We start from the raw sequence: 288,358 nt of genomic DNA on the forward strand, positions 1-288,358 counted from the left end.
GCTTTGTTTGCAATGCTGAGTAACATTCCAGTATAAGAACACACCACTTTAAAAAAATTATCCTTTTGACAATTATCATTCTGTGAGATTTTACGAGTTTTTCTGCCTTTAGAAATCAGCTACTTTTTATTACCTTACACAAATTTTAAAAGATGACAGACAATATTGAGTCTCTCACTAAAAAGCTCACTGAAGATGTTGTTAGACCTGATGCTTTGCAGAGGAATTTTTGAAGCAGCAAAGCATTTACACCTCATGTACAGCAAGTAATTGCTGAGCACAGTTCCTGCATGCATTGTTAAACTGTCACTATAGCTGTGTGACAGGTGCACAAATGTATTTTTCTTTTTTAAACAGTTGAAAGGAATATTCCTGCCTTCACCCACTTCTCAGGAGGTGGTCCTGAGACTTAAAACACTGCCACAAATAAATTATCTCCTTCTCACTGAATTCTACTCATTAAAAATGGCTCCTTTCCAGAATTAATGCACAAAACAATTGCCGTTTTCTAACATTGTGGAGTTGAATGATCTACTGCTTGGTACTTGGGCAAAAGTGAGTGAATAAAACTGTGAGAGAATATTTGTGACATACTGAGAACACTAATCAAACTCTCGAACAAAGAAATTTTACAAACTTAGCGGCAAAAGCATAAATCATGTTTGATTACCTAGAAATGTTAAATTCCATATTATATATAAGATGCATATGTAACAATGGGTTCCATTGTATATTACGCAAGGAGAAATTTTTAAATCAATTCATAAAAACACTAAATAGGCCAGGCATGGTGGCTCACGCCTGTAATCCCAGTGCTTTAAGAGGCCAACACAGAAGTATCACTTGAGGCCAGAAATTCAAGAGCAGCCTGGGCAGCATAGCGAGACCACATTTCTACAAAAGAAAAATTTAAAAATTAGCCAGGCATGGTGGCACTGACCTGGTAGTCCTAGCTACTTGGGAAGCTGAGGCAGGAGGATCACTTGAGCCCAGGAGTTCAAGGTTGCAGTGAACTATGATCGCGCCACTGCGCTTCAGTCTAAGTGATAGAGCAAGACTCTATCTCCTAAAAACAAAACAAAACAAAGAAAAGCAAAACAAAACAAAAGCTACTAATAGTCCACATACAATTTCCAAATTAGTATATACCACTAGTAAACAAATACCTCCTCTTATGTGGTTCCTTCCTGTCTTAAATTACAAAATCTTGGGAAATGACTGTTTTAGCTTCTTTTGGTCCAATCACTGAGACTGGAGGTGGTTGGGCAGTAAATTAGCAGCTTCTGCTAGAAACAGGTGGTCAGAAGAAGAGGTCTACAAAATTACAAAAAAAAAAAAAAAAAGAAAAAAAAGGCACAGTGCATTTACCAGAGGAAGGGAGGTTAGAGTGTTAATTAATTGCTATACAAAGCAATTAATGTAATAAATATTGGAGCAATAGATAAAATTTAGATTGATTAGTTTATTAATAGCAGGTTATATAGGAAATGTGATTGGGGAAAATTAAGTTACTGGATAAAATGTGATTTCCAAAACCTTGGGCTTCTACTAATGGAAGTAACTAGGAATATCCTGTAACTATAAAATAACATCTCACCTTATTAGAAATGAGTTGATATGATTGATAGGGTAAATGGAAATTTAAATTCAAAGTACTATTGCTGTGAAAAGTATGAAAAAATTAAAAATTATAACATATACAAATAAACATCTTTATATGAAGGAAAAGAGCAAAAATGTTTTCTATTTAGGTAACTAGAATGTCTTACAAACTGAGCTTTAATCCCACCTAAATATTTGGAAAGTATTTTCACTCTGAGCTGGCCAATTCCCCTGCAAAGGCTGAACAGACCCATCTCAGGCCTGATTGACTGGGCACAGTGATTTCCAAAGCAGGAAACAATCTGACTGGGAAATATAAACATCTGACACAGCAATTTCCTTTTCTGAATCATGTATTTGTATTAAACTGGGGAACATTTCTGTGTCTGGTTTGCGAGCTAGAAAACCATGCTCTTTGGTGCTGTTTTCACAGTTGGATAGCATTAAACGAGAGCGAGTATGAGCTGTACAGAGCACTATTTCAACTTGTTCTTTTTTCTATCTCAATATTTTTGAATAATCAAAAAATGTTTATGGTGTAATCAAAATAGACTTTCATCCCAAGGAACAAATAATCATAGAAATTCTACAGGTTTGTCATTAAACATACACCTATACAGTGAAATAAAATTGATTATATATTAGAATGGGCAATTCAGAACCTCCAAACCACTAAGCATGAATTATGTTATTTTTAGATTAAATTCTTTTTATTCCAAGACTGAAGAGAAACATAGTATAGTGTTTGATTTTGTAAGACAAGCAAGCTGAAGATTGAGATAAATAATAATAGCAGAACAGCACCATCTCTTTCCTTTTAAAAATACATATTCAACAACTGAGCTTACACCAGGAGCAAAAATATTTTTAATTATTGAAGAGCTCAAATTCAAACTGCCAAGATAATGGTATGTAAACTCTCATAGGTATGATTTCTTTATAAGTAATCTGTATCATAGGATTAAATTTTGCCTTAATCCAAAATTTACCTCAACAGTATATTTTACACACACGCACACACTCATATAGCAGTATAGAATAATGTATATGATGTATATGTTAAACTTGGTAGATGAGAATTTTCCTTATTTCAATATTTCTATCACTCTGATTAATAACTTTCAAATATTAAAACATTACATTCACTGTGTACTGAAGAATATGGAGACATTTTTATTCTTATGACAAGAAGCAATATATTGAACCTTGAGCCAGATAACTTATGCTAATGATGTGGGAAAATAGGCAAAATCAGGTTATCTAATAAAGCTAAATTAAGTTGGATAATTATTACCTACTTTATTTCTGAGCAGGCAGCCAACGCCGTAAATATGAAATGGTTAAGCAGCGTGGGCACAGTGCTGCTTCTGTAGGAAAGCTAGGAGTTAGTGCAGTTGTTGATTAGGTTGGCTTGCCCTTCTGAAGAGGCATGCCAGGCTTCCCTTTCCTACAGTAAAGTCAATAGAGAACTGTCTGTGAGTGTGCGGATGCATCATATCTCAGTACAGGAAGGTGCTCTCATCTCTGGTCAAATTCTCACTAAGGTATTGTTGAAACCTCAAAGAAGAGGAACTCAATCAATGGAAGTGTTCTTTCAGTGTCACAAAGAGCTGGTATTCTAGCTTGTTGGCTTCCACATCCAGATTTGCCAGTTATTTGCTCTGTGATAAAATGCTTAGCCCTCATTTCAGCAGTCTAAAATAAGGAAGCTCTGCTGCAAGGATGGTAGTAGGTTTAATTCACCTTAAGGAGCTCTGAAATCTCTGTCTACATGGTTAAAGAAATAATACATAATTAAGAATTCTGGTCTTCTGGAATGGGAAAAATAGGCTGAAAAAGTCTTACCATAGTGAACACATGCCACAAATGTGATTAACTAAGGGTTATTTGCAAAAATTAAAAAAGAAGGTAAATTAGCTTAGAAAGTAACCTGAGAAAATATAACCACCTAATTGTCAGCATTGTTTTGGTCATTAGAAATGTGAGAATCTGCCAGTACCTGAAAAATTGGAAGGCAGGAGTAACATGTTGTTTGAAGGGAAATAATATAAGTAATGCCATTTATTCAGAACTTACTCTATTTTAGGCATTTTCTGGGATCAGTGTACACATATTATTTTATGTAATCATTACAACACCCTTGAAAAGTGGGCGTTATTTTCCGAACCAATGAGCTACTATGAGTTTCCCTCACTTGCCCAAGTTGATGAGCCATTAAGCAGCAGAGTCAGCATTTAAACCCAGGTGTACTGTGACTCCAAACCTATAGTTGTCATTCTAGGTTACAGGGGGATGAGCTAGACTGAGATTCAATACTATTCCAAGAGGAGGACTTGCCTGATAGTGGCTATGCACAAAGAAGATAATTAATTCCCTGGAAACTATCCAGAGAGATTTTGCTTGTCTCTTGGGATAAACGAATAAGATGCTGTTCATAAGTGGAGAGCCCTAGAAAATTCTAAAAGAGTCATTTTGGGGAAAATACTGGACTTTATATGAACAATCCAAAGAAATAAGATGGAACTCATTTGATGGCTAACATTGCACAAATTGCTTATGAGAAACAAAATTATATATACCACACTTACTGGAAGAAGATGATTGTTAGTTTACTCTATAATAAAAAAGTTACCTGTGACAATTTAAAAACATGTAGGCATTTCTTAGTGTCCATACATTTTATGCTATGTCTTTATAATAGGGGTCTTAAGCTATATTCCCAAAATGAGTAACTGACATTTCATTGAGTGAAATTAATTTCACTTTGTTGTATTTTTAAAAACTTAAGTACAATAAATTTTTGCCAAATGACAATTTTCCTAGAAGAAATTCTGAAAACCTTTTTTTTTTACATATTTAAAAAAATGGATACATACTATAATATCAAAAAAGAAATATAAACTGAAGGACTTTCTGGCATGAGAGCAATTGTTTGGAAAGCACATCCTTTGTTATATTACAGATGGAGGAGGAAAGAGTGTTCTTAAATAAAAGTCATTTTTTAATGTTAAATAATTAACAATCAGTGTCAGGTAGTAGAAAGAGCAGGAGACCTGCGTTTTAGTTCCAGTTCTTCCACCAATTACATCCTGGATTAGCTGCAAAAACAAAGGTGTTGAATTTGATGATCTCAAGTGTCTCGTGCAGCTCAAAATTCAGTATGTCTGTATTTCCTAAGAGCAAGATGAATAGTTCACAAAATACTTTCTCAAGTAAGGGTAGAATCATTATGGCTTTGAGTCATTGAAATGTTCCCTGGACAACCTACTCTGGAGGTACCATGTGAGAAGATCTTTCCCTGGCTCAGTGTGTACAGATGATGTAATGTTTTATAAGGCCCCACCTTGTTTGATGAAATCACTCTATCAGTGGAGTACTGGCCTGACAGCTCCTAGAAGGGTTGCCAAAGTAGGCTGCAATATGAGATTTTAAAGTCCTATTATCATGCTGCATGAGGAATTTGGAAAAGTCAACATTCCAATATGTTGAGAATGAAAAATATTACTATCTACCCCCATTTATGGCACTTACTATGGCAGGGTCTGTTCTGTGTAAAACATGCAATCGAGCAGATACAGTTTTATAAGCTTATAAAGGAACTTCATTGATGAAAGAGAAGTCCCAACAATCTCACTACTCTTATCATCTGGATTTACACAATGAGTTTCTTTAGGGAAACCATCTGGAAGCTTCTTCCAACTAATATGGAAAGGTTGGCATTTAGCCATGATTGAAGAATCACCAAGGTTTTCTATGTGGGTGGGGGAAATTGCTTTGGTACACAGACAACAGGAGTATTCTCTCAACGTAATGATAGAATAAACAGAAGTAAATACGCTTCTCACTTCTCTGGCACTCCCTCCCTCTCTTCCCGATCATCTCTTTTTCTTTCCTGTATTGTTTTTTAAACCAAGAGGTATATGCAAAGGACAACAGATCTAAGAGACATGTAGGTGTCCTTGCTTAGCTTTTGCTCAAACTTTGACTTTTTTCACTTTGAAGTCAAAAGCAAGTTTTTTCCCTTTTAAAGATTTTAAAGATTTGGGCAGCTAATTTTTAGTTTAGAAATTTATACCAGGTAATTGTCATAGGCCAAATGTTGTATATTACCTAAGTTTACCACCCCTAATAAATCAGAAAATAATGAGACACATTTATCCTTGCAATATCTATCTGTAGATCATAAACACAGTTCATATACCAAGCACTGTGCTAGGTACTGATGGTACAAAGCCTAAAAAAAGATTATGGATTTTATAGTTAAATCAAAATCAGTGAATAATGGATGTGGATTTAAGGCTGATTTTTCTTCAACAACCCAATCAAAACATAAACATTCAAATATACATTTTTCTCTTTCACATCATCACTGTATATCATCAGCCTCAATTACTTGATCTGTTGAGGTCACTGCTACAAATAATTTTCAAAAAGCTGTTGGAATAATAGTCTTCAAAATTGGCATTACATTTTAAAATGTTTACTACTGGTCAGAACTTTACCCTTTGAAGGTAAGTTTAATTTTGGGGGTAAAGCTGAAGCCATTGAGCCAAGTTTTATAAATAAGGATTGCAGTAAAGCAAACTGAGCTACGTCTCTAAAGTAGTAAGACTAATTCTGATCCGAGGCTTGTGGAAAGTAGAGGAGTGATGATGGGGAGGCATGTTGCAACAATAATTTGCTTGGTTAACAATCCTCAAAGGCTGATCAACTAGATTGCTAACTGAGGGTACAGGAGATTTCAGTAATTTGCTCATTGTGAACTCAGTAGAACAAATAGTGGAATCCATAGCTGAGCTTTTATGTGAGGATGTGCTCACTGAGACAGAACAATCACTGCTTGTCTGGGCTAGACTAACCAAAATGGCAGATTTTATAGTGAAACACCAATGAAAGACTAAAATGATGGATTCTGGTAATGAAGGGCAAGGTTCTGTGTATCTTTAGAATAAATGAATTTTGTAAAATTTCACCTTTACTGAAAGGGTTGATGAAAGAGGCATTTTTCTAAAATCAAAATCAACAATGTATTCTAATTATATTGAATGAGAATGAGAAAAAAGGTTGGCATTGTTCTCTTTCAACTTTGTTGTAAAATTAGGATTCATAAAGTACTTAAAAGCGACTGTTTATAAACACCATTCAACTTTTCCTCAGTATCGTCCCTTTCGAAAACTGGCATTTCTATGCACTGTATTGTTTACAGAGTGCTTTTATAAGAAGAATTTTGTAAAATTATAAAATACATATATTTACATTCATCAATTCAAATTAAATACTTGAGATACCTTTGGGAAGATATAGCTTACTTTGGCATAGCATTTTTCAGTTTTTGAATAACTTTCATAGTAATTTGAAATAGAGACAGGAAAGTATATCAGTCAGGGTTCTCCAGGGAGATAGAAACAATAATGCATATATATATATGTATATATATATAAAATATGGAATATATATATATATATATATATATATATACACACACACACTTATAAAATTGGCTCATGCAATTGTTGGGGCTGGCCAGTCTGAAGTTTGCAGGGCAAGCCTACAGGCTGGAAACTCAGGCCAAATTACTTCTTCTCAGGGAAATCTTGGTTTTTGCTCTTAAGGCCTTCAATGGATTGGATGAAGACAACACACATTATCAAGGGCAATCCTTTTTACTTAAAGCCAACTGATTAAAAATCTTAATTATATCTGTAAAATATCCTGACAGGTTTTTTGCCCCCATTTGTCAAATGAGAAACAGAGGCTCAGTAAAGTTAAGCAATCTGATTAAGTTACCCGTCTAGGAATCTACAGAAGCCAGATTGGAGCTCATATTCAGCCTCCCAGGTTAGGAGTTCACCAACTCCATTCTATCACCTTTCTTGAATGTTTGCAGCAGGGCCGATAGCTCTTAGTTTTAAACTGATTAATTATTTCCTTAATGAGAGTGAATTTTGAAAAATGTTTTACAATTATTTAGCTAGCATATATTTTTGTTCTTGATTGAAAAGGTTATCTTTTTGGTTTGTGTCATTTATTCTTTCATTTAGTCGTTTCATCTGAGCTATATGAATCCAAATGGTTCAATAGAAACTATTGTTCTACTTGTCACATAGAGAATTACTTTGATGCAGTGATAGCCTCCAAAGTATACTACCAGGCAAGATAACCCAGAGGTCATGGAACGGAAAGGTTCACAGACACAATTAAGATGCTCACATTACAGTTTATTAAATCATACAGTGTGAAGAAACCAGGGAAAAGAGATGCGGTGGGTCCACACACTTAGAACAGGTTATAAGCGGGGGTACCACACTACCTGAATCCCTTATGCAGCCTTCGTATGTCCTTTCCCAGCTTTTGACGTGATTATGAGAATCATAGTTCAGACTTGAGTAAGTGGCCCACCAGTGGAAGATGTCCAGGGCCAATACACACTTGCTCTATTAGAAAATGCAGAGGCAAGTACACCAGGCCTATTAGCCTGCTGAGCCACTCCGGGGTTCATTTGTGTTTCTTGGGTTAAGAGCATGTGGGGCCAGAACAGGATCATATGTTCTCATGACCCAGCTATATCATGATCATGACTTGGTCTTTACATGTCTTTCTATCTTTAAGTAACATTTTCCCACCATATTTTTATTAACTGTCTTTGGCATGTCTTAGAGATTACTAATTTACTCGATATTTTTACGTTGTAATTTTTCCTGTCTTTACATGCCACTTGTCTACTCATCTATACTTAACACATTCTGTGAGCTTCACCTATAAATCGTAAGCTCATAGTTTAATTACTGTATACACTTTATGCTTTTTATGAGTTTCACCCATACCACTTGTTCTCTTATCTTTTATAGCATAATTAAATATCCTCAAATAATTTACACTTTACAATATTGGAAGAGATAATAACTTTTATAAAGCTGAAGATCAACAGTCTTAAGAATAAATCATAAGTTACAATGTCGCTATCAAATTTCACTGACAGCATCACGTCAAATTAGATTTTTATAATGAGGAGACATGTACCACTAGACTAGCAGAAGACATGAAGGCCTGCCTTTGAGACTTCCTTCTGGAGAATCCAAATGATAAATATAGCTCCTCAAGGATTAATCCAATTTCTCAGATACTTAGTTTTTAAAGTGAAGTATTATGACTGTAAATACAGAGATCTTTCTATCATATGACTTGAAACCAAACACAAATATAAATGTGAATGGGATATCATCTTTGAACTTGAGTAGCTCCAAGTAGAGCGAGAAGGGGATCCATAAGTAAATAATTACTATCAGAATGAACAATGTCACAGAATCATGGAAGAGGAAATGCCACACCTAGCAGAATAGCAAAAACCTCCTAAGTGGAGTCATTGAAGTTGGATTTAATAAATAGAAGTCTGTAAGATGGTTAGCTGAGTAGGAGCAAACAGGCAGTACAAACTATACAAGACAGAAATGAAGGAATCAAAGAACATAGCATAGACAAGGCGTGGGGCAAGTTTGGAGTGGCTGGAGTTCAGGTTTCCTTAGAGTTAGAAGATGAATATATATGGTAAGAAAACTTGTGTCTGTAACATAGAGGGCCAGATAGAACTTTAAGGGGTTTGGACTTTATCTTAAGATACTGATGAATTATAAAAGAAGTTTAGGCTTGGGTATGACATAATCAGATTTTCTCCCTGGATATTATCCAATTTGGATCAGACAGTCCAGATACTAATCTTGGTTTTGACCTCAAGCCTTTGGGTAATTATTGTTTCCTGTCATCTCTCCAGTTCTGTCTACCAAGCACCCATGATTCATCCTTAACATCTTTTTGTAGTCCCTAGCCAGTATTCCTCTTCCTCCTTCAATCACGCATAAAGCAGCACACTTTGGACTTTATGGTTATACTGCAGGTTGAAGTTTTCCCTTGTATCTATGTGTGCAACTCTTAACTATCCCTTTACATAGACCGTTCGATTCTTCCTATGACGTCCTCTTGAATTGAAAAACATTTTGTAGAGCATCAGCTTAGGAATCATAATTCCACTTCCTCATTCCATTCTATACTGATTTCCTACAACAATTTGGAAAATGTCTTTCATGATTTAGTTCTCAGTTACATGCTCTTTTGCACGGATCCCTTATAGTTTTACTTCTAAGTCTTATTGCCAGGAAGATGTTTTTTAGAACTACATGCATTTAGCATATTCATTAATTTTAACAGCAAAACTCTAAGAAATAATATCATTAACTTCTTACGCAAGTGAAAATATCAAACTATGGATTTTTATAAGAGTAATTATAGGAATTAAAACATATAGTCAAGGCTACAGAAAAAATGGCTGACTTTATTCTTGTCAAAACTGTTGCAGAATATGGCTTAAATAGAAAACAAGAAAGAAAGCAGACTTCTGGTAACAGATTAAATTAACTGAGCTCGAAATTATAGGCACTTCTGTTCATTTCTGAAAAGTCTGTTTAATCTCCTGCCTGAACACATTGAAACTCTCCTTTTGTTATGAATGACATGTATTCAGGTGTCACTCAGGGATGGAAAATATCCCTTTTGATTGGTGCCTGGAAATTTTAGAGCTTCTAGACTGAACAAAAGAGTCCTTTTTTTTTTTTCAAATACAGAGGTTCAAATGTCTGTTGTTATCTCTCAGATCTTCAGGAAGCAACTACTACTCTACCAGTGACTTGTTTTTAATGCTTGAAACCTGTTAATGATATAGTAAAAATTATATAGAATATTTTATGATTAAAACTTAATTCTGCATTAGCTTTATTCACTAGTGAGAGGTGCCAAAGCAAATATAATTTTAAGTTTTGAGTTAAAAAAATATTTAGACAACCTCAGATGGAAAGGAGTAAAACTGGAATAAGAATTTGAGAGTGTTTTTCAGTAATACTTATGTACATGACATTATCCTAGGCAATATACACAATTACATTTCCAAAGAATTGTGTGCAGTGGTTTTATAATTAAATCAAGAAAAGGGACAGCCAATTATTTCAGACTCAACAATTTGAAGTATGGGGGGAATGCTTAGAGAAAATAAAGAAAAAAGAGTGGTAAATTCAAGTGCATAAACATCTTAACTTCTGTACAACATAAAGTCCATGAGGAAATTAAAAAACAACAAAATAAGAAGATTTACTGACAAGCACTCTGAGTGTATTTTACCATAGCATTCTATTTTTTTAAATTAACATCATTTTTTGAAACTTTGACTCATACCCAAGGCTGTAGTTCACTTTTAAAAATTTCTCTCCAACAGCCTAGTGTGACATACTTTATTTATTTGACTCTCAATTAATATTTAAGATGTTTCCAGATTGAGGTTAAGACTTATTCATATCTTTTAATCATTTTTCTATGTATAATTTTCTGACTTTTTCTACGTAATTTGTAAGAATATGTTTTCTGCCTTCTAATCCATTGTCAGTTTTATGTAAACACATTTCTCCAGGGTTTTTTTTTTTTTTTTTTTTTGAGACAGAGTCTCTCGGGTTTTGCTTATCTTCACACTTAATATTGTAGGTTTTTTTTTTTAACTCAGCAAAACTTTAAACACTTTGAGATAAAGGAAGATTAATTGGTGGTGTGTTTTGATGAACAGAAGTTCATAATTGCAATGTCGCTTAATTTATTAACCTTTTTCTTTATGATTACTACTATTTAGAGTCTTATTTTTAAAATCTTCCCTATTTGATATCATGAATACTATCTCTTATCGCCTAAAATGTTCATAATTTTGTCTTTTATAGTATGATGTGAAATAGGGGTCCAATTTCATCGGTTTTTTTTTTTTTTTTTTAATGTTTTCTTCTTATTCACAGCTTTTCTAAAGCCATTTATGGGAAAGTTTCTCCATTCTTCACTTAGCTCCTGGACCATCTCTGTCACAGATAAATGTCTATAAAATGTGAGTATTTCTTTGAGGTCACATATTTCTTTCTTTTTAATAAAAATTTTTATCGGTTTTATCATACATGTTGCCAGCATGTAGAAAGGCAATTGACTAACAATTATTTCTAGCTGACAATGTCTAAAGATTACCTTAAGTTTTCAATATCAACAATCAGCTCCAAGTAATGACAATTTTATTTCTTTCTTTACAATCTTGGTACATTTTCTTTCTTTCTTTTTTTTTTTTTTTTTTTTTGTTGAGAGAGAGTCTTGCCCTGTTGCCAAGCTGGAGTATAGTGGCATGATCTTGGTTCACTGCAACCTCTGCCTCCTGGGTTCTAGTGATTCTCTTGTCTCAGCCTCCCAAGTAGCTGGGACTACAGGCATGTGCCACCACACCCGGCTAATTTTTGTATTTTTTAGTAGAGACAAGGTTTCACCATGTTGACCAGGATGGTCTCGATCTCTTGACCTTGTGATCCACCTGCCTCAGCCTCCCAAAGTGCTGGGATTACAGGTGTGAGCCTCCACACCTGGCCCATTTTCTTTCTTTTTTTATGTCCTGATTACAGTGGCTGGGACCTCCAGAACAATGTTGAAAAGAAATGTCATTCATGGGTATCCGTTCTTATTTCTCACGTTAAAGGAAATACTTCCAGTGTATCACTATTGAGTATGACACTTGCTGTATTTTATGTTTGTGTGTGTGAAAATATCTTTTACAAAATTAAGGGAAGTTTCTTCATATTTCATGGAATGCTTTTCTCAAGAATGGTTGCTAAATGTAATAAAATGCTTTCTCTGCATCTGTCATGATAATAGTGACTTTTCCTATAGATATTCTAAACAAGCAAAACTATTCTTGTAATAAAACCGACTTTAACTTGATATATCAGCCTTAATTATACATCATACGGCTTAGTTTGCTATCTCATTTAGGAGTTATTCTTTAGTCAGAAGGACGATTCAGCCTATAAATTCTCTCTCTCTCTTTTTTTTTTTGGGTATTCTTATCTGAATTTGCTATCAAGCTCATACCAATTTTATTAAAAAGTTGGGGAGTGTTCCTCCTTTTTATACTGTCTGAAAATATGTATTTATAAATCAAAATTATATGTTCATTAAATGATTGGTAGAACTCATAAAACTGTTTCAGCCTAAAGTTTTCTTTATGGGACTATTTCAATCTAGTGATTTGATTTTTTTTTTACTGCTACATTGCCATATAGCTGTTCTATTTCTTGTCATAATTTTATAGAGTTCTATTTTAGATTGGTAACTTATATTTTTCTTGAGATTAATCTGTCTTAACCTGTATTTCAGTATTTCAAATTTTACACCATAAAGTTGTTCACAATATTTTTAAAATATCTGCTTGGCCGGGCGCGGTGGCTCAAGCCTGTAATCCCAGCACTTTGGGAGGCCGAGGCGGGTGGATCACGAGGTCAAGAGATCGAGACCATCCTGGTCGACATGGTGAAACCCCGTCTCTACTAATACAAAAAATTAGCTGGGCATGGTGGCGCGTGTCTGTAATCCCAGCTACTCAGGAGGCTGAGGCAGGAGAATTGCCTGGACCCAGGAGGCGGAGGTTGCGGTGAGCCGAGATCGCGCCATTGCACTCCAGCCTGGGTATCAAGAGCGAAACTCCGTCTCAAAAAAAAAAAAAAAAAAAATCTGCTATATGTTTTTTGTTAATTTATTAATTCCTAATTTTTTAAGTTGTGCTCTTTATCTTCTCTATTAGAAGTTATCAATTATATTAGTCAGTCCAGGTGTGGTGGCTCACGCCTGTAATCCTGCTTTGGGAGGCTGAGGTGAGTGAATCACCTGAGGTCAGGAGTTTAAGACCAGCTTGGCCAACATGGTGAAACCCTATCTCTACTAAAAATACAAAAAATTAGCTGGGCATGGTGTCATGTGCTGGTAGTCCCAGCTACTCAGGAGGCTGAGGCACAAGAATTGCTTGAACCCAGGAGTCAGAGGTTTCAGTGAGCCGAGATCATGCTACTGCACTCCAGCCTGGGCAAGAGACTGAGACTTAGTCTCAAAAAAAAAAAAAAAAAAAAGATATTAATCATCCCAATTTTGTCTTTGTTAAAACTCTCCATTTTCTTTTCTATTTTCATTTATGTCTTGTCTTACATTTATCATCTTTTCTGTTAGAATTTATTGTGTTGGGTTTTATTTCTAATTTGTTAAATTAGATGCTTATGTCCTTAATTTTCAGCTTTCCTTCATTATAATAAACATTTAAATTTAAAATAAATTTACCTCTATAAATTCTGATAAGTAGTTTTTATAATACTTATATTATGCTTCTAGGTATGTTATCAAATTTCTATTAGAAGTGTTTTTAAATATCTAAATATTTGAAATTATTTTATTTTTATTATTTTCTACTTAATTGCATTATAATTAGAGAATGTGGTGTAAGAATTTAATTCTATCCTGGTTTTTGAAATTCCAACAATTAGACATTTGATTTTTTTCTTTAATTATGTTTACTTTTTTCTTTGCTCATCATTCTGCTCACATCACAGAAATTTCTGAGATTGCTTCCTACCCCTAAGTTTCTTTAGTGAGTTTCTTTTTGTAATATCATCACAAAAATATGCTATTAAAAGTAGAGGAAAGAAAGCCCAGCTCATCTACAAATGAGTGACACTTAGATTGGCAGCTGTTCCAAAGAGCAATAATGGAAAACAAGATATTGGAATGACATCTACAAAATGCTGAGAAGAAATAGCTGTTGTATTAATCCATTTTTTTTTTTTTTGAGACAGAGTCTCACTCTGTCACCAGTCTGGAGTGCAGTGGCACAATCTCGGCTCATTGTAACCTCTGCCTCCAGGGTTCAAGCGATTCTCCTGCCTCAGCCTCCTGAGTAGCTGGGATTACAGGTATGTGCCACCACGCCCGGCTATTTTTTGTATTTTTAGTAGAGACGGGGTTTCACCATTTTGGTCAGGCTGGTCTCGAACTCCTGACCTCAGGTGATCCACCCACCTTGGCCTCCCAAAGTGCGGGGATTACAGGTGTGAGCCACCGTACCCAGCTGTATTAATCCAGTTTCATACTGCAAGAAAAAATACCTGAGACTGGATAATTTACAAAACAACAACAACAACAACAGAGCTTTAATGGACTCAGAGTTCCACCTGGCTGGGGAGGCCTCACAATCATGGTGAAAGATGGAGGAGGAGCAAAGGTGTGTCTTACATGGTGGGGCAAGACAGTGTGTGCAGGGAACTGCCCTTTATAAAACCATCAGATCTCGTGAAATTTATTCACTATCACAAGAACAGCATGGAAAAAAACCTGCCCCCATAATTCAATTACCTCCCACTGGGTCCCTCCCATGACATGTGGGGACTCTGGGAGCTATCAAGATGAGATTTGAGTGCGGAAACAGTCAAACCATATCAACTGTCAAATGTTGAATTCTATATTTCAGTGAAACTGTCTTTCAAGGGAAAGGGAACAGAAAAAAGAAACATTCCCAACAAATAAATGCTGGAAAGCATTACTACCAACAGAGGCAATATTTGAAAAGATAATAGATTACAATTTTCATGAATTATTGCAAGACATACAATGTTTATATTTAGAAAGCCAAAAGATCATAAGATAAATAAAAATCAATCCACAACTTTCTCATTCTCTGTAATCATTCTGTCCCCTTGAATAAAACATACACAAGGTCTTCTCACTCTATTCTTCACATCTCTTAAGATCTCTTTAACTATATTTCATCTCTTTGTCTTTTTGTGCTATATTCTGTTATTCTTCTAGATCTGTTTTCTAGGTTCATCCTTATTTCTTCAGCTATGTATAATTTATTATTTAATCCATACACTGGTTTTTTAATATTAATTATTATATCTACATTTCTAAACCTCTATTTGGTTCCTTTTGAAATCTGATTGGCAGTTTCAATTGTCTTTTTTTCTGTCCTCCTATTTTCATTTCCATTTCCATGCCTCCAAGGTATTGAAAATGGGAAAAATTGTGAGTGTGGCTGTGATTTCAAATGAGAAACGATGTCTGTTCTGCACAGGTAAACCTGTTCTATTCCACTGGTAAACCTCTTGCATCACAAAGGTATTGAAAGGCACTTTTCATTACAAAATGAAAATCTCTCCACTAATGGCAAAGATTTGTGTGATAGCAAAATAAAACTGTCAAGTCTTTCTCTATCGTATATGTGCCACACATATGTTAACATTTGCTTTGTTTTCTGCACAGGAGTAATTTTATTCAATACTCTACATTAGTAGTTTCATTTATTGCTCTTTGTGATGATGTTGACATTAAATGACATCTACCTTTCACTATTTATAAAATGATTTTCCTGTATTTCAGCATTGTTTATTTGTGGTAGCTGGCTACATAGGTTTCTCAGCAAAGATGTGATTCACAAATATTTTGCTTTTAAAAATGTAACTTTCTGGAAAAGGTGAAACTATAGACAATTTAAAAAGATGAGTGGTTGACAGGGGTTCATGGAAAAGACGGGAGGGATAAAAAGATGGAGTATAGAGGATTTTTAGGGCAGTAGAACTGTACTGTATAACACTGTGAATCCTGAATATCTGAGACAAGTCTCAGTTAATTTAGAAAGTTTATTTTGCCAAGGTTGAGGATGTGCACCTTTGACACAGTCTCAGGAGTTCCTGAGAACATACATGTACCCAAGGTGGTCAGAACACAGTCTGGTTTTATATATTTTAGGAGTCATAAGACATCAATCAACATATGTAAGGTGAACTTGTCTGGGAAAGGTGGGACAACTTGAAGCAAAGGCAGGACAACTCAAAGGCAGGAGGAGACTTTCAGGTCATAGGTAGGTAAGAGACAACTGGTTACATTCTTCTGAGTTTCTGATTAGCCTCTCCAAAGGAGATCAGATATGCATTTATCTCAGTAAGCAGAGGGGTGACATTGAATAGAATGAGAGGCAGGTTTGCCCTAAGCAGTTCCCAGCTTGCCTTTTCCCTCTAGCTTATTAATTTTCAGCCTCCAAGATTTATTTTCCTTTCACACACTATAATGTGGATATATGTAATTGGACATTTGTCAAAATCCATACAAGGTACAGGCTTACCTCAGAGATATTGTCGGTTTAGTTCCAGAACACTACAATAAGGTAAATATCGTAATAAAGTGAATCACACAAATATTTTGGTTTTCTAATGCATATAAAAGTTATGTTTGGGCCTGGCATGGTGGCTCACACTTATAATCCCAGAACTTTGGGAGGCAGAGGCAGGTGGATCACTTGAGTCCAGGAGTTCAAGACCAGCCTGGTCAATATGGTAAAACCCTGTCTCTACTAAAATATACAAAAAATTAGCTGGGAGTGGTGGTGGGTGCCTGTAATCTCAGCTACTTGGGAGACTGAGGCAGGAGAATCTCTTGAACCAGGGAGGTGGAGGTTGCAGTGAGACGAGATCATGCCATTGCACTCCAGCCTAGGCAACAAGAGCAAGACTTGGTCACAAAAACAAAAACAAAAAGAAAACCTGTTTGGCAGGGTGCAGTGGCTCACACCTGTAATCTCAGCACCCGGGGAGGCCAAGGCGGGTGGATTACTTGAGCCTAGGAGTTTGAGACCAACCTGCTGGGCAACATGGCAAAAACCCATCTCTACAAACAAAAACAAAACCACAACAAAAAATTAGCAGGGCGTGGTGACACACACCTGCAGTCCCACCTACAGAAGAATGGCCAAAGGGGGCACTGAAGAGGGAGAACCACTTGAGCCCGGGACTTTGAGGCTGCGGTGAGCCCTGATCACACCACTCCAGCCTGGGTGACAGTAAATCAATGAATGAATGAGTAAGTATTATGTTTATCTGGGTACAGTGGCATGTGTGTGTACTCCCACTCCTACTCGGGAGGCTGAGGCAGGAGGATCACTTGAACCTATGAGTTCAAAGTTAACAAAGTGAGTTGGTCTCTTAAAAAAAGGTTATGTTTACACTATACTATTGTCTACTAAGTGTGTAATAGCATCATGTGTAAAAAAAGTACATACATTAATTTAAAAATATTTTATTGCTGGGCACAGTGGTACATACCTGTAATCCCAGCTTCTCCAGAAAATTGCTTGAAGTGAAGGAGTTCAAGGATGCAGTATGCCAGGATTGCACCTGTGAATAACCACTGCACCAGCCTGGGCGACATGGCAAGACTTCATCTGTAAAATAAAAACAATAAAATAAATAAATAAAATTCTATTGCTAAAAAATGCCAACAATCCTCTGACCCTTCAGTATGTTATAATACTTTTGCTGGTGGATGGTCTTGCCTTGGTGTTGAGGGCTGCCAACTGATCACACTGGTGGCTATGGCAATTTCTTAAAATAAGACAACAATGAAGTTTGCCACAATGACTTCCTTTCAAGAAAGATTTCTCCATACCATGTAATGCTTTTCAATAGTATGTTACCCACAGTAGAACTTAAATAATAAGACTTAGAAGTCAAAAGTATTCCTTGATCTAGGGCTTCAGAATGAATCTTGTGTTAACAGGCATAAAAATATTAATCTCCTTGTGTATCTTCACCAGTGCTTTTGGGTGATGAGATGCATTATCAATGAGCAGTGATATTTTGTAAAGAACCTTTTTTCTGAGTAGTGGGGCTCAACAGTGGGCTGAAATATTAAGTGAACCATGCTTAAACCAAGGTGCTGTCATCCAGACTTTCTTGTCCCATTTATAGAACACAGGCAGAGTCAATTTCGTATAATTCTTAAGGGCTCTAGGATTTTTGAAATGGTAGATGAATGTTGACTCCAACTTAAAGCCACCAGCTGCATTAGCCCCTAACAAGAGAATCAGCCTGTCCTTTGAAGTTTTGAAGCTAGGGATTGACTTCTCTTCTCTGGCTATGAAAGTCCTAGATGGCATCTTCACCTACATTGAAAATCTATTGTTGAATGTAGCCACCTTCATCAATTATCTTAACTAAATCTGGATCACTTGCTGCAGCTTCTGTATCAACACTTGCTGCTTCACCTTGCATTTTTATGTTACAGAGATGGGTTCTTTCCTTAAACCTCATGGACTAACCTCTGCCAGCCTCTCACTTTACCTCTGCAGCTTCCTCACCTCGCTCAGCCTTCATAGAATCAAAGGGAATTTGGGTCTTGCTCTGGATTACGCTTAAGATAGTGTTGCGGCTGGACTGATCTTTTAGCCAGACCATTAAAACTTTCTCTGTATAAGCAGTAAGTCTTACATGAAGCAATAAGGCTGTTTCACTTTCTATTCATGTGTTCACTGGAAAAGCACTTTTAATTTCCTTCAAGAAGTTTTTCTTTGCATTTATAACTTGGCTAGCCATTTGGTGCAGGAGGCTTAGTGTTTGACCTATCTTGGCTTCCAACATGCTTCCTCGCTAAGCTTAAACATTTTTAGCTCCTGATTTAAAATAAGAGATATGTGACTCATTCTTTCACTTGAATGCTTAGGAGCCATTTTAGGGTTATCACTTGGCTTAATTTCAATAGTGTTGTATCTCAGGGAACCGGGAGGTTTGAGGAGAGGGACAGATGTTGGGGAACGAACAGTCAGGGGAACTGTCAGAACACACAACATTTACCGATTGAATCTGCAATCTTATGGGGATGTGGTTTGTGGCAACCCCCAAACAATTACAATAACAACAGCAGAGATCACTGATTACTATAATACATATAATAATAATGACTCCTTCCACTGCTCAAAATGCCAAAATGAAAGAAAGGCCAAAGTGAAGAAGGTTGGACCAGAACCTGCCATTGGGAAGGAGTATGAGGCCGAGAAAGTGGTAAATCCCGTTTGAGAAAAAGTCTAAGAATTTTGGCATTGGATGGGACATCCAGCCTAAAAGGGATCTCACCCTCTTTGTCAAATGATCCCGCTGTATCAGTTTGCAGTGGCAAAGAGTTATCCTCTATAACTTCCTGTAATTAACCAGTTCACCCAGGCCTTTGACCGCCAAACAGCTATCCAACTGCTTAAGCTGGCCCGTGAGTACCGACCAGAGATAAAGCAAGAGAAGAAGCAGAGGCTGTTGGCCCAGGCTAAGAAGAAAGCTGCTAGCAAAGGGGATGTCCCCACTACCTGTCCTTTGAGTAGGAGTTAACACCATCACCACCTTGGTGGAGAACAAGAAGGCTCAGCTGGTGGTGACTGCACATGATGTGGATCCCATCGAGCTGGCTGTCTTCTTGCCTGCTCTGTGTCATAAAATGGGGGTCTGCATTATGAAGGGGAAGGCAAGACTGGGACATTGAGTCCACAGGAAGACCTGAACCACTGTCGCCTTCACACGTATTAACTTGGAAGACAAAGGAGCTTTGGCTCAGCTGGCAGAAGCTATCAGTACCAATTACAATAGCAAATATGATGAGTGTCACTGTCATGGGGAAGGCAATGTCCTGGGTCCCAAATCTGTGGCTCACATCGCCAAGTTGGAAAAGGCAAAGGCTAAAGAACTTGCCACCAAACTGGGTTAAATGTATGCTGTTCAGTTTTCTGTATGTGAAAATAATTAAAATAATAAAAACTCTCAAAAAAAAAGTTTTGAAATATTGGAAAAATTACCAAAACCTGACACAGAGACACGGAGTGAGCACATGGTATTGGAAAAACGGTGCCAACAGACCTGCTTGACACAGGGTGGCCGGAAACCTTCAACTTGTAAAACATGCAATATCTGTGAGCACAATAAAGTGAAGTAGAATAAAATACCACATGCCTGTACATTACAAAGGATCAACGCTAAAGTAAACTACAGACTTCAGTTAAAAATAATGTATTAATATTAGTTTATCAGTTGTAACAAATGTTCCACTAATGAAAGAAATAATAATAGGGAAACTAGAACGTTGAGGGGGTATACGGCAATTTAGTCCTTTCCAGTCAGTTTTTCTGTAAACCTAAAACTGCTCCAAAAAATAAAGTCAATTAACTTTTTTAAAATGCAACTTTGAATTTAAGTTGCTTTGAGGCTATGCTTGCTGCTTTACCTCTAGATAGAAAATACTTCAATTTAATTGTATAAAGCATCAATATCGCCTTTTTCTGTAAAAATCTGATTTTTTTTTTTAATCAGAGAGGTTATCGTTCCTTTTTTGAAAGTGTGGTGAATTTTATAACAGATTATGCACTGGTATACGGATGTAAATTGATAGCTGAAACAGTGCAACTTACTTTTCCTATATTCATCATCAAAATTCCTATTCTCATTTTTAAACTTTGGCTGCTAGTATGGTTACCACACTCTCAGATTAATTTGTCTCAGCATGTAAAGACTCCCATGCTAAAAGCAAATATTTTGGAAAATGTCATTTCTACTTTTCCTCTTTTAAAAAGGCCTGTGTGAAAGATATTTCTTCTAGAAAATGTTTTCTGACACTGCGCTTCACTAAATTACTGTCTGATTTTCTGAACTGTGCTCACTCTTCTTTTATTTCTGACTTCTCTTTGCAGCCAATAGCAGAAGCTCTTAACTTTATGCCAGACACTGTGTGTGCTAAGCATTTTATTTACACTAATTTGATTTTGAGAATAATCCTTCCTGGTAGGTAGTGTGATTTCTAGTTTATGGAACTGAAGAAGCCAGAACTATAAATTAGGTCTTATTGAGCACCAGAAACTTTCTGCTTTCAAGGACTTGGCTGTATGTATTTAGTTTGCACTGAAAGCCCCCATCATCTCTACTATTTTGTTAATATTAAGCTCTTGCCTGTCTGTATGTTGTGTAATCACAAGGAAATGGTAAACTCGGAAGGGAAAGCACTATGAGTCCTATTTCTTTGTCATCTGCCACTCCCAGTGCCTACTGAATCCTTAGTCTAGTAGTTGGTCCTGAGAATGCTAATGACCAACTCCAAAACTGATTTTTTTTTCAATTATAGGCTCATCAAATTCAGAAAGACTGGCCAGGCACAGTGGCTTATACCTGTAACCCCAGCACTTTGGGAGGCCAAGGCAGGCAGATCGCTTGAGGTCAGGAGTTCACGATCAGCCTGGCCAACATGGTGAAAGCCTGTTTCTACTAAAAAAGTAAAAAAAAAAAAAAAGAAAGAAAGAAAGAAAAGAAAAATATTTAGCCAGGCATAACAGCACACACCTGTCATCCTAGCTACTCTGGAGGCTGAGTCAGGAGAATGGCTTGAACCATGAAGGTGGAGGTTGCAGTGAGCCAAGATCACACCACTGTACTCCAGTCTGGGCAACACAGGAAGACTTTGTCTCAAAAAAAAAAAAAAAAAAAAAAAAAAAGAAGAAAGACTACTAGCTTTCCACTGAAATATCTGTATTCAGTAAATTCAAAAACTCAAACACCACTGCTTTCTTAAAGTACAAAAACTCAGTAAGATGAGAATGTCTTAAACTGTTTTTGATTGGCAAACTGTTTATAATATATATAATCTCTTCATTTTCACAATACAACTATATAGAATTTTCATTTTAAAATGAAAATTATGCAAATATCTACATAACAAACCTGTACTTACACTCCCTAAACCTCTAAAAATAAAAATAAAAATAAATAAATACAATAAAAATTCTGAAACTCAGAGAAGTGAAGTGACTTGTTTGAATTTGATAGAAATTAGGTGGATTCGTACTCCAACCTAAGTCCTCTGATTCCAGAGAGCAGATTACTCAAGAATTGACAGTTCGTGTGTCTGCATGTGTATTTACCTAAAAGTTTTCATTAGAGCCAAATTATCATCCAGAAAGGTTGCTACCAGTTGGTAGACAATGTAAAGAAATGGTTAGAGCATTGACTCTGGAGCCACTTACTAACTGTGAGACATCAGTATAAGTCACTAAACAATATTGTGCCTCAGTTCAACTGTAAAATGTGGATGACAATATAGCACCTAATCATAGAGTTACTGTGAGGATTAAATGAGTTAATGTATGTAAAACACTGAGAAGAGTGTTTGGCACAAGAGCACCAAACATTGCCAACATTTGTGATTCTATGAGAAAGCCATTATTAGTAACAATCTAAAGGGTCAAAATTGCCATTGACTTTTTGCTTTATTTTGCATTTTCCTAATTACTACTAAGGGTAAGCACCATTTTGTGTTGTTGTTGTTTGGTATGATCTCTTGTGAATGGTCAGCCCATATCTTTTGCTCATTTTTTAAACTTTTTTTGGTCTCTTCATTTTGATTTACAGGAGCTTTACAACATATTTTGGGGCTGGGGGCAGTAGTTCATACCTGTAATCCCAGTACTCTGGGAGGCCAAGGGTGAGAGGATCACTTGAGCCTAGGAATTCAAGACCAGCCTGAGCAATATAGGGAGACCCCTTCTCTACAGAAAATTTAAATCTTGGCTGGATGTGGTGGTGCACACCTGTGGTCCTCGCTACTCAGGAGGCTGACATTGGATCCCTTGAGCCACTGAGGTGGAGACTGCAGTGAGCCATGATTGCGCCACTGCACTCCAGACTGGACTACAGAGTGAAAGCCTGTCTCAAAAACAAAACAAAACATATTCTGGATATGAATCCTTTGTAACACATATATAGCAATCTTTTGCTTTGTCACTTATTTTTAATGTTTGTCTTTTTTATAGCAGTTCAAAATTTTTATGTACTCAACTTGTCAAGCTTTTCTTTTATAGAACTTTTGATTTGTATCATATATTTTGTATTTATTTCTAATACTTACATAGTTTGGATTTTTATATGTGGGTATTTTATACCCTAGAAATTAATTTTTGTGTATGGAGGGAGGGATCTCCCTCTTTTCCTCACAAATGAGTAGGAGAGAAAGAGAGAGAGTGAGAAGAGCTGGTCTTCCTTCCTTTTTTAATAAGGGCACTAATCACATCATGAGGGCCACATCCTCATGACCTCATCTAATGCTAATTATCTCCCAAGGGCCCCATCTTGAAATACTATCACATTGGGGGTTAGGACATTAACATATGAATTTGGGAGTAGGGGATACAACTATTCAGTCCCTAAATTCCATTCTTGGTCCCCCAAAATACATGTCTTTCTTTCATGAAAAATACATTAATTCTATCCCAATAGCCCCAAAAGATTTAACTCATTCCAGCATCAACTCTAAAGTCTAAAAGTTCAGTCTCATCTAAATAAAATGTGGGTGAAACTGGAGGTATGATTCATGCTGAGGCAAATTTCATCTACAGCTGTGAATCTATAAAATCAGAAAAGTTATATGCTTTCAAAATACTGTGGTAGAACAGCCATAAGATAAACATTTCTATTCAAAAAGGGCCATTTCATAAGAAAGAAAGGAGTGACAGGCCCAAGACCTGGTAAGGCAAATTTCATTAGCTCCTAAGGCTTGAGGATAATCCTCTTTTGCTCGATGCTCTGTTCTCCGGATGCACTATGGTGGCAGTATTGCTCTTTGGTTCCAGGTCTGGGTTTTACCCCAACAGCTCAGGCAGAGATCTTTTGGCTTGTGGAAACTAAGACACTGGCCTTGATCACGTTCTTAATCACCTTTGGGGTCATTGTTGCCTCTTCTTGATGAACAGTGCATGTTTGCTGCCAAATGGCACTATCATCCCATGCTATCAAATCCAAGAGGTCTAAAAGCCTCCATTTATTTCATCCCATCTCTATGCCCTTCAGCTCAAACTTGCAGTGTTTCGCTTTGTATAATTCCATAAACTCTTTAACAAGTGATAGTCTGGCAACATGTCTGGTGTGCTTTTCAGAACATGCTTTCTTATTTTTTGCAATATGGTCAGATGAGAACTTCCTAAAGCTTCAAGTTTTGGTTTTGTGTGCGTGTAACAATTCCTTCTTTACTTCCTCTCTCTCCATTCACGTTTTACTATAAGCAATCAGGAAGAACCAAGCCACTCATTCAACACTTTACTTATACATCTCCTTAGCTAAATATCTAGTTTCATTGCAAGCAAGTTCTGCCTTCCACAAACCACTAGTACACAATTAGTCAAGTTTTTGTTACTTTATAACAAGGATTGCCTTTCCTCTAGTTCTGATAACAGGTTATTCACTTCAATGAGACCTCACAAGAATCACTAATGCCTGTATTTCTAACATTTGCCTCAAAACTCTTCCAGCTTTTACCCAGTACCCAGTTCCAAAGCCACTTGCACGAATAAGTTTAGATATTTGTCACAGTGGTGCCCTACTTTTTGGTACCTAAATCTGTTTTAGTCTGCTTGGGCTGCCATAGCAAATACCTTAGATTGGGTGGTTTAAACAGTATAAACTTGTTTCTCATTATTCTGGAGGCTGGAAAATGCAAGATCAAAGTGCTGGCCTATTCATTCTGCCTTGCAAATGGCCTCCTTCTCGCTATGTCCTTACATACCTTTTTGTGCATGTGTAGGGAGACAGAGACAGAGAGAGGGAGAGCAAGGTCTCTAGTGACCCTTTTTACAAAGGCACTAATCCTATCATGAGGACCCTACCCTCATGACCTCATCTAACCCTAATTATCTCCCAAGGACCCTGTATCTTCGTACTATCACATTGGGTGTTAGGACTTCAACTTATTAATTGGGGAGGTGAAGGAGATACATATATTTAGTCCATAACAGGTACTATTACAGGGCATCAGGTCACATGTTGCTCATGCCTTTCCAACCCAGACAGCCTTAGGGTTGATCTGAGTTTCAGGGAAGAACAAAGGTCTTTTTGACCCTTCAAAGCAACATTGTGCAGTCTGGAGCTGTCCTCATCCGCCACCTTGAAGTTAAGCTTGTGAGAAAGCAAAAGCTGTGCTACTACAGTGTGCCTGGTGCAGGCAGTAGCACTTTGTGGATTTGGGGATACCAGTAACTTGACTCTACTTCCTAGCAAGAATGGCACATTGCATAGCACCCATTGTGGCTTGGAGAGTAAGGAGCATTGCAGCCATTCTTCTTCATGGTTACCAAGTGAATTTCCCTCTCAAAGTTCATCTCCTTCAGCATCTGATTTGTGCCATATTCTGGAGATAGTACCAGAGACCTCACATACGTGGCCTGGGCACTGTCATCTGGGCTTTGGCCTCTATCTCAGGCTTATAGTCCCAGGTGGGAAGTAGGAGGTAGGAGGCCCCAGCCTGTCAAGACATGACATTTTTAAAGGACTCCACCCACCCGCCAGTAAAAACAAAACAAAATAATTTGGTGTTTAGATTAATTAGGAAATTAAAATAATCAGAGAATATAATTATTGATGCATGATGTTGCCAAATAAAAACATTAAGTATGCATTAATGAGGAGTATAAGAAGCGGTGACAAGCAATAAAAATAATGCATTGTTTCACGTTTGCACACTCTTGTATGTAAACCCATAGAATTTTACTTGTATTTGAATTTAGAATGTTGTTTATATTATATTCATTTATATTTAGACTTTTTCTGAGTCTTAACATCTCAGTCCAGAATATAATAGATATTTGGTGTGGTAAAACTTTCCCTTTTTTTTTTTTTTTTTTTGTATGTTACCTTGAACTGCTTCACAGATTTAAAATAAGTAGAATCAAAATAAAACCTATGGGCATATCTAACCCTGGATGTGAAGTAAAATGTGCTGCCACTTAATTGATAAAACTATGTTCCAAGAGCAGCTAGTGTTTCCATAGCTAATGTTCATGTTAGTTAATGTTTGGGCTTGAAGAAGTTGCCATTTATTCATCCTTTTGTTCAGTAAATAGTTATCAAGCATCCTCTTTATGCCATTGTTTTATGGAAAGCACTGGACACCAAGTAGGGAACAGCATGCGGGGTCCATACTCCGCTAGAGGTTATAGTCAAGTGAGTGGAGTTTAGTGCCAAGTAGGACAGACAAAATAATACACTGAGAAGACATGAACTTAATAAAGAACAGGAATTACGAAAGTGATCTGAGTGGAAGTAAGTTTAAACAGGAGGCTCAAACTGTTACCAGGATAGGGAAATTGTGAAAATAGCACGGACATTTCAGGTATGAAGATGGCAAATAGAGTGTCTTAGAAACATAAGTACCAAACTATACTTTCATTTCAATTTTGAAACTATGTTATCCTGTGGATTCCTTATCAAGTTAGTAGGAGTAGTAAGAAATCGCTATTTGTGGAAGTGTTTTAGAGAAATGCATGTGTATATAGTACATGAAACTGTTACAGTAGGTAGTCAAGGAAACATGAGCAGGGCAGGAGAGGGCACCCGACCCACCACCAGGAATGTTAGGCCACCATCAGGTGATGGTCAGGTGGTGGTTAAACTGCCTCTGAAATAATAATTGTTTGCAGCCAGCACCAGGGAAATGCAGTCTCTCAACAAATAGAAACAACTGAAACTGGTGATCCACAGCCTTTGATAAGATCTCAGGAGCTGGGTGAGTGAGCTCACGTAGGTGCACTAAGAGGCAAAATGGCAGAGTTTAACTGGTATATGACATTATAGGAACACTCAACTGGTAAGAGAAAAACGCCTCAATAAGCATGTGCACAACATCAGGAGCACACTGTGCTGCAGCCCCTCCCGAGTGTTGGCAGCTCACTGCACATGTGGACAAAGAAGAATCCAAAGGAAGAATCAGGGGAGAAGAGATGAGGGAAGATCCCAAAGGATACCCATGTGTAAAACCCCAAGTAGCATTTTGAGGAAGACCCGGTTGTAGTTGTTATGGATCTTGGTCTGCACACTTCTGCTCCTAACTCACCGCTGTTTGCTGTCCCCGAGGAACAAGTCGGTCAGGAAGCCGCCTCAGCCATGGCTTTTAAGGATACTGGAAAAACACCCGTGGAGCCAAAGGTGGCAATTCACTGAATTTGAATCACTCTAAGGAGCCACAACGTAAAATTCCTGGAGAAGGTGTATGCTGACTTGATCAGAGGAGCAAAGGAAAAGAATCTCAAAGTGAAAGGACCAGTTGGAATGCGTACCAAAGCGTTGAGAATCACTACAAGAAAAGCTCCTTGTGGTGAAGGTTCTAAGATATGGAATCATTTCCAAATGAGTATCCACAAGGGACTCATTGATTTGCACAGTCCTTCTGAGATTGTTAAGCAGATTACTTCCATCAGGGTTGAGCCAGGAGTTGAAGTGGAAGTCAGCATCACAGATACTGAAGTCAACTATATTAATAAATTGATTACCAGTTTTTTTAAAAAAAGTCAATGGTCAAACTATGCACATGAATCTCTCAAGTCACTGACTCAGCCCTCTTCCAATTGTACTTTACTTTTGTTCCTGCTCTGAAACTTTTTTTTTTTTTTTTTTTGTATTTTAGTAGAGACAGGGTTTCACCATGTTGCCCATGCTGGTCTTCAACTCCTGAGCTCAGGCAATCTGCCCGCCTCAGCCTCCCAAAGTGCAAGGATTACAGGCATGAGCCACCACTCCCAGCCCTGTTCTGAAACTTCAATAAATTTTTACTCCTGCTGTAAAACTTGTCTTGGTTTCTCACTCTGCCTTATGCCCCTCGGTTGAATTCTTTCTTCTGAGGAGGCAAGAGTTGAGGTTGCTGCAGACCCATGTGGATTTTTCACCACTATCAACACTACTAGTATTTTGATTTTATACAGTTACCAAATAGTTTTTTTTTAAAATACTCAGATAAATATTTCCAAAATCTTAATGATAGGAAAAGAATTCACAGATAACTTGACAGTTGTTCTGGTATATAGATGCTAATGTGTGGGATGAATTAAGGAGAGGATAGGCTGGAGTCAGGCACTTCCTAGGAACATAATGCGTTCGTTTTGGCAATGGCTTGAAGTTTGAGTTAATAGTTCTTTTTATGCCTTACAAAAATAAAATTTCTATCTTTATATTTTAATATTGGATAACCAAAATATGTAAGTACTCTTTTAAAAACTTACCACAGTTTTATGTTCTTTCTAAAATTCTAACATATTTTATCATAGAATACTTTTCATACATAATTTTCTAAGTTTGCAGTATTACTAAAGTGATCTTTGAACCTTGTCAGGAATATTCTGAAGACTAGCATTGCCTTTCTTCATTTTCCCTTTCCCTCCTTATCTGCTTTCTTATTCTAATACATTATAACCAATAAAACAAATTTATATCCATGAGCCCATACTGACATAAATAAAGCATGGAATAAATAAATAAGTAAATGAGGGAGAAAGAGTAGCTATTTCTTTGAATAAGAGTATGCCAATTAATAAATATAGAAGGAATGATGCAAATAGAAAATCACTATTAGGTGAACACTCCAGTAATAATTGTTACAGACAAGAAATAATTGACAAATATTAAAATTAATGGATGAAAGTATGACAAAAGGCTGGGTGTGGTGGCTCACACCTGTAATCCCAGTAATTTGGGAGGCCAAGGTGGGTGCATCACCTGAAGTCAGGAGTTCAAGACCAGCTTGGCCAACATGGCAAAACCTCATCTCTACTAAAAGGACAAAAATTAGCTGGGCGTGGTGGCATGCGCCTGTAGTCCAAGCTACTCGGGAGGCTGAGGCAGGAGAATCACGTGAATCTGGGGGGCAGAGGTTGCCATAAGCCGAGATAGCGCCACTGCAATCCAGCCTGCATGACAGAGCAAGACTCTGTTTCAAAAAAAAAAAAGGAAATGAAGAAAGAAAAAAGGAAAAAAGATGATCATACTCTCAACACATCTTCCCATAAGATGTGTATCAATGAACCTAGACCAAAAAAATTATTTTCCAGTGGAGAAACCTGGCAGACAACATCTCAGCTATGGGAACAAAATTAACCATTGGTGATAAGACATATGAGTGTTATGTACCTCTCCATAGGATGCACTTTGAAGGGTACAACATCACTTCTCTGATATTCTTGCAAAAACTGCATAACCTCAAACAAATCTTCAGAAAACACCAGAAAAATTCAAACTAACAGGCATTCCACAAAATAAATGGTCAGTACTCTTCCAAGTGCCATGGTCTTGAAAGACAAAGAAACAGTCACAGATAGAAAACTAAGAGGACGTGACAGCTAAATATAAAGGAGGATAGATTCGGTCCCTTGGAACAGAACAAGGACATTTTGCAAACAAATGCTAATATTCTGGTTTGATAATTAAGGTAAACTTATATAAGTTGTTATATTAGGGAACCTGGGTGTATGGGAATTCTGTGTTCTATTTTGCAACTTTTTTGTAAGTCAATATTTTTTTTAAATAAGTTAAGCCTGGGTGTAGTCACTCATGCCTGTAATCTCAGCACTTAGGGTGGATGAGGTGAGAGGACCGTTTGAGGCCAGGAGTTTGAGACCAGTCTGGGCATCATAGGGAAACCCCATCTCTACAAAAAATAATTCCTTCCTCCATTCATTCCTTCCTTTGCTCCTTCCTTCCTTCCAGACAGGGTCTTGCTCTGTCACCCAAGCTGGAGTGCAGTGGCCCATTCTCTGTTCATTGCAGCCTTTATCTCCCAGGATCAAGCCATTGTTCTCTTCCCACTTCAGCCTCCAGAGTAGCTGGGACTACAGGCATGTACCACCACATGCAGCCTTTCCTTTGAAGAGACAGGGTTTTGCTGTGTTTCCCAGGCTGGTCCTGAACTCCTGAGCTTAAGCAATCCACCTGCCTTAACCTCCCAAAGTATTGGGATTACAGGCATGAGTCACTGTACCTAGCCACTACAAAAAATTTATAAAAAATTAACTGGGCATGGTGGAGTACACATGCAGTCCCAGCTACATAGGAGGCTGAGGAGGGAAGATTGCTTGAGCCCAAGTATTCAAGGCTGCCGTGAGCTGTAACTGCCACTGCATTCCACCCTGAGTGACAGAGTGAGATCCTGTCTTTAAAATGAAGAAAATAAATACATTTATGTACACAGCTACGCTTGTGTGTGTGTGTGTGTGTATACACAGTCATGTGTCACTTAATGATGGGGATACATTCTAAAAAATGAATCTTCAGGCCAGGTACAGTGGCTCACGCCTGAAATCCTGGCACATTGGGAGGCTGAGGTGGGCGGATTGCCTGAGCTCAAGAGTTTGAGACCAGCCTGCACAACATGGTGAAACCGCATTTCTACTAAAATACAAAAACATTAGCTAGGTGTAACGACAGGTGCCTGTAGTCCCAGTTACTCGGGAGGCTGAGGCAGGAGAATCGCTTGAACCCAGGAAGCAAAGTTGCAGTGAGCTGAGATTGTGCCATTGCACTCCAGCCTGGGCAACAGAGTGAGACTCTGTCTCAAAAAAAAAAAAAATCTTCAGGTGATTTGCCATTGTACAAACATCATAGAGTGTACTTACACAAACCTAGACCGTACAGCCTACTACATATCTAGGTTGTATAGCACAACCTATTGCTCCTAGGTTACACACCTGTATAGCATGTTACTATACTGAAGGCAGTAGGCATAAGCATTTGTATATCTACGCATATCTATACATAGAAAATATGCAGTAAAAATATGGTATAAAAGATAAAAACTGGTACACATATATAGGGCACTTATCATAAATGGAGCTCGCAAGACTACAAGTTAGTGGCTCTGGGTGAGTCAGTGGGTGGCGATTGAATGTGAAGGCCTAGGACATTACGGCACAATACTGTAGACTTCATAAACATTGCATTCTCAGGCTACAGTAACTTTATAAATGTTTTAATTTTTTAAAACTTTTTGACTTTTTTATAACAGCATTTAGCTTAAACCACAAACACATTGTACAGCCATACAAAAATAGTTTTCTTTCTTTACATTATTTGAGAAGCTTTCTATTCTTAAACACGTATTTATTTTTTACTTTTAAACTTTTTGTTTAAAATGAAATACGAATGGCTAGTAACCCCCATATAGATTGAATCTGAGCTACGGGAGAAAGTGTAAAAAGAAAAAAAAGGACTTTGGACAAGACCTGGGAACTTCAAAATTTAGAAACTGGAAAGGGAGGACCTACAAAGAAGTCCAAGATACATTTATCTAAATTGGTGCCCTAAAAGTAGACAGTATCTTGGGAAAATCAAGCACAGTCAACTGTTTTTGTTTCGTTTTTGCTTTTTTGAGACAGTGTCTTGCTCTGTCGCACAGACTGGAGTACAATGGCGCAATCTTGGCTTACTGCAACCTTCACCTCCCGGGTTTAAGCAATTCTGTCTCAGCCTCTGGTGTACCTGGGATTAGAGGCACATGCCACCACATCTGGCTAATTTTGTGTGGCTGTGTTTTGTTTTGTTTTCGAGACGGAATTTCACTCTTGTTGCCCAGGCTGGAGTACAATGGTGCGATCCCGGCTCACTGCAACCTCTGCCTCCCAGGTTCAAGCGACTCTCCTGCCTCAGGGATTACAGGCGTGCGCCACCACGCCTGGCTAATTTTGTATTTTTAGTAGAAATGGGGTTTCACCATGTCAATCAAGCTGGTCTTGAACCCCTCCTAAACTCAAGTGATCCATCCAATCCATCCACCTCGGCTTCCCAAAGTGCTGGGATTACAGGAGTGAGCCACTGCGCCTGGCAATTTTTGTGTTTTTAGTAGAGATGGGGTTTCACCATGTTGGCCAGGCTGGTCTCGAACTCTTGGCCTCAAATGATCCACCTGCCTCGGCCTCCCAAAGTGCTGGGATTACAGTATGAACCAATGCACCAGACCAGTCAACTCTTAATAGCTATTATAATTCAAAGACAAGGTTGCCAGAAGAGACATTTTTAGGTCATCCATAAAGATTTGATACCCAGTATCAAGTGATACGCATTGTATTTGAAGTTATAAGTACAATGTATCAGCCATGGTATCTACTTTAAAAGATTACAATCTAGTGGAGAAGCCATGTTTAAACAAATAAGTTTAAAATAAATTAATACTTTAATTATACCAATATACATTTTGAGTATCCAAAAGGTGTTTTGGTCTAGAGTAAGTGCAAGGGAGGAGTCTAAGAATATCTTCAAGACCGTGTAGAATTTGCCCAAAGACACAAGGGGTAGAAAGGAGACAAGCCAATGAAAGTAGTTTTAAATATGGGATCCTTTATGTGCTATAACACTTAAATTGATTCAGTAATTTACAAATGGAAATGGAATTTAGACTGATTACTTTAATACATTCATTAGTGAGCTTTTCGTAGTTGTGAACTGCCCCCTTGCTTTCCTACTACCAATTCTTAGTTCTTTGGACACCTGGGCTTTTCTTTCCCCTGTCCTATTCAAACTACTATTTCATGGTTATAATTAGCTATGTTGATCTGATAGATCCATTGATTCCTTCTCTGTTTTTATTCTTTTTGGTTGGTCTAGTGCCTTGATGCTCTTGTTCTGCGTTTATTTTTGTCATGTTACTTCCAACCCAAGTGTTGTTTCTACTGTATACTTTCTCTTTTCTACCAGATGAGCTTTCCTTTCTTCCCACTGGACTTGCCTGTTTCTGCTAATAATATCATTATTCTCTCAATTGCCTAGATTTAGGAATATTATTTAAAACCACCTAAAAGTTTGTAATCACTCCAGCCTGGGTAACAAGAGCAAAACTCCGTCTCAAAAAAAAAGAAAAAGAAAAAGTTTGTAATCTCCGATTGGAAGCACTTTAAGACGCCTTTTAGTTCACATGTCCCCCTCATCCTCCTTAGTTGATGCTTTCATTTTTTTGATAGTGTCTTCATGGAGTGTTTTTCTAGCCTATGACGGAGGATTTTCAATGGCAGGAAGTTTAATAGCTTAATCTCCTATCATTCTTCTCCTGTGTTGCTAATTCCTGTTAATTTTTCCTTTTAGAATGTCTTTCATTTATAAGGCCTACTTCTCCATTTTTATTGTATTCACTATTAGGATCCCTAGTTCAGAATGAGCGTGGTGGCTCATTCCTGTAATCCCAGCACTTTGGGAGACCTAGGAGGGCTGATCACTTGAGGTCAGGAGTTTGAGACCAGTCTGGCTGACATGGCGAAACCCTGTCTCTACTAAAAATACAAAAATTAGCTGGTCATGGAAGCGCACCTTTAATCCCAGCTACTTGAGAGGCTGAGGGAGGAGAATCACTTGAACCTGGGAGGCAGAGGTTGCAGTGAGCCAAGATTGTGCTGCTGCACTTCAGCCTGAGAGACAGAGCGAGACTCCATCTCAAAAAAAAAAAAAAAAAAAAAAAAAAGAGAACTTCGTATTTTTAATTGATAGAAGTTTTTGAAAATAGAATATGGATGAAAAATTCAGGGGTTTATTAATCTTTTGGCTTAGGGTATCCAGAACCATGAAAATAAGTATCCATGTGGAGGTAACAAGAAAAGAAAATGGTTAGGAAAAAAAAAAGGCAGGAACTCCAACAGATAGGAGAAAAGAACAGCAGTATTGATGAATAAATAAAAGATAAAAGATGAGGGGGTGGTAAATGGTGAAATGATCTCTCTTTAAAATGGCTAATAAAGTTATCTTTCAGTGATTCAGTTCTATATACTCAAAAATAAAATTAAAAAAAAAAACACACACACACAAAGAATGAAGTTCTAATGAATGACTATCCCAAACTGCCTATCAAGTTTGGTCTTGCACAGCTAGGAAAAAACATACTCCTTTTACAAATTTGGCTTGAGATTTTGGCTCAGAACCAGCATGACTGAATAGCTTTAATTTGCATTTGAATGCAATTAACTGGGCCAGTACTTTGAGGGTAATCAAGCTGTCTGCAATACACATATGCTGCAAACTCAATAAATGTCCAAAGCACTGGAGGGGAGGCTTTATTCTTTGAATTCCCCGTACATAGGGAACTCAGGTCCAGGTCCCTAAATTCAGTTAGATTTCAAACTCTGATCTTAAATGTGAATGATGAAATCTAAATTTTATCTAATTGTTTATTCTTAATAAGTAAAAGTTGAGCTGCTTCTCTTCTTAGAATTTCACAGCTTTTTAGAAGTGATTTAATTATTTAAAAAATTTCAAGTAGTATAAAAAGATGCAAAGAAGGAAAATAAATTTCCTTTAACCCTTACTTCCATCCAGAAATAACTCCCATCCTATTCAAAATAAACAAAAATTAAAAAGAAGAAAATACACATATAGTTAAAAGTTTGATTTTTTAATGTTATGAGTCATTAAAAATGAGTTCATAAAATGTTAACAAACTGCTTTTATTATGAGATAAATTACTACTGTTAGAATTTAAGATCATCTCATTGTTATTTCAGCACATATTCTTCATATATAAACACTTGTAGTACAGGCTGAGATTTTCTAAGTCCCCAAAATAAAACGATAATGAAACTAACAGTGAAGGACAAAGAGCTCAGAAAAGGGTGTGAATACCTGAATTTTAATTTATCTCCACCATTAATTTACTGTGGTGTGTGTGTGCGTGTCCATGTGTTGGGAAGTAGATGGAACTGGTGTGGTGGTCAATTTTCCTCTCCACAAAATTAATATAACTTCCTAATTTGCAAAATTAATAGGATAGAGAATTGTAAAATGTCTTTTATCTCCAAAATTATAGGAGCTTTGCTTACATTTGCTGGTTACCAGAAACTGCTCTACTTTTCTTTCTGAGTATTTGAAAGCTACTTTAAATAGACATTATGGTTTGGAAATAGTCTCTCTGATAACTACAACCAGTAGGCAGCAGATTATCTACACTGAAAACTTGCTTTGTGTGGAAACCAAAGCATAGCATGGCCTTCTGCTGGTAACCACCAATTTATTTATTTAACAAGTAAGTATTGGCTGCCCTTCTGGGTTTTCCACAAATACTGCCTTTTAGGAATTTGCAGTCTAATTGAGGAGTCAGAAAGTGATTGTCACCACAATAACAAAAAGATAAGCAAGATGCAGTGGAAATTTGGCAGAAGGAAAGGATACATTTGGTTCAGGAGAGGAGTAAACTCAGGAAAAGGCTGAAGAAAGAAGTGGTTTTGAATTGGACCTGAAATATAGATAACATTTTAACAGATTACTGGGAAGCCTTCTAGTTCCTCTTATGTAAAATGGGAATAAAAATCCTACCAATGCTGGGTGCGGTAGCTCACATCTGTAATCCTAGCAATTTGGGAGGTGAAGGCAGGTGGATTGTTTGAGCCCAGGAGTTTGAGACTAGCCTGGGCAACATGGCAAGGCCCGACTCTACAAAAATTTTAAAAATTAGCCAGGCATGGTGGTATGCACCTGTGATCCCAGCTGCTAGAAGGCTGAGGTGGTAGGATCACCGAACCTGGGATGTTGAGGCTGCAGTGAGCCATGATCATGCCACTGGACTCTAGCCTGGGCAGTAAAGCCAGAACCTGTCTCAATCAATCAATAGTACCCACCTTCTAGGCTGTTGAGAGAATTAAGTGAAGTAACACTTTTTGGGCACTTAGCTCTGTGCAGTAGCAGGATCAAAGAGCCCTACGCATGTCAATGCTTTTCATTGTTGTTAGTGGGGAAAATGCGTATGCACACACACACACACACACACACACAATCACTGAAGGAAAATTGATATTTCTGATTGTGGCATTAAAGGTTAGCTTGCTAAAGATTTTTCCAAAAATATTTCTGAAGGGATGGTTGTCTAGGCATGCTTTTCCAAAGCCAGCTGTTTGCATGCAAAATGGTAATCAGATCTTTTTCTTTTAATCTTTCTGCTAGCAGCCAAAAGGAAGAGTCAAATAACTTTAAATGACTGATTAGAATGTGGAAACTAGAAAACACAGGGTAGATGGCCTAGAGGGAGAAAACCGGTGAGATAGTTACCCTAATGCCTGTTGTAGCTTCTTTTCAGCTGCCTGTTTCTTTTTGGCTGCCTTACAGTAGATGTTGCAATGAATCTTTCTTTCAAATGTACCTTAGACAGGTGCAGCTGCAGCATCAGTGCCTGCTTTAAAAAACACTGTATTTATAAAAGTATTTATTATAAAATTGATTTGGATGTGCACTTACTGGGAGCCGGTGCTGTGATTTACATGATAACCAAAGCTCTTTAAACCCCCAAACAACTGCATAAGCTTGGAAGTACATTACTTACTTATAAAAAACTGAGACTAGAAAGGGCTCATGTTTGCCCAAAGACATATAGTCCTCCAGCTAATATTTAATGACTCCTAATATGTGTCAGACATTAAATTACATGTTAAACTATTGAAGTAACTACAGAAATATCTGTGAATAAAGCAGAAATTATCCCTGCTATCTTGGATTTCTATTCAAATGCAGCAAAGCAGACAATAAACAAAAAACAAGAAAAGATCAGCTAGTGATAAGGGCTATGAAGAAATAAAATACTGATATGATAGCATGTAATTGGGCATACAGGGTCAGTTTCATGGGCAAGAGATCAGTGCAGTTACACAGAGGCTTCTGTTTAGAAGGGCCACACTCTGAATAATTCGGCTGTCATTGTCTTGAAATTCTTAATTTTATCTTTGGACTTGTGTTTTTTAAGTGTGGTTTCACAAGACACTGTGACATATGAATAAGCAGAAGACATATGTGTAACCTGCATGTCCTCTTCCTTGCCATGCCATTCTATGTAGCATTTGTGATCCCTCTTGAGCATAGAATTCTGGTTGAACCACCATCATGGGGAGTTCAGTGAGATTCAAAGCCATATGAGATACATGTTCTACGTCTTCCATCGAGGAAGCAGAGATGCTGATGTATTTAGAAACCATGCTTCTCTCAAACCAGAACTTGCTTCTGACAAAAGAAAAACTTCAGCCAAATTACATTTATTTATTTATTTTTTGAGATGGAGTCTTGCTCTGTCGCCCAGGCTGGAGTGCAGTGACATGATCAATCTTGGCTCATTGCAACCTCCGCCTCCCAGGTTCAAGCAATTCTTCTGCCTCAGCCTCCCGAGTAGCTGGGACTACAGGCAAGCACCACCACGCCCAGCTAATTTTTGTATTTTTAGTTGACATGGGGTTTCACCATATTGGCCAGGCTGGTCTTCAACTCCTGATCTTGTAATCCACCTGCCTCGGCCTCCCAAAGTGCTGGGATTACAGGTGTGCTTCACCACGCCCAGCTGAATTAAATTTAAAGGAGTTTAATTGAGCAATGAAAAATTTTCTAATTGGGCAGCCCCCAGGATCACAGCAGATTAGCGGAGACTCCAGGAGTGCCTCGTATTCAGAACACATTTATAGACAAAAAAGTTAAAGTGATGTACAAGAATTGGAAGTGAGATACAGAAACAGTGAGATTGGTTACAACTTGGCATTTGCCTTATTTGAATACAGTTTGAACATTCTGCAGTCTATGAGTAGTTGAAGTATGCCCACTGGGATTGGCCAACACTTAGCTATTGTTACAGGTACATACTACCAAGTTAGGTTTTCAATTTTGTCTATTAAGCTAGGTTACAGTTCATCCACAAGGACTCAAATATAGAAGTATGGAATCCTTCTCAGTCCATATTTAGTTTGCTTTAACACTTTTGCAAAAAGAAGGTAATGGCATGAATGAAAGATGACCAAAGAATTCAGTCTTATTCTTTTCTTCTTGCATTACTTCCTGTAGTAATGCAGGAAGCCATTAACTCCCAAAGTGATAACGTAAATGTATTAGTCTATTCTCATGCTGCTATGAAAAAATACCCACGACTGGGTAATTTACAAAGGAAAGAGGTTTACTTTACTCACAGGTCCGCATGGTTGGGAAGGCCTCAGGAAACTTGGCAGAAGACACTTCACCACAGCGCAGCAGGAGACAGAATGAGTGCCAAACCAAGAGAGAAATCCGTCATAAAACCATCAGATCTCGTGAGAACTCATTCACTATCACAAGAACAGCATGGCGGAAACTGCCTCAATGATTCAATTATCTCCACCTGGTCCTGTCCTTGATACATGGGGATTTTTACAATTCAAGGCGAGAATTGGGTGGGCACACAGAGCCGAAAGATGTGTGTCAGTAAAAGGAAAGGGAAAGACAGGACAGAATAGCTTCCTTTCTTTTCAGTTCTTCCTTACTGATCTGTAAGCCAAAGGTAGGAAATGTTAGTAGAATATGTGTGTATGAAAAACTGTTGAGTTAGTTTTGTGCCACATTTCTACTGTTAAGAATAAAATACATGTGCACGTATGAACTATGAAATACGTTGTATGATTTCTATAATCCCATGCATGAGTTAGAATGCACTTCTATTGATACTTAAAACCAGCATTGGACGATGTAAAGATGAATGGTAAAAGTCATGGAAATCTAAAACTTTAACTTTTCATTATGGAGAATGACATTAAATAGCAAATTAAAAACACCATACATGAGAGAGCTTAAAGGAAGGGGACAGCTTTCTATTTTCATACCTTTCATACCATTTTTATCCTCCTTTTCTCACAAGATCCCGCACATTTTCATTTTGCACCAGGTGTTGCAAATCTTGTAGCTGGTCTCTGTGGGGGTGCTATTTTAGATTCGATGATCAGGAGAGGCCTCTTTGAGAAAACAGCATTTAAGCTGATAACCTAGAAATTAAAACAAAACAAAACATAGGAAGGTCTGGAGAAAGAACATTCCTGGGAGAGGGTATAGCTAATGCAAAGACCAGAAGGCAGGAAAGAACTTTATGAGTTCAAAAAGTAGGAAGAAGACCAGTCTCACCAAAAAGCAGTTGTTAAGGCACAGAGTGGCACGAGGTGAGGTCAGAGTTGGGGGTGGGGGCAGAGTATGAGGGTCTTAAAGTCTAGAACAATTTATTCCATTTGTGTTAGTAGCCATTGGAAGGTTTCAGGTAGGGAAATGACATATATGACTTATGTTTAAAAGGATATTATTCTGGCCAGGCATGGTGGCTCACACCTGTAATCACACACTTTGAGAGGCCAAGGCAGGTGGATCATCTGAGGTCGGGAATTCAAGATCAGCCTGGCCAACATGGTGAAACCCTGTATCTACTAAAAATACAAAAATTACCCAGGCATGGTGGTGTGTGCCTGTAATCCCAGCTACTCGGCAGGCTGAAGCAGGAGAATCGTTTGAACCCAGGAGGAGGAGGTTGCATTGAGCCGAGATCACGCCACTGTACTTCAGCCTGGTCAACAGCCTGGTCAAAAAAAAAAAAAAAAAAAAAGACAGTATTTCTGCAATGAAGGCAAGAGTGGACTCAGGGAGACCATCCCTAGCAGTTTATATCTGTAGAATTCATTACCCTTCCAGGTCAAATTCATCATATTTCTCTCCTAAATTCTGTTATTCCACTTATGCATTTTAAAATATATCTTCCTGTGCTAGACAGTAAACTCTTTGTAAGAACTGACATTGTCTTATTCTTCTCTAAATCACTGGTGTCCCTCACTTTGTTTTCATATAATCAGTTAGTAAATATTTATTGAGTCAATGATTGGAATAGGACTTAAACCACTCTTGCAGTAAAAGCTCTGCCCTTGGAACTTTCTTGAAATTAAGATTATTTAGAGGAGTTATAAGGAAAGGTGCTATAGCAGCTATAAATGAATTTGAACTAAATATAAAATAGTATGTTAATTTTACAACTTTAGAAATTTGGGGAAAAGTTACTGAGTAGGTCATTAATGAGAATTTGAATTTTTACACTGCCTCTTCCTGAAACCATGTGCAATATGAACTCAAAGCCACAGCTATTATTGGTGCTAATGTTTTGTCCAGAAATTCCAGCCTGGTGGCTTGGGACTAAAGTTGGCCCAAGACATATTTTGACAGGTTTGCAGCAAATGTAAATATTGTGCTGAATTAGTTGTTGGTATTTAAAACTAAGGAGTTTTTGCATAAATATCTGTGTTTCTCTCTTTCTCGAGAACAACATGCATACAAGAAACAAAAATCTTGGCATCATTGGATTTGCATTTCATCAAGGCAATATTCAGCCAGATTTGAGGATGGCCACCACCTTTGGAGGGGGCCCATGTCTCTATTTTATCATAGTCCTCATGTTTGTCATAGTATTCACCTTGCTCCACTCTCTGCTCTACCTGCCTGGTTCCTGTAGGCATTTGTGTTTGTGAACCCCCTTATCGAGACATATATGAATACTATAGTTATTTAAAATGAGAACTCTTTTGGGCCAGGTGAGGTAGCACTTTGGGAGGCTGAGGCGGGTGAATCACTTGAGGTCAGGAGTGAGACCAGCCTGGGAAACATGGTAAAAATCTTGTCTTTACTAAAAATACAAAAATTAGCTGGATGTGGTGGCTCACACCTGAAATCCTAGCTACTTGGGAGGCTGAGGCATGAGAATCACTTGAACCCTGAAGGAGGATGTTGCAGTGAGCTGAGATTGCACCTTTGCATTCCAGCCTAGGCAACAGAGCAGGACTCTGTGTCAAAGAATAAAATAAAATAAGAAGGTTTTTTTTTTTTTTTTTTTTAAAGAGGATCTTGAATTATAGAAATTTCTGTTTAGTTTTCTTGCTAAATGTGCTGGGCCATTCTTGCTTTCGTTGAAGCTTTCATCAACACAAGAAGCAAGGAGGCCAGTCCAGATCCACCCAGATATGGGCTTGCCAGGGCAGGGTGAAATGCAGCTCTCATTTGTCAACGGATAAATTTTGAGGCTAGGGAAGGTCTCCCAAAAAAGAGTAATCAGAGAAGAGCGTTGCCACCAATTTGATCTATAGAAGGATACTCAGCATCTCTGCCCTCTTTACCTCCCAGTTACATGTCTGATAAGATTTAGGGGTAGTAAAATTACAGGACAGAATAAGTTTAAAACTATCTATTCTTATATGCCCCATTGGCCTTCCCCTGGGTTTAAATCATCAAACACTTAGTGTTTTCCCCAAAGTGTCGCTGCCTTCTCTGAGCCACGCTGCTATATCACTGCTGAACAAGATGATTAGGTGTGTGATTGTAGATTGTAGGCACTTGAGGTAGTGCCTTTATTTGGATAGTGCCATTTAATCTATGATGCCATTTTTGTATGAAACCACATGTTTGTTTATAGAGATGTATGGAGCAGTCCACAAAAGATACTCTGTGGCAAAGCTAATAAAGGCTGTTTCCACAGAGCTATCTGAAGGCATGTGGAAGCACAATAGTGACAAACAGAAACCACAATGGGTCAATGTTGAGAGAATCCCGGGATTGGGAGGTGCTTTTCAAAGGCCAGAAGGGAAAGAAAATCAGTTTGGAAGCATTGACTACACAGCAGATCTTGGTGGATATTCGGTTCTGGGAACACTTGGCAGTACCAGGGTGCAGTTCATTTACCAGGGTACAAATGGTTGAACAGAAACGCATTCAGGAGTCTCGAGAAGATCATTTCCATATCCCGCCCGAGCTGGTAAACGGGCAATGGTCTGTGGAACAGCCCAGCTGCCCAGAGACAGTGGACAAACCGGGGAGTCCGTTTAGCATGGATGACCGACTCCGGGGAGGGAGGAGGGGGCGTTCAGCTGGGGGCTAGGGAAGGGGGTCAAAGTCCAAGCTGCAGACGGGACAATAAGGGTATGCGAGGGACACAAAGCCGAACCGGAGCAGCAGCTGGCTGGCTCCCGGCGCGCCGCTGAATCAAGCTTGGATTGGAGAAGGGACCTGGCAGCAGCGCGTGCACCGGCTGCTTCCTTCTCGCAGAAGAGCCTGGAAGGGCGCACAGGCTGGTCGCCCTCGGGCGAGGACAGCCGGCGGCGGGCATCCCTCCCCCTCGCCTCCCTGCCCAGCAGCGCCAGGCAGTGTCCCGCCGAGGGCAGGGCGGGGCGCTGGCTGGGGGAGGGCGAGGTGGGGCCGAGCTGCGCGGCCGCGGCTGACGCAGTGCGGGGCGAGGAGCCCGGAGCGCCCGGGCGGGCGTGGAGTGCCCAGCCCCGCCGCTGAGAGGCCGCGTCCCCACCGGAGGGGGCAGGGCGCGCTCACCCGGCCGCCCCGAGGCCGCCGGCGGCCTGCTGACTTCTCCCCCGGCGCGCTCGCAGTTCAGGCTCGCTCCGTCCCCGCCCCAGATCCTGGGGGGTGAGCGGGGGGAAGGGGCGGGCGCCCGCGAGCCGTGAATCACCTCCTCCTCCTGCTGCCTCAGCGCCGCCTCCACCTTTCCATTCAGTCGCCCAACATGGCTGGAGCGCGGCGGAGGTGAGCCGGCCGCCAGCAGACGCCCCAGCCTACTGCGCCCGAGCCCCGCGGCCCCGGCGGCGCCTCAGCTCCACGGTGAGGAGGCCCAGAGGCCCGGTCGCCGCCCACCGCCAACATGTTGGGCGCCCCGGACGAGAGCTCCGTGCGGGTGGCTGTCAGGTGAGGACGGGCGGCGGGCGGCGGGTTGAGGGCGAGGCAAGGACCTGGCTGTGGCCCTGGGCACCGGCTGCCGGGTGGAGCGACCTGGGGGGCGTTCCCTGCCGGGGTCTGCGGCTGAGGAAACCGAGGCAGTGGGTCCCCGCCGGCCTGGCACGCGCGGCCGGGTGCTGGCGGGGAGACCGCGCCACCCTCACGCCGTCTGCTTTTGCAGGTGGCTGGCGGCCGCGCGGCGCCGGGTCCCTGGGGGGCGTCTTGATTCCTCCGGAGGGAAAAGCCATCATCACTCCCCTCCGTCCCCTCGCCGGTTCAGTCGCCTCAGGTCTGGCCGCTTTAAGCGATCGCCTGTCCGGGTGGAGCTGCCTCTGCGCGGGGCCGAGGTGTTCTTTTTTTATTAGTTCTAGAGTGTCTGTCATACGTGTCCATGCAGCTCCGGCCTTCCCAGGCAGGAGACAAAGCATCTGACAGCCCCGGCGACCGCAGGGCCCGCCGCGCGCCCACTCGGGCTCTGATGTCTGTGCAAATGGGACGTCTTTTTCAGCATCACGGGGATTAGATATGCCCCCGCGTGTGGGTAGAGGAGACAGATCTGGCCTCTTGGGTGTTGGAATGGGAGTAGTATTTAAGGTAAAATCCACCGGAGAGAGGTCTACAGAAGGAAGAAAACTCTTTAGCCAGAGGAAGGGTGAAATGGGTGACTGGGTGAAACATACTGACGTTAGGCAGGGTGGATACAATGTCATCGTAACGTTACACAGGCCAGGGTGTGAGTTTGGAAATGCTAAGTACATCAAAATTATATTTCAGTCAATGACAGGCACGAGTATTCAATGTAAGTTAGGCTGTTTTGATACATATCAAGAAGGAAAGCTCTGATAGTTGCTCATGGAAAATTGCAACATCATCATACTGTGTGAAAAATTAATGAAGCATTCATCCTAGTGTAAGTGCGTGGCTTTCACAGCTCTGAGCGTCTACTGTTAATTCACATCTCTTTATGCTTTAAGGATTACAAAAATAATCTGCACTCCAAGAAATTAGAAATTATTAACAATCTCCTAGTCTATTCTTTCCAGAAAATTATTTTTAAAATTCTCTCCTCGAGGCATTTCTATAGTTACTATTTTTGTGACACATCTTGGGTTAGACATAGTAATGGCTGCTTTGTATATGCTGTATCTTTAATTAACTTAAAGAAAAAAGTGAGTTTTAAAGTTGTTTTTTTTTTTTTTTTAATTGTACCTTCATTTTACAGATGAGGAAATTACCACCCAGGGAGGTGACTGTTTTACAACTGGTCAGAATCACCTGTTAGAAAGTTTGTGAAGTTTTAATTAGTCCTTCCTGGTTATTCTAAGGCTACTTATCCATTTGTTAGGTTAGTCTGTTTCTCTCATTCACGGCCACTACCTCTCTTTTGGCCCTTTAATACCAGTTAATGACTGCACTAGGGCAAAGAAAGGGCAAGGGAAAAGATAGAAAACCCAGTAAGAGCCGGACGCGGTGGCTCACGAATATAATTCCAGCACTTTGAGAGGCTGAGGAGGGCGGATCACCTGAGGTCGGGAGTCTGAGACCAGCCTGACCAATGCGGAGAAACCTGGTCTTTACTAAAAATCAAAAATAGCTGGGCGTGGTGGCGCAGGCCTGTAATCCCAGCCACTCGGGAGGCTGAGGCAGGAGAATCGCTTGAACTCGGGAGGCGGAGGTTGCGGTGAGCCGAGATCCTGCCATCACACTGCAGCCTGGGCAACAAGAGCCAAACTCTGTCTCAAAAAAAAAAAAACACCCCAGTAAGAGGCAATTTTATTAGGAGATCTGATCAGGGAAGGAAGGTGAAGAAGTTGCATAAAATATTAGTGAAAATAGATAATTTGTTTTTAGAGATTTGAGGTTTTTATATGTGAATTCTTTAGCGTATCACAAAGTAGTTTACTGACCATTCTGTTAAATCCAGTGCTGCTTTCAAGGGAGGCAAGCAGAGCCATGTTGACTGATAAACGACTTGTATTTTGTTTCGGTGTGTATGTTAGGACTTTTTAGGTGAATGAATGTGGGTTTGATTTTGGGGGAAGGGCTTTATAAAAACGTTAATATAACTTAGTAAGCCACATTGCTAAGATTCAATTTGTTGAAATCAGGATTTCTTTTTTCTTTTCTTTTCTCTTTCTTTCTCTCTCTTTTCTTTCTTTCTTCCTTTCTTTTTCTTTCTTTCCCTCCCTCCCTCCCTTTCTTTCTTTCTCTTCCCTTCCCTCCCTCCCTTCCTTTCCTTCCTTCCTCCCTCCCTCCCTTCCTTCCTCTTTCTTTTCTTTCTTTACCTCCCTCTCTCCCTCCCTCCCTCCTTCCTTCCTTCCTTCTTTTTTGAGACAAGGTTTTGCTCTGTCACCCAGGCTAGAGTGTCATTGTACCATCATAGCTCCCTGCAGCCTCAATCTCTTGGGCTCAAGCAATCCTTTTGCCATAGCCTACTGAGTAGCTGGGACCACAGGCATGTGCTACCTTGCTTGGCTAATTTTTAGAAATTTTTGTAGCTATGGAACCAGAGTGTTCTTGAACTCCTGGGCTCAAACCATCTCTCCCAAATTGCTGGGATTACAGGCATTAGCCACTGCGCCTGGCTAAATCCAGGATTTCTTTCATTAAATACATTGTTCTCTGAACAGAGCTACCCTGTAAACTTATTTTATATAGGATAAAATTAGCTTCTATCATATAGCACTTTAGTGTTTATAAAGTGTTTGGACTTATATTGTTAATTTATAACCAATATTTATTGAAGACATATCCTCATCTCTGTTATCCCGATTTCTGTGCTAAAAGTAGTGATAATTGTTTGACCTATACTGTGTGCCAGGGTTAGTGCTGCACGTTAAGATGTTTTATCTCATGTAAAGTCTTACTTATTCCTCATCATAACAATCTGTCACTTAGGTCCTGTTTTTACGGTCATTTAGATGAGGCACAGAAAGATTAAGTAAACCACCCAAAGTTAAATTGGTAACAAATGAAAGAACCAGAGTTTCAACCCAGAGAGCTTGACTCTATAGCCCGAGTTCTTAACCATTAACTCTGCAGAGGTGAGAGGCAAGAACATGGCTTTGCAAAGTTTCACTTAGCTTTGGGTCAATTGCATCTTCTTGATTTTGTGTAAGTTCAGTTACAAAAGAATGGCTTTCAGAGGTTATTCATATTCTGATACTGCTAGAACAGATAGAGCTAAGAAAGGACCTGAATGTAACTAAAATGTTTCCTCTTCAACATGAGATTTGGTGGGAAAAAAGGAAAAAAAAAATTCCTCAAATTATTTAATCTTTCCAGCATCCTGTTATCCTACCCTTCAGTTTGTGACAGCCTTCCTCAGCAGAATAAATAAATCAGTACAAAATTGTATGTCTATATGCTAAATCAACAGAAGCATTTGACCTGCTATTTTCCTTTAATCAATAATATAATTGTGGAAATGCATCCTAGAGGTGCTTATGTTTTATTAAAGGCTGATCAGCATGTTAAAGCTGTTGATGCTATTGTATGTTTCTCAAAGTAAGTGAATGGATTGTATAAGGCTTTGGGAAAAAGACATTAAACAGAAAGTTTCTCATTTAGGGAGAAAAATTTTTATTCAATTTCAAAATACCCTTTGGCAGTATATTTGAGATGCTCTGTGGGGTTTCTTTCTTCGAGATAGATATGGATTCAGATGACAACACTTGCTATCCAACCCCATGTGACTGTTAAGCACTTGAATTACAATTAATGCTACTAAGAAACAAAAATTTTAATTTATTTCGTTTCAGTGAGTTAAAATGTAAATGTAAAAACTCGTCCTTCATCTAGTTATTAGAAACTTTTAAGTATGCTTCAACCAACTTGGATTTACTTTTTCAACTGTAAAGTTTTTGAAATCACAATAGTGATACAAGTATTTCTGATGAAATACTTGGACTGTAAGTGTAATAGATACACACTGGCTTTCAAAGACTTACTCTGAATAAATGAATGTAAATATCTCAATTTTTATATTGACTATATGTTGAAATGATAATACTTTATTTACATTGAGTTAAATAAATTATAATTAAAATTAATTTTATCTATTCCTTTTTCCTTTTTAAAAATATGGTTACTAGAAATTTTAAAACTATATATGGTTCACAGTATATGTGTCTATTGGATACCGCTGCACTATAACTTAAAAATGTGAGGAATACATTTCGAATAAAACTTCACAGACACCCCATCATGGGCTAATCATATCCTTAGATTAAGAAAATACCAACATATTGGTGTCTGGTTTTAGAGTCGATATGCATATGCACACACAAGTATATATACATGTAAGATGTGATTCAACAGCAACACTTTTTTTTCCTCGGAGTGCCTGGGTATAGGAAGGTATGGATTTTAGACTCAATAATAAGGTAGCTGATTTCCTAGAAAATGTGGTAAGTTGAATGGATTGCTTAGATAAATGTTGCCAACAAAAATGAACAATAAATTACAATATAGAATCTATTCTTATTATCTAAGTATACTGAATTGATCTGAATAGTTAACTAAAAATGATAAAGTCAAACATTTCATATTCTGAATCTAATACGTGATGAGATGATGTGTCCCTTTCTCTTCTCTACCTCTGCTGACACAACAACTTTGAAATGTTTTTCCTTTTCAAGAACTTTAGCTTGAAAAATATGTCAAGAGCTTGGTGAAAATGGAGATACAGAAAGGACCTTTGTGTTTTTATGTTATTCTCTGTATGTAGAAACCGAAATTTCCTTGCCTGGTTTTATCAGAGAACTGTGCCTATCCTTGACACTGAGTTTGGATTAGCGTGTAATGTGGTCTAATTTGTGTTTCTGTTTGCTGGGTTTTCACCTTACCAAAGCACTTTAAGGAATAGCATTGCTCAGCAGGCTTAGAGGCTATTTGGACAGTCAGAAGTTCAGTTTTAGGTATGTCACTAGCACTTATTTGCAATGTGACCTCACTATAGTTTTCTTTTTCCCACTGCTGACATGGCAACCTAAAGATATGAAGAGTTGTAAGAACTTTTCATGTGCAGTCTGTTAAATGTGATTTTAGTTGTTGTTAGTCAAACTGCAGGCACTAGTGATGCCTCTATATTCACAGGAAAGAACTATTTTAGTATTTCTAACTTGACTTTCCTAATTATATAATTTCTTTAGGTATCCTTGTAACTGAGGAAGAAACATGTAGGCTGTAATTGTCTCTTTGTCCCATTCTGGTTATAACACAAATGAACAATATTTTATTTACTCTATGTTAAAATTCTGTGAGATAGCCTGGGCAGCTATTATCATCTCTATTTTACGGAGAAGAAAATGAGTCTCAAGGTTTATTCGCCACCAAGTAACGGAATTGGAACTCAAGTTCAGGTTTCTGCTATCTATTGCTGTGCTCTGAAACATATTTCCAAATGTTTTAAAAACATTTTACTTAATAAGGATCTTTTAAGTTCAAACTCTAAATATACATGTGACGTAAATTGTTAGAAATAATTTAATGTTCAAAAAATACGGGGGCAAATAAGCAAGACCTCTGAAAAACATTTATTCATTTATTTTATGGAAATAGATGGTTATTTGGTGTTTGGTTATTTGTTTGTTTCATCCTTAATGCAACAAATCTCTAAGTGCCTATTATGTTCCAGATGCTTTCCTACCACAACACACATGACACATGTTGTCCTTGTTTTCATGGAGCTTAGATCTAGCAATACAATGCTTTTTAAACACATGAAATATGTTGGAATGAACACAAAACAGAATCAATGGCACACACCAGAAATGAAAGTTAGATTTGAGTTTTTATTTCTCTCTTATTTTCCTCAATGACTTTTTAGTTCATACATTTCTCACAATGAGTTTTTTTTTTTTAAACTGTGCCCTGCTTCCAAACATTTCATACAAAATGCCATGCATTGGAGGATATTACTTATATCATGCCCTACTTATATGTCTTTGTATTTGGAGGAGGAAATAATGGAAATGAAAGCGAGTAGACTGAAAAACCAGCAGATAATGCAAGTAGAAAGTCAATGAAATAATTTCATTTACAGAATATGAGTCGGTACTTGTTCTTCAGATATGGTTTATTAAGTAGTGGACCTGTTATTTGGGACTTGATGGAAGTTCAGGTTTCATGTCTAATTATTACTACCCCTTGAGCTCTTGCCATCTTACCTGCTAATTGGTTAATATTTTGATGCATAATTATGGGGTAGTGAATGATGCACTAGAAATTCCAGTTTAGTGAAACCATGAAAGCAGAAATTATCTTAGCAGTTAATATTATAATATGCCGTATCTTCCAATTCTCATCAATTCCTACTCAAATAAATTGACGTGGAATATTCATTATTATAAATATTTTTCCCCAAGACATGTTACAGCTCAAAGATGAGTCTTGGACTTATAAATGGTTGCTTTCTGTCAAAATCACATGTGGCCTGACATAATCTGAGTTTCAGATTAGGAAGGAAAGCATATCAATGAAAATGCATGGCAGATAGTAGTATTTGTTTACTGCATATCGTTAGATCAGTTTTATTCAAAATGAAACAAAGTTGTTTGTTGTTATTTTCAGTGCTTCTCTTTAGAAAGGGGATTTGTGGATTCAACTTGGTTTCCCAATGGATTAACTATTTAATCTTCTCAGAGTGTTAAAATAGTTTTCCTGTGGCTCAGGCATTATTCGAAGCAAATGACAGCCAAGCCAAAGGGACAGTTTTCATGATACTATACAACTATTATGAGATCTTTCTGAAGGTTTCAGAATCATATTTGAGGTTACCTTGTCCTTTGTTTTTTTTGCAATTATTAAAAATTTTTAAAGCTGGCACTGTGGTGTGTGCCTGTAGTCTCTGCCCCTTGAGAGGCTGAGGTGGGTAGATTTCTTGGGGCTAGAAATTCAAGGCTGCAATGTGCTGTGATCACTCCTGTGAATAGCTAGGGCACTCCAGCCTGGGTAACATAGTGAAACCCTGTCAAAAAAAAAAAAGATTATGAAGTAAACCCTTATAATTATTGACAAAATCGGTTTTAAAGTTGAAAGCGATCTTGAAAGGACTAATTGATTGAGACCCCTTCTTCGAGATAGTTGAGACGTTAGAGGCCCAGAGAAGTTATAAAGGAATTGGTAGAGGTCACATGACTAGCAGCGCAAGTCTTCTTGATTAGTGCCGTGGATTTTTTAGGACTTCGTGTATTGCTAACATACATCTAAGAAATAATCTTTATATTAAAATAACTTACAATTTTAATCCCTTGAGCATTCCTTAGATAATTTTAGTTTGGCATTTAGATAAGGCCGTCCACTGTCAGCCCATTATTTTGGCTTTAGGAGCACCTCAGTAGTAGGAACTTCATCAGTGATTCTAACAGAGATCTCGCAGAGGTAAAGGGAGAAGAACCCCAGGGGTAGAAGCTCAGGTCTAATTTTGAGGTTTCTGGTATATTAAAATATGAAGAAATGCCAGAACTGAATTATAAAAAAATGTAGACTGTTTTTAACATTTGCTTGTAGCACATTAATGCTTTCATAACAACCAGAGAAATATAGTTTGTTTATAGTCTAATTTGAAAATACTTTTAAACATGTAAATAGAAGCTCTTTTGTGAATTCTAGGCCTGGGACATGTGGCTGCCCTGCTTCCTCCCACTTTGGTTCTTAATACTTTACTTGAACAGACTGAAGGATTATGGCACATTGCAGTAATAACAACCTCACTACAGGGAAGGTGGCTGGAGTGTGGGGTGCAGGTGGGGTGGAGTGAGGCATATTTTTGGGGATCTGGAATGGACGATGGAGGCAGAAATCTGAGTGATTTAAAAAGACCTCCTTTTGAGTGTTACTTCACTAAATTGGTGGTTCTTAACCAGACTTTATTTCAGAAGGAAATTTAGAATACAATATATTTTGATTGTAATGGAGTCCTGTCACCCAGAAAGCATTCTAAATCCCACATCTACACAAAGCTTTTCTAGACTGCTGTCATGCAGAAAAATTTCTGCCATTTGGGGTCTTAGACCTGCCATATATGATTCTTCTCTCTCTCCCTCTGAAATTCCAATAGGAAATGGCTTAAAAGGTTCAAAAACGCAAATAATATTTAAGCACTATTACCATAGAACATGTGAAGGACATTGCGCTATTGACTTGAGACAAGTAGATATCTAAGTGCCAAGACTGTAATAAAGTTCATTCAGGATTTAACCCCAGGGTCAGTCTACTTGGGCACCTCCATCTGCTTCTTCAGTAGGAGGAAAGAACCAAGGAAAATGTTCAAACTTAGTTGTGGAGTGGTGGGGATCACGGACCCACCCAGAGGCTAAAAAAAAATTCAAGGACAGCTCAAGGTTTATTCCCCATTTTGGGGTCTCTTAGTGTGTAGTAAGATGTTAGCTTTTGAGACTGGATTTGACTTATTCTTAACTTTGGAGAGATGTGCCTGTCACTCAGGCCTGATATCATCATAGACTTCTCAATATGATGAAGGAATTATATTTTTTCAGAGTAGATACTCACATTATTTGATACAGCTACTAAGTCAGCTAGGACTTGTTCTAAATAAGTTTTTATCTTTCAGTAAGTGGGAACAAGAGACCTTGGAGAGTCAAGCTGTAGTTTATTATGATGTGACATATTGATCACACGGTACTAATGAGGCACAGAGCATCTCTAGCTCCAATTGTATTGCTTCTTACTTACTTTCTTGGATCAAAATTCATTCATTTAATACATAATTATTGAGTGTCCATTGTGTACTGGAATCACATGAGCTGGAGGCATTAAAGTAATTGAAGGCAATGTGCCATAATAGAATGAGCATTGCATGGTTAGAAAACTGTTTTGGTTTAGACTCTTACTATAAAGTTAAGTTTTCCCTCGGTAATTCTCTCCTACCTCAGTGGATTTGGGAAAGGATCAAGAGACAACCACGTGAAAGAGGTAGTAATATTATTAGATGAATTTGGTATAACCAACTGTTATGGTTTGAATGTGTCCCTTCAAAAGTTCATGTGTTAGAAACTTAATTCCCAATGTAACAATGCTGGGAAGTGGGGCCTAAGAAAAAGTGATTAGTTCACAAGGGCAGAATGGATTAATGTCATTATTGCGGGAGTAGTTTCGTTATCTTAAGATTTGTTATGAAACAGTTTAGCCCCCTCTTGCTCTCTTGTGCATGCTGTCTTGCATTTCTTAGGATGATGCAGCAAGAAAGACCTTGCCACATGCAGGCCTCTTGACCTTGCAGTTCCCAGACTCCAGAACTGTAAGAAATATATCTCTGTGCATTATAAATTACTCAGTCTGTGGTATTTTGTTATAGCACCATGAAATGGACTAGGATACCAACCATGGGTATTTTGGTTATATTCCAGACTCTAGCAACTGGATTAGTTATTCTCTGAGGTGTAACCCATAACTTAAATTTGCAAGGCGCTTTAAAGGTGTTTGTATTTGGTGTCTGTTCTTTTGCTTTTTAAGCATCTCTTACACCACTATAAGTGATGTAACAGCATATTTAAATACTTCCAAAAACCGCATTCTATCCAGTCTCCCAGTTTTCTTTTTGCTTTCAATATGTAAATCACATACCATACTGATCTACTCTATCAAATTCCTCCTTTTATACTTTATTAGAATTCACGATTTTTATTCTTTCTTTTCCCACAAAGGCTTTTAATTAGCATAGTTCTTAGTGTTTGTAAAGTTACTACCATATACTTTTTGAGATTAATAATAGTTTTGAGTTATACTTTTTACTAGTTGCTTAACCTAATGTAAGAGAATGGTAACTCAAGTGGATAGTAAAAATATGAATTTTCCTTCTGAATTAGGTTGCACCAGATTTCTGGAACTATTGCTAATGCTTTCCTTTTACTTCCTTTCATCAACCTTGGCAAGAAATTATTAAACTAGGCTGTGGATTAAAGAGCACTATAAGAGATAAACTGAGTAAAAGGAGCAGAAGTAATAATATAAAAATTTTAATTGTATATTAACTTTTTTGATAAATTTTTTTCCTGTTACCTAGAGCTAATAGGGCAGTGTGCCTGCAATACTTATTATTAAAGCTTATATAAAAACTTGCCTGAAGGCATTTTAGAAAAAGACTGATATTTAGAATCAGAAAGTATATCTTGTAAGCCTCTCTGAAAATATATATTGTAAGCCTGTCTAATAATCTCAAAATCAGTATGTAATTCCATAAGAAAGTTATTTTTATTCAGTTTTTTTTCTATTATTAAAATAGGTTAATCACTTTAGAAAAATTATCAGGAAAAGATGAGAAAAACAATCAGTCATAGTTCCCTAATATAATTACTACTAGCATTTTGCTATATTTCTTTTTAGTCTGTTTTTATATGTATACTGACAGTTTTTTGAAATTGTTGTAATTGGTATGTTGATACCCTTTAGTAGCTTGACATTTACCCCTCTAGCATATAGCATAAGAATTTCTCCATCTTGGTCTGAGCGTGGTGGCTCACGCCTGTAATCCCAGCACTTTGGGAGGCTGAGGCAGGTGGATCAACTGAGGTCAGGAGTTCGAGACCAGCCTGGCCAACATGGTGAAACCCCATCTCTGCTGAAAATACAAAAATTAGCTGGTATGGTGGGCGGCACCTGTAATCCTGGCTACTTGGGAGGCTGGGGGAGGAGAATCACTTGAACTCTGGAAGCGGAGGTTGCAGTGAGCGGAGATCATGCCACTGCACTCCAGCCTGGACAATAGAATGAGAATCATCTCAAAAAAAAAAAATTGTTCATCTTTATATTAAGGAAGGACATTTTGAGTAACATGCTAAATATTATACACCATCTGCTTTATTTCAGCAACTCAGTACAATATGTATTAAATTTAGTATGTCAACCATTGATTTAATTGAATGACTTCATTGTTTAATAAGGGCATTAGCTTTGTTTTTCTAAGAATTATGCTGTCTCCTTTGATGATTTATATTGTTTTCATTTCTACTGATGAACACTGACTTTATCAAAGACTATTTCCTGGAATTGATGAGGGCAAATAGTGCTGCTCACCCAGAATATAGGGTTAAGCATTACGGTACTGAGGATGCTTTCCAGAAGAAGATATATTGATATTTAATTTTAACTTTTTACCTATAGCTATGTAAAGACATAATGTATTAGGATGAAGTAGATATTTTCCCAGCACATTATTCCAAGTCACTGATGGTAAATCAAACACAAGTCCATAACTATTTCATGTTTCTTGAAAATCATTGAGTTTCTAAGGTATTTATTTTGCTTGCTTTCACCTGAGTTCAACACAAAACACTTCTCTCTGAGTAGCCTGTTGGTCTGTTAGTCTTCATCTGTCCTGTTCTGAAGTGGAGGTTGTCAACTGCTAATTAAACATGAGATTGCAGATTTCATTCCTGGTTGTTTGACATGCCATTTAAAGTTCCTTAATCCAACTGTGGCATCTGTGACATTTTCAAGTGTCAATTTAGGCAATACAATATGAGGCTTTTGAATTTTAGTTTGCTAACTTGCCCTTAGATTGGCAACAGATTCCATCTGTCCTTGATCATATTCTTATCTATTTTGTTACATGAGAGGAATTGGATCTTCTTTTGCCTCTGTAGCAGACTTGGTTTTTGTTTTTGAGTGTACGGTTTCTTTAGTTAGCTTTGGCTCTAAATTTTTTATTAACTTAATATAACCTAATCATAATTTTTCACAAGTGTGTGTTCTATGACATCAGGTTTTCTTTGAATTCCCGTCTTGCTTAACTTTTTTCAGGTGAAGTTCTTCGTGCCACAAGTGGACAAACTCAGACCCTCTTGAGTTTCTGGGTCAGTCCTAAATAAAGCCACAAGTAAATCACAGCAATAGTTTTTGTTCCACCAACTCGTTAGTGTGAATTTTTTTGGCTGCTCCAGACTTACTTTCAATTATTCCTGTGCTTTTAGGATCATAGCTTTCCCTTTAACCTCCTATTTTACTTGTCAGACTTGGCTTCTGTCTTGGTTTCCTGATTTAGATCTCTTTCTTGGTATCTTGAATCCAAACCCACTTGACTAAGTGAAATTATTGAAAGCCCCGTCCCTGTGGAGAGGGAAACTTGTCTCCTTTTGTCCCAACTGGGGTCGACTTCAACTCACGTGGGCTGTGCAGAACTCGGAACTGCCACCAGAGTTATTCCACCTGTCTACGTGGACTGGCACTGATCTGTTCTGGGTCATCTCTGGACCTTACTTCACTCCCATGCCATCCGGTCTAGTTGTCCAGCTTTCTACTTTACCCCATTCAACCTGGAGGCCCTAGAATGTTTTGAGACTAAAATCACACGGACTCTAGAAGCTGTGATTTCAGTGTGTGTCTTAGTCCATTTTCTGTTGCTATAACGGAATACCAACAGGGATGACTTACACAGAAAATAAATTTATTTAGCTCCTTGTTCTGGGTGCTGACATCTGATGCATCTTTTGAGGTCTTTCTTGCAGCATGTTACTGTGTTGAAGGACACCATATGGTGAGAGGGAGGGTGTGTGTCTGCTCAAGTCTTCTTATGAAGCCACGAGTTTCATCATGGGGGCCCTCCTCTGTGACCTTATCTAATCCTAATTACCTCCCAAAGGCCCTAACCCCAATCGACATGTGAATTTGGGTATTAAGTTTCTAACACATGAAATTTGGGGATACATTCAAATCATAGTAGTATGGGATTGAAACACACCCACCAAAACATAAAATCTACTAAGGTGTTGAATGAATCTTCTCAATATGGTATAAAATATATTAATGTTCATAATAAAAAAAATTGATCTGTTTCTTAATATTGGTTGTTGACAACGATTTTCCTTTTCCTAATTTTTAATTTTTATGGGTACATAGTAGGTGTATATTTATGGGGTACCAGAAATGTTTTGATACAGACATGCAGTGCATAGAAATATGAACACTTTATGAATTTGCATGTCATCATTGAACAGTGGCCATGTTACTCTTCTCTGTATTGTTCCAATTTTAGTAAATGTGCTGCCAAAGCGAGCACAATGACAAAGATTTTTAAGCTGCTCCTATGACATTTTGGTCAAAAAGAATGTATAGGTTTGTGAAGAAACCTTGAAGTTTAAAATCCTCCTCTGTGGTTCTCTTGATTGCCATTTGGAGTGGAAAATGCTGAACTATCTGTACCTTTGCCTTAATAAAATGATTTTGTTGGCTTCTGCTCTGGCCATACGTATATGCACAGTGATAGCTTGATATTTTACTTTAGGTAAAAACAACCCCAGCACTTTGGGAGGCCGAGGCAGGTGGATCACGAGATCAAGAGATCGAGACCATCCTGGTCAACATGGTGAAACTCCATCTCTACTAAAAATAAAAAAAAATTAGCTGGGCATGGTGGCGTGTGCCTGTAATCTCAGCTACTCAGGAGGCTGAGGCAGGAGAATTGCCTGAACCCACGAGGCGGAGGTTGTGGTGAACCGAGATCGCGCCGTTGCACTCCAGCCTGGGTAACAAGAGCGAAACTCCGTCTCAAAAAAAAAAAAAAAAAAAAAAACAGCCCATGGACTGTGTGCTGGGTTAGGCTAGGCCTCTGCAATTGCTCAGTATAGGACTGGCACATCTAGGTGAGTTGGTGGTTGTATTTCTCACAGCAGCGTCACTGGCATGGGATGGGAACCAAGGAAAAAAGAAGAATGTATGAAGGCATGAAGGGAATTGATTCTTGATTCTTGAAATAAAGTTGCCATTGTGGCTGCTTAGTTCAATCATTGTGGCAACCCTGCATTCTAGAGTAAAAGCATCAAGGCTTTGTGGCAACAATGCTGTCTCATCCCAATAGCTATTAAGGAGCTGCTAAGAGTTGATTGATCTCCACTCTCCTTTTAACTTGACATTCCTATTAATTTTGTTTCTCCCCCTCATCCTCACCCCTTCCTTAATTTTATTTTCTTTTGTAGCATGACTTATGGAAAAAACCATGGACTGTATTTATTTACTTTTTTAGAGTTTTTTTTTTCTTTCTTTCTTTTTTTTTTTTTTTGAGAGGGTCTTTGTGTTTTGCTGTGTTGCCCAGGCTGGTCCGAAACTCCTGAGCTCAAGAGATCCTCCTGCCTCAGCTTCCCAAAGTGCTAGGATTATAAGCATGAGCCACTGTGCCCAGCCAACCATGGACATTAGAGTCCCAAATATTAGAGTTCAGAATTTTGGATAGCCACTTAACTTTTATGAGCCTTAGTTTTCTCATGTATAAAATAGGGTGAATCCTGATCTCACAGGGTTAAGATTGCTAGACTGTTCTTTAGAAATGTTTGTAAGACCTTAGATTCCTTTTTCTCTTTTAGTTTGATCTCTCCTCTTCTTTTTTCTCCTCCTTCTATCTCCTGTTTTCCTCTTTCTCCATCTACCTGAAACTCTTATTTTTTCTCTTCTAGGTAATATCTAATAACTAACCATAATTTGTTTTAAAATCACTTTAAGGTAGGGTTTTCTTTGGTGAGCTCTTGTTTGTAAAACCCTACCTTCATCTTGGTTGGTTTCTTTATCCGTGAAGTGGAGGTAATAAGAGTACTAACATCATAGGATCGTTATGAGAATTAATTGGCATAAAGCACTCAGAATAATGCCTGGCACATAGTAATCCTGAAATGTTAGTTGGGATTAACTTGCAAAAATCTATTTATTTAACAGAGATTCTTTCTAGTCTTTACTCGGGCCCCCTTTTTATAATTTATTATGTCTGTCTTTAATTATGAAGAAAAGGGATGATAATAGTACGTTTATATTTGATAATATGTGACTTTGATATTACCAGTCAAAGCTGTCAGCATTGTATTTATATGATAGAATAAAAATCTTGATTTATCTTTAATAACTATGTTGAGTTGTGAAAGTCAAGACTGACATGATCATACTTTCTAGAGCAGTTTGAATAAAATATTTTCTAAATCTTTGTTCTCTGTTGGTATGTATACTAATGGAAATTCATTCCTTTTCTGCTTATCTTTGACATGGGGGATACTTATTTATTTCTAGTTGGTTAGCGGACAAGGTGAGCTCACTGGTATGTTAATCCTTAAACCTCTTAAATATATTGCTTAGTATATCATTAATCTGAGCACACCCCTACTTTTACCAACAAAATTTTTATTAAGACCCCATAAGTGATCACACACACACACACACACTTTATATATAAAGTATAAGTGAACATCTCATTATTTCCATGTGTCATGTCCAATTTGAAGTCATTTTTAAAGATTGAAGTGACAGTTCCTTTGCTAATTTAGCAGAAGTTACTAATTTGATTAATTTTACTTTTCCTCTTTGTAGTTATAAGTCATATTGTATATTACAAAAATTTTAATTACCAGGGTTAAATAAGAAAAAAAATTAACAATTATTTGTGACTTTTTTTTTAAGGACCTTACTCAATAATTGGGTCTTGATTGTTGACACAATAATAGCTGCTGAAACCTTTGACTAGATGACTGTTCTGTTTGTGTTAAAAAACAAGTTTCTGAGAGATAAGGTATCAACAAATGAGGTCTGAAACGTAAATGATCCTGAAAACAAACTTCACTTTTTAAGATAAACCTGTTTAGAAAACAAACTTGATTGAATTGTTAAAATACATACCTTTTGAGTCCTTCACAAAAGTTGATGTACTGTGAAGTGAAATACTGTGATGACAGATGGACCTAGAATATTTGTGGTAGACAGTTAACTGGACTATTGAGGATGACTAAGAAAGCCCTATTTGCTGTCTTTGTCAAGGAAGAATCATCCACATATAAGCTATTAAGATAATGAACACAATAGTAGAAATAGATGAAGAATGAGTATTCTTTAAAATCATCCCTACCAATACTGCACAACAGATGCTTATATATTTGAATTGTTTTCTGTACCTTGTGAAGAGAACCATGTTTTCTGTTTGCCTTTAAAAAGAAAAAGATGTGGCTGTAATCCTAGACTTTGGGAGGCGAAGGTGGGTGCATTATCTGAGGTCAGGAGCTTGAGACCAGCCTGGCCAACATAGTGAAACCTCATCTCTATTAACAATACAAAACTTAGCTGGGTATGGTGGGGAGTGCCTGTAATCTCAGCTACTTGGGAGGCTGAGACAGGAGAATTGCTTGAACCCAGGAAGTGGAGGTTGTAGTAAGCCCAGATGATTGTACCACTGCACTCCAGCCTGGGCGACAGGCTCTGTCTCAAACAAACAAACAGAAAAGATGCAATAGCAGTCATCTTTGTGGTTTGTGGTTTTCTTTTCTTTTGGACTATCAAATATGTTTATTTGTACATTATATAATTTTCTTTTTACTATTGAATATTTTAAAATGAACTTTGGTGATGAAAGTAATGCTGTTGGACTTTGAGTTCAAATCCCTTCTGTTTCACTGACTCCCTTTGAGGTGGTAGTGGTGTAAAAGTAACCCTGTGAAAAATAATGTCACACCTCTTTATGACTCAGATCCTTTTGTGTGGAAAGTGGATAATACTTTTGCTGAGTATCTTACAGGCTTTTTGGAAAGTGTAGTTAGTAAAAATGTAAAAAGAAAGCTATTGCTCCAAGTTCATTGTAGGCACAGCAGAAGTTACTGAAGTATTCTGATATCTAAAGAAACAAAATTTTAAGGATAATAAGTAACCTCCATCTCTGACCATTCTAATTCATTTTAGCTTGGATCCATTCACTGTGTTTTAATTTGGTTCAGTTCAATTTATTAGTCACTGAGCCCCACTAGACCAAGTGCACTCAACACGGTTTGTTGGGGAAATGAAAGATGATTCAGATTTGGGTTTTGCCCTTGAAGAACTCAGTCCAGTTGGGAGAGCCTTGCATGTCTACACAAGACCTGATGGCTCTCCCATGAAACATGCCAAAAATGAGGTATGAACACATTATGTGCAAGCTACCAGTTTGCTCCTTCAGCCACTGTAATCACATTAGCTACTTTCTCAGACAGTAAAATGATGTCTTAATTTCCTGTTTTTTTTTTTTTTTTTTTTTTAACAATCTCATTCTGTTGCCCAGGTTGGAGTGCAGTGGTGCAATCTTGGCTCACTCCTCTGCTTCCCGGGTTCAGGCAAGGGAGTCTCCTGCCTCAGCCTCCCAAGTAGCTGGGATTACCAGCATGCACCACCACACCCAGCTAATTATTTTTATTTTTTTAAAATTTTTAGTAGAGGTAGGGTTTCACCATGTTGGCCAGGCTGGTCTCAAACTCCTGGCTTCAAGTGATCTGCCCACCTCAGCCTCCCAAAGTGCTGGGATTACAGATGTGAGGCCTTAATTTCAGACGCCTTAATTATAGACTCCATGCCTGGCCTTAATTTCCAAAATAATAATGTAAATGCTTCTTAATAATATAAGTCCCATGACATCTTATCTTTGCGATCTCCTAATTTTTGACATAGCCCCCTTGGTTTATTTATTTACTTTCTCTTCCCTAATGCTTTTCTAATTTCCATGCTCATTCTATTTTTATAAATCCCTCTCCATTAATTTATTCCTATTTTCATCACGTATATTAAATGCAAAGATTTATTGACAACTGTTCATCCACACAAGCAAGGACATGAGTACACATATACAAGTGTGTACATGTGTGTATACTCACACATATCCGCAACATCCTTTTCTCACACAGTTAGTTAATAACATCCATTTAGGGTAGATATCTTGGATTTTAGAGAGGTAGAAAGCTTCTACAGAAGTTTCCTAAGATATTCCAATTCTAAAAATATTTTGATTACAATTTATAACTCCTTTGTTAACTGACTATTTTTTTTCGTGTGCTTTCATTTCATCAGTCTCAGTGTCTTGTGGGTACCAGCCTGTTGTGTCCAGTAGACTGATTATCCGTTTTATCATTCAAAGACCCAAAGACCCAAGGCATGTTAAACATTTATTATTGGTGGAGTTTTGCTGTTGAATCTTGCATAGACTTCTAGCTGTCCTTGACAGCTCCATTTTTTTTTTTGTTTCCAATTTTAACTTCTGTTAAATGTACCTTTCAGAGTAGCCAGCTCTTGTTATAAGGAAGTGGCATAAACATGATTTCCTGAGGAAAATGGGCTCTGACATTAGGAGACTTGCTTGAACCTGACTCCTTTCCTAGTTTTTAACCTTGGGTAAATTATTTAATCTGCCTAAACCTCTGTCTCCTCATCTGTAAAAGGATATTGATAATATATGCCTCACAGAATTATTCTCTTTAAGGACGTCTTTCCTAATTCTACCATATTCTCAACACTATAGCACCTCAGTATTTGTAAGTATAATTTATATTATATGAGAGTAAGTTGACTTATAGATTGCTTTGTTATCTTTAGTATCTAGGGCTTATGTTGTTTTTTCCTTCCTCCTCCAATTCATTGTGAATTATTCAAAAACAAGGATAAGCTCTTTTACTTCTTTGTCCTCTGTCAGGATGCTTAATACACTAGCAGGCATATCAGCTCTGGTCTTCAACACCAGAGGTGAAAAATATAATTTACTTCTGATTATTCTTACAGAGACTTTATTCAGTCTGTCAAAAACCATTTGACTGCCATTGGTGTGCCTTGAAGGGAGTTCTGGGTATTGAGGGTACAGATGAGAGCAAGACAAGAGCTTTCATTCCCGAGGAGCTAACCATTGGTGAGGATAGAGACAATAAATATATATTTTTTAAATCCAGGTATTGATATATACTGTAGAGAGGAAAAAAAATATGCTTGATAGAAGTTGTCCTTGGTTGGGAGGAGTCATTTGAGTTGAGACCTGAATATTGGAAAGTGAGCCATGAGAGGATGTGAGAGAACAGCATTCTTAGCAAAAGCAAGCAAAAACGGGCTGAGAAATATACTGGCATGTAGTGGAATGGTGAGAAGGACAGTATAGCTAGATATAGAAAATAGAACAGAGGGCAAAGATAGGTGAGATTAGAGAGGTAGGCAGGAGGCAGATCATTAAGGGCCTTGTAGTTCAGGGTGGAAATTTTACACTTCAGTTTTAGTGAGAAATCTTCAGAGAGCTTCAAGGAGAGATGTGACATGATTTATTGTGCATTTCTGGAAGATAACTCATATTGCTAGGTACAAGGTAGGTTGTATAATAAGAGTTGAAAAGGTAGGAGATGAGTGAGAAAGCAGTTATTCTAATCCACGAGTGACATCAAGGTGGCTTGGGCTAAAAAATCGCTGTATAAATCGTGAAAAGTATATTTGGGGACATAGAACTGTTAGGACTTGCTGGCAAAGGGTGTGATGAAAAGAGAAGGATCAAGTAGATTCTTAGGCTTGGGGCTTTCAAGTGAAATTGATTTTTTGGGAGGTGGGATTAATAGTTCTATATTGTCTGGGTTGAAATTGTTATACATATTGGACCTCTTAGTAAAGATGTCAAGTCAGTTATTTTACATATGAGTTTAGATCACAGGGAAGATGTCTGGTCTGAAGATAAACTTTTGAGAGTCCACAGCATTTAGATGGTTGAAGCCATGACACTGAATGCATTCATCTATGAAGAGGAGAAATTTAGAGAAGTTTTATGGGGAAAGAGTTCTGGAACACTCTAACATTTAGAGGCCAAGAAGAGAAGATCTAGTTAAGGATACTGGAGAAGAGCAGTTAGTAGTAGTGAGGTAGGAAAAAGCAGTGAGTATGTAGTTCTAAAAGTTGCTTTTAAACATTGCTCAGAAGTCAAGTAAGATGTGAGCAAAAATTGACCATTGGCTTTGGTAGGAGTTAAGTTATTGATGACTCAGATATGAGCTATTTTAGTGGAGTGCTTGATTACAGTAGGTTAATGGCAGAATGCTAGGCAAGGATGCAGAAACTGGAATCAAACAATGCATGTAATTTGTTGGATGTGTGAGTAGGAAGATGAAATAGTTCTCTTCTGACTGCATTTTTTTTTTTTTTAACAAAAACGAGAATGGTTTTAAGGAGGGTAAGAAACTGTGGAATTATAGTGTTGAATGTAACACCTATGGGGATTTGAAGTTGCCAAGAATGCTAATAGGACTACTAGTGGTGAGGAGAAGACTGTGGATCTTGAGATCAGTGGATGAGGCAGTGTGTCCAGATACGGCAATAAAGGGTTTTGAAGGGTCGTAAGGTCTGATGACATGTGCTTCAAAGAATATGGGATCTTTGGAGGAAAATATAGAAGAGAGATGTTGGAAACTACATTAGGGAGCAAGAAAAAAAACTCATCTCCGGGCACCGACTTATATGTGGTGTAGACGAAAATATAGCCTTACTTGAGAGCACTTCAGTAGAAGCCATGTCCTCAGGGCATGGGCAGGTGAAGCTTTAGGTTGAGGGTATAGATGAGTTTTCTTATAAAAATAGTTCATTTTCATACATTTATCAAGTACTTACTATGTGCCAGAAGCAAAACTGTTTCCAACTCTAAATGCATGTTACTTCATGTGATCCTCACAATAATCCTATAATATTGGTACTATTATTAGTCTCACTTTATGAATGAGGAAATTGAGAAGTTAAGCAACTTGGCCTTGGTCACAGAGTTGGAAGCGGCAGTGTTAGGTATCATTCCCTTCCATGTTCCAGGCAATAACTACCCTATCCTGCTGATGGCAGATGATGATTTTCAACACACAGTAGAAGTGTTTAGGAAGGAAATGAAAGCTAGACAATGAGCCAAGTTAGAGGATATTTATAGCAGTGTTGAATGAACATTTTTATATTGAAGCTTTCACTTGTGGTGAAGACTTTGGTGAACAGCAGTTTGATGAACTTTTGGCGTATTTCAGTCTAAAGAACAACTTGAAGGTTCTAGATGGCTGGTTTTGCTAGGGGCTGGAAAAATTTTGGTAACTGGGAAAAAAGTGGCTGAAGCTTTGAGGTACCCCATGACACCACTGAGAGGAGGCAGAAAGGTAGTTGATAATTTATATTTTTGTAGCAGTAGCCTACTGTTTTATTGTCTTGTCTTATTGACAGTCTTGGGCAAATATTATATTGACTAGTTATCTTTCTGGCCCTGAAATTCAAGAACTGTAGTTCTTATCATCTGATATTATTAATACAGCTGCTTTTGGCAGCAAAATTTAGAACAATAGTCACACTGAAAGGAAGATGAAAAGACTGTAGGAAAATTTTTATATTTTTTTCACAAGGCTACTTGCAAAAGTAAACAATTTTTCTCTGATTGTAGAAGTACTATTTGCAGCTGGGCATGGTGGCTCATGCCTGTAATCCTAGCACTTTGAGAGGCCAAGGCAGGTGGATCGCTTGAGCTCAGGTGTTTGAGACCAGCCTGGGCAACATAGTGAAACCATCTTTCTGTTAAAAAAATACAAAAATTAGCCGGACATGGTGGTGCGTACCTGTAATCCCAGCTACTTGGGAGGCTGAGGCAGGAGAATCGGTTGAGCTAGGGGAGGCTGAGGCTGCAGTGAGCTGTGATGGAGCCATTGAACTTAAGTCTGGGTGATAAAGTGAGAGTTTGCCTTTCACCGCCCCCCCAACAAAAAAAAGTACTATTTGTTCATTTTGGAAAATTTATAACAATTTCACCACTCATACACATATAAAAAATGTTATTTTATTTCTGCCTATTATATATATATGTATGTATATATTTATTTGCCTGATGTTTTATCTTTTCAGCCTCATGGATATGGAGATATATACACACACGCACACACACACACATATATATGTACAAAGATATATATATGTGTGTGTGTGTGTATATATATATATATGTCTTTGCACCACTGCACTCCAGCCTGGGTGACAGGGCAAGACTCCAACTTAAAATATACGGTGCAATCTTGGCTGACTGCAACTTCCACCTCCTGGGTTCAAGCAATTCTCTTGCCTCAGCCTCCTGAGTAGCTGGGCACCACCACACCTGCCTAACTTCTGTATTTTTAGTAGAGACAGGGTTTTACCATGTTGGCCAGGGCTGGTCTTGAACTCCTGATCTCAGGCTATCCGCCTGTCTTGGCCAACCGAAGTACTGAGATTACAGGCTTCAGCCACTGTGCCTGGCCATCTGCCTATCACATTTTTAATATAATCTTATAGTCATGTTTTGCTTAACCAGGATATGTTCTTAATGACACAGAAAAATGTGTCATTAGCAATTTTGTGGTTGTGTGAACATAGTAGAGTATGCTTACACAAACCTAGATGGTATAGCCTACTATACACCTAGGCTATATGATGGAGCATATTTGCTCCTAGGCTACAAACCTGTGTAGCATGTTACTGAACTGAACATTGTACAATAGGCAGTTGTAACACAATGGTAAGCATTTGCGTACCTAAACAGATCTGAACATAGAAAATATATGGTAGAAACACGGCATTATAATCTTAAGAAACCACTGTTGTATATGCGGTCAGTCATTGACTGAAATGTCACTAAGTGACACATGTCTATACCCAAAATTGAATCCCATTGTATATCCAGTTTTCCTTCAATTTTCAGTTTACTTTTTATTTTTGTAAGCAAGAGCATTTCCGTAGATCATTAAGTTGCTCTTTCAAACCTGATTCCTGAAGACTGTATAACTGGTTTGTTGAGTGGGTTGAATTTGGTAGGTTACAGCTGGGAAATTTGGGTTTATGCTTCAACCGAGATTTGTCTAATTTTTTTTTTCTTTTCAGCCTCATGGGTAGATGTCATTACTTTCAGCTCATTTCAGAATGGTCTCATTTCCAGGAGTTAGAGTATTGCCTAATCTAAACCAAAAACATTCAATTTGCTGTTCTTTTCTTTCCATCTAGCTCTATCCTGACTGAAGACTTAATGACCTACAGCCGGGAAGGGGGACCCCCCTTGCTCACTGACTCTGCTTCAATTTGCTCTTTCATTCCTCCTTCCATAGTCACTTTGCTTTTTTTGGGTCTTCAAAATGGACTGGGGACACATTTGAGGAAGAGGAGCAGATTTTTTTTTTTGACTTAGTGTTCTTTGTAGTTCTCTGCTTGAAGTTCTTTGTAGTTCTCTCTTGCTTTCATTAGCTGGCCTTTACATCCTTGGGTTCTTTGTAAAGCCTCCGGAGGGCAGCTTCCTTGCTGCATCTGTGATGAGAGCTCTACTCTGCCTCCTGGGAATCCCCTGGCTCCTGTTCTCTATTTACTCTCTTCATATATCCATAGCCTCTTTCAGCAAATGTACCTTTGCCCCTGTAGTCAACTTTCCTTAGCTAAGTTCCAGTGAAATTGCATATTCTCAGGCTACTCTCATTTTGTCCACTGGGGCAATGAGAGAATAACATGTGTGACTTGTCAAACAGCAAAAGTGCAGCTCGCTTGCTGAATTACTGCCCTCTCATATATATATTTTTAATTTTCTATCTTCAGACTTTTCCAGGTGAGAGGCAGATACCATTTTTCTGTGTTTATATATACATCTGTACTCCAGAGGTATTTTCCAGAACTCTCTCACTTGTCCTCTACAGGTGGACACTCTGAGATGGGCCTGTCTTCCATAAGATGGACATACTGAGATGGGATGTGCTTGAGTTCTGCAGAATGGAGATGCCAGAATTCTCTTCTTTTAGGTCTTCAATTTCTGAAAGTAAAACCTTGAGCCCTCATTAGTTTGGACACAGGAGAGATATTCTACTTCCTTATACTTTGGTGAGGAAGAGAAAAAACAATGTTCTCTGTAATTTGGAATTTCTTCAACATATCCCTGACATGAATCTTTAGCCTTATCTTGTGTAGCCTAAAGATGAATGATAAAGGGCTTATGTTTGAAGGGCCAGTTTGGCTACCTTTTGGCAAATCATGTGAGACTCTGTCTAGCAACTTTTCTTGAGAATTTTATTGCAATTATGAGGCAATAAAAAAAATCCTTTCCCTATCTTGATGTAAACGCGAGTATTTTGTGTAGACTCGTAGTGATTCCATAGTAAACATTATTGGTCAATATGGTTTCTTCACATAGGAGCTTCAGTGAACCCTCAAGGGAGTAGCAAAAAGGAACTGTTTACACTACAGGAATGGAAATTACAGGACCCAGGGTTGAGCCTTGCATCTTACAGTAACTAGATAAGTTAACTTTAGGCAGATAACATGGTTTCTCTAGGCATCATCTTTAGAATGAGAGAGTTAGACTAAAGGATCTCCACCAAGATTCCTTCTGGTGCTAAAGTTTATGAATCTGTTTCCAAGGCATTTCTACTGTTAGAACTACACCCTCTAGGAACTTGTCAGCAGAGTACTTCTGTAAGTGGAGCTTTCAGAATAGAACCAGTACCATACTATACCCTTCCATGTCCTACCATTTAATGCCATTTATTCATTTCTTCAAGTTTTATTAATTCATTTAACAAATACTATATTTACTTGTATGAGTCCAGCCATTGAACCAAATTTACATGCAAGTTTGATACTGTGCCTTTTGGGCTTAAGAGAAAACCAAACCAAACCAAACAAAACCACTATTTGAGAAACTGTAACTGAACAAACAGCAAACATTAATAAAATACAAATGTAGATTCTAAGTATAGTTCCTGGCACATAGTAATTGCCTAACAAATGTTAATTCCTCACTGAAACAAAGGGCAGTTAGGCCAGTGTAACATGTTTGTGGGGCTGTAGTAATTGTATCACATAAATGCTACATTTTTGGTGATTTGTGGGTATTCTTATAACACAATCATGCAACATCATCATTTGTCTTAGTCATTTAGCAACTTCCTCTTATTGCAAAACTAGACCTTCCTTTAACTTATTAATGGTAAATTCTCTCTGATGCTACTATAGAAGCTTGAGTGGTCACCACTCGTAGAGAAACATTCTGAATTAAATGGCTTCAGCTCTTGCTTTCTGTTGCATCTATAGTTTTCTGGTATTTTCCAAACACTGATGTTTATGTGCCCAGGTAAAGTATCATAATCAGATATTAGGAACAACAGATAATGAGTTCATAGAAAATTCTAAGAACCATTATATTGTTTTTATTTATCAGTTACCCAAGTAACAGGAAAGGCATTTGCATTTTTGGAGGGTATTGAACAATATTTGCAATGTTTTCATCACGTAACATAATACTTGCTGTGTATGGGTCATTCCTACTGAATTACTAACTGGGCAGGTCTCAAAACTGTTACTAATTATCTCTGTCCAGATATAGATTAGACCTTACAAAATCAATGTTTTCTGAATGTTTTTCTGTCCATAGCTACTCTTCGCTCTTTTTTTTTGAGTCAGGGTCTTGTTTTGTCGCCCAGGCTGGAGTGCAGTGGTGTAATCTCAGCTCACTGCAATGGTGCAATATCAGCTCACTGCAACTTCCACCTCTTAGGTTCTAGGGATCTTCCTGCCTTAGGGCCACGAGTAGCTGAGACTAGAGGCACACACCACCATGCCTGGCTAATTTTTGCATTTTTTTTGTAGAGATGGGTTTTGCCATGTTGCCTGGGCTGGTCTCCAACTCCTGAGCTCAAGTGATCCACCTGCCTCCCAAAGTGCCGGGATTTCAGGTGTGAGCCACTGTACCCAGCCAATTCTTTGCTTGTTTAAATGACAGAATTAGACATTGCCTAGAAGTTGGACCAAATTGGATTCCCACTAGTAAAATGTAAGTGGTAGAGCTTCTTGTCATTTCATATTCACAATCTAGATGTATTTGTTGCTGTCTTTTATATCAACAATATATATATTTTCCATTTCCTTTGCCACTGCCCTAGTTCAGATTTTAAATTATTGACTGCCTGACCAAGTATAATAGTGTCATAATGATGTAGACCAGTAAGGTATGACCATTTTATGGAGCAAATCTTTCCAGGGTGATCTGACCACAAATCAGGTGTTACTGGTATTGCTCTGTTGGCTGTATCCTTTCTAGAACTCAATAGGCAATAAGATGAAGGAAGCCATATCTTTTTCCTTGTACGCTACAGCCTCACATATCTGTTCCCTTACTAGTAAAAAAGTAGTCAGCTAATATGTTTTCATTCCTTGCCTGTTTTATAATATAATATAAATAGAGACAAATTTGGTAAAATCTGAAAGCTACAATTGTCATTATCATTAGTATTGGAAAATATAATCATGACTGAACGAAATCGTATCCACTTAAGAATTTTTTTATCCTCTTCACGTGATTCTGGCATTATTAGATGTTGTATTCATACTTAATATTTTTCAAGATTCTTTATTACCTCCCAATTTAGTACCGCCATATTTTTCTATCATTCTCTCCCTTAACACTTTATCTTCTGATGCAGTGTACTTACATTTTAAACTGTAAGTTTGAAACTTACAGCTTAAACTGTACTTACAGTACAGTTTAAAATTTTTTTAAAAAAATTATACCCCTTGTTGTAGCCAAATCCTGTTGCTTCTTTCTTGCTAATGTCTTAAATATTGCACTTTTCTTCTGGCCCCACTCCTAGCCCTTCACATGGCCTTCATGCTATTTCTAGTGTTTACTATTTTATGACTGAGTTAGTGCTGTAGTCTGTTAATAAATGATAGTAATAGCTAACATTTGTATGGCTCCTTGCAGATTAGAGAGTGAATCCTCAAGTTTTTATTTTATTTTATTTTAATTTTAGATCGATCTCACTCTGTCACCCAGGCTGGAGTGCAGAGGCCCCTTCTTGGCTCACTGTAACCTCCGCCTCCCCTGTTCAAGTAATTCTTCTGCCTCAGCCTCCCAAATAGCTGGGATTGCAGGCAAGTGCCACACACCTGGCTAAGTTTTGAATTTTTAGTAGAGATGGGGTTTCACCATGTTGGCCAGGCTGGTCTTGAACTCCTGGCCTCAGATGATCTGCCCTCCTCGACCTCCCAAAGTGTTGGGATTATAGGGATGAGCTAACACGCCTGGCCCTCAAGTTTTTTTATTTGAGCATTTTAGTCAGCTTATTTTTATTTCTATTTTAAAGATGACAAACCAGAGACTTTGAGAGTATCAAAGAATATTAATTAAAAGAGCAGTGACTAGAACCAGGTCTTCTGACTTCCCATCACATATTCCTACTATTATGCCCTTCTGCCATTTCATACAGCTATTCGAATTCTCTATTTCATTGCTATCATATTATTCTTTCCTAAAGTATTGCTTTGAACACATCTCTACTGATCTTTTTGTCTTCTTGCCCCTGCATATTACTTTTTGGAGTTAGATTTATCATTGCCCTAGAACTTTAGGACAGAGCCTGTTCTTAAACGCTGGGCTACCCTGAGCTCCATTAGCTTAGAAGGTCAACATTGTCTTGCCTTTATTGTTTCATCTCTAGTACTTGGTATAGGTATAAACTTATTTTTTTCTTTATGAATAAATTAGAACTTTATTATTGGATCTTCAGTAGCTTGATTCCAGGAACTGAACTTTTTGGCCATGCGTGGTATCACTGTTCCAATAATTTGTACTCTGGCTTGTTGCTCCCTGCACCTTAGTTACTAGCTTTGTTTACTGCATAGTTCATCATTAAGCTTTCCTTTGAACTAATATCAACAACAAAATAACATTTGTACCTGAAAGAGTGGCCCAAGGATGTGATGCCTATATTTAGGGAAAGAGCTGTCTAAGCGGAGAGAATCCAAATACAATAGCCCTGGAGTGGAAAGTTCCTTGCGTGTTTCAGAAATAGAAAGCAGACCAACACAGTTGGAATAGAAAGAAGGTGGGGAAAGGGGAAGGTGGGAGGAGTTAAAGTCAAGTCAAAGAGGTAACGAAATGTGAAGCTGAGTTATGAAGCTTGAAGTATCTCCTGCAGATTGGGAGGGATACTACTAAAGTGTCTTTTCTAATGATTTGCCAGGTTATGGAAGTGGAAGATGAGGTCACAGAAATCTTCTCAGATATAAGGGAGCTAAAATCTTTTATGTTTTAAAGAAACATTCTCCACCAGACTTCTAAAAATTTCCATCCTGATTTTGAATTTAAATATAAGAACAGAACAAAACAAAAAAATTGACTTAAGGAAAGGCCAGGAACTCAGTTCTGTTGAAAAGACTTCCTAAAAAATATTTGCAATGTTTCTCAGGTACGTTTAGACTAACTTCATTAAGCTTGTCCACAGTGACCTCGAACAGTTACTTGCAGTGTTTTGATGGTATTTTTCTCAGTCCTAGTCTGATTCTGATTTTGCTTTGCCCTTTTTTTTTTTATCTAATAGCTCATTCCATATAAAGAACCCAAAAAACAAAACACTTCTCAAACTCCAGACCTTAGGTGATCTGCCCACCTTGGCCTCCCAAAGTGCTGGGATTACAGGTGTGAGCCACCGCGCCCGGCCAAAACATAACACTTCTAATCACATAATGTTTGTTTAGCACAGACCCTTGTGTATAGTAAGTAGGTCTTCATCATTTTATTGAAAACTAGATCCCCAGTATTCAAAACAGTAATTAATTCATAAGTCCTTCAATAAACATTTGTTGAGTGACTCTCTAAATTTTTGTTATAAATAAAAAGCTTTCTGATTGGGTCTCTGCTACCCGCTGACATTATTTTCCTGAGGCCGACTGTATATCTGCTTAGACTTCACTGCCTGCCGCTTAACCTCGTTTTACTAATGTTATCTGCCTACTGCTAGACCTGCCTGTTTTTACCAGCCTCCATGCATGGCTTTCTTCCCATAGTATGGTGCTTCTGGAACTCTCTAATTGTCAACAACTAGTGTATCTATTTGATCTTTAGGTCTTATGTTTAACTGGATGAGATGTTTCCCAAGACCGTGTAGGATTCTTTAAGAGCCATTTAAAGCTTTTAAACTTTTTCTTAAAGATGGTTTTCAGATTATGTTTGTAGTACATGGTTGTCAGCCAAATGTCAGCTAGATCTTTTGATAATAAAGTATTAGAGACAGTATTGTAATAGCCATTAATGGTTTCATAGTGAGTATTTTTGGTCTGCTTTCTGCACAGCTGCCCTTTTGTCATTGAATAAATTCTTCGGGAGGAGAAAGTAAAAAGGACAGTTGGGTAAAACATAATCTTTATATGACCATCCCTAGTAACAGCAAGAATAATTATGCCTAATTCATTGAGTGAAACATCTTAAGTATATAAAATGATTTTAAATAATTCTGTTAATATATAAAGGAAAAGAAAAAATCAAGTCAGATTTCCAGACTTTTAAACTAGAATACGTCTGAACCCTTTGTGAAACCGAAACATATGTTTATGCCCATTTTGTGGGTGTTGGTGCAAAACTTTCATTAGCTTCAACAAGTAAATTTTTTAAAATGGCATTTTGTTCATCTTATCTGTCAGGACTGTAGGCCTCAAATACTACATTATTTTTATTAGAAAACAATTTTATGAGATAAATACTTAGAATTTAATAGAGCTTTAATTCCATATGTCACATTTGACCGTCTTATTATTATGGCAAAAAAAGAGGAGGTGACCTGAATACATTTTTATTTTATATTTATTTTTAGAGACAAGTTCTTGCTCTGTCACCCTGGATGGAGTACAGTGGCACAATCATAGTGAATTGCAGCCTCCAACTGCGGGGTTCAAGTGATCTTCCTCAGCTGGGTTACAGGCGTGAGTCACCGTGCCTGGCCCTGAGTACATTTTTGTATTCTATGATATGTATATCATTTTTTAGTTACTATTTCACAGTTTTGAAAGTAATATGAATTAATGATTCCTTGTAGAACTTCGAAATTGCTCTCTGTCAGAATTGATTTTGTTCTTTTAGAACAAAAAAGTTAGGTATGACAGTAGGCATCTGTCTGACACACTTTCTTGTTGTCCCCAAGAAACCTCTTTTAAGTATTTCACCTGGTCAAAGGAACTCAAAGGATTAGGTGTTGATGTTTTGTTTAAGTGGAATAGCATTCAATAGGTAGGGGCAGGAGGGAAGAATTGACCAGTTGTTTCCAAAATGAGTGTGAGAACCTAGGCATGCAATATAAGCTACTAATTTATCTGCTTAAACTAGAAACAAAGATTTTTAGATACTACAGGGTCAAGATAACAACATTTTAGTTTTTCTTTATGTGACTAAAGTTATTCAGGTGCTGTATTCTTTTATTTTTAAAGAAGTTAAGTTAGGTAATTAAATGATGTTTGACCTAAAAAACAGAGGAGGCATTCCTAAAAGATTTACTATATTAATGGTCTCAAAACAAAAAAGAAATACACTAAAACAGGAGCTTTCAAGTTCAAATTTCAAAATTATTAGGATAGGTCCTCCAGAATGATTGAAGAGTAAATTCATATTTGTTTTTTTTAAATGAGATTTTTTTTTTTAAATTTCATAAATGCATGGGAGTTTTTTGGTACTCTGGTAAACTGTATAACATTTGTTAAAATCTAGAAGTAGTTTTAGTGTAGCATTTTAAAGCAAAATTAAGTATCATATCTTTGAGGGCTTGACGTGGGACTTAGGTAGTTCAAAAGTAGGTATTTGTAAAGAGTTACCACTCTAATTATGGAGATGCATTAGTTCTAATAGATATATTGCTAATTAATTTTTTTTCTATTTTTTTGAGACAGGGTCTGGCTCTGTCACCCACGCTGGAGTGCACTGGCACAATCTCAGCTCACTGCAACCTCTATTTTCTAGGTTCAAACAATCCTCCCACCTCAGCTTTCTGAGTAGCTGGAACTACAGGCACATGCCACCATACCCGTCTAATTTTTATATTTTTGTAGAAACAGGGTTTCATGTTGCTCAGGCTGGTCTCGAACTCCTGAGCTCAAGCCATCTGCCCACCTTGGCCTTCCAAAGTGCTGGGATGAAAGGCATGAGCCACCACACCTGGGTGCTAATTAATTTTCAACAAGTCCTTTCATCCACTTGATGGTAGAGTAGGCATAAAGAACCATTCGGTTTGCTATTCATCATGGGTCATTGTTCTTAGTGACTGGTCAAACATTTAAATATCTTTTGCAGAATATCTAGACAACAGGCAGGAGAAACATAAGCCTTGATTTTTGTGGTCATGTTATGTTGCCATGTGCTTGGATTTTACAAGTGTCTACTAAAATACCATTAATCATTATGCTTATTGAGAATATACATTTTTTTGATCTTAAATTTATTCTGTACTCTTTGGTTGTTAAAAATGTAGCAGCAGGCAGGGCATGGTGGCTCACGCCTGTAATCCCAGGGCACGGTGGTTCATGCCTGTAATCCCAGCACTTTGGAAGGCCAAGGCGGGCGGATCACCCAAGGTCAGGAGTTTGAGATTAGCCTGGCCAATATGGCGAAAACCTCATCTCTACTAAAAAAAATTACAAAAATTAGCTGGGTGCAGTGGCGTGCACCTGTAGTCCTAGCTACTCGGGAGACTGAGGCAGGAGAATCGCTTGAACCCGGAAAGTGGAGGGTGCAGTGAGCTGAGATGGCACCGCTGCACTCCAGCCTGGGCAACAGAAGCAGACTATCTCAAAAAAAAAAAAAAAAAAAAGTAGCAGCAGGCCAGGTACAGTAGCTCATACCTATAATCCCAGCACTTTGGGAAACTGAAGAGGGAAGATTACTTGAGGCCAGGAGTTCAAGATCAGCCTGGGCAACAGAGCAAAACCTCATCTCTACACATAAAGATAAAACACATAAAAATTAGCTGGGTGTGGTGGTGCATGCCTGTAGTTCCAGCTATTTGGGAGGCTGAGGCAGGAGGGCTGCTTGAGACTAGGACATTGATGCTGCACTGCGCCATGACCATGCCGCTGCACTCTAGCTGGGGTTACAGAGCAAGACCCTGTCTTTAAAAGAATGAAAAATAAATGTAGCAGCATACATGTTATATTTTTAAATCAATTTGAATGGTATTTATTAAATTACTTCAATGTGCACTATATTCTGGTGGATTAGAAAGAATCACTATAAGGCATAACATTTCAAACTTAAATATGTACTCCAGTCACCTGTGGATCTTGTTAAAATGCAGATTTAAATTTGGTAGGTCTGGGGTGGGATCTGAGACTTAGCATTTCTAACAAACTCCTTTGCTGATGCTCCTGTCTATGAGTAGCAAGGTATAAGGTATAAATTATATCATTAAACAGTTGGCATTCTTATTAAAGAATTAGTGTTTACCCACATAAAATATTTAAATAATACTTCAGAATAAGAGGTGGTTGAGAGCTAAAAGAGATACGGACAATATCTAGTTAAAAAGTTGAGGGAAAATTGAGATCATTATGGACAAAAAGCAATTAGGGACTGCTTTATGTCAAAGGCAATGTTTAACTTAGGCCTTGAAGAGGCAGGAATTGGTGGAAAGGCAAAAGGAAAAGCTTTACAGAAAAGGCAAGTAGTGATAAAGACCAAGATGAATCTGAATGAAGGTGGTGACATTTTAGGACAGGGAGAAGCATTCTCTCTCTTTCCCTCCCTCCCCCCATTCCTCCAGCGTATGAGAACTTTGCAGGGGAGAATTTTGCAGAAGAAGATGAAGAGAGAGAGAACTGTCTTGTTTTCCAGAATATAGAGGTTGCTTTTGGTTATTTTCTTCTTATTTCTCCTTATTATTATTATTTAGATGTTTCTATTGTTTATTTCTAGTTTAATTCCTCTGTGGTCAGCAAAAAAGCTTAGTACGATTTCAGTTCTCTGAATTTGTAAGAGTTGCTTTATGGCCCAGCATATGGTCTGTTTCAGCAAATGTTACTTGTGTGCTTGAAAAGAATGTGTGTTCTACAGTGGTTGTGTATAGTGTCATAAAAGTCAAATAGGTCAAGATAGCTAATAGTATCACTTAAATCTTTCATATCTCTTCTGATTTTTTTTTTAGTCTGCTTTATTAGTTACTAAAGAGTAGTGAGTTACCATTATGCAACTATAATAATGGGCTTACCTGTTTTTGCTTTTTAGATTTTAGATTTGATGTTATTGGGTGGAGATAAACTCAGTTTCATTATATTTTCTTCTTTTATTGATCCTTGTATTAGTTCCCTAATGTTGTTAGAACAAGTTACCACAAACTTAGTGACTAAACACAAATTTATCTTATAGTTCTAGAGGTCAGAAGTTCAAAATTGGTTTTACTGGGCCAAAACTAAGATTCTCCAAGAGCTCTAGGGGAGAATTCCTTTCTTTTCCTTTTCTAGCTTCTAGTGCTGCAATTCTTGCATTCCTTGGCTCATGGCCCTTCTTCCATCTTAAAAGCCAGCAGAGGCTGTAATCCCAGCACTCTGGGAGGCTGAGGTGGGCACATCACCTGAAGTCAGGAGTTCAAGGCCAACCTGGCCAACATGGTGAAATTCTGTCTCTATAAAAATACAAAAATTGGCTGGGCATAATGGCAGGTGCCTGTAATCCCAGCTACTCGGGAGGCTGAGGCAAGAGAATTGCTTGAACCTGGGAGACAGAGGTTGTAGTGGGCCAAGATTGCGCCGTTGCACTCCAGCCTGGACAACAGAGTAAGATTTTGTTTAAAAAAAAAAAAAAAAAAAAAAGCCAGCAGAGTAGCTTCTTCAGTTTTCTCTATTTCCAGCTTTACATGGCCTTTTCTTTTATAAGGACTCTTGTGATTAGATCAGTCCTACAGAGATAATGCAGGATAATCTCTCCATCTCAAGATCCCTAATGTAGTCACATCTGCAAAGCCCCCTTTGTCATATAAATTAACATATTCACAGGCTCCAGATATCAGGATATGGCCATTTTGCAACTGGGATGAGATGATAGACATTCCATCACAATTCCGTTATCATTATGAAATATTCCTGTCTATCTTTAGTAATATTTAATACTTCTTACCATAAACTCTTCTTTCCCTCCCTCCCTTCCTTCCCTCATTCCTTCCTTCTTTCCTTCCCTCCCTCCTCCCTCCCTCCCTTCCTTCCTTTCTCTCTCTCTCTCTTTTTCTTTCTTTTCTTTCTTTCTCTCTCTCTCTTTCTTCCTCTTTCTTCCTTTTTTCTTTTCTTCCTTTTCTTTCTTCTTTTTTCCTGAGACATGGTCTTGCTTTGTCACTCAAGCTGGAGTACAGTGGCGAAGTCATAGCTCACTGCAGCCTCAACCTCCCAGGCTCAAGTGCTCATCTCACTTCAGCCTCCTGAGTAGCTAACTTTTTTTTTTTTTTTTTTTTGGTAGACATGAGGTCTCACTATGTTGCTTAGGCTGATCTTGAACTCCTGGGCTCAAGTGATCCTTCTGCCTCAGCCTCCCAAGGTGCTGGGATTACAGATGTAAGCCACCACACCTGGCTCTTATTTACTTAGGGTTCACTGAGATTCTTAAATCTCTGAGCTTGTCTTTTGTCAGTTTTGGAAAATTATTGGCCATTATACTTTCAAATGATGCTTTTGGGCTGGTTGTGATGGTTCACACCTGTAATCCCAGCAATTTGGGAGGCCAAGGCAGGAGGATTGCTTGAAATCAGGAGTTAGAGACTAGTCTGGGCAACATAGGGAGACCATTAAGACAAAAAAAAAAGATTTAGCTGGATGTGGTGGCACCCATCTGTGGTCCCAGCTACTCAGTAGGATGAGTTGGGAAGGTCACTTGAGCCCAGAAGATTGAGGCTGCAGTGAGCTGTGATCATATTACTGTACTCCAGGTTGGGTGACAGAGTTAGACACTGTCTCAAAAAAAGCAAAAACAAAAGCCCCCACAACTGTTGCTTCTGCCTCATTCTCTTGTTCTGGGACTCTAATTATGCATGTGTCATATGTTGAGAGCATCCCACTTCTTCCTTATGCTCTGTTCTCTTCTTCTTTCTCTCCATGCTTCAGATTGGATATTTTCTATTGATCTGTTTTTGAGCTAATCAAACATATCTTCTTTATCTAAGATGCTATTAAACCTATTCAATGAATTCTTGATTTCAGATACTGTATTTTTTAGTTTGAGATTATGCATTTAACTATTTTTATAGGTTTAAATTTTCTCTTGAAATTGTCTATCTTTTTATCTGGAGTTCCACAGTCCCTGGGCCACAGACTGGTACCAGTCCATGGCCTGCTAGGAACCAGGCCACACAATAGGAAGTGAGCGGTGGTTGAGCCAGCATTGCCACCTGAGTTCTGCCTCCTGTCAGATCAGTGGTGGCATTAAATTATCATAGGAGTGTGAACCCTATTGTGAACTGCACATGTGGGGAATCTAGGTTGCGTGCTCCTTGAGAATCTAATGCCTGATGATCTGATGTGGAACAGTGTTATCCCAAAACCATCGTCCTTCTCCGCCTAACACCCCCACCGTCCGTGGAAAAATTGTCTTCCACGAAACCAGTCCTTGGTTCCAAAAGGCTGGGGACTGCTGTTTTAATAAATTTTGTATATTCTATCTTCTCCATTCTTTAATGTGTTTGTAAGTTATTTTAACATCCTCATTAGCTAACTACAGCATCTTGATCATTTGAGGATTTTTAAACATTATCTGTTTTTTCCTCTTATTTGTCATGTTTTCCTTTCTCTATTCATATGCCTTGATGCCACTGATTTTATGCTAAAAATAATATGCAAAAAGCCAATAGAGAGAAATTTTTTTTTTTGAATGGGGCATGGGTTAAGAGAGGTTGAGAGTCATTGTGAATAGGAACATGAGGATAGTGCCTTGTTGCTTGTGAAGACATTGAGTAGGGGAATATTTGTTAAAAAGATAATGGGTTTTTCTCTAGGACTTTCCGAGAGATTGAGTAAGCTGTATGATCTTGAGCAAGTTACTTAACTTATAACAGACTTGATTTTATCTTCTCTAAAATGAGTAATTATGGTATTTATCTCACAGAGTTACTGGAAGGATTAAATGAATATTTCTGGTAGCATTGTAAGTGTTTGATATATCACTTATTGAGGATTGAGAATAGACTATTGGATTTGGTCATATGATAAGTGGTTAATGCCTTCGACAGTGTGTTTTCAGGGATGGGTAGAGACAAAGGCCTGAGTGAAGGAGGTACAGGAGAGAATGAGGAATTTAAGACAGCAAGAATAGGCCATTGTTTTGAGATTGTCAAAAAGGGTTTTAGAGAAATCTGGAAGCCAGAAGGAGACATGAAGTTCCAGGATAACTTTGAAACATTGTAATAATTGTAATTACAAGAAACTTCACGGTAATTTTGTACAGTAGGTACTATTTTGACCCCTACTGTAAAAATGAGGAATCTCTGGCATAAAGAGAGAAATGCAATTCTAAAATGTTTGTATGCTGAGAATTATCTACTAGGAAGGGAAGAATTAACAATGCAGGAGCCGGAAGGAATAATTCCAGGACCAAAGTTTCAAATAAGTGGGAAATTGTGGAATGTAGTCCGTAAGTGAAGAGAGCGATCTTTAACAGGAGCAGGGAGAGTTCATTTATTTTAACAGTATTGAAAGCAAAGTATATGAGTAGATTTGGGAGTAGGAAGATGAAGTTTATTCTGATAGTTTGTATTTGTCCACTGAAGTAAAAAACAAAGGAATTAGCTGAGCATGAGTTTGGAGGTATTGGAGAAGAAGCAGTGAATTAGTTATTTTGGAGAGTGGGTTGATTTGAGATTATGAATAAGTCCTTTGATAGTGCTGAGGGCCTGTTTGAATTTGTGGTCATACACGTAAAGCGGAGATTCTGGAGGTAGATGAGAAAAGGGGGCAGGAAGCTTGATGTCTGTGAGAAGGAACAAAAGATGAATTAACATGGTGAAGCCAAGAAAGGAAGAAAACAGTCCTTTCCCTTGAAAAGCTTAGAGTATACCTGCCAAGTTAAATGATACACAGGGAAAAGGATACATAAGTAAGCAAATGATAAATGCCAAATGACCTAGAACACAGGCTTTATCCCTTCAGAGGAGGGAGTGAACATGTTGGGTGACATGGTTGGCTTTAGTGAGAGATAAGCATTGATTGGACTTTAAAGCATGTGCAGATGCAAAAAGAATAGAGAATCATTTAGCATCTCCCTGGTTCCAACACTGTGCTGTCTTTTATTTACAGCCTTTGAATTTCTTATCTGTTGATTCTACTTCTTGTGGCATTGGGTGGTTAGAGACATTGATGTGTCCATTTCTGTCTGAATATAACACAGTGTTATAGTTACCCACAAAAGAGGTATAATCACATTGTAATGACTTTGAAATGTTTTCATTTTTACATAATATATCAAATATATTGCTTGAAAATTTGTTAAAACTTGAAAGCATTATTTTGTGTTTGTATGTTTTTTTTGTGGGGCAAAGTGGGGTACTCTTAGAGAATAGAGTAATACATTTTTTTTGTTCATTTTTTTTTTACATGTTCTGTTCTGTTACTTCAAATTTTGGTTGAAATTTACAGATATGTTATGAATGTTTTAAGCTTTCTTTGACTTGAACGTGAAGGGTGGCAAGGAAGGAAATATGCGAAGACACGCTTTACATATGAGCTAAAGGGGAAATTTTCTTCTACACAAAATAAAATGTTAGTCACACATATAATGATGGGTTTGTAACTGTCCTGTTACTATTTTGTCTACTACTGGGTGACTTTATTATTTTTCTTATTGCATATTTTTTTCTTATAGCCTTGTTAAGAATGACCAACTTCGTGTTTTTAGTCATTTCAGCGAACAGGCAGCCTTCTGTTTCAAACAGAGAAATGTCTGTTAGGAAGAAACTTGCAACAATAATGTAGGGCTTTTTTTAGTAGTTTGTTTTGGATCTTTATATACACTTTTATAAAGCAGCTGCAAGGAAAAGTGTGTGTAGGTTTTTGTTTCTTAAATGTTAATTTAAGGAGTGTTTAAAGAACTATATGAAGCTTTTTAACAGTGCTTTATTTGACTGTTACTAGTTAAATATTTTCTCCACTGTAGTTTTACTGTAAGATGGCAACAATTTTGCAAAAGACCGTAAATTTGTTTTACATAAACAAAATTTTTCTTACAAAGACACTTTTTAAATGTTGTAATTATTTTGGCAAAAATACATTTTTGAAAAATAAATTGCATACATTTTTCTAGTTAATCTCTTACTTTAAAAATAGCATTTAATATTAAATTAAAAAATAAATTCTTAAATATATTTGTATGTGTGTGTGTGTCTGTGTGTGTGTATACATATATGTATGTGTGTGTATATATATATTATTTTGAAATGGAGTTTCTCTCTTGTCACCTAGGCTGGAGTGTAATGATGCAATCTTGGCTCTCTGCAACCTCTGCCTCCCAGGTCCAAGCAATACCCCTGCCTCAGCCTCCCCAGTAGCTGAGATTACAGGCGCCCATCACTATGCCTGGTTTATTTCTAATTTTTGTATTTTTAATACAGATAGGGTTTCACCACGTTGGCCAGGCTACTCTTGAACTCCTGACCCCAGGTGATCCGCCGGCCTCGGCCTCCCAAAGTGCTGGGATTACAAGCCTGAGCCATACCATCTGGCCTTCAAATATGTTTTTACCACATGAATAGCTTTAAATTCTCCCTTGTACACTTTAGTGGCTGTCTACTATGTATTTTTTAGTTTGAAAAAAAGAAAAGCCTTAGGAAAATTTACTTTCCATAGACAGAATTTGTTTAACATTGTACATTTGAAATTTGCGTTAGTTTAGCAAAGAATGTATACAATTTGAAATAGTGTTGATACTGCTGAAATAGTATGAAGGTATCACTAATTTTATATTTAATTTGTCAAGACAAAGAACTCTTAAAATTCCATTATTTTCTTGATATAGTATTTATATAAAATTCTGTTTTGGAACATGTTAGAAGTCTCATTTACTATTAAGTTGTAGAAAGCATATTTTCATTGATTATGATTGATTATGTATTTTTACATTGCTATGTATATAATGAAACATGATGGTAGTATTTACATTGAAAGTAGATGGCATTTATGTTAAACAGTGTTATCTCAAGGTAAAGGATTTTTATATTTAATGTCCCCAATTATTACTGTATATTTCTCAATGGCTTGTGGATGTACTTTTTAGTTATGAAAAGAATAACAACTCAGATTATCTTAAGCACTATTTACAGTAGTGAAATGAATACCCCAAATGCGTTATCCTTTTTTATTAAAAAATATTTTTAAAGGACCTGGAAAATACAGTAATTATTCCACATTATTTTTATTTCTAATCAAGTCAGCATTATTTTCTCATCTTATTTGTTATGAAGATCATTTGGAAGAGGTAGTCTTTCACCATATGTCAGTGGCTCTTACATTTTAGTGTGTCTAAGAATCTCCTAGACCTAGACATGGTGACTCATCTCCCTTACCTTAGCTACTTGGGAGGCTGAGTCAGGACCATCACTTGAGTCTGGGAGGCCGTAGTACACTTGGAGATAGTAGAGTACTGTGATTGTGCCTGTGGATAGCCACTGCACTCTAGCCTGGGCAACATAGTTAGACTCTGTCTATAAAATGAATGAATAAAAATAAAAAGAATCTCCTGGGTGCTTGATAAATATGTGGATTCCTAAACCCACTAAAATTCAGAATTACCAGTCTATGAGATTAATCAATCCAGGTGATTAAGATGCATTTGGTCCTTTGAGAAAGTTTTGACAGGTACCAGTTCTTTAACATTAATCAGTTTTAATTCATATTAACTCAACATTAATTTCAACATTAACTTAATTTTCATTGTCTTCAACATAGTTTTAAAAGAAGTGGGAGCCACAGTGGCTCCGGCCAGATGTCCTGGTGCTTGAAGAGGCGAGGCTATGAGTTCAATGCCAAGCTGGGCAATATGAGAACCTCTCATTCACTAAAAAAAAAAAATAAAAAAAAAAAATAAAATAAGACTGCTACTAAGCTGAAATTGTTTTACTTAAAAACTTACGTGAAAGTATTCTAGCTATTTTAATAGTTTAAAAGTTAAAATAATGAGTTCTCATGTTTTGGATTGTAATAACATATATTTGCATAGAGTTCTGCAGTTTAATAGTCACTATTACATCTATTGTCATTTTATCTTCATAAAAAGCCTGTAAGGTAGGTAAAACAGGTATTATTACTTTCATTTCATGCACTGGGAAACAGGCTAATGAAAGTTAAGTAACATGCCCTAGGTCACGTAGCTAATAAACTGCTGAGATTCACTAGAAGATAAGTCTTGACTTCCAGGCCTATGCTTTTTCCATATAAAACTATATAAGTTATGTAAAATTGAAGAGTTAAAAAAGCATGTGTGTATATTTAAATATGTATGTGTATATATCTCACACTTACATGTATATACATATGTATCATCAGAAATGATTAAATTTTTTCTGATTAAAAACTTAGTATGCTGATTAGGTTTTGGCATTTTTAGAGAGTGAACATGCTTTGTCTTCCAAACTGTAGACTGTGAGTTTCATAAGGGCATGTACTGTGTATTATATATCTTGGTATTCTCATTGCCTAGTCTACTATTTTGCATAGAGCACCTAGGTATTCATTGTTTGATAAATGATTGAATGGGTAAATGAATGACTTTTAGGTTTTTTCTGTCAAGGGGTGTTTAAAGGTTTTCGACGTGTATTTTTGTCTCAAAGTGGGAAAGGTTTATTACTGGGGCTCTTGACTTTTAAGTGAGGATGACACACATTCTTGAATCATGAGTTCATGTAGTGCCACTTCTCACAAGCGGATGCCAAATACTGCTTCATGAAGCAGCACAACAATCATATGATGGTAGTAATTTCTTCTCTTGCAATGTGTTATGATGTATTTTACAGTTTTTAGTTATATATAGGTTTTTTTTTTCAGTAAATACAATGCAAGAGTATTCAGTCTTTTGGCTTCTGTGGGTCAACTGGAAGAAGAATTGTCCTGGGCCACACATAAAATACACTAACACTAATAATAGTTGATAAGCTACAGAAAAAAAATTGCCAAAAAACCTGATAATGTTTTAAGAAAGTTTATGAGTTTGTGTTGGGCCACATTCAAAGTCATCCTGGGCCGCATGTGGCCTACAGGCTGCGGGTGGGACAAGTTTGATATAATGTATGTTACTGGGTAAAATTAAATTCTAAGTAGAGGAGAAAGGGGCTCCTCTTATTTTATTATCTAAAAATTATTTATAGATGAATATAGGTATGTACAAGACAGGAATCTTGCTGTGTTGCCTAGGCTGGTCTCATACTCCTGGCCTCAAGCAATCCTCCCATCTTAGCTTCCTGAGTAGTTGGAATTATAGGCATGAGCCACCAAGACTAGTATACTATTTATTGTAGAAATATTTTAGAACACGTTAGAGGACATCTTAGAAAAATGTTTCTAAACCTAACAAACTTTTAAACTGCTATTATGGCTTTCTCCTTGCCTTTCTTTCTAGAAAGATATTGACCAACTCCTGCTCTACCCAAGTTGTTGTGGTGGCTCAGAAAGATTTTTACTGTTCTGCTATATGTTTACAAGATATCCTTTTGTGTAATATAAAATAAATTTTTTGGTGTCACTTTCTAATTGTATAAAATCTCCAAAGGGACACAATCACCCTTTTATCTTAGAGCCAGATTATCTTTTGACAATCACCCAGAATGTCCAAATACGCAGTTTTGATAGCCCACAGTTTTGTTTGATTTCATTTTTGTTTTGTCAATATATTTAATTTTCCTGCCTGGTAGGAGTAGGAAGAATGCATGTATGCTGTGTATTTAGTCTACTTCTCTGCATGTTTGCAACTTGTAACTAGTTTGATAAGGAATCATAGTGAATCAATGGTTCAAATGAAGTTTTAGATAAGCTGTGGTTTTCATGTATTTCTACAGTTCTCCTTTTTAAAAAACATTATATATATTGTTAAGTGCATTCATTACCAATCCTCAAATCCCATTTCTAAAAGGCAAATGTCTATCAAAATACTTTTTCTTGAAAAGGTTGGAGAAGAATTTAAGAGGCGGCAACACTAAACACTTCTCATGAAGACATGCCTTCGATAGACATTCTGGGCACTGGTTTTGATTCAGTTTTTGGTGCTTCGCCAAGCGTTCCTCCCATGCACTTTCAAGTTCTTTCTGGTCACATTGTGATTTTGCCTCAGTAAGTATCTGCAGAATCATGGGAACTTGGCCTCTACTGTTGTTGATAACATTTTATTGTGAACACCCTTTAATCTTTGGCATGCTAAAATTTCATCTAAAGCATTTTTCAGCCTAGAATTTTTCCCCCCAAATATTGCCTTTTTAAAAGACGAGGCAATTAGGTAAAGAACTTACTTTGAGAATTTTGTTTCCTTACTGCTCCATTTCTCCATTCATTATTTTTGTTGCTTTCGACCAGGAAACAAGTTCTATTTTTCTGTATCCTTCTCTAATCTTTTAGCTCTTTTGAAAACTGCAGGTTTCTGCTGTTAGTATTCCTTATGAATTTTCTGTTTTTCTTTGCTTATTATATAGTGTCTGGCCTTTACCTCATTTCCTTTTGACAGTAGTTCTTTTTGGTTCCTAGAGCACTTATGATTCTCTTTTGTGGTACTTATTTTATCTTGCATTTTTAAAGGAACATGTCTGTATTCTTTTAAACGCAGAGTCTGTGAGGGCAAACTCTTAGCTTATTTACTTTTGTGTCTTACATGTGTCAAGCATGGAGGTTTTCAGTGAGTGGATGTTCAATCAATATTTATTCTCTTGGATTAAATTAATCTTCTAGTTTGGCTTCCATGAGTATAATTGTATAAAAGTCACCTGTCTCCAGGAACCTTTGTAAAACCTCAGCAGAAGATGGTTTTCTCCTTTGGTATAATTGGTCATTTTCTGCTTTAGATTTTTTGTCCTGATTTCTGATGCACTATCAGAACTACACATCCTGGCAGTACATGTCTCTCTTTTGTTTTGGTTAAAAATAAGATAGTCACTAGAACCTCAGCCTAAACCAGCCTTTCTCTATTTCTGGACCTAGTGATAGTTCTTGACACTATCAGCACATTGCTGGAATTAGCAAGAAAGTAGCAGCAGTTAAAGACCCTTTTCTTTCTTTTTATGTCTGGATAGTATTCTGTGGTGTATATGTACCACATTTTCTTTATCCAGACTATCATTAAGCTGAAAGCTGTTATCTTCAGCAAAGTAATGCAGGAACAGAAAACCAAACACTGTATATTCTCACTCGTAAGTGAAAGGTGAACGATGTGAACAAATGGACACATGGAGGGGAATAACACACACTGGAGCCCATTGGGGGTTGAGGGAGAGCATCAGGAAGAATAGCTAATGGATGCTGGGCTTAATACCTAGGTGATGGGTTGATCTGTGCAGTAAACCACCATGGCACGTTTACCTTGTAACAAACCAGCACATCCTGCACTTGTACCCTGGAACATAAAATAAAAGTTTAAGGGGAAAAAAAGACTCTCCCCTTCTGGTATTTAAAAGATCTTGGACAGTCAACTCTTCTCATCACCTAAAGTAGAAGCTGAGCATTAATAACTTTCAACCATAAGTAAAAAAAAAAAATGTGAACAGTGGAAAATAGCTTTATAGCCTTGGGACTAGGGATTTTCACTAAAACCAGGAAGAATTTTTTTGTGTAGCATTCTCTCTGCTTTGTTTCTGTATTAGTGCTTTCACTCACTAGCAAAGAGTTTTGTGTCAATGTTATACACATGAGGTACAAGTGGTGAATGGAATAAATATGTAAGTGGTAAGCGATGGCAATTTATCCCCCTTCTTTCCTTTTAGTTTCAGTAAGATGTAAAATAAATTCAACTTTTAGTAAATAAATGCTTTCTGGCTCTGGTTGTCAGAAATGTGAAATCCATCTTTTCAGCAGGGCCGATTATCAGCAGAGAGCATCAGAATTGAGGTGAGTGAGAGGCCCAATCAGATGGAAGCTGCCTAGGGCTCTATCAGAGAGACCCAGGAGCAAGTATGCCTGGCCTCAGCTGTAGCTTGCCAATTAGCCTGCTGAGCTGCTTTGGGTTTTATTTATTACCTGGGGAGAGAAGATGTGGGATAACCAAATTAAGACCTCATGCATATAGAGTGCCTCATATATCTCATATTATGTATTATGAATGTTAAATGCATCAGATGCCTTATTATATTTACAACTTCATGAATATTAGGTGCTTTTTACATATTTAGTGCCTCATCAAGGTAGCTTTCTCTTGGTTCTTCCATTCTGTCTCTATTTAGGGATAGATACTAGACTTATTAACTACAAATGTCCCAAGATATCCCTAATTGGTTCCAGCCCCACCTCCTTGCCCCCTGTGGGTACCAAAATCTGTGGATGCCCAAATCTCTTACATAAAATGGCATAATATTTGCATATATACTCACATCCCCACACATACTTTAAATCATTTCTAGGTTACTTATAATACATAATACAATATAAATTCTATGTAAATAATTGTTATACTACATTTTCTTTTGCTGGAAACTTGCTGTAATCTTGCCTCACTGTAGCCTCATCCTACTTGGCTTAAGTGGTGCTCCAGCTTCAGCCTGCAGAGTAGCTGGGACTACAGGTGCATGCCATTATGCCCACCTTGTATTTTTCTGTAGAGATGGGGTTTCTGTGTTGCTTAGGCTGGTCTTGAACTACTGAGCTCAAGTGATCCTCTTGCCTCATCCTCCCATAGTGTGAGGAATACAGACATGAGCCACTGCTCTGACATTATACTGTATTTTAAAAATTTGGGCCAGGCACAGTGGCTCATGCTTGTAATCCCTTTACTTTGAGAGGCTGAGGTGGGCAGATCACAAGGTCAGGAGTTGAAGACCAGCCTGACCAACATGGTGAAACCCCATCTCTACTAAAAATACAAAACTTAGCCAGGCGTGGTGGTGCTCTCCTGTTATCCCAGCTACTCAGGAGGCTGAGGCAGGAGAATTGCTTGAACCTGGGAGGTGGAGGTTGCAGTGAGTCTTGATCACACCACTGCACTCCAGCCTGTGTGACAGTGAGACAATGTCTCAAAAAAATAAAAACTAAAAAGTAGAAATTTGTCTTTTTTTGTTTTTGTTATTGTGTTATTTTTAATTTTTTGAGTATTTTTGATCCTTGGTTGGTTGAATCCAAAGATGTGGAACGTGGGGATATAGAGGGCTGACTGAATTTACCTTTATACCCAATGCATCTTATGAATTCTGCCTGACTCACAAGCTACTTATTTACTGACTACTTTTCTATGGTAACACATCTTAAAAGTGTTACCTAAGTCTTGTAAACTATATACCTATTCATCTTCTATAGCAGAATTACATGTTTTCAAAACCAAATTCACATTATAGGACATTTGCAGTTGTGGTTCCCTCTCATTCTGTAACCCTCTTACTCCAGGTATCTGCATGGCTCCCGCTCTTTCGTCAAGCTTTTGCTCAAGTATTACCTGAAATATCATCTCATGGCAGTGAGATCTTACCTGACCACCATATATAAAAGAGCAACATAATTGTGCCCTCAACCCTGACCCTCTAATTCCTTTTTTGCTTTAGTTTTTTTCATCACTCTTATCACCGTTAGACATACTATGTACTGACCCACTAGACTCTAAGCTCTTTGAGAATTGGCACTTTATCTGTTTTATTCAGGGCTCTTTCCGTAGTGTTTGACACAGTATTTGTTCAATAAATATTTGTTGAATGAATGGGGGAGCTAAATGATTTTCTTAGAGATACAAAGTAGTGGGACTCTTTATTAAAAAATAGTATAGGCATAAGGATTTTGCCTGAAAATGTTATGAAAGTGTAATTGGACCCAGATTTGGCGGCTTGCCTCTCAAAAGCCAGACATTAGAGGCAGGGTTTGCTGGGAGGAAAAGCAGGTTTAATCAGAGAACTAGCAACCTGAGAAGATGGCAAACTAGCATTCTAAAGGACCATTTAAATTTGAAAATTTAAGGGATTTTAAAGGGAAGCTCGTTATGGGAGACATGCAGGAGTGGTGCAGGGTGCAGGAACTGTGTGCCTTGTTCTGATGGCTATCTTGGGTGATCCCCTGTCTGGAGGTTAGGTTGGCATTGTTTTCACTTCAGCCCTATGATGGCGGACTAATTGTTCCTGACTACCACTAAGCAGGAAGATTCCCCAGGGGCTCCATGTTTGTTTCAATATTAGCCTCTGAAATTTCTTGGGACAGTATCTAGAGAGGGAAGAAACACAGGGGTAGGAAGGAAGGGAAGGAAGAAAAATAAAGTGGATGATAAAAAATATTTTTAAAACTGAGGTCCCCAGCTACAAAACTGCTAACCTGGCTGTCAGGGAACATTTTATCATGTTAAAGAATTAAGAATATAATAAATATACTTTCTTAATGTTTACTCACAAGAAGGATGATTACCTTTAGTTACCATTTTCGAGCTGTGGTTCCCTGATAAATCCATTAACGAATAATTTTTATAGTAGCTATTGTGTATTCAACAAGTATTTGTGGAGTTTATGGTCTTTCCAACAGAAGTACAAGGAATGGTTTTGAGATTGAAGAGCTTACAATTTATATGGGAAGACAAATGCATTCCAGAAATAGGGAAGGGCAATGTATGGCAAAATAGGATTTTGCACAGAATAAGTCATAAAGCCAATAAATGCTGTAGGAATTCAGAGAAGGAAAAGGTCAGTGTGGGCTGCAGTGCTGGGGAGGTCATCATCTGGACTTTGGAGATAAATTGGATTTGTAGAAAAGGGAAATGTATATTTGATGGAGGTAAGTCAGCATCCAGCCTTCAGGATTGCATAACATGAGAAAGTTTGGCTTTTGTCCTATTAAGTTGGTGGTAAGCCACTGAATATTTTAAAATATGGGGTGACTGGATTAGATAAATGTTGTAGAAATACAATAATGGGTATTGTCTGGAGAATGCATTGGGGGAGAGGTAATGACTCCAGCAAGATTACAAGTAAGGAATATAGTTAAAGAAGGCCATCGTAGTAACTTAAGAGAGATGATGGTATTCTGGACTTAGAGTCAAGTGGAATTTTTTGGGTGGTCACCTTCTTGAATGTTGTTTTTTCTTTTTCTTTTTTTTTAACTCTCCCTTTTTACCACTGATAAGCTTCATACAAGGCTCCATTATTGTACATATTAAACAGCATGACAATTATTTTTCATGCTTCTATTTCTTGCTTGTTTATAATCATCTTGTGCCCCAGGCATCTAGCTTGGTGATCAGAAAATATAGGGCAAATAAGCGAATTCATGAACTCCTAAAATATTTAGTTAGCATTGGAGGCATCTAAGCTGTATTTCATCTTAAATTTAGCTCTCAGAATGTTGAAAGATGCCATTCTTTTTTTTTTTTTTTTTTTTGAGATGAAGTTTTGCTCTTGTTACCCGGGCTGGAGTGCAATGGCGTGATCTCGGCTCACCGCAACCTCTGTCTCCTGGGTTCAGGCAATTCTCATGCCTCAGCCTCCTGAGTAGCTGGGATTACAGGCACGCGCCACCATGCCCAGCTAATTTTTTGTATTTTTAGTAGAAACGGAGTTTCACCATGTTGACCAGGATGGTCTTGATCTCTTGACCTTGTGATCCACCTGCCTCAGCCTCCCAGAAAGATGCCATTCTTAAACTGGGGGATGATCAATGACTGTTCATGAAATACTGTAAGTGATTCAAGTGATTGGCACAAAATAAATAAATTTGAATTTTGACAGTGCCTGAAAAGGCAAGTTCCCCACATTTCAACTCCCTGAAGTTAAAGCATGTCTGTTCTGCTTCTTTCTCAAATAGTTCATTTGTACAATATTCCATTTCCTTCATCTTGGTTATCATAATGAAATGAAAATATTTATATATAGGGAGTGCTAAAATGAGCAAAATCTAAGATTTGATGGATAAATATAATGGAATAAAGGTAAGCTTCTTGCAGACAGGAAAAAAATCACCTCATTTTTTTTTTTTAGATTTCTTTTTCTACCAAAATGTTTCTTGGATGGCTCTTATGTCATGGAAAATCTATAGACATAGCAGTTTGGTAAACCCTTATGACTTTAGAGCAAAGAGTAGAGTTACTGACTATACTGTAAGAATCCTGAAGGCTGGGTATGGTGACTCACACCTGTAATCCCAGCACTTTGGAAGGCCGAGGTGGGAGAATCACAAGGTCAGGAATTCGAGACCAGCCTGGCCAGTATGGTGAAATCCCATCTCTACTAAAAAATTAGCCAGGCATGGTGGTGTGTGCCTGTAATCCCAGATGCTCAGGAGGCTGAGGCAGGAGAATTGCTTTAACCTGGGAGGTGGAGATTGCAGTGAGCTAAGATTGTGCCACTGCACTTCAGCCTGGGTGACAGAGTGAGACTTCGTTTCTAAAAAAAAAAAAAAAAATCCTGAAAAGATAAACAAGAAAAACGAAAAACATGTCTGAAAGGTATGCTATAAATACAAATTATGTGTATATTTTTTGGGTCTCTTCAAGTATTTTGATCTTCTTTTTTATCTCCCAGCCTAAAGCAATCCTCCTGCCTCAGCCTCCTGAGTAGTTGGAACTACAAACTCATGCCACTATGCCTATTTAATTTTTAAAATTTTTAGTAGAGATGAGATTTTGCTGTGTTGCCCAGGCCGGTTTCAAACTCCTGAGCTCAAGTGATCTCACCTCAGCCTCCAAAGTGCTGGGATTATGGGCATGAACCACCATGCCCAGCCTATTTTTTGTGTCTTTATATCTCTGTGCATGAGTTCATGTAAAAGAACTTCCTCATTCAGTACTAAGGATGGCCACTTGAATCCAAGATTCGATGTCCTTTCTCCCTATGATGGTTTTTTAGATGTAGAGTGTAAATTTCCTAGAATACTCCAGTGCATATTTAGCATGCTGAATACAACATTGTTGGTACCATAGATAATAAGAATGTGTCAGTTACTTTGAGTTTGCAGACAGAATTACAGTTAGAACAATCCTTTTTAGATGTCAGTTTGACTTGTGGCTATGTAAGAGTCCCTGGGGATACAATTTAAAAGTCTGGCTAAGAATATTGTGTCAGATTTGTGTCAGTGTCTGTGGTTGAGGCAAAACATGGTAAGTCATACTTATAATCTGAGGAATTTGTTTTTCACTTCATCTACCATTATGTTAAGTCTGTAAGTTCTGCATTTAGCTATTTACACGTTTCTGGATAGTTCCTGTCATTAGATAATTTTTGCCACCACTTGAGTTGCTATGGCCAAGTGTGAAGAGCTAGACTCTGTAGGCCAGTGGATTTAAGTGTTAGCATTATTATTTGGAGGAACTGGTGAAGATGTAGATCCCAGGGCCCTACTACTCCAACGGTCTATTTGGCCTCTCCTATGAGGCCCAGGAACCTAAATTTCACTCATTCAGCAAATGCTTGAGTACCTACAGTATGTGCCAGGAACTGTTCTGGATCATAGGAATATGTCAGTACTTACTGTCTTGGAGCCTTGGGAGTCACTGCTGGAAAAAGGGCAATCACATCTTAAATATATGAATTGCATAATATATTAGAGGGTGATAAATACTGTGGAAAAAAATAGAGTTGGTTAAGGTGAATCAGCAGTATGGGGAGTGGTTTGGATGGGGGCTAAGAACGGAGGTAGAAGTGGGAGTACAGTTTTACCTAGCTCTCAATATTATTCTGATATGTGTTTGACTGTATTTTGAAAAACACTGCTGTAGACATTATAATTTAAAGTGAAAATTTAGTATGATTTTCCATCAATTATGGTTCTTCAAATAAAAAAAATCTATTGAACACAAACATTATGCTATGCATTATAAAGAACCAAAACAAGTATTTTAGCAGTTTTATTGGGGTATAAACTTATAGACCATAAAGTTCACCCAATGCAAATATTTAGTACATTGATACAGCTGTGCAACTATCATCAAAATCCAGTTTTAAAACACTTCTCAAGAAGTTCCCTTGTATTTATTAATAGTCTCAGGCAACTATAGATCCTGTTTTTAATATTGTAGGATATTATATTAAAATATATTAAAATATCATAGGATATTATATTAAAATAATATAGGATATTATTTTAACTATATAATTTTGCATTTTCTAGAAATTTTCTAAATAAATAAAGTCATACAATATTTGTTTAGTCTTTTGAGTTTGGTGTGTTTCCCTTAGCATTATGTTTTTGAGGTTTAGTCACGTTGTTGCATGTGTCAGTAGTTCATTCCTGTTTATTCCAGAGCAGTATTGCATTGTATGGTTATACTATATTTACTCACCAATTGATAAATAGTTGCATTGTGCCGAGTTTTTGTTTTTTTTGAATAATCCTGTAAATATTTACATATTTCTATGTCTAGACAAAAACATTGAATATGTCTTCTCCTTGGGAACTTGGGCAAATTACTTCGTCTCTCCTGGCTTGACTTTTCTTCTCTATAAAATGAGGGAGTTAGAGTAAGTGATCTTTCAGGACCCCTCAATTTCTATTACGTAATAATTTAGAGCACAAGTATATATATGTGTGTATCCATATAATTATTTCTTAACCATTTTAATTCATGATCTGAGGAAAACATTATGCTTCCTGCTTAGGGATGTAAAAATAAAAAGTTTTGTTTAGTAAGATCAATTGTTGAATTGTTCATTCATTTAGTAAGTTTTGACTGTTGCTTTGTGCTGAAAATAAAAGATGAAAACCCTTGCTGACCTCAGAGATCTCATGGTATAACCGAACCCGGATTTGGCTATACTCACTGCTTAAAAGCCAAACACAAGAGGTGAGGGTTGGTGGGAGGAAAAGCAGGGTTTAATCGGAGAGCCAGCAAACCAAAAAGCATTCTAAAGTACCATTTTAAATTTTAAAATTGACTATAGGGTTTTTAAAGGGCAACTTGATACGGAGATATGTGGGAGTGGTACAGGGTGCAGGGTCTCTGTGTCTTGTTCTGATGGCTATCTTAGGTAATCATTGGTCCGGAGGTCAGGTTGGCATTATATTGACTTTGTCCCAATGATGGTGGACTAATTGTTTGTGACTCCCCCTAAGCGGAGGATTCCACAGGGGCCCTCTGGCTGGTTTGTTTCAAGATTAGCCTCTGGAATTTCTTTAGAGCATAATTAGAGAAGTATGTATTGCTGGAGTGAGTAGGGTGTTTAGAGAGGGAAGGAATGAAGAGGTGAGGTGGTGGGGAAGGAAGAGAAAGAAAGTGGGTAATTTTTTTTCTTTTTGAGACAGTCTCGCTCTCATCACCCAGCCTGGAATGCAATGGTGTGATCTTGGTTCACTGCAACCTCCACCTCCCAGATTCAAGGGTTTCTCCTGCCTCAGCCTCCTGAGTAGCTGGGATTATAGGCACCTTCCATCATGCCTGGCTAATTTTCATATTTTTAGTAGAGATGGGGTTTCGCCATGTTGGCTAGGCTGGTCTTGAACTCGTGACTTCAGCTGATCCTCCCTCCTCCACCTCCCAAAGTGCTGGGATTACAGACATGAGCCACCGCACCCGGCCAAAAGTGGGTGATTTTTATAACTGAGGACATAGGTTATGCTCCTATAACACGGAAAACACAGAGCTAGACAGATTGCTCTAATGAAAATGCTATGTACAGGGTGCTATGGAAACATGGCGGAAGAAGCCTTAACATTGAACTGAGCTAATAGTTGGGATAGGGAGGATAATTTGAGAGATTTTACACAGACACAGTAAGATCTTCATAATGGATTAGATGTGAGGTAGGTAAGGGAGATGAAGGCTAGGAAGACTGGCATTTCTCATTAATGGAACTAGGGATTGGTGCAGGAAGAGCAGAGATGTGGTAAAGACAGTTTAGTTGTCCTTCGGTATCTATGGGGGTTTCAGGACTCTGCCTCAGCATCCCTTCTTTAGAAAAGAGATTAGGATGGAGATGAAGATTTCAGAGCTGTAACTATATATAAGGCCACTGTGAGACTTAAAGGAAATTACACCAGAAAGTGCCATGCAAATATTACATAATCACCTGATGAAAAGTGGTACATCTAGGTTTTCTGACTCCAGTGTGGGAGCTCTTCTACTCAGTGAAGTATATTCTTGTGACATTATCATGGAGGGGATTTAAGCAGTCACTGGGATTGTATTCTAAGATTTTCAAGATCTTTTCAAGTCTTGGGATTGAATGAGTAAACGAATGTAAATTATGTAAATCAGTGCCTGGGACATATTATGTGCTATATAAGTGTTTGTGATTATTCTGTGAATCTACAGCAAAATTAACGAAAATGCAAGCCAATGTTTTATTTACATCTAATTATTTATAAAGAAATTTGCCGAAAGCAGCAAGAGGGATTGCTTGGATAGAACCACCTGCAGTTTCTTTAAAGATTTGGTTAAAGAAAATGTAGTTTAAATTAGGTGAAATTCAACAGATTTTCTGCTTCAAAATGGTAAACAGACAAAGACTGCAGCATTTGATGTGAAGATGACCTATGTATTGCATGCTCTGCAAATCTTTCAGAATTGGCTTAGAAAAAGCGCTGGCTGCCACAGAGCTTTCATTAGCATCTGAATGGAGGAATGAAAAAGAAATGAAACCAAGTATTCAAAATGAGAAGGACTAATGGATTTCCTGCAGATTGGTTTAGTATTATAGATACTTGAGTTCTGGAATATGCCTGACCTGGTCTGACTGACTACAACACTGAATCCAAGCTGCAATGCTTATATTGCTATGCTGAACTCAGTGTTATACAAGTTAAAAGTCCACCTATTTCTATTTATATTTCCTTGTTTTTCATCAATAAAATTAGATGGTTTATTATGAGAGTTAAATGACATTACATGAAAACTCAATTGTGATTTTGATGTTATTTCATGTAATGTTATTACCCTCAGTGCCAGGCCCATTGTAAATGTCCAACCTGTATTAGTTCCCTTTCTCTTCACTCCACTGCAAGCACAGAAATAGTTAAAAATTTATTCTTTTTCTCTTAATACTTTTAAGAAAGCATTAAAAAATTGCCTCAGTTAATTTAATACTGCCTATCTTAGACTGGTTTTCCTAGACAACAGTGCCTAGAAGCTTATGCTCTACCAAGGTGGGGAATAACAGTATAGCAGAGGTGAGGAAAAAAATGAAGCAAGGCAGGCTGGGAGCGATGGCTCACACCTATAATCCCAGCACTTTGGGAGGCCGAGGCGGGTGGATCCCAAGGTCAAGAGATCAAGACCATCCTGGTCAGCATGGTGAAACCCCATCTCTACTAAAAATACAAAAATTAGCTGGGCATGGTGGCATGTGCCTGTAGTCCCAGCTACTCGGGAGGCTGAGGCAGGAGAATTGCCTGAACCCGGGAGGCGGAGGATGCGGTGAGCCGAGATCGCGCCATTGCACTCCAGCTCAGGTAACAAGAGCGAAACTCCATCTCAAAAAAAAAAAAAAAAGAAGCAAGGCAGAGAAGACAGAATGGCAAATACAAGGTGACACGTAATGGAGTTGTGAACACAGCCAAGTCACCAGGACCTGCTGATTTTCCAGAGGTGTCTCTGGATAACCCATATGGAAACATTCATCTGGGAATAGTCCATTGGAGGGAGGAAAAGGGGATAATTTATTTGTGTCTTCTTCATATTTCTTGCCTTCCATTGGCTAGCTTTTGCCTCCTGCTCTGCTGGGTTCTGCTACTCAGTCCTTCCAGAAGCTATTGGGAAGCCAGATCCTGCAACCCCATGGAGCAGCCCTTCATTTGTATCTAGAAATGGTGGGAAGTGCAAGGGCTATTGTGAGTCTAGTTAGACCAGGTCTGATGCCAAACTGCTTCGGGTCTTATGCAGTGCCAGGAACTCAACCCTCCCTCCAGGCAAGGCTGAGACAACTGACAACATTAGGAGGTGATGCAGGTGGGGCTGAAGGATTTGTAGAAGATCAAAAACTGGGTTCCTTACACAGCAGTTTCCTTAGAATGCTACTTATTTCAGAAACATTTTCTTTTAAAATGTCGATCCTTGTTTTATGTAAACATCTGGTATGGCTCCTTTATAGTATTTATTTTCCCACAATCTGAATTTTATTTTATTGTCTCACCAATGACAGCCAATATAACACATGGTGCTGAATTCTCTCATCCCTTGAACATATGAGTGCACAGTGCTACAAATACTTCCAGTCAACAGAGCACCAGCTACCTCCTTGTCTTGAGCTGAAGAAGCTTTTCTAACTTGCATGCACTTCACTTTGGCCTTTCCATTTATTTAACTGCCATTTATTTCACTTTCTGGAAAGCGTAAGTGGTTGACAAAAGGTGTGCAAGAGCTGGGTTTGCCACAAAGAAACAACAGAATGACCACTGGGTTATAAATGAAAATGTTCTTGTGAAAGCTCCTTCAAGGAAATGCTGAGCAAACAGAGTAATCTTCCTTAGGTGCAGCAAAAAGCACCACACACATCACTGCGGCCTGAGAGGACTGGCTTATAGTTATACAGACAGGGGTTGGGAGAATGATGGTTGACACATGCTGTGGCTGTAGGCAGTGTGAAGAACCAGACATATATTTATGTCACAATCTTCTTGTCACTCTTTCATGAAAAGCCAGGCAGCGCTTTTCCTAAGCTCTGTTAATTAGCTCTAACCGATGATGCTACCTTTCTGCTGGAAATATCCTTTTTTAATCCCCAGGTCCTCCTGATTTTTCCTTCTGCATTTACTGTGTCTTATCCCCTGATTTGTGCTTTTGTGATTATTTCCATCTTTATCAATCTCTTCTTTTAAAAAGTTACAGTTTGTAGCATTTGATTTAGCTTTTGCTTCATACACTATTGTAGATTTAATATGTGTGTTTATATTCACATAGGTGTGAAAGACTTGTTTCTCTAAGTAGATTGTAACTCTTTGGAACCAAAATTACTTTATTTATTTATTTTTTATATTTGAGACAGGGGTCTCCCTATGTTGCCCAGGTTGGTCTTAAACTCCTGGGCTGAGGCGATTCTTCCATCTTGGCTTCTCAAAGCGCTGAGATTACACCCATGAGCAACCACGCCCAGCTGTGAACCAAATGTTTCAAACCTCCTCTGTATACACTACCAAATTTAGTGCAGAATGCATAGGAAGCACACTATAAAACCCATTCAGATAGTATCTCTTGTCAACTGAACTCTAGCTGTGTGAACTCAGGAAGTTATTTTTTTTTAATTGAATCCTTCAGTATCCAAACTTGCTATTTGCTACCTAAAACTTAAGAACCAAATAGATTTGGAATTTCTTGCTGTTAGAGCTTGTTATTGAAACTCTGTCTTAGCCCAGGAACCAAATAGATTTGCACAGGATACTTGTCCTTCCAGATTTACGTTGTGTTTCAGTGATGGGATCAACATGTGTTACATTGAGACTCTAGCTATGGCTCCTTCTATCCTGACTTCAGTATAATAATTACACTCAATGATTTTAATCATAATTACTCAAGTGTAATAATTATACTATTACCACTATTGTGAGGGCTGTGGCTAGGCAGGAAGTGTGACCTAGAGAATACTCACAGGTTTTGGAGTAAGACATACATTGGCTTGAATTCTGGCTCTCTCTAGTACTTAATTGTCAATGTTTTACTTTTGTCACATGTAAACTTGTAAAATTAATACCTACTTCTTAGGATTCTTGTATAGAATAAAAATAATGCATGTAAGATGACTGGCATATGTAGTAGGCACTTATTGAATGATGTATATTGGTGTTTTTTTCCAATAATGCTATTAATCTGTTTCAATCCTAACAAATACGTACATTTTTTCCTTCTTTAAAGCAATCAGTCAAGTAGTTTTTATTGAGTATCTTTTGTAGGTTATACATTACAGTGTATGTATGACTTTATATATAATCTTCTTATTGATACTCTTTTAAATATAATTTGGTATAACATAAATGACATTTATACCACAATGTTGTGGTAGAGCAAGGTTTAGAGCCTAGGTTTTCATTTTTTTTAACTTATTTTTTTATTTTTGAATAAACTTTAGTCTTCTGAATAAAGACTACCTTCAAGGAAACAAAATCTAATATCCAGTAGTCCCGTTTGTCTCTACTTTTCCACATAAACTTGAACAATTCACCCCTTTCTTATTAGCATAAATTGAATGCTGTTGTCTTTTTAAACCAGAATTTTCTCCTTCCATTAAAAACTCTTATTTAAATCATTCACTTCTATGAAAATGTAATGGTAATGATCTGAGTAACCATACTTCGTAAAGGTTTTACTGGAAAGCATAGTGCTAGATATAGGAAGTTAGGTGTATGGGAGAAGAGATACAAAGATGAATCAGAGATGCAAATACTGTCCTCTAAAACACAATTTGGTTAAATGTGTGTGTGGGAGACAGACAAATGTACAGAATGAAGGGAAGGTGTATAGTGTGTGGGGTTGTATAGGGGAGAAGAGGAAGATGTTAAGATCTTCCCAAATTGCTTGACATCCTGGCAGGTCTGGGGCAGAGGGGTAGTCTGTAGGGTAGAAATCACATAAAAATCTTCAGAATATGTAGTCATTAATGGAACCTGAATTAAATTAGTGAAACTACTGCAAATTAAATTTTTAAAAGATATCCATCTTCATAACAATAGATACCTCAGAAAAAAAATGCCCTGCGCTCCAAAAGAGTAATGGATAGGGACACACTGTACTGCTCCTGGAAGAAGGTGGACATTCTCTCAGTTGGTCCCAAAATCTTGGCATGCCTTGGAGCTTCATGGAAAAGATACCTGATTAATGTGTCTTACCTTCCAAAGGTCTTTAATGGTTTAAATTGCTCACGAATGTGATTTGGTTTTTGGGTATTATGGACTGGTGACAGTGGCAAGCAGAATCCAATGAAAATAGAGGCGCGGGAGCCTATATTTTAATTGCCAATTAGGGCATCTAGCAAGCTCACCATGGGGCATATTATTTATTAACTTATACTACATGTTGCTCCTTTGAACAAATTTGTGTTATGGATGATTCCATATTGCCCTTTATTGATTTCTAACTGTTACATGGACGAAGCAAATTTTTGTATATTAGAGATACATAAAGAGCATATGTGAGCTGTGAAACATTAATGACATGTACAATAGTCTTTTATTATTTTTCTTTGTTCTTAGACTGTATGACAGGTATTTAAATTTAAAGGGTTTTTTAAACTAGTGAAAAATTAACTGATGAAAAGTCTCAGTTCTAACAAACTCTAAAACACATATGTACTAATAAAAATTTACATATTAAGAAGTGCTACATTAACATTGGTTCAACAATTCCCCAGTTTTAAACTCAAGGCTTTTTTACCTGTGTTTACAAATTTCTGTTATAGAATGCATTTCATTTCAGTGAGGTTTCAGTATGTTTAGAGTTTTCCTATTTTTTAAAATAAGTGGTAATTTAGCACTGTATCGGGTAGTAAATGGTTTTACAAAACATAGATTTTGCATAGTGAGTCACAATCTAAATTAACCAGAAGTTTAGTTGAAATAGGGTTTTAAAGCCATTCTAGATATATATCTTTACAACAAATTAACAAATTTCTTATCATAGTTTTATAAGAATGTGTAAGTTAGACTATAGGCTTAGCTGCTCTGAGATCTGAAACAACAGATGTGTAAATAAGATAGAAATTATTATTCCGGTCCAGGGCTAGTAAGGAATCTGCAGTGTTGGGGACTAAGCCTCCTTCTATCTCGTGGCTTTGCTGTCCCTAGGATGTTGATATAATGTGTATGGATGGAGACTACCATGCTTACAGCCTAGCAGGAAGAGGAACAGAGAGAATGTCTTAGTCCATTTCTGTTGCTATAAAGAAATACCTGAAGCTGAGTAATGTATGAAGAAAAGAGATTTATTTGGTCATGGTTCTGCATGCTATACGAGAAGCATGGCACCAGCATTTGCTTCTGGTGAGGGCTTCAGGCTGCTTCCACTTATGATGAAAGGTGAAGGGGAGCAGCATTGTGCAGAGATTACATGGTGAGAGAGGAAGCAAAAAGGGAGGAGGTGCCAGGCTCTTTTTAACAATTGGCTCTTACAGGAACTAATAGATAACTCACACCGCCTCCCATCCCTGCCATGGAGGGTATTAATCTATTTATGAGGGATTCACCTCCATGACTGAAACACTGCCTATTAAGCCTCACCTCGAACATTGGGGATCAAATTTCAACCAGAAGTTTGTGGGGGACAAACATACAAATTCTGAGAATTGACCTGGAAGTGGCACATCACTTTGCTTCTTGCAGCCTTTTAGTCAGAACTCAGTCATGTCACACATGTTACCACCTATAGCAAAGGAGGTTAGGAGATGAAGGGTATCATATACCTACCTAAGACTCCTATTACTGTGGAGGAAAAAGAACATGCATTTGGGGAGACATCTAGCAGTTACTGCCATGTGCACTCTCTTTTCCATCCATGAAGCATCTCGACTCCCTCACCAAGTTTCATCCATCTCATAATTTATTGTACTTGAGAGATGGAAAGTCGGTTCTCTCTCCAAGTCCTGATGTGAATTCTAATGGTTGGAACATCCAATCTGAAATCTAATTTGTCTGCCGTCTACTAATGCCCCACATATGGATCCAATATATGATGGATAATGTATCCACTGTAAAAGTAGGGGTGGGGTAACACATCCAAAAGATAGCAGTAGAGGAGAAGCAGGATAAGACACTCCATTTGGAAAAGGGGAAGATAGGAAACCTAGCAGTTACTTGTTCTTAGCAACTGTCAAATGCTGTATGTGGGAATCATGATTATTTTTATCCTACAGTAGAAAAAGGTCTTTGTTAGTGTCCTGGGCAAGCTTGCCCCACTGTCCTTGGGGAGGAGAAAATCACTTGTTCTCCATGGTTCTGGTTATGTCCTTTGGGAGGTTCTTTATTGTCTGTTGTTCTCTATGGCCACATTTAAAGTGGGCATTGGAAAGTGTACTGTTTTCTTGGGGTTGGATAGCTTTCAAAGCTCACTTCCTGCTGGTACATGTAAGGGAGCCTGAGAGGTTGTCTTTGAGTTGAACAATCATAGGCTTTTACAGTCCAAGCTGGGGTGTGTGTGTGTGTGTGTGTGTGTGTGTGTGTGTGTGGTGTGTGTATAACTACTACATCCTTTGAAAAACTCAGTTTTCTGCCTATTTGTGCAGATTAACTCCAAATGCAAGTAACCACAGCCAAAGATAGGGTTTTTTTTTTCTCAGCTAAAAATTCTGGTTTTAAATTGTTGGACTTTGTGTTCTGCAAAATCTCCAATTTCTTAATCTTTGATGCTTAGGTAAGAAGGTAATACCTTTACCATTTTGATTTCTGGGTAGGTTCCCATTGTCTGGCTGGAAACTGTTAGGGTCTTAAGTTTATATCAGTTTAGTCTGTGTCTTCTGAACCCCCTATTTTAACTATATTAGGAATGTAGAAGAACCTGGCTTTTAAGTCCTATAAAGCCCCACTGTAAAGTCAACTTAGATTTCAGGCTATATGTGGTATGGACTTTCCTCAGTAGAACTGAATTCCCTTCTACATCTACATGAGACTGCTTTATTTAGGCTGAGTTTATTTCTCTTGAAGGGCTTTGCTGAGAGCGGCAAGAAGTAGCCGATGCGTACTAAATGTTTTGCTGTGGCTTAGAAAGAGGCAGTAGCTTTTCATCTTACTGTTTGTTTTGTCAGCATCTGCTGTTCAACCTCCAAGTCAATGCCACATATTACAGGTTCTGTTAGGGTGGCAACTACTTCTGGCTGTCAAATTCTGTTAGGAAATGGGTTGATCTCTTCTAACAAAGACCCAACATTACAAGAGTTTAATAGAAAAAAATTTTACATTTCTTTGTAACCAGACTATAAGCAGCCCAGAACTAATAAGTACCATTGTATTGGGGTACTGGGATTTTTCTATCTTATTGATTCACCATCCTTCAGGTATTACCCTCATTCACATGATCCAAAATGGTGCACCCCGACTGCTCTGCATTCTAGCCAGTGAGAAAAGAAAAAAACAGGAGGCCCATCCCTTCCATTTAAGGACTCCATTGCTGACATTGACCAGAAGTTGGCCACATGACCACATCTAGCTGCAAGGAAGGTTAGAATGTGCAGGGTGTCCAGGCAAAGATTTTGTTAATAAGGAAAAAAGAGAAAATGGATTTTGGAGTACTATTAGCAATTAATGCCACAAAACATAGGATAGGAGCTCAAAGAAAAAGAACAAAAACTAAACTCAGAACAAATAAATAGAAAGCCTTTATCACTACCCTGAAAATTAATTATTGGGTAGGACAATTGTAAAGTACAGTAACCTAGGCATTAATACCTGACTGCACATATATGTGTATATTATATATATATATATATGTTTAAACTGCTTTTATAATAGTTTAGTCTGCAATTTGCCTTCAGAGACTACAGTGAACATGCTAATGTGCATTACATTTGAAACCATGTGTTTAAAAATTTATGTCTTCACCTGTGAGTTTTTTTCCCTCATTAATACTTAATGAGGTATAAAGTACAGAGTAGACTCAAAATAGCATAATCTCAAGTCCTAGAGAAAATGTGTAATGTACTCTCAAACTGGAAATTTCTTTGAGTCTTCAGTTCTTATCTAAAAAATTAGTATAAATGTTGTATTCTTCATTTATACACACATTTTATAAATATATTTGTTTTTAAAATAAGGATATTTAAATTACTTATTAATTTTGCCAGATAGAAACTTGACACTCCAGGAAGATAAACAGTATTTTTTTTCTGTGTCTATCTTTCACACTGATGCATACCTCTTTGAGTATGGATGAAATGGTTGAGAAATTTGGGTAGCTGGGTTTATAAAATTCATGTGATGTATTTTGTTCATATTTATTAGCATCCAGTGATGAATGAAAAGATATCTGATATGGGTGCTGGTGGTAGGCATTTCGAGGGCTACCTCCTTTTCTATTTCTCTGCCCTTCCTTCTGTTCTCAGTGGTTGCTTCTTCAGTGCACTGCCTTCACATAACTGACTGTTCATTCTTCTAGTTTCCAATTAAATGTCACAGTTTCTGAGAAACAACTTTCTTGACTATGGCAAACAGACCCCAAGGTGACACCCAGTGATCCCTGCCTCCTGGTTACTTACTTTGCTTGAGTTGAATAGTACCTGTAACTTGCTTCTAATTCGTAGAAAATGGCAAAGGTGATGGAATATCACTCCTATGATTACATTATATGAGACCAGATTTTAGCAGACTGGAGCAAGAGATTTTCTTGGTAGTTTTCAAGTAGTAAACTGACACACTGTAAGAGTGTCACATGGCTAGGCCGAGACTGGCACTTAGGAGCTGAGAGCTAGCCCTTTGCAGCAAGAAAAAAGGGCCTCAGTCCAGAACTGCAAGTAACTGAATTCTTCCAACAACTTGAATGAACTTGGGTGAAAACCCTGAACTCCAACTGAATGCCAGCCAGCTGTTTCATTGATTTCAGTCTGGTAAGATGTTGAGTTCTAGCTGTGCCATGCCTGGACTTCTGACTTACAGACACTGTGAGATAGTAAAATATGTATTATCTTAGGTCCCAAGTTTATAGTAAGTTGTTTCACAGCAATAGAAAAAATATAGAGATTAAGAGTTCTTTGCTGCTTAAGAAGGGGAGGAACCCTGTATTCCTATATTCTTCATCCTGCTTCCCTTCTTTGTGGATGTGGCTGCCAACATCTGGAACAGCCTTGTCCCAGGATGGGGGAGTGGGAGACATGATCCAGAATCAGGGATATAATCCAGAACCAGGTCTACAAGTTTCTGCTTCTGCTGAGCTTTCTTGTCTGAGCTCATGGTGTGAACCACTAATTTAAAAATTGTAGTTGTGTCAAGGTATTTGACTTTGCAAAGTCTAGAAACCACCTAAGTTATTAGGAATGGCATGTTAATAAAATTCTTTTATATCTATACAGATAATGTAAGATAGCTCTTTTAAAGCAATAGACGTTATTAGGATTTACCTTAAGTGAAAAAACTCCATGAGTTAAAAAAAAAAAAAAAAAAAAAAAAGCAAAGCACGTTTCTTTGCTTGATTCATTTTACATTTGGTTTCGTTTTCCTCAAAATCACTTCTATTCAAGAGTCCTCTGAAATACCTTGTTATCTCTTGTCATGACTATACCTTTCTTCCCTCTACTTGCTTGGGCTGATGCCGTCAATCTGTTTTACCTTCATGCTTTGAAACTCAGAATTCAGCATCAGCATCATCACCTGAAATTTATTAGAAATGCAGAATCTCAGCTCCTAGATCACTCAGACCTTCAGTATCAAAATCTATGTTTTTATAAATGATTTACAGTAATTCATGTATATATTAAAGTTTGAAAAGTGCTGCTCTAAGCCTCTTTATGGTGTTTTAATAGTATACATTTTAAATTGCAGTTATTTATTTATTTTTTATTTTTTGAGACCTCTCATTCTGTCACCCAGGCTGGAGTGCAGTGGCACCATTCTAGCTCACTGCAGCCTTGAACTACTGAGCTCAAGTGATCCTCTCACTTCAGCCTCCCCAGTAGCTGGGACTATAGCTGTGGCCCACCATGCCTGACTCATACAGTTATTTTTGTATTTGCTTCATTTTTTATTATTAGATTATAAATTCCCTGTCGTCAGGAGCTTAAGGTTTATTCTTTGTTTCTCCTGCAGTGACTAGCACGGTTAACTTATGTATAGGGGCACGATAAATTATTTGTTAAATTGAATAGACTCTAGGAGGATTTCTTTCTATTTTCTGGAAACAATTTTTATAGTTAGTCTCAAATATCTGTCATTTAGGACATCATTTTTTTGACATAGCAGGAACCTTTATAATCTACTTACAGACATTAGGCCTTTGCTGGAAGGAGGAAGCTAGTGGCTTAGACAACTCATTATGGTTCAGAAATCTCTAATGACATTTTTATTCAATTCCTAATACTCAAATTGTTCTCTCAGAATCTACAAATGTAGTTCCTAACTCTATTAGTATTCATGCTAATGGATCACATTTATCTATTTCCTTTGACCTTCAATTCAAGAAGAGGATTAAGTGCATTTTGCACATTTGTCAAAGATACTTTGTCCTCTAATTTTTCTGTAGTACATTGATGTATTAAAATGTCTAGGAAAGAAAGCCAGCTTTCCTAGATAACTGCTCTTGCCCACTTCCTAAGGATGTTTTCATTTCCCTCTGATTTCATCCTAATAGTAATAGACCAAATTAAACTGGTCAGAATTGTATGAGAAATACTGTTTGCATTCTCCATTTATGATACTTCATGCAGTAATGTAAAGCTCCATGGATGACATTCAGCTAGCTTTCTAAAAGGCAAACAACAGTCTGTAAAAACTGAAGCAAATGTATGGAAGTTTAACCTTTCTAATGGTTAACCTTTCTAATGGTTAAACTTCCATGCATTTGTTTCATTTTTTAAGTGCCAATTTCATTGACAGGTAAGTTCATTACACATGCTATTGTATGAGTATGTGTTTGGGGTGTGTGTGTGTGTGTATGCATTTAGGAAAGTATGGCCTGTTAATTGTTTATTTGGTGGGGGGAGGGCTTGTTAATTGTTCATTTGGATTTTAAATACAAAAAAGTCTATTCGTATCCTGAGTCTTGTGGAGACTCTTTAGTTTGCCTTAGCAAGCATGACAGTGTAAGATATCAGAGTTGTTTTATATAACAAATTGAAATACACTATAAAATAATTTTAAAAATCTAAGTCTGCTAGATCTACTGACAATGCCCCATCGGAGTAGTTTTTTCCTAAATTAAATGACCTGAGAAATTAAGACACATATACAACATTGCCCTTTCAAACATGACTCATGTTTTTATTTTATTGGCAATAAGATTACCTGTAATTGTTCTTATAATCATCACAATATAAAATTTTCAGAATTTTAGAGGTGATGCTTCCTTAGGATCATCTCACTGTATGCAGGAATTTTCTTTACGGCAATGGTTTTTAGACATCTTTTTTGAACACCAAATTATCTTTTCTTAAAATAAAATCTTACAAATATATAAGAGCTGAATCTTCTGTGCTTTAAGAGAATGATGAAAGACAGATTGATTCTCTACCTTCCACCTCCTGACCCCACAACTTGAGGTAACTTTTGGTAGAGAAGCTGAAAATCAAAGAAAGGTAATTTTTTACAAAGTTGATTGACAAGTCCAGACTTCTATTAACTGAAACAATCTCCAAATACGTAATTTTAAATTGCTCTTGGTGGAATTCAGTTTCTTGTGCTTTTATAACGGAGGCCCCCATTTTCTTGCTTGCTTTTGTCTGGGGATCGTTCTCAGTTCTTAAATGTAGTCCTCTCTATAAGTAGTTCACAACATAACGATTTGCTTTCTTCTTGCAATCCAGCAGAAATGTGTCTAATGCTTCACCTTCTTTAAAAGACTCACTTGCCTAAGTAGATCAGGCTTACCCACGATGATCTCCCTTTGATTAACTGCAACTGGTTAGTAACTAAATTGGAAGTAGTATCTCCTCATAATTACAGGTTCCACCACCACTGGGGCAGGAATTGTGGGTGTGGATCACTGGGGATAATTCTAATATTCTACCTACCACATTTTCCTTAAAAAATAAAGTATTCCTGGCCGGGCGCGGTGGCTCAAGCCTGTAATCCCAGCACTTTGGGAGGCCGAGGCGGGTGGATCACGAGGTCAAGAGATCGAGACCATCCTGGTCGACATGGTGAAACCCCGTCTCTACTAATACAAAAAATTAGCTGGGCATGGTGGCGCGTGCCTGTAATCCCAGCTACTCAGGAGGCTGAGGCAGGAGAATTGCCTGAACCCAGGAGGCGGAGGTTGCGGTGAGCCGAGATCGCGCCATTGCACTCCAGCCTGGGTAACAAGAGCGAAACTCCGTCTCAAAAAAAAAATAAAAATAAAAAAATAAAGTGTTCCTTATAGTCTAATGTCTTGGCTTTGAGACAAGTGTTACCTGTGGTTTTTGGGAGATGACAGAATTTTGGCTTATTTTAGTGTTTGTGGTAGGAGTTTTTTTCCTTGATGGTAAAAATTGGTATCAATAACTTATGTTTGTTACCTAGGACCAGATTCTTAACCTGCACAATATAATCCATACTTTTCAAATGTTATTTTTATTGCTAGGCAGCAAGATGAAATGACAAGTCTTTTTTCCTTCCCAGAATGATTATAAACACAAAAAATATGCATCTGGATGAAGAATGTATTGCTATCATTATAGAGTCCTAATGCTAGCTTTCTCCATAATGAAATATTTTAATAAAACATATACTATTATGAAGAGTAGAATGAGACCCTTCCCTTTCCCCAAAGAACATATGTGGTTTCATTTAGAAAGAGCTTTACAGGAGAGTTTTGGAAATTCTCTATATAATTGGTGTAGGAGTATAATAAAAAAAATAGAAAGTACTACAAACTTATTGACCTGAGAATGAGAGTTGAAATTATCATATAGTTATTACTTTTATTCTGAGATTACTTTTCCCTTTTACTCCTCCTCTCTTGAATTTTCTCCTGTCCTTCTTTCAAGTTTCTTTCTTTTTAAAATAAGAGATGGAATCTCAATATGTTGCCCAAGCTAGCTTCAAACTTCTGGGCTCAAGTGGTCCTCTCCTCTCGGCCTCCTGAGTAGCTGGGACTACAGGCTCAAGCTACCACACTCAGTTTCCTTTAAGTTTTAAAAATGAAACTAAAGTGTTAAATAAATCTTTCTTATTATGAGAATTTATAAAAGTAATTTGATCAACAAAGATGATACTTTATAAACTTTGCTTTATCATTTATTACATATTTAACAATAAAATCTATTGAAAACTCAGCTGTATCCAGGAAAAAGACTAGGTCAATTACTTGTTTATGAAAAGCTGGAGAATTGGAAGGACCTATATTCTAAGTCAAAATTGACTTCAGGAATGGGAGTGAAAAAAACGATGACACCATCAGTGGTAGTGCTTTAAAAAAGCGTTGTTAGGCCGGGCACCATGGCTCACACCTGTAATCTGAGCACTTTGGGAGGCCGAGGTGGGCACATTGCCTGAGCTCAGGAGTTCGAGACCAGCCTGGGCAACATGGTGAAACTCGCATAGCTGCTAAAATACAAAAAATTAGCCTGATGTGGCAGTGTGTGCCTGTAGTCCCAGCTACTCGGGAGGCTGAGGCAGGAGAATTGCTTGAACCGGGAGGCGGAGGTTGCAGTGAGCCGAGGTCACGCCACTGCACTCCAGCCTGGGTAACAGAATGAGACTCTGTCTCTTAAAAAAAAAAAAGCATTGTTACCATTTCCTGAGACTAACCTGATTTGGTCAAAATCTCGACAGGAAACAGATGATATATTGAAACAAGATAATTTAGGAGAGTGTGGGGGAGAACAGGCAGCCTCAAGGGAGGCAACAAGAGATGAGACAGTGCTCTCGTGTTAGTAACTGAAGGTGGATGGCTATACCACTAGCTGCGGTATAAGAAGTGGCTGCCTAATAGGAGGTGTGGCTTTTGGGAGAGGGACAGAGCTCACCAATGGAACCTGGCAGGGAAGGAATCAGGGCAATAAATATCCTGACCTCATTTCTCTCCTCCCCTACAATGTCCTACTGATACCTCCCATTGCTAAGCTTCACCGGAAGCCTGAGGGCAAGGGAGCCCATTGTTGCTGCCCATGAATGTCAGTCTCCCAGGGTACAAGATAAGTTGAAAGATGGGTGAAGGATCAATCTGGAGGAAGAAACTAAGAAATATTTGGTAGAGCTCTCTAGTATGTCTTTTGTGAGCCTTTTGGTAGTATCTTTCATCATGCAGAGAGCAGAGTGAGTGTCCATTTTAAGAGGATAATGTATTAACTGGTATGCCTGATTAGGTGGTGTCTTAATATTCACAAAACTTCCCTAAATTCTAACAGCTTTTATGCTGGTGCTTCTGCCTCCAAGGACTGTGTCATAACTAGGGAACAAATAGACTTCAAGAAGTTTTGCCTTTGTTTTTCACAAACTGACTTTTTCTCCCTTCTCAGTCTTGAAAATTTTAATCACCCTCCCAAACCCAAAAATATAGTTCCTGTATGCAGCTTTTCCTGTTCCTCCCCCATTATCCTCTGGCGAATCTTTATTCCATTTATCCTTTGTATACAATATTCCATTGACCATAAATTTAACTTTCTTATAGCTCCCCTACCTCCAACCATGATTACACTCCTCGAGTTTTTGTTTTTATTTAAAACATTTTTTGTCTTACACACTGTTTGACATTTAGTAGCTGCTCCACAGGGCACTGTTGACCAAAGGTAGGTTTCCTGTGGGCCTTGGGTTATCAATATGCCACCACATACAGCCACCAGCATCAACAGAAATTTTATGAGCACTTTGGAAAATAGACAGATGGTTCCTGTTGTCACTGAAAGTACTATCTTCCCTCACTCCCTCAGTTTTTTGGGAGGAGAGGCTTTCTATTTCCAGGAGAAAGGCTAAAGAAAGCACCAGAGTTTCCAGAAGAATAAATTACAGTGATGCATAGGATTGGACTTTTATAAAAATCCAGAATTTGGCTATTTTCTTCTTTATTTTATCAGCCCATGTGCATTATTTCAATGTAGTTCTTTGAACATCTGCTATTCAACAGAGAGAGTGGCACAATGTTACCCCCAGTGAATGATACTAGTTTCCTCAATTGAGAGAGAGCTTTTATCAGTGTGCTGTGTCCTTAGATGAACCATGGGATCAAAGGTAGAAGACACTAGTGTGGACGTTAGAGGAAGATGGCATAATAGCTCATCATCCTATTTTTCCTGCTTTTTCTAGTTAACCACTACAGAACTGTACTTGAGGGAAATAAATCTTTATTTTTCCAAGCGGTGTTGTAAACCAGAGACTGAGTAGTGTAGTCTAAAATTACAGCCAGAAGCATTAACTATGTACACTGTATATTAAGGATTTTAATTGAAAATACATATATTTATGAATATCTGTTTATGAAGAATAAGCTTCATAAAGTTTATGAGTCCAGTGGACCACACAGAGATGAGGCAGTAGAATAAAGCTAATTATATAGATTAGGATAAGATTTCTGGATTGCTTTTTACAGCTGTTCATCATTAATGGATTAAAACAGGTTCTTTTCTTCATCTTTGTCATTCATAAAAGTGTGTACTTCCTAGTCTCTGGAACATATTACTGTGCTTTATTGTCTTTAGGCTTTTCACTAAATTAATAATCTCTTTAATGGAGTTACTGAGGTGTGTGTCTTTCTTGAATACCTTGAAGAAATACCTTTCTCCTCATCAACCATCATTGTAATTAAAGATCCATTTGAGGGAGAGGACTTTCTTTTTATGGACTTAGGTTACTTATTATTAATGCAGTGCCTGATCTCTTCGGAAACAATTCAGCAAGTCCACAAATGATCTAACAAGTTCTTATGGTGTGTCAGAAACTCTTTTCTAGAACAGAAGGTGGAGAGTTAAAGTAGGGCAGATGCTTCCTTAATGTGGTATCTACGAACTGGAATGAACTAGAGGAGGATTAAAAAAGGGACCAGAAAACCCCAGTGGCTCAGTTGTGATGACAAATGATAGCTGTCCTAATTTTGGGGAAATGGAAGAAATTTAGTAAGATGTAATTAACATCAAGAAATGAAATTGAACACCAGTAAGTAGCATCCAACATAATGATCATCCAAAACACCAACAAATGAGATAAAGAAAGGCAAAAGACCTGTACAGAGGATAGATTTATTGGTGTTCTTTAGGAAGAACAAAGGTTACCAACGTGCCAAGTGGGCTAGTTACAGTTACGTGCAAGTAAAAGAACTACACAAAGTGGGAATCAGGTCAGATTATTAAGTAAACTGGAGAACTATCACAATCTTGTGGGGATGAGATCAGAATAACTCAAGCAAAAGAGGAGAGAGACAGTTTACAAAGACATTTAGGTAATGGAAAAATCTGTCACATCTATGAAACCACTGATTAAGGACAATAGTACTTTCTAACAGGACAACAAATCAGCAATGGCTAGTGGCAAAAAGGAAGACATGTTTTATGTTATTCCTCTTCTATTTGTAGGAGGAAATAACTTGACCAATAAATGAGCAAAAGAAAGGTTTATCCCTTGTGATGTTTTTAATAAAATGGGAAACAGAGGAATACAAGGGGTGGGAGTGTAAGAAAATCTGAAATGTACTACAAAAACCATATGCATTTAAAAATTTAAGCTCAATTGTTTGCATCCTTGGGCTTAGATTATGAGTGATGTTGGTGCTAGTCTTGTAATTTTGAAAAAAAAATGTATAAGTTTCTGCACACATATGTTATAGGAAGTTGTAAAATTATGATAGCATGAACTTATTTATTTTCCTTAGGTCAACATTCCTTCAGTAGCTACAAATCAGATTAGTCATTTGTCAACATTCTAGTTGCATTTAATTCAATTTAATTAAGCATAAGGACAAATTGTACTATAATAATTTAATCCCCTGCTTTAAACAGAGTTGTTACTTAGGACCTTAGTTCTATTCCTTCCTCAACAAAATTTCCTTACTGGTTATATGTCTATAGAAAAAAATGATAATCATGTTAAAAGAATAAAAATTCTTATTTTGTTTTCTATTGTACCCTATACTGAAAAAAATAGAGGGATGGTTGGGACTTGATTATTTGTTACTATGAAAAGGCTAATTTGGGGATTGTAACTTTTTATGAGTGAAGGTGTAAAGATATCCAGATTTATTGTCTTTGCATAGCAATATATGTATGTATATCTGTATGTATATGCATACATGTATGCAGTAATGTTCATTGTTGTATTACATTTCTATTCGTGACATAGGGGGTCTATATTTAATTTTCTTTGAGACTCAAGATATCCAAAGGGTAATTTAAAAAATATAGCAATAGTTTGGGGAGCCAAAGTGTAAGTCATGTATTCTTCAACATGTTGGAAGTCCCAAGTTGAGATGTTAGGGTGCCTCATGACGGAACTGACTTGGTGAATTTTCAGGTGGTGTTGTAACAACACTTTATAGCTACATATTATCATTGTCACATATTATCTCAGTTCAAGATGCTATCATTTAGATATGGCAATAATATTACAATATTTAATAGATATTTTGTGGCTAAGGAAATTGAGGCTGAGAGAGTGACTTGCCAAAGGTCACAGCTGGTATGTGTTAAGATCTGTAAAAGGACTGAGATTTCACTCTATTTACAAGCTAGCAAGCTAACCCATTACTGTATCATAAATAGTGGCAGAAGATACAAAACTCCTGATTAGAGAGACTAAGGACTTTTATTACTTATGGTACATTCAGCAATATGAGCTTCATGTTGATTTGACCTGGCTCTCCGTTCCCTCTCAATCCATTGGGGGCAGTGCTGATACACCAATGGATTGATTATGAGTGCTGTGCAAGCAGGTGGGCATTGAGAAACATTGAGCTTATGGATTAACCACTGCTATAGTAAGTAGAAACAAGCCAGCTCTATCATGAAGACATTATCTTGTCCTTAAAGTTTGCTTGTTGCAAACACAACCTTGAGAAATGACTCATGAAAAGAGCAGTCAGGGTCTTGCATTCTTGGCATACCCAGCAAGAATGTGCAGGAACTCTAAGGTTGTGGTCAATGGCCTCTTAGTAGCAGTATGTGACAGAATTAATGTATAAACTCAGTTTTGCTAAATTTCATGACTAAAACTCTAGTTGAAAAGGTAGCAAGTATAAGCCTTTCTCCCAAAATATTTTATTTTAAAGTTTTTGTTTTATTTAGGTTATCTCAAAACATGTCCTCTTGGCCTATTTAAATACATTCAATTACTAAAACCAGTTTTGGTTATACAAAGGCAAAGAACAGAAAGAAGACATTTCCTGAATTTAGTCTCAGAATCTCCCCTAATCTTCACTAATTCCTTCCACAGCAATGAGTCCATGATAATGTTTTTATAAATGAAGTAGTTCCTTGCCCTATGTCCACAGCAGCGTTTGCTATACAATAGGAATCATGAAGAAATAAGGAACAAACAGCAAAAGTACTGGTGGATAGTGTATGGCAGGGGGAAAAAAGTAGTTTATTTCAACCTTTTAAAAGCCAGTGTAGGGAAACTTCGGTTTATTCTTCTTTAAGGATTAATTAAAATAGAATTTAAACTTGGAATTGGTAAAGCCAAGTTCCCTATCTTACAGATTAGAAAACGGAGAGGTAACATGGTTAAATGCTTGTTCAAGAACAAGTTCCTAGTGACAGAGTACAGTGATATTATATTATTGTAATTATCATATATCATGCATTAATATACTATTTTCTTACCTAGTATAGTTTATAGGAGTCAGTAAACATTTGTGGATTACTTTGTTTTAGGAGTGAATAAGATACATTCTCTGTCTTTAAAGAATCATTTGCTAATGGAGAAATAAGAATTCAGTTTTTGTCCAAAATTGTTTTTCTTTAAAAAGCAGTTTTAAATACATCTAGTTGTAGAATAATCCATTTAAAAAAATCTACTTGGCTTTGTTATTTCTTAGTGTCAGTCAGTTTGATTAACATTAGTTAATCTAAACGTTAATACTGATGATTTGTCAGTGTTGAGATTAGATGCCTGTGTTTAATGGTCTTATTTTTTTACATAAAAATACTGATAAAGAAGATATTTCAAAATATCCAAAGTTGTAAATATTATATTTACGATTTTCTCTTTTACAGAAGGTGAGGCATATTTTGTCTATATTATAGCCTCAAGTAAAAGTTTTGAAATTGAGATTTGTAGCTAGGTTTCAAACTCATCAATTACAAAGCAGATGAATTGGCTTGGGTTGGGTGTTCATATGAGAATTCTTGACTTGAGTATTAATTTAGGGATTTGGAGATTTAAAAATACTAATTTTTGAAAAGGAATTGAAAAAGTGAACATATCCTTAGTCTTTGAAGTATAGTCAGCTTCCAATTAATCTGCATGTGTGGGACACCATTCCCTCCTAGGTGTGACTTTCTCAGACCTGCTGGAAAATTGCCACTGCTTGGATCCAGGAGAAAAGCTTCCACCATCTTGTTGGCTTTTAAAAACCACTCTCTCTGCTCCATCCATGCAAATGGATGAAATTGTGCATCATCCATGACATCCGTCTTGTCATTAGCAAGAATAATAACCAGATGAGTAGAGGTTAGGAGAGTAAGTTAAAGACATTCTGAGTGACATTACCATTCTAAAATTGGCTATCATATCTGCAATTCAAATGGCACCTGGTTTTTCTTTGTTATGTTGAAAGGAAATTTAACTTTAATAAGTTAGCCTATGGTTATAATCACTTACCTAAAATTAATAGCACACTGATATTAAGTAGTAGCCCAGTACTTGTTTTCACTGGAGAGTTATATTTATTTTTATCTTTTTCATTACATAGGATTTGTTAAACTTCACAGAGTAGTATAGCAGCCATAAAGCTGGTAGAAAAAGCAGAGATCTGGAGTTAATGAGGTAGCTTTCAGGAGAGAGAACAGCCTGAGTGCAGACAGAACTTTATGTTGAAATACAAAGTTCGTGTGAGCTTCTGAAAGAAGTGATATCAAAAGAGATATGTTCAGGCAGGTTAAGGAGTTGGGAATTGGAAGGGTGGAGAGGAGTGTCTAGGAAAAAGGAATAATGTAGTTAGAGGCATAGAAACAAGAGAGAGCATAGCTGGTAGTGAAACTGCTTAAAATAAACCATCACCACTGCTACCAAACGAAAATCCTTTAATGCAAAGATGGAGCATGGCAAAACAGAGGGATTTAGAGATGAACTCAAGGGTTTTATGCAGGGTAGTGAGCTGACCGACTTCCTGTTTTACAAGTTACTTATATTACAGTATGTGGAACAGGTTGGTGAGGACAAGAGTTGACACAGGAAGACTGGTTAGAAGACTTTTGCAATATTCTAAGTAAGAGTTAATGATGACCTTCATTAGGGTGGTGTTGATGGGGAAGAAAATAACTTGGTGGGCTGAAGTATTTCAGAGAGAAATAGTAGCCCTTAGATTAGATAGGTGGAATAGGGAAGAGGGAGGAAGTGACATCAAATTGACGTTGTTTCTGATTCTCCCAATTCTGGCATGGCAACTATCAAGATGGTGATTTTTCCTAAAGAGGACTGGGGTTTTTTGCTGTGGTTTCCTTCACATAACTAAATGAAGTGAGATAGGAGAAGAGGAGTTTGGAAAAAAAAATTATTAATTTAGAGAAACACCACTCATCTAGAATATGTGGAACCAGAAACCCAAAGCTGCTACTACCGTGGGCTGTTTTTATAGTCTGTGTGCATAGCTACAAGAAATTATGAGAAATTCTTTATTTGTTATAATATCATTTAATATGTATTACAGTACACAAATATTATTTCCATCATTCCCTTTTCTATAATGCAGTTTCCTACAGTTAAATAGTGTTAGATCTAAAAGGAATCTTGGAAATCATAGTTTTCCTCTACAGTTGAGGAAATCGGTGCTCTGAGAGAAGACCACATGATATGTATGGAATGACAAGTAGTGAAACTCTGGTTTCCTGCTGGCCACTGCATTGCTCTTGCCTCATTACCTGGATAGCTCCACATTGATTAGTACATTCCATTACAACAAACAGACAAAGCTGAAGACTTTATTAAATACCAATATCATAGGGGAGAAAAATAATTGCATATTCTTTACTTAACATATATTATTCACAAAACATACTTTGTGGGTATATAAAAGTCTCTTTTAGAAAACCAGGTTTGCAGAAATTCAATCCTCTCTTTCTATTGTCATTCCTATTCTTCCTATTGACTTTTATTTTGATGAATTGGAAAGAGTTAAAGTTAGGGGATCTAGCCTTGGCTTTATCTCTAATAAGTAGATGAACTTGTTTTACCTCTATTGACCTGAGGGTTTTTTAAAATTATTTTTTCAGAAAATAAGACTATGAGACCAGATTCCTTTAAAATCTGTTCCTTGACCTATCTTGATCATTTTATATTTTTCTTTCTTTCTTTTTTTTTTTTTCAAGAGGGATTCTTACTCTCTGTTGCCCAGGCTGGAGTGCAATGCCATCATCTCAGCTCACTGCAACCTTCACCTTCTGGGTTCAAGCGATTCTCCTGCCTCAGCTTCCCGAGTAGCTGGGATTACAGGCTACACCACCATGTCAGGCTAATTTTTGTATATTTAGCAGAGACAGAGTTTCACCATGTTGGCCAGGCTTGTCTGAAATTCCTGACCTCAAGCAATCCGCCTGCCTTGGCCTCCCAATGTCCTGGGATTATAGGCATGAGTCACCATGCCTGCCTTCATTTTATATTTTTCATTTGTGGTTGTCTTGCCTTTCTTCCTTAAATGGCTTCTCTTTCTCCATGGCAAGTAGGGAATCTCTTTAAAAACTTAGGTACAGTAAGTGAGTAGTGTATATTCCAGGATGTCTGTCCTGTTTATAGAGCATACAGAATAGGACTAGATTTTGTTCTGTTATAGGACTAGGGTTGTTCTGTTATAAACATATTTTCATATTTACTTTTATTATTTGAAAATTGTTTTTGAAATTTGAGAGAGAAGACAGAACAGGAAGGTGTTGGATTCAAGTGGATGGGTGAGGATGTGGGGTGGGTGTAGTGCAGTGGTCTTCCAAGTGGAGGAAAGACAAACTCATAAAAATTCACTAAATTTTGGAGAGAAGATATTAGAACTTTCACTAATATTTATTTTTTATTTATTTATTTTAAAAATTCTGCTTTTGTATATATAGTTGACCCTCCACGTTCATGGCTTCCACAACCATGGATTCAACTGACTGGATTGAAAATATTCAGAAAAAATAATGGATTGTTGCATCTGTACTAGACATGTACAGATGCATGTCTGTATCACTATTCTCTAAACAATGTAGTATAACAACTATTTACATATCATTAACATTGTATTAGGTATTATAAGTGATCGTATCACCATTCTCTCAACAATGCAGTATGACAACTATTTACATATCATTAACATTATATTAGATATTATAGGTGATCTGGAGATGATTTAAAATATACGAGAGAAAGTGTGTAAGTTAGATGCGAATACTACATCATTTTATGTTGGGGACTTGAACATCTGTGGATTTTGGTGTCCATAGGGAGTTGTGGAACCAGTCCCTCATGGATACTGAGAGATGACAGTATTTCAATATATGACAAATCAATATAGTAGAACATGAATATTATTTATAAATGAATAGGTATACATATATACTGTGGGAATTATAACATGCTTAAACATGTTACGCTGACAGAACATAATGGTCAAATAAGTTCAGAAACCACTGGTGAAGTGTTAGCAAAAGAGATGAGTAAAGGGCATCAAGACATTAAGATAAATAAATGTCCTTGCTTTTTTATTTTTCCATATTATTATCACTGGAAATAATGAGAAAAAATCTAAAACAATAATAATATCAATGGTAGCAGAATTTATTGGACTGAATGTCGACTTCTTACTGAGTTTAGAAGTATTCACTTGGATAAGTATCTAATTTTAAGATAAATTTTACTTTTCTTCATGATTTTGGGGAATTGTTAAGTAACTCATTGGGATTAAGTAAGTCATCTCATATATTGAAATTTGTTCATTATAATTCAATTTATTTATACTTTTCAACTGAATAAGCAGCAGGTAATTACATTAGTGTTTTAAAAAAGATTTTGCCAAGAATTTTTAAGTCCTATTTTTTGAGGGCTTTTTTTCTGCCATTTATTTTATTTTTTTCTCTTCTGATTATTTCTCACAGAATAAGACCACAGCTTGCCAAAGAGAAAATTGAAGGATGCCATATTTGTACATCTGTCACACCAGGAGAGCCTCAGGTCTTCCTAGGGAAAGATAAGGCTTTTACTTTTGACTATGTATTTGACATTGAGTCCCAGCAAGAGCAGATCTACACTCAATGTATAGAGAAACTAATTGAAGGTTGCTTTGAAGGATACAATGCTACAGTTTTTGCTTATGGACAAGTAAGTGCCGTATTATTTTTGTAGGAGTTGTAACTTTTCAGAAATGTCAATTCAGTTGTGCTTTCATTTTTGTTTCTTAAGTTTATGTTAAGTAAGTTGAACATTAATTTTTCTCTGTTCTTTTGTTTAGACTGGAGCTGGTAAAACATACACAATGGGAACAGGATTTGATGTTAACATTGTTGAGGAAGAACAGGGTATTATTTCTCGAGCTGTTAAACATCTTTTTAAGAGTATTGAAGAAAAAAAACACATAGCAATTAAAAATGGGCTTCCTCCTCCAGATTTTAAAGTCAACGCCCAATTCTTAGAGGTAATAATCCAATTTGGCATTAATTTCTTTTAAATTTTCTTCTCATAGACCATAAGTACTTATGATTTTATACTGTTGGCTTCTAGTACAGTGCCTTGTATATAGTACTCAATAAATGTTGTTTGAGTAAATTAACATTAGATAATAGAAATAAGTTTTCCTTACTTGTAGGAAGTGATGTTTAAGATTATAAACACTTGACCAGTATCTATAGAGTAAAAGAACAATTAATATTGTTTATTTAAGAACTTCTTTTTTTTTTTTTGGAGATAGAGTCTCACTCTGTCACCCAGGCTGGAGTGTAATGGCACCATTTTGGCTCACTGCAGCCTCCACCTCCTGGGTTCAAGTGATTCTTGTGCCTCAGCCTCCTGAGTAACTGGGATTACAGGCGTGCTCCACCATGTCCAGCTAACTTTTGGTAATTTTAGCAGAGATGGGGTTTCACCATGTTGCCCGGGCTTGTCTGGAACTCCTGGCTTCAAGCGATTCTCCCACCTCACCCTCCCACAGTGCTGGAATTACAGGTGTGAGCCCAGCCTTCTTTTTATTAATAGATAAAGGTCAATTACTGTTATAATTTAGATAGGTTTACAAAGTGGTAGGAACTTAATGACTACAGTTAAAAGTAGGGGAAATATGTGAGAGATAATAGGTCTGAGGTTGTAGTGCTTATCTGGTGGAAGAAATTGTTATCCTTTCATAGGAAGACAGATACTTTGATGTAATATCCAAAGGTTGTGGTGGGTTTAGATTAATTTAGGCCATCTAGTCACATAGAAGGAAAATAACACTAAGGACATCTAAGATTTGAGCAATATTGCACTTAGGTGGACAGTGGCATAATTCTGGGTTCTTGGTACAAAGAGTATTTAGTCTAAATTACCTAATCCATGAGCTAATCATTTTTGTCATTGATGAAACGTTTTACTCAGCATTATTTAGCACAAAATAGAAAAATTAGTATCAGTTTTTTTACTGCTGGTTTTAATGGATATTCTTATTTAGTAAAAACTGAAGAGAATGTAACTATGTATTTCTAAAGAAAGTAAAAGATGGTAGAAGAAAAGAAACTTATTCCATCTTCCCTTTCACCCTCCAAAATGTTGTTAGGCATTGTAACTTTAAAACATACTGATAGAAAAATAGGTGTGTATATCCTCTTCTAAGGAGTTATTTGGGTTTTTTCAGCCACTCTTTATACAGAAACACTAATATTGTTGCTGACCTTGCAAACATGCTAAGTGTTAGTCTTTCTACGTGTTAAGAAAGGTTTCAGGGCAATAGGAAATATGTTTTTAGCTCAAGTAGTAAAAATTCTTCAAATATTCTGAACCTTAAGATTTGTCTGCTTTTGGCACATGTTTCTAGGGTTTGCCTGTATTTGTAAATATTTGATTATCTCTTGCAAAAGATTAGTAGATCATTTTAGCTAGTCCTCAACCCATTAGTCATGATTAAGTCACTTACTGTTCTTACTCTTGTAAATAAATCTGGCATTTACTTATAATTGTTATAATAATTGCCTCATCCGTTTTCATGTGTTATTTTGAAAAAAATATGTGTAATTTTAAAGAACTTTAAAAATTTGTGTGAAGGAAAACATTGTGTAATGTGTTATTATGACAACTACCCAGGTAATTTCTGCTAAAATTAGATTTCTGATGTTTCTTTTTGATAGCTCTATAATGAAGAGGTCCTTGACTTATTTGATACTACTCGTGATATTGATGCAAAAAATAAAAAATCAAATATAAGAATTCATGAAGATTCAACTGGAGGAATTTATACTGTGGGCGTTACAACACGTACTGTGAATACAGAATCAGAGGTAATATTTACGTTGTGGTTAAAACAGAGCACAGTTGGCTTTATTTACTTAGTCAACTTTGCTGATAGTCTGCTTGAGATCAAGATATGAAATTTGTATCCTGAAGCATGACATGGAATTAAAATCTTGTCTTATTTCCTCATTTTTAAAAATCAGGGTATTAGTGTAAAAATATCAAGGTTATGATAAAGTAAGCCTATTTGTCATAGTGTCAAAAGAATCTAAGACAATTTATGAATAGTTTTCATTCACAGCTAGAGAAAGAGGGTCAGACAATTGACGGTGAAGGATGAGACCACAATTCTTTTGTACTTTTTGCTTTAGCCTATGTAGAACTGTATCATGGCTCCTAAAGGGAGATTGTTAAGAAAAATTACAAAAAAAAAAAATAAATAAGGAAAGATAGAGAAGAGCCTGAATAATTCAAGTTATTGCTCAGTTTGTACCAAAGTGTTCTACTGTAACAGTTTTGGAATGGAAACTGCAAATGTCAGCAAATGGCAAACAAGGGAATCTCAGTGTTTTCTTCTATTTAAAAAATAATACACTATTATACTGAGAAGTTCATCTCAAAAAGTGCCTGTAACTAAACTAATGATGTGAAAATCCACATCTTTTATATCCCTTAATATAGTGGGGTTTTGGCCCTTACCTCAGACTTTGGATTGTATAGCATCTTGTTTAAATAATTGTTTAAGTAAAGTCCTCTGTTTCTTCTCCCTTACCAGATGATGCAATGTTTGAAGTTGGGTGCTTTATCCCGGACAACTGCCAGTACCCAGATGAATGTTCAGAGCTCTCGTTCCCATGCCATTTTTACCATTCATGTGTGTCAAACCAGAGTGTGTCCCCAAATAGATGCTGTGAGTTATTATTTCTAATTTCTTAAACTTTTAATTTTTATATCCCTAAACCACATGACTCCTGTGAGAATGTATTTCAGTCAAATTCAGTTCATTTAGTCATTCTTTTTTCTAATTTCCTCTTCTGATCCTATTTAAGTTGAAGCTGGTCAGCCATGTAAGATCTTGAAATAAAAAATTGTGTATATGTCTGATAAACCAAAAAGCATGCTGTGGCCATATGGTGTTTGATGTCATCACCTGAGACCCTTTACTTTTGTGGATTATATGCTATAGGTTTCCCTTCATTAGCATAGACTCAGTTGATAATAGTTGAGTTCTGACCGTTCGGCTTTTTTCTGACTTTAAATTTCTAATTGCCAGCAGACATTTTTGAATTTATTATTTATTTGGCATTATGTCTGTTTCTTTGGTTGTGTCTTTATGTCTATATGGGATGAATGCAAGATAGGTTTGGAGGATATTTAATATCACATTAATAAAATATTTTCAATTATTTTTCTTAATTTCAGGACAATGCAACTGATAACAAAATTATTTCTGAATCAGCACAGATGAATGAATTTGAAACCCTGACTGCAAAGTTCCATTTTGTTGATCTCGCAGGATCGGAAAGACTGAAGCGTACTGGAGCTACAGGCGAGAGGGCAAAAGAAGGCATTTCTATCAACTGCGGACTTGTAAGATTAAGGCTTTGTGCTGAGAATATATCAGAGCTTTTCTGTTGTTCTTTTGTCTTTTGTAATGTGTAATACCCATAAGGAAATCCTTCAGACACTGAACTGAGAAATGAAAATTATAGAACAGTTATTAGTAATGCACTGAATCTCTGATCTCACACTGTAGGCATTTTTCTTTTTTTAATATTACAGATTATCTTCATGTATATAAATTTAGTTTTACTAAAATTTATATGTGCAGAAAATTATATATATATGTGCAAATCATTTGAAAAAGTATTTCCACATTTAACAATATACTGCCAAAATCAAATTATTTATTTATTTATTTATATCTTTTATTTTTTTTTAAACAGGGTCTCACTTTCTCACCCAGGCTGGAGTACAGTGGTGTGATCATGGCTCACTGCAGCCTTGACCTCATGGGCTCAATTGATCCTCCCACTTCAGCCTCCCTAGTAGTTGGGACCACAGGCAAGCATTACCAAACCCAGATAATTTTTGCATTTTTTGTAGAGATGAGGTTTTGCCACATTGCCCGGGCTGGTCTCAAACTTCTGGGCTTGTGAGATTCACTCACCTCAGCCTCCCAAAGTGCTGGGTTTACAGACACCAACCGCTGCACCTGGCCCCAAATTTAATATTAGATTATTTCATGGGTGAAGACCTTCAAAGTAGCCTTTTGATAACATTTTGTGACAGTCATTTTATTAACATTAGAAATTATAATAAAATTTTTTTAGTAATGACTTTTTTAAAACGATAATTTTTCTAGATTATATTAAGAATTAACTTTAATACCATGCCACCTAGTGGTATTTTGATTGGAAAACTCCTTGTGATTTAGCATAAAGCTTCATTATAAGGAAGAAAATATTTTAGAGCAAATTTTTGTGTATTAAATTTTTTTTATTGTCTTCGTTACAAAACTGACATTTGTGCCTGCACGAAAGGAATGGCATCTCTAAATTCTTGCGATGCCAATAGCATCAGAGTTGTAATCACCCAATGGATTCCTTTTGCCCGCTACCCAGATAGAGCTGATTTATCAAGACGGGAATTGCGGTAGAGAAAAAGTTTAATGCAAACAGAGCCAGCTAAATAGCGGAGTGAGTTTTATTAAATTAGTCTGTCTAGAAATTCAGAGACTACAGTTTTTTAAAGTATAATTTGACAAATGAGGGGGCTAAGGGAGTGGGGAGTGGAGATTGAAATCATAGGTGGTCTAAGTGGGTTCTTCTTGCTGTCTTCTGTTCCTGGGTGGGATTATAGAACTAGTTGAGCCAGATTATCAGTCTGTGTGGCACCAGCTGCTGCATTAGAATGCAGGGTCTGAAAAATATCTCAAATACCAATCTTAGGTTTTACAATAATGATCTTATCCATAGGAGCAGTCGGAGAGGTTAGGAATCTTGTGGCCTCTGGCCGCATGACTCTTAAATCAATATTTCTAATCTTGTGGCTAATTTTTAGTTTTACAAAGGTGTGCTGATCCTCAGGGAAGAAGAAGACTTGTTTCAGGAAAAGGCTGTTATCATCTTTTTCAAAATTCTTTAAACTATAAACTAAATTCCTCCTATAGTTAGCTCAGCCTATGCCCAGGAATGAACAAAGGAAGTTTAGAGATTAAAGGCAAGATGGAGTGGATTAGGTTAGATCTCCCTCACTGTCATACTTTTCTCACTGATACAATTTTTGCAAAGGCAGTTTCAGAATATGTCGTGTCTGCTTTCCTCCCATTAATCACCCCCCAGCATTTGCTCCTATATCATTATGACCCTTCTGTGTGGAAATTATTAACCAAGGCTTATTAGAGAGAGCCAGACCTTCCAACTCTAATACTCATCTTGATGGTCCAACCATGTGGGTAAATGTTGTGTAAAAGGGCATGCCTGGATTATGGACTTGGCGTATTGTTCTGAGTTTCTTAGGAGATAAAATCATTGTGGTAGTTACATTCATGCTGTCAGGAAAAGACAAAAGCTATTGCTTTGTTTTCCTCTTTAGGTTCGTGAAGCATGTTGAGACACATCTAGTAGAGTTTCAGTATAACCACTGCTTACGCCAATAGCCACTCTGGAAAGAGGAAACTATGACAAATGTGATCCTGTTGCCACTCCGTGCATGATCTATGTCTCTTAACAAAGTCATGATTGTAGATGTTTGCATTACTGATGGCTAGTGTGAACAACATTTTGGATAATGTTTATCTTGTAGGTAATAATTTAGTGGCAGTAGGAAAAACAGCAGGGTGGCTGGAGGAGTGACTGCAGAGTTCTGTAATTTGGCTAGTTTTTAAATAATTGGATGCTAACACATATCTTATTGTATTTGTTTCTTTTCCTTTTTTATTTTATTTTTTATTTTTATTTATTTATTTATTTTTTTGGAGATAGAGTCTCATTCTGCCACCCAGGCTGGAGTGTAATGGTATGATCTCAGTTCACCACAACCTCTGCCTCCCAGGTTCAAGTGATTCTCCTGCCTCAACCTTCCGAGTAGCTGGGATTACAGGCACATGCCACCATGCCTGGCTGATTTTTGTGTTTTCAGTAGAGATGGGGTTTCACCATGTTGGCCAGGCTGGTCTTGAACTCCTGACCTCAGGTGATCCACCTGCCTCAGCCTCTCAAAGTGCTGGGATTACAGGGGTGAGCCACCATGCCTGGCCTGTCTTATTTTATTTCTATGGATAGATACACTTCCATAGGAATACCTTGTTCAGATAAATCATACTGATGTTTTTATTGTGATTAAAGAAGATTTTCTTTTCTCATAGGGAACTGTATTGCAAAATGAAAGTTTTCATCACACTGTTAAACTAACTTAACATTTTATTTTTTCATTGAGTTGAGGAGAAGAATTTGTAATATGAATGGACAATTTTCTGGAGACATAACCTGATGCTGTGATAATTCTAGGGATAACTAAAGTTGTCAGTCTTACAACATTTCTATTTTGAAAGAAAATCTCTGAATAAGGCCGGGTGCAGTAGCTTATGCCTGTAATCCCAGTGCTTTGGGAGGGATTACCTGACATCAGGAGTTTGAGACCAGCCTGGCCAACATGGTGAAACCCCATTTCTACTAAAAATATAAAAATTAGCTGGGTGTGGTGGCAGGCCCTGTAATCATCAATACTCGAGAGGCCGAGGTAGGGAGAATCACTTGAGACTGGGAGGTGGAGGTTGCAGTGAGCCAAGATCACATCACTACACTCCAGCCTGGGCAATGGAGTGAGACTTTGTCTCAAAAAAAAAAAAACCTCTAAATAGAAGTTTAAACATTTGTGAGTTATGGATACGTGTGTTTATATATACCATATATAGTACTAATATATACATATGGTATTATATATAGTACTAATATATATATGTACTAAATTTTCAGTAATGTTGGTTACAGATGTAAAACAAAACCAAACACAAATATTCTGAATTCTATTATGTCCCTATATTATTTTCTATAAGCTGTCTTTATTTAAAGGTGTTATAATTAGTAAATGTGTATCATTTTGCTGTCTTTCTTTCTCTTTCTTTTAGTTGGCACTGGGCAATGTAATAAGTGCTTTGGGAGACAAGAGCAAGAGGGCCACACATGTCCCCTATAGAGATTCCAAGCTAACAAGACTACTGCAGGATTCCCTTGGGGGTAACAGGTATGCACAGATTATTATCCTCTACTCAGAGTTTTGATTATTCATTATTAAGTAAACTTATAAGGTGATTTATAAGAACTGCTTTTATTATAAAGCAAACTAATAGAATGAGGAACTAATCCTTATTAAGAACCTCAAATATGTAATTTTGTATGTTATTTCACATAATCTTTCTAGCATCCTTTGAGGTGTAGGTATTATTATTCTATTTTCTAGATAAGGAAAATGAAATATAGAGAGGTTAGGTAATTTATTCAAGGTCACTTAGCTTGTATATTAAGTCAATAGTATGGGGACTTTCTCTATTATTATAATTTCTGCTTTAAGTACTTAGCACAGAGTAGATACCTAATAAAATTTTGTTAAAAAAGCAAATACTGTTTTCTAAGTAATTACAAAGGAATTAAAATATTATTCGTACTTTTTTTTACAGTTTTCTAAAAATTCAAATTTTTTTTATACGTGGGAAAACTTCTTAATGTCCACTGAATGAAATACAGTGTGTTGGCTAGTTATTTGCCAATATCACTGACATTCTTGCTTTCTCATACCTTGCACCATTCTGATATGTTTCATCAGCTAAACACTTGTTTTTTTGGTAGTATATTCCCCTCTGTAAACATATTGGCTTTACAAATGGAAACATTTTTGACATTTAAATTCAATCTTAGCACAATTCAACAAGTTACCAACAACCACAGTGTATCTATTTTAGTGTCTGCAATAATCTAACATCATATTTACTGAAAAGATTATTAGATGCTACACAATGAATCTAGTATTTAAACTTGCAAAAGTTTCTTTTTGAACAACCGTGTTAGTTTGTTCGTGCACTGTCATAAATAAGTGGCTGAGACTGGATAATTTATATAGAAAAGAGGTTTAATTGGCTCACAGTTCTGTAGGCTCTACAGAAAGCGTGATTCTGGCATCTACTTGGCTTCTGGGAGGCCACAGGAAACTTACAGTGATGGTGGAAGGCAAAGGGGGAGTGAGCACTTCACACGACTGGAGTAGGAGGACGGCGGGGGCGGGGGGGGCACACACTTTTAAACAACCGGATCCCCTCAGAACGCTATCATGAATACAGTTCCAAGAGGGAAATTTGTCCCCAACATCTAATCACCTCCCACCAGACTCCACCTCCAGCACTGGGGATTACAATTTGACATGAGATTGTGCAAGGGCACAGATCTAAACCATATATACAACTATTATCTGAATAATTTTGGATAATATGAAATCAATTTAAGTTTATAATCCATTTGGTTTAGAAATAAAGTTCTGTTTTGTAGAATACAACATTGTCATTTTTATGTTTCTTCCCTTTGTGTAATATTGGCATTTGTCCTAACTCATGTCTCTTCCAGCACATCCTACATACGGAAGCAGTTTTCCTTCCACTCTCACGTATTTCCTCCTTGTGTTCTACATTTTCGGTTTGATCTTCGGTATTAAGAGGAGTCTTATTGTAACAATAAAAGTTTTCATTTTTTTGGCCAAGTGTACATTTTTTCAGGTTTTCTAAATTGTAGCCTTTCCTTGTTTTATTTCTTAACTGTAAAACAAAGCAGAGATTATGAATGTCATCCCCTTACAAGTTAACTCTTGAAAATTTTGATACTTTTTAAAGTTTGCTTGCCTTGTAAATAGTCTAAGATATTTTCACTGTGGGTCTTGAATTTCTGTTGAGTTTTAGACAGGCAATAGCTAAATAGTCTCATGTTCCTCATCCATTTCCTTAATGGGTGGTAACCCCTCAAAGAAGATTACCCTTTCTAATTCCTTTCTTTGTGTGCCTCAGTTTTTGCTTAAAATTTTAGGATTGCATTCCTAGTGTAAAAGCACTGTACTTTGTGTAAGCCTTGGAGAGCAAAATATCTTCATTTTTTGAAGTATATACAAATTAAACTTAAAAGAAAAATGAGACCAAGGATATATTTGAAAATAAGCTCCATATGTTTATGTGCATAATTTAGTGTCTTTTTAAAAATCAACCTGGCTTTTTTACATTCATAGTGTTTAATATAACATCATAACCAGTTTATGGCAAAAATTCTGGAAAATACAGTAAAGTATAGAGCATGAATAACAATCATTCATATTTCTAGCCGGGTGGGGTGGCTCATGCCTGTAATCCCAGTACTTTGGAAGGCTGAGGTGGGCAGATCACCTGAGGTCAGGAGTTCAAGACCAGCCTGGCCAACATGGCAAAATCCTGTCTCTACTAACAAAAACAAAAAAATTAGCTGGGCATGGTGCTGTGTGCCTGCAATCCCATCTACTTGGGAGGCTGAGGCAGGAGAATTGCTTGAATCCAGGAGGCAGAGGTTGCAGTGAGCTGAGATCATGCCACTGCACTCCAATCTGGGTGACAGAGTGAGACTCTGTCTCAAAAAAAAAGAAAAAAAAGAAATCACTTATATTTCTAATACCTAAAAGTAACTACTGCTAACATTGTGATGTATTTTCTTACAGATGTATAACTTAATTTGTAAGATGCATAGTATACAACATAATAAAATATTTAAATAATATAGTTTCCTTTAAAACAGAATTGTGGTTTTTGTGTGAACTTTTAAAAGAAATATCTTTAATATTTTCTTTGAGTTTTTCATAAATAGAATCATTCTTGAAATGTATATATTTTGGGTTTTGTTTAATATATGACCTTTTCCCCATATAGTTGATCCTAGTCTGTTTCTCTCTTTCTTGACTTTCACTATCCTTCTTAAGCCTGTGATCCCATTGCTTCTCAAAGTATTTGTTAGAGGCGAGTCCTTCCCCTATTTCCAATTTGTGGTGGGTTAATATTGTGCATGACCGTACAGAGCTTGTCCCATTTGTGACTCCCCATGGGAGTTTGAAAACACTTGATCTGATCTATATTCAGTGACAGGAGGTCATGGATTACAGCAAGTTCAAGTGTTGTGGAAGTTTCTAAAGTGCTTATTTGCAATTTCTGCACTACTTAAACATTTTTTGTAAAGAAGTGAGAAATAAATGTATGTACCTGTGCTTACTCAAAGTGTTATGGGTCAAAGAAGGCTAATATATATTTATTTTTCTCAATTTTACCTAAGTAAAAATAATTTGCAGACTGGCATTAGACTGGGGACCACACTTCAAGTTGCCCTACTCTCTAATCAGCATCCATAATCCTCATGCTTACTGAATTACCTTATTTTCTTTATCAAAAGAGAAAACTAAAATGGCATGAATTATTTTAACTTTCTGACCCCCAGTGAATATTATGTACACATGACACACACCACAAACAATTGTTAATGACCTAATATTGGTTCAAATATTGTGTTATATGTTTAGAAGTACACTGATAAATAAAACTTGATAATCCCTGTCCTTTAAGAATTTAAAGTGTAAGAGTTTTGGGGTCTATAAAATTTCGATATAATAATAATAATATAATGAATGCAAAAGAGATATGCAAAAGGTGTGAGGAAGCAGAAAGGGTACAGACAAACTGAGGATTCAGTTCTTGGATTAGGTGATACCTTAGTTGATTATTAAATAATAGTAACAGTAGGGGTAAGCAAGAATTGTAGGAAAAAGGTGTGGAATGGGAACTCTTTTAAAAGGGTACCTACAAGTACTGTGTTGAGGTTATTGTAGAAAGAGAAGATTGGAAGTAGGAGGCTAGGAGGCTAAGATTATGATTGACAGCCGTTGATTTTTCTACCAGGATAAGTAGACTGCTCCTAAATTGCAGTTTCTGCACATTTTTTTAAGTTAGTTTCTGAGTGTCCATTAGAATCTCCATGTCTGTTTCATTGACAAACATAATAATTGGGTCATACTTAGCATTTCACTATCCTAATTTTTGTTGGCTAAATCAATTTATCATGACCGTAAAGTAATGTTTCTCACTTTTCCTGTGTAATCTGGCCAGAAGCTGGAGTTCTGATCATTCAGTCATAAATGACAGTTTATATAATGAAACACAAGAATATACTAAGTACACTTTTTGTTCCACTGTGATTTGATTTTGTGTGCAATTCTTTGCTGACATCAAAAGTCAGGATATGGGTGATTAAATAAGAATAAATTTTTAAAATACTGAAAGAATAAAATAATGAAAGAAATGGTTTTTGATTTTCAATTTAATATATTGTAGTTAGTTTAATTTTAGAATTACTATGTGCTGCTTCAAATCTTTTTAGCAAAGAGATAAGAAATAAATGTTTGTGCTTGTGCTTTCTCAAGGTCAAAGGCAAATAATATAAATATGTTTCCCGAAAGTAAACAAAATCTTTTTCTTTAACACAGTTGTAAAGTACAGGGGCTTTTAAATTTGCTCATTTTTTTTTTTTTTGGTATCTTGAAGAGAAAATACTCTTCAAATGGCAGGAGTTTAAAAATGATCATTTTAGAATTTTAATTGCTTTTATCTGTAAGCCTAATTATTATTTGTAACTTTCAGCCAAACAATCATGATAGCGTGTGTCAGCCCTTCAGACAGAGACTTTATGGAAACGTTAAACACCTTGAAATATGCCAATCGAGCTAGAAATATCAAAAACAAGGTTATGGTCAATCAGGACAGAGCTAGTCAGCAAATCAATGCACTTCGTAGTGAAATCACACGACTTCAGATGGAGCTCATGGAGTACAAAACAGTAAGCAAATGAATTTGACTTTGCAGTTTGTGATACATCTAAGACTGGCATGTTCTGAACACAATAATGCCTTTTTGTGTTAGCTTACACATACGTGTCTCTGGTTATCATAATCGTGGCCTCCTTCCTTTTGGAGGTAAGAGTCTCTAGTTTTCTTTGTGGGTAGTCTTTAACTATATTCAGTCTAACCTAACAATTGTTTGTGCAAAAGTTTTCCTACTCAATAATTTTTGTTTTTAAGATGGAGACTCCCTCTGTTACCCAGGCTGTAGTGTAGTGGAGTGATCTTAGCTCACTGCTACCTCCACCTCCTGGGTTCAAGAGATTCTCCTGCCTCAGTCTCCCAAACAGCTGGGATTACAGATACCCACCACCACACCTGGCTAATTTTTCTATTTTCAATAGAGACGGGGTTTCACCATGTTGGCCAGGCTGATCTCGAACTCCTGACCTCAGGTAATCTTCCCACCTCGGCCTCCCAAAGTGCTGGGATTACAGGTATGAGCCACTGCACCCAGCTAAACAATTTCTTTAGTAATAAATGCATTGCGGAGTGTTCTACTAGAGGGGAAAGGATTTCTTTTGCCTTGGGATTGGTAAGATAAAAGGGCATAGTCATAGAGTATGCTTAAACAAAACTTTTGTATTTAAGGCTCCTCAGCCAACAAGGACATATTTTCCTTTACTAGGGTAAAAGAATAATTGATGAAGAGGGTGTGGAAAGCATCAATGACATGTTTCATGAGAATGCTATGCTACAGACTGAAAATAATAACCTGCGTGTAAGAATTAAAGCCATGCAAGAGACGGTTGATGCATTGAGGTCCAGAATCACACAGCTTGTTAGTGATCAGGCTAACCATGTTCTTGCCAGAGCAGGTATGTGGATAGGGTGGGATAAATGAGGGTTTAACTTCTGGATGGCAAGGAACATTCCCTCTCATAGTTGAAATAGAAATGCCAGTCTCTGTGTATACAATCTGTGGTTTTAAGTTGAATACCTAATTTTAAAAAATAATAAATTCTTATATAAACAAAATGTTCCCTTTGTATCATATTATCTTATGGTCTGCTCTATAATGAAGGATAGAAAATTTACTGTAAAAATTGTGTTTTAAAGAATTGTTTTGTTTCCTGACTTTTTTTTCCTCCTGTTTTGTTGAAGTCTTAATTTAAAGGAAATTTTTAATTTCATATTTTGTCTTCCAGGTGAAGGAAATGAGGAAATTAGTAATATGATTCATAGTTATATAAAAGAAATCGAAGATCTCAGGTATAGTTCATGTTCTATAACATATAATGCACATGTTTATTTTGGGTTTTGTAATATTATAATATTTGTATTTGTTGGGCTTATTGTTTAGCAGTTGTCTATGGTGATATTTCAGCCCTTTGGTCAGGTTAACGTTAGGGGACTGGTTACTTATCTTTCCCTTAATGTCATGTTCCAAGCTCCTTTCCTCCCTATTCTTCCCATATTATCATCCCATATTACTCTCCTACTCTTACTGCTGTATCCATTATTGTGTGCTTACCTAACTTGACATACAAAACAGGCAAAATTTATGTTGCTGAAGTTATCTTTGATTCCTTTCCTCCATATGCCTCTTCCCCCATCACTTGGGAATAGATCAATATCTACACGTCATCTCCAATTTTTTGAATCTCCTGTTCTCTTTTACATCTTCAGCTAGTCTTACATGTAAATCATGGCATTCCTACTAATTTGCCTGCCCCTCTGTGGTACATCCATTTACATTTCATACAACATGCCACACATACTTGCATATGTCAACACCATGATAGGGGCTGGGGCAAGCATGACATACTGAGTTCACACTCTAGGTTGGGCAGCATACATAAATCATCACATGCAGTAAACAGAATGACAACATTTAGTTAAAGGATGCCCATGCCTGATGTAGGAATGTGGAGGGGACGAGACTTGGGGAATAGGGTTGGGAAAGAAGGTTAAGTCAATTATATTTTCAGGTTCCATGGTTTGCCGTGATGACTGAGCTATTTTTCCCTTGAAGGAAAACTCCAGTCAGCTCCATGGGGGAGCATCTTAGTAGTTCAAATCTCACTTCTGCTAACCATTTTCAGAGCATAAGCAAATGAGAGGAGATCATCTTTCACATTTACCCATTCTCTTTCTCTTCCTCTGGCTATTCTAGAGGTTCTCAAACTGTGTGACAAGTACTGTCTCCACTGTTTCTGCCTCCACAAGCCACACTGGATCTCGTAAATGTTTCAAAAAGCAAAAACAAATGAAAACGCATCCCAATGTGGCAATATAGTTATTCAAATATAATTTTATTCTGTGTATGTGTGTGTGTACATATATATGTTATATATATCATTTTTCATGCTTCATGTTTTTGGCAGAGATCTTTGGGCACTGCATCCTGTCTCTGCTCAGCAGCCAATCTGGACTTGCAGTTTTTACCCCATGTTGGCAGTACTGTTCCCTGCCTACTGCTAAAAATTTGTTCTCTGACCAGTCTTTCCTGATTTTGTTGACCCCATCTTTACCATTCCCTGAGACAGAACTGATAGCTCTAATTTTTAATTCTTGAAGATCCTCTTCCTGCTCCTAGGCTGCTTCTCTTACCTCTTTTATTTCCTTGGCACTTGCCAATTGTTAAGGCTGATTGCCTGTTCTAGTTCTTATGCTCTCCTTCCTTTCCTCCACTCTGTATTCTAAGGTTGTGCCTCGGCTTATCTCACTATTAGGCAAATTGCTTGACTAGTGTCCTTATTTCCTAGAAAACTGCATGAATCACTTCCACTCCTTCTAGTGGCTAAAAGCAGCATCTAATATCGTCCTTCTTCAAAGTCTTGAGTTAAGACTATTCTTTCCTTAAGCCATTTAGAGAACAGAGATGACTCATGGGCCCTGTGTTCAATTGCTGATCAAATCTTTCCTCTTATAAGTTAATACCTTGTTCCAGATTCTCAACTTGTCTCTGATGGCTGTTTAATTAGGTGTTTCCCACCCCTGGGGAGTAGTCTTCTAGAATGCCAGGATTATAATTTGCATATGGGATAAGCATAAGTGAACCTTGAATTCAAATTGGATTACCTGGATTGAAATTTAAGCTTCTATTTATTAATAAGGTGTATGACCTTGGGCAAGTTACCTAACATCTCTGAGTTTTAGCTTATTCATCTGTAAGAATGAGATAATACCTGCTAATCTCAGTTATTATGGGGCTCAAATAAAAGAATAAGATATAAAAATTCTTAAATATAAAGGTATCATAAAGGCCTAAACTGTTATGAATATCTGGGTCCAAATTCTTACATTCTGTTTTTACCTGCTAAATACTACTTTAACCTATATTTCTATCAAAACTATATCTTAGGAAGACATTTATTCACAGCTCTTTAAACTTAATGCAAATTTATGTTGAGTTATTGCTATTTGGGAATATTTCTATTTTGCCTTATCATTTTACTGTAAACTAATAGTAGTTACTTTTTAATAAATTTATGTCACATTACTTGTGAGATAATAATAATCACTAATTAATTCTTGTGTTTTTGGGGACATGAAAAAATTAGTAGAAATTTTGAAAATATAGGAAAATGTAAGAGAAAATTAAAATCATGCTTATTCCCATTATTCTAAGAACTGAGTAAACATTTTGATATATCTCTTCAATATTTTTCCAATGAATACTTTAATACAAATGACATCAGAGTGTATATTTTGCTTTGCTATCTATTCTTTGAGAAACGGTAATATATTATGAACATTTTTTAGTGTTAAAAGTTTCTACAATGATTTTTGCATGGCTTCATATAGTACTGTCTTGTTGTAATTCATTTATTTAATTCTCAGCTGTTAATAATTGCAGTGTTTCCAACTTTATGAAAAGAATGCTTATTATTATTTTTTAAATACAGTATTAGTCAGGGGACTTTTGAATTCATTTTGTCATTAATTCTCATAACAATCCTAGGGAGGTATATATTTTCATCCCAATTTTACAAAGGGAAGAGTTGGGGCTTTTAGAGACTTGATGGCCCAAGAGCCAATGAATGACAGCTGGCATGCAAGCCCTCAGTGTGCTACTTCCTAAAGATGTTTGTACACTTCCCCTCATATCTCATTCCTTAGTCTCCTATTAAATGAAATGTGGGAAGTAGCAAGTGGGTGGCTGAGGTGTGAGGCTATTGGGCCCCACAGGGTCTTGGGGTGTCCCTTATACTATGCTGAGGTGCAGGATCCGAAAATTAAAGAGACAGGACACTGAAGAACTGGTGAAGAGCAGCTGGACTCGGGGGGCCGTGTAACCTATGAGCAGAGATCAGTCGGGGCCCCGAATGCCCAGAAGTATCTGTATTTATTAGGTACAAGCAGGCGGCAGGGTTGTAAGTGAGGTCATCATCTATAGGCTTAGTAATAGGGGATACATAATCACGTGAGTCACAAGCGAGGGGGCCACCCCATTATGTCACCTGGGTAGAGAGGTGGGCCATGCACAGTAGGGGGCCGTGCCTTGTGCAGTAGTAAAGGGTCCTGTACAGAAAAGGAGTTCACCCCCATTAGGTCACCGAGGCAAGGAGGTGGGCTATGTGCAACAGGTGTCGTGCGCACCACTTCTTATCTGGGGGCTGGAGACTTCAAAGGATTTCTAATAGAAGGATGCTGTAAGCCAATGCAGTGAGAGCTGACAGACTTGTGCTCTTCTCTTAAGATATTTATGGGAGGATGATTTGAGCTAGCACAGAAGCGAGAAAGACTGTCAGGGTGTACAACTGCCATGATTGGTCACACCAGAGGGGTTCTTCTCCCTCGGTTATTTCCAGAATCTCAGGCCTGAGGCCTACTTTCCACAAGAACTGGATGCAAGGTACTACAACTCCTTTATCAGGAGGAGAGGCTCTTGCTCCAAGCCTGTCATATAGTGTCTGCCCTTTCAGGCAGGGATGCCACCGCCTGGGTCTTTGGTTTTTGTCCTGGTCTGGCTGTTTTCCCATGTACTGCTTCTGTTCTGTGACTGCTCTAGGCATTCCCCCTACTACAAACTACTATATGGTTATATGGAAGGATTATATAAATCAGCTCTAAATGTGTCAGTACAGCTCCGACTACAATACCTATATGATTATATAGAAAGATTATATAGAACTAAGTATGTTAGATATAAGTATTAAGTATGATTATATAAGCTAGATATATGTAAGCAGTAAGTTGTACTTCAGGCACTAATTCTATAAACTAATATATGATTATATATAAAGGATTATATTAAAAAATAGCTGGGTAATGACATTATAAGATATTCTTCAGGCACTAATTGTGCCTGGGGTCTGGACAGTTCTCCTTCCTCAGTGCCCATGGTGGGGTGTTACCCACATGAGGGAACAGGAGGAGAGAGAGAGAAAGAGATGGGGAAAGAGAGAGACGTTTTCCCCGTAGCCCATACAAAAAGCAGATTCTGTTAACATACCCTGGAGTTTGTGGAGGTAATCCCTAAAAGACCTTCATCAGCACTAGGATCAAAGAAGCATTAGATATGCCCCTACCAAATGCAGACTTTTAACATTAGGTAGAAATGCAAATTTTTAAATAAAATACCCACATTATTTATTACATAATAATAAGAAAGCCAATTAGAATACAGATCATTATTGTTAGCTGATTTATTATATTTTTATTCATTCTTAGCATTCATTATTATGTACCCAGGCTTTGTGATAGAAATTAAAAATATAGAAAAATGTAATATATTGTTTGCACTTTTCCATTGTTTGATAATCATGAATTTTAACTTTGAGTTTTTTACAAATTTTCTCTAAAAAATTTTTGAGATCATTTAATTAACCTAGAAGTTTGTTCACAGCTATTTAACCATCTAAAAACACTGTAATTGTTCTACTCACATATGATATCACATTTATAATAAAACAATTTCATTAAAGAATGTGTAGGACCGGGCAGAGTGGCTCATGCCTGTAATCCCAACACTGGGAGGCTGAGGTGGGAGCATCACTTGTGTCTGAGAGCTTGAGACCAGCCTGGGCAACATAGTGAGACCCCGTCTGTCTCAAGCTATTTCAAGAGTAGAATGAATAATTTTGGTAGGCAATGAAAAAGCACTGAGCTGACTATGCTTTCCAGAGCTTAGTGGTTGCAAATAATCTATCATCTTTCTCTGAAATATTTGAACATACAGCAAAGGTGCTTAGTAATATAGTGCTGAGAAGAGAGATAGCTTGTATTTTTGTCTTATTTTTCTGTCTCAATCACTGTTGTGCCAAACTAACCTTGAAAATCTATTATATGTAAGTAAATACTTGTATTTTTGATGGTTTAAATCAAATAGAAATAAGGGAATTGGCCTAGAGGACTCTCTGAATCCTTTTAGTCTCAAGAGTCTAGGCTCTTTTAGGATTTCATTACGTGTCTTCACATGTTATGATCAGTGTGTATATTATTCTCCTTTCATTATTAGGACTGCTTGAGCAATCAAAAGAATTTTTTCAATTATCAAACTCAAGTTTCCTTGGAGATATAGTCTTTTCCCACACTATTTTCAGGAGCCAGATGTCTGTCAGCCAGTTTGGGGCAAATTTGACAAATTATTCCTTGCAAAGTTTTGGAAATGCTATTATTGTGTGATGAATGAAGAACTGAAACTAAGGGAAGCATGATGCTTGTGTATTTTTTAAGTTTAAATAATGGTTTTACAAAGCAAGGACAACTGATGCTCACTGGCCAGAGCTCAAGTAATCTAATTAACACTAGCTTCTGAATATGTGGAATTCTTTTGAGTACTAAGATTGTGATTGTAATTTTATAATTATTCAATCAGGAAATTGGAAAAATTTCTTAAACTTTAATGTTTGTCAGCATTAGCTTATAATTATTTTTATTATTTTTGAGAATTTTATTTATTCTAAAAATCCTTATCTTGTAGCCATGTTGAAATGCATTTTGGAAAACTTTTTAGCATGCAGACTAACTCATTTAAAATGTTCCTGCCTTATTGCTAGAGCAGTCAGATTCATAGAGACAGAAAGTAGAATGGTGGATGCCAGCAGCTGAAGTAGAGGGGCTACGGGGAAGCTAATGTTCAATAGGTATGGAGTCTCAGTATGGGAAGATGAAAAATTTCTGGAGATGGATGGTGGCGACAGTTGCAGAACAGCATAGATTTCCTTAGTGCTGAAGAACTGTACACTTAGGAAATGGTAGTGTGGTTCACTTTATATTATGTTTTTTTATCCACAGAGAAAAATGATTCATATTTAAATATATTTTTATTTGTTAGGGCAAAATTATTAGAAAGTGAAGCAGTGAATGAGAACCTTCGAAAAAACTTGACAAGAGCCACAGCAAGAGCGCCGTATTTCAGCGGGTCATCAACTTTCTCTCCTACTATACTATCCTCAGACAAAGAAACCATTGAAATTATAGACCTAGCAAAGAAAGATTTAGAGAAGTTGAAAAGAAAAGAAAAGAGGAAGAAAAAAAGGTAGGATTATAAAATCACTGCTATATGAATCTCTATTTCCTTTTCAGGGTATTTTAATTTGCAATTATAAAGAGCATACATAGTCTCATGAGTATGTTAGCATATGAAATAAATCACTATGTTAGCTGAAATTACAAGTATATACTTTTTAATGCTTTATCTCTACTTATATGTAAGAAAAATAAGTTTAATTATAATAATATGGTAATGGATATTATTTAGACTATGACTATAAAATCACTGCTAAAATTATTTTATTTCTTAAATAGCTGCTTTTGCATTCCATTCATTTTGCTTTTCGGCAAAGCTTGCTATACCATTACAACTCAGTGTTTTCATTTTTTCCCCATTTCCTAATGCAATTAAGTAGTCTCATGGATATTTTCATCCCTGTCTAGATTAGTTTAACTAAAGGCTAAACTAATCCATCAGAATGTCATTTAATGTCATTTGGTCTCTTAAATAGTTTCTGCAGGGCTTCTGATTTGATTATATAAAAATTATTTTTGCTATTTCAGGCTTTTTGAATCTTCCAACAAGGAGTTACTCAGCTTTTCACCACTGTTCTAGGCTTTCTCTTCCTTGCATCCTGATACTATGTCCTCCTGAAATCAACTGGGTGCAAAGGAGAGGAAGAAAGTGAAAATTTAACCACTTGTAATGTGTAAGTGGTTAAATACTCATAAAATCTTTACATGTTTACACATTGATTCAATGGTGCAGTCAAATTACTTATGGAGACTATATTTTGAGCATGCCAGTCAAATTAAATTTAAACATTTTTGGCTAGATATTCAAAAGGAAGCAAAGTCATCTTATTTGCCATGTGATTTGTTCCAGGAGGAATGCTTTGTAGAATTGTTGTAGACAGTTAGCCTACCTGCTGCTTTGTTCAGTTTATTTAGAAATGTATTTAGGCAGCCAGGCATTTCTTCCTGGAACACCCAGTTGATCAAAGTCATTGGAATTTTAAACTCTTCAAATTAGCTCTGCTTTGTGTTCTTAAGTTTAAAAAGAATAATTAAAACAAGGAATTACACATTATGGTTAGTAGGCATTGCAATATTGAAATTGCATTCTTGAGATATTAATATCTTAGATGTTTTTCATGGATCATTGGTTATGGCAGCATTAAGAAATGTATAATGATTAGCTCTCCCCTTATGGAGGGCAATTAAAACTGAAATAATGATCACAGGATTATTGAAACTAATGTTACCCAACTTACTGCTTGAATTAACAGGAGACTTTTGCACATGACTTGTCACTTACTTGTAAAATCCACTCTGTAGTTGGTCAAAATGTCAAATTACTTGTTTTTAAAGGTCTAGGTCATTTGTATTCATGAATAAGTAAGTATAAGCAAAGGTTATTTTTTAAGGTCACAACTGATCCCGCTCTTTCCTTTTGAAGTAAATTTAGAGATATTTCCTTAATCACCTGTTGAATATGACTAATGAAAAATAAATAAAGATCCCAATGGAAATCTAGGCTATTTTTGACATTTTAATAGTGATTGTGATAGTTGTAATATCACAATCAGTGATCATGGTAGTTGTAATAATTATTACAATAAAATTAATAGTAGATGTTAATACTAATAAGAACTCACCAAACAACTGGATTTAAACATAAAAACCTAAGTGAAGAAAATTTATTTCCTAACAAAAAGACACTTAATTAGAGATGAAATATTTGTGAGCAAGCCAGATAAGAAATGAACGACAGCTTAGAATGAGAAAAACAAACTAATACTTTCTAAAAATTAATACACCTATAGAGTACTATATAAAAACATTTTTAAGAACATTTTCACATATGCTATAGTGTACCTTTGTACATTGACACCTATATAATTTGTGAACCTAAAAAATTTTTCTTGTGCATGATACAGCATAACTATAAACATTTTAAGAGCCAATTTATAAATTGTTATTGCTACATGTAAAAATTTATAACATTTAATAGAATATGTCTTACCCTTGGATTAAAAAATGAAAACCGGGCCGGGCGCGGTGGCTCACGCCTGTAATCCCAGCACTTTGGGAGGCCAAGGCGGGTGGATCACGAGGTCAAGAGATCGAGACCATCCTGGTCAACATGGTGAAACCCTGTCTCTACTAAAAATACAAAAAATTAGCTGGGCACAGTGGCGCGTGCCTGTAATCCCAGCTACTCAGGAGGCTGAGGCAGGAGAATTGCCTGAACCCAGGAGGCGGAGGTTGCGGTGAGCCGAGATCGCGCCATTGTGCTCCAGCCTGGGTATCAAGAGCGAAACTCCGTCTCAAAAAAAAAAAAAAAAAAAATGAAAACCAATTCTGTTTTACTCAGTTTGATAAAGTATTTTGTTCATCATACTTCGATTCCAATAACTTTCAACTGTATACAATATCAATTTCTATTTTTAAAATGTAGGTAAACTCTCATTTAGCCAACAGATTCCCTACTAGTTGGATAAACAAAACAAGTATACAATAAACCTGGAGTTCCAGAAATGTTTAGAAGGACAGCAGCTTTACTAAAGTTAGTGCTCAGTCTTCTGCAGGGGCCTCTTGGAACTGATAGTCCTGTTTGGATACATTGATTCTGGTTAAGTTGCATTCCATGCTTCATGTTTATCTATTTTATTTGTCAGAGAGGGCATTGCAAAATGTGGGTCTGCCTCAACCTTACACATACAGGCCATTCAATTAAAATCAATTGTTTGAAACTTTGGACTAATTTTTTTCTAGTAAGTGTTATAAATACATGGTGTCCAGATTTCCCAGCTCACTCACATGAAATGACTTCTGCCCATTTTATAGTATGGTAAGAATAATTCAGAAGGGAGCAAGAAAAGGCAAGAAAGGGGAAAGAACTTTCTTTCCCTCTCATGGGTGTAGGCCAATATTTGGGGGGAAAATGGGAATTTCTGCTTTAGTCATTCGTTCTTACTGACCTTCCTATGTCCCCATGCTATCTTGATCCATTCCTCCCTTATATGGGCCAGTTCTCATGTAATTCTGCCCTACCCTGAAGTGCTCCCAGTTTCAGAATTATCTGCTTTATTCTCTGATCTCCTTAAATTCAAACTCAGGAGCAAAGCCATTTGACTAAAGGAATTCATACCAGTGGAAATGACTGAAAACCAATAAGCTTCCTTTTTAGGCTTGTTTGGAATTTTGAAAGAGGATACATTAATCCATACAACAAAATACGTTAGGCAGCATAATCGAATGAAAAAAAGATAGAGTAGGAAAGATTTTTTTTTTTAACCTTCCTGTGTTTTTGAGTTTCCAAAACCTGTCTGGGGCTTGCTTGACATTTGGATTCAGTTCTTCTAAACTGTCCTGGCTTTCATAGCTGCCTCCTTTCTTTGTCACTGAATTCACAAATTCTTTGGAAGCTCTGTGTCTTTTAATTTGTTGTTTTGTGTTGTAGATTTTTGGTTGCAGTGGCTACAAGGCCTCTGACAATGTAAGAGTTGATAGGAAGAGTGGTAACTAGATCATTTTTATGTTAGAAGCTGCATTTGTGTTTAAGAAGGATACCACAAATGCTGTTTGAAAGTTTCACCTTCTTCTGCATCAAAGGCTTTATCAGAATTATAACTAATAGCTAATATGTGAGGTTTTAAGGTTTGCTCTTCTACCTTTTTGTGCTTATTTTCTGTTGAGCTGTAGAATAATCCAGAGGTCTAAATAGTAAGAAAATAAGGAACTTTCAAAGATTATGGATGTCTTATTGACCAGGTTATCGTCCTCTTAATAATTGAATAAACTATGTTGCATATCTTTCAGTTACACAAATGTTAGAATGGTTCGCAAAAGTTGCCATTCTTTCTCTTTAACTGTAGAAGAAGCATTTTAGGGGAACTAAGTGAAGTAAAAATTGAACTCCTTTAAGTTATAGAGAGGTGTTAGATTATTAGTTTATTTCTCTGTCCCTTCATTGTCTTTTTAAACTATTGATTATAATGGTTTTTAAAAAGGCAATTTAGGAGGCATCTAAAGTTTATGTACTCGCTAGCTCTTGTCAGCTGTATATTTTAATATAGCTTTCTTGTATAAGCCAGCAAAAGTCTGTATGTTGAAAATAGAAGATCTCGGTTCTTCCTGAGGGAACCACATCCTCTGAGCCATTGTAGTTCATTATCATTAGTATAGGCCTAGAGTAGACATGAAAGTTTTTGGCATTTTTTATATATATGTATGAGGAAAATTTACCATTCACACATTAAATCCCGTATTTTTGGATATCTAGCTTTAAATGACTTGCAATATAAAAAACGTCACTCATGAATCAGGCTGCACTGATTTGCATTTAGTGGTGTTGGGTTGAAACTCTAGAAACACACTGATTTCTTAGGCAGTGGCTTTACTTTCCTGTTTCTAATCACTGTACTGGACCATTTGATAACTGGTATATATTACTTTGTAGACAATTTCTCAGAAAGATTGCTAGTCTCGTCTTAAAATGGTGGTATATAAGTTGATGTGAAAATAATCACAGACCAATAAATAAGAATCACATGGGAGCATATATGTTATGAAACTAAAATGAAAAACTTGCTTGATGAAATAACTCATACCTCTGATTCAGTCTCTTCATTCCAAAATATTGATGATTCTGGGAATTATTTTTGGAATTCTGGGCAGAAATGTGCTATCCCAGGATTGCCATATACTTAGAGCCTAGCACATCTATCTTTTTGTCTACATGACAGATATTGATACAGAGTACATTCCATTAAGTAAAGATCCCTAAGTTTTAATATTGAATATTCTTTATTTTTGAAACCCTTGACACATAGTATTTCTTGTATGTTTTTTGTTAAAAAACGTTCTTACTAATGGAAAGTACTACATTTATCCCCACCTCTTTTTTTTTTTTTTGCCACTATTGCCTTACAGATACACCCTTTCAGTAGTTTATAATAATTAGTAAATTCTTTAATCCTAATATAAAATTTTATTTTCAATTAATAAAATTACAGTTTTTCACAGATGTCATAACAACCATATTCATTTGCCTGCAATACCATTTCATGTATAACTTTGAAATCAGATTTTTTTTAGATTTAATGATATTCATACATAGTATATTAAAACAGAAAGTATGTTTTTAAAAGTAGTATCCTAGTATGTAGTATTAGTGGTATTTTCATATTATGGTATAAAGGCATTACTTTGTGAAATTCTTTTAATGATGCCATTGAAAGTTCTTCTGTAAAGGTTTAAAAGAAAGAGAACATTATTGAAAGTGATCTTTTTTGGGGGGAAGCTGAGTAAATTGATCAGACTAACATAATAATGGCATCAAATCATGCCTAATCCTTGTGACTTTTATAAATTGAAACTATACATTTTGCTGCTGCATAATTTCAACTGATAGTCTACTCTTCTTAGATATAATGCTGCTTGATTTTCTACTTACTTTTTATTCATACAAATGTATTGCCTTTTTACTGTGTATTGTCCTTTGATGATATCTTTTAAAATTTATTTTAAAGTCTCCAAGCTCATGTATCATTTTACCTTCTTATCACTTTCGCTTTTTACTGTCTGGTTTGTCCTTCATTGGCTTGGCCTTCCAATACTGTGCCTCGTGATTTTGAAGGCTACAGAAACTTGAGGAAAGCAATCGAGAAGAAAGAAGGTTGGAATATTTCCCAGGTTTTTTATTAAAATGTCATTTAAATACTTAGTTGCCATTCACAAGGAAATGTGTTATAGAATTATAGATTGTTACACACTAGATAAGCTGGGGTGCTCCTAAAAGTAATGATGATTTTATAAAAATAACAAGAACACTGTAATACAGTTTTAAGAAAGTACTTTTTAATAATAAAATTTTCACTAGATACTTGAATTAAAATTCAGGCAGTTTCATATGATTACAGAACTAACTGATAATTATGATGACTTACCTTTTGTAGGATAAAAATAACCCTAAAACCTCCACCATTTGATTTATTTAAAAAAAGAAAAAAACAACAGTAATTCTTTGTCTTACAGAAACTTGTCAGCAGAGTAGAAAATGACGTTTTGTTGTAGCACATGCTGAGTAATGGGTGGGCCTCTGTCTCACTCTTCTTTATTTAGTATAATCTTTACTGGAAAAAAAAAACATTAAAATAACAACAAATAAAAGGAAACTGTGGCCTTATCACAAGTAAGATTTGTAAGACATTATTAAAGTTGAAATAGAAAAACAATTTTTGCTTTTAAAATGTATTCAAAGTGGACATCAAAAACAGGATATTTGCTTTTTTTCACTTGAAACTTGAGCAAAATTTAGAATTATATTCTTGATCTCTCTATGGTAAAAATTTGCATTTTACTGATTCAGAATTATAATTATTTAACCAAGGATCAGGTGGTATTTTCCGTCTTTTTAGAACTTTTCTTCATAGATTTTCCTAAACAAGTCTCCAAATTACATAGTCAAAATGATTAAGAAAATATATTAGTTTCAAGGTAATATTTAACTATATTGGAATCCCTACTTTAGAAATTCATCTTTTACTTAAAAATAAGAACTAGAGAACTTGCACTATGCAATTACTTAAATGAATATCTTACTTTAAATATCTTAAAGCTTAAAATTTATTTCTTTAAGTTATTTTATAATTTATATTTTATAATTATATTTAGTATGTTACATAGTATTCTAAAGTTTTTATACTTATATGCCATAAGTCCACAGGTTCTCTAAAGTATTCTATACTTAGGCTATAATTTTAATTTTGTATAGATCACACTATAACTCACCTAAGCAATACTTATTTAGGACAATCTGTTTATTAATGAAATGAAATTAAGACTTACAATTGTGAAATTTCTTCTATTTTGAAAGATCAAAATAAGATTCATCATTAAAGTTGTGTTTGGAAGCATTTAATCACTATAAAATATTCAAGTCATTTAAATATACTCAGTGAAAGGAGTTTACTTCCAACTTTATATGATCCCTGAAGCATAGCAAAAGCAGAGTGGTTTGGTGGTTACAGAATAACTTCTCAAACATAGTTGTGTATATAGATCTCATAGGAATTTTGATAAAATGCAGATTCTGATTCAGTAGGACTGAGGTGGAGCCTGAGATTATGCATAAGTAATAACCTCCTAGGTGATGCAGATACTTCCAGCTTGTGAGCTGAACTTTGAGATGGTCTGGGAGTCAGGATAACTGGTTTTAGTCCTCTTGAGGGTATTAATTTCTCCAGGCCACAGTTCCCTTTTTATTTGTCAGATGAAGGGGTTAATTGCTAATGTTCCTTATAGCTCCCAAGATTCTGATTCTATATAAAGTACAAATTTAAATATCTTCCGTTGCTACTTAGATACTTAATTTAGGTATCAATTTGCCTCACTTTACTAAGGAAAACTTGAAATATTTGAGGGATAAAAATTATAACTATCAACTTGTATTTTAAAAGCTTAAGCCTTTAAATTAATAATGTAAGGTTATAACTGCTGATTTTTCTTCATCAGAAGTGGCGTGAATGACTTATATGAGTTAATGTAGATGTGAAAGATAACATTTGTTTAACTGGATACCAGTGACTTGGAGTGGGGCGTAGAAGGATATGTTGAGTCAAATGTTTGGAATAAGGTGGTTGTATGGCTGTAAACTTAAGTAAAATGTGATTTGGTTGGAACTTGAAGTAATGCAAGAATGGACAATAATGAAAACTGTGTTTTGTAGCAGGTCACAGTTGAGAAAGGGAGACTACACAGGGGAGGGAATTGGGAGACCTACTGGGAGATGTCTCCCTAACAAATTGTCCTTTCCTATCCCTACACCTTAGACCTAAACCTCAAGTATAGCACTGTTCAAGTACATGCTGCTGGCCTTTTAATTTATGATTGGATGAAGGGGGAATTTCTTTCTATATTTTTAGCTTGAACTGCCTGATGGTGGAAAATCAGCAGTCTTAGTATATCGTAAGCAACCTAAGAGAGGCATTCAGTGTATCACATAAAATTATTTCTTGTTTATCATCAAAGTTATTTCTAGGTGGTTCCTAGTTTTCTTCAAGCTCATTTTTCTCCATCCAAATTATTTAACAACACTCATGAAACCCTGTTACAATTTACTTCATTCATTTCCAGTTAAGACTGTTGTATTAGTACTCCTACTTATACTTCCTTCTCTCTCCATATATATGCTGTCTCCCATGCATCTTTATGCATCTTTCAAAGCGTACCCTTCTGCTCCAACCGAGCTAGTGCATGAGACACATAGGCATGTTCAAACAGAGGTGTTCATGCATAGTCACAGGGATTGATTTATTTAACAGACATTTACCACACATTTATTATGTGCCAGGCCCTGGATACTAGGGATGTAATGTGTAGGCAAACAGACAGGATCTCTTTCCTTAGGAAGCTTACTGCCTAGTGAGAAATACAGACACTAAATAAATAATAAAATAAACATAAATGGCAAACTCTGAAAAGTGCTTACAAGAGAAAAGTTTTATATTCATAGTGCTCTAAATACAAAAATAATCCCTGAGAATAGAAACCTAGAGTTAATCATTAAAGTTATAAAAGGATCTAAATGAGATTAAGATTTTAGCCTAGAAGCTAAAAATAAATCCATGTGTTAGGGAAATTATTGAATATAGAAGAATATATGAAAAAATGACAGCTGTTATTAAGCTATTCTGATAAAGTTTTTAAGTTTTTTTCTAGAGGAATTTTACTTGAAGAATGATTTTACTTGAATTTTTTGAGATTTATTTATTTATTTATTCATTCATTCATTCATTTATTTTTTGAGGCAGAGTCTCACTGTGTCACCCAGGCTGGAGTACAGTAGCATGATCTTGGCTCAGTGCTACCTCTGCCTCCTGGGTTCAAGTGATTCTCCTGCCTCAGCCTCCTGAGTAGCTGGGATTACAAGCACTTGCCACCACGCCCGGCTACTTTTTGTATTTTTAGTAGAGACGGGGTTTCACTATATTGGCCAGGCTGGTCTAGAATGCCTGACCTTGTGATCTGCCTTGTGATCTGCCTTGGCCTCCCAAAGTGCTTTTTAATGATTTGAAAATGCTACTATAGCAAAAAAGGAAATAGTTCACATGCAGATTTATTTAAAGTCAGCTTTCTTAATATTTTTCAGCTTAATATGAGTCTAGTGATCAGTAGTGTAATTTCTGTACATAGTTGATTGATAAACCCACAAAAAATTAGAGTTATTTGGGTGTACAAAACTTCTTTCTTTTCCTCAGGGCCACCAGGGCTGAATTAATTTAACTATAATAATTCCCTGACATCAGTGTGTAGTTATGGCTGTAGGTACTAGGTAACTGAAGAGGAGAGCTTCCAATTATAAGGTGAATCTTATGGCAGATCCTGGAGTTTTCTATTCAGTCAAAGGGCAGCCTGAACTTCAGTTTTTGGTATGCAGAGACCCATTGTGTGAGACTAGAATGAAAAATAGTCTTGTGCTGTGCAGGCTGCCTAAGAAAAAAGAGCCTCTGCCAGTACCTGAAGAAGACCTAAACGCAATGATGGATATAGCTAGTGTAGACAAGCTTACTGTGGGCAGATTTAACCTGGATCTTTAAATTTACTCTTAAATGTATTAGGACATCAATAAATATGTAGTTTTAAAAATACCTTTGTATTTATATGAGAGAAGATTTTGGATTCAGATGAGAAAACAAAAATGTTTGATTGTTTTTGTTGTTTTTGAATTTAAGGCGCCTTACATTCTAGTTGATTGGCTGCTACTGTGACTAGTTCTTAGGGTTGTATAGGTCTCATGCTTTAGGACATAATCTATTCCTCAGTGTTTTCTGAAAATAAGCTTTTCTCCAAAGATATATATCATTATACTATTGATTGATTGGCAATTTCCATTTTTCTCCAAAGCATCAGATAGAATAGTTTTGCTCAGTTAAGTGACCAACATTTAAAGTTTGTTTTCACAAATCATTGATGGCTTTTAAAAATCTGAGAGAAACAAATGAATAATTTTCTTTTCTACTTTAACTCTATACCCTTATGTTCCTTTTTATAGCGTGGCTGGTAAAGAGGATAATACAGACACTGACCAAGAGAAGAAAGAAGAAAAGGGTGTTTCAGAAAGAGAAAACAATGAATTAGAAGTGGTAAGTATGAAAGAATGAACTTGTCAGTTTTAGTAACCAAATTTGGTTGTTCTTGGTTGCTGATAACATACTAACTTATATGTAGAAAAGTGAACTGCTTATGATGCCTCCTGTTCAGAAGGTGTTTCTTCAGAAATATGTGCTGTAAAATATTGGTAACTCTCCATCTTGTGTATTGTGAAAACATTGTTTTGGTGGGGCAGGGGTAGGATACTATGAGAGATGAAATACTTTTTGGTTTAAGACAAAATTATTATGTAATAATCTTAATATCTTGGAAGGATTTTTTATACTGATGAAAAGTGAATTTTTTTACTCCAGCCGCCTCTCTCAATGAGGAAATCAGTTTGTTTTGCTAATATTGTGCTATTAATTTTCACAAATCACATTTTAGGAAGAAAGTCAAGAAGTGAGTGATCATGAAGATGAAGAGGAGGAGGAGGAGGAAGAGGAAGATGACATTGAAGGGGGTGAAAGTTCTGATGAATCAGACTCTGAATCAGATGAAAAAGGTACTTGCCCTTTGATATGGGGCAAAAATTGATTTTGGAAAGTTGTTTAAACCATGACAGAAAACTCTTAACATTCTCTATTTCATACTTGATGAAAGCAGCTTTTGTGACTGCTGACCTACATTTGCCTTCCAAGGCTTATGTGCTAAATGAATGAGTTACTTCCCGTATTGGATTTAGTCATTGTGTGAGTTCCATTCTTACCTAGTACAAATAGTATTTATTGTCCCCGACCAAAATGAACGCTTTTTTTCTTGTTCACCTTTTGGTTTTTGGTTGATCCAGGAAATTTTTCTAATAACCACTAAATACTTCTAATAACTATTGAGTGAATAAAAATACCTGGTTGATGGTTTTTATGCTCTTGCTTGAAAGCTAGAATTCTGATATTTTGACCTAGTCCCAGGATTTTTATTTTCTTCTTTTATAAATAGCCAATTACCAAGCAGACTTGGCAAACATTACTTGTGAAATTGCAATTAAGCAAAAGCTGATTGATGAACTAGAAAACAGCCAGAAAAGACTGCAGACTCTGAAAAAGCAGTATGAAGAGAAGCTAATGATGCTGCAACATAAAATTCGGGACACTCAGCTTGAAAGAGACCAGGTGCTTCAAAACTTAGGTAAGATTTATATTTAATTCAAATGAAAGTTCAAGCTAAATCTTCAAAATGGGTTTTTATCTTTTCCTTTAGAAGAAAAAAATAATAGAAGCCATATGAAACCATTTTTTGTTGTTTATTTGTTTTTGCAAGTCAAAATTTGTGCCTTTTATTTAAAAGTTATATGTAGTCTGTAAATGCTTTCTGGCCACATTTTATGTTAATTTGTCTCATAATGTTAAATACTGTTATTTATTTTGTTTTTTTTATACTGTTGTCTGCCTAGGCTATTTACTTATTTTATACAAATTTGTGATTGTTTTAATGTTTTGACTTATGTTGGAGACATTTTAAAATAACCTATTAATAAATAAGTTTCAGTAACCATTAAACATGATAAGAGTAGATAATAAAAGAGAGAATGATTAAAAGACACCCTGGGCTTCTGCGATTTTGGTGTTTGGAAGTAGCTTTTCTTTTAGGATATGGGCTGTAAATCTGTGAAATAAAAACCTGTGTCTCACAAAAAACATATAAAAATATCCTCTGGTCATTTAGGCTCGGTAGAGTCTTACTCAGAAGAAAAAGCGAAAAAAGTTAGGTCTGAATATGAAAAGAAACTCCAAGCCATGAATAAAGAACTGCAGAGACTTCAAGCAGCTCAGAAAGAACATGCAAGGTTGCTTAAAAATCAGTCTCAATATGAAAAGCAATTGAAGAAATTACAGCAGGATGTGATGGAAATGAAAAAAACAAAGGTATTGATTATTTTTTCCATTAACATTTGATGTTCAGTGTGCTTTTGTCATTTGGGACAAAAAATAACAACTATTGTGGTTCTTTCCATATTTGATAACGGTAATGCAATCTTCCAAATGAAGTACTTTCCTTTGGCAATTAGAAGTTGTTTCTGATAGTCATTCCTCATCAAAGCCTTTCTTCAGAATAGATGAAAATCGTTGATGGATATTTCTTCTTTTAAAACTCTTACGCAAGCTTAACAAAAATATAAAATATTTCAAATATGTAAGAAAGCATAGATAATATAACAAATACTGTATCCACAATCTAGTTTAAAATATTAAACATTATAGATATATACTAAACCTTCTGTTATCTCTTCCTGATTATATTCCCTGTTCTCCAATAGTTAATAACTGTCTTGAATATAGGGTTTATCATTCCTATACACAGAAAAGCACTAATTTTCTTCCCCTGTCCAAAGAGAGTGTGTGAATCCTGATCTATCTGTTTTTGTTGTGGGATCAATTATTCTTTACATCTATCATGCAAGTCAATGTAGTTTTCTTAAAATAGCAAATATGGAAGTGATTTAGAAATCACTTCATCACCTCCCCATGTTGTCTCACTGGAAGGCCTTCAGGAGCATTAACACACATGGAGCTGTCATCTCCCATGGTAACAATGCTTTCTTCTTAAATATCTTCTCAAGGGCTTGCCTGAGGCTGCTTTATAGTTAACTTTTTTTTTCATAAGTCTAAAATAACTATAAAAAGTATAGTATAGTAAATACATAAACCAATAGTATAGTCATTTATTATCATTATCAGATATTTTGGACTATATGTAATTATATGTACTATACTTAATATGACTGGCAGCACAGTAGGCTTGTTTATATCATCAGCACTACCACAAACATGTGTAATGCTTCGTACTGTGATGTAACAACATTATGACATCACTAGGCAATAGGAATTTTTTTTTAATTTTTATTTTATTTTTGAGACAGAGTCTCTCTGAAGCCCAGGCTGGAGTGCAATGGCATGATCTCAGCTCACTGCACCCTCCTCCTCTTGGGTTCAAGCAATTCTCCTGCCTCAGCCTCCTGAGTAGCTGGGATTACAGGTGACTGCCATCACGCCTGGATAATTTTTATATTTTTAGTAGAGACGAGGTTTCACCATGTTGGCCAGGCTGGCCTCAAACTCTTGACCTCAGGTGATCCACCCGCCTCGGCCTCCCAAAGTGCTAGGATGACAGGCGTGAGCTGCCGTGCCCGGCCTGGTAATAGGAATTTTTTAGCTCCATTATAATCTTATGAAACCACTGTCTTAAATGTGGTTCATTGTTGAGTTAAATGTTATGAGGCACATGACTGTCATTAGATTATTACGTTATGTAGTTGCTAATAACAACAGTAGCTAAAAGGTATTAGGTGCTTATTAAGTTGTTGAGAATTCAAGTGCCAGGTACTGTTAAAACGCTGTGTAGGTATTAACTTGTTGAATTCTTACAAAAATACAATGCTGTGGAAATATTATTTCCATCTTATAGATGAGCAAACCAAAGCCTAGAGAAGTAAAGTAATTCAATCAAGGTCACACAACTACTGATAATAAGCTAAGTATCAAGATTTCAAGTTGTAGAACAACTGAACATTGAATACAAAAACAGAACACTAAGCAATTTAATATAAATGTATTAGAAGTATATAAATCCCACAGAAGTAAAAGTTGACCATTTTAAATATGCAGCAAAACTGCGTGTTTCTATGTTAAGTATTTGGAATTCTAAGAACTTCCATATATCCATATATGTGGTTGATTTAATGAATTTTGTGACAGAGTAATTTCAATGGATGTATATACCTAATTGATTAGGTTCGCCTAATGAAACAAATGAAAGAAGAACAAGAGAAAGCTAGACTGACTGAGTCTAGAAGAAACAGAGAGATTGCTCAGTTGAAAAAGGATCAACGTAAAAGAGATGTGAGTGGATTTTAACTGTCAGTTATATAAGAAAACTATACATTGAAAAAGATTGTTTAATAAATGGAAGAAAAATTTCTGGTAACCATAACCACTAATTGCTGGTTAAGGACAATAAATAAGCATATATTTTATAAAATGTCATTTATTATATTATGGGGATTAAAGTAATTCAGTATGAGTTCATAAAAACACTGTAATATTATAAATTTTATGTGAGGCTTATTTTCCAGATTATGACATAGAATTAAATGGTAAGAATAACTGGTTATCTCTAGGGTGACCAAGGAACTAGTTGCAGTATTATAGAAGATAGCAAGTTTAGGATGGTTCTCAAGAATATTTTATCACTAGAGGTACTTAAAAATAATCCTAGAGTAATGACCAGCCCTTATTAGAAGAGGCTTTTCTAAGAACTATAAAAATTTTTGTATCCTTTGACTCAAGATTCTCCTTCCATGAATTTAGATAAAGAAAATAATCTAAAATAAGGAAAAATGCCATGCATTGAAATCTTCACTTTAGGATTCTTTGTAATTGTGAAAAAAGTTTAAACAACCAAGATACCTGACAGTGGGAGGAATGGTTAAAGAAATTGTGCTCCATTCCATTTATTCATCCATTAAAAATTAGAATTTGGAAACTGTATGCCTGTCTGAAAAATGATCATGCATTAAGTGTAAAGCGTGGTCATTTTTCAAAGAACTGTGTGCTTGATTACAGTGAGGGAAAATTGAAAGGATACATCTCAACATGCTGATTGTAGTTGTATTAGGGTTATAGGTTATTGATTTTTTTCTTGTTCTTTCCAAAATTTTGGCAATATGAATATTTCTTTTAGATGAAAAATTATACTTATGAGTTTTTTTCTTAAAAGAAGAAGCTAGGTGCAGTGGCTCATTCCTGTAATTCCAGCCAGCACATTGAGAGACTGAGGCAGGAGGATTGCTTGAGCCCAGGAGTTGAACCCAGGAGTCTAGACTAGCCTGAACAACAACATAGCAAGATTCTCTCTTTGAAAACAGCAAGAAAAGAGGCCATCATTTTTTCCCCTATCATTGGTTATGCTTCAGCTGTTATTCCTTTTTACTTGCTCAACTTTTCCTAAATCCTCCCTGGAAAAATATGAGCATACAGAATGTTTTATAAAATGGAAATCTATTTTGGGATGTAAAGAGAAAAGAGGATAGAGACAAGGGGGTAATGAGGTGGAAAAGTGGATATTTTGGCCAGATGACTCCCCTATTTTGGGGAGTCATCTATATTTATTTCTTTTTATTTCCTACTATGTCAGTGTGTTTTAATAATCAGTGTATTTGTCACAGTTAATTCCTGGGCCTTTAAAATTTTGTTTATATCAATTTGTTCCTACTAAAATCAAGTAGAAGCACATTCTAACATATTGCCTGTTCTTTTTTTCCTATATTTTAAAAGTTGAAATATAATTCACATATCCTAAAATTCACCTTTAAAAATATACAATTCATGTTTTTAGTATATTTAACAAAAGTGTGCAATGATCACCACTATCTAATTCCAGAACATTTTTATTGCTCCAGGAAGAGACACTATACCCATTGGTAGTCATTCACCATCGCCCCTGGCCCCTGGCAGCCACTAACATTTGGTCTTTGTGGACATTGCATCTAAATGGAATCATACCAGATGTGGCCTTTTGTGTCTGGCTTTTTTTTTTTTTTTTTTTTTAGACAGAGTCTCACTCTGTTGCCCAGGCTGAAGTGCAATGCATGATCTCTGCTCGCTCCAACCTCAGCCTCCCGGGTTCAAGCCATTCTCCTGCCTTAGCCTCCTGAGCAGCTGGGACTGCAGGCATGCACCATCATGCCTGGCCAATTTTTATATTTTTAGTAGAGACGGAGTTGCACCATGTTGGCCAGGCTAGTCTCGAACTCCTGACCTCAAGTGATCCCCCCTCCTCGGCCTCCCAAAGGGCTGAGATTGCAGGTGTGAACCACTGCACCTGGCTGTGTCTGGCTTCTTTTATTTAACACGATGTTTTCAAGGTTCAGCTATGTTATAACATGTATTAGCACTTCATTTTTTTTTATGATTATATAGATAGAATACATTTTGTTTGTCCATTCATCAGTTGATAGACATTTGGGTTCTTTCCATTTTTTGGCTATTTATTTTGTATTTAATAAAAACCTTTGGATAACAGGAATAATTTCTTTACAGTATATGCTTCTTATTTATTTATTACTAATTCATATAAGATATAGGGAGATCAATATTGAACTCTTGGGATGGACTTTTGAATCTTTCTATAACATGATGCCTATGTTCTACTATAAAGACACAATGCTGGCTAATCACATATAAAGCTAACATTCATACTCCCTCTCTTTTTTATTTGTTGCCTTGTGTACATATTGATCTCCTTTTAAAATTGTTCCTTGTCATAGTCATCTTTGAACCCTTAGAAAATTCAGGGTGACATTTACATACCATTCAAAAATATGAATGAGCTTGAGATTTGATTTTTAATAGGAAGAAATTTAATATAGTAACAAGTTTCAAACTATACGATAATTTTAATTTTTGATAATTCATTTATTTAAAAAACATTAATTTTGATTTTATATCAATCATTTTGGTAGGCAATTAAGATATGGCTGTGAGAAGATAAAGTCATTTTCTCAAATAATTTCCGTCTGATGAGGCAGAATATACATAAACAAAATGAATGATCTGTTTGACTTTGCAAACCAAGGGATTATTTCTTAAATAACATAATTTATGTTCTAGAAAATTTGTAGTGAACTCTAATTACTAAACTTTGCCCAAGATCACAGAATTGAATAAATGATAGAACTGGAATTAAGATGTAAGTTCTTTCTTTTTTTTTTTGAGATGGAGTCTGGCTGCTCTGTCATCCAGTCTGAAGTGTAGTGGTGCAGTCTTGGCTCACTGCAACCTTTCCCTCCTGGGTTCAAGCAATTCTCCTGCCTCAGCTTCCTGAGTAGCTGGGATTACAGGCACGTGCCACCATGCCTGGCTAATTTTGTATTTTTAGTAGAGACAGGGTTTCGCCATGTTGGCCAGACTGGTCTCAAACTCCTGACCTCAAGTGGTTCTCCCACCTCAGCTTCCCAAAGTGCTGGGATTACAGGTGTGAGCCACTGCTCTGGGCTTTTGAGTTCTTTTTTAGTCCAAAATTTTTTCTTAAATTATATCCCTGTAGAATGTCTTGAAGCAATCCTAATTTGTCATCTTTTTCTTTAAGAGTACCTAGAAAGAAAATTAATAGTCAATACAGACATGTTTTACTGTCCGTTTACTTTATCCACCATAAGATCCATAGTTATTATAAAGTACTAATAAAATTAATATATATTCTTCTTATGTCTAAAACAGTTTATAATTATTGTATATATTATAAGATAACTCTATTAAAAATATTCTAAGCTTTCTTTCTTCCTGTTTGTGCCTCAAACAGCAACTAAAACAAAATGTCTAACAAAATTAAGGAAGAGCATTTGTAAAGCATTTAGAAAAGTACTTGCACATAGTAAGCACCAAATGTATCAAATAATAAAAATATGTAACACCGAGATAACCTTTTATTTTTTCTAAAAGGGATGGGGTATATACGTATTTATTTGTGTTTGTTGGAATAAAAAGCTGTACCTGTAGTAAAGTAAACAAGTTTGTTAAGAATTCATAGTTTCCATGGTTGTGGGGAAATATATTCATGTAGGAATAGGAATAGGAAATATTGTATCTTTCACTTTACTCTTTCCACTTATTCAATTATTATATTATAGCATCAACTTAGACTTCTGGAAGCCCAAAAAAGAAACCAGGAAGTGGTTCTACGTCGCAAAACTGAAGAGGTACAGTAAGCAAGATATTTGGAAGAAACATTCTGACTTTGAGGTAAATGATGTATTTCTATAGACTAAGAGAATGAGTCAACCTCTGTTGCAATTTCAGGTTACAGCTCTTCGTCGGCAAGTAAGACCCATGTCAGATAAAGTGGCTGGGAAAGTTACTCGGAAGCTGAGTTCATCTGATGCCCCTGCTCTGGACATGGGTTCCAGTGCAGCTGCTGTTGAAACAGATGCATCAAGGACAGGAGTCCAGCAGAAAATGAGAATTCCTGTGGCAAGAGTCCAGGCCTTAACAACGTCCACAACAAATGGAACTAGGTCTACATAAATCCATTCCTAGTGACGTAATCTTTGTGGCCATTAATACTGAGTGTTGTGAATGGCTCATTATTTGGCAGTGCACAATCAAATAAGTGCATAAGTAATTATGTTTGTCTGTTTTATATGATTATAGGAAAAAATATCAGAGGAAAGGATTGACTGGCCGAGTGTTTATTTCCAAGACAGCTCGCATGAAGTGGCAGCTCCTTGAGCGCAGGGTCACAGACATCATCATGCAGAAGATGACCATTTCCAATATGGAGGCAGATATGAATAGACTCCTCAAGGTGTGGAAAAGAGAGAGTAGATATGCTGTCCCTTAGCTGACTGTTAATTTCACTCTTCTAATTTTGTTCCCTGGGTAAATTTAACACCAAGATTTTTTTGGGTTTTGATTGTACTGTGTATAAATAGATGAACATAATTTCTTAAAATCCAACCTGCTTTCTCAATAGCAACGGGAGGAACTCACAAAAAGACGAGAGAAACTTTCAAAAAGAAGGGAGAAGATAGTCAAGGAGAATGGAGAAGGAGATAAAAATGTGGCTAACATCAGTGAAGAGATGGAATCATTGACTGCTAATATAGATTACATCAATGACAGTATTTCTGATTGTCAAGCCAACATAATGCAGATGGAAGAAGCAAAGGTTTGTAATTTTTTAAAAAAAGTGTAATGGCTTAATGAAAAGTACTTTTGTATTGTTTATCATTCAAAACACTTTCAGTTTTTATATGAAGGTGTTTTCTATTTACTGGTTTAATCTAATGCTTTGGTTTTACATGTATATCACTGCTTGCTTTTCAGATTTCTCTGCTGCTTGTGTGATAATATTTGTTATTTATATATATAAAACACATGGGTCATTTTTACATCCTGTCTTGAATTCTTACCTGCTTACATGTGTCTTATCTTTTCAACTAAACTATGTTTCTTGGGGTAAGGATCATATATAGCACTGTTTTGAGCAGTCTCATTAGCTAACCCAGTATCAGGAAATAAATACATGAATCAATAGGCTTTTGTCTTCTATTTTCAGCTCAAAGTAATGGTCATAATATTATGCTGATTTTATACAGGAAGAAGGCGAGACATTAGATGTTACTGCAGTCATTAATGCCTGCACCCTTACAGAAGCCCGATACCTGCTAGATCACTTCCTGTCAATGGGCATTAATAAGGTAAGATATAACCACACTATTACTGAAAACCTAAGTTTTGACTAATTCATTGTAGTTTTATTTATCTTTCTGTAGTAAATCCTTCACTTTGTAATAAGGAAGAAGGTTCTTTGTAATTGGAAAGCGTTTCTTTTACCTTTCTTTAGAGTCAGGAAGAATGAGAAATATTTAGATCAATTTCATTAGTGTGTCACCTATTATTCTTGTTTATTAGAACAGATAAACAACTTAAAGAAGAAAGAATTCCCCTTTTGCTTTAACAAAGGAAAAGTTAGGAAAAAATTCTCAGTATGCAAACAAATTTGGTATCATAACTAGTTTAACATTGATTCTTTACAGATCAGAAGCAAATCAGAAAAGAAAAAGTAATTTAATCACTCTCTTTTTTAGACTGTAAATAGTCTAATTTGTCACCTGTAAGAAAACTCTGCCCAAATGTTGGAGGTGATAATGGTTTCTGACTCACTTTTTTTTTCCATGTTGGGACTGTTAGACTCTTTATGTTCTTACACCATCTCACTTAATTTTCACAATGTGCCAAGAGGTAATTATTATTGATTTCATTTTGCATATGAGGAAACTGAGAATCCAAATGATAACATCTTGGACAGGTGAACTGGTCCATGATCACTAAGCCAGTTATTGGAGGAGCTGGAATGAATCAAGGTCTATCTGATATCGAAGCCCATATATCATATTCAATTGCCGTTTGATACAGATCTTTGTGTGGTAGATCCTGTTTCGTGTGACCTGAGATCATTTTTTGTTGTGTTTCAGGGTCTTCAGGCCGCCCAGAAAGAGGCTCAAATTAAAGTACTGGAAGGTCGACTCAAACAAACAGAAATAACCAGTGCTACCCAAAACCAGCTCTTATTCCATATGTTGAAAGAGAAGGCAGAATTAAATCCTGAGCTAGATGCTTTACTAGGCCACGCTTTACAAGGTAATTTGCACTTGATTTTAGTTAAATGAATGGCATGGTAGCTTTGCTTTTTGAACATGGTATAGTATATCCCTTTCCCCTATGGCTTGGCTGAATAGATGCTATATTTACTCATGCTTTTAATAATTATTCTTTCATTAATTTGCATGGTACATTTTGGTGAGGTAATTATTGTCATTCCAATAAATGATTACCAACTAAAAATGACTTACTTAACCTTATTAAGTGGTTAGTTTTTATGGGTAAAGAAGACCAACCAAGTTTTTGAATTGGTTATCTAAATTACTTAAAATATTAACCAAGTTTCATTACTTTACTCTGTATCTCACTGCCTTAAAAATCAATGTATAAGTGTTTGCTATGGCATCTATTCTACATGTAAATGATACATAATCTTGTTTTATGTGGGAGTTTTTAACATTGGATCTGTTTTGATTGGAGTATTGCTTTTTGTTTCCTTTTTGCTATTATTTACACAGATCTAGATAGCGTACCATTAGGTAAGTATGTTTAGCTTTCTGTGTACCCTACAGCTGCATGAATTACTAATTGTTCATGGACACTAATTGTGGTACATCTTATTTAAAAAAATTTTATTGGCGGTCAACTGGTTTTTGCATGATCTTTTTTGAAATGTATTCATGATCACAAACATACTAAGTCTTTATCTTTATTAAACATTCCTGATTATAAAATCCTTAGACGTTTAAAGAAGTATGCTTTTGTTAGTTGTCTCTTTTATTATTTGAGCTTCAGTTGTGGCTCCAGTTTCATAAACCCCCTGTGTTCTTTCTCTTTCTTATAGAAAAACATAAAATATATGTTCTGTTAAAATTTTTAAATGTATCTATTAATGTGCATCTATTGTTTTAACCTCAAATAACTTTCTTCTGTATGTCTCTTTGGTATATATATATTCTTATCTGTTTTATTTTTGTAAATTTAGGCACACACTTTTAAATATTGTAAACTGAACAAAACTATCCAAAGGATTTTACTTGAACAGGTTGAAACAATATTGGTCAGGCCGTTAAGTATCTGGAATTATGACTAGCATCCATTCCATGTGTTATCAGTCATGCTTCTTTGCCTCCTCCTCCCTCTGTCCCTCTCACTTTTCCTCTTCCTCCCTCTCCTCCCCTGTCTGCCCTCCTCCTCTTTCTTTTCTCTTCCTCCTCCTTCTTTCTTTCTTCCTCATCCTCCTCCTCTTTATCTTCCTTCTCCTTAATCTTTTTCCTCCTCCTCCTTCTCTTTGTTCTTCTTAGTGGCTCAATTCATAGTAATATATGCTCTCTTTTAACTCAAAAGAGAAATTATTTGATATCTTTATGTGCAGAAGAATATTAAATTGCTAATTTGATGAGCAGTGTTACTTTTTTCCAAGTCATACAAATTTCAATTTTCTATAGCTTGAAGAAGGGTCAGAAGCAGAGAGTAGGAACTCATTCAGCTAATGTAACCTATGACTCATGGCAGAAATTTGCCCTAGAGATTGGGGCTCTCTCTAGACCAAATGAGCTAAAGAAAAAGCATGAAATGAGAAAGCAATTAAATTTAAATCCACAGAATATAGAAAGTCATAGGTACATTGCTTTAAAAATCATTTAGTTGTTCTCCAGTTTACCACAATCATTGGGCTGGATGCTAGGATTCAAAGATGAGTGAGATGCTGATCTTGTCCTTATGGGCTTGATTCCCTGCTGAGGAGGAGAGACTATGAACAGATTATGATACATTGCAGTGAAGGCAATGATTGAGATCTGCAGAGTAGCGGGAGCACAGAGTGGAACCACCTAACAAGAATGGAGGAGTTAGTGAAGGCTTTCTGGAGGAGGTGACATTTGAGCTAAAACATAAGTGAAGAAAAAGAGGCAGGAAAAAGACAAAGTTTAATTGGGACCAGAGAGTTGCTCCAGGCAGAGCAGAGGGGCAGCAAAAGCTAAGGCATCAGAATTTAGCCACACTTTTGTGTGCATGAGACCTACAAACAGGTTGATGCTCCAGAGCAGCAAGTTCATGACATGGAATGATGGAACTTAAGGCTAGAGGATGAGCCAGGGCCAGTGCCCCATGCTTACAGGGTTGTACTTTTGTAGCCTTTAAAGAACATTCTTATTTTTCTCTACCTGTGTTGGGATCCCTAAGGTCACCACTATCATCAGAGATTTGCTAGAAGACTCACAGGGCTTAGCATATGGTTGTATTCATGACTAACGTTTATGAGATCAATGTTCATAAGGGGGAAAGATACAGAGGGACTTTGGAGGAATCCATGTACAGGCATTCTTATTTCTCTTTCTCCCATCAGAGATCACAAAGAGTGCTTTCTTTCCTCAGGAAAAAAAAAAAGGCAGCAATATTTGTGCAGTGTTTATATCCAGGAAAGTCCAGGAGATGCTCAGTGTCCAAGGATTTTACTGGGGATTGTGACATAAGTGCCTTCTGTCTGTCCAGACTTCCAGAAGGAAAGCAAGTGTTCAGCATAGGCCATATTATTTGCATGAAGTTTCTAGGGTACAGTGTGCCACTTTTACTGGTTAACAGTTGACTGAGGACACTCTGAGAGCTGTATTCAGATGGCAGCCAAAGTCCAATTTTCCAAGCAGGCCTTTCTAAGGACAGTAGTCTCAGGGCTGCAATGTTAACTTTTTAAATTTATAGCTAGTAGGCTGGGCGCGGTGGCTCAAGCCTGTAATCCCAGCACTTTGGGAGGCCAAGGCGGGTGGATCACAAGGTCAAGAGATCGAGGCCATCCTGGTCAACATGGTGAAACTCCGTCTCTACTAAAAATACAAAAATTAGCTGGGCATGGTGGCGTATGCCTGTAATTCCAGCTACTCAGGAGGCTGAGGCAGGAGAATTGCCTGAACCCAGGAGGCGGAGGTTGCAGTGAGCTGAGATCGCGCCATTGCACTCCAGCCTGGGTAACAAGAGCGAAACTCCGTCTCAAAAAAAAAAAAAAAAAATTTATAGCTAGTATATAGAAACTCTCTCTCTCTCTCTCTATCTATATATATACACACACACATATATATACACATATATATATACATATATGTGTGTGTGTGTGTGTGTGTGTGTGTGTGTATATATATATATATATATAACTTTTTAAAAGAATAACTTTAAAGGATGACTTTTAAAAATCCAACTATTTGGTTAACTTCCAGTGAAGTGAGACTGTGAAACTTTACAGTGATATAGATTAACTTTAGGGCATTTGGGAGTTTTGTTTTGTCTTTGGCTTTAAAGCTACTATGATAAGAAAAGAAGTTAACCCTGGGCTAGAGTTGTGTTCTCAGAGTTGAGAGTACAACAGTGAGTTGATGATTCGTCCTACTGCTCAGATAACCATAATGCTTCAGACCAAACTTGGTCCTGAAGAGGGTCTGAGTTGCTGACCGTCTGGGTGGGATCCTCTGTGCTCTGGTCAAGCTGGTTATGTCAAGACATCATTATCTCTAAATAAGGCATACAGGCATAAGCAGGAGTTAAGAGCTTTCTACAAAGCACTTGGATGATGTTTAATATTTAATTCCATCACACTCTGCAGTAAAAATACTAGCACATCTTAGCCTGCTGTTAAAACCCATGGGAAAACAGAGGCCAGGTTTGTCATTTCTTTATAAGATAATTTTCTATATTATTGACTAATTCAGTACCTTAGTACTCAGTTATCCTTTCTGTGAAGCAAGTCCTTGAGCCCTCCTCTAATGAGATACATATTGCTTCAAAAATCACCATTTTTTTTCACTTCAGAAAGTAAACCCTTTGTGTGAGTCCTAGATATGATTCTATTTTGATAATAGTACCAAATATTACTGAACAGTGAGAAAGGAGAGGAACATTTGTAGAGAGAGAGGAATTAATTGACTAATGTTGCCATAGTCTAACTGTATTATATAAAATAAAATTAAAAGATGATGAATCCTGTATATGTTTCATTAATATATATTGCTCATAATTTTGTCTTTACATTTATGGAATGATTTTATAATAAAATGTATACATTAAAGTAAACTGCACCTATGTTAGGGACTCGCTGGCATTTTAAGTAGTTTACTTTCTGTGGCTATTTTATTTACTGACTTCCTAACAGTTTTATATGTTTAATTCTTCTCCCTTTTCACTAGTCTGCTACAGTTGTTCTGAAATAGCAGTGGTTTATTTGTAGTAGTGTACAGAGCTGTTGCATGCAAACCTATTGTTTTCGTTTTCTGTGTTCATGTGAATGAGCTGCATGCTGATGTGTCACTTCTGAACACCCTCATACACACCTTCTCTCTTTCTACATAAAGGCAAAATATAAAAATTAAAGACAGAAAAATATTTAGGTACATTGGCATAACTGATAAAATGTAACAACTATATTTACACTTTATGTAGTGTTCTTGGTTGGCTCAGTACATTAAAGGAAGCTCATGTAGCATTTACTTCATATTTTTTAACAGTAGATTTTTGTATGTTTGGATGGTGCAGGATAGATACATGACTCTGCAATATACATAATGTACCCATCTCGTTCAGAAGGATGTTATTCTTCTATAGTTTGCCACTCAAAATCATGGTTTTCCTATTTGAACATGTTTTCCTCATTCTAGAACACACAATCAAAGGAGATTTTTTAGAAATACTTTTCTACAATTTTGTTTATTTAGTTGAGCTATTAAAACCATTGTGCCCATACTGAGATATTGAACTGTTGTTCATTACAGCATATGGATTTCAGTCACCATTCAAACTGTAACATGTGGATAATGCTATGTTTTACGTATTTTTTTTTTTAGAAAATGTAGAAGACAGTACGGATGAGGATGCACCTTTAAACAGCCCAGGATCAGAAGGAAGGTAAGGAGGCCTTTGGAAACAATAAATTTGACTTCTTTACATAACATTTTAAATACTTTAATCTTGTCGTATCCAACAATTACCATAAAACCGGAATAATTTTCAATCTATTGGCCTAGTGAATCCATAGCACTAGAAACAGTAAATAGAAACCAAGTTATGCTTAACCATCATAAATTTTAAAATAAAAATATTGAAATATTTAAGGAACATAAATGAATTATTTTTAAATTAATTCATTTTGACTTTATTGTCTTTCTCTATTTGCCATAGACATATAAATTTTTTGTAGTTGTTGATATAGAGGAGCTATAGCTTTCTATAGTAATTTTCCATTTAATCTTGTGCTTAATTATTTATTTGCATATAGCACACTGTCTTCAGATCTCATGAAGCTTTGTGGTGAAGTGAAACCTAAGAGCAAGGTAAGAAGAACTAGAAGTATCAGGTGAACATGTTTTCGTTCAGCTTTGACTTAATAGATTAGCACATGGACATGATTTTACTATAGCTCTTCTTTATTTAGTTCTTTATCATATTTCCCTTTAAGTGGTAACTGAAAAAAATTGATGTTAAAAAATTTCTCCTTGGTGGAAGTTGGGCTTTACTGTAGTCTTATATTTTTCCCACTAGATAACGTGATTATGGAGGGTGATTCTTAAGCTGCTGATTACTAAATTGTAGACTCTGTAGTGGCATACAATATCAGTCATTTAGATTGGCAGGAGATTTTTGAAATTTTAGCATTCTAGTGTGTTTTTAAGTGTTTCTTATTTGTTTAACTGTTTCTTGAGGTGGTTTTAATAATAATCCAATCTGTAATTATTATGTGTTAAAAATGTATGAAGCTCTGATGCATATTGTAGGGTTTTTAAAAATTATATAAATGATACATACTGCTAAATGTGTGATATACCTATAGTACATATCAGATTGAATGTAGTAGCATTTGATACTAGGTGATTTGACGAACAATCATATGATGTTTGAGAAAAAAGAATTCTTACAGTGCTCATTAAATATTGTTGAGTGAATGGATGGAATCAGGACCTGAAATAATAATACTGTGCAAGGGATAGTATATATTTAAGGTCCACAGTGGTTAATCAGATAATGTAAATGACTAATTTAGCTGGATATACAATAATGAATGGGTCATCATTATGATTACCTGGAGAGTACATGCCCCATCTAAAAGGAAATAGCCACTATCAAGTTTTGCTCATTTTTGCCTTGTGGGAATATGGGCCTAAGGCTACCAGATCCTTTTTTTTTTTTTTGAGGATAATTCTTAAATATGGATTTTTATGTAGATCTCTCAGATTTTAAAACCCTGGCCAAACCAATCAAAAAACATCTCCAGGCTCCTTGAGCTACTGGCTTGGCGACCTGTGGTTTGTGTTTTATTATTCTAAGCATCTAAACAGAGGTTACCAAAACTCAAAGAAAACATTCTCTATGGTTTGGATCTAGTACTAAGCAAAGGAGAGAATCTCTTAAGGTAAATGTTATCTTTCAGGCCCCGAGAAGCCTATTAAGTTATGCCACTGTGGGACATTAGAGAGGTGTGAAGTGGTGGCCTAAAGGTCATCTCCTGAAAAAACCACCTGAGTTAAGAATTCCCAAGAAGAAATTCCTCTCTGCTCTAGGCTCTTGGCTGTGGAGAGAATTAAGAGTGTAAAAAATGGCTGTGGGGCTTTCTCTTTTTAAACATTTTCTGAAGTGCTACCTGCTACCCCTTTTGAACTGTTAAGATGTCTGAAAAGGATCTCTTATTATTTCTTTTTCATTTATTGAAAAAAATGAAGTTGATTATATATTTTAAAATTGTATGTACCAGCACTGTGTTAAGAGCTGGGGCTATACACATGAAAAAACAGGTTGGCTGTTTTCTAGAGGCTTATAATCTGGTAAACCACTTGCTTGATTATCTGTTAGTACTTTAGTGATATCAACAACTGACTGAGCAATAACTGGATAGTCACTTGGTTTTCAAGACTAAGGAAAGGAATGCTTATAGTGAGTTTAGATTTTAAGACAATAACCTTTACTTGCCTCACCAGGCTGCCCAAAGCTGATACTGGTTGGTGTTGTCCAGTGGACAGATTAAACATATATTTAAATTTATATTAAACATATATATTTATATTTAATCTGTCCACTTAAGGCTCACAATAATTGAAAAAAAATATATAAAAAAAGAAATTAAGCATGGGAAAAAGCAGCATTTAATTGAGCCTCCCTGCAGTTATCTTTTGGTTTTGGTTTAATGTCTTTCTTTTTTTTTTTAACAATACGTTGAGGGAGCTGGCCGCAAGCGGCAGGAGAGCACAGTAATGTTGGAGGCAGACTGCCTGGCTTTGAATCTGGCTTTGCCACTTACTAGCTGTATGACCTTGGACAAATTACTTAGCTATTTTGTGCCTCAGTTTCTTCAATTGGGAATTGAGATAGTGATATCACCTGTCTCCTGCTAATATAATAATGTGTTTAGAACAGTGCCTGGCATATAAGTACAATACAAATGTTGGCTATTATTCTGGCCTCTAAATGCTTTATCTAGCTATAGGTCTGGCTTATCACTATCTCACATGCTGTGTTTGACACACCTTCCAGGAAAGGACACGCTAAATGTTTTTATCTATTTCAAACTAATATAAATCTCTGTTCCCTAATCATCTTCTATGCAAAAGTTTGCTCCTGATTGCTTTTCCTTCCATTCTTTGATTAGGCCCGAAGGAGAACCACCACTCAGATGGAATTGCTGTATGCAGATAGCAGTGAACTAGCTTCAGACACTAGTACAGGAGATGCCTCCTTGCCTGGCCCACTTACACCTGTTGCAGAAGGGCAAGAGATTGGAATGAATGCAGAGACAAGTGGTACTTCTGCTAGGGAAAAAGAGCTCTCTTCCCCACCTGGCTTACCTTCTAAGATAGGCAGCATGTAAGTTTGGCCCAGCTACACTAACTTCTTTTCTTTTGGCTTTTTAAAAAGAGTATGCATGTTGCTGATTTCTCATTCTATTATGTAAAATTTATGTAAATTTGATCTCTGGTTTTCCAAATAATTTGTTAGGTGTTGTCTCCCCAAATTTATTAGAGAGCTGAAATCATTTAAGATGAGATGTCCTTTGTTGAATTGCTTTGTCTTTTCTCCCAGTTTTAGGATCATTCTTAAGGGTTACAATTTTTATAAGGGCTGAGTTATGAATTACAGACAATACTTATATAGAAACACCTAAATTAAAGTTATACCCATAAAACCATTGTATAATTATTATATATAAACCAAAAGTTTAGACTCTTAAATTTGCTCTAAATTACCTATATCCTAGTTCTAAGAGCACTGTCAGGATAGTAAATCTTTGCTGACTCTTTTAAAGAAAAAAGCAAATACCAATTACTACTTTAATACATTTGGAACTTTCTTATTTTTTACCTTGAAGCACATTGTATATCTGGGATAAGTGTATGCCCCCAAAAATATTTTTATTGGTATTATTAAAGATTGAAGGAGGAAATAGTCTCTTTCCTATGATAATCTGAACAAAAAACCTTCTATTCCAAATAAATCTTGCTTAGAATATCAGTGGCTCACGTCTGTAATCCCAGACTTTGGGATGCAAAGGTGGGTGGATCATGAGGTCAGGAGTTCAAGACCAGCCTGGCCAGGATGGTGAAACCCTGTCTCTACTAAAAATACAAAAATTAGCCCAGCATGGTGGCAGGTGCCTCTAATCCCAGCTACTTGGGAGGCTGAGGCAGGAGAATTGCTTGAACCTGGGTGGCAGAGGTGGCAGTAAGTCAAGATTGCACCACTGCACTCCAGCCTGGGTGATAGAGTAGGACTCTGTCTCAAAAAAAAAAAAAGAATATTTTAATTATTATCTTGAGAACGAGGATTTTCCTACATGTAGTCCTGTGTGTGTATGCATGTGTGTATTTTGGTAGTTGTTTTAATGTTAGATTAGTCATTCACTGGTGAAAATTTTCAATGGCATTGTTCAAACTAACCCTTACATGTGATCTAGCAGATAATTTATGGAATGAATATATCTCTGCACTCAGGAATATTGCCGCCCCCCAAAAGTGGCACACACTATATGAGTCTGTAAATAACACAGAATAACAAACTTTCCACCTTGGAATAGCTGTTTCCCATAATATTCTTCATTTTATGAGTATATTTCTACTGTTTTCCATTGAGTAATCCCATCTGCTACCTTCTGTTCCAGAATTAATTTTAATGATGACAGAACTTTCTTGCATGTGCTTGAGGTGGCCTATGTATTTAACCATTGGATCTGCTGTTAGAGATTGCTAACCAGTATAGTTTATGGCTTCAGTGCTTTGGTGATAAGATGAGAATAGAAGAAATGCTTTCGGTGAAGGTAGTGATATAGAACTGAGATCAGATGTTAGGAACTAGCATGCATTAGATTTTTAGTCTGTCAGATAAGTGAGACTTTTGGAACTTCAGGACTAAATCTATGGCCTGGAATCCAAATTCAGGTAATCTTTTCTATTTGCCTTTCTACATTTAAAAAATGTATCCTTTATGACAGGTTGTGGAAAATATCTTTTGGCTTCTGTCTCTAAATAACTTATTTTAAAGTTTTCATAAATTCACATGCTTATACTCATATATTTGTAATTCTTTACATATTGTGAGAGTTTGGTCACTCATTTGGTGCAATAACTCTTATAAACCATTACTGCATAACTTTTACCCAAGTTATTCTTATAATTTAAATGATGCAGAATTGCTAAAATGTGGTTTCCTGATTAGAAAAATCAAGCACACAAAATCTAACTACATTTAGTTTTCACTTTTAGATAGGAGTCATGTAAACCCATTCTGGAAATCTTTCTGTTTAATACCTTAGTGTTTTTTTTCCCCCCCAAGACATTTTTTTTGTTGTTGTTGAGATGGAGTCTAGCTCTGTGGCCAGGCTGGAGTGCAGTGGTGCAATCTCGGCTCACTGCAACCTCCACCTCCCAAAGTTACAAGATTCTCCTGCCTCCGCCTCAGCTGGGATTACAGGCATGTGCCACCACACCCACCTAATTTTTGTATTTTTAATAGGGACGGCATTTCACCACATAACCCAGGATGGTCTCGATCTCCTGACCTCATGATCTGCCCACCTCAGCCTCCCAAAGTGCTAGGATTACAGGTGTGAGCCACTGTGCTCAGCTGACTTTTTTTCTTTTTTTGAGATGGAGTCTCACTCTGTTGCCCAGGCTGGAGTGCAGTACCATGATTTCAGTTCACAGCTGCCTCTGCCTCCTGGATTCAAGTGATTCTCCTGCCTCAATCTCCCAAGTAGCTGGAATTATAGGTGCCTGCTACCATACCAAGCTAATATTTGTATTTTCAGTAGAGACAAGTTCACCATGTTTTCCAGGCTGTTCTTGAACTCCTGACCTCAAGTGATCTGCCCACCTTGGTCTCCCAAACTGCTGGGATTACAGGTGTGAGCCACCATGCCCGACCCAGCCTTTTTATTTTTTTAGTTAAAATTCATTACCACCATACACAAAAATTATTTTCTTAAATTTTTAATTACAAGCAGCCATTTGACATTAAATATATTTAAGGCAAGAATACTTTTACTACTAAAATATACATAGATACAAATTAAATACTAGTTAAGTAAATTCATTATGTATTTTTTTATGTGTGTGATTACCTATAGAACTATTTTGTGATTGTGTCTCAATATTAATTCATTAAATCTCATTGTTTCTCATATTCTGGTATTTTTCTTCTTTCAAAACTATAATTTTTCTTCATCTGAAACAATTATCAATGAAATTAAAACACATTTAAAATATTTGTTATAGCTATTTGGCAGTATATCATTGATATTTATATTCAAAGATAATAAGTTATATATTTAATAAGATCACCAATTTAAAAATTATAGTTGTTGAGCTTCCATCAACTAAAAATAACTCATATAATATTTTCCTATCCTAGTTCTTTTTTTTTGTTTTCAAGTAATAATCTTTCTCAGGTTCCAGTTATAACCTATTACAAATTTTAGATTGAATATGTACCAAAGTTATATGTGTAAATTTAGAATTAGGTAATTAATCTTCTTTTACTTTAGTTCCAGGCAGTCATCTCTATCAGAGAAAAAAATTCCAGAGCCTTCTCCTGTAACAAGGAGAAAGGCATATGAGAAAGCAGAAAAATCAAAGGCCAAGGAACAAAAGCAGTAAGTGACTAATTTTTTTTTTACCTACTAGACTATTAAATGCCTGCTGCACTTAGATGCTAAAGACAATCATGAGATTATTTTCCAGATTTAGGCTGGCGCTGTGGTTATGACTATTTGACTAATCAAAAGACAGTCAAATCAGCTTTTGGCTTGGCTCAGTGGTCTAATTGTCTTGGTCATACACATACTTGTAAAAATATTTGAGCACTTGTCCCTGATCACTTGTCCCACTTACTTATTTTCCGGTTATTTGTGTATATCATTTTAAGAGTTAATATATACTTGAGGTAAAGCTTATTAAGTCTATATTTCAGATAGTCTTCTATTAACAGAAAAATTTAGAATTAATTTTGACTGTCATTGCAATGTCAGCTAAAACTGACATTGACCCTGCTCTTCAGAGTGTCTGACAGAAAAACTAGTATTAATCATAGGGTGTGTTACTGTGCTATTTTCTTGCTGCTCTCTCATGTTCAAATTGTTGGTATTATCCTCAATTGTTTCTTTTGTGTGTTTTGTGAGGGTTAGTTTGTTTAGCAGTATATAATATAATCTGATGATCCACTGAACTGGGCATTTACAAATTGCAACATGACAGCATGCACAAGTTGACTGGATTAGAACCACTGTTACCCTGCAAATCTCAGATGTGTCCTTGAGGGAAAGCATTTATGTGAATATACATTAAAATATTAATTAAGTGAATTACTTTAATTTCTTTAACATAAAAATAATGTGAATATGTATGGAAAGTGTTTATTTTCTGTGCCTAAATGGACAATTCTATACCATCCACTACCCTGTGCCAAGAAGCTCACTCTCTTTTTTGGCCACGGGTTTAGCTGACTTGAATGTCATAGAAATTATCCTTCTTATCGTCCTTGCTTCCTGTACTTAAAGAAGTAATTTGCCTGTTTCTACTGAATTGAATCTCTCAAGAATAATTGGGAAATGGGGATGGAGCGCTTAAGTAATTTAAAAATAGATGAATGAATCAACTGAATAAGCAAACTTCTTGTAAACTCTCTGGGTATCTTTCCTCATCTGTAAAGTGAGCAACTTGCTTTTGACTCTAAAATTGTATATAATTTTAAATGTGACTTGCTTTATTTTTATACTGACTTCAGATTTCAGCAGACAGAACCGTCTCTTTAGTGCCATCTTGTGGTCATTGTAACAAAATACAGTGAAAAGAAATTTAAAAAATTGTTCTGTGTGCATTTTATCTTACAAAAATGGAAGAAAGAAAGAAGGCGTTCTCTAACAAAAAGCTTTTTTTATTTAAAGAGCATGTTTCTTATAACTTTTCTAACAAATCATAACCAATTAAAGCCACCTACTTAATGTTCTTTTTTTCTTGTAGCTCAGATTCTGGAACTTCAGAGGCTAGTCTTTCACCTCCTCCTTCCCCACCAAGCCGGCCCCGTAATGAACTGAATGTTTTTAATCGTCTTACTGTTTCTCAGGGAAACACATCAGTTCAGCAGGATAAGTAAGTCATTACGGAAAAGAGCCCCAGTTATTTATAAAATATTCTGAACCTTTCAATACAGTCTGTAGAAAACATGTAGTCATCTCTGTGTGGGAGATGGAGCCTGACTTGTGAACTCTTGCCATATTTTATGCATCTTTCCAATGGGAAAGGATCCGTAAAGCCAAAATTAGAGAAAATTATTTTCCTGCTGAACATTATTCCCTGTTGTAGATTTGTGTTGCTATACCTTCAGCACTTGTCTTGCCTTTTCTTTTACAAGTAAATTAGAACTGAAAAATCTTTGAAGCCACTTGATGTTTAAATTTTGGGGAATTTTTCAGCTTCTGTGAGTCCACAAAAGCTTCTAATCCAGTTAGACTGAGTTGAAAAGAGGCAAATTACTTTAATTTTGGAGGATATAACAGTTTACCAAGACCACTGTTACACATGCAACATGTTATTGTCATCTGATTGTTCTAGACAAGTTCACCCCCAAATTTCAGTAACTGTGCTCTTGGAATAAAAAATTGCCTTTACGTATGGAGAGAGTAGGACTGGAGTGGGTTTCAGGGTTGGAGAAGTTGGAGGGATGTGGAAAATGTAATTTTCATCAAATTCAAAATGACGAAATATCCACACATTGAGCCAGAATCTCTCTTGCAAGAATGCCATACTAACATTACTGCCATAAGGTATTTATTAACTCTGACTTGTCTGCTTGGACTTTGAACAACAACAATTGTTTTCTGCTATTACCACCCTGTATATATCAATAATCTCTAAAATTTATAGGATGCCATTTAAGATCTGTCTGTCTGGCATGTTTAGATCATTTTAAATGGCTCTATAAACTTAGAGAATCATCCCATAATTTTTAAAGAATTATAAATATTCTTAATTTATGGATAATTCTTTTATTTATGGATCTATTATTAGATTTTAATATGGTTTAATTAGTAGATGACACGTTCTTTAAATTGATGTAGGTAGGTAAATATTTTCATGTGTTATTAAACAAAATACCTTTAACATTGTCAATTATTTCTGTCATTAATTGAGAAAAGTTGAAGAACATTAGGAATATCTTTTGGAAATCAAATTTCACTAGTTATACAGAATTGCTAAATTTGTGTCTACATTGCCTTCACAGTGAGAACATTTTCTGTCAGTCTTTTGATAATCTTGACAATCTAATCAAAGTTCTATATTTTTTACTGAAATATTTTATAAGCTACCAATAATTTGAGTCTGTTGTCATCTCTATAAACTAAAATGTAGAATAATTGACTACTCTACACTTTCAAAAACTTGCCTACCCTTTACATTGCTTTCTCTGGGGCTCCTTTTGAGACTACCATATTGAACTAGCAAGACGCAGATGACACAGATCCCTCACATTGTTTCTGGTTACGTTCTTTGCCAACACTCATCGTATCCTCATTCTCCCCAAGCCTCTTGTACAATCTAAATAGATTTTCATAATAACTAGACTCACGGTAGTCTTGGAGGCCTCAAGGTAGGGCTAACAGGAGTGACTTCTCTATTTTAAAAGCCCACTAAAGTCCCCTAGCTGTTACTAAGACACTCCCTAGTCAAAAGAACTCAGTGTTTTTGAGATAAGTTAAAACAAAAGGTTATTAAATTTTGAGTGACTTGCTTTCTATCCAAAAATACAATCTATTTGTGTTACTTCAACATTAGAGTCTATATCTAAAGTAATAATTATCACAATGAATAAAATTGATCAATAATTACTGAAATGGGAAAATTTTTCCAGACTAGTCAAATTAAATGGAGCATATCTTAAAGTCCTGTGTCTCATGTACTTGACATTTGTTCTTCTCCATGGCCAAAATTTTAGAAGTGAGTATCAATTCTGTATATCAGTATTAGAAAATTTTAGTCCCTAAAGTCTTGCTAGAAGACATAAATACCAAGCTTTTTACATGACTTAGCTATACTTAAACATGCTAATATCCAGTGCAAATAGATAAGCAGGGCACTATGAAGGAAATGTTTGCTATATATCTGTTATTCATGCTGTCGATTTTGAGTCCAAAGTCAGTGTCCTTACCTGTTGACATCTGTATTCTTTCTCCTCATAATTCTAACTCTTTCACTGTAGGTCTGATGAAAGTGACTCCTCTCTGTCGGAGGTACACAGGTACTTTCTTTCCTGCCTTTCCTACATTCTGGAATTTCATTGATGTTCTAAAGTGCCTTCCTAGAAATTCTAAGCAAGTCTCATTTTTGTTGCATGCATCATTTGTTGTAAATCGTATAAATGCACTAATATTTCTAAACATGCTAATTTTAATACATTTTTGTGATCATACCTTACAGATAAAGTCATGGTATTTTTTTTTGTATGATAGCTTAAAAATTGTGATACCTGTTTTCTGTCTGTAATCTAAATCTTTTCTTTAAAAGAAATCAAGTTTTATGAATATTGATGTCAAGAAAGTTTCTTATCCTCAGTGGTTAGGTATTTCTAATGCCTCAAAGTGTGTGAGGTAGATAAGGTATTTTTTCTTGTTGGTTTAGCAATTTTAAGTAAAAAGATTATATGATTAAAAATAAAATTATGCTAGAGAAAAAAAAGGATACCATTGTACCCAAAATTAAAAAGAACAAATAAACGCTAAAGAAGCATTTTTTTAAATGAATGTTTCTAAGAATAGGTACAGCTTTCAAAATAACTGTTACTTTTTTTCATGTTATGGATTTTTCTGGGAGTTCTTAACTTCTCTTTCTTTTTCTCTCTGTCTTCATTCCCTTTCACCATGATCATTTTGTGTCGTCCCCCTTTGCACTTGTTTTCCTTGTTTTATGGCCATTTTGCTGATCATCAGCAGATCCTCCAGAAGGTAGGCAGAGGAATGGAGAGGAAATTAATTTCATTCCCAGTATCATAAGACCTTACAGGTTTGCATGGAACAAAAATAAGTGTTTATTTTTTTTTCTCCTTCAGATTAAGTCTGTTGTGCAGATTTTCCATATTTAACCTTAAACTCTTTTAAAGTTGATTTTCTATTTCAAAATGTGAATAGATTAATTCTAATAGAGAAATAAATACCATGGCTGTCTGTTTCTATTATCTTTGGTAACGTATATAAAAAATTAATCCTAATATTCAGAATAAGAACATTGCAAAGTGTCTAATTAATAAAACACTATATTTAATATTGAGATTTATTTCTCAAAAGACCGAATAACCAATGACATGAAAAATACGTAACAATTAAAAGAAGGCATTCTGCTCTCCTGGAAATAACCGTGCCTACATAAGTCATGGGGCAAATATTTACTGAGTATAACCTTTGACATGGCAGAATTGTGTTGGATGTTACATCATCAGGGAAACGTTTAATAGATTCCTGGGATAAAGCTTGTAATCTGAAGGAAAGAAACCTTTGGAGACACATTATCACTTATCTGAGGGTGCTGTTTAGCTCTTTTCTTAAGAAAATTTGTCATTAAATGTACTTTGAAAATAGCTCTTAAGCTGTTAACGTAAATTGTTTTCTTACAATCAGCTTTTTGACCTATACATACCTATATATTTTCTGTTTGTGAGAATTAATAGTGGCAACCTACTATTCTTTAGAATCATACTTTTTCAATATTTGAAGCAATATTTGTAAATTTGATTACTTCAATTCCTATCTATGAACTTTAGGGCATCAAAATTTCAAAATGGCAGATTCAGACTTTTGAGCAGGTTTTGCTCCAATTTCAATTTTAATCTGCTTAAATTGTTAGATTACAAACAAATTACTGAGCATTAGTTTCAATAATCTCAAGTTGACACATGTATGCAAATCATGGCATCAGAATTTATAATTATATATCCAGAGATAATAGTTCTTTATATCATTTGTAGGGATAATAGACTCCTATCACTTTTGTGATCATTATAACCAGACCCTAAAAATAAATTTTTTTCTCCCCCAACTCTAAATTTACCTCCTTTAAATTTCCATTCATTAGTCTTTCATCAGCTATTTTTCCCCTTACCAGAATTAATTTTATATATCTTTTTGTTTATATATGATATCTCTTTAAATATTCAACCCTTTTAAACTATGCTATTGTATCCTCTCTCCAGTAAATGTTCTTTTATCAGCTCAATAGTTTCATCATCTCTTCCTTATGTAATATAGTCTACAGATCCTTCATTCTGCTTCTACTGTTTTGTAAAGGCTCCAATTTTTCAATGTTCTTCTTAAAATGGGACATCTAAAACTACATCTCATTCCATATATGGCCTATGTAGAATGCAGTAGGTCTATTGCTGTCTTTCTCCTGAAATATTTATTTCTATTAAACAAATTATTGATAGTGAGTAGGCATATAGAATAAATGAATTTTGTTTCAGTGATTTTTTTAGGCAATATTGTGTCCAGCTCTTTAATATATCCATTTAATAAGCATGCCACTTCTCTCTAGGGCTAGGGAAAGATTGACCGGATACTAAAGATCTTCAAGATCAGCAGTGACCTTGACTCTTTAGGTGTGACTCTTCAACTACCTGTGAAAATACTTTAACAGTTCTGTCCACAAGGATGTTAAAGGATATCACTGTCCACAGGATATCATTTAAAAGTCTTATTGTGTGGGCTTTATTAGAGTCAACATATATTGTGAATATGACATTCCCTTAAATTGCTATCTATTAACCCTACAAAAATCTTTCCCCACGAGATTGATGAGCCCAGATTATCTTTTGTTGGTGAGCATTTATTTTTAAGTAGATAATGATTTATTCTTCTGTGAGACTCAACAAGAAGTTTTACCCATCTGTAATTTCTGGTTCCACTTTTTTCCTGCTTTTTGGAAGACCATGTGTACATGTTTTATCCCTTTTATTGATCTTTGTGATTTCTTAGAATACTGACAAGGATTTTGCCTCCACAATGGTATATACTTTCAAAACCCTTTGATACAATGATTTTAAAGCAGACATGCTTGAATTTATTAAATAAATCTCCATTGTCAGCTCTAACTTACTTTGGGCTCACATTTCTTAATCATTTCTGCTCCCTTGCATCTCAAAGGATATCCTTTTTCATTACGAAGATGGAAACAAAACAGTTTTCCTTTATCCCTGTATTTGTCCTAATATTAGGCCATTTGTCTCATATAATGGACATAATTCAACATAACTTTTCTTTCTGCTTTGAGCGAAGGTACATTTGACTATTTGTCATGTCTTAATTCATTATCATCTTTAGTCTCCCCAACACCATGATTTTAATTGTGATCCTATCTTAAACTCCTTTGGGAGAGGGACAATGTTTTGATAATCTTTATATTTCCATAGTGCATAGCCCAGTGCCAAAAAGCAGAAACTACAGAAATATCAAATTTATGAGAAAGCTCCCTAAAGACCTTCATTGTTTTTATTTTTTTTCATTTTTAATTTTTGCAGGTACATAGTAAATATATATTTATGAGGTAAATGAGATGCTTGGATACAGGCATGCAATGGACAATAATCATTGTGGAAAATGGGGTATCCATCCTCTCAAGCAATTATTCTTTGTGTTACAAACAATCCAATTACACTCTTTTAGTAGTTTTAAAATGTGCAGTTATTGACCATAATCACCCTTTGAGGCTACCAAATAGTAGGTCATACTGATTCTTTCTATTATTTTTGTGCCCGTTAAACATCCCCACCTCTCCCAACCCCGACTACCCTACCCAGCCTCTGGTAACCATCCTTCTACTTTCTATGTCCATGAGTTCAGTCATTTGATTTTTAGATCCCATAAATAAGTGAAAATATGCAATGTTTCTCTTTCTGTGCCTGGCTTATTTCACTTAACATGATGTCTCCAATTCTATCTATGTTGTTGCAAATGATACAATCTCATTCTTTTTTTTATGGGTGAATAGTACTCCATTGTGTGTATGTACCAAATTTTCTTTATCCATTCAATGTTATTGTAAATTCTCATTCTTTTAAATTTTTCTTTGAGATTGTCAGTTTTTTTCTTTAAGCTTTTGATCTTTCTACCCATTGTCCCTTTAGAATTTCTGTTCATGCAATTATTCCTATTTTTTCTTTAATTTTTATTTGAAATCCGCTTTCCTGGTATTTTAGGTGGCATATATGTTATACTTGCTTCAGCATGTTCTTTTGCACCTCAGCTTGACATGGAATTATGTCTTCCTGTTACTTGTCATTTCTGCATCTTCCTTATTTGTCAGAATTCAGTACACTCAAATAATTCCCACTGTTGCTTCATTAAACCTTAGAGAGATGAAATTGTTAATAAGAAAGTCTAGATGTATTATAGTTTCGGCTGTTTGCAGAATGCAGCTGTTAGCAACTGCCTGATTAGTTGATATACTCCATCACTATTACTATTTCACACTTTGTCCTTCTGCTTAAAACAGAGCAGTCTGGATTTTATTACTAATTACTTATAAAGACTTCTTAAAGTTAGAAAAAAAACAAGACTAGTCTCATGATATAGTCTCATGATATTGAAGTGAGTCTTGGTTTGTTTGTTTTTTCCCCACCTTAGGGGCATAATCAACCCATTTCCTGCTTCCAAAGGAATCAGAGCTTTTCCACTTCAGTGTATTCACATAGCTGAAGGGCATACAAAAGCTGTGCTCTGTGTGGATTCTACTGATGATCTCCTCTTCACTGGATCAAAAGGTGCTAGTAGTTATCTAATGCAGATACTTAATAGCTTTTTTTAAAAAAATTAAATTTTTAACATGCTGTAGAAAACTGTCAAACCATTTAAGACCAACAAGAATCTTATAATCTGGTTCAACCCTGAATTGTAAAATATATAAAATTATTGTGTAGTTGAGCAGCAAGTCAAACCTGTTGATGTTTTGTGAGTACAGTGGTGACAGAATACAACTCTCTACAGTATTTGGGCACGTACTGCATGTAGGGTCCTGAATTTTGAAATGCAGGTTATATAAAAATCTATAAAAGGCTAATAAAATGTACAATATGGGAATAAGATACATAGCAACCACCATTTCTGCAACACTTACTACATATCAGGGCTATGCTAGGCACTATAATAATATATCTCACTTAATTCTCACAACAATCCCAATGAGATACATGCTTCATCCTCATTTTGTAGACAAAGAAACTCAGGATTCAAGAGAATAAATACTTTTCCTAGGTAAATTTAGCTAGTAAATGGAAGAACCAGGATTAGAAACTGAGGTATACCCTTCTCCAGTCCTGCACTCTTAACCCCTTTGGTACAATTGCAAGTAACCAACTATAAATGGAAACCAACTATAAATATTGGAAAACCAACTATAAATACTTTGAAGAGATATAGATGAAGAGTTTTGGGTTTCTGGAAAAGAGAGAAACTGCCCAGCTGTGAGAAACAAGGAAAACTTTGACACGGGGTCACTTAGGTTATAACTGTAGGATGGTTTGGATATTGACAGGTAGGAATGAATAATCAAGATTACAGAATAACATAAGCAGAGACATGAAGATAAAAGTGGAGCATGTTTAGAAACTAATTCTAGTTGGGTTGAAAAATAGAATATGTTTAAGAGAAGTGCTGGTCATTGAGGCTAGAGAGGTGAAAAGCAAGCATGTACAGGAATTCAGGGAGCTAGTAAGAGTTTTTTAGTCAAAGATTCACTTTAATTAGCAAATATTTATTGCTCATTGTCTATGAGGGAAGTACAAGAACCCAGCTAGAACTTATTAACTGGGAGTAATAGTAAAGCAATTCCCTAATTTAAAAAAAAATGTTCTTTTAAAATACCATGTTTTTCTAATGATTCAAATTAAATATATCTCTCTGGTATAATTAGATATTTAACATATCAGAAAAAGAAATAGTTTTGTGATTATGTTTTTAGGTCAAAAATAGAAATAAAATTTATCAATCATTGACCCTTGGGGGAAAAATGTGTGTATATTTACTAGCATAGAGAATGTTGTGAGGAGGTAGGAGTATGATCAGAGAAGAATGTTTTGAAGAGGCTGATTTGAGACTGCTGTTCTAAATTCAGGGGCAATTTGAAGCAAGGCTCTTTTGATATGACCATTTCAAAATTGTTTATAATTATTTTTTCAATACCGCATGATACATACACCAGACATCCCAGACTTTTATCTGATCCTTTACGCATACCTTGTCTTTAAGCCTGCTGCAGAGGGTCAAGGATGAAGTTAGGATCCTTGTTGCATGTTAACTACTATTTTCATTTCCTTCCCATAGAAGAAAAATTATTTAAATAATTTTTGTTGTTAAGAGAAACTAAAGTAGTTCATATTAACAGTGTTTCCTCTTTTTTTGTTTGTTTTAGATCGTACTTGTAAAGTATGGAACCTGGTAACCGGGCAGGAGATAATGTCACTGGGGGGTCATCCCAACAATGTCGTATCTATAAAATATTGTAATTATACCAGTTTGGTCTTCACTGTATCGACATCTTATATTAAGGTGTGGGATATCAGAGATTCCGCAAAGTGCATTCGAACACTTACGTAAGTAACTTGAAGACAAATAGCGTAAAGGATGAATAGCTTTTTTTTTTTTTTTTACAAAATATGAGAAAAGAGATGACTATAAATGCATTTTAATTTTTGAATACCCGTCCACTTCCCAGAGGATATTAAAGTGTTCACAATGAAAAGCACAGATAAAACAAGAGGGGGAGAAACTTGACAAATGAAATATAAGAGCCTGGCATTAAACAGAAAAGGATGAGCCATATTTGATCTATGACTAAGTATACATTTAATGTTTTCTCTGTCTCAAATATAAGGTATTACATTTTCATACTATTTCTTACTTGATAGAGTTCAATGTTTTATATTACTTGCTTCAAATAACTACCATTTGTTGGGAAGTGGCTGAAATCACCATGGTAGGCAGTGAAGAAGAACTTATAACCTTTAATTAATAGCGATTGAAAAGCTGAGAGTGTTTTTTAAGGACTGAGACTGCTTTGGTGTGAGTGCAAATTTCATAACTGCAGGTTACGTTGAATAATTGGAGGATGAATCTGTTTTTTCTGTGCTCATTATTGTATTTGTCTTTAAAAGTGTAGAACAAGTGATTCTTTTTGCTGTGATATTGATGAATTATTTTAATAATCGAAGTTGATGTAAACTCTGTAATCATTTAAATGAGAGCAGGGAACATAAGAAAGGTTAACTTTTACTAGTCTTTAGAGATAGTAGAGAATATTAACTTTTAAGTGCTGTTTGGTAATTTGAGAACAACTTTGCTATTCTTTGGACAGAATACAAGTCTTGACAATCTTGTAGAAAAAGAATACTACTTTGTAGTATGTTAAGATATATCTTGAGCTAGAAATTTACCAATTCAATTGAATCACTAAAGTTAAATTTGAAAAGATTGATTATGGCTTAATATTTTAGAAGTTAGCTAAGAAAATGTTTCAAAATTAAAAAAAAAAAACTTCACCTAGAATTTATGTGAAGAAACAGACATAAGCTATGTTTAAGGCCTTAGCCACATCATAGATACTCCATCTATGAGCATGTTAAAGTAAGTGAAGACTGCAAATAATTAAAAAGGTCTTCACTGTCTTTAATCCAGAAAGGCAATTCTTATATACAGAAGGAGTACTGGGAAGCCTGGCCAGGGGCTTCTGGAAGCTGCCCGAAAATGAATTGCTTTTGTGGCAATGGATCATTTGTTGATTTTTTTTTTTTTTGTGACGGAGTCTCCCTCTGTCGTCTAGGCTGGAATGCAGTAGTGTGATCTTAGCTCACTGCAACCCTCACCTCCTGGGTCAAAGAGATTCTCCTGCCTCAGCCTCCTAATTAACTGGGATTACAAGCATGCACCACCATGCCCAGCTAATTTTTGTGTTTTTAGTAGAGATGGAGTTTCATCATTTGGCCAGGCTGGTCTTGAACTTCTGACCTTAGGTGATGCACCTGCCTCAGCCTCCCAAAGTGCTGGGATTATAGGTGTGAGCCACCATGCCTGGCAATTTGTTGATTTTTTTTTTTTATGTTTAACATATGATCTTCCTGAAAGATATTCTAGTCCTTCCTGATTCAGGGCTTGGAATTACTAGTATTATAATAGACATACTAATTAAGAGTTTTAAACCATGTAATCTTGTTTTATTAATTCATTTCTTCACTTACCAAATATTTATTTATATGCACTAACTCTATGTTATGTGCTGTGCTAGGTACTATGTTTATAGTGACAAAAAGACACAATTCTTGTTATTGCCTACAGCCAGGTTCCTGGGAATCCAAGGAATTCTGAGCCAAACTCAAGTCCAGAAATGTGACTTTTTTGCTTTGTTTGTATCTCTTAAGGTCTTCAGGTCAAGTTACTCTTGGAGACTCTTGTTCTGCAAGTACCAGTCGAACAGTAGCTATTCCTTCTGGAGAGAACCAGATCAATCAAATTGCCCTAAACCCAACTGGCACCTTCCTCTATGCTGCTTCTGGAAATGCTGTCAGGATGTGGGATCTCAAAAGGTAGATATTTTTAAGAAAACATACCTCTTGCTATGGCAAATACAACTTCAGACATTAATAACATCAGTGCACGTGAAATCCAATTTTCATGACCCCAGAAGTTAATGTAAAATCATAGGCTATTTTATTCAGCATGGTACTTCTAAATGTCTCTTGTGTCTTTATTAGCAAACTGACAATTTTCTCTTTTTTAAAATCTCCATTGCTGGGGAAAATAAGTATATAGAGGAAAAATAAAATTGAAATATTACAATCTCTTAATATTTGCCTACAAGTCATGTTGTTTACTAGGAAGAGGCCAACATTCTCATCCTAGTTTCACCAGTACTCTTTTTTATTTTTCTTTTTTGATTCGCTTTTTTTTTTTATTGTACTTTAGGTTCTGGGGTATATGTGCAGATCATGCAGGATTGTTGTATAGGTGCATACATGGCAATGTGGTTTGTTGCCTCCATCCCCCCGTCAGCTATATCTGGCATTTCTCCCCATGTTATCCCTCCCCAACCTCCCCACCCCACTGCTGTCCCTCCCTGGCTCCCCCAATATACCTCAGTGTGTGATGCTCCTCGCCCTGTGTCCATGTATTCTCATTGTTCAACACCTGCCTATGACTGAGAACACGTGGAGTTTGATTTTCTGTTCTTGTGTCAGTTTGCTGAGAATGATGGTTTCTAGATTCATCCATGCCCCTACAAAGGACATGAACTCATCATTTTTTATGGCTGCATAGTATTCCATGGTGTATATATGCCACATTTTCCTTGTCCAGTCTATCATCGATGGGCATTTGGGTTGGTTCCAGGTCTTTGCTATTGTAAACAGTACCACAATGAACATATGTGTGCATGTGTCTTTATAATAGAACTATTTATAATCCTTTGGATATATACCCAGTAATGGGATTGCTGGGTCAAATGAAATTTCTATTTCTAGGTCCTTGAGGAAGCACCACGCTATCTTCCACAATGGTTGAACTAATTTATGCTCCCACCAACAGTGTAAAAGTGTTCCTATTTCTCCACATCCTCTCCAGCATCTGTTGTCTCCAGATTTTTTAATGATCGCCATGCTAACTGGTGTGAGATGGTATCTCAATGTGGTTTTGATTTGCATTTCTCTAATGACCAGTGATGATGAGCATTTTTTCGTATATTTGTTGGCCTCATATATGTCTTCTTTTGAAAAGTGTCTGTTCATATCCTTTTGAATGGGGTTGTTTGTTTTGTTCTTGTAAATCTGTTTTAGTTCTTTATAGATTCTGGATATTAGCCCTTGTCAGATGGGTAGATTGCAAAAGTTTTTTTCCCATTCTGTTGGTTTCCAGTTCACTCTAATTATTGTTTCTTTTGCTGTACAGAAGCTCTGGAGTTTAATTAGATCCCATTTGTCTATTTTGGCTTTTGTTGCCAATGCTTTTGGTGTTTTAGTCATGAAGTCCTTGCCTATGCCTGTGTCCTGAATGGTTTTGCCTAAGTTTTCTTTGAGGGTTTTTATGGTGTTAGGTCTTATATTTAAGTCTTTAATCCATCTGGAGTTAATTTTAGTGTAAGGTGTCAGGAAGGGGTCCAGTTTCTGCTTTCTGCACCCTGCTAGCCAGTTATCCCAACACCATTTATCAAACAGGGAATCCTATCCCCATTGCTTGTTTTTGTCAGGTTTGTCAAAGATCAAATGGTTGTAGATGTGTGGCATTGCCTCCAAGGCCTCTGTTCTGTTCCATTGGTCTGTATCTCTGTTTTGGTACCAGTACCATGCTGTTTTGATTACTGTAGCCTTGTAGTATAGTTTGAAGTCAGGTAGTGTGATGCCTCTAGCTTTGTTCTTTTTACTTAGGATTGTCTTGGCTATGCAGGCTCTCTTTTGGTTCTATATGAAGTTTAAGGTGTTTTTTTCCAGATCTGTGAAGAAGGTCATTGGTAGCTTGATGGGGATAGTGTTGAATCTATAAATAAGGGTTGCTGCCGGTTTCTTCTTCTGTTATTTTCATCCCAGAAGGGTACCCGCCATCTTTCGGCCTGAACTCTCCTTTATGAGCTGTCTCTTTGGGTACATGGGGTCAGGGAGCTGCTTGAGTAGACAGTCTGTCTTTTATAGGAGCTCAAGTGCTGTGCTGGGAACTCCATTGTTTCATTGCGTTCAGAGCTGCTGGGCACATACATTTAAGTCTGCTGCAGTGGAACTCATAACCCCCTCTTTTCCTAGGTACTCTGTCCTAGGAAGGTTGGGCTTTATTTATAATTTCCTCACATGCTGCTGCCTTTTTTCATAGATGCCCTGCCCAGCACAGAGATAGTCTAGTCACAGTCTGCCAGCAGAGGCATTGCGGAGCTGCTGCGGGCTTTGCTTAGCTGCTGTGTGAACTTACTTGAGGTGTTGTTTAAAGAGGTACAGTTAGAACTGCCTCGGTATTGGTGGACTGCCTCAGTAGTGGTGGACACCCTTCCCCCAATGGAGCTGGACCTTCCTGGGTCCAGCTGCGCTTTCTGTGAAACTCTTAATCCAGAGTGTTTCGGATTGCTTGTTTTGTGGGGGTGGTACCTGCCGAGCCAGATCACCTGGCTCCCTGCCTCAGCCCCCTCCCTTTCAGTTGAATGAGCGGCTCTGTCTCCCTGGCATTCCAGGTGCCAGTTGAAGCAGCTGCCCAGATTTATGTGAGTTTCTATGCACCAACCCTCGGCACCGGCTGAAACAGCCATGCTGGAAACTTTTGGTGCTTTTCAGCCCGGGAATCTCCTGGTCTCTGGGCAGTGAAAACTCATTTGGAAATGTGGTGATCACACACATTCTCACTGGGAACTGCACTCCAGAGCTGTTCCTATTTGGCCATCGTGGATCAGTATCCCAGTACTCTTGATAGAATTATTTTTTGCAACATTATTTAAACATCTTATATCTTAAATTTTTTCATTTATAAAATTAATTTAACAACTTTGGGCATAAAGTCCTCACAGAAATTTTGTGAATATAAAATAAAATATATGTAAACTATGAAGTATTAAGATGAAATAGTTAAAAAGAAAAAAATGATACAATTTAAGGCATTACATCTTTTATTTGATTTTTATTTGCTATGAAGTATGAGCTTTTTTCCTTTAGTTGAGTGTTTATGTTAGCTTGTTTTCTAGTTCCTAAAAGTTTGGCAGCAGGGAACAATCACTTATTAGTTAACAAATATTTATTCAACCCAGTGATGTCAGGCTTTGCACCAACGGTCTGGTGAGTCCTGGGAATAAAGACAGAGCAAAACAAATGTGGCTGGTGTTGGACTCCTGGGCTCAAAAGCTCCTGCCACCTAAGCCTCTCAAAGTGCTGGAATTACAGGCAGGAGCCACCGTGCCCAGCCTAGATTTACCTTCTTAGAACTCATCTTATAATGGAAGATAAAGGCCATTAAACAGACTATTACAAGATTCTTAGTAAGGTTTCCAATTCAGATAATAAAAGGTGCCTCTCATCCAGAAGGGATTTGCCAGTGGTAAATCAAATGGATGTTTTTCTGAAAAACTTTGAGAAAAACTGGTGTTATAATTTGTAACATTTAAAATATGTTAAAGTATGACCGACAAAGTATAATAAACATAATTTATAGATTAGCTAAGAGAGAAACCGTGGTCCTAAATACTGTATTAGCAATAAAATGTAGAAAATTGAAAACAATGCTTTTTTAAGAAAATGAGAAAAGAGGTGAGGACTTGGTTTATTCTTGAAGATATTGAATTTGACTCATAGTAAGAGCACCTTAGAAGAAATAGTCAAAATCATGACATAAGACAAGAAAAGATACCAGCTTTTGAAAATATTTCGTACTTTTTAATTTGCTGAAAAGTTTGGTTCTTGGAAAGCTGGTTGTTTTCAGCAACATATTAATAATTAAATGTAGATCTTAACAAAGGAACTAAGAGAATAGTTTTCAAGAAACTGTAATATTTTAGAAGCTAGACACATGTCTTTATTCCAGCAGGTTGATTTGAAGTAGGACTGTGAAACAATGGTTCATTGTTACCCTCTGACAACTGACAGCATACAGTTTTCTACCAGCTGCATAGCTGTCCTGGTCATTTTCATATCTTTATAATAATTGATGAAATGGACCACTTATTTTCTGATATATATATCCACACATATATATAGATAAATGTGTATATATGATGTATGTGCACTTATGTATATTTGCAAAAATGTGTGTGTAATAAAATAATTTTATTTCCTCAGTATTGTTACTAATTTTGTAATTACATCAGTAATATTGTCAGTTTATTTGAAATTCAAATTGGACCTAATCAGTTGTATGCCTAACACATATTTAGACATTTGGCAGATTAACGTTTAGGTGGATTTAGGTTGGAGTTAAAAACTAATCATTTTTTTAGACTTCTGCTGCTTTTTTGCTGCTTTTTTCTTACTTAAATGACGTTAGTCAGCTTTGGAATAACATTTATGACTCTCCCTGCTTGCATCGTAGATTATGTTAGTTTTGACTATTTGAACAGAGTTCCGTAGAGGTGGAGCTAAAATGAAAAATGCTGTTGATGCACACCTGTAAGTGCCAGCTACTGGGGAAGCTGAGGTGGGAGGATTGCTTGAGGCCAGGAGATTGAGACTGCAGTGCACCATGATCATCCCTGTGAATAGCCACTGCACTTCAGCCTGGCGACATAATGAGACTCCATCTTTCTTTCTTTCTTTTTTTTTTTTTTTGAGGCGGGGTCTTGCTCTGTTGCCCAGGCTGGAGTGCAGTGGCTTGATCTTGGCTCACTGCAATATCCACCTCTCGAGATCAATTGATTCTTCTGCCTCTGCCTCCTGAGTAGCTGAGATTATAGGCACCCACCACCACACCCGACTAATTTTTGTATTTTTGGGGTGTATGATGTTGGCCAGGCTGGTCTTGAACTCCTGACCAGATGATCTGCCCACCTCAGCTCCCAAAGTGCTGGGATTACAGGCGTGAGCCACTGTGCCCAGCCCAAGACCCTATCTCTAAACATACAAAATGAACAAAAAAAAAAGTCAACTATTTTATGAAGGAATGTAAATTGTTTATGTTGAGGCTTAATCCCATCATACTGAGAAGTATTTTTAAACAAAATTTTTTTAAATTTATTTTTAAAGGTTTCAGTCTACAGGAAAGTTAACAGGACACCTAGGCCCTGTTATGTGCCTTACTGTGGATCAGATTTCCAATGGACAAGATCTAATCATCACTGGCTCCAAGGATCATTACATCAAAGTATGTATAAGAGACTTTCTAGATTGTATTCATCTATTAAATGATAATTTTGAAGTATTCAAATTCATCTAGAACCTCTTTCTCTTAATTTATTTTTCCTTTTCTAGTACTTCCTTTTTCTTTTTAATCTTTTTTTCATTCATAGTTAGGGATTTTATTGTCTTATTACTCAGTCATGTATTCTCATTTTTCATAAAGAAAGATTGGAAACAATTTTAAAGCTCTTTAGCTTAGTCTTCCAACTCATATATGAGTCTCATTGTCATGATCTTTCATCCTGAAAATATTTTGATCTTCAGAATTTTATGAAATTAGCAGATAAGGTAAGGAAAGATGCATAGCTTGATTCTAAAAATGTTAAATTTAAATAGTTGTAAATGAAATACTAATAGAGGACATTCACATGGCCAGAAGGCCGTTAGAAACTCATGTCTAGAGTTCAAGATAAGTTGTGACTAGAGATATAGGTTTGGGAGCCATTCAAAGTGAAGCAGATGTTCAAGAAGTTAAGAACTGATGATGTGGCCAAGGTGGAGAGAAGTTGACTGAGAACTTCTTGGAGAATACCTCTAAAACCAACAAGAAGAAAGTAAGAAAGAGAGGTAGGAAGACTAAAAGGACTCATTCTAGAAACTTTGATTAAGAAACGAGAGATGAGTTAATGACTTGAAATTAGAATGGTTAAGAAAAGGGGATTTTTTACTCTAGAGACTTGAACATATTTATGTACTTAGGAAATGGGCTTAGTGGAGAGGGAATGAGTGAAGAGAAAACCGAAGTGGTGGCAATTGATGAAGTTGGAAGGAGGAGTTAGATCATAGATGTGGACATTGGAAAGAAGTAAGTATACTTTAGCCTCTGATAAAGAAGGGAAGGATAAGAAGAAGTTTGAAGATAAAAAGAAACCTTTAGAATGGAGGAGAGCGTCTAAAAAGTTTATGTTTGATTACACTAGCCTTTTCAGGAAAGCACAAGGTTATGGGCTAAGAGAGATGAGGGAAACTGAGGAAAGTGAAAAGGTTTTGAACAGCAGCTTTGGGGAATTGGAGATGACCTCCAGGACTGCAGAGTTACCTAATAGTCATTAAATAATAACCATATTGTTTATTTGAATTTCAACTGGATTGATATGTAATATTTTTATTATTGAGCATATCATTTGTGCACTTGTACATGAAAATTCTGGTTTCCTCTTTTAAAAGCCTACAGACGCAAAGCATGTAACGTGCAAGCAAAAGTAGTATGAAAGAAAGGGCACAGGTTTATCCTCAGTTGTCATTCATGCCAGATTAATTTAATTAACTTAATAAAAACATACATAACAACAAATAACAAAACAATAATTAAGAGCAGGTGCCATGATGCATGCAGCTGCTCGGGAGGTTGAGGTGAGAGAATCTCTTGAGCGTGAAGTTAAAGCTGCAGTGCAGTATGATTGCACCTGTGAATAAGAACTGCACTCCAGCCTGGGAAACATAGTGAGGCCTCATCTCAAAATAAGTAACTAAATAAAATAAATAAAAAGAAAAAATGTAACAAACCAGAAACAATAGGTAACAAAACAGATCATGTCTGATGAACATATATGTGTGTTTCTAGGAATGTACCAATATTGGTGTTTCTTTGCAATTTGAAGAGGATAACTGCTTTGTTTCTACTTTTTTAGATGTTTGATGTTACTGAAGGAGCTCTTGGGACTGTGAGTCCCACCCACAATTTTGAACCCCCTCATTATGATGGCATAGAAGCACTAACCATTCAAGGGGATAACCTATTTAGTGGGTCTAGAGATAATGGAATCAAGAAATGGGACTTAACTCAAAAAGACCTTCTTCAGGTAATGCAGAACCTTTTCATAATAAAGAGTGGGCATTTCAACAAAATTCTGTAGCCTGTAGAAGAACTTGAAGAGCATCCATGTAGATTTTTATTGTTTAGGGATAATATTAATCAGGCTTTCCTCTTATAGAATGTTTCATCCTCCCCAGAGTTCTTCACTGGGAGAAAGGAAACATTTAACATTGACTAATACTTGCTAGATAAGAGAAGAAGAGACGGTCATAAGAGTTGAAAGATCTAGAGTTGCTCCATGCATGTGTTTATTAAATAAAATCAGCCTGGGAGTAGTGCAGTTGCAGTTTCTCATTTTGTTTTGCTTTTGTTTTATGTACATGTATTCCAAAGAGTTCCAAGTTTAGCTAAAGTCAAGAGTAATATAAATAATTCCTTATCTATAAGAGCATTTGCATGCCTCCAAGAGTGGTGGTTCTCTCATTTCCTACAAAATGATAGTTGGGTTGAAGTGATGTGTCAGTAAATTCAAATACTGGTGTCTTTTCTTAATTCCCTGGAAAAGAAATTAGTTAACAGATGAAATTATTTTCAATTTCAAGTTTTTCCTTATATATGTATTTGCTACCACTTTCCTGCTTGTAATCAGATAAAAACCAAACAAACAAGTAACATAAATATTAAAAGAAAAAAAAATGACAATAGATGCATATACAATGTTGCATTCAAAGGCCTTTTATAAACATACATTCATGATTATAATTTATATTGCACATATAAATACATTTATGCATGAAGTATAGTCATATAATCTGATCTTGTAATTATTGTTTACTCATCATGAAATATATAGATTATCTCTGGTCTTCTGCAGAAATCTTCAGGTATCGAAAGCTGAAACTAGTAATATTATGGGCCAGTCCTTATAGTCCACATACCAGGTTGCAGTTTTCAAATTTGCTTTATTTAATACATTTTGGAGAAAGGTAAGATATTTACTGTCCATAAGAGGATGTGATGCTGGAAAGTTCTATAAACTTTCAGGGTCTTTTACATTCTGTAGATTATTAACATAATAGTCCTTAAATACTGTTAACAATGATGAAAATTAGTGAGGCAAGTCGGGAAGCAAATTACACATTTATTTCTTTAAATCACTAAGAGTGATTGCAAGGAAAATAACCTTTCTCCAGGCAATTCCAAATATTAAGTTATGGCAATAAAATATTTTTCAGTTTATTTTCATGTAAAAATGTCAGTTTGGAAGCTCCCCTTAAGCTGCCAATTTCACTTTTTTTCTTTTAGCAAGTTCCAAATGCACATAAGGATTGGGTCTGTGCCCTGGGTGTGGTGCCAGATCACCCAGTTTTGCTCAGTGGCTGCAGAGGAGGCATTTTGAAAGTCTGGAACATGGACACTTTTATGCCAGTTGGAGAGATGAAGGGTCATGATAGTCCTATCAATGCCATATGTGTTAATTCCACCCACATTTTTACTGCAGCTGAGTAAGTTTTCTTATATTATTTTTCTCTATATTGGTTGTTTGTGTTTAGATTTAACAAATATGTTGTAAATATCTAGAAACATTGAATTGAACAAAATCCTTTTAATCATTCTAATGTCTGTTTTAAGATGTCTTATTTACATTTTCTGGTGTACACTGTGGCCACTGAATTTAGGCACCCGAGGTTACATAACAATCCTGTCACTCCTGTGTTAGTACTCTGCTTACTATAGGAAGCGTGCTGTCACATGGTCCTTGATGATTTTGACTTTTAGAAAATAATGACTAATTTTTAAGGAGTTTTATTTTCAGAAAGGCAATAAAATTGCCATTTTTCATATTTAGAACAAATTATTTAAAAACTCTCTGTGCTTCCTCCTCCCTTTAAAGTATATGTACATAGTAATAACATATGCTTCCTCCCGCTTGTGGATGGCTGGATCGATTGACTCATTTGTTCATTCACAATGAATCTCCTAAGTGTTGTGCATTGTTCCAGACTCCTGGGAATAGAGCAGTGAACAAAACAGATTCCAGCCCCAGTTTATATTCTTATGAGAATAAATGAAAAACACATTAAGTAGAATGTGTTAGATGGTGACAAGTGCAGTGGTGAAAAATAAAAGAGAGAAAGGAGATGGGATTTTCTTAGGGCAGGGCTTACAGAATAGGGTGGTCAGTGATGGCCTCATGGAGAAAGTGACATTTAAGATACTTGAAGGAGGTAGAAAGATGTTGTAATTGTAAAATGTCATTATATATAAATGACATTATATATAGTACACACATATATATGTGTATATATGTACTTTGAAAAGGAAAGCCTATGTATTATAATGTTAGGTGTAGGGTCTTATTCAAATAAAACGTAATTTCTTATGAATATCTATCTAAAACACCTCCCAATTTTGTTTGTGTATTGTTTATATCTATTTAATTTGAGCACTGCCTATGCATGAACAACCTGATTTTATTTTGAAGCCTCTACTTTATTTCTGTGTCATTTCTTTTTGTTTGTGCTGTTTCTATTAAATCTCTCTTTTCATTTAGATTTACTTAGATTTACTTTTGTCTTTAAGGCGCATCAGAGCCAATTTATTTTGTTTTTCTAAGGTGCTTTTGTTTGATGCTTCATTGATGTAGTTTCCAAGGTGCATTACTTTCTGAAAAGTCACCACTTTTGCTTATTTCTTGAAAACTTGTTGTGTCCTTGAAAATTTGCTGGATATAACAATACTACTCATAGCTGTGCGACACCCAATACAAGACTTAGTATTGTGTATCAGTGGGGCCTGGGGATTGACATATAATGCAATTGTACTTACTTATCTTCCATGACATGGTCTCAGTTTTGAAGAGCTAAACATTTTTTATTAACTTTTATTTTAGGTTCAGGGGCACATGTGCAGTTTTTTTATATGGGTAAACTTGTGTCACTGGTGTTTCTTGTTTAGATTATTTCATTATCCAGGTACTAAGCCCAGTACCCAATAGTTATTCTTTCTGCTCCTCTCTCTCCTCCCAACTCCACCCTCAAGTAGGCCCCAGTGTCTGTTTTTCCCTTTTTTGTATCTATGAATTCTCATCATTTAGCTCCCATTTATAAGTGAGAACATGTGATATTTGGTTTTCTGTTCCTGTATTAATTTGCTAAGAATAATGGCCACCAGCTCGATCCATGTTCTCACAAAATACATGATCTCATTTATTTTTATGGCTGCATAGTATTCCATGGCGTATATGTACTACGTTTTCTTTATCCAGTCTGTCATTGATGGGCATTTAGGTTGATTTCATATCTTTGCTATTATGAATAGTGCTGTGATAAACATTTGTGTGCATGTGACTTTATGGTAGAATGATTTATATTCCTCTGGTATGCACCCAGTAAGGAGATTGCTGAGTAAAATGGTAGTTCTGTTTTTAGCTCTTTGAGAAATTGCCACACTGCTTTCCACACTAGTTGAACTGCTTTACACTTCCACCAACAGTATATAAATATTCCCTTTTTTCCACAATCTTATTGACATCTGTCATGTTTTGACTTTTTAATAGTAGCCGTTTTGACTGGTGTGAGATGGTATCTCATTGTAGTTTTGATTTGCATTTCTCTAATAATATTGAGCTTTTTTCATTTTGCTAATTAGCCACATGTATGTCTTCTTTAGAAAAGAGTCTGTTCATGTCCTTTGCCCACTTTTTAATGGGGTTGTTTGGTTTATCCTTGTAAATTTGTTTAAGTTCCTAAGATGCTGGATATTAGATCTTTGTCAGAGTCAAAGTTTGCAAATATTTTCTCCCCTTCTGTAGGTTGTCTGTTTACTCTGTTGATAGTTTATTTTGCTGTGCAGATAAAGAGCTAAACTTTTTCTCAGCTTACTCAGGGTATATCACATGCAAATCTATCTACTACATATTTTCAAATCACAGGGTATTTAGCCAAGAAAATCAGAAGGACTGTTAAAAAATTAGTTCTATTTATTTGTTATTTAATAAATATTTATCTAGTGCTTGCTATGTGAGAGGCATTGTTCTAAGTGCTTTGTAGACATTAACTCATTTGGTGCTTAAAATAACTCTAGAAGTTAAGTATTATTATAATCTCTATTTTACAAGTAGGAGAACTGAAGCCCTTTATAACTTATATAGGTAATTTCATCATACCTGTCATTTCTAGATCTGATATCATTGATTTTTCTCATAATTACTGTTCTTATTTTCTTCTTTTCATGTCAAGTAGTATTTTATTAAATGCTAGACATTATAATATTTTGAGTGTCTCAATTTTGTTGTTCTTTGTATTCCTTTAAAGAACAACAGGCTTTGTTTATCAGGCAATTAAATTACTTGTGGTTCAGTTTTATGTTTTTAACGCTTGTTTTTAACCTTTGTTAGGTAGGTCTAGAGTAGCCATTACTTAAGGTTAGTTGGTTTGGTTACGAAAGTTTAACTCTTCCTGCAGTTCTGCTGAATGTCCAAGGTGTTCAGTGATATCTCTTGATTATACCTGGTCAGAACTTGAATATCTCATAGCCCTGTATGAACTATGGGAACTTTTCAATATATAGCACCCTGGTAGCTGTTTGTTGTCTGACCTTATAGTTGTACTCTACTCATGTACAACTTAGCATTCAAAGACTTTAGGGGATCCCATGTAGATTTGTAGAGTTCTTTCTCGGCATAAGGCTCTCCTCTTCTCTTCTTGGTCTTTCTGGATTCCAACAGACTTTCTGGATTTTGTTCTCTGTCTCTTCAACTAAGTGCTTCTGTGGTTCTCTGTTTGGGTTTCCTCTCCCTGTGCTGTGGTGTGGAAGATGCTTCCAGGCAGATAGCTGGGGCTATCACACAGTTAATCTTTGTTTCCCTTTTCTCCAGGATCACAGCCTCACACTGCCTGTTGCCCAGTGTCTGAAAACAGCTGCTCCATAGATGTTGTCAAGTTTTCTCTTTGTTTACAGTAGGAGGGTTAACCTGGTGCGAGTTACTCTGTCATGGATAGTAGCAGAGGTTTAATCATCTCAAACTTATCCAAAATGGAACTCCTGATCTTTTCAAGAAACCTGCTCATTCTGCAATCTTCTCCATCACAGTTGATGGCTTCTCTGTCATTTTCTGTGCTCGGGCCAGAACCTTCCATTCCTCCCCTTCTTTTGTACTCCATATCTAATCCATCATCAAGTCCTGTTAGTCCCACCTTTAACTTATATTTAGAATCTAACCACTTCTTACCACATCTTTTACTACTTCACCAGATTTAATAATCATCAACTCTTGGATTACTATATAGCCTTCTAAACAAAGTCCTTTGCTCATATGTATTCTACATGCAACACAAAATCTAGAATAACCCTTTAAAAGCCTAAGTTAGCTCATATTCCTTCTCTATTCAAAACCCTACAGTGGTCTTCCATTTCACTTAGAGTTGAGTCTATGCTTGATCTTGCCCTCTGCACATCTGTTATCTCCCTTCCTCATCGTCTGGTACCCTCTGGCTTGTTACTTTTCTTGCAACCCCAATAACCTCTTTGCTGGTCCTTGCAGCATTCCAAAGTCACTCCTGCCTGAGGGCATTTGCCCTGGCTGCTCTCTTGGCCTGAAATGTTTTTCTCTCAAAGATTCTGACCCTCCAAGTCTTTCTTCCTCAGTAAGAGTATCCTGGCCATTGTATTTAAAATTGTAATATCTTCTATCATCTACCACTTCTGGTTCCCTTTGCTGTGCTCTCCCCCCACTTTTTCCCCTGTGGCACTAATCACCTTCTAATATACTGTCTAGTTTAATCATCTCTTATGGTTTATGGTCTGTCTCCTTTTGCTAGAATATATAATCTACAAAGGCAAAAGGTTTGAGCTTTTAAATTTTATTTTATTTTTAAAAAAAAGCGTATCCCAAGCATGCTTGGCATGTAACATGTTCTCAGTAAACATTTGTTGAGTAAATGGTTGAATGAATAAATGGAATGCTGGAATGGGTAGATATATGAAAATATTCCATTGCTGTTATCAATGTATGTGTGTTATGTGGGATGGTGAGAAGATAACTGATTAAAATCTAGAAAGCCTGGGTTCTAGTAAAGCTCTCTCCTTTGCTGTGTTGCACTGGCACTCCACTAAACCTTTCTTCCCTTGGAAAGGAATACATAATCTCTGAAGTGCGTTTTAACTATTAAATTCTATGGAAACTCCTTCTTATTTTGACTTTGGGTTAATCAGGAAATTGGAAAAAGAAACATTTCTTTAAGCCCTGAGAGATACGTTAAGAAATGTGATTGTCTAATGACTAGTTCCCAGTATTCACCTGCTAGGGCAACAGAAACATGTTTTCTCAGAAATACTTTTTTTCCCTTTTATAAAAAAATTTCGATTTCAATTAACAATAACTGTGTATATTTATGGTGCATCAGAATCACTTTTAATCTTCTGCACTCTGTGCTACGTGGAGTGTTAGTGTATTTATCAATAGCCTCTTGCTTTTTCTGTAGGCTTATTTGCTGAATTTAACCAAATATAATTCTTCATGACTTCGCCAGATTCACTAACTCCCTAGAAACCTCCTTTCCTAGAAACCTCACTGTGACCTTCAGGCTGTTTTGCCTGAAGACTTCTGACACTATTTCAAATCACATACTGTGTTTTTAAATAATGAGTGCAGATTCAGTGTTAAAGAGATAGGGCTTGGAACAAGACTGCCTGGATTCACATCTCAGCTGTGTCACTTACGTTATGATCTGGGCCTCAGTTAGCTTTTTTTGCTAGAATATATAATCTACAAAGGCAAAAGGGGGTCATAGCAGTAACTATTGCTAATGGGAGTTAAAGGGAATTAAATGTGTTAACATATGTAAAGGGCACATGTTAACAATGCCTAACTCATAGTAAGCCCTTGATAATATGAGCTGTTACCATTATTAAGGTATATGTTTGCTATACATACAAGACAATGCATATTTGTACTTGCATTTCTTGTAGATCTATGTAGGAAATATTTCGATGAAAAGTAATTATAAGAGCTATTCCTTTATCTTTCTGACCTTGTTCATATATTCATGTTTTATTTTATTTTATTTTGCAGTGATCGAACTGTGAGAATTTGGAAGGCTCGCAATTTGCAAGATGGTCAGATCTCTGACACAGGAGATCTGGGGGAAGATATTGCCAGTAATTAAACATGAATGAAAATAAGTTGTAAACTGAATGCTGTGATAATACACTGTATGTTCTTTATGGAAAACGTTGTCCTGCACTTATTAGGCAAAAACTTATGAATGGGATTAACTGGAAAATACATTTGAATTCAACTGCTGACTATAAATGGTATTCCCATAAAATTGTATACTATTCTGTGTGCTTAGTTTTAAGATCAACCAATAGATATATATCCTACAATTGATATATTGCTTTATTCGCACTTTTATTGTGGCTGAATTTTTGTGCCTATCTATAAAACACACCTTCAAATTATTTGAATTATAAGATATCTGCTTTTGTGACATTCAGAAAACACACTTGGAATAAAGTGCAACCCACCGTTAACTCATTCATATAATCTATTCAAGTGATTTGTGTATTTAAACATATTGAAAATGTTAGTCAAATTGTGGTTTGCTTGTCAGATATTTATATCAGTCTATAGAGGGTTCCCAAATTTCAAACCTCTTTTAATGTAATGGAAAAAAAAAAAGACATGAGAATATTATTGATGAATTTTCATAAGGTAGAATTGACCTTAATCTACTAACAGAGAAGGGTAAACAGTTTGTGTTAAATGTTGGCATTTACTTGTATTGACCAAAGTTTTGCAGCTCTACTATATTCTGTGCTCAGGACTAAGATGCTGTTAAATTGTTGGTTTTGTTTTTTTAGTGCTTTGCATATATTCTGTGATGGGAATTGTTGATGTCCTAACAGAAATATATTTTGATCTATTTTCCTATGGAGTTGTTTCTATTATCACCATTTAATTTTGTTTTTATTTAATAGTAGTATTTCCTTCCCTTTTATCTAATTTTTTATATGCTGCTAAATATATTTTAAATACACTATGTTTGCAAACTTTGGTAGCTATGATGAGAACTATTACCATCTGTGGTGGGAAAAGCTATGTAAATAGGTAGGTTGTATAGAGAGACTATCCTGTGTTGTGCCTGTATGAATTTTTAAAAGCTGTTAATTGGATTTTGCAAAAGGATGTATATTATTTCTTTCGGCTCAGAATATTAATTTGTAAATTAAGTTTAATTTTTATGTAGATGGTATAGCATTTGAAAATACTGTCTTATGTGATTTTTCTCCATGAAAATATTTGCTTGTAAATGAAAACTTAGCTAGGGCCTAAATAAACATGTTGCTATGAAATTATCTTTGCTTTATTGTTCTTTTCCCAAATTGCAAGAGAATGGCCAGTATTTGTAAAACTTTTTTATCTTTGTGTGATAGAAGAAAAGGCATGTTTTTGGTTGTCTGGCAATCCCATATACACTCCTTTCTTTGCTTACTGATGTGAAATATTCTTGATAATTTTAAATAGTAACCTAATCTTGATGAACCATAGAAACTCGCTATTTAAAGCAATCGAGTTCAACTATGTAATTAGGAATTTGAACATGAATGATAAGACAAAACAAAACAAAAAATTCCCGTAAACATTAAGACAGTGGTGACCTTGTTTCTAGAGAAGAGAAGGGGTGGCTGGTGACTGGCAGGTGTCAGAACAGGTGAGGTGGGAGGCTAGGGCGGATGCTTCTGGGGTCCTTGCAATGCTGTAACTTTTGACCTGGGTCCTAAACATAAGTACTCACTTTCTACATACATGTTAAACTGTACATATAGTTCTCTGTCCTCTTTTATGTATGTGTTCTATGTTTCATAGCAAAATAATTTTTGAAAAATGTTAAGGAAGAGATTTTCCTATAAGGACAAAACTCAGCTCTTTTGTAATTTTGCTTCCTTCCCTGAAAGAAGGTACCATGCCAAGATCCAAAAGAGACTTCAAGTCTATTTTAATTTCACGTCTCTTGCAGTGTTTCTTTTTTGCAGAACTATTGCTCAATAAATCATGAATTTGATAATTGACTTATTCAAGAGATGTTTAGTGAGCATACACATTGTCAACTATTGGAGATGAAAAAATAACAACACTGAGATGACACTTGCCCTCTGAGCAGCGTGAGATAATAAAACCAGCATTCACATAACAGCTTGGTAAGTGCTCAAAGTCCAGGGTGCCTTAGCACCTGTTAGAGGTATCCGAACTTAACTGCAAATCCAATGAGAGGTCCTGAGTGCTGTGTTTCTTTGTGCAAAATACAAAGATCAGTGTCTAATTTTACCTTTTAAAATGCTGGAGGCTCAGCTAGTGTGAATCTGATACAAGAATTTAAAAGAATATGTGAAAGAGGCAGTCTTCTTTAAAAAATTTACATTTTAAAACATGTTAACCCCTAAAGATCCTATTCAGAAAGGTTGAAATAACTCTTAAAGCTGTTAAAATAGTGCCTGTAAAAATTACACTATGTATTAAATACATGTTTTGTTTACCCATACACACAGAATAGCCTCTTCTTTCCTTTTTTTAGAAGATATGTTTCTGGTTTTAAATCCAAATCTCTAAAATTTAGCTAAGAAATAATTACAAGATTTTGCATATTAATTTAGCTATACCTGACAGGTTCACATTAATTATTTAACTCTCAGGTGATGTGGAGTCTTTCATAAAAATTTAAATTAAAATCATCAACAAGCAACAACTTGTTTCATGCTGCTATTTGCTACTTTTCCAAGTGTTTCCCATACCTTAACTCAAAGTGATTTCAAATTCTGGTTTTACCCTATAATAGGTTATTTTTCTCCTTTGTTATTGGGGATTTTATTTGCTAATGACTGAGATTTTATATTTATAAATATAAAATGTACAGATTGCTGTGTGTGAGCATCAGTATACAAAAATTGAGTTGTCTATCCTTTCAGTTTTTAACCATAGCAAGATGCTTAACCACTTTTAAAATGAAAATATGCTGCCATTAATTTCTCCTTTTATTTTTTAATATTTTGATGAGGATAACAAGCCAACATTTATTGAACATTTATTTTCCCCTTTTGTTTGACTGGACATCCCCTAAAGTAGGAGAAACTAAAAATACCATCTCCCAAGTTTGGAGGTGTTTAATTTTGAATAAATATGCAGCCTAGAATTGATGAAATTTAGTACAACATATTGTGGGGGTTTCTGCCAAACAGATAAAACTAGTGATAAATGTCTTTTAGGCTGGGCGCAGTGGCTCACGCCTGTAATCCCAGCACTTTGGGAGGCCGAGGCGGGCGGATCACGAGGTCAAGAGATCGAGACCATTCTGGCCAACATGGTGAAACCCCGTCTCTACTAAAAATACAAAAATTAGCTGGGCATGGTGGCACGTGCCTGTAATCCCAGCTACTCAGGAGGCTGAGGCAGGAGAATTTCTTGAACCTAGGAGGCGGAGGTTGCAGTGAGCCGAGATTGCGCCACTGCACTCCAGCCTGGCGCCTGGCGACGAAGCGAGACGAGACTCTGTCTCAAACAAACAAAACAAAACAAAACAAAACAAAAACAGATATAATGTCTTCTATATGATATATGGTAGATAATATGATTCCAAAACACTTCTAATATGCTTTAGTGTATGTTAGATTTAGGAAAAGCAAAGACCACATTTCCCAGACTTGCTTCCAACTGTGTCCCACGCTTACCTGCCTTCCACCAAACATATAAATCTAGACAAGAGGTAGAGCGAGGAGGAATCAGTGTTTCTGCAGCACAATTTTAGAGGCATTTTTTTTCCAGTGGCAGCAGTGACAGTGACCCAGCTGGCTACTAGCTGTGGGTGTTTGAGAGATCAGGGATAAGAGGATCTTCTTGTTGGCACCCAGCTGAGCTGCTGGTCTTGGAGTCAACAGGGGAGAGGAGCAGTGACTCCCTAGTTCCCCATCATCCTTACTGTGGTGGAAGCACTAATCTGATAGGCTAATTCTGGTAGATAACTGAGCACTTGCTTCTCCAGTCCTAGATATTTTGTAAGTGCCCACTTTCCTATGCTAAATTCCTGTCTGCTTAAACCAACTGCAGTGTTTTCTGTATTTGCAATTGAAGTTTAAAAGATATACTATCCCTTTTTATTGGTGACTTGTGTTTTAAAATATTTCTTCCATTTATTTTTTACAGACTCTAGTTCTCAAAAATGATCATCGTCTTTTCTCATTAATCTATCGAGTTGTTTTCACTTTGAAATCAATACTTTTCAGTTGTCTGGAGTCTTCCTATGTTGGAATAGAATCCCGTTAAGTACTATGATTCTTTATGAAAGTCAATGTCTTTGCTCTTCTCTGGCAGGTCTGTGTTCCAGAGCCCCCAGGAATTATTCTGCTTTGTCCTTCATCCTTCAGTTGCTCAGTTCTACTTAGGTGTGCTCTGCTGTGCTTTTTTTTTTTTTTTTTTTTTTTTTTTTTTTTTTTTTTTGCCTACTTACAGTTCTGTTTACCCTGAGTGGTTAGGGCTGGCTGGTGGTAGGAGCATAGTACTCTACTCTGATAGGCTTGCAATTTACAAGAAATTGTCAGTCCTCTATTGATGCAAGGGGAAATCCCTTCTGCTCTTCCTTGTCTCCCAATCTGTAGGTGTCAGCCTTCTCCAGTATGTGCAGCTGCCTCAGAGTTCTGATCGACCCGCAAGACTTTGCACACCCAGTCAGGACAGCAGGCATTCAGAGATGCCACTGTTATTAAAGGCATCCACAGTGCTGCTATCTCTGACCACCCTATTAGACAGGCTCCTCAGGTTTTTGGCCCTGTCCAGTGTTTTATTCAGGAGAGCTGGAATGTAGAGATCATAGATACATTTTCATGCTTCCTCACTCATGGCAACCATTTAACGCTATCACTGAAAAATATGCAACAAATAAAAACTGAGTGATAGGAAAGCTAATATCGGTTAGGACTGCATTCACCTGCATGTACCAGGAACCTGACTAGGGTGTGTGTTATCTTCTGACTGGGCTATTAGACAGTTTTTATAATTAAGAGTCTCTGCTAGAGGTTGGCAACTAGGGGTGTCTTCTACAAGCCTCCTCAGGAAAGAAAGGAAGTGGCTGAGAAAGTTACTAATGTAATTTTCAGCTGCTTTGGCCATTGACTGAAGGAGCCTAAAATAGGGTTGGTGCAAAAGTAATTGCAGTTTTGAACAATGAATTTTAAATCATGATAACTAAACTCAAGCATATATTAATTCAAAAAAATAGAAATCATCATGATCAACACATTTTTGCCAATGAGAAATAAGTTTGTTTATTCCTGTAGCATAAAAATCCGTGGTTTGGGATTCAGCAAACTCTCGGAAAGCATTTTCTGCATTCTGCTGGTTGTGGAAGGGTTTTCCGTGCAAAAAGTTGTTGAGATGCTTGAAGAAATGGTAGCTGGTTGGTGAGAAGTTAGTGAATATGGCGGATGAGGCAAAACATCATAGCCCAATTCTTTCAACTTTTGAAGCATTGGTTGTGTGATACGTGGTTGGGCATTGTCATGGAGAACTGGGTCCTTTCTGTTGACCATGCCGGCTGCAGGCACTGCAGTTTTTGGTGCATCTCATTGATTTGCTGAGCATACTTATCAGATGTAATGGTTTTGCCAGGATTCAGAAAGCTGTTGTGGATCAGACCAACAGCAGACCACCAAACAGTGACCATGACCCTTTTTTAGTGCAAGTTTGGCTTTGGAACGTGCTATGCAGCTTCTTCTCAGTCCATCACTGAGCTGGTCATTGCCATTTGTCATATAAAATCCACTTTTCAACACACATCACAATCTGATCGAGAAATGGTTCATTGTTGTTGCGTAGAATAAGAGGAGACAGTACTTCAAAACAATGATTTTAAAATTTTTGCTAAGCTCATGAGGCACCCATATATTAAGCTCTTTCACCTTTCCAGCGTGCCTCAAATTCCCAATGACCATAGAATGGTCGATGTTAAGTTCTTTGGCAACTTCCTGTAGTTGTTAAGAGGATTGGCTTTGATGATTGCTCTCAATTGATCGTTGCCAACTTCTGATGGCTCGCCACTATGCTCCTTATCTTCAAGGCTCTCGTCTCCTTTGCAAAACTTCTTGAAACACCACCGCCCTGTATATTCATTAGCAGTTCCTGGGCCAAATGTGTTGCTGATGTTGTGAGTTGTCTCTGCTGCCTTACAATCCATTTTGAACTTGAATAAGAAAATCACTCGAATTTACTTCTTGTCTGACATCATTTCCATAGTCTGAAATAAACATAAGGTAAAGAGCAAGTAATAAGTCATTAGCAAAAAACATAAAGTGAGAATTGCCCATTAAAATGATGTATAACATAACCACATTTATTTAAGAATGTATTCCAGTATCAAATGGCACATTCCAACAATACAAAAACCACAGTTCCTTTTGCCCTTACCTAATACTTACCTTCTTATCTGAGGAGCGCCATATCCCAGTCTATTCTACCTCGTTTTCCCTAGACCTTCGTTTCCTATCTTTTTTTTTTATTTCTTTTACTTTTTGGAAAGAGTTGTGTTGATTGTTGTCACGGAATCCCCCACAGAGGAAAAAAGACTCCATGAGTATTATCCTGCCACATGGGGTGGAGGAGATTTTAATTGTTCGAGACAGCTCAGTGCCGACTGAGGGATCAGGAGGACTCTGTAGTATATGTGGCAAAGATGTCTAATTTCTCCCTCTACCAATCCTCCTTTTCCTCGTAGTAATAGAAGCCTTGGGATTCTAGCTGAGCACTTGCTGCCCAGCCAGAGATTACATTTCCCACTGATCCTGTAGTTGACCATGACTGTGTACTATTGTTCTGGCCATGGGATTTATGTGGAAGTAATTTATGCAACCTCTGCTCCTACCTGTTTTTTTTTTTTTTTTTTTTTTTTAAATAAAGAAGTGCTGGCTGAGCATGGTGGCTCATGCCTATAATCCCAGAACTTTGGGAGACCAAGGCGGGTGGATCAGAAAGTCAGGAGATCAAGACCATCCTGGACAACATGATGAAACCCTGTCTCTACTAAAATACACAAAACTAGCCAGGCATGATAGCATGCACCTGTAGTCCTAGCTACTTGGGAGGCTGAGGCAGGAGAATCACTCGAACCCAGGAGGCAGAGGTTGCAGTGAGCCGAGATTGCACCACTGCACTCCAGCCTGGCGATAGAGTGAGATTCCATCTCAAAAAAAAAAAAAAAAGAAGAAGTGCTTGCCCTTCACTTTCTCTTTTCCCTTCGCACTGACAGGGATATGGAAGTGGTGATGATGAACCAGCCACCGCAATGCAGATGAGGACAGCATTTGGCTGATGTTAGAACAACATGATAGAAGGAACCCAAGACCCTGTGTGGTCTGGTGAGACAGAAATTCTTCCCTGTCCTGGAGGAATCAAACTTGGAAGGTCAGCAAAGTTTTTTTCTGTAAAGGGCCAAATAATAAATAATTCAGGTTTGGTAGGTCACATATTATCCCTGTCATACCTTATTTTTACAACCATTTCAATATGTAAAGACCATTCTCACCCTGAGGACTGTACAGAAACATGCTGGCACCAAATTTGGCTCACGGGTTACAATTTTGTTGATTCCTGCTCTGGATAAAGTTACATGAGAGAGAGATAACATCCATCTTTACTGAGCCACTGAATTTTGAGACACTTTGTTACAGCAGTCGAACAAATATGGCATATAGCCATGTAGTTAATGATTTATAACAAAATATTTTCTAGGAATGATTTTCCGTGGAGAGGGAGTGGATCCCTCCTGCACCGCACAACCCAGACATATAAAGGATCCCTTGTCTTAGAGCTGTCATGTACAGCACAACTCACGAAGGCACCACTCACTTTTCAGACATTGTACATTTATACATCTGTTACAAGTTTAAGGCAGGTGGCAGTAAATCATCTTATACTAAAAGATATGAAAATACAACGACAAATTTGTAGCCTATGGAAGTAAACTGTGTATTCAGAAAGGCGGTTTTGCTGAGAGTAGTACCCAGGGCTGGTAGAAGCCAGCTCTGAGAGTGAACTCTTTGATCTCCATTGCCTAAGGTTAAAACAGTCCCCATTAAATAATGTTAGTTAAAAAAAAATGAATTTCTTCCCTTAAAAATATAAGTTGCTTAGGAAACTCTGCTTCATATAATTTTTAATTAGAGATTCCACATTTTAAATACCACAATATTTTATGTCATAGATGCCTCTTTAAAAATAAATTTACATGATGAGACCCTGTCTCTAAAAAATAAAAATAAGCAATTTTAAAAGCTAGTTACTTAAACTGAAGAATGTGGACAAGATATACTAACAGTTTCTCTAGGACTAATCACCCATTATTCCATGAATTATAGAAATTTCTGATAAGAATGTTGCTTAGTAGAGATTTTCCTATGTTACCTCTGTGGTCCTTGTAGGTGGCAAAGGCAGCCATCTGGGCAGGGCACTGTAAAGGCATGGCCTTCGTCATTTACACCAAGACATCAAGACACCCACCACAAGTGTGTACCTGGATAATGTGTAATGGCTGCGCTCGCTGGCTTTCTCCACTCACACCTGCTTGCAAAACACGGAATGAAATCCAAGTGTAAATGAAATCCAAGAGAAAGGACCCAAGTCTGAATTTAGTAGCCATTTGCCCACTTTTTGGATCTCTTAGCACCTTTGAACAACTTTCTGTGTTGGGGTATGTTCACTTTATGAATTCTGCGTCTCACTCCAAATGTCGGTTGCTGATTTCCCCACCTCCTGTTGTGGTCAAGGTGGTGGATGACTTAGACTCAGCCTATTAAAGTTACAGGCAACAGACTTTGAATTGGAAGCTAGTGACACAAATACTGGCACTTCACTGAATCCCTTGGATGGGAGTGGTAAGCAGTGGAAGTTCGAGTGTCAGCATCCATGCTGGAAACCATGGAGTCTGTGCCTGGTGGAGGAAGAGGCAGCCAGTGGTGAGGTATGATTTTGAGCATTGTTCCTGGCTGTCTACCCCCAAAGCCTTCTCTGGCCATTCAGGAATTGTACTCATTAACTAACAACTTCCAGTAAATTCCTTTTTTGATTGAACTAGTGGACTGGGTTGCTATTATTTGCAGCTAAGTCAAAGGATGAAGATCTGCTGGAAACTGAGTTTCCACTTCCTGGAAGTGACGTGGATATCAGCAACTGTAAACAAAAGACTCTACTAGATCATTTTCCTATTTCTGACACATTCAATTTAAACATCTCCCTGGATTAAAGCAGACTTCTCTATTTCACATTCCTATTAAAGAACCACAGAAGAACCTCTAGAAGGGGTCTGAGATTCTATGTCCTTACATAATATTCTTTTATCTCATGTATTATTAACATGACTATTTTCCTTAGGCAAGGCTTATCAGGGTTATCATGTTCCTCTTAGAAGACCAGCGGCTTGAACTGAAAATAATTGCATCTGCAATCCTTTTCTTAAACTGCCTTCACTTACTGTTGTTGCTTTTTAACCTCTGTTTGATATTCAGTTTTCTATAAATAGGTCAGGAAAAACTTGTCCTTTTCTATCCCAAATAAGGCAAAGGTTGTAATTGGATTTCTCTGAGCTCATCATTTCTGCCCTAAGGAAAATATTATATAGGATAGGAACATTCCCTCTGTTTACTAGAGTATGGTCTGTTAGTCTCTGCAGGAGCTGGCTGCAGGGTGGGGATGAGAAATGGCCAACCGCCCCCGTCACCAAGTGAGCAATAAAGTCTTGGTAGCTGATTTGAATAATTAAAGATTCCCACCTTCAGGCAGAAGGCTGAAAAAAGTGTGGGTAATATCTAGTAATTGTTATGCATTGCATTTGATATGGAATAACCAATGCATAACAATTTGGCTGGTCTCTATTTCTTGGTGTCCTGAAAAGTTTATTACAATAAAAAATTAAAGTACAATTTAACCTGAAGAGGAGCAGTAGTCCCAAATTGGGCAGATGCTCAGACACAAACACACATTCTATTTTTCTCAAACTCCAGTTCAGGAGTTCATTCTCCCCTAAAGTCCATGTGATTCAAAGAAACCCCATAACTAGTACTGATTAGTCTAAGCCAGTGGTTTTCATTTTAGAATGCACCTGTCAGAGTTATTTAGAGGGCTTCTTACAGTACAAATCACCTGGTCCAGCTTCAGAGTTTCCGATTCACAAAAATTCGCATTTCAAACAAGTTCCCAGATGACACTGGTGCAACTAGGGCAGCATTTGAGAACATTTTGAGAACCACTGGTCTAAGTTGATTCTATTCCCTTTTGTAGTGATTCAGGAACCTGGTTAAGGAACAGAGGTTTCAACCAATTGAAATCCAGCATCTCCCTGGCAATGGTTATTGTTCTAGGTATAGACTCCTAACCTAGCTCTTAGTCTGTACGAAAGAAAGTGTCAGTATACCACAACTAGGAGAAGCCCACTGCATACTCCCACTGGACTGATTTTGGCAAGCATATAGCTCCAACTGCTGCTGGAAGTCATCTTTGACCACAAAGGAATCCATCTTTGGAATGATTACAGTGGTAGGGATGTCAGAGCAGGCTAACCCCAAGTCTGGCTAAACTTGGGACTCCTCATTATGTGAGATGAGAAATACTCTCTTGGTAAGCATGTCTAGGCTGGGGTTTCTTTCCTAGCCCTCAAAAGCACTCTAATTGACTCATTGTTATCCAGGAGATATGTGCCTGTATGTGCAGTTCAATAAGAGGCAGTTTGAAGAAATTTGAGGAGTGGGTCAAATAGTAGTTTTCTTGCAAGTACTTTGGTTAAAAATCTTGGACTTGCTTTCATCTACCTTTATCTTAGGTAAACAGAAAACTAAAAGTCATTCTCTTTCTGTCTGAGGGGTATTTCAATTTCAATTTAGAGAGGGTAGTGAGGAATAAAAATATGAAAGAGAGAGAGAGGAAGAGAATTCCAGACAGAGAATGAGTGATCAATCAGGGGCCAGATAATAATAATCCTGTCTGCTGAGTTAAGGAATTTGAACTTGATTTTCCATGGTGAAGCCAAGAAAGGCTTCTAAGGATGGCTGTCACAAATTACTCTGGTGGTAATGGATTGAAAGAGACACGTATTGCACACAGGAGTACTCCTAGGAAGCTGCGAGAATAATCTAAACGGGATGTTTTAAGGGTAAAAAGTATGGCAGCAACCACAAAAATGAAGAGGAAACTCATGGATGTGAGACAGAAAGGACTCTTTAAAGGACTGTTGAGATGCGGGAGTAAAGAAGAAAACGAATCTTGTGGATTTGTGCCTGGTTAATCGGATGCATGGAGCACCACGATAGGAAGGAGGAAGCAGAAAAAGTCTAGAATCTCTCACTTTTCTCAGGCTTCCTTCATCTCTACTGCTACTACATACCATTGTCTCTGACCTGAGCTTCTGCCACAATCCACCCTTTGATTTCCTCTCATCTCCTCTGATACTCCTTCCAAACTGTCCCCCAGAGTGACATTTTCCAAGTAAAACTGTATTCCAATCACCTGCTTAGAACAATCCATAGGATTTCCATGGTTCTCCCAACAAAGACAAATGGCTTTGGGGATCTCTATGCCCAAGCCCCTCATACACTTCTGTTCCGATTCATAGAATTTTTGCATATGGTATGTCTTCCATTTGTTCAGTTAACTCTAACCTATGTGTTAGATCTTATTTCAAGTATGACTCTTAGGAAGTCATGATTCTCCAATAAGAAGTAAATTCCTTTACAACAGAGAGCTGGGTCCCTTTCCTTCACACAACTTATGCCAGTGTGTAATTAGTTATTGTGTTTATTTGATCTGTGTGCCTTTCTCACTTGACTTCCAACTTCTTGAGGAAAAAGTCTGTCTGATTTTGTTCACCCTGTATCCCTTGCTTCTAACACAGTGCCCGCCATGTAACAGGAGCTCAATAAATATTTGTAGGATGAACTTATTTTAGGGGCAAGATTATGAGGGATTTTTCCTTTGTATGTCAGGGAACGAGATGCTGATAGGAAACCCAAAGAAGTATCTAGTAGCCAGTTTTATAAGAAAGCAGCTTCAAAATGTCAAAAATGAAGAAAAAGGTTGACAATAGTCAGTTGAATATTTGAAATAGGGTTTCATAACTTTGCTTGAAAATAGCAGTTACTAATATTAGCTTAATCTGCCAACAAGATTTTTTTTTAAATGAAGCAAAGAAAATGTCAAGATTAATTGAATATTTTACAAAGAAACATGCTGATAAGCTGGCAGAGATTTTATACTTCTGAAATTTAGTGGGAAAGTTTAAACACTGTAATCCTGTACTGAAATGTTTAAAAAATATGATCTGAAGGGAAATGTTGTGTTTCAAAGAAAGTACACAAATGATTACAAAATCTCATAAGCTGAACAGTAAGGAAGAAAAATATTAACCTAATTCTGTGTACTGGCAGTTATTAGTGAATAATGTGAAGAATTTCAAATGAATTAATTTCTTTGATTCCACTAAGCTATGATATGGTTTTGAGAAGAGGAAATGAGATAACAACAATGTCAAAAATCAAGAGACTGATTACCAAAAGAGGGTTAAAGCATCATGAAAAGGACATTTCCCTGTTAACGCTTAAGTTTTATTTTTTTAAAAAAAGTCTCCTAAACAGGAGAATAATGACAACATAGCAAGGAAGTAGTGTCCATTCAGACGTATACCTTATAATCTGTTTCCCACAATTAATTAGAAATGCTAACAATATAGAAAGACGTAAGGGAAGAGCTGCAAACCCACAGCAGCTGGTATAATCCTCTCCTTAAAGACTTGGTAGAATTCATCAGTGAACCTATTTTGACCCTGTGTTTTCTGCTTTGGAAGGCTGTTACTTATTGATTCTACTAATTTTGTAGATATATAGGCCCATTCAGATGGTCAATTTTCTTTATGTGTGAGTTTTGGCATATTGTGTCTTTCAAGGAAGTTATCTATTTTTTCTAGGTCATACAATTTGTGGGCATAGGACTGTTCATTGTATTCTTTTATTATCCTTTTAATGTTCATGGAATCTATAGTGATATCCCTCTTTCATATCTTATATTAGTAACTTGTGTCTTTTCTTTTTTTTTTTTTCTTAGTTGGCCTGACTAGAGACTTATTGCTTTAATAATCTTTTCAAAGAACTAGCTTTGGGTTTTGTGATTTTTTTTTTCCTATTGATTTTCTGTTTTCAATGTAATTGGTTTCTGCAAATTTTTTATTCTTTTCTTCTGCTTACTCTGGATTTAATTGCTCTACTTCTTCTAGTTTTTAAGGTTGATGCTTATATTATTGACTAGATCTTTCTTCTTTTCTAATATATGCATTCAATGCTACAAATATCCCTCTAACCCGTACTGCATCTTACAAATTGCTACATCTTACAAATTTTGATAAGTTGCATTTTTATTCTCATTTAATTAAAAATATTTTAGAACTTCCTTGGAGATTTCTTCTTTGCTCCACATGTTATTTAGAAGGGGGTTGTTTAATCTCTTAAGTATTTTGTGATTTTCCAGCTATCTTTCTGTTATTGATTTCTAGTTCAATACCACTGTGGTTGGAGAGAAGATACTCTTATTTTTTTTATTCTTTAAAGTTTGTTAAGTTCTATTTTATCCCCCATGATATGGTCCATCATGGTAAATACTCCGTGCAAGCTTGAGAAGAAAGTATAATTTGCTCCTATTTGATAGAGTAGCCTATACATGTAAATTATATCTAGCTGACCAACTGTATTGCTGAGTTCAATAACGCCCTTACTGATTATCTGTTGCTGAGTCCATCCATTTCTGATAGAAGGGTGTTTAAGTCTCCAGCAATACGAATGTATTAATCTGTTTCTTTCTGGGGTTCTATTAGTTTTGCCTCATATATTTTGACACTTTTCTGCTAGGTGCAGGTACATTAAGGATTGCTATGTCTTCTTGGAGTACTGACCTCTTTATCATTAAAGATGTTATACCTATCTTTATCCTTGACAATTTTCCTTGCTCTGGAGACGCCACTGAAATTCATATAGTTACTTACACTTTTCTTTTGATGACTAGTAACAAGGTATGTCTTTATCCGTTGTTTTACTTTCAGTATATGTTTTACATTTAAGGTAGGTTTTTTATAGCAACATACAAGTAGGTTTTATCTTTGGATCCAATTTTAACCATTGATGTTTAATGTGATTATTGATATAGTTGGATCAATATCTACCATATTTGCTATGGTTTTCTATTCATTGCCCTTGTTCTTTGTTCTTATGTTTTTCTTTTATTCTTTTTCTGTCTTTTTGGCTTTAATTGAGCATTTTATATGATTTCATTTTTCTCCTTTCTTAGCATATCAATTATACTGGTTTTTTAAAATTTTTTCAGTGGTTGCCTTAGAGTTTGTAAATATACATTTACAGAGAAGCTAAGTCTGGTTTCAAATGAAATTATACCACATCATCTATAGTGCAAGTACCTTATAATAATCAATTATTCCTAATTCCTCTCTTCTCTCTTTTGTATCATTTCAGTCATTCATTTTACTATACAGAAACTATCATTATCAATACTTTCTTTTTTTTTTTTTTGAGGCAAGGTTTTGGTCTGTTGCCCAGGCTGAATTACAGTAACATGATCTTGGCTCACTGCAAACTTCCAGGCTCAAGTGATTCTTATGCCTCAGCCTCCTGAGTAGCTGGGATTACAGGTGTGAATCACCATGCCAGGCTAATTTTTTGTATTTGTTGTAGAGATTGAATTTTGCCCTATTGGCCAGGCTGGTATCGAACTCCTGGCCTCAAGTGATCCATCCACCGATGTCTCCCAAAGTGCTAGGATTATAGGCGTGAACCACCACACCCAGCCTCATCAGTACCCCTTTGTTACTATTATTTTGAACAAACTATCATCTGTTAGATGAATTAAACATATATAAATAAGAGGTTTTTTTTCCCCCTAAGACAGAGTCTTGCTCTGTCGCCAGGCTGGAGTGCAGTGGCTCGACCTCTGCTCACTGCAACCTCCGCCTCCCAGGTTCAAAAGATTCTCCTGCCTCAGCCTCCCAAATAGCTGGGACTATAGGCATGCACCATCATGCCCAGCTAATTTTTGTATTTTTAGTAGAGATGGGTTTTCACCATGTTGGCCAAGATGGTCTTGATCTCTTAACCTCATGATCTGCCCACCTCAGCCTCTCAAAGTGCTGGGATTACAGGCATGAGCCACTGTGTCCAGCCAAATAGAAGAGTTTTAATTTTACCTTCACTTATTCCTTCTCTAATGACCTACCTTTATGTAGGTGCAAGTTGCTAACCTATTTCTCCTTTTCTGTGAAGAACTTTTAACATTGCTTTCAAATCAAGGATACTGACAAAAAAAAAATCCTTCCATTTTAGTTGGAGAAAGTGTTTCTCTTTCACTTTTGAAGGACCCTCTTGGAGGATATAGAATATAAGCTTGGTAGTTTTTTCTATCAATACTTCAAATATTTTTCTTCACTGTTATCACTTGCATGGTTTCTGAGAAGTTAAGCATAATTCTTATCTTTGTTTTTCTATAAATAAGCTGTTCTTTTCCTTTGAATTCTTCAAGTTTTTTTTTTTTTGATCTATGATTTTCTTCAGTTTGAGCATGATATGTCTAGGTATAGTGTTGTTTTGGCATTTATCTGGCTTGGTGTACTCTGAGCTTTCTGGATCTGTGGTTGGGTGTCTGACGTTAAGGAAGATTCTCAGATATTATTGTTTCAAATATTTCTCTCTCTCTCTCTCTCTCATCTCCTGATATTCCCATTACATGTATGTTACACTATTTGTAGTTGTTCCATTGTACTTGGATATTTTGTGGGGTTTTTTTTCAATCTTTTTTCTCTTTGCATTTCAATTTTAGAAGTTTCTATTGACATATCCTCAAACTTAAAGATTCTTGTCTAATAAGCCTTTTAAACATGTTCTTCATTTCTGTGATCATGTTTTTGATCTCTAGTATTTCTTTTTCATTCCTTTTTAGAATTTACATCCCTCTATTCACATTACCCATCTGTTCTTACATGTAATCTACGTTTTCCATTCGAGCTCTTAGCATATTAATCATAGTTGTTTTAAATTCCCTGTCTGATAATTCCAGTATGCCTGCTATGTCTCACTCTCTTTTTGATGCTTACTTGGTTTCTTCAAACTGTGTTTTTTGCCTTTTAGTAGGTCCTGCAATTTTAGGACATGTTGTATTGGGTAGAAGGATCTGCAGTAAATAAGGCTTTGCTAATGTGGTAGTAAGATCTTTGGGGAGGGGCAGCATTCTATGGTCCTATGATTAGGTCTCAGTCTTTAGTGAGCCTACTGCCCCACTGAAGCATAACAGGATGGCTAGAGGAAGCTGGAATTGGGTAATTCTCTTCCTCCACGTGGAAGGCACCAGTGGGTTGGAATTGGGTATTTCCCTTTCCTAAGGTCAGGTGAGTCTGATAAAACCTCAATAAGTTAGGCTCTGGTGTGTCTTGAGGGAAAGCCTTGTTCATAAGAATAGAATGCTCTGGAGTATTTCAAAATAGCTTCTTTTCTTCTCCCACTGTTGGAAGCCTGAGATCTCTCTCTGATCTCCCTGTAAGAACCTGGTAAGAGCTCTTGGAGGTAAAACTGACGAAAGTATGAGGCGCCGAGACTGGGCGCCGTTGGCGTTTTTAGCGCTCTGACTCATCCATACGTAGCCTCCAGATATTCACCAGTTACAGCTTTGGTTTTTCTGCCTCACCACTGGTTCCCAAGGAGGTTTCTGCTGTAGTAAGTTATAATTCTCTGTATTCTCCTGTTGTTTCTCCAATTTGGAGGCATCGGTTTGTCCTGCGACCTCATTTCTCTGACAGATCTAAGAAGTGCTGTTCATTTTCTCCTGACATGCTGTATTGAAAGCCAGAAGCCCCAATTTCTATAGTAGAAAAAATTCATATTATATAATAGTATAGAAAATATCAAACAGCATCTTTCTGAATAAGAGTAATTTTTGAGGTGGAGGTAAAGCATGTGTTTTACCTGTGTGTGTCTGTGTTTCGGTAGAATGGATATGTAAAATACGTATCTTACACTGATTCATGGTCAAAAAGTTATTTAACCCTAAGATAGGATACTGTGAATTAAGCCAAGGACAGATGATCAGACCAACTGTGAGAAGAAACCTCAACAGAGAAATTGCTGATGATGTATCTGGGGAAATAAGGAATCACAGCTCTCCGGCTTAGAGCCTTAGAAAACCAGGCTCAAGTCATCTCTATACCCATGGTGAGGTTACCTGATACCACCTTTTCTTCCTGGATTTCCTACTATAAGTCATGCCAATAAGAATATGAGCACAAAATGATACAATATCTGTACCCATGGTCGTTCATGAGAATACTTTCACTAAACCACAATTTGAAAATGGGTTGTTACTTTAGTCTCATCTTACACAACAGAAACCTGTTTGGAATCTAAAGCAGTAAAACCTTGATTTATGAAATCATCAAAATGTCAACATGCCTGGAATTATCAGTTGTATAATTTGATTAATATTGCTTAAAGAATGTACTTGACATTCATTTGCAAAATTTGATACTTTTGAGAGTTAGCCAGCACTAAAAGGAAAATATATAGTCCTATCGATGTTTTCTTCTTATCGAAACCAAAATAGTCCCATAGAGACATCTACCAATTAGGCCTATTTTGTAGTCTTTAAAAATAAAGAATGCCAGTATTTTGCTGTTTAACAAATACTATGACATAAAATTACTAGAGTGATAAAATGGCACCTCTGTATGTAAGCTAAACTCTTATTAATTTTGGATTTTATAGTCTCTCATATATATGGATATATAGGTTTTTTTTACATAAAATCCTTCAGAAAAGACCTTATTCATATTAACATCTGAGAATACCTATTTTGTCCTGCTGCTAAAATTGATTTAGCTATTGTTTCTGTGGGGAAATAGAGCAAGAGCTACCTTTAGGTTTTGAATTTTGAAAACCTATTATTTTTTGTCCCTTTATCAGAGCTGGCTGCTTTAATTTAGATATCTTATGTCTTTTTCTCTTGTAGCTCTGATACTTAGATAATTACATTAACTGTATATGTAAATATGCTTCAAAAAAATCTGATGCTAATGAGGAAACTGAGTCATGAGAAAGTTAAGCAAGCTAATTATAGAAGTCAGATCCCTGAATGGCCAGCTCTCCTAAGCTGTTACTTGCTAGGTGGGGTCGGGTAGGAAAGGAGATGAAGACAGAGATCTCGTTGAACTCATTCACCTTACAGAGATTTCTTCTAAGCCAGTTCTGTCCAACAGTAATATGATATGAACCACATAAAAAATTTAAAATGTTTAAGTAACTACATTGAAAAAGATAAAAAGAAATCGGTAAAATCAATTTTAATACATTTTACTCAACACAGTGTTTCTGAAATAATATTTCAGCATGTAATCCATATGAAACCTCTCCATGAGATTTTTTGCATTTTTTGTACTAAGCCTTCTAAATCTAGCATGTATTCATACTGACGGCACGTCTCAATTCAGATGTTAACTTTTCATTAGCTATATTTTTATCTGAACGTAGAGTTCATAAAATTTACAGTGGAAAAATTCCTATGCGCAAGTTGTTCCAAACATACTAAAAAGTTTTCCATTGTTGGAACTGAGTATTAGTTTTACAGTTAAATTTAGTTTAATTAAAATTAAATAAAATCTGAAACTAAATTCCTCAGTTGCACTAACCACATTTCAGGTGCTTAACAGCCACACATAGCTAGTGGCTACTGTCTTGGACAGCACAGTTGTAAGCAGTGGTGATCTTAAATTAGCTCCTCCAAGAGTTGACTCCTTAATTATAAAGTCAGAATTGAGAATATTTTTATGGAACAGTCTCTCAGAAACTAACCTAAAAAGATGAGAGATAAAACATTACTTTTTTGAAATGAGGAAAGCGTTGGCATTAGGGGAAATTAGGTCTGACCTGAGCTCTTAGAGCAATTAGTCAGTGGATCTGTGGAGGCCTAGAGTCTCGGCTTCATAGCTGTATGAACGTCCCCACCTCACTGGGTAATTTCGCAAATTGACAGAGGATGTGCTCAGTATGGAATAGCTTTTTTTTTTTTAAATTAAAAAGATGCCCAAAGTCAAGCAATTGGGCATCTTTTTCTTCATCCTTTCCTATTTTCACTTTTCTTTCTTTGTAAACTGAAATTTAGGCCTAGTTTTCCCAAAGAAGGAGGAAATTATTGGACTTACTGAGTAAGTTATTTTAGGAAGAGAGAAACCAGAGAACTAGTCCAAATGTGGCTGAAGGACAGTATCTGCGTTTTCTGCCTGCCAATCCCTTGAGTTTCCATTTTCCTTCCTCGTATTTCTTTGATGCAGAGAGAAGACTATGAAACTTAGATTGATGCACTTTTCATTTATTGTTGTGTGCTACATTGCCAACTGTCTGAAGATGAAACTGAATCTACTTATTAAGCAATGATTATACATGTATGCAGCTGCACATTAATAGAGATGCATTATGTTTCCATGGGTTTAAACACCTGGAAGGGCAATGTTTATTTTTATTGTTTCATATTAAGTAGAGTGCTCAAAACATTTATTTTGTTTTGATTCTTAACTATTTTGTATTAGAGAAGTATAGGCTTACATATCAAGTTGATGTCCTGGTGCAAGAAAAATTATGATTCGAGTAAGGTAAATGCTAGTGATTTATTAAGTAATACAATTAATTATAGTATGGGCATATCAAGCTTTTATGGAGTCTGGGGGAAAGGGGCAGTGGCTACTCCAGGACCTCTTTCAATTTGAGCTAATTTCTCCCAGCTGTGTATGGGGCTCTTGCGATCTGTCAGATGAAGCTACTCATTTCACCTTCTGCCTGAGGGAGGGCTCTTGGGTGCTGAGTTTTTAACTATGTATGCTCAATCATATGACTTGACACTGTTTCTTTTTCCCCCATCAGTTTGGCAATGGAGAAATGTAAACTGGATCAAATATGCAATGTGCATGTGTTGGGCATTTCTATTCATTCAACAGTAATTTGTTCTAGATATAAAAATGATTCATTTTTCAGTAATTTGTTCTAGATACAAAAATTATTCACACATAATTCTCTCATCTGTTCTAATTATTGGAGGGAGATGGACTAGCAAATACAGTAAAGTGTTATAAGTACTGTCGTCAGTTCTACATGGGAAGAAGAAAGAGGTTAGGAAAGTGCTTTATAAAAGAGGGAACTTGTGATAATTGTCCTGCAGAAATGGGTAGAAATGGGTAGAGATGGGGAAAAGGCAGTCCAAGAAGCACTTTAAGCAAAGGTTAAGAGGCTTGAAATGGTATGGCATGTTTGGGGGAACTATAAGTTTTTGGTCATAGTCAAAGTATATACTTCAAAAATGTTTTTTGATTGATATGTTAGTTTTAGGTATTGAAACAGCTTTTGTATGTCATGCTAAGGCATATGAATTTTATTGTATGTTTAATGAAGAGCCATTGAAAGTCTTTATTCAGGGAAATAACAGGATCTATTTGGAGTCTAAAAATATCACTCTGAAAGTGGCATTGAGGAGGGATGGGAAGACACTCTGCTATGTGCCATAATATATTATGCCCGTTGCAATAACTCATGGATGATGCTGGGGTGTGAATGAAAGTGGTGGCAGTTGGGAAAGAGAAAAGAATCAATTTTTATAAAGTCAGTTATGAAAGAAATATTGTTCTAAGAAGATTAGGGTTTACTTAGAGAGTTCATTCATTCATGAAAACAATTTGGTTCCCCATTCTCTGAAATGCCAATTCAGTAATTAGGAATCTGTATCAAACAATAAGATAACACAATAGCTTTAAGAACAAAATGACAAACTTTCCAGATGATTTTGATGAGCGTCCAGGATTAGCATCCATGGTTTTAGAAAACAAACTCTTGGAATCCCAAAGAGTAAAAAGGAGTCACTGGGGAAGGCTTTTTTATGATAGCAGCTCCTACACTGTTTTCTCTGTCTTACACTAGCAGGGGAAAATAAAAGGCCCTGAGGCTCTCTCACCTCATTCATTCAACTTTGTCAACAGAAAAAAGACCTAGGCTTTGTTTTTCCCTAAATCTGGGGAAACCACCCCACACCCACAAAAAATGGGGAAGAATTAAGAGGTGATTTGCAAATTTGCCAAGTATGCACAGAAGCCAGATTTTCAGTAGATGCATGAGTTAAAGCTCTCCTAAATTTGAAAAACGCAATCATTTTAGCTTATGAAGACAACTTTTTGATTTGTCCTAAAGTGATCACTGGTGTTTTGTTTATGCACATCCGCTGAGGAGATGTTGTATTCTGGTGTCACTTGGAGATCATCTGATGATGTGTTGTATGCGCCTGAAGCAACTTGAGCTAAGAATTGATAAATTAAGGAGTGGAAAAGAGAGTAGGATAATAACATGGTCACTGGGACGTCTTGGCCTTTCAATTTGCAGACTACTAACAGGTTACTTTTTCTCTGTATAAACTAAGGAACGTTTTGAAGATTTTGATCTTTCTGGGAACATTCCCAGAACAGTTTTTAGTATTTCCACCAGGGGGCAGTGATGTCCTCTAAAACGTTGGTGACTGTAGATGGACAAATTTATCCTTCTTTTTTTGGACTTGAAGTGGGTTTGAGTGGGAAGCATTGATTAATTCTAACTGTCCATGGATATTAGGGTGGATTTGCAGTCAAATTCAAGCAGAAGACAGAATCGTTAAATAGCATCTGAAGAAGTGCAGAGCCCTGAACCACAGTGACTACTTAATTAAATCAGTTGCTACAGTTGGTTAAATTGAATAGCTATCTTCAGACTCTAAAAACTCATAATTCTGGAAGCTCCTGTCCAGCAGCCTTAGGAGGTTCAAGGAATCTGATTTGCCAAGAATTATGGGCCCCGTGAAACCACAGGAGCAAATTCTGTAGAATAGATGACAAGGGATAGAGAATTGCTTCTGAAGACTCAGACCCTTAATGAGTTCAGGCTCTGTCTTCTTGTCACTAATTCCACCTTAGCTTGTCAGAAGAGATTCGGCTTCTGGAAGAATATAACTGTTTCCACTGGGTAAATTTAATATGCATGGTTCTTAGCAGAACTGGAGGAGCAGGGCTTTATGGTAAAAAAAAAAAAAAAAGGAATAAACTCAGGGTTAGGAGAAGGTATTTGAATCTTGGTGCTGACCTTTTAATGACGGTAGAACCATGGCTTACTGTAATAGGTGTTGATTAGAATCCTCTGATCTGGGCTTGTATCCTGGCTCTGCCACTAATTTGCGGAATCTTGACTAAATCACTTGGCTCCTCTGGTCTTCAAAGTTCGTATCTGTAAAATGAGTCGGTTGGTCCAGGTGAGCTTTGGATCCATCACAGCTATAACATTCTAAATTTTATGAAAATACAGATCCATTACAACTTAGCTGCCATCTAGACAGCACATGACCATTAACGTGGCAGCACAGAATTTGAACTTATTTATAGAAGAGGGAGGTTTATTAGTGTATACAATGGGCAAAAAATTGGGAGAAAGGGATCATCTACAATTTCATGTAGAAGACATTAGCACATCAATTCTGTCCCATTGTTTTACAAATGAGGGAGAGGCAATAGGCCAAGATTCTTCGAGATTCATTCATCCAGCATTTTTCTGGGTGAATGTGCAGAAGCAAACAAAGCAAAGTTCCTGCTCTCTCGAGCTAATGTTGCAGCCAAAGAGAACTAACTGTGTAGCACTGTAGACGATAATATAGTAAAGAGGGAAGGTAGGGTGAGGGGAAAAGTGAGTGCCAGGGTTCCATTTCATCTGGGTGCTTCAGAGAAGGCCTCTCAATAAGAGGACACGTGAACAGAGACCTAGAAAAGAAACAGAACTAGGCGGGTATGTGGGGAAGATTGTTTTAGGTGGAGAGAACTGCAATTTCAAGGGCTTGGAGGCAACCCAGGAATGATGGGCAGGGCCAGGATTTGCTCACTTACTTACTAATTTATTCATTCATTCAGCAGATACTTATTCAGTGCCTACTCTGTGCAACATGCTGTTTTGGCTACAGGATTGAAATTGTGTCTAATTCCAAAACTTTTGTTTTCAACTATGGCAAATGCTGCCTCCTGGTACCTTTTCCCCAACACTCGCTTGTTGCTAAGCACTATGATAAGCGCCTTATGGGCATCTTATTGAAATTAGTTTTCAAAACCATCCCATCAAATTGTTATATAAAAAATATAAAAAAGATTCTAAGGAAGTCAGATAAATGAAACTTAATGTTATTTATTTCAGATCTTATTATCTAATTACATGGAAAGATGTACTGCTTTGTCTCATCAATCACTACCATAAGAAAGCTACCTGAATGACTCCATTCATACTATTCTTATTCATGTGAACATTTACTGAGCTGCTACTTTGTACCTGGTGTGGTGTTAGAAAGATGAATAAAATATAAACTCACAGGAGGAATTAAAATAGAGTTGATAAATCCGTTAGGGTTAACTCTTAAGAGAATGAGCAAGGTGCTGAAGTTGGGGGAGGAACGAAGATCTGAGTCTTGCTGGGGAAGTCAGGAAAGCCTCTACGAACCAAGCAAGGCTTAGACAGGAAATTGAAGGCATGGCACACTAGCACTGCATGGAGATGTTTTAAAGGGTATATCGGGGGAAAAGTTACAAGCAGAAAATGAATAGAGCACATGCAATCCCCTACTTTCTCATCATTCTACAGTTTAAGCCAATTTTAGGCTGCATACGCAAGCATCAATGTTTCAGTTAAAAGGGGCTCCAACCCTGTAACGCTCTAATATTTATAGGATCAGAGAAATGAAGGCTATACCTGTGACTATATAACAACGAGTGGGGAAATGACATTGTTAGAAAGGCGGAACCTCCACAGCCTGGCTGCTGGTATCATCCCATTTGTTCCGTTTGTTTTGAGTTAACTCAGACCTGCTCTAGAGAATTCTTATAATTTCATGTTGTCATAGCCTCCATTTTGAATATGAATTTAACTTTATTATATCAGAACCAGGGCTCTGTCACCCTTGACACCGTTTCCAGTTTACAACAAACCTACATGGCTCCAGAAGTGTGGCCAGAGATACAAACTTCGAGGTATCTCTCTGGCCTAGCAGATGGGGCTCCCAACTTTCCTGCCATTTAAATGGTCCATTTAGGTATTGACCCATTAACTCACAGTGACCAACACTCTATTCACTATATTTCCCTTATATATGCTGCTGGTTGCCTCTCTCTCTCTCTCACTTTACTGTTCTCCCTGATTAAAATTGTATGAAATAGGGGCTTATCCAGTGCCACCTGGGGACCTGCCCTATAAGCATGGGAAGGGAGGCTGGGCCCATATCCCAGATGGCAGATCAGGAGGGCTGGGCCCTCCAGACCCCTTTGGGTTGGGGCCCTGGAAAAATGAGGAGAGAAGTCTCAATTTTGAGTAGGTGGCCTGTTTTCCGCGTAGGAGAAAAGCAGGACTGTGTGGAGCCACACGCGCTTATGCTTGCCCCCTCTGAGCTCTGCCTTCAGGGTCCCTGAGACTTGCCCCAGGCCCCATCGTCTCTGCCGGGAATATTTCTCTTCTGGGGCTTCCTTTAGTCAGTGTTTGAAACTTCTTGCCAAATCCTATATCTGTTTTCATCATATTACCTGTCACTTTCTCATTTTGCTACTTTTTGGAAAATTTTTTACACTTGATTTTCCAATCTTTCTATTGAATGTTCTATTTTGGCAATATAGGAATGGCGTTTTTCACTGCTAAGAGCTCTTTCTTGTTATCTCTCTGCCTGACTCTTCATTCCTGCCTCACATGAACTGGAGAAAGAGAGCTGCCCTCTAGATTCACTGAGTTCTCTTCACCTAGGATCTGTAAGCGGAATCTTTGAACTTGTCTTTTACTGGGGTGGTATATTAAATGTGCACCTTCCATCTGAAAAACAAGGGGCATCCCCAGGCTAGTTTTTCTCTGGGATGAGGGATGGGGTGTGGGTAAGGGAGACAGGGTGGGCTCATAGTGAGAGAGCCTGAGCTATGGTCAGGCAAGGGTCAGATGAGACCCAAAAGGGTGTCTGCTATCATAACCAAGTTTCTCATGTGAAGGAAACCCTTGTCATGGTTTGGACAACTAGGTATTAGGCCATCCACCTGGTAAAAGAAGTATCCCTGTGGAAGCCACACTGTAAACACCCATATCTGGCTTCTCATCATTTCCTGTTAGGGCAGGATTGCCAGATGCTCTGCTACTGGAACCCCTGTTTGGCTGAAAGTTGTCAAGACACCTGCTGAGCCAGCTCTCTGCTAGCCTTCCCAAAAGGGCGGAAGTGAGCCTGTAGGCCCAGCAAGATCTGCCTCTCCTTGGATGCATGAGGGGGAATTTAAAGGGGCTCGAGAGCATTTCTGATAAAGGTAACAGTGTGTGTCACTGGACGGAAAATGGAGATCATGGTGTGATTGGAGAAGTGCAAATATTTTGACCTGACTGAAGTATACAGTGTGAGGCCAGAGGGAAATAGGCATTGGAAGGTGAGGAGCTGTGTAGGAGGGCAGGATTCCAAAAAGGCTGCCTGGCAGTAGCACATGCAGAAGGCTTGATGTGCTGTTTTGGTGTTTGCCATTTTTCCTCCAGGCAAGCAGATCCAGTCACATAGCCCAAATGAAACGCGAGCTGATGGCACGTGGTGAACTGCAGTTCCAGACATTCCCAGTCCGCAGGAACTAGGTGGTGTTCAGCCCCATCTTGTCGCTATGTGGAAATTTGTGTCCTGTGTCACAATAATTTTAGATTTTTTAAGTGGAGCTAGAAATCTGGGTTTATGCACAAACTATTCCAAGTTTTAATGTTGGAAAGAAATTCAAATTTACTTAACAAATGTATGGGCCAAAGTAAACAGACCGCACTGGTTTCCAGTCCCTGTGGGAGATGAAAGGGACCCTGTGAGATCGTAAAAGGGTGACTGATGGGGTCAGTTTTGCTTTTTAGAAGGATTATTCTGGAAACAATTTGCAGAATAGATCGGAGGAGATAGACTAGAGCAAGAGTAACTGGAAGCTTTTGAAATAATTAAAGTAAAGGCAGCAAGGATAAAGCTGAAGGGCATTTGGGAGAAGAATTGACAAGATTTGGTGCCACTGGGATATAGAAACTGAAGATAAAGGGATTTTAAGTGACATTTATGTTTCTGATTTGGAAGACGAGGTGAATGATCTTTTCAGTCACTGAAACAGGAAATGGGGAGGCGATCAATGCTGGCTTCCAAACCAATACTGGGAGTTCTTCCATACAATGAGTTGGAGTTTCTGTGGGAAATTCAAATTAAAAGCTCAGAGCCAGTTTGGTGAATTCCATAGCACGGAGAAGTCAGATTAGGATCATGTACTGGTGAGTCATCTGCAAATGGCTCCTATTCATTCTTTCAACAGATACAAATATTCTTCTTCAGTATGCCAGGCCCCGGGCTTGTTGCTGGGAAGATAAACTGCTCATGACACATCTGGTCTCCAAGCTCAAGAAACTTGCGATATAGGGAAGCAGGCAGATGGTACACAAGAAGGCACACAAATACAATAAATACAAATTGTGATAACTGCTAGGCAGGCATAACTTGACGATATCATGGGGTTGGTTCTAGACCATTGCAATAAAGAGACTATCACAATAAAGTGAGTCACACAAAGTTTTTGATTTCCCAGTACATACAAAAGTTATGTTTACACTCACCTATTAATAGTATAGTGTAATAGACTAGTTAACACTGGTTTATTAGGTGTGCAATGGCATTATGCATACTTACAACACTAGTCTATTAAATGTGCAATAGCCTTACAAAATTATTAGCAGTACTATTAATAGTATAGTGTAATAGACTATGCTAGTCTATTAAGTGTGCAATAGCATTATATCTAAAAAAAGAAAAGTAAACTGTTAATTAAAAATACTTCATTGCACTGGACACAGTGACTCACGCCTGTAATCCCAGCATTTTGGGAGGCTGAGGTGGGTACATCACGAGGTCCAGAGTTTAAGACCAGCCTGGCCAAGATGTAAAACCCCATCTCTACTAAAAATACAAAAATTATTGGGGCATGGTGGCAGGTGCCTGTAATCCCAGCTACTCAGGAGGCTGAGGCAGAGAATTGCTTGAACCTAGGAGTCAGAGTTTGCAGTGAGCCGAGATGGTGCCACTGCACTCCAGCCTGGGCAACAGAACAAGACTCCATCTCCAAAAAAAAAAATAAATAAATAAACTTTATTGCTAAAAATGCTAGCAATCATCTGAGCTGAGCCTTCAGCGAATTGTAATCTTTTTGGTCATGGAAGGTCTCACATCAGTGTTGATGGAGGTTGACTGATCTGGGTGGTGATTGCTGAAGGTGGGGGCAAATGTGGCAACTTCCTGAAATAATAAATAAACTTCCTAATGAAGTTTGCCTCATCCATTGACTCTTCCTTTAACAAAGGATTTCTCTGTAGCATGTGATGCTGTTTCATAAGATTTTGTGTAGAGTAGAACTTCTTTCAAAATTGGAGTCAGTCCTCTCAAAGCCTGCCACTGCTTTAACAACTAAATTTATGTAATCTAAATCTTCTGTTGTGATTTCAGTGATGTTCACAGTGTCGTCACCAGGTGTAGATTCCCTATCAAGAAACCACTTTCTTTATTCATCCATAAGAAGCAACTTCTCATCTGTTAAAGTTTGATCATGAGATTTCAGCAGTTCAGTCACATCTTCAGACTTCACTCTAAGTCTAGTTCTCTTGCTATTTCACCACATTTGCAGTTCCTTTGTTTACTGAAATCTTGAAGCACTCAAAATCATCCACAGGGGTTAGAATGAACTTCTTCCAAGCTCTTGTTCATATTGCTATTTTGACTTCTTCCCAGGAATCATGAATGTACTTAATGGCATCTCAAATGATGAAAATCTTTTCCAGAAGGTTTTCAATTTACTTTGACCAGATTGCTCAAAGGAATCATTATCGATGGCAGTCATAGCCCAATAATATGTATTTCTAAAATAATAAGACTTGAAAGTAAAAATGGTTCCTTGGTCCAGGGGGCCAGTGAAAGAGCAACTGTTCGAAGGAAAATTCAATTTCAAGGACATAATGTCTAAAAATCTCAAATGAACAAAAATGTCAAGAAAGAGAAGGGCTGAAATATGGTTGTTGGATTTGGCCAGCAAGAGGCGACTCAGAAGAGAGAGGATGGAGGTTGTTAGGGTACAACGATGAACTGAATCTTGAAGAGAGGTGAAGGAGTAGAGATGAAACGTGCAGCCCCTGCTTGTGAATTAAGCTGGGGAGTCAGGGCAATAGCTAGAGTTGCTGAATAGAACAAGAGAACATTAGAGACTTGAAAAGGTCTTAGTATTTCCTTCACGTTACTAAGATATGAACCTTCAGCTTTAATTGTGTTGAATTTGTAATTGCTCACATTCTCCAACTCTGTGCCTGTAGCAAGGTACGGTGCCTTCAGTGCCCATGTCATTCCCTCCGATGTCATATATTCCAGAAATATATTTGCACATCCCAGGAATTTTGAGGTTTGATTGCATTCAATTTAGTATTTTAGTCATTGATTGTCTTTCAGTTTTGTCAGCATGTGAGTAATATCTTCTCAATAATGTGTTAGCCCCTTAAACTCTTTCTTATGCTCGTTGGGTGTTTTCCTTGGTGTGAATTTTTTCTTTGTTGAATTGAAGGACTTCACTTGGGTTGATTAAAAACCTAATTTTAAAAAATCCATTGCTTACTGACAACTGCTCTTTTCAATTTCTTGTGCCAGAGTATACTTTTTTTTTGGCCTAGGTTGGTCATTAATAATCATTTTCTAAACCCTGAAATATCAAGATGTATAACAAAATAAGACCAGACTGCTTTTGTGATCTGTGATACTTTCATTGCAGAGTTTAATTGACTTTTATCTTCTTTTGTTCTTTTATATTTTTAGTATGTCTAACACCCCATTTGTGTGTGCTGTGCTGTATTGCTTGATAATATGGCTCTAGATAATAGAAATCCATTACATCCCTCAAAGGAAATTAAAAAAACCTGCTCTGCAAGGAGTAGAGGGGAACACAAGCAGAAATTGAATCTCTGACTAAGAATCAGCATGTTTTTTTTCTCAAAGAAAGAAAGAAGAAAATAAAAGGTAAAAAAGTAGACCTCAGAATTGTAGTAGTATCATGCTGCTTCATAAAATAAAGCCCATATGGTAGAAGAAAGACTGTCAATAATTCTATGAAGCAGGATTTTATTCTTTCAAGTGAAAAAAGAACCTGCAACTTTGTTCCCAAAATATCTTGAAGTTGAAGCAACCAAGGTTATTTTCGCCGTCACCATTTTCTGTTATAGACTGATATTTCTAATAATCACTGGAAATCAGCAGGAAACTCTTAAAGAAATTGTCGTTAAAATGCAAAAGCTCTGTGTCATCCACCCCATAGGAAACACTGACTTTTTAAAAGTGCATTTACTCTTGGTTTGCTCTTTCATTTCATCAGTTCATTTTCATTTTCTTGTCTCCTCTTGAGTGATTTTAAATTTTTAAAAATGTTGATTTCTTATTTAGTTCTTTATGTAATGAAAGGCAATGAACTCTTGTCTGTCCCTGCCTATTCTCTAAACATACACCGTAGAGGAAAACTCTTTTGATAAAGTCTACTTTTGTCTTTTGGTGTTTACCTCAATGAACCAGAAAATCTGATGGTCTCTCTATTTTTATGTTCATCAGTAGATAATTATCAATTTAGGTAAAAGTGTCCAGTAGAGAATATCTATTGGGTTTCCATTAAGAAAGATGAGGCATTGGTTTCACTAATCTACTTCCTTACCTCATAAAAATATTAATATTCTTCTTCATTTGTCTCTTCAGCTAGTAGAGGGGGTATACAAGTTGAAATTCAGTCTCTGAGTAAGAATTCTTTCCAATGAAAGAAGAAAATAAATAAAAGGTAGAAAAATTGACATCAGATCTACTTATTTCAATTAGGGTTTTGCTTTTAAGTTATTAAGGTTATTAAAACTTGCAGTCTGTTCAGAAACCCCATTCTTTCATATTTTGTCCATACATTAATTCTAATGCTGGAAAATGATGTATAAAATAATATTATTATCACAATTTAAATAAAATTTGATTGTGACTAGGGAACGCTAAGATTTCATTTCTTCTCTTCTATTGCAAAGATATTGTATTAGCCAGATTCTCCAGAGGAACAGAACCAATAAGATGTGTGTGTTTGTGTATATACATGTCTACCTATCTATCCATCTATCTGTGTATCTATGTATCTAATCTATCTCTCTGTGTATTTGTGGATAGATATGCGTGTGTGTGTATATATATACACACACACACACATCTTATGTATGTATACATATACACATAACATACATATAAATGTGCATATATAGTACACACATATATAAATATAAATGTGTGCATATATTATATATCTACATATGTAGATGCATATATTATATATATCTACATATGTAGATGCATATACTATATATGCATCTACATATGTATATGCATATATTATATATACATCTACATATGTATATGCATATGTTATATATACATCTACATATGTAGATGTACATAGGTATATTAGCCATAAGGAATTGGCTCATATGATTATGGAAGCTGCCAAGTTTCAAGATCATGGTCAACAAGCTGGAGACCCAGCAGCACTGGTAGTTTAAGTTCGAGTCCTAAAGTCTGGCAAGCTTGAGACCCAAGAAGAGCCAATGTTTCAAGTCTCAGGGCAGGAACAGTTTGGGGGGCTCAGAAAAAGACAGGAAAATGTGGGAATGTTCAGAACTTCCTAGAGACTTGTTGAATGACTTTGTCCAAAATGCTGATAGTGATATGGACAATAAAATCCAGGCTGAGGTGGTCTTAGGTGGAAATGAGAAATGTGTTGGGAACTGGAGCAAAGGTTACTCTTGTTAAGTTTTAGGAAAGAGACTGGTGGCATTTTGCCCCTGCCCTAGAGATTTGCAGAACTTTGAACTTGAGAGAGATGATTTAGAGTTTCTGGTGGAAGAAATTTCTAAGCAGAAAAGCATTCAAGATGTGACGTGGGTGCTGTTAAAGGCATTCAGTTTTATAAGGGAAGCAGAGCATAAAAGTCTAGAAAATTTGCAGCCTGACAATGCAATAAAAAAGAAAATCCCATTTTCTGAGGAGAAATTCAAGCCAGTTGCAGAGATTTGTGTAAGTAATGAGGAGCCAAATGTTAATCACAAAGACAATGGGGAAAATGTCTCCAGTGCATGTCAGAGGTCTTCATGGCAGTCTCTCCCATCACAGGCCCAGAGGCCGAGGAGAAAAAGTGGTTTTGTGGGCCAGGCCCAGGTTCCCCATGCTGAGTGTAGCCTAGGGACTTGGTGCCTTACATCTAAGCAGGTCCAGCTGTGGCTGAAAGGGGCCAAGGTACAGCTTGGGCCATGGCTTCAGGGGGTGCAAACCTCAAGCCTTGGCAGCTTCCATGTGATATTGAGCTGGAGAGTACACAAAAGTCAAGAACTGTGGTTTGGGAACTTCTGCCTAGATTTCAGATGTATGGAAATGCCTGGATGTCCAGACAGAAGTTTGCTACAGGGGCAGGGCACTCATGGAGAACCTCTGCTAGGGCAGTGTGGAAGGAAATGTGTGGTTGGAGCCCCCACACAGCGTTACTACTGGGGGTACTGACTACTGGAGCTGTGAGAAGAGGGCCACTGTCCTCCAGACCCCAGAATGGTAGATCCACTGACAGCTTGCACCGTGCACCTGGAAAAGCTGCAGACACTCAACACCAGCCTGTGAGAGCAACCAAGAGGGAAGCTGTACCCTGCAGAGCCACAGGGGCAGAGCTTCCCAAGACCACAGGAACCTACCTCTTGCATCAGTGTGACCCGGATGTGTGACCTGGAGTCAAAGATTATTTTGGAGCTTAAAGATTTTCTGCCCTTCTAGATTTCGGACGTGCATGGGGCCTGTAACGCCTTTGTTTTGGCCTATTTCTCCCATTTGGAAAGGCTGTATTTACCCAATGCATGTACCCCCATTGTATCTAGGAAGTAACTAACTTGCTTTTGATTTTACAGGCTCATAGGTGGAAGGGACTTGCCTTGTCTCAGATAAGACTTTGGAGTGTGAACTTTTGAGTTAATGCTGAAATGAGTTGAGATGTGGGGGACTACTGGGAAGGCATGACTGGTTTTGAAACGTGAGGACGTGAGATTTGGGAGGGGCCGGGGCAGAATGCTATGGTTTGGCTGTGTCCCCACCCAAAGCTCATCTTGTGGCTCCAGTAATTCCCACTTGTGGGAGGGAGCCAGTGGGAGATAATTGAATCATGGGAGTAGTATCCCCCATACTGTTCTTGTAGTAGTGAATAAGTCTCATGCTGATGGTTTTATAAGTGGTTTCCACTTTTGCTTCTGTTTCATTCTGTCTTGCTGCCACCGTGTAAGAAGTGCCTTTCACTTTCTGCCATGATTGTGAGGCCTCCTCAGCTATGTGGAACTGTGAGTCCATTAAACCTATTTTTCTTCCCAGTCTCAGGTATCTCCTTATCAGAGTGTGAAAATGGACTAATACAGCCATATAGATATATACATATATGTGATGCAGCTGATGGGAGAGGCTTTATTTCCAGGATGTTCTGTGGTTTGTATTAATAGACCACTGGCTAGGAAAGGTTTTAACTACTTAACACTCAGCTTCTGGTATACTTGATGCACTAATTTGGCTGTATGATTCTTGTAGCTTTCTTTTTACACACTATTACTCAAAACTCATGGAAGAATCTATAAGGTAATTTCTTTGAGACTGTCCTCCTGTTTTTAGACTATATAATATTTTGTAAATAGATGATATTCTTGTGTGTAAAAGAGAATTTCCATAATAGTTTAGGAACAACCTCCTTAGCGTTATATTTCTGTTCAAATTAATGGAAAAATAATTATCACTTTCTGATATTGCCAAGAAAGTAATCTACAATGCTTTTTCAGTTAATTCATTTTTTTCTTTTCATAGATTAAATTCTTGATTATTAAAAATTATTTGCAAAATCTCTTTTTGCAAGAGTCAATAAGGAAAATATGGACATTTATGATTATACAAAACAAACATTTTGCAGACAACAGATCTACAGTTTCAAAAGATAAAAGATAAAATAGAAAAAATAACTAAGTCTTATTATTTCCAATATACGAAATACATAAAGAGATGTGAAGGCGGACACACATCAAGCTAATAACATGAGTTACATCATGGGGATGATAATTGAGGATGGGGTCAGCCTGATGACTAAAGTTGAGGCAAAATTTCCCTATACATCTTTGGACTGCTTTTTTGTCATAGCAAATATGTATGACTTTTGTAAGAAAAAAATTTAAATTCCAACATGTTAAACTGAAAGTTTTAGATGTGATATCAAGATATGCTACATATCAGAGTCTAAATGATTTGAGAGATAAGTGATGATGCAATAAGAACGAACACAATAAAAATTTTCATTTATCACTGTATTCTTTCTGAACTTAGTGAACAAACAGAAATTAAAATACTGTGTAAATGCAATCAGAAATTTTATGTTCTTATATAGCTACAGTAACACACATGCATATATTTTCCTTCAAGTAGATGTGTTTAAAACTTAACAGTTTGGAAAGTGAATCAAATGTTTGGGGTGTCAAGAGTTTAAGAGATTTGAAAAGAATTTTCTTGAAAATAGATTCACTGAGAGTGGACTAGAGAATGTCCAACCTGAAAGTTAAGCCTAATGAGGGAGGCTTCACGGGAACACTAAAGGGTTTAATATGTGACCCCTCCTCTGCAATCCTTTGTTCATCACGGCTTGTTAGGTGCTACCTGATTTGTGCCTGTGGAAAAAGAGCAGGCCCCTTTAGAAACTGAGCAAATGAGAATTGCTGCTCTCTCAGGGTGCTTGGGTAAAGGATGAGCAATAAAACCCTTGCAGAGAGAGTCCCCATGGAGTAGACCGCTGCAAACCAGGGGACTGACAGATGAGAAGCAGGAATAGAGTAAATCTATGACTTTACAGGAATTCCAGTCAGATAAATTATCCCAGAGAATAAGTATCAGCATTTAAACAGGATGCCTAGCAAACACAAAGCCTTCCTACATTTCTAGAAGTGAGAACTTTCTTGCTACTCTTTCTTTGTTCCTGAGCAGTAGCCGTGACTAAGATCATGGGTTAGAAACCATGGCCAGCAAGATGAGGAAAGAGAAACTAGAAGAGACATTAACTTTAAATCAAGTTTAGGGTTTTGATCATCAACTAGGACTAGAAAATTGTATAAAGATGTTATGAACTAAATTTTTGCCTCCTTTGTTACCCCCAAATTCAAATGTTGAAATTCAAATTCCCAATATGGTGGTGTTTGGAGGTGGCACTTTTGGGAGGTAATTAAGATTAGATTAGGTCATGTGGGTGGAGCGACCATCGGGGAATTCCCTGGCTCTTTAATTACCGTGTGTGTATACTGGGAGAAGTCAGTAGTTTGTAACTAGAAAGAGGGTCCTTGCCAACCATGCTGGCATCCTGGTTTCTGATTTCCAGCCTCCAGAGCTGTGAGAAATTTTGTTGTTTAAGCAACCCAATCTAATGTAGTTTGTTATAGCAACTCAAACTAAGACAAAATATTTTGAAACTATGTTGGTGATTTGAACTTTTTATTATTTACCAGTGGCTGGAAAACACAGAGAACCACCTGACCTTCCAGTTTTAGTGTTCATACCTTGCTTAGGCCTCCAGCCTCAGTGACAGGGCTTCAGCAGGTGCTGCAGGCCTGCTAGACCATCCCAGTTTCCTGGACAACCTGGCTATTTCTCAATATCCTTTGGAAAAGAGACATGGTTCAATAGATTCCATGATGTAATAAGGATTAATAAGAGTTCACAAAGCTTAATATTTTCCAAAGAGTACAGGAACGAATGAAGAGAGGATATCACAGCTAATTAAGCATGAACAAAATAAATATTTCTATTTATCATTATTTTTTCTCTGAACTTAGTGAACAAACAAATTAAATACTGTGTAAATGCTATCAGAAATTGTATTTTCTTATATAACTATAGTACATATATATATATAAAATTTTCCTTCAATGAATATAATCACAATAACTGGATTTGGGAAAGGAACTTAAAACAAATGTTTTAATAATGTTTAATTCATTTAAAAGCTGCAGTTACATTGATAATACATGTAGTATTATGAATATAAAGTTTACAGAAACTTCACCTATAATATAGACTTAGCATTTTTATATCCATATACTTTTTCTTCTGTTCACTATTACAATAATCTGAGTTATACTGGCACTTCGAAAACTTTGATGTCACGTGGGAATCTTGTTAAAATATAGACTCTGATTTATAATGTCTTGGAATTGGACCAGAAACTCTGCAGTTCTAACAAGCTCTGAGGTGATGCTAACACTGCTGGTCCATGGACTACACATTGAACATCAAGGAATTATTAGACTTCAGTAGTGCATTGTTCTAAGTTTTGGTTCAGAAATATGAATGCCATAGATACATAACAATGTGACTTGATATGAAAGTGTATATGAATTGATCATTTAATTGAGTCTTCTGTCTAAAAGCAACTGAGATGAAAAGCTAAGACATATGTTTCTTTCATTTAGTTACATTATTGTTTAAAATCTTGCTGACAGAGAGCAATACGTGTTAATTAATGGACTATTGTGGTGATGAACTAAGGTCTATTCCTAGGAAATAAATGTTTGATTTTCTTTTCCCCACATATCCAACTAGACAATGAGTATAAGTTCTGATGCTCATTTTTTTTAAGCAAATCATACTTCAGCTGAGCTCTTCTCTCTCCTTTCAGTATATTTCCTCCAAATCTAAGAAAACTGGCTTTCCAGAACTCCAGAAAATATAGCTCCAGCTCACTACCGGATGCCTATTAAGTCAGTGCCTGCTATCAGTATCCATCCTAGCAAGATGGAATTCTTCTACTTTCTTGTGTCCTGATAAAATTTATTCAAAAAGTGTTGTTAAAATATTGCAAATAAGGATAACCAGGAATTCATTAAATCGATTCAATTGTGTGCATTTGTGACAGATAAGTTTGTTTGATCAACTCCTATTTTCCTACTAGTACTGCTCTTTCTGACCCATGTCCTTCAAATTGCTGGGTCTTCACTGTTAGTAATGGGAACCTCATCTGGACCTGCCTCCATAGGCACCAACAGTTAGAAGCCTAATTTATGCCAACCACTGTCTGGAAACATTTCTTCTTGTACTCAGACCATGCAATATTAGGGGTTCTGGTTCAATGAGAGAGAGAACATTTGTAGGAAGCAGGGGAGATACATACATTTATCCATGATAAGAATATCATTTCTCTGGAAATATTCAGACCATATACCATGTCTTCTATCTATTTTAAAATAACTTTCCCACAGCCCAACAAACAAAATAGGCATCACATATCCATTTCTTTTGAAACATGTAGATTATGCTTCTCTGATTAGGGTTTGTATTTGTTAAGTATAAAACTATCTTTTAAAGACATTAAAATATAAGAACATCTTTCCTTTCCTTTTTTTTTTTTGAGACAAGAGTCTCACTCTGTCGCCAGGCTGGAGTGCAGTGGCACAATCTCGGCTCACTGCAACCTCCACCTCCTGGGTTCAAGCAATTCTCCTGCCTCAGCCTCCCAAGTAGCTGGGACTACAGGTGTGCGCCACCATGCCCAGCTAATTTTTGTATTTTTAGTAGAGATGGCCATCACCATGTTGGCCAGGATGGTCTCGATCTCTTGACCTTGTGATCCGCCCGCCTCGGCCTCTCAAAGTGCTAGGATTACAGGCTTGAGAGAACATCTTTCTATTTATCCACATAGTTACCATTTCCAGAGCCCTTCATTTATTTGTGTAGATCTGAATTTCCATCTGCTATCATTTTCCTCCTGCTTAAAGAACTGTTTTTTAAACATGTCTTTGTAGTGCAGGTCTGCTGGCAAGGAACTCTCTTGGTTTTTGTTGTCTGGAAAAGACTTCATTTCACCTTCATTTTTGAAAATTTTTACTGAGTAAAAAATTCTAGATTGAATTTATTTCCCTTTCATTATGCTAAAGATGGTATCTCCAATGTATTTTGGGTTGCATGGTTTCTAACCAGAAGTGTGCTAGTATTTTTATCTTTGTTCCTCTTATAATGCATCTTTTTTCTCCTCTAGTAGTAATTGAGGTTTCCTCTTTGAAACTGCTTTTCAGCAATGAATTATGATATGAATTGATATGGTTTTCTTTAGATATATTTTGCTTTGGATATTTTGGCTTTTTGGATCTGTGGGCTAATAACTATCATCAAATTTGGAAAAATTCTAGCATTCTTCCTTTAATTACTTGTCTGTCCCTCCATTCCTGGTGGGACTCCTACTACATGTATGTTAAACTGCTGGTGTTGTTCCATTGGTCATTGAGCCTCTGTTTATTTTTTTCAGTCTTTTTTTTTTTCTGTATTTTATTCTGGATAGTTCCTGGATATGGTTTAAAGTTCACTGATTTTTTTTTCACTTGTAGTTCCTAATATGCTATTAATTCCACCCAGTGTATTTTTCATTTTAGGTATTTTTTTCTCATATTTTGAACTTACCTTTGGGCCCTGTCATTTCTGTGCTCATCATGCTGATGTTTTCCTTCACTATTTTGAAGCTATGGAACATTTTAATAATAGCTTGTTTAATATCCCTTTTGGCAAGTTTCATAATTGCTATAATTTCTGGATATATTTCTAATGATTTATTTTCCCCATGTTTGTGGGTCATATTTTCCTGTCTGATAAAATGTTTTATTGAATGTTCATCATTAAGAATTTTAAGGTATTGATTGCTGTATTTCTTTAAATAGAGTATTGGTTTTGTTTTTTGTTTTTTTTCTGGCATGAGTTTAAGTAAGAATCAGCTAGATCCTCTCAAGACTTACTTTTAAGCCTTGAGAGGGTAGGTCCAGAGAAGTCTTCTTCCTAGATTTGAAGGAGTGCACTGAAAGGAGAGAGAAGAGCTCAGCATGGCCCTATGGACCTTATTGCTAAAACTGTATCATTGTGAGGACCACACCCAGTGTCTCATGTTATTACAGAAGTGTTCACTCTATCTGGTCCCATATGGAAGCAGAACACGAGAAATGTTCTGCTTTTTCCGTTTTGGTGATTCTTTCTCTGGCTTTAGCTAGTTTCTTCTTAAGCATACACAATTCAGGAAGAAAACCCTATGCAGATGTTCAGATCTCTTTCTCTGTAGCTCCCTTCTCTTTGACACATTGTCCACAAATTCTAGCTGCCCTAAGCACTCTGGATTCCGGACTCTGTCTCCTCCACTCGGCAATATTGCCTGGCTTTGTGTGGGTTCCCTTTCTATGCTCTGGGCCTGTAAACTGACTCTAGACAATACATTGATGCAACTGTGGGCTTCTTGTGTTTATTTCCCTTCTCTCAGTTTGTTTTACTGTCCTGTATTGCCTGTGTCACACGTTTGAAAACAGTTGTTTCATTATTCTGTCTGTTTTCTGGCTGTTCAAGGTGGGAGCGTATACCTGATCCCTGTCCTTTCACTGTGGCCAGAAGAAGATCTTTACAGTTAAAGTTACTGTGGACTAGAGATTCTGATATGTTTACAACTGGTTCAGTTGTAGCTCCAACTTTTATTAACAGCCACATATACCCCCAGTCAGAAATTGCTGCTACTCTTTAGCTAAACTTCCAGAAATTCTTTGATGCTTTGATACAACTGATGGACAGAGCAGTTGTCTCTAAGTGAGCTAAGTATTACCCTGAACCACAATTATTCAAAGCTGCCTATAGGGACTGTTGTATGTCAGAAAATCACAATGTTCTATTTTCTTCTATTAGTCCAAAGACGAGGCTAGGGATACCAGTAGATTTCCCTTTCAGAAATGTACTGGTTAATACTCACCTAGGAGCTACTTAGAACACTTGCACAGTTAAGGATTGAGTTGTTACATGCTGGCCAGTAGGTCTCAGGGCTGCTTTCCAGTCAATGGCCGGAAAGACTACCCAGAAGATTCAACCCTATAGGACTCAGGAGAGAAAGGAATAAAGGAATTGTCTCCAAACTTTTTATAAACAATCTTTTCTTTGCTACGTTAAAAAAATTAATTTTTAATTATGGATATGGAATAGTTGTTCATATTTATGGGACACATGTAATATTCCAATACAAGCATACAGTCTGTAACGATCCAATCAGGGTAATTGGGGTATCCATCACCTCAAGCATATATCATTTCTTTGTGTTAAAACAATTCAATTCCACTCTTTTAGTTATTTTGAAATATACAGTAAATTATTGTTAACTAGAGATGCCCTAACGTTTTTTGTTCAGCCTCAGTGTGGTATTTATGTCATTTTGTTTTACTTTCTATTTTTAGTTTTTATTTCCTGGGCACTTTGCCCTGCTGGCGTGACTCAAAGAAAAGAAAAAGCTGTTTTTCTCTTTGCTCTGTCTTTTTCTTGTATTTTAATTACTTGGTCAAGACTCGCCAACTGAAAAGGAAGTTATAACTAACTTATGTTTTCTCGGTCAGTTGTAAGGTCCCATTCCTGATATCTAGATATTGCTCATTATTTTGTACAGTGAGGTGTTTCATGGCAAACCAGTCTTAAACACAAATCCTATGAGATAAAATCTTTTCTGAATTATGGCTAAAACTCAGCTGGTTAAAATACATTTCTTGATTTTTCTGCAATAATACAATTTCATTAAAAATAATACTTGCCACATACAACTTTGTGAAATAGTAATTTCATGATTATTAACAACATAATTGATTTTATGTAACTCATGTTAAGTATAAATCATTTATATATAAAATTGTTTTTGAAAAATAATACAAAAATTGGAAAGTTTAAGTATATCTGTTTTCTCACTATTAACACCAGGAAGCATACCTCGAAATAAGTAAGCATTTTAAATGATTAAGTAACAAAAATGCATCAAATATCAATCACATGTCTATGTATTACCTGGGGAAAATATTCTTTCTTTTAATTATTTTCTCTTTATCTTCAAATAAACTTAAAGCTTTATATATATTACTATCGTATCCTTCGAATTTATCTTTCCCCTTCTTTGTGCTATTGTTGGCAAACATTTTACTTTACCTTTGTATAAACACATAGTGCATTGCTATTTGTTTTAAACAGTTGGTTATATCTTAACAGCATTAAAAATATAAAACAGCAAACTTTATATTTACCTAATTTATGACTTTTTAGCACTGTATATTTCTTTGTGTATACCCAATAATTTTTTTCTGATTTTATACCCTTTCTACCCTAAAGAGGTTTTAAAATAGTTTTTGAAATGCAGATATGCTGGTAATAAATATGTACAGTTTTTATTTGGAAAAGTGATTTCTCATTCATTTTTGAAGGTTATTTTTCATGAACATAGAATTCTGGGCTGGCACTTTATTCTTTCTGTATTTTGAGTATTGTCATGGGTCACTGGATGGTGGGGACATGTTCTGAGAATGCATCACTAGGTGATTTTATCCTCGTGTGAACGTCATAGAGTGTACTCACAACAAACCTAGGTGATATAGCCTACCACTCACTGAGGCTGTGTGGGAGAGCCTATTGCTCCAAGGCTACAAACCTATACAGTATGTTACTCTACCTAATATCATAGGCAATTGAACACAATGGTAAGTATTTGTGTATGTACAAATATGTAAACATCGAAAAGGTACAGTAAATATATAACATAAAAAATAAAAAATCATCCACTTGTGAAGGGCACTTACCATGAATGGGGCTCACAGGACTGGAAGTTGCTCTGGGTGAGTCAGTGAGTGAGTGGCAGGTGGATGTGAAGGCCTAAGACATTACTGTACTCTACTGTAGATTTTACATGTAAACACTATACACAGACTACACTAAACTTAGAAAAAATGTTTTCTTTCTTCAATAGTAAATTAATTGTAATTTACTATAAATTTTCTACTTCATAAACTTAATTTTTCAAAACGTTTTGACTGTAATAACACTTAGCTTAAAACACGTTTAACTTACAAAAATATTTTTCTTCTTTATGACCTCATTCTGTAAGCTTTTTTACTGATTTTTATTTTTAACTTATTATTGTTGTTAAAAACTAAGCTACAAAAGCCAAACCTTGGTCTACAAGGGTCAGGATCATCAATAGCACTGTTTTCTACCTCCATATCTTGTCCTGCTGAAATGTCTTCAGGGACATTAACATGCATGGAGCTGTCATCACCTATGTTAACAATGCCTTCTTCTGGAATAGCTCCTGAAGGACTTGCCTGAGGCTGTTTTACGGTTACTTTTTTTTTTTTTTTTTAAGTAGAAGGAGTTCACGCTAAAATAACAAGAAAAAGTGTAGTACAATCAATACATAAATAGGTATCGTAGTCATTTATTATCAAGTGTTATGGATGATACATAACTGTATGTGCTCCCTTTTATTTGACTGGCAGTGCAGTAGTTTTGTTCGTACCAGCATCACCATAAACACATGAGTAATGCATCATGCTACAATGTTATGATGGTTATGACTTCACTAGGTGATAGGAATTTTCTAGCTCTATTTTATAATCACATGGGACCACCATCATTTATGCAATCTATCATTGCCCAAAACACCGTAATGTGGCACAGGATAGTTGTTTCGCGGTCTTCTGACTTTCACTGTTTCCTCAGAGAGCACTGCTGTAATTTTTATCTTTGTTCCTCTGTATTTAGTATATCTTTATTTTTTTCTGGATGCCTTCAAGATATTCTCTTTGTCTCTGCTTTTAGCAGTTTAAATATAATGTGTCTGATTTTTTTCTTGTATTTTCAATGAAGTAATAGAAAAAGTTTCTCATAATGTTTAGTATATGATTCTGAAGTGTTTTCTCTTTCACAAGAGAAACAGCACTGTCCTTAGTACCAGCAGATAGAGGCATATGCTTGGGACCTGGAGTGAGGGGAGAGGTGGGCAGTGTGTTGGATCAGGTTTAATTACCAGGTTTCTGCTGGGCAAAGCTCAAAGACAGCATCAATTTCACATAGAAAAACAAAGATAGAAGGAAGAAATAAAGATTATATATTTTTTCCTTTTTTCTGAGGGCTTAGAATTCTCTAGATTGAGACAAACTCTCAAGTACATTTTTTTAAATTCAAAAGTAGAAAAATAAAAAAAGAATGCAATGGAATTAACTTGTATTATATGACATGACTTTTTCCTTTAATTAGACTTTGACCTTGGTAAAAATTTTCTTGGACTTTATTCAGAGAGCATTTAAAAATATTTTAAATGCAAATTAGAATCTTTATGTAAAAGGATTTAGAGAGATTGCACATAGCAGAATGTAGAATATAAATTGAATTATAGTCATACTTATTAGAGTTCTCCAGAGAAAAATAACAAATTGGACAAATATATATGCAGAGAAAGATCTGATGTGAGGAGTTGGCTCACACAATTATGGAGGCTAGCAAGTCCAGCCTTCTGGGTGATCTGGCAAGCTGGAGACCCACTGAGGAGTGTCAAGGGTACAGTTCAAGTCTTAAGATCATCTGCTTGCAGAATTACTTTTTTGCACAGAGGAGGTTGATCTTTTTATTCTATCAGGCCTTTAGTTGACTGAATAGGACCCATTCACATTATGGAAGACAATATGCTTTACTCAAAGTCCACTGATTTAAAAACAGAAACATTTAAGATAACATTTGACCAAATATCTGGGCACTGTGGCCCAGCCAAATTAACACCTAAAATAAACCATCACAAGTCCACCCCTTGTCAACATGGCACCCATGTGCATCTCCTTAAACCATTTCTAATGTCCAATTAAAGACAATAACAAGGTCATACTTCTGCCTAACATGATACAACTATCCTGTATACAATCAAAAACACATTAACCAATCTCCAAAAAAGGATGAAAAGTCCTTGGATGACATTCTTCTTGAATCCAATAACTGAAATACTTTGATGTTTACTAGTTAATTATACTTAAATGCTATGATATAAAGTCTAAGGGGATCAGAGAAGTCAGAAAACAAGATTTGCTATACATGTACACAAAAATATTCATAACAAAAGAAGAAAGATATAGCAATTGCAGTACTGATTTTTGTAGCTGGTCTAAGGTATTCTGTAACTCCAAGGCATTCTGTAAGTCCAGGCATTCTGTAAATCTTAGTTGATATTTATGACTACCTTATTCTACTACTCATTCCACATTCTCTTTGCTTTCAGCAAGTACCTCACTACTTACATTTTTACCTGGTGAAGTGACCCAAAGCTTCTTTCCTGAAGGGTCTGGGCTATCAGTGGACTTGCCTAGATTTGATTGTTGTGATTTTCCATTGACATTAATTAATTACAGGACATGGTAATAATAAGAGATACTCTAAGAGGTCTTCTGTATTCCAGACATATTCTTCCTTATTTGCATTGTGAAGTAGCAATTCAAGTCTTCCTTTGTAGTGAGGGTTAGTCACCCAATCCAGTACAATAGCTCCTTTGTTTGTCTGTTGATCTGGACGCATGAGGAGCCCAAGAGGCCAGGTGTCAGTTTTGACCTCCAGTTTGATGGAAGCATTGTTGTGGTCTCTTGGTAGAAGCACTCCTCCTTTTCACACTAAGACTTCTTGGCCAGCAAAACATAAGGTTGTGGGAACAGGCAGCAAAATTTTTGCTAGTGAGACACTAGGAAAATAGCGAACAGTCTCACTCCCATTTCCACCCACTGATTATTGGTCCTGTGAATCCTGGCTATGGGAAAACAGCACTGTATATTGGGTGATGATTAAGAGCATACAGAATCTCCTGGAAAATCATGCACTAGTCCTACAAGGTATTGCCGCCTAACTGGTGCTATAACTGAGTCTTCAAAAGGGAATTTCAACATTCTATCTAGCCACCTGCTTCAGGATAATGGAGAACATGGTAAGACAATTTTCATTGGCTGTAAAATGAGTTCCTTGATCAGAAGAATGCTCTGTGTAATGCTATGATGATGGATAAGGCATTCTATAAGTCCAAGGATTGTGGTTTTGGCAAAAACATTGCACATAGGGAAGGAAAATCCATATCCAGAGCAAGTGTCTACTCCAGTAAGAACAAAATGCTACCCTTTTCATGATGGAAGTTGATCCAATGTAATCAACCTGTCACCAGGCAGCTGACTGATCACCCTGGTTAATGGTGTCATATCAGAGACTCCGTGTTGGTCTCTGCTACTGGCTGATCGGGCACTCAGCAGCAGCTTCAGCCAGATCTGCCTTGATGAATAGAAATCCATGTTTTTAAGCCCATGCATAACCATTATCCCTGCTATTATGGCCACTGGGTTGATGAGCTCATTGGATAACAGGTGAGGCTGGGGAAATAGGCAGATACACACAACTGGTCATCCTATCCACTTGATTATTAAAATCTTCCTCTGAAAAGGTCATCCTTTGATGAACATTCACATAAGGCATAAATATATTCATGTTTTTTGCCCTCTTTCTTGGACTATATTGTAACCAATTTTCCAATCTTGTAACTTCCAACTCCCTGACCGTCCAGCTAAACCTTTGGCCACAGACCACTAATTGGTATATAATTGTATGTCCGGCCATTTTTGCTTTCAGGCCAAGCGGAACAGTCAGGTACACTGATTGAAGTTCTGCCCACCAGTAGGATTTTTCTGCACTGTTGTCCTTGAGGGATGACCAAGAAAGGGTCTATGATACTGTGGCTGTCCACTTTTGGGTACTGCCTGAATATTGTGCAAAACCAACTGTAAATCAGGCCCATGTCTTTTCTTCCTCTGTGAATCAGTCCTGTGTCTTTTCTTCCTCTGTCATAGGGAATTCCCCATGAGGCTATAGGTGCAGGCTGGGAGAAAGAAGGTGATGGCAGGAGTGGGAAGCATGGGCATCTGGAATACTTCTTCTGGTAACTGACTTGTGCCTTCAGGGCATGCTTGGGCTCAATCTCATATGTACTATTTCCATTTGATGATAAAGCACTACTGTACACACTCAATTTTAGGGCTTGGAGGGTCAGAAAACACCTAGTTAGTAATAGGAAGCTCAGGTCTCGTGGTAACTTGGCAGCCCATGGTTAAGTGTTTAGTCTCTATTAAGGCCCAGTGGCAGGTCAAAAGCTGTTTCTCAGAAGGAAAGTAGCTATCTACAGAACTTTTATTCTGTATTTTTATTTGCTAAATCTGACAATCCTAGTTAGTCCAATTATTTATCAGCAGTTTTTTAGGGAAGGACAGCATTTGGGAGGCAGGATACACAGTGATTTAGAGTTTGGATCAAATTAGATCTGGAATCTAGTACTGTCTTAGACTATTTCAATAATGTGACATTGACGGAAACTAGTGTTCTCATTTATAATATGTAAATAAGGATGTCTTCATAAAGCTGTTGTAATGGCAAAATAAGATAATTTATACAAGGTGTTTATCACAATGACTGCATTCAATAAGTCATAGTTTTGTTATGATTGTTCTAGGTTCGTGATTTGAATCTGCTAAAACACATGCCCAGATACATATAAAAATAAAATCTAAGTCGTGCTTCGCTGCATCCTTGTTTCTCTTTGTGTCTCACTCACCTGGGGTCTGTCTCTTGGCCATCTCATTACTTCCATTCTCACCCCCATATAGCTTACATCCAAAACTATATCTTAAGCACTCAACTAATAATTTTACTCCAAGATTTTTAATCTCTTTATGGGATGTCTTTCAGAATTTTTAAACAAGGATTTTAGACAGACCATAACTAATTTTATTAGCCGTAATCCCCTCTAAGAACCTACTTCTTATAGCCTGTCACTCCCGTTTTACATCTTATGTTCTAGTAAATCTAATCAATCCCAGTTACCTGTCCTCTCCTTCCAGAATTGTTTGATCTTTATAATCCACTTTAATTCCAACTTTTTCATTACCTCGTTATTTCATGTCCCTATCTGCTCAGCTGAAAGAACTCCTAAGTACTTTGCATTCATCTTCATTATAAAACATCATTTTGTATTATATTTACGGAAATGTTTTTTCTCCCGCAGTAGTATATAAGCTCACTGTGGGGCAGAATCTATATTTATTTAATTCTTTTATGCACAAAGAAGCTAACAGCGTGTCCTGGATGGTGTAGGTATTCACTGGATGTGTATTAATAAACATGAGGTTATTGCCAGCTGTATATTTAAGGAATACTAAATGACAACAGACATGTAATTGAGATGCAAGATGTGGGAATTCCAGTTTGAGGTCAAAAACCAATGATTTTAAGAGACTGTAAATAAAAAATATTATCTGTTGCCTTTTCTTTCCTCCAACCCTCTTGGGTTGAGATAGGAAAGCTGGCAACCTCTACAATAAAGGCCATAAATTCTATTGAGATATCTGAAGGGGAGAGAAAATTGAGAACTTTATTTCTCTTTGGGCTGCATAGAAGCTAAGCAGCTCGTGTAGATGGGCCTGTGAAGAAGGCCTGGATGTCATGGCACCTAGGACACAGTAGGAGCCCCAAACTGTTTTTTTGAGATCAATTTTCACCTCCTTAGTTCTTTGAGGTTCCACAGGAACAAATATCTCTCTGGGTGAGGTCAGTGCAGCATCAAAGAACTCCCACCTGCTTTCCCAAGTGATGCTGCTTCCTTCTGTAACAGCTGCCTCCTTTCTTCCCTGGTTATTACAAACAACTGGAACAACACACTTAGGCGCTGTTTCTCAGACTCTGTGACTCGCATGGGGACGTACTTGTGTCAGTTTTATAAATTTTGTCTTCCTTCCTCTACTGTTGAACTTATAAAATTATTTTTCTCTGAAGAAAAGAGAAATTTTCTTCCCTACAGAGATTACCGGATGAATTATAATTTACTTGATATTTATGTCCTTTGGTCTCCATAGCAGCCAACACTCTGATACAGAGCTCATAGTTACAGAAAATCTGTGTTTATAGCAGAAAGTTTTTCTAATTGAAAAATACTTTTTTCCAGAATAGTTCAATATTTCAGTCAAATAATGTGTTTAAAATAGAGCTGTAAAATTATTCCACCACAATGCAGTTCTATATTATAAGTAAGATGGATTATTTCTCTACATAGTTCTAAAGTTCAAGATGCTTCCCTTTATAGAACAATCTAGAATTATAGAGTGAGAAAATAATTACTCTTGCCTATCATTTGATAACCTGATGTAAAAATTGGGTTTACAGGACACAGATGACAACAGTCTCTGCATTGCCCAGCTGCACATGATTGTGTCTTCAACTCATAGAGAACTGGGGCTGTTTCTCTTTTTGAGGCCATCTCATTCAGCCATATTAGTTTATAGATATAAACACCAAGCCTCAGAAATACTAAGAGACCTTGCTCAATCAATGCATCATTAGAACAAGACTGAGATTTAAGCCTCCCAACTTCCAATATTGAAAGAACTTCTTCCACTATGGCCTAAGCTGCTGTATAACTCTATAGAGAATGTCCTAGCTGAGCAAATGTGTTATTTTAGCCACCTGCTACTGCCCAATTTCCTTTGATTAGATAGAGCTTGAGTCATGTTTGTATTGGGGTCCAGGGTTCAAGTGCTGTCATGTTATATAAAAGTGACATTTTCATTAATGTGCTCCTCTTCCTAATTATAAAACTTTGGAAGCATTCTCCCATATGTTTATTAGTACCCACTCACCAAAATGTTAGAGGGAAAAATTGGACTTTTCTTATATGGCATAAAGTTTTGTCCTTGTGGAAGTTACCTTATTAATTAATATTTGTATATCTTATGTTTTCAAGTATATAGAAAAATATTAGAGTCCGTAACGTGTTGAGTGCCTGCTGTGAAGCATAAGGTCAAAAGGTGATAATACCTGTAGAATTAAGAACATTTTAGGTAGAGTATGTGTAAAGTGCTTTGGTACCTCAGAGGAATGAAAAAAGTATTAATTGTGAAGAGAAAATCAAGAAAGCCTCCAGGGAGGTGGCGGCATTCAAACTGGGAGGTCTTGCAGTTTAACAAAAATTTCAAAAGGGTGATAGAGCTCATTTAAGTTTGAGGAAATACTACATGTAATCAAAATTTTGCATATTTTCAGAGGAAAGGAGAGTGATATACCAAGAATATAGTTTTATTACACACACACACACACACACACACAGACACGAGATATTTTCATATAACAGCTCACACGACAGAGTAGAAGTGGTATGCTTGAGATAACCTGTACTGGCTCACAAAAGGTGGCTGTTTGATTTTTAGGAATTTTGTGAGCCAGTTATGAAACACAGCCATTATTAAAAAGTGTAAGTTTTAACAATTATATAAATTATAATAAAAACAAAGGTAGTATATACTCAAATATATCCATTCCTAATTATTTTGTTACATCTTTTATTACCTATACTTTTGAAATTAGTTACATTTGTTGCAGCTGTATGATGAAAACACTCTGTGATGGTGTGCTACTGTGCATCTCTTCCCAACTTCATTTTCAGGGATGCTATGTTGGTAGCTTAAAATCAGCCATGGTAGAAATATTTACACCATGGAAATCGGCAAAACTACAAATCAGGGTTTGGTTTATTGTTTTGTTGATTGTCTAGACTTCAGAATGTGCTGAAAAAAGTGTCACTAGTAAGGATTACACTTAAAAGTATGTTGTGTCTGTATCCATTATTGCATGAACAGCATGAAAATTGGAAAAATATTCTTTCAGTTATTGAAAACTGTAATTCAATGGAGCAAAGAGGACGATGGCATTAATGAAATGAGTGAAGTTCCAACATCTGTTACTGCTATTTCACTGTCTTCTCACTCTTTAACAAAAATAAAAATATCCATTCATCAATGTGTTTGTCAGAAATGTACTCATTCACTGGTAATTTGAGTGACTTCTTTGCTGGAATAAGTAGTAATCAACTACTTATTTGTAATGTGATTTTTTTTCTAATCATGTTTGAATTACAAATATAGACTAGCTAAGGAATCAAGATTTTGGCAAAAAATAAAAATGTTATTTGAAAATCAAATGGTTATATAAATTTGTTAAAAATTGTACAACTTATTATTTGCAAATTGTGTGCTACGTTTTTATATCAGAATTTGAAATAAACTATGTAATTATACTTGTGTATGCTTTTTTTTTTTTTAAAGCTGGTTAAACATTTACCGGTAGGAAAAAAAGTGAATAAGAAGAGTTAGGTGTTTTTTTCTTCATTTAAATTACATCCTTTCAGATGTCGTACGGCTCAAGCAAATATATCAAGCACGGGTAGAAATTTCTCTTTTTTTCTCTCAAGGCACAGTTTTAAATCATTCATTATTCATTCAGCAAATATTTATCAATCACTCACCATTGTTTTATTTTTCATATAAGCACAGAATATTTGAGTTGGCTTATTAAAGATTGATACATTTTTCATTTATTTTATGAAATAAAATATAAATTCAGGTCATTTAAATCAAAAAGTTTTGCTAATATTTAGAAATGGATTTTTCTTCATGAAGTGTGAATGACTTATTGGTAAAAGACTCATCATCAGTAAAGAAATGGAGGCTCAAAACTGAAAGCAATAAACTGTTTCGTCATTTTGTAGTTAGACTGCAAATTTTAGGGGAAAATATTTGGGAGCATTTATCAATTTGTTAAAAAATATAACTTCTAAAACATTGTCTTATCTTTCAAGAAATTAGCAGTAGAACTGATTAGGCAGGTAAGACCACTGAACACTAATTAATTTTTTTTTTTTTAGATGAAGTCTCACTTGTCTCCCAGGCTGGAGTGCAGTGGCGTGATCTCAGCTCACTTCAACCTCCGCCTCCGGGTTCAAGCAATTCTCCTACCTCAACCTACCCATTAGCTGTGAATATAGGCACGTGCCACCACACCTGGCTAATTTTTGTTTTTTTAGCAGAGGCAGGGTTTCGCCATGTTTGCCAGGCTGGTCTCAAACTCCTGACCTCACATGATCTGCCTGCCTTGGCCTCCCAAAGTGCTAGGATTACAGGCGAGAGCCACCACACCTAGCCTGAACACTAATTTTTAAGTAAAATATTTTATTAAATAATTTAAATATATATAAAACAAGTGTTACGGTTTGAATGGGTGCCTCCAAAATTCAGGTGTTGCCAATATGACAGTATAACGAGGTGGGGCTTTTTAAAAGGTGATTAGGCCAGGATGGCTTTTCCCTTAGGAATAGAACTGGTGCCCTTATAAAATGGCTTCTCATAAGGAATTCATTCCTCTTGCTCTTCTGCCATATGAAAACTCAGCATTTCTCCTCTCTGAAGAATGCAGCAATAAGCCACCATCTTGGAAGCAGAGAGCAGCCCTCACCAGACACCAAATGTTGGTGCTTTGATCTTGGACTTTCAGTCTCCAGAAATGTGAAAAATAAATTTCTGTTATTTATAAAGTACCAGTCTGTGGTATACTGTTAGAGCAGCACAAAGACAGGCAGTATAATATGGTGATTCCACCACTTTCCATCGATCCAGCTTTAGCAATTTAAAGCTCATGGCCAATATGATCTTCTCTATTCCCCATCCTCTACACTAGAACAGAAGCAGAGAAAACGTTTACAGAGTAATTTGCCGCATCCTCCCAGAGCATAACGGAGTATTGTTCAAAGTTGGTGATGTTTGAATATAAATTAAGGAGATTAAAAATATTTTCTGATACATCTTCCACTTTTACAACAGGTGAGTGTAAAATTACATAGTTTAGCAATTGTTTTTGACATATCTGGATTTCAGAACCTAGTCTAGCACTTGAGAGTGTAAAACCTTTCTGATTAATCTTTTAGTAGCTCCATCCTTACTTAAGGGTCAAAATAGTGACTATTTTCCCCCTAGTAAATATTTTCTCATCATTTTTGAGGCAAAAACACAATATTGATGTTTAGCTCAATTATTAATGGAATATGACAATCACTTTGTCTCTGAATTGTAATTTATGTGATTAGTGGTGAGTGGCTAAATGACTGTTTTTTTCAGGCAAAGAAGCGAACAGTGTGGAGTTTATTCTGGAAATAAAATCACAAAGCTTGTCATTCATCAGCCTTTTTTCACAGGGGAGTATTTCAAGAGAAAATGAAATAATTTCACTGGAAAGCACACATTTAATTGCCTTTGCAAATGGGCCTTCGACCTGGCTTACTTTTCTACGTATTTCCTGTCTGACATCTTTCCCTACTTGTTTTCTTATTCCAGCTTTTTTCATGATAAGGGTGTCCAGAGGTTTAATTCCTGAGCCAACTCTTAGTGAGTGACAAGATGACTTTTAATATTTCTGACCTTTGTCCTAATGGGTTACTTTTGTGGCTGGCACCTCGTGTTCTGCCTCCTCCTCCCTCCCTACTGAGACATCAGTGCTTGCCTCTGCCTCTGCACGGCCTTCTATTTTTTCCCTCTTCCTTCCACTACTCCTTTCTTTTTTCTTTTTTTAAGACAGTTTCACTCTGTTGCCCAGGCTGGAGTGAAGTGGCCCAGTCTCTGCTCACTGCAACATCCAACTCCTGGGTTCAAGCAGTTCTCCCACCTCAGCCTCCCGAGTAGTGCCCGCCACCATGCCCGGCTAATTTTCGTATTTTTAATAGAGACAGGGAATCACCATGTTGGCCAGGCTGGTCTTGAACTCCTGACCTCAGGTGATCTGCCCACCTCAGTCTCCTAAAGTGCTGGGATTAGAGGTGTGAACAACAGCACCCGGCCTACTACTCCTTTCTTACTTTAGTACAAGATCTGAGCTGGGAAGGTTGGTGCTGTTTTATAAGCAACTAGGAGCATTCAAAGTTTGTGAGGATGGGGCTGACTTTATGAGCAGGGAAAAGGAGGAGCTGGTGGTGATGGGGTGTGGTGGGATTGAATTGGGGAAATCATTTACGGCTATCTTAATAGTTGAGGAAAAGAGTGAATCTTGAGCTAGGAGACTGGTACTGGGAATGGAAAAGAGAGGACAGTTTCTGTGATAGAGTTCCTTTCCTCTGGAATTCCCAGCCATTACATTAAAAACATCTCCAGACTTTAGCTTTTGTATCAAGCTTCCAGATGCCTTGGAAATGATCCAAAGATAAGAGGTGTAATTCCAGGCTGTGAGGGGGGTTAACGGTTGGCCTTGTATAAAATGGAAGTCCCGGGAAGGAGGTTTGGTCTCAGACAAAGGAAGGAGAGAAAATAGCTCGAGTTACTATAAATGAAAGAAAACATCTCAGAGTTAGATTAAGAAAGTGGGACGAGGAGGGATGATGAAGACTCTGCAAAGGAGTGCCTGGGAAGGAGGGGCTGTGTGCTTCAGCAAAGAAAGAACAGAGCCTCTCTCCGATGTATTCCTCTATTTATATAGTTGATAAGGGAATTCCTTTCAGGGAAGAAAGTATTTGATTGAAGAACAGATCGCTTGGTACAGAAGGTAAGATATTGAGAGCATAGTTTATCGAGAATCAAGACACAAATTTCTCTATTATAAATAAATAGAAATTTGGTGATGTGTGGGTAAAGAAGAGAGGAGCAGAGAGAAGGTAAATGCACCCAGTAGCAATCATTTAAGCATACCCTTAGAATGATCCTCCGTGGCAGACACACCTGAAGGTGTGTTCTGAGCTGGGGAATCTGGGCGTGGCCAACCCAGAGATTCGTTCCTTTTCCACGATGAACATCTGAGCCTACAGCCTACCCCGTGGAACACGGGCTGTATAGGGCATTAAAGCCCTGCGTTTTGGGCTAAATGATGGTTGTCAGGTGGAGGTCGTTAGGCAGAGGGCGTTAAATTAAAATGCTATATAAACTGCCTGACGTTTGCAGGTGGTTGTGGTTTTCCTGCCCAGCCCACCACCACGGGACTGTAGATGAGGCGAGCATCTTGTCTCGCATGCTGCCACTGGACCATTTCGGCAGGTAAGGCGGTCAAGCCCGTGGCCACTGGACCCTCTTCTCTGTAGGTAAGGCCCTGAATAAAGCCCAATGTCTATGTGCTTGCTCTGCGTCTCTTCTTCCCTTCCTGAACCTGATGACTTTCCTATTGAAGTTAGCAGGAGTTCCGCACAACAGGGAGGCGAAGGTGTCCTAGCGTTCTGGTGGGTTCTGGGGCTTTTAAGAATAGAGGTGCTGCTACTCAGTTGGAAGTTATTTGTATTTCTTTGATGGAAGCCCCTTTCCCTAATAGCTTCAGGAAAGTGCACTCCCTTCAAAATTCCAGTGGAAGGCATTTCATAAAACAGTAACCCCAGATGTGCTGGTTCCATGTCCAGATTGATGCCCTGGGGCAAGGGGACGCCGTGCGAGGTGGGTGAGGTTGTCCATCTGCTGACTTGATTCAGCTGCAGGAAATTGAGTCTGGAAGGGATGCTGAAATAAGCCTTTTAAGAACACCCAGAAATCATGGTGAAGGATCCTGGATTTCTACAGGTCGAGTGACGTTCTAGCTGGTGGTATCTGGTCCTTAAATGTGGAGAGATCTCAGCTGGTGGCTGGATTACAGATTTGGGCCGTTCTGTTTTCTTCTAGGGTTTGGCTTGCTTGTATATGATGTACCAATTTGGAATGGCCACTACTCAATGCAGTGACCTCCAACCAGCTCAGCTGTAGACTTGGGAATTCCTGGGCTGGTAAGGGAAGCCTTGATTCTGGGTCTGACGTTTGTGGGTAAGAGTGTCAGGAGCCTGGAGCAGCAGAAAAAGCGGCTGGCTAGTGCCAGTGTTCCGAGTTTTCCTTCTAAATGGCAATCAGGATTCTTTCCTTAGATTCCTCCAAACTGCCTCTTTCTCCAAAATGCATAAAATGTTTCTGAAATCAGTGCTTCTCAAACTTTAATGTCACCTAGATGGCTCATTAAAAACCACATGCTATGCCCCATCCTCAGAGGTCTAGAAGTAGGCCTGACATTTACATTTCTTTTCTTGTTGCTTTTTTATACTTTAAATTCTGGGGTACATGTGCAGAATGTGCAGGTTACATAGGAATACATGTGCCATGATGGTTTGTTGCATCCATCACCCCGTCATCTACATTAGGCATTTCTCCTAATGCTATCCCTCCCCAGTCCCTCTACACCCTGCTATCTCTCCCCTAGCCTCCAACCCCTGGCAGACCCTGGTGTGTGGTGCTCCCCTCCCTGTGTCCATGTGATCTCATTGTTCAAAACCCACTTATGAGTAAGAACATGCGGTGTTTGGTTTTCTGTTCTTGTGTCAGTTTGCTGACAATTATGTTTTCCAGCTTCATCCATGTCCCTGCAAAGGACATGAACTCATCCCCTTTTATGGCTGTATAGTGTTGCATGGTGTATATGTGTCACATTTTCTTCAACCAGTCTATCACTGATGGACATTTGGGTTGGTTCCAAGACTTTGCTATTGTGAATAGTGCCGCAATAAACATACATGTGCATGTGTCTTTATAATAGAATGATTTATAATCCTTTGGGTATATACCCAGTAATGGGATTGCTGGGTCAAATGGTATTTCTATTTCTAGATCCTTGAGGAATCACTACACTGTCTTCCACAATGGTTGAATTAATTTACACTCCCACCAACAGTGTAGAAGTGTTCCTATTTCTCCACATCCTCTCCAGCATCTGTTGTCTCCTGATTTTTTAATGATCACCATTCTAACTGGCATGAGAGGTATCTCAATGTGGTTTTGATTTGCATTTCTCTAATGACCAGTGATGATGAGCTTTTTTTATTTTAACTATGTTTGTTGGCTGCATAAATTTCTTCTTTTGAGAAGTGTCTGTTCATATCCTTCACCCACTTTTTGATGAAGTTGTTTTTTTCTTGTATATTTGTTTAAGTTCTTTGTAGATTCTGGTTATTAGCCCTTTGTCAGATGGATAGATTGCAGATTTTTTTCCCCATTCTGTTGGTTGCCAGTTCACTCTATTGATAGTTTCTTTTGCTGTGCAGAAGCTCTTAAGTTTAATTAGATTCCGTTTGTCTATTTTGGCTTTTGTTGCCATTGCTTTTGGTGTTTTATTCATGAAGTCTTTGCCCATGCCTATGTCCTGAATGGTTTTGCCTAGGTTTTCTTCTAGGGTTTTTATGGTGTTAGGTCTTATGTTTAAAGCTTTACTCCATCTGGAGTTAATTTTTATATAAGGTGTAAGGAAGGGATAGTTTCAGCTTTCTGCACATGGCTAGCCAGTTTTCCTAACACCGTTTATTAAATAGGGAATCCTTTCCCCATTGATTGTTTTTTGTCATGTTAGTCTAAAATCGTGTGGTTGTAGATGTGTGGCATTATTTCTGAGGCCTCTGTTCTGTTCCACTGGTAAATGACCTGTTTTAATTAACTATCAAGAAACCAAGAAGTTCAGCCTTTGAAACTCTCAGAGAAATCACAGAAACCCTTTCCACAGTCAGAGGGAAAAAATTAAAGAAGTCTTAATATCTACATACTTATTTTTATTTATTTTTTTGAGACAGTTTCACTTTCAGGCTGGAGTGCAGTGGCACAGTCTTGGCTCACTGCAACCTCCGCCTTCGGGGTTCAAGCGATTCTCCTGCCTCAGCCTCCAAAGTAGCTGAGACTAGAGGTGTGCACCACCATGCCAATGTAATTTTTGTATTTTTAGTAGAGATTGGTTTCACCATGTTGGCCAAGATGTTCTCCATCTCCTGACCTTGTGAACCACCTGCCTTTGGCTCTCAAAGTGTTGAGATTACAGGTGTGAGCCACCGTGCCCAGCCAATATCTGTTTATATTTTTTAAAGTTGCTTAAAAATCTGAGAAGGAAAATATTAATAAAATAAAAGCCATGTAAAATCAGAGTTTTAAAAACTTTTTCGATTAAATTTTGAGGGAAATTTTTAATGCAGGAAGCGAGTAGAATAATATTTGCTAGTAACTTCTGTAATAAGCCTTACCTGCTTGAATAAACCTCATCTGATCCCACAACCTTGGGGCTAGTCCGGAATATAGGCCTTTCCTTCATATTTCCAAGACACATCTGTTTGCTTCTGTGATCTTTGAGAGTGAAGGCACCTTTTCTTATTAATCTGGATGTACCCAGAAAATGTTAACGGAAAAATGGTGTTAGAGGATTTACCTTTTTTTTTAAAAAAAAAAAGATGATCAGTTATTCTTACCACACAGCTTGACTTAGATGGCATTCTTGGTCTTTTTGTATACAATGTCTCCTTAGCAGCAAATACCTCCTTTAAATAGACGAAATTCTCTAGCACATGCACCAAAACCCTGGCTTCTCCCTAGTGAGGGCTGGGCTTTGGAAAGCAACAGAGAGGATGATGGAGTAACAGCCAGCAGGCACACCTCCTCATCCCACCATTTTGGATTTTCCTTATCTCTTAAGTGGTCCTGCAGATCAGTGATTCTCAAAGCGTGTTCCCTGGACCAGTAGTATTAGCATCACCTGAGGAGTTGTTGAAAATGCAAATTTTTAGGTCTTAGCCAGACTCACCGAATTAGAAACCTTGGGGATGGGGCCCAGGAAACTGTGTTTTAACAAACCAAGTAATTCTAATACACACTGAAGTTGAGAAACACAAGTTAGATCATTATAGCAGTCTAAAATGAGTACTATGCCCAAATCAGTTTGAGTAATGCCACAATGCTACAAGTTTGTATATTCCATGGAAGAAACCACAGGGTTCCTTAGAAAGTTAAAAGCCAAGCATTCTGTGGCAGGAAGCCTGATTGACCATTTCTGTTTAACATTATTTGATCACAGAAACCGTGAGGAAGTTGACATTTTTAGCTGTTTAGATCCTGGAGTGAGGTATGGCCACGTGACTAGGTTTAGCCAATTAAATGTAGGTGGAAGTGATATGTACCACCCACAGACCTGGTTCCCCATATCTTTCATAAAAGATCCTCCCAGCTTTTTCTCCTGGCCAGTGGCCTGGGAAATTTTAGAAACTAAATATTGAAGATTGTATGGTCTCTATCAGCCTGAGTGCCTGAATGACTGAAGACATCTCCCAATTGCCTCGTGGGAAACTGCCCTGAAATGTTTGAGTAAGAAATAAACTTTTATTGTGTTTGAACTGTAAGTTGAAAAAATTCCAACTATAACAGTGCTTGTCTGGGAAATATAAGGCTAACAGCTGTTTCATTGCCACTAGTTCTAACTGTCAGCAAGCTGAAGCTGATAAAAGATCATAAGCTTTTAGAGAGAAAGAGGAAAGACCCTTACTAGACCTAACTGAAGACTTTTCTGATCCATCAGCAATGGGTCTTGTTAGAACCAACCATGTGTACAGACATACGGACATGTTCCCTCCTATACAGAGTGCGGGCTTTCATGCTTAATTATCACAGCTAACATGAATGCCTACTTTTTTAGAACTGTGAGATTTCCCCTTCAATGAACGTACTATTCAGCAGATTCCTTCACAGCCATGTGATTGCTTGCTTGGTAAGTTAACAGGCTCAGCCTTGTTTAGCTGTGTTTAAGTCACCTTTATAAAAAGGGAGATTTCATCGGTTTATGGTGAAGATTAAAAGAGTACCACGTGGTAAAAAACAGTAATTAGCTTTAGTAGGTCCTCAAAATATTAGTTCTTTATTCATTCTGTGTTTTAAAAAGGATTTTTTTTTTTGGGACAAGAGTGGTCTTTTCAAAGGGAAAGCTTCACCAATGTAGGTGTTCACTTTAGAGTTTATGTGTAAAACAATTTATTTTTGAAAGTCACATCATTAGTTTCTTAACGATTTGGCACAGATTATTTATTGGATTCTTGTTTTTCTTTCTAGACATCTGTCAAATGATGAATTCTGTACCATCTTGTCTTATACATGGATTTGATGAACATAAACATTCACCATTGAAGCAAGTCATGGAGTTTATTAGATGTAGGATTGTCTAGAGATCAATCACCAATGGTTATATATTTAGTATAGGGCTTTAGGGTAAAACTCCACTTCTCAAATTTTTCTTTGACAAGAGAAAATGTGACATACACTGTGACCCATCCAATAGCATCATTTCTTTTTATCCTTGTGAAGAGAACGTCCTTTTGTTTGTGTGACAATGACAATGTGGTCAAGCCTCTTTGCCAATGACAGTTTGAGGGGAGAGCAGGGATTACTTTTGGCCAGTAATCTAATTACTTTTGAGAAAGATTTCCCTCCCCTGAAAAAGGCATAAGTCGTGCAAGAACCTTTTTGCCTTTACCTTGTCCTTTCTCTCTGGGATCCTGTGACTTAAGGACACTTTTTGTACTTTCAGTAGCCATTTTGCCGTCACAAGGTAACAGCCCACAAGAATAAAGCCAGTAGAATAGGAAGATGGGAAGAGCTGATGTCTGCTCAAGCCACAGAAGCACCTCTAGGGCTAACAACCTCCAGGTTTCTTATAAAGTAAACATAAAGGTCATTGTAATTCCAGCCATCTTTGGTGAAATTTCTCTTTACTGATAGCAAAGGTGACAGAAATTAATAGCTGATATTGCATGAATGATAGGCGTGTTTATAAGAAGTTTAGGAATTTAATGCCGGGGCATTTTGTTTGTTTTTTTGTTTGTTTTGTTTCTTCCCCCGAGACAGAGACTCGTCCTGTTGCCCAGGCTAGAATGTGGTGGCCCAATCTCGGCTCACTGCAAACTCTGACTCCTTGGTTCAAGAGATTCTCCTGCCTCAGCCTCCCGAATAACTGGGATTACAGGCAAACACCACCACGCCCAACTAATTTTTTTGTATTTTAGTAGAGATGGGGTTTCACCATGTTGGCCAGGATTGTCTCGATTTCCTGACCTTGTGATCTGCCCACCTCAGCCTCCCAAAGTGCTGGGATTACAGGCGTGAGCCACCACACCTGGCGTGTTTAAGTGTATTTCTATCAGCCATGGCAAAAATGCTGGAAAATCCACTGATGTTTTCTGCTGGTCTTCCCTTTACTCAGACATACACTTAATGCTTGCTATTCATGTTCTACTAAAAGGTGGTAACTAAATAGACACTTTCTATTTTTGGAAATGCTATTGGATTTTATTTGAAAGGATATTTAAATGATAATAAACTGTCAAATGATAAATAGGTGTTGTAGGCATTTGAGAAGTCTTCTATTTTATATGTGTACAAGAGAGATTTTCATAAGCATGTGTTCTCTCGAGCAGCAATACTGGATGATATAATTGCTTTGCAAAAATGTAAACTAAGCAGATTTATATGTTAATTTTGCCTTTCTTTAACTATAACATTTATTAACTAGAACACAGAAATTTGAAATTACTTAAAAGTTTCCTTTTCATTATGAAAAGAACATTTTTCAGTAAAATGTAAATGAAAGTAACAATATATTTGAAATTATGGCCAGTGCAGTAACTCATGCCTATAATCCCAGCACTTTGGGAGGCTGAGGTGGGCGGATCACCTGAGGTCAGGAGTTTTAGATCAGCCTGGCCAACCATGACCAACATGGTGAAACCCCATCTCTACTAAAAATACAAAAATTAGCTGGTTGCAGTGGCAGGCACCTGTAATCCCAGCTACTTGGGATGCTGAGGCAGGAGAACCACTTGAACCGGGAGGCGGGGGTTGGAGTGAGCGAAGATCATGCCACTGCACTCCAGCCTGGGCGAGAGAATGAGACTCCATCTCAAGAAAAAAAAGTCATGACTTTCTTGCCTTTAAAAATATAGAGAAATATCTAGCAAGGCTAACCAAAAAAGAGAAATATATACAATTTATAATATCAGAAATGAAAGAAGCTAGTTACTACTGATCTCATTGACATTAAAAGGATAATAATGAAATATTTTTAACAACTCTATGCCCACAGATTTGACAACTTAGAGGAAATGGACTGATTTCTTAAACAATGCAAGATGAGTGAAAATAGAAGTCACTCCTGTGGAGTGCATAGGAATGAAACAGTTTGTCCCTCTTGTAACATTCCATATCTACCAGCAAAGGTTGCCATGGTCACCTGTTTGTGTTAACATAGGATTTCAGTTTATGAAGTGAATATAACAGGCCTCATGCAACTTACATGCTTTGTAGCTTTTTTTTTTTACTTGTGCTTGACAATGTTTTGCCTGCTTTAAATGTGACATTATATAAGTACATGGATGTATATAATTTTGTAGCCTATTTACAAGTGATTCAATGAATTCTCTGGGGGAAAAACCCTGCACAGTTACTGAATCATAAAATGTTGGCAGATTCTTGGACACAAGATATTACTACTGGTACTAGTGTGTTGCCAAATGGCTTAGTTAATATGTGAATAACAGAAAAAATACAGTGATCTAGTGTTCCTGACTATTGGTATTATACTTAGAGTTTATTTTTTCCCCTCACCACTATAAATCTATGTTTTCCTGTAACTTTTTGGACTTTTAAAAGAGTTCTTATCTTTTACCTGTTTGGTGCTACCATGCCTGAAAATGTTGTTCAACAAAGTATAGATGTTAATATACCTATGTAATTTTTGTTTAAATTATCCTCATGCTGCTAAAATATCTCTTTATCTTAAATGGTAGAATAGGAGGAACAATTAGCAAATTCATGAATTGTGCTCCCTCTAGTCCTCAAGTCTTGAGTAAATTATAATATTTATTTTATAAACATTCCATCATAAATCCAAAGGGTTGGTAGATGGAAATTATGATGAAGTTCACACACACAAAAATGCAGCTTTTCCTAAGGATCGAGTTTTTAAATTTTCTTTCCATTCTAGTTTAGGTAAGCCAAGTAAGTGCTGGCTATAGATCAAGGAAAGTAATTTCCATTGCCTTGATCTCTCTTGAACTATCCCCACACTCACTCAGTGTGCTTCATGGGTATGGCCTATAGTAAGCTTTGTGTGTGTTGAGCAGTAAGACACTTACCCTTTTTGACCACAGGAACCAACTTTGCTCTACATTAATGACAGGTAGGATGGAGAGGAAAGGGGAGAGGATTATTTTCAAGACTCATGAATGAGTTAACAGCAGTACTATACTGGATGAACAACAGGTATATGAGTTGATTAAGAAGAATTTGGGGGAAGAGAATGGGTTTCATTTTGAGTATGTTTTGTTATGGCAGTGATTCCCAAAGTGTGGACCCTGAACTAGCAGCACCAAAATCATGTAGACATTTTTTAGAAACAGATTCTCAGGTCCCATACTAGACCTACTGAATCATAAACTTTGGGGATGAGCCCAATCCCATCCCCCAAACAATCTGAGTTTTAGTGAGTGTTCCAGGTGATTCTGAGGCACCTTTGTAAAGTAAGATCCTTTGTGTTAGAATAATCTGTGTCCCGGTGTAGATTTTTGGTAGTGAGTGGGAAATAAAGGTTTAGAGCTCTGAAGTCAGCCTTAGGTGGGAGATTTTGAAGTGACCTACACTGAAGGGCTAGCAGAAGGCATAGAGGCAGGTAAGATTGTCCAGGGAGAGTACTGAGGATGAAAAGAGCAGAGTTCCAACATTAGCACCTTTGGAACAGCAGTTAAGGAGGATGCAGGTGAAGTGTTCAGCCTTCCCGCAGGGCTGGACGGTCATGGCTGCGTGCCCTTCCTTGGGGCTTTCCCAGTCCTAAGGCAGCTTCATCCCTAGACCTAGAATCTACGAGCCCACAAATAAAATAGTAGCATAATGAACATATTTGTAAGGCAAGTTTTTTCATCCTAGAAAATTAGGTATGAGAAACACGTGATTTGTGGGGTGGGGCGGGGGAAGGAACACTGTTTAAAGTTTCTGTTTCCTCGGTTTTACCTACATGCTGAACTTTTTTTTTTCATTGTTTTGAACATGCTTTCCAAGCCTAGTTTGGTTTGGTTTGTTCCTATGGTAACATTTCAAAGCCTCCTGAAGCTCTGCTGCTCTTCATTACTTTTCTAAAACTATGAAGCCAACAAATACACTCAGAAACAACTGTGAAGAAATTTTAGTAATTATCTCAATTAGTCTTCATTTAATTCTTTTGTGTTTAATTTCTAGCCATGCTATAAGCTCATTACACTTGAGTTTCTTATATATTGAGACTTTAAAAATCATAGTATATAGAATACTTAGTTAAAAATAAACATACCTTTTTGTAAATATTTATACTCTCTCTATATTCTGGATGTTAGGTTTATTTCAAGTAAGCTCACTGGCAAATAGCACTGTTACTAATGTCAATTCCTCTCAATTTTTTTTTTTGTTTTTTTGAGCAGAAGATATTTTTGTTACTTTATTTTATTTTTGACACAGGGTCTTACTCTGTCACCAGGCTGGAGTGCAGTGGAACAATCATGACTCACTGCAGCCTTGACTTCCCCGGGCTCAGGTAATCCTCCCACCTCAGATACCTGAGTAGCTGGGACTACAGGTGTGGGCCACCACACTTGGCTAATTAAAAAAAAATTTTTTTGTAGAGATGGGGTTTTGCCTTGTTGCCCAGACTAGTCTCCAACTCTTGGACTCAAGTGACCGACCTACCTACCTGGCCTCCGAAAGTGCTGGGATTACAGGCATGAGCCACTGGGCGTGGCTCAAATTTTAATTTCATAGAAATCAGCTGGAGATGTTATTAAAATAAAGATTCTGCATTTCTAACAAACTCTGTTGATCCTGATGTTGCTAGTCCACAGACCACACTTTGAGTAGTAGCAAAGCTTCAGATAAAATAGACTGAGTCAGCTGAGATACATTAATTCAATGGAATATTTTGAAGTCATTAAAAAAAAGGTATAAATAGAAAAGTCTGCAAGGTGTGCTGTTTATATAAAAAAGATAAAATGAAGAATAATATATATTATGACTTCATGTTTCCAAGGAAATTTATATATGCAAAGAAAATTCCTGATATAATACATAAGAAACTTAATTAGAGATTATATTTGAGGAGGGTCAGTGAGGGCCTGTGGTAGGAAGTACACTTTCTTTTATGATGTCTTAACATTTGTTTTTGTTTTAATCAATACATATTTAAAATATACAGAGTATAAAGAACATTATAAACAAAACAAACCTCCCAAATATAAGTTTTTTAAAAAAAAATTGCTGCAGATCTCTTTTTTCTTAATATATTGTCATGTTAATAAAACAATTAAAGCCCTTTTTTTGTTTTCAGCCCTTTTTGATCCCAAACCACAGAGTTACCAGCATCTTAAGTGTATTAGTCCATTCTCATGCTGCTCGTAAGGACATACCAGAGTCTGAGTAGTTCATGAGAAAAAAGTTTAACAGATTCAAGTTCCACATGGCTGAGGAGGCCTCACAAGCACAGCAGATGGATGTGAAGGAGGATCAAAGGCATGTCTTAACATGGTGGCAGAATAGCACAGAAAAAACCCACTCCCACGATTCAAGTACCTCCCACCGGGTTCCTCCCACAACATGTGGGGTTTATGGGAGCTACAATTCAAGATGAGATTTGGGTGGGGACATGGCCAAATCGTATCACTAGGGTTGGTATAAATTTTTCTCATCCATATTTTAATAGGTTAATTACAAAGGAAATCTTAAAATATATGTTGTTTTATTTGAAGATTTTACATAAATGGGGTAATTATTTTTTGAATTATTTACCACATGAGTTATGGCTTTTTTAATAAAAATACTGAATAAGGTAAAATCAAAACTAATAAATGTATCAAAACCTTGCAATATAGCTATATTGTAGAAAATGTGCTAGATCAGAAATCCGGAGAGATGTCTGTAAGATAAATCACAACTAAGCACCTTGTGACATTGGAGGGGTCATTTGACCTCTTGGGGCCACAGGTTCCTCATAGGTCATCTGGTTGCTCCTAGGTCCCTCTAGCTTCTAACAGCCTAGGTATGAAATATTTTAATGCATACTTTCTTTGTCCTTACTTTATAATTGACTAAGACCTCAAATTTTCACTCAGATTCCAGGAAGCTAGCATCATGCTTTACTTTTTTTTTTCTTTTGCCAGTTGGGTATTATATTGGCTTTAAAGACAGATTTTGGCTGAGGGCTGACCTGTAGGCTGATTCCCCCTTAGGAAATAACCAGACAGCAAGGAGGAAAAGAGGGCCAGAATATAAGAAGTGTCAGGTCCTCCTGACAAGGGTGCTGGGGAATGATGTCTTCTGGTCCACCCTCTCTGTTGAATACTCATGAATGGAGTGTTTTTTTTTTCAGGTTGAGATGTGGCAGTGAGTGCTTTGGTTACCACTGGTTTTACTGTCATCACTGTCACTATTTAAAGTCTTTTTTTGGCTTAAACATATTGGGAGTGTGAGATGCTGTGGATGCATCAACCACTCAGGAGCCTCGTGCAGGCCTTGACTGGTGATGTGGTTTGGCTGTGTCCCACCCAAATCTCATCTTGAATTGTAGCTCCCGTAATTTCCATGTGTCATTGGAGGGACCTGGTGGGAGGTAATTGAGTCATGGGGGTGGGTCATTCCTGTGCCGTTCTCATGATAGTGAATAAGTCTCATGAGATCTGATGGTTTTATAAAGGGGAGTTACCTGCCCCAGCTCCTTTGCCTGCCACCATGTAAGACATGACTTTGCTTCTCATTCGCCTTCAGCCATGCTTGTGAGGCCTACCCAGCCATGTGGAACTGAAATCAACTAAAACTCTTTGCTTTATTAATTACCCAGTCTCAGGTATGTCTTTATTAGCAGCATGAGAACAGCTGGAAAGGTGAGAAGACACGTTAGAGGGTCAGCTCAGCTTTCCCCCTTGTTGTCAGGATTCATTTCAAAGGAGGGAAAACAGAACCATGCAGCACCAAGATTATGAAATTCAGAAAGGAGCTGCAGAGCTTATAGCTTAAAGTGAACGCCAAGAACAAAGTACTCAGACAGTTCCAGCTGAGTGGGGTTAGGGGATAGTTTTTCTGAGAGAGTTCGCCCCAGCATCTGTCTGCCAAGTATTTACTGAAAAGGCTTGTATTAACTACAAAAATCCACTAGATGGTCATTTGAGGTGGGTTGCTGAGGCACCTGTGACCTTGTACACACTTAAACTGTATTTTCAGGAGGCTGTTTTCAGGGTTCCTTATCACACCACACACTCCACTCCCTGTCCTGTTTTCAGAGTCAGAGTTAATTCCCATGCACAAATAACATACAGTGCCTCAGTAATTTTCCATGCCCCGCCCTCAAATGCCATGTACATAAACTTGAATATGTTGCCATGTGCCCCCTACATCTCCCCCTTCTTTAATTCTTAGAGCATGCTGGTCATTCAATGCAAGGTACGCATCTATCATTTTTCCTTGGTCGTAGATGTGTCAGGTGGCAGCATAGAGCCATCTGCAGATGCCTAGCAAAGAAATACAAAAAAGAACATAAACATGGCAGCCATCACCCAAATGTGTATGTTTAACCCAGATAAGCAAGTATTTGGGTTTAACCATTGAAAGCCTTCTTCTAATTGCTGAAGGGTACTTGTTTGTAATTGTTGTGACTATTCTTTAAGCTGTTTTTTAAATTCACACTCGAGTGGAAATTTGAGAAGACAAATGGCCATGATAAGCCCCTTGCAGTTGTGTTTTTCTAAATAACTGCAAGGTGGAATCTCCTTCCAAGCTTCGGTTAAATTTACAGGCAGCCACAATTCTGCATGCTGTTTTAAAATTATAACATAGGTTATATTTTACCATGTAACATATTGATGACAGGCATGTAGCATCCCAGCTACTGGAAGAGACTTTAATACTATAAAAGGATTGATTCTGCTCTATGTTGGGAATACCTTGCCCAAACAGAAGTATATAAGAGTGTGTAGTACAAATCAGAACTATATCAGTAACGTTATTGTGCAAAGAGAGGGCATAGTTGCTACCACTAGTAATGTACTCACCATGTGAAAGAACCCATTCAGAAAAGGAAGACCTAGTCTCCCAATTTGGGTATGAGTAGGGCTTGAAGTTTGTTTCCCTTTTAGTTGTAATATTGGTCCTGAAAGCCCATACTTTGATCAGGTGATAAAACTATTGGAGGGACTCCCAAATCCAATAGTCTAATTTGCAGACATAAGATATCCATGGGGGCCCCAATCAAGTAAAGTGTCATTATCAAACACAGGCGCTTGGCACAGTGCAGGTTGTCTGCATGGAGACGAATGGATGGCCTCAAACTTAAAACTTTAGTCTCTACTCAGATGTCATAAAGGAAGATTAGGCACTTGTGAAGCTTCACAAGAGACCTCAGTAATATTAGTAGTAATAGCAGAAGTAAAGGTCAAATTTGCAAGCTTAGTATCCTTTTTGGGCTGATAGTAAAGATACTCCTGAGGAATGAGAGTCACACACCATGTGCTACTGTGAAAAAACAGAGGGATTACTAGACATAAAGTCAAGTCATTGAGTTTAATCCATCTCATATTTTCAGTTAAGGGGTAAGATGGGGGCATCCATTGACCTGTCCAAGAAGTATCATTGGGAGAAAAACACAGGTCAGTATCCCACCACGTAATAACATTAAAAGCAGGGGGATTTAGAACATGACTCTAATAAACATGTTCTTAAGCTGATCTCACGTGGCAAATGACAAGATTTACCAGTCACCCTAACATCTGTGCCTGCCTTACTTTCTCAGAAATTTCCCCAGTTACCGCCAGATACCTAAGAAACCGGTTCTCTGCAGTTGCAGGGGCTTCCACGGTGGCAAGCTGGATAGTTGCTTGTTGATCCAATCTCTTTAGCTCTTTAGCTGTCGTCAGATAATGTCAGGTGCCTTCCGAGTCATCGCCATCATTGCTGATCGATTCTCCAGTGACAGGTCCTGTTCTCAAGGAGACAGCCCCATATTCCCCCTTTTTTTGTTTACTAAGATATACTTTAAAGAGTTTGATGAGTTTATTCAATAATGGCCTGACTGGTTAAATTACAGGGAATGCCAGTTTTACGTTGTATGTGTTAAAGTTGCAATGCATATGCAAATTGAGCACTAAGATAGTAAGGACTATTACCAGTTTTTATAGTTTGTTGAAGGCATAAAGTCACAGTACATTAAAACAAATGAGCAGTTGCATCTTTAGTTTTTTCTCTGGTACAGGGGGTAGCATGTATTAAGCCTGTATAAGTGTCCACAGTAACATGGAGAAATTTAAAATGTCCAAAGGGTGGATATTGAGTAACATCAGTTTCCCAGAAGGCATTAGGCACCAGACCTCATGGGTTGGCACCAAGCCCTAAGGAAAAAGGGGAGAAAGAATGCCCTTGGCAATCAGGACAAGTTTTAATAATTGTGGGAGCTTGAGAAAGTGTTAAATGGTTGTTTAAGACTGTGAATTTTCTGATGAAAAAAGCATGATTAGCTTGAGCTTGCAAAAAAGCAGGAAAGTCTGCAGACTATATTTGTGGTTGCACCAGAGCATCAGCTTGAGCGTTCCCTTCTGATAAGGGACCAGGTAACCTAGAATGAGGGTGAATAGGGGTGATGTAAAGATGGTGACAATGGGCACAGAGGAGCTCTTGCCCTGCAAGAAACAAAGCTATTAGAGATTCATTAGTAATGCCTTTACATGTGCAAGATCTAAATGAGTAATACTATACACTGCATAAGCAGAATTACTATATTTATGTTTTGATGAGGAAAGGTTTGTAAGGCCCATATCAGGACACCTAACTTCGCCTGTTAAAATGTTTCTGGATTTTGTGTTGCCGGTTTTGCATGGCATCTTGCCACACTATAGCTATCTTTTTAGTTTTTTTCTGAACTATCTGTAAAGACAGTGGTGTGAAACAAGGGCTCAGACAACAATAGACACAAATTTAACAGGCACAGTTTGTAAGAAGTTCAGGAGCCGAGAGGCTGGTAAATGGAAGCTGATATTACTAATAAAGTCAGTCATCGCTACTTGCCAATCAAGATCACAGGCTAGGAGAGTATGAAATTGTTCCTTACTTAACGGTAGGAAAAGAGTAACAGGATTATATTTTGATAATTGGATGTAATGTCAGCGCCCCTGTATGAGAAGAGAAGCTATTAGATCTGTCATCTTTGTATAAGTTTAGAGGGATTATGAGACAGGTAAATAGCACATAAAATACAGAAATGGCAAAAGATAAAGCCTACTTACTAAACTAAGGCATGGAAGGGACAGATATTTTAAGTAATTTTTACCATATTTTGGCCCTTGAAAGTCATTAGAATGTGACTGCAAGTCACCAGGATAATAAACCTGCATTGAATTAGCTTAAGTGTGAAAGAAAAAAAAAACTGAGAAACGTTTAAAAATGTCTTCAGGTGCCGGCCATTTTCCTGCATTAGCCTTTAGCTGGAATGTCTTAGAGATGAGCTTGGGAAAGTAGGGCTGTGGTCAGTTTCTTCCCATCTGCTCTGGGCTCCTTAGCCTCTCTTTTTAGCAGCCTGCCACCTGTTGCTGCTCTTGCCTTGAGAGGAAGGGAGATTACAAGTGGTAGTAAGAGGCCAGAAAATGACCAGGGGGGAAAGTGTGTGTGTAAGTGTGGAGACGGGAGGCAAGAGGGTAACGGGCTGGGAGAAAACTATTCCACTTACCTTCCAGGCCACCTACGCTTGGAGCCAACCCTGTTAGGTAAGATACTGGACATACACTGGGCTTTTAAAATTATTTTTACCACCCCCAAGCAGAGAGGTTCAGGGGGGAGCAGACATGCAGCACAGAGTCTGCTTAGAAGATTCCTACCCATGGTGTTTTTAAACATTTTATAAAAAAGCAAAACATTCCTTACTGCTGTGTCTATCTTCTGAAGATGACAGCAGCTGGCAGAGCTCGTCCACCTCAGCCTAGTTAGCATTTAACGTGTGGCTAAGGGAGAGCGCCCCTCATTAGCGGCTTCTCCCCCAGAGCTCTGTACTCTAGGCTGCTCCACACCCCTCTGCCTACCTTAGGCTAATAAGATGGGGGTGCCATGGACTGTTCTTTAGCCTTTCCCAGGGGGCCAGGGAAGACAAGGAATTGCTTGTCAGCTGAGACACCTGAGGGGTGGCAGGGAAGGGCAGAAGTAGGAGAAGCAGCAGCACAGCAAGCAGCAGGCACTCTCTGGGCGCAGTTACTGAGGCGTGTGACCATGGTGAGGAGGATTCTCAGGACCGGCTGGAGCTGCCTGCGGCCACCTGGAGACTTGGTTTATGCTTCTTGGCCTCCCCTCCATCACCACAAACCCAGAAAGGGGCAACTTGCCTAGACGGCCAGTGGCTAAATGTGCGCTCCATGGTGTCTTAGCAACAATCCTGCCCCAGGCTTCTATGGGCAGCAAGAAAGCCAGAGCTTTCTGGGATAAAACCCAGGAGGCAGCATGCAACTTTCCCTGATACTCCAAGGAAGCAGGGAAAAAACAAGATGGCCAATGCTGGAACTAGGAAGAGAGAACTTGCATATTAAGAAGACAATCATAAGCAGACACTTTCCTTCTGTCTCGGAGGCACCCCTCCAGCAGGGAAGTGTGTCAAGGGGATGCGGCCACCTGATCATATCTATGTTCACTGACCGGGGGTCTTACCCAAGAACCATCCTTTGGGTGGCCTCCAGTATCCTTAATGGGGATAGGAAGTGCTGTTGCCTGAACAGGGCCAAGGAATGTAGGTTCCTTTAATGGTAGAGGAAAAGAAGGCAATAGCTTTTCTATTGGGGGAGGAAAAGGCTCTGGACCGTCCTTATCCTCACTAGAAAAATATCTCTTCCTTATTCTCCATAGAAGGGAGTAAAGGGAAGAGAGAAATCTCTCCTTGTTCTGGTTTCTGTTTTTCCTTCTCCTTTAAATCTCCTGAATTCCCTTCAGGTGGAGAAAATGGGTGGGTTGACTCAGAGCAATCTGGTAGATAAAGAGGATACAACTCAGGGCGTACCAGCACCCAGGTGGTCAAAACAGTAACATTAGTCAAATGACCTTGCTCATATCCTCTTTTCAGGCAGTGACGTACCTGCTCCCCTAACTCCAAATCTAAGGCTCCTCGATCAGGAAACCGAGGCCATTCCTGCCGAATGAAGAGCATAAGCTTGTGCAGAGCTCCGGGATCTACAGTGCACTGGATAGACTCGAGTAGCTGTTGCACTGTTTTAAAAAATGCTTTCTGCTCTTTGGTCATTTCTTGACCCATGATATTTTACATGTGCAGCCCATCCTCCTGCTTGGAGTCAGGACTGCCCCTTACCGGGATTCCCTGAAAACTGATGAGCTCTCCTTCACACGTAAATTCAAGGTGATCACATTGAGGGCACCAGTTGCAGAGTTTATAGCTTGCAGTGAACGCCAAGAACGAAGTACTCAGTTTCAGCTGAGCGGGGCTAGCGGGGAGCTCTTCTGAGACAGTCTGCTCAAGCATCCGTCCACCAAGCATTTATTGAAAGGGCTCGTATTAACTAGGAACATCCACTAGATGTTCATCTGAGGTGGGTTGCTGAGGCACCTGTGACCTTGTACACACTCACACTGCATTCTCAGGGGGCTGTTTTCAGTGTTCCTTATCACACCACACACTCCACTCCATGCCCTGTTTTCAGGATCAAGGAGTTTTATTCCCATGCACAAATAACATACACATGCCTCAGTAATTTTGCATACTCCAACCTGAAATGCCATGTACATAAGCTTTAATATGTTGCCATGCACCCCCTACAGGAGCTAAATGATTGCTTTGGAGGGTAGTTTGAGATTTTTGAAAAGGACTGATGGAATTTATTACTCTATAAAATTCAGATATTACAGTAAATGTTGTCTAGAATATCAGCTAAGGAAGAAAGTGTATTTTATGATTTTGCTGAACGGAGCCATGAAAAATTAGTCTTCTATTCAAAATAGAAATGTGTGACTCACATGATGTACAATATATTTTTGGGGGTGAAAATATTTTATAGAGATACATTTGAGGATACAATGTATCTCTGTAAAAATTGGTTAACCTCTTTGAATATAAATATCATCTTAATGATGCCAGTTACTTTTCTTCTCCCAGTTTTGATATGAAGGAAATAAAAACAGTTTTTATTAGTACTTTGTTGCTGTGAAACAAGGAACCCTCAAACTGAGCTTTAGAAAACAGTATTTATGACCCCATGCTATTTCTGAGAACCCGGAATCTGGGAGAGGCTTACCTGGGTATTCGGACTCAGCATTTCTCATAAAGTTACAGTCAAGAAATTGGTCAGGACTGCAGTTTTTGAGGCTTGACTGGGACTGGAGGATTGGCTTCCAAGATGGCTCACTTACATGACCATTGGCAGAAGGCATCCTGTTCCTTGATGGCTATTGGCAGGAGGCTTTGGTTCCTCACCATATGGACCTCTCTCCATGTGACTACCGGCATGTTCTCATGACATGGCAGCAGACTTCCTAGGGCAAGTGATCCAGAAGAGAGAGAGAGAGCAAGGAGGATGCCATAATGCCTTTTATGCTTTAGTGTTGCCCATCACTGACTGTCCCTCTGCCACATTCCATTCATAAAAGCCAGTCACTAAAGCCAATCCTTATGAGGAGGATAATTTAACTACACTTTTCAAAGGGTGAGTATCAAAAACTTGTGGACATATTTTAAAACCAACAGGATAGTCAAATTAATTAACTATTGAAGCCATTATAGTTTATTGTACTCACATATAGCCAAGTCTTCCCCACAGATACTCTCAAAGTGCGTGACTAAGTAGTTTCAGTGATTATAATTTATGGTTGCTGTCCATATGCTGTCCATATTTTGTGTCACCTGGGCCATCGGGTACCCAGATATTTTATCAAACATTATTCTGAGTGTTACCGTCAGGTGCTTTTCAGTGAAATTAACATTTAAATCAGTAGATGGAGTATGGTAGATTGGATGAGGCCCACTCACATTAAGGAAGGCAATCAGTTGAAGGCCTGAGTAGAATAAAAAGATTGGCCTTCCCCATAGGAGAGATTTTTTTTTCTTCCTCATTTACTTTAAACAGGGTCATCATCTTTTTCTTGCCTTTGAACTAAAATGGAAACACTGACTTACTGGGTCTTGAGCCTGCTGACCTTTAGACTGAAACTGCAATAAGCTTTCCTTGTTCTCAGCTGAAACTATACGGATATGGTTTGACTGTGTCTCCACCCAAATCTTGTCTAGCTCCCACAATTCCCTCATGTCATGGGAGGAATCTGGTGGGTGGTAATCGAATCATGGGGGCAGTTCTTTCCTGTGCTGTTCTCATGATAATGAATAAGTCTCACAAGATCTGATGGTTTTAGAGGAGTTTTCCTGCACAAATTATCTTCTCTCGTCTGCTGCCATATAAGACATGCCGCTCATCTTCTGCCATGGTTGTGAGACCTTCCCAGCCACATGCAACCGTGAGTCCATTAAACCTCTTTTTCCTATAAATTACCCAGTCTCAGGTATGTCTTTATCCTCAGCATGAAAACAGACTAATACATAGACCATTGGCTCTCTTGAGTCTTTAGATTGTGGACTTGCCATGCAAATCTTTGGTCTTGTTAATCTCCATAATCATGTGGTATTTCTTATGATAAATATATTTATGAACACACACCACACACACACACACACACACACACACACACACACACACACACCCTGTTGGTTTTGTTTACCTGTAGAACCCTGACTAATGCACCATATATGGCCAGTCCTGGAATGAGTGGAGATTTACACATCTCTCTTCTAGACAGCCGAGTTAAAGGTCACAAGATATGTTTTAATTTTGTTGCTTCCTGCTCTCTAGCAAGTTTGCACTTGGGTCTTATGCATTCAGCTGGCTGGTGTAATTTAGGAGGATTAGTCATAACTCCAGCCTTGAAAAGTGAGAGCCATCATCTGTACTAGTAGGATTTTGGGAATCACACTGGAAAGGAAAATATCAACTAAAACTCCTTATTTCAAATAAATGTGGGGTCTTAAATCATATTTTCCATGTCCCATTCAGATGTATATTCAGTCTTCTCAGGCTCTCAATCACAACTTCATTATTTTGGTTTTAGATCCTTTGTAATTAGCCTATACGTTGTTCTATATTGAATAAAAGCAAGATTTTATCTAATCTATTCTGATGTATTCAGTGGGCTATAATCAAATTGTTCCCTAAAATTTTATCCATAAATATATAGAAAAATTTTATTTTCATACTGTATTTGTTTTTCTAATCTATGGATTTTTCTCCTAATTAAATATATTTTCTTTGCTCCAAATACTCATTAACACAGTTTTACATCCACTTTTGCTAATTTTACTTTAGCAAAGAAAGGTCCTATATGATTTATTTGCATTTAATTTAATCACTTCATGGTGTTTGCCCTAATACATCCCTCTTGACTAATGAATTATTCTATTTTTAGAGAATAGGATAGAGCAGGGAACTAACATTACCAAACATTATATTACAGATGCGTCTTACATGACGAAGTTTGCTTGTTCAGCCATTAGGCCTGTTCAGCTTCTTATTTCTCCAAAATTTTCTATCTTCACAACTAATCAAACTCAATGACAGTTACTGCAAGATATAAATTGTGGTTATAGAATAGAGAAATAAAATTTTTTTGTGCAAATGAAGAGCGGCTTCTCCTTGGGAAATTAATTTTCACCATTTAGTCTGAATGATTATAGGTCTTCATTTACATTTCCTAAGCAATTACAGACATTTGCATGACTGGTGATTCAGTTCCCACTCAATCATGATGAAAGGGGAAGCAAAATGGAATAGAAAAAGACCAAAATTCTGAAAATGGTAAGCCCCCATATCCTTCTCAGGCTTTTGGAGGTCTAAGGATGTGCATCTCTCGTCATCAAATGTAAACTGGGTTAGCAGGATATGAAGGTAGGAAAGCTGTGCTGTGCCTTCCCAAAGGAAATAGCAGCAGAGACTATTAAGCACAAAAATTAAGGGCCAGTAGAGAGGGAAAGTCAGCTTGGCTTGCAAAAGCAACATGATCAAAGCTCCTGGGAGCTGATGGACATTTACTAGTGCTTCCAGGACTCTTTGAAAAAGAAGCTTCTAGTAGAAAGGTAGAGTACCATCAAGATGTCACCGAGAGTGGCACTGTGACACGGGGGGAGGCCACAGGCTATTTGGACAGACGTACCTGGGTTAGGCTTTTGTCTCAGTCACCTACGAGATGTTTGTGGTATGATAGCCTTCTCAAAATTCAAAATGTATACAAAACATCTGGGGATCTTGTTAAAATGTGAATTCTGACTCATTAGTTCTGTGGTGAGGCCCAAGATTTCACATTTCTACTAAAAAATGCCCATGACTGCTGATCTCTAAACCACCCCCTGAGAAACAAGGGGCTAGAGCAAGCTACTTTATTTCTGAGTTTCAGTTATTTCCTTTGACATTTAGAAATAGTGTCTAACCAGTAGTGTCTAGTGTGTCTAATCAAAGAATTGCAGCTTTAATTATAAATGGTATATGCAAAGAATCTAGCATACAGCCTTGCACACAGTAGGTGTTCCAGAAATCATGTTAATGTTGAACTTTTCCCCATTTAATCAGCTTCAAGTTCTTTGCCAATTAAAGCCAATGAGCAATTATACCTGTGACATTCCTAGTCCTATTAGATGTGATAAGATTTCACTAAGGAGGCTTTCATGTTATATACACATAATAGGGTTCATTTTTAAATGCATGACTAGTTAGATACCTGAAGATTTATGGTTTTCTTTTCCTTCTTTTTTTTTTTTGTTTGTTTTTTGGCTAGTAGAGTACAATGTAAACTGGGAGGAAGAAAAAATATGAAATAATACATAGAATTTTAACAGTACTACCTGAAGAACTTTTTAAAAGCAAGAAATAAGACTGGCCAGGATTTTGTATTCTTCACACAAACTGATGTGCAATATATTAAAAAAATTACTCGCAGTCAGGCTAAGTGGTCCCGGCAGGCTGACACTGAAGACTCAAGCACCAGAAGAGTTTCTAGGTCCTCAGGCTATTTTTCTCTGTTACAAAAATTCTTTGTTATCGCTTTCACATTTCAACAACCTAAGGTTTTACCCTTTGTGCAATATCTTTGGTAACTGTTTCTGATTTTATAAAGTTAGGATTTGCGATAATTAGAAGTTCTATTCTGGTGAGAGTACAGGAGTCCTGTAATTACCCACTGCATTCCACAGTAATTTTCTACACTTGTGCCGTTTTTCCCTGTGGCCAAGCAGTCCTGCCTTATTAGAGTATGGTTAGTGCTTAAAATGTTCTCTGGGGAGGAAATGGCGATGACAAGGTCTGCTCCCTTTCTCTGCAGGGTGTGAGAAGGTTAGTACAACATGTCTAGATTGCTCTTGTGGGCATCTTGCAAGTGGCTTTAACTTGAGTTGAAATTTGTGAGAAGAAAATCTTAATCATAGAAGATGCACATTATGTTTCAGACATAAAAACCTAAGAGTTATATTTTGTTTCCATGAGTAGGTAGTTTTGAAAAGTAAAGGGCAATAGGCAAAACTTTAAAATTGTTTGAACAGCTATTCTTAAAAATCTACCTAGTAAGAGCAGCTTGTTTTCTTCGCAGCTAATCTTGAAGTAGAATCAATAGTTTTTAATATGGCACTGCATTCTCTTGCTCAGTGGTTCAAAGCAATTTTGCATAAATGGGATGATCTACCTTTAAAACACACTTGGAATACAACTGTGGAAATGCCATTATTATCTCAATTTTGAATATATAGAAGACAGAGCCACAATTTACACTGGCAGCAGATTCCAGGATTAGGGGCAGCAGATTTGACTTAGATGCATTTGTGCCCTGGATTCTTCTGTTGTCTCACATTCTTGTCGATGAATAATGCTGGTACAGCTAAATGTGAGATTTTCTTTTCATCAAAAACTTTAACTCCCTTGATCCTACATGATGATCAAGAAATGAATTAACTGACAAATATTTAATCGGCATCTTCTATGCGCATCTTCATTGTGTCTGGTGTTGGAATGAAGAGGGCAAGTAGCAAACCAACCGCAGCCTCATCCTTGCAGAACCTGTGGTCTAGCAGGGTCAGAGAAACGCCAAATAATCAGATTTGAAGCTCAGAAGCAAGGATGAGCTGAAGACCTAGATTCTGCAGTCATTAGTATGTGGCATAAATGCACCTGATAGCAAATTTAAGCATACCCTCAGAATGACCCTGTGTGGCAGATAAACTCGAATATGTGTTCTGTGCTAGGGAATCTGGGAGTGGCCAATCTGGATATTTATTGCTCATGTACGATAAACATCTGAACCTTCCAGCCTCTCCCATGGAACAGGGGATTGAGGCCCTGAGTTTTTGGGTTAAATGAAGGTGCCAGGTGGAGGCTGGTAAGGGGAAAGCCTTAAGTGTAAACTGCGTTATGTTTGTGGGCAGTTCTCCTGCCTAGCGTGCCACCACTGGTCTGTGCAGTTGGTATTGTCCATCTTGCTGCCAGTGGACTGTAGGAAAATGGATATGCTCTCCAGGCCACCACTACTGTACTGTATGTAAGGTAGATACCTTGTCCAGTCCACCATCACTGGACCATCTCTATACACAGGTGCTTCTGTCCAGCCCACTACCACTAGACTCTCTACTGTGTATGTAAGCCTCTAATTAAACTCAACGTCTCATTTGCTTTCTCTGGGGCTCTTCTTTGGCTTCTTGATCCCGGTGACTTCCCTACTGAGGTTAATAGTTCTTCAGGTCAACACAGTACAAATAGTAATTGAAGCTCTGGGTATGAATGAGATTGGGTAGACCAGTAGCCTTTAACCCTTAGTTGGATATCAGAATTACTTAGAGAGCTTTAAAACATTCTGAAGCTCATGTCCTATCCTATTTCAATTAATTCAGACTATCTCCTGGGGGTGGGCCTTGGCACTGATAATTTTAAAAGCTCCCCAGTTGATTCTAACGGGAAGCAAGAACTAAGAACTGCAGATATCGAGAGGGGGAAAAATAGGCAGAGTTTAAAAGAAGTTATGGGATATGATGTCAGAAAGATGACTGACTAAAGGTATCTGCTGCTTATGGTTCCCACTGAAAAAGATCCCAAACAATGAACATTTTAAGTAGAGTATCTGAAGGAGAATGCTGGAGGAAAACAGGGGTCTGTTGGACACACTGTAGAACACAGAAACTCAGAGTAGCCACACGGAAAGGAGAGAAGCACCCTGCAGCTGGCACCCTGCCTTCCAAATGAAAGACAGCTCGGAACCAGGAGGGACTTCCCTGTACACAAAGAATGTAAGTGGGAGGCTCCTGGCAGCCTCCATTCATTCTGTCAACACCTACAGTTGTTGTTGTTTGGGGAATCCTACAGTTCTTGCAAGTCCTGAGCCCACTTTGAGGAGCGTCCAGGAGATTACACAGCTGCATTGCTTCAGGGAAAAAGCCTATGTTGTTCCCCCTCCCCACTGCGACCCAAACTGCTGCTGCTGAAAGGTGCCATTCTGAAACTGGACAGCCACTGCTAGAGTGCATCCTTCTCTGCAGGACAGTAGCCACTGCATCTCCCCATCCGTAAGCCTCTGCCACAATTATACTTTTAGAGCACCATTTCCCAGCTGAGCTACTAGTCATCCCCTAGGAATAAGCTGCCTTGGAGACACTCCAGCTTCTCTATCCCAGGGACTACAGCACCCTAGTCTGGCTACTGGGAGCCCAGGTCCAGCTAAAGAGCCATAACTTTGATTTTCCACCCTCGGAGGAGCGACACCTAAGCAAAGCCACCAGCCCGACATCCCCCCGCCAGCTTCCCTGAAGCACGAGCTAGCCCTGTGCCCTGCCTTCAGGAGAGCAGCACCCAAGGGTATGAGTCAGCCACAAAAACTCCTGCAGCCTGTGATACTGAGGCACCCACAGACATGACTGACTTCGAGTATAGTGGCTGCACTCTTTACCCACCCAGAACCAGAGCCAACACACCCTACCCAGCTGACACCCGGGGAAACATCTGCAGGTGAAAGGCTTCCTCCACATAAGGCACTGAAAAAAATTGGAAGAGGTGACCATTCCGTCAGATGCACAGATGTTAACGCAGGGATACGAGAAACATGAAAAAACAAGGGAACATAACAGCACCGAAGAAGCATAGTTCTCTCTTAGACTCTAAAGAAACTGAAGTTTACAAATTCCCTGAAGAAAAATTGAAAATTATAATCTTAAGGACACTCAGCAAGATACAAGAGAATACAGACAGACGATTCGATGAAATCAGGAAAACAGTTCCTGATCTAAGATAGAAATTCGACAAAGACGTATCAACAAAGAACCAAATAGGAATCTTACAGCTAATGAATTTAATAAATGAAATAACAAAATACAGTTGATCTCCAACAACAGATTAGATCAAGCAAAAGAATTTTTGAACTTGAAGAGAAGCCTTCCCAGTCAGAGGTAAAATAACCCAGTCAGATGGGAGAAAAAAAGAAAGTCTACAGGACTCACGGGACGCTATTAAGGGAGCAAACATTTGGCCATTGTGGGAGTTCCAGAAGGAGAAGAGATGGACCAAGGCACAGAAAGCTTATCTAACAAAATAATAGATAAAAACTTTGCAAACTTGGGAGAAATATGGGATTCAGATCTATTAAGCTGAAAGGATGCCAGCTAGATTCAATCCAAGTAGTTCCTCTTTGAAGCATATTATAATCAAAGTTTTTTCTTTCTCTTTTCTTTTCTTTTTTTTTTTGAGATGGAGTTTCACTCTTGCTGTCCAGGCTGGAGTGCAGTGGTATAATCTTGGCTCACTGCAACCTCTGCCTCCTGGGTTCAAATGATTCTCCTGCCTCAACCTCCCAAGTAGCTGGGATTACATGCATGTGGCACCACGCCTGGCTAATTTTTGCATTTTTAGTAGAGATGGGATTTCCTCACCATGTTGGTCAGGCTGGTCTTGAACTCCTGACCTCAGCTATCCACCCACCTCGGCCTCCCAAAGTACTGGGATTACAGGTGTGAGCCACTGTGCCTGGCCCAAACTTTCAAAAGTCAAGAGAGAATTCTAAAAGTATTAAGAGGAAAGTCTCAAGTCACACATCAGGGAACCCATATTATACTAGTATCAGATTTCTCAGAAGAAACCTTGTGGGTCAGGAGAGAATGGGATGATATATTTAAAGTGCTGAAAGAAAGAAACTGCAAGCCTGGAATATTATAACCATTAAAGCTTTCCATCAGAAATGAAGGAGAAATAAAGTCTTTCCCAGGTTAAGAAAACCTGAAGGAATTCATCATTACTAACCAAACCTTATAAGAAATGCTTAAGGGAGTGCTTCAACTAGAAGCAAAATAATCACTATCATAAAGACATATAGAAGTCTAAATCTCACTGGTAGAGGTAAATGTATTATCAAATTTGGAATACTCTATTTCTGTAATGGTGGTATATAACCTCTCATATCTCCAGGATGAGGGTGAAAAATCAAAACTGTCAACAATAACTATAGCTACAATAAGTTGTTAAGGAACACACAGAATAGGAAAGATATAAATTAAGGCAAAAAAAATTAGATTGTAGCAGGGAGGGAAAATATCTTGAGTATTTAGTATGACCAAAGTTGTTATTAGCCTAAAATTGTCCATTATAAAGGCAAGAATTTTTACAGAACCTTCATAGTAAACAAATTTCCACCAATTTTGCAGATACATCAATGAGAAAAAGAAAGGAGTCGAAGCTTATCACTACAGAAAACCCCCAAACTACAAAGGTAAGTCATAAGGGAGGGAGAAAGGAACAAAGGATATACAAAAGAACCAGAAGACAAAAAAATGGCAGGGGTAAGTCCTTACTGTCAATAATAACTTTGAATGTAAATGGATTAAATTCTTCGAGAGTTAGGATGACAAACTCATGTCATAGTTCTCAGCATTACCACTGTTTGATGGCTGTGGAGTTGGAAAGGGGTACCGTTGAACTTTTATCAGTAAGGGTCAAAACAGCCCTGGAAAGACATTTCTGTATTTGACTGTTTCTGCTCTTGTGCTAAAAAAATAACTGAACTTGTACCATCTGATTATAACACACCTTTTTCCCTAATGTGTTCCCTTCGGCTTCACATTTCAGATTTTAGACCCATACACAAAAGACCTTGTGTTTTTTTTTATATTTCAAGATTAATAGGTATTGTTACTTAAGTACAAAATCCACAGTGAGACATAATTCACATCTGAATTTAAAGAACTCCAAATTCAATTCAATAAGTATCTTTTATTCTGAATGTTTACCACTATAATAAGTTCAGGAGGTGGAGAGGGAAGGAGAAGGGAGGGAAATCTGACTCCCACTCTCAAGCTTACAGTACTGATTGTAAGTGCTGCCTGTTATAGCAAATGGTGTTAGAAGAGTTGTAATATACAAAAAGAAGGCATTTTGTGTGTGTGTGTGTGTGTGTGTGTGTGTGTGTCACGCCATGGAATCAACTCAATTCAGTAGGGCAGAGGTGATGTGTGTCCATCTTTCGCTTTGGGCATAACAAGGTGAAAAGCTGCCTTTCATTTCCTAAAATAGCATGACTTCCTTTCTTCCTCTGTGTACCACTTCGCTTTATCCTGTAACGAAGGATACTCTGCTTTGGACCACTACCCTCTAGGATTCCATCATTTTGATAAAGTGTCTCTTCAAACTATTCCTTCTGAGACCGAATGATTTTCTCTTTTACTTGGGATTCCATCTCACAGGAGTCCCAGAACTTTATGTAAATCCATTCTAGAATTTATTCATTCTTCTAAGTTGCTCTTCTCAGGTCTTGATATTTTCTGATCGAATGAGACCAGCAGATTTCCTTTGAGGTGTGAGTGGTCGGGAGCCCAGGTATCAGGCAAAGTGAAGAAGAGAGACAGAGCCCTAATGGATAGCTAGTTCTGGCATTCATAGTGAATGTTGGACAACAGAGTCTAGGAAAAGCCGTATACGTCCGTCTCCTTGTCCAGCTTACCATGCATCAAGCTGAGTGCTTTACATACCTTGCACCATTGAATTCTCTCATCACCCCTATAAAAATGAATTCTTACATATTCCACCTTAAAGATGACCCAGATGAAGTTCATGACACAGAAGTAATTTGCCACAGTCCCATAACTTCTACATTGCAGAACTTAAATTCAAGCTGTGAGTGACTCCAGAGTACAATGTATATGCTACAGTCAAAATACATGTCAAGTCAATATCTGGAAACCCAGTTTGAACAGAAAGCCAAAAGAGGAGTCTAATGATGAAGTCAGATATTGTGACTGATATTTGTGTAGCAAAATCAGCACAGGTGGGCAGACAAGTCTGTACAATTAGAACATGTCTATTTTATATTTCACACTAAAGTTTTTTTCTCCTTACAAATTGAGAATTTCTTTATAATATTATCCTTTCATTCAAATTTTGCAGAAAAAATGCAGGGCAGACACATACATCCCATGCTTTTGGTAAAAATGGTATATTTGGGTTTGTACTGAGAGTAGCTTAAGGCATAGGAAGAGGGCAATCAGAAAAACAATGGCACTTGGCTCTAAATAGAGAATGATAAAGTGGGCTTTCTTAAATAACTCTTTTTGTGATTACTTTGAAGAGCCCACTTACAGAAAGAGTGTCGTGGCAATAATCATCCTGTAATTTATTACTCTTTAATTCTTGAAATATTTCTGTGACTATTTCTGCTTGCTAAAGCTTTCTTCAAATGTAGGTTTTTCTATCCTAAACCAAATATGGGTATCTTTTTTTGGCAGTTACTAGAATGCATCGTCATTAATAAACATAGCCCAGTTAAGTTGCAAAGTACTAGGACCTGTCGGGTATGTCTGATATAAACTAAGTGATTTTATTGCTATCAGCCTTCACAGTCATGTCCCAGTTAGTGGAGGATGTATTGAGTCCCATGAAAATGCCCTTTAGAATATATTGCATTCTTAAATGGCAGTCTCCGTTCTTAAGGGGTTCGCAGTTTATTCATTACAGTACATTTGTATATAATGTGATTTCTTTCCTGTATATTGTACATCAGCATTCAATACTTGTTTAGCATACTATAAAGATCTATTATGGGGATATGAGCGAAATAAAAGAGTCATTCGTTACTTTTGTCTGGTTATGATCCAGTCGTATATGCCATGATCTCAGTGATTCTTCTAGACCATTGCAAACTATTGTCCCTGACATTCAAGGATTCCCCGGAGAAATTTTTTCCTAATAAACCATGGAGGAACCAATATATTCCTCTTATCTAATCTCTAAATTGGAATTCCAGCATAAGTCTTATTTGTTGAAAAAAAAAAAAACCTACTCGAAAAAGCTCTGAAGCCCACTGATATAGATCCTGTTTTCCCAGATGATTATAGTAGTTCATATGGAACCCATTTAAAAATGTATTTTTCAAAAAGATGACAGTAATCATTTCCTGTTTACCTAGAAGGTTCATTACTTTATTATAGAAAAGACATTCTTGTTTTTCCAATAATTAAATACTATTTTTTATGTGAAAGAAGAGAAAAGATCCTGATTTTAGGGGCATACATTCCAAAGAGACAAACTGCATAATTTTTGCCCCTATGAAGCTCTAATATACTTCTCTAAAACAAGGGTCAGCAATTCTTTTCTGTAAAGGGTCAGAAAGTAAATATTTTAGTCTTTGTGACCTATGTAGTCTCTGCCACAACTACTCAACTCTGCCGTAGTAGCATGAAAGCAAAGTGGTCATTAGACAGTAGCAAATGGGCGTGGCTGAAATTGATCCGCAGGCTGTCGTCTGCCAGCCCCTGTTCTAAACGATCGATGTTAATGTTAATGAAGATATATAGGACAGATTAGAAACAAGCAGCCGTATTTATTAATGATACCTTTTCTCCCCCCAAAAACACTAGAAGGCAGAAGTGCTAGAAGATTTTAACAATTACACCTAGAATTTCAGAGAATAGTTCACTGTTACATTTTGCCTAGAATATTAAAGAAGATATGTACTCACAACACTTTTAAATTACCATTTCTTTCTGTAATAACATTTAACTCCAAATGAGCTATTTTCATGCACCAATAAAAAGAGCTCATGCCATTGCCCTTCTCATTAAATAGTGTAAGAAGTGACCCAGGCGTGATGCCTTTACTCGGCGCCATACAGAGCAAGACCATGGATATAGTTTAATGCAAGTTATTGTAGTTTTTGCCATTACTTTTAATGGTGTTTCTTAGAGACTGCTCCCCAGTTAGCAGTCTCTGAGAAAATTATTAGGCTGATACAAATTATTGTGATTTCTGCCATTACTTTTAATGCCATTAACAGTAACGGCAAAAACCACAATAACAGATGGTATTAAAAGTAATGGCAAAAACCACAATAACTTTGGCACCGGCCTAATAACTTTCTTAAAGACTGCTAAATGGGGAGTTGTAGGCTACATACGGCTTAAAGATGGATTTAGTTTGGCTTGCATGATGTTTTATTAACCTGTTATGACTTGAAATAAGATGATTTGAAAACCGGATGATTTAAAATGCGAACCTGGTACAAAAGACTTGAATTTCCGCATGGCCACCATGGGAAGGAGCTACGTTTCTGTTTCTTTCATAGTTTCTGCCATTCTCACATTGCATGCCCTCATTCTAATGTCTATTTCTCATAACTCATTAAATCCTGGACCTGATCCTGTAGACATACATGTGTGCAGTCTCTCATCCGGGGCCAAAGCAGAGATGATCTGGTTAATTCTGCATCAGCCTCGTAGTACTCAGCCCCAGCGGTCCTCACCGATCTATGTCGGGCTGCTCTCATTGAATGCTGACTATTGGTTGGCATGGTGGAAGGATGCTCATCCCAAGGCCACGAGAGAAGCATTGTCATTACCCACATTTTACAGAGGTAGACTGAGGTACTTGGCAATCAAGCAACTTGCCCAAGGTCACCCAGGGAATAAGGGGGGTTGCCTTTCCAGGCTGGAGGCCACAGTAGTAATAATCTCAGCCAAAGCTGGAAATAAGTTTCTGGTTTTCAGGCATCTGTTATCAGAGAGCTACCTTCTCAAGTTCCTAAAGCTATGCAATTTTACTTTCTATTAACACTGATTCCATAGGGAATGTTGTTTGTAGAACTTTTATTTTAATCGAAGTAATGTAGACACATAGTTTAGAAATAAAATGTCCAGTCCATACTGCTCTATGGAAGTTGCCTCTAATGTTTACCTATAGGTTTCTAAATAATATACTTTTATTTCTTCATTTACGGATTTTAATCACTGACTTGCTTTTGTGGTAGTTGAGGATTTAAGCTCTTACTGCACCTCACTCTCAGTTCTTTCTCCTAGTTTTCCATATAATTGTATTATATTTTAAATTACAATGTTCCTGTTTTTATGATAATAAATATTGCTCACTAATAACTTACTGTACTATGATCACATTTTCATTTCTCTTACAATATTCTCCTTCCACAAATTAGGGGAAATAGCATGTGTTATTTATTTGCTTAGTTTTCTATTTATTTAGTTTCCCATCAACTTCTTTTCTTTTCAAGGCAGAATCTCACTGTGTTGCCCAGGCTGGACTTGAACTCCTAGTCCCAAGTGATCCTTCTGCTATAGCCTCCAGAGTAGCTGGGATTACAGATACATATCACTGTGCCCAGCTGTATTTGTTTTGTTTAAAATGCTCCACCAAATCTTTAAACATTGATGAACTTTTTTGCAAATGCTTAAACACAAAAAATAACCTCTCATCCTCACTTTTTGACTCCAGTGCAGAACTGTTTTCTGTAGTTGTCTGCTTGATGCTCTCATCTAGACTGCTCTGTAGCTTGGTGCAGAGTTCTCCAACTCAGTACAATTGACCCGTAAGCAGTGGGGGGTGGGGGCGTTGGGGGTTAGGGGAACAGACTCCCTATGTTGTAAAAAATCCACAAATAACTTTTGACTCCCTGAAAACTTAATTACTAATAACCTATTGTTGACCAGAAGACTTACAGTGAACATAAACAGTAAATTAACACAAGTTTATGTTATAGGTATTATATACTATACTCTTAGAAAAAGGTACGCTAGAGAAAAGAAAATATTAAGAATATCATAAGGAAGAGAAAATGTTTACTCTTCATTAAGTGGAAGTGGATTATCATAAAGGTCTTCATCCTTGTCCTCTGTGTAGGCTGAGGAAGAGGAAGGAGGGGAGTTGGTCTCACTGTCTCAGGGGTGGCAGAGGTGGAAGAAAACCCTCATATAAATTCAAGGGTCAACTGTACTTTTCACATCCATAAAAGGTTTTGTATCTTTGCCCTGAATTCTGTGTCTTCACCTTTCTTTACTTATTACCTCATTTTGTTGAAGCAAACATCTTTGGAGCTTCCTAGAAAAGTGTGTATGGCAGTGTGCTTTTTTGTTTTTTTAGTTCCTGAATGTTTGAAAATGCATCTTTTTTGTATGCTCACACTTACCCTTTATCTAGGTTGAGTTCTGTGTTGGGAAGGGGGCTCTTGGAATTATGAAAGTATTGTCCCTGCTGTCTTCTATTGTTTAATGTTGCTGTTAGCCATCCAGTGTCATTCTAATGCCTGTTTCTTTGCATATGACTCCCTATTCCCCCAGCCCTGCTTATAGTTTTTGGGTCTTTCACCTTGTTCTGAAATTTCAGAGGGTGTGTTTGTATGGGTCTCTGTCTGTCAAAGAAGTAGACAGTGGGGATTTCAATACGAGCACTTACATCTTTTAGCCTTGAAAAATTTATCTTTATTTTGTTTTTGATAACTTTTGCCTTTGATTTTTTAAAAAATATTTTGGAACTCTTATTAAGATTTAACCCCTCATGGTGTAATTTTCTAATTTTCCTTATTTTTTGCTCCGATTTTTCAGTGATTATCTTGATCATGTATCTCAATCTTTCTACTGAAATCCTTGCCATTGTTCTTAAAAGTGCTTTTTTCCCCATTCATTTCTATTCTGGTTTCATGGGCATGATATATTTTCTTACTTTTCCAAGGACAGTTATTATAGGCTTTCTCTTTCTCTCTGTCTCTCTCTCTCTCTCTCTCTGTCTGTCTTTCTCACTCTCCGTGCCCCCCCTCCGCCTTTTCTTTTTAAATAAAAATAGAGACAGGATCTCACTATGTTGGCCAGGCTGAGTTTTGAACTCCTGGCCTCAAATGATTCTCCCACCTTGGCCTCCCAAAGTGTTGGAATAACAGGCATGAGCTACTGTACCCAGCTGGCTTTTTTCTTTTTGAAATTTTCGTCTTCTTAATTTATGGTCATCATGTCTTTCAGGTTCATGTTTTTTTTTCTCTTTTTTTGGCCTTTCTCCCTCAAGTTGAACCATTTTCTTAAATGTCTCATGGCTCCCTATCTGCCCATTCATATTTAATAGCAAAATACTGAAAAGCATGTTGGATGATCTGCAACTGGAAGTGAGGTGTTTTGCCTGGTGAGCTTCATTGCAGCGGGATCAAGTAGCTTGCCAACTTTAAGGGCCACCACATATGTGAGGTAGTTCGGTTTCTCCAAAAAAGGATTATCTGCACACAGTCATAGCTGTTCTGGAAGCAGGACTGGGGAAGGAGGATGCGATCCTAGTATTAATTATGGAAATATTCTCTCAAGTCCCGTGTTTTTAACTTGCCACCTCATTACAGTCCTGACTCATGCCTGGAGTCCCTGGACACAAAGAATAAACTTCTGATCTCCTGGGAGGGTGGTGGGGATGTGAGGAGTACAGAGTAAGCTTTCTCTAGCCAGGTACATGGCTGAATACACAGTTGGTAGATTCAGACCAATTTCCTTTTCATAGGGATGAATCTCAAATATCAGTTGTGCTGCCATATCAGTGAATTATGGTAATTAAGGTAGAACCAATTTTAGGGCATAAATATTAGAATTTACTGTTAAATAATCACAACTTTGTGCAGAACCATTTAACTATAGCTATGTCTTTGGAGAACTTCTTAAATTCATTTTTCATCATCAACATGAAAGAACAGTACAGCTCTATATGATCATGGATGCCGACTCTGCCGTACTCACCTCTAAGGTTTTGAACAGTTTTACATTTGCCTGTGTTTTATTTATTTTGCTTTGGTTTGTCTGGAGACAGAATGATTATAAACTTTGACTAAACAAGTTAAACTATTCTAAATAATTAAAGCAAAAAATGCTAACATAGAGACAAACCTGTCAATTGTACTTTTGGGGGTGGAAAATGATTTTATGTACTTGAAATATTCACCACGTGGAAATAAATTAATACTTTATGCTACTCACATAAGACGCAAAAAAAGCTATGCCTCCTACATGTATTTCAAGATTTTTTTTTTATTAATAAGCTATCTTCAATTTCACAATGAAAATGCAAGAATTCTATTCCTAGTTCCTACTAGGCATTGACAAGCGTCCCTTTAGACACCACCACCCACATCCATGCTCTCCAAGAGCTTGCTAATTGCATCTGAATTATGTCACCAGTGGGAGTCTTTAAATAAGAATGAAAAGTTTCTTTAGGTATGTATTTTTTCAACAGGAAGAGGTATAATTCTAAATCTTTTCATAACAAGGGTAAGAATAACGTTACTTTCAAAACGAATTCAACGTAATGAAATTAAAACTATGAAAATTGCTTACCAAAAGACACAAAAATTTATTTCAGTACAAGTGTTAGGAAGAAACACCTTCCCAAGGCAAAATACCGTGTACCAAGTGTATTCATTTTCTGTGGTTGCCACAACAAAGTACGAGAGACTGGGTGGTTTAAGAAACAGAAATTTATCACAATTCTGAAACCTGTACAGTCCAAAATCAAAGTGTCAGCAGGGCTGATTCTTCTAGGGCCCGCCCCTCTTAGGTTTACAGTTGACCACCTTCTCTTTGCGTCTTACCGTTGACTTCCCTCTGTACGTGTCCGCGTCCAAATTTCTCTTCTTATGAAAACACCAGTCCTGCTGAATTAGGGCTTACCGTAATGACTTCATTTTAACGTTATTACTTCTTTAACCTGTATTCAAATCAAGTTACATTCTGAGATACTGGGGTTAGGATTTTAACGTATTAATTTTGGATGGGAACACAATTCAGTTCGTGACATCAAGATTACAAGAGAAGCCACTAACCTTCAGTGTATCCTTTCTTCAACTTTTTTCTTAAAAGGTCAAAAGGAACTTGGATTGAATCTGCCAGTCAAAACAATAGATTAATAACTTGTGTGTAGATATTTCTCAATTTAGATATAAGCTACGTAATTGTGTTTAACCAGATACGGAGCTGTGGTATTTGCTCAAGTCACATAATGATAAATGTGTAGGGCAGTAGTTATATAAAATTTGACCATGTGTTAAGCACAGCACTTTAATATATATATTTATTATCTGTCTAAATACAGCAATCCTATGATAAGCATTTCAGAGGTGAGTGAACTGAAGTTAGAGACGGTAACTTTCCCAAATTAGCGTTGCTATTAAATGGTGAAACTTGGGTTTGAATCTCTGTTTGATTCCAAAGACCATATTCTTTCCATATTTTATGCTGCTAAACTTGACCATTCTTTGTATTAAAGACCTTTTTTGAAATATTTTATTGACTTCAATTTTATGTATTAAATTGATACAAAATGCTTTTTTAAAAAATCATCTCAACTTTTATTTTCAAATCAGGGGGTATATGTGTATGTTTGTTACATGGGTATATTGCATGATGCCGAGGTATGGGATATGAATGATTCTGTCATCTGGGTAGACAGCATAGCACCCAATGTACAGTTTCTCAACATTTGCCTCCCTCCCTCTGTCACCCCCTCTAGTGGACCTCAGTGTCTATTGTTACCATCTTTATGTCAACGAGTATCCAATGTTTAGCTCCCACTTACAAGTGAAAACATGAGATAGTTGGTTTTCTGTTCCTGCATTTATTCACTTAGAAGAATGGCCTCCAGCTGCATCCGTGTTGCTGCAAAGGACATAATTTTGTTCTTTTTATGGCTGCATAGTATTCCATGATGTATGTGTACCCCATTTTCTTTATCCAACAGACTGTTGATGGGCACCTACGTTGATTCCGTGTCTTTGCTATTCTGAATAATGCTGCGATGAACATGCAAATACATGTGTCTAATTTTGGTAGAACGATTCATTTTCTTCTGAATATGTACCCAGTAATGGGATTGCTGAGTCAAATGGTAGTTTTAAGTTCTTTGAGAAACCTCCAAACAGTAGCTGAACTAATTTACATTCTCACCAACAAGAAATAACCGTTGCTTTTTCTCTGCGGCCTTGCCAGCATCTGTTGTTTTTTGACTTTTAAAAAGTAGCGAGTGCGAAGTTTGTGAAAGGGTATCTTGCCATGGTTTTGACTTGGATTTCTCAGATGATTACTGATATGGAGCATTTTCATACGTTTCTTGGCCACTTGTATAACTTCTTTTGGGAAGTGTCTGGTCGTGTCTTTTGCCCACTTTTGAGTGGAGTTATTTTTTGTTTGTGGAATTAAGTTCCTTACAGATTGTGGCTATCATGCCTTTGTCAGGTGCATAGCTTGTAAATATTTTCTCCCGTTCTGCAGGTTGTCTGTTTACTCTACTGATAGGTTTTTGGGCTTTTGGTTTTTGTTTTGCCGTTCAGTGCTCTTTAGTTTAATTAGGTCCCGTTTGTCAATTTTTGTTTTTGTTAAAATTGCTTTTGAGGGCTTAGTCATAAATGTTTTGCCAAGACTGATGTCCAGAATGGCATTTCTTAGGTTTTCTTCCAGGATTTGTATAGCTTGACATCTTAAATTTAAATCTTTATTCCATCTTGAGTTAATAATTTTTGTACCTGGTGAACATAGGGGTCCAATTTAATTCTTCTGCCAACCAGTTATTCCAGCAGCATTTATTGAATAGGTAATTATTTTCTCATTGCTTATTTTTGTTGACTTTATGTGTTGACAAACTTTTTAATCACCTGAATCATCTTTGTATTAACTCTGATTTTTATAAAGCAAAATGTGAAGGAGAAAGTTTAATCCATGAAAATGTCCCACATCTATGTTTATAAATAAGTGTGCACTGCAAGGCAATGCTCAGAGATTGAAAAATCTTTAATGATACTGTGAACATTACAGCACTAAAAACTCAGAAACTAACTAAGATATGGAATTTAAATGCTTAAATATGGCTTTTAAAAATTGTTCATAAAACTTATGCAATAATTTATATTCTTTAGACCTTTCTACATATATAGTCACTTTAGTAACACTTTCCTTAATGCATTCACTTTTATGTACTACTGATCAGAGTTTTAATTTGTTCAACATTTTGATATACATGATCAAAAGGAATTGTGTATCCTGAGAATATTAAATTTTGCATTAAATTTTGTAGAAAAAAGTTTGACACACTTTGCATGTGTCAAACACTGGTCTTTCACATGTAAACTTTTTGCACACAACAGTCTATCACTTTTAGGTAGAATTTTTTATTTCTAGAAAGTTAAATACTACATAATTCTGTAAAAACACTAGAAAATCTAGCATTTTTCATTATGTGTGTGGAGATAAATTCATTTCATGAAATTTTAACAACCGTAATCTTACGATTTCTTTGGTCTCTTTAGAAATACCCTTAGCTTGTGGAGGTCACAATGGTACCATGATTATCTTGAAATTCATTGAATTTCTGAGTGAAACAATTGATCATGATAAAATAGGACATGGGATGGAGAAAAGATAAAACAGATTATAACCACTGTCAGCAACCAGCCATGAGCTAAAAACCTCAGGTTTTAGGGTAGTGAAAAGAACGGAAAAAAAAATTGGGATACAGGGGGTAAAATTTACAATAGAGATTTATTTATTAACTTTTACTTTAGGCTCGGGGGTACATGTGCATGTTTGTTATATAGGTAAACTGCACATCACAGGGTTTTGGTGTATAGATTATTTTGTTACTCAGGTCATAAGCATAGTATTCAATAGGTAGTTTTTTGATCCTCCTCACCCTTCTCCCTCCTTTTACCTCAAGTAGGTTCTAGTGTCTGTTCCCTTCTTTGTGTCTATATGTACTCAACGTTTAGCTCCTATTTCTAAATGAGAACATGTATTTGTTTTTCTGTTCCTGTGTTACTTCACTGAGAATAATAACCTACAGCTCCATCCATGTTGCTGCAAATGACATGATCTAATTATTTTTTATGGCTGCATTGTATTCCATGGTATACATGTACCACATTTTCTTTATCCATTCTACTGCTGATGGGCATTTGGGTCAATTTCATGTTGCCATTGTGAATAGTTCTCCAATAAATATATGAGTATATGTGTCTTTATGGTAGAACAATTTATATTTCTTTGGGTATATACTCAATAATGGAATTTCTGGGTCAAATGGTACTTCTGTTTTAAGTTCATTGAGAAATTACCACACTAATTTCTACAATGGTTGAACTAATTTACATCCCCACCAGCAATGTACAAGCCTTCCCTTTTCTCCACAACCTCACCAGCATCTGTTACTTTTTTGGCTTTTTAATAATATCCATTCGAACTGATACGAGATGGGATTTCAAATGCATTTGATTTGCATTTCTCTACTGATTAGTGATGTTGAACGTTTTTTCAGATGCTTGTTGGCTGTTTGTATGTCTTCTTTTTAAAAATGTCTATTCATGTCCTTTGCCCACTTTTTTATGAGGTTGTTCTCTGCTTGTTAATTTGTTTAAGTTTTTTATAGATTCCAGATATTAGACTTTAGTCAAATGCACAGTTTGTGAACATTTTCTCCCATTCTGTAGGTTGTTTGTTTACTCTGTTGATAGTTTCTTTTGCTGTGCAGAAGCTCTTTAGTTTAGTTAGGTTCCATTTGTTAAATTTCGTTTTGTTGCAATTGATTTTGGCGTCCTCGTCATGAAATCTTCTCCAGGTCTTATGCTCACAATGGCATTTAGTGTAGGTTATCTTCCAGGGTTTTCATATGTTTAGGTTTTACATTTAAGTATTTAATCTGTTTTGAGTTGATTTTTGTATATTGTGTAAGGAAAAGGTCCAGTTTCAATCTTCTGCATATGGTTAGCCGTTTATCCCAGCACCATTTATTGAGTAGAAAGTCATTCCTTATTGCTTGTTTTTTGTCAACTTTGTCAAGGATCAGATGGTTGTAGAAGTGCAGCATTATTTCTGGCCTCTGTGTTCTGCTCCATTGGTCTGTGTGTCTGCTTTCATATCAGTACCATGCTGTTTTTGTTACTGTAGCCTTGCACTATAGTTTTAAGTTGGGTAATGTAATGGCTCCAGCTTTGTTCTTTTTGCTTAGCATTACCTTGGCTATTTGGGCTCTTTTTTGGTTCCATGTGAATTTTACAATAGTCTTCTTATTTCTGTTAAGAATGTCATTGATAGTTTGATAGGAATAGCATTGAGTCTATAAATTGGACAATATCTCCATTTTAACAATATTGAGTCATCTTATCCATGATCATGGAATGTTCTTCCATTTTTTGGTATCATTTCTGATTACTTTGCACAGTGTTTTGTAAATCTCACTGTAGAGATCTTTCACCTCCCTGGTTAGCTGCATTTATAGGTATTTTATTCTTTTTGTGGTTATTGTGAATGGGAATGCATCCTTAATTTGGCTCTCAGCTTTAATGTTGTTGGTGTACTGGAATGCTACTGACTTTTGTACACTGATTTTATATCCTAAAACTTGCTGAAGCTGTTGTTTGATCAAGGAGTTTTGAGACAGAGACTATAGACTGTGGAATAATAACCTACAGCTCCATACATGTTGCTGCAAATGACATGATCTCATTCTTTTTAAATTTTTATTTATTTTTAATTTTTAAAATTTTTATTTTTTGCTTTTCTGGTGCTTTTCATCATCACAGAACACACCACCTGTAATGTGTGCAGAAAGGAAATGAGGCGTGGACGAAGAGGAAGTTAAACTGGGAAGGGCTGGATGGTCACTTCATTTCTTTTCTTCCTTCTTATCCTTTTCATTCATGGCCAGGATCATCATGAGTTTTCTGAAGACAGTAACAAAATCTAAGAAGATGTCTATGCAGTGCCAGATACAATCTTTATCTCCATTTTCAGCCTTTTCAATTATGAGTTGAGTATCAAAAAGGACAGAGCCACACACGATCACCTGTCCCACATACAGGTTTTCCTGGAAAAGCCAAATGGATCCAAAGAAAACATTCCCCAGGGAAGACAAAAGCAATAGGCACAGGGCTGACATCAAGATGCCACCCAGAAAGAGGTAGCTATGGCACTTGGCATAGAGGCATAGGTTTTCTTTCTTTTCTTTTCTCCCCATAGGACATTTACTGAACAATTGCAATTAACATCACCACATCCATCCTTGAATCATCTTTCTGTAACAATTGTTTTCTGTTCAAGCAACATTCACTTAGAGACTTTGGCTTGGACAGGGATTCAGTTAATGCTTCCCTCATTACATAAGCCAAGGAGGTAGCAGTCAGAGTAAAAGGAAATATTCCAAGAAGCCCATATCCCCAAAACTCCACCTCGACTGCCATTAACAGAAGGAAACCAGCACTTGGGAAAACGAGCAAACCTTGAAAGGGTGAAAATGTTATGTGTGTACACACATTTCCTCGCTTTCATAAAATCCCAGACAGCACTGAGACTT

General features: G+C 37.1%; 1 protein-coding gene, 1 long non-coding RNA gene, 1 other non-coding gene and 2 pseudogenes across 22 annotated transcripts; 2 read left to right on the forward strand and 3 right to left on the reverse strand.

Annotated features, from left to right (window-relative positions):
* Positions 1 to 27,203: 27,203 nt before the first annotated feature.
* Positions 27,204 to 27,692, forward strand: LOC105726222 (small ribosomal subunit protein uS10-like; annotated as a pseudogene).
* Positions 27,693 to 38,256: 10,564 nt separating this feature from the next.
* On the reverse strand, positions 38,257 to 39,385 carry LOC135271817 (uncharacterized). Its single transcript, XR_010339951.1, has 3 exons — positions 39,264 to 39,385; positions 38,657 to 38,815; positions 38,257 to 38,324 (listed from the first exon to the last, which is right to left on the reverse strand). It is a non-coding gene; the product is annotated as an uncharacterized LOC135271817 (long non-coding RNA).
* Positions 39,386 to 42,351: 2,966 nt separating this feature from the next.
* Positions 42,352 to 196,319, forward strand: KIF21A (kinesin family member 21A). Of its 20 annotated transcripts, none has more exons than XM_012465612.2 (38): positions 42,352 to 42,542; positions 117,956 to 118,178; positions 118,309 to 118,491; positions 120,173 to 120,322; positions 121,051 to 121,185; positions 121,698 to 121,865; positions 125,407 to 125,522; positions 129,964 to 130,159; positions 130,849 to 131,038; positions 131,369 to 131,432; positions 137,446 to 137,649; positions 143,248 to 143,286; positions 147,664 to 147,754; positions 148,149 to 148,266; positions 148,701 to 148,889; positions 149,427 to 149,626; positions 151,493 to 151,600; positions 155,389 to 155,457; positions 155,558 to 155,772; positions 155,909 to 156,062; positions 156,231 to 156,425; positions 156,856 to 156,957; positions 157,735 to 157,900; positions 158,380 to 158,400; positions 162,688 to 162,748; positions 163,119 to 163,173; positions 165,480 to 165,694; positions 168,867 to 168,974; positions 170,341 to 170,469; positions 172,577 to 172,615; positions 173,304 to 173,318; positions 176,988 to 177,124; positions 178,771 to 178,951; positions 180,773 to 180,937; positions 186,050 to 186,167; positions 187,834 to 188,004; positions 189,264 to 189,463; positions 195,034 to 196,319. In XM_012465612.2, exons 1-38 carry the CDS (start codon positions 42,499 to 42,501, stop codon positions 195,125 to 195,127), a joined length of 5,028 nt encoding a protein of 1,675 aa, XP_012321035.1. In that variant the 5' UTR covers positions 42,352 to 42,498; the 3' UTR covers positions 195,128 to 196,319. The 20 variants fall into 20 exon arrangements, with proteins under 20 accessions (XP_012321035.1, XP_012321036.1, XP_064225906.1 ...); XM_012465613.3 differs by having other exon boundaries at positions 173,307 to 173,318; XM_012465602.2 differs by lacking the exon at positions 42,352 to 42,542 and adding an exon at positions 84,256 to 84,383.
* LOC135271834 (U6 spliceosomal RNA) lies at positions 55,484 to 55,590 on the reverse strand. Its single transcript, XR_010339967.1, has one exon. It is a non-coding gene; the product is annotated as a U6 spliceosomal RNA (small nuclear RNA).
* A 3,883-nt stretch (positions 196,320 to 200,202) lies between the features above and the next one.
* LOC135271818 (histone-lysine N-methyltransferase SETMAR-like) lies at positions 200,203 to 201,241 on the reverse strand (annotated as a pseudogene).
* Positions 201,242 to 288,358: the final 87,117 nt, after the last annotated feature.

This window comes from Aotus nancymaae, unplaced genomic scaffold (genome assembly GCF_030222135.1).
Source record: "Aotus nancymaae isolate 86718 unplaced genomic scaffold, 86718_ANA_hifiasm-v0.15.2.pri h1tg000092l, whole genome shotgun sequence".
In the NCBI taxonomy this organism is placed as follows: Eukaryota; Metazoa; Chordata; class Mammalia; order Primates; family Aotidae; genus Aotus; species Aotus nancymaae.

Bases quoted from the DNA above. Each gene is read 5' to 3' on its own strand.
- KIF21A (XM_012465602.2), top strand. From the start codon at position 84,271: ATGCCTTCGATAGACATTCTGGGCACTGGTTTTGATTCAGTTTTTGGT. The intron at 131,039-131,368 runs GTATGTGGATAG...TTTGTCTTCCAG, and splicing joins CCATGTTCTTGCCAGAGCAG to GTGAAGGAAATGAGGAAATT. The intron at 155,458-155,557 runs GTACAGTAAGCA...TTGCAATTTCAG, and splicing joins TACGTCGCAAAACTGAAGAG to GTTACAGCTCTTCGTCGGCA.